This window comes from Pelodiscus sinensis, chromosome 14, assembly GCF_049634645.1.
Source record: "Pelodiscus sinensis isolate JC-2024 chromosome 14, ASM4963464v1, whole genome shotgun sequence".
NCBI classification, from domain to species: domain Eukaryota; kingdom Metazoa; phylum Chordata; order Testudines; family Trionychidae; genus Pelodiscus; species Pelodiscus sinensis.
This window is the reverse complement of record NC_134724.1, coordinates 12,170,106-12,413,898: the sequence shown is the minus strand read 5'-3', so window position 1 is coordinate 12,413,898 and position 243,793 is coordinate 12,170,106. Positions and strand designations below refer to the sequence as shown.

At 45.8% G+C, this 243,793-nt stretch overlaps 1 protein-coding gene and 1 long non-coding RNA gene across 3 annotated transcripts; one reads left to right on the top strand and one right to left on the bottom strand.

Annotated features, from left to right (window-relative positions):
* Nucleotides 1–427: 427 nt before the first annotated feature.
* RGMA (repulsive guidance molecule BMP co-receptor a) lies at nucleotides 428–41,074 on the bottom strand. Of its 2 annotated transcripts, none has more exons than XM_006123331.4 (4): nucleotides 40,822–41,074; nucleotides 28,980–29,095; nucleotides 10,162–10,673; nucleotides 428–4,406 (listed from the first exon to the last, which is right to left on the bottom strand). In XM_006123331.4, exons 1-4 carry the CDS (start codon nucleotides 40,833–40,835, stop codon nucleotides 3,696–3,698), a joined length of 1,353 nt encoding a protein of 450 aa, XP_006123393.2. In that variant the 5' UTR covers nucleotides 40,836–41,074; the 3' UTR covers nucleotides 428–3,695. The 2 variants fall into 2 exon arrangements, with proteins under 2 accessions (XP_006123393.2, XP_006123394.1); XM_006123332.4 differs by lacking the exon at nucleotides 40,822–41,074 and adding an exon at nucleotides 29,351–29,469.
* LOC142818298 (uncharacterized) lies at nucleotides 41,069–213,367 on the top strand. The gene is made up of 4 exons (XR_012895720.1): nucleotides 41,069–41,201; nucleotides 62,151–62,276; nucleotides 210,901–210,977; nucleotides 213,207–213,367. It is a non-coding gene; the product is annotated as an uncharacterized LOC142818298 (long non-coding RNA).
* Nucleotides 213,368–243,793: the final 30,426 nt, after the last annotated feature.

Here is a 243,793-nt window from a genome sequence, read left to right as displayed (position 1 = left end):
GGTTAATTATGCATGATAAAAATTTGCCGTTTTCAATCCAGCCAGTAGAGGGCAAAATCTGCTCCCAGTGGGCCATCAGCAAGGTTTGAACCTAGGAGGCCCTACTTACAGCATTAAAACATAAACCTTTTAACTCTTTCCTAGTATGCTACATGCACACGCGCACGCGCAGGCCAGTTCATTACAATACCATAGACTGGGGAGTCTCAACCTGCAGTCATCTTGAGTTTCCTATGTTGCCAAATGGGAGGAGAATCCCAGCTCGTCAGGGGAGGTTGCTGCAGATGGGTCATGGCAAGGAAAAGGGGGGGTTGGTTTGCTATAGAGTGAGAACATTTCACACAAAAAAATAGGAGCTTGTCAGGGAATTTTCGCATCTCTCTTATTTTCTTTCCCGATTAGAATCAAACACAACACAAGGCGGTTGTCAAAAAAAAAAGAGAAGAGAACCTTTACTTGCATTTTCATCAATAAATAATTTACAGTATGTACATGCAGTGACACCCTACAGGGTCCAAAACACAAGGAGCAGTCAGGAGATTCTCTCCCTCCCCAAAACCAAAATCTTTTTTTTTTTTTTTTTATTCCAACCACATCAGGTCTTCCTTGGCCACACTTCACCTTTAACTTGAACTGGGTCACACACAACCAAAATAAAGTGCTTAACTGTTAGCTTCTAAAAGAGGGATAACCCAACCACCGTAATACATTCAACCACCACTGGAGCACTGACCTACTAGGGAAGGCCTGGGGTGTGCAGAGACCATCAAGATCACAGAGGACTTCCTTCCTCCAGAGGGTAGCTCTGACCACAACATCGCACGCTTTCTTATGCTGCCACGACAGGAAGTAGCACTATGACAGCAGATGGCGCATGGTTATTATGAACTATGCTGATTGGCTAACAGCAATGCCAGTCTCTGCCTAGCCATGTACTCCTGTCCTGATAGCAGCTCCACGTCCCAAGCCTAGGTATATCTGGGATTATTAGTGGGTTACCCAGTTGTGGGGCCCCACCAAGCTGATAATGACTTTCAATATTCACCTCTCCAGTTTCTAGGGGTAATAAAGTTTAGATTTTCATGTAGTGAAGGAGCTAAGGGGACTGAATGACTCTGGCCTTGGTAGTTGCATAGAAGCCTGATGAACTCCCTCCCAGCTGCTAGCTACCAAACACACTAAGGGAATGTATTACCCCAAGGACAGGTATGCACAGGATTAGCAATGGAAAGTTCATGAGACTTGTGCTCACCCAGCAAGGTGAGCTCTTAAACTTGGCGGAAACAAACCTCTGGTCATACTATATGGGCAGAATCAAACCCACCTGGGAAACGGGCTGTTCATAGCCACTAAAGGAGCCTTAAAGGAGGCAACATAATCTAGTCAATTGGACTGGGACAAAGGAGACCTGGGCTCTGTGATCCTGGAAAAGTAATGTCACCAACTGTGCCTCAGTTTCCCCTCTCTTCCTTGTCTAGATTGTAAATTCTTTGGGGCAACAACTGTCTCTCACCAGGTGCCAATGCAGCTCTTAGCAGAATGGGGTCCTGATCTCCACTCGGACATCTAGGCTACTTTAATGCAAATACAGATCATTTAGAATATCTCCATTATTTCCTTTTCGAGCTGCCCTCCAAGAGCTCTGTGGCCAGCAAATTGATTGATTTACCATCCCGTGGTTGGTCTCCCCAGCTCCCTACATTGTGAGATCCCTATTTTAAAATCGCCCTAAACAGAAACACGGGCCACCAGCAGACAAAGCAAGGAGCAAAGTAGTAAACACATCTTTCTGTTACGTCTCTTCTGTTTTTCGTTAAACACCTAAAAACCAATTACATCTCTTCATCTGTACAGTCACACGAGATCAACGCCAGGGCTCCATATATTAGAGAGACAATATAAATTACACCCAATGACACATGTTGCATTTCTCTGCTGCTTTACAAACGGAGTTCTACAGCTGGCGGGACACAAAGAATAGTTGCTCGAGTATTTACAGGCGGCTGCCACGTGGCACTAGTTTGTACGTGCTGCAGGGTGCGTCACATTCCCATTTCTCTATGGAGTCAAGAGACCATGCTTAATTGCTGATTGTCCTAGTGATCTACCTGTGCCTCTGGGGAGAACTCTGGGAAACTCCAACTGGGGGAACAATGGGGGATTCCCCCAGAGGTCTCTCAGTTCCAAGCCAAAGTGCAGATGGTCTTGTCATATGTGAGCAAAGCACCAGGCAAATCCCAGAAGAACGTGGAGAAGAGGAAGCGGCACTGCCTCTCAGATGGCAGAGTAGATTATCAATTGTTTAGCTGGGATTCGTTAGGGCCTGCCCCCAGCTGGATTTTCAAACAGCCCTCCTCAGAATCAAGCCAGGAAGAGCTAAGGTGCAATTGGCCTGAAGTGAGATCACTAGGGGAGAAGTGGGGGTTAGCAGCAAACAAGCAAAACTCCCCCCACTTCAGGGGCTCTGCTGTTGTCAGAGCTTTGCCCTGGCTTTACTGACCCACAGCCACCCTCCAGAGGGTGAAAAGGGACAGGGCTAGAGGGGGGACACTCCAGCTGCCAGTACAGGGCTTGAGGAGGTCTGATCAGTCACTTCACAGTACGAATCTGGGAGATCGCTGACACCTCCCCACTCACTCTGCCTGAGTGTCCTAAGAGCTAATGGGAACAAGGGGCCACGTCACAAGGAGCCCTTCAACTACTGGGAGGAGGCTGCTGGCAAATGTCAGAAACTGCTCAAATCCTGGCCAGGTTTCTCTCTTTGCCTCTCTGAGGGGAGGGGCCAGAGAAGGCCCACAAGGATTCAACCTCGAGGCTATGAAGTGACTCAGAGAGTCTGTGTACCGGGACTGGACTTCCTGGACCCCATTAGCTCCCAGACACCCTCTGAAGCCCAGCAGATGCAATCAGTGAATGACCCGCCCCTGGAAAGTGCTGTTCAGTGAAGGATGAACTGTGCACCTCAGACCCCTGCAGGGAGCTGGATGCTGGGAACAACAGGGCCTTTAGTGATGGACAGAAAACAATTCAGCCAACTGCCTACCTCTGCAGCTTCTCTCGGGGAAGGTGCCTGCCCAGAGCTAAGGGGGGGGGGACACCATTGTAGTTCCTCTATCTGGGTTTAGCCCCCCGCATTTGCAAAGGCCCAGCAGTGAGCAAAGCCCCACTTAGCTGGTTGTACACAGACGCAGGGCCTGCCTGGGCAGCAGTAGGGGCCTGAGCACTTTAGCAGGTATAGTCATTTGTGACGTGTGAAAATCAGAGGCCAGCCTGTCTCTTTGTGTCCCACGAGGGTCTCTAGGCATGGGCCACCCTGACCAGCTGGGGCTCTGCCCCCTCCTCCCAGGCAGCAGCAGGCAGCCAACTCCCCCAACACGAAGCCACTTTCACAAATGCCAACATCACAGTCACCACAACCGTTTGCAGTACCACGAGGGAGCACTAGGGGGAGGGGAGGGCATTCCACCCTCCTCACCCACGGGAAGAGGAGAAGAGTTACATGAGGTATGGTCCAGCAGAAACCGATGGCTGCTATCTGGGGCAGGCCCATGACATTCCAGAGGGCCTAATTCAAGGGGCTGAGATGCCGGGATGACTCTTTAGCTCCCAGCCAGACCTGCTGTTCAACTTCTCCTCATCCAGCACAGACCATCGTCCCCTTCTGTGGACCCCTTCCTCCCCCACCGAGGTCCCATCTATAGAAACACTGACCAGCACTGACTCAGACACACCAGCGCCACCCAGAGGGCAGGAAGGGCCCAGGGATGGCCCGAGGGGGCTGCATTGCCTGGGCCCAGCTCCCGTGTCCTTTCATAGAGGTGCAGCTTGTCCTTGTTGGAATGAAGCATCTTCACATCTTCGAAGGCGTAATAAGCAGCCAGCGTGAAGTTGACGTCCCCTGTGGTCAGGAGGTCAAAGACGCAGGATTGGAAGTACAGGTCCTCCACGGGGAGCTTCTCCCGGCACTTGGCCATGGCTGTTTCATAGGTGAAGAACTCAGGGAAGGGGACGAGGCTGGACCCCTTCCTGCGAGCCCGGCCTTCTGTGGCCTGACCAGAGCGGAAGGTATGGAAGTCAATCTGTTGGTTAAGTGGGCAGCCCCGGAGGCAGAGGTAAAGGCCCTGGTTGTCCCTGTCCTCCACGGCGTTCACTACCTCCTCAGGCATGCGCACGGCAAAGGTGAGGTAGCGGCCCACCTGCCTCACCACAATGGTGGTGCCGATGTACTTGGCTTGGATCTCAATATGCTGGCCAGACACCTTCTCGGTGATCTTCAAACTGTTGGCACCATGCTTGTCGCCGCCGTTCTTGGAGCCATCGGCGAAGGCGGCCGGAAGCTCGTCCATCTCCGCCTGGTACACTTTCTGGTCCACACACTCCTGGAAGCTCTTGAAGATGATGGTAAGCTGTGAGGGGCGAGGGAGGAGAGAGAAGGGGGCATTAACCAACACTGATAAACCTGCTGGGCTCAGTCATCAGTACATGTCATTAATGAACACCAGGCCTGAGTGGTTCATTCTTCAACAACCGCCACGTGCCTCCAGAAGCGGTTTGGAGAGTCCGTCTTTGGAGGCACTTTAAATGTGGGCCTCAGTCCACCAACACAGAGTTCCCACTACCAGTTCTCCCCATTTTATGCACCAAGCCACCAGGCTTCAGCCTACAGGCGGGTGCATCAAAGGGTGCAAATCAGCTACACATCAGAAGGAACCAGAGACAGGACTAGAATCCAAAGGCAGAGATGTCCTGTCCGTACCATACTTGGCCCCCGGCTTTAGGGGACGCTGGGACCAGGACAGCTTGGGGGTTCAGTGGGGAGCCTGGTGCCGGCAGCAGCGAATGACCCGGCCCCAGCTTGCTCTGCTCCACCAGCTCCTGGCATTGCTGGTGCCAACAGTCTGAAGATCACCAAGAAGCCAGAAAGAGTTAGGTCAAGGGTCTGCAGGAAAGGGTGGAATGGGTTGTGATGGGCCAGAGCAGGGGCAGGAAGAGGTGGAGTGGGGTAGGCAGCAGGGTTTCCTGGGCCCTGCAACTCCTACGGACAGCCCTGCCCAAAGGTCATGCTGCCATATCCCACAGAAGTTACCTGTTGGAGTGGAGCTGTGACTATGAGACTTGAAACCCCATGGGAGGGAGAGGAGAGACCACTGATTAGCCCCAGCTAACACGCATCATGTCCCTAAGTCTCTGTAAATTGTTCTTCACACTTAGCTTCTACTTCTCTTCAATTCGCTGCAAGCCCCTCTGACATTAAGCTTCTTGCGGTATGACCACAGAAAGGAACAAGGACTTGCTCAAGATATGCAGCAAGATGGTGCAGAGACCTCTCCTCCTGACTCCCCCCCCACTGTTCCTGGCTCCCAGGTCTGTGCTCAGTCTGCCCCCCTCTCTCTAGCTGGGATTTCCTTGTCAGGCTACTGCACATTTTAATCCCTCCTGGGTTTATACAGACTCTGTTTATTGGGGATGAGTCTGAACTAAACTCCTCTCAAAAACTTTAGGGAAGTTCCAATCTGGATCTAAAATACACAGCTGACAAGCAGACTCCTGGGATTACTGGGGCCTTTGGCTCCATCCTGCTATTTGTTTACATTGCTTTTGGAACAAACACCAGGTTCAAATGGCTCCCAACAGGGCTCTGGTATTTCCCTTGACTCTCTCCATCGGGGAGGTCTGCCCCAGCCATTCTGCTCCAGATTTTCCTTTGCTGCTCCCCACTGGGTACAGCAATAGGGGAGCTGCAGCGTAGATCAGTGTCCAACCCTGCTCAAAGTAGGTTTATACAACACAGTGCTTAAAATCCCCCCAGCCTCCAGAAGCCCTGTGTACGCACCAGGGTTCCCAAAATAGTGGTGGAACCAAACTGGGGGGAGTGGAAACAGTAAGGGAATTCTAGGTAATACTTCCTAGCACAGCCGAGGCTACTCACAAAGTGCCAGCCTGTTAGGGCAGCAACACGGTTTCCTTTTCTTTGCCCCTGTAGAAGCTTCTCCTAGGGTGCGTCTACACTGCAGCGTTTTTCCGGGAAAATAGCCGTTTTTCCGGAAAAACAATACTTGCGTCCATACTGCCATTGAGTTCTTTTGATGGAAAGGCGAAAGAACAGAGGGGTTTTTCTGATGGCGGTAAACCTCATTCTACAAGGAAGAAGCCTTTTTCCAAAACAGCTTTTTTGGAAAAAGGCGTGTGTGGACACAGAAGGGGGAGTTCTTTCGAAAGGAGAGGCCTCCAGGAAATAACACAGGTGCCCTGGTGGCCACACCATCCTGACTAATCACAACTTAAATGCGAGAAGGGTCCAATCAATGTGAACGCTCTCTTTCGAAAAAGCACATTGCTTTTTCATTGTGCTTTGCTGTGTGGACACGCTCTGTCGAAATAAGCTTTTCCAGAAGATCTCTTCCGGAAAAGCTTCTTCCGAAAGAAGCCTGCAGTCTAGAAGTAGCCCTAGTCTGCAAGGTTTAACTGGAGTTAAAAGGTGTGTCCTTGCTTTCCTCCCCAGATGTTTCTATTCCAGCTTTCAGGTTTTGGCAGATACACCCCAGTTTACTGGAGGTTGTATCCTCTCGCTGAGAGCTCCCTGCTCCAGTGAACAGCACCAAAGCGGAAGCCTGGATGTACACAGACACCATCCACCTTGGAGCCAACCTGCGGCGCAAGGGCTGCCTGTTCCAGCAGCTCTGCGGGCTGGGTAAACTTGCTGAGTCGCCACACTGAGCGATGACTTGTCACTTCTCAGCACCACTTCCAAGGATAACATGGTGCAGAGCCCCAAGTCAGTTCTTGGATGCAAAGGCCCCAGCAAGTTGCGTGCCAACCCTCACAGAAACTGTGATACTTCCCACCCCAACCAGAGATGGCGGCAAACCCCTGTCCTCGGTCACTCTGGGAGTATCTTGACAAGGATCTGTGCTCCCCACAGGCCTGAAAAGCAGCTGGCTTATCACCAGCCATCCCTGCCCTTCCTCTGGATCAGGGGAGCTGAAATGTGCTTCCTGTCAGCTTCAGCGCTCATGCAGCAAAGAGGAATTCAGCAGCAGCATCCCTCAGCTCAAAATCCTCCCTCAAGCAGAAGCCGGATTTAACACTTAGGATGCGTCACTTTGAGTTCCATTGTGCTACAACTGGGCATTTGCCACTGCGTTTACTCAGCGCTACCCCCGGTCCCTGGAGAGTATTTATCTTGGCTGCCACAGCACTGCGAGAACAGACTGCGCCCCACAAAATGCCTTGTCCTGGCTGTGAACCACAGACACAATTACTAGCTAAAGCAGCTGGGAAGCCAACACTAGAAACCCAGCACTTCGGCTCCAAACCACAGGCTTTCCCATGTGAACGAATGCTCTCCCTTATCCAGACCTCCGGCATGCTGGGTGACTTAGCCTCTCGTGGGCCCAGCCACCTGCGGGCATCACCACACACACACAAACCCAGAGCAGGATGGAGACAGTGACAAGGGAACATGATCCCTGAGGTTCTCTCACCTCTGGCATTAAAACCATGGCTAGTTGTGAGCGGGTGGCTGGATGAGGGTTGGGAGTCTAGCTGGGGCTAGATGGATCAAGCAGCTTGGGCAAGGAGCCTTTCATCTTAAGGTGACTGGTTCAAATCAAATGCTGGTGAGCAGAGAACAACACAGGTGAGGGCCCTACATGTGTGTGTCCAGTTCCTATCACAGCCGGCGCTCGTTCGCTCCCTCCACGGCAGAGGCCAAGTTCAAATCTGGTCTTGAATACTGAACTACTCGCTCTCCTCCCCAGACGGTGCCTACCCCTCAGGCTTTGGGGCAGTGCAGAGAGATTTCCCACACTCAGCCTACTCTGGAAATGAGGAGAGGGCTTCTCGCGTCAGCACTGTCAGCCTGGCACTACAGTGACTTCAACATAGCCGAGGAAGCCACTCATATTCAAGGACTAATTACCCCCGCACTTGGTGGGGAGGGCGGGGGTCTCTGCAGAGACTTCAACAGCAGCATCGTTCTTCTGCAACCACCAAACTGCTTCTCCCCCACCTCTTGCTGCCAGTAACTAGTCGAGTAGTGACTCCTGCCCGATAAGCCTAGGCGTATCGAGTAGTCGACTACTTGACTAATCACTTACATCCCTAATCTGGAGCAGGGTGAACTCACTTCCTTGCCAAGAGCCCCCCACAGCAATTAGAGGCAGGGGGAGCCGGAGCTGCTGCTGGGGGGGGGAGCCAGCTTAAAAGCCGGTTCCATTCCCCCCAGCACCGTCTCGGAGGTGGGAGAGGCAAGGGGACAGAGGTGCAGCATCTGGGACCGGGTGCAAGCCAGAATTCAGATGTCCCAGCTCGCGCCCAGTACCCCGCGGTGTCTCTGACTTCTAAATGTAATAAGAGCTGGGCAGCTCTTACATTTAAAAGGCAGAGCCGCAGTGGGGTTATTTCCCGGGGCTGGGCACTAATCCTGCTGTGGCTCTGCACTTTCCCCCCTTATCAACTAATCGAGTAGTCGATGGAATGTCCATCAACTACTCAATTAGCTGATTAAATGCAGTTTAACATCCTTACTGCAGGCTCCTTCAGCTGCCATCACTGCCACTTTGCACAGGCCACAAAACAGTCAGGAGGGTGGGTTCAGCGAGTTTTACTTGTTGCCAGTGATTTCTGGCACCTTGTCATCCTCCTGCTGTTCCCATCCCTGAACAGGAGGGTCACATTGCCCTGCAAAGGAATCTGGCACAGGGGGCCTGGAACAAAACTGCAATGCTAGGGGAAGGGCAAAAGGAGGAGACATTCGGGTTTCTGGTTTGCCTTTCAGGGGAGCTACCAGCTGTAGATCCCAGCGCCTGCTCCCTTCATGATCTGACCCTTTTTTCACAACATAGACCTACACCAGGGATGATGCGTCTCCTCTGAAGACACTCAACGATCTGAAGGGGACGAGATGCAATGGGGAGAAACCAGAGTCCGTCTAGGGGGGCTAGGGAGTGGGGAACCAAGTGTTTGGGAGAAGAGAGTCTAGGGCAGGGGTGGGCAAGAGGCTGCCAGCGGGCCGGATGCAGCCCACCAAGCTACCGGACCCAGCCCGCAGCTGCCTTGCTGGGAGCCTTAAGCATAGTGCAGCGGCAGCAGCTTTAAATGTGGCTGCTGTATTCTGGGAGGGAGGAGAGAGGCTTTGTGCTCTTGCCAGCCCCTCCGCAAAATCTCTCAGCTCCCATTGGCCAGTTTCCAACCAATAGCAGCTGAGATATTTTGCTGGTGGCAGGGGCAGCCAATAAAGCCTTGCCTGCCCTCCCCTCTTCCCCCTTGGTCCCATACACTCCTTCACACTGCTGGGAGCAGAACCGCGTGGAGCAGCTTGGGACTGCACCCTTCAGGTTCCTGCAGGGCTGCTGACTGGCAGCTTCCTAGGTAAGCATCTCTCAGCCAGAGCCTGCCTCTGGCACCCCCCCCCCCCCTTTCTTTCCCTTCCCCAGGCCACCAATCCAAACTCTCTGTATCCCTTTCCCCCAGAGCACAACTCCCTCCCAGACCCTGCACCCTCTCCTACACCCTTCCCCCACGTCAGAATCCTCTCCTGCACTCATACTCCCTCCCTGACCCTGCATCATCACCCAAACCCTCTGCACGTCCTTCTCCCAGGTCACAACTCCCTCCCAGACCCTGCACCCCCTCCTAGAGCCTCTCCCTCAGGCCAGAATCATCTCCTGCACCCATATCCCCTTCTGGACTTTGCACCCCAACCCGCTGCCCCAGATCACCACTCCTTCCCTTCACAATCTCCTCCTTCACCCAAACTCCCTCTCAGATGCCACACCCCCTCCTGCAACCAGTCTCCTACCCCAAGCTCCCTTCTGCACCCAACCTCTGTCCCAGACCCCAAGTCTCCTCAGTAGAAATCTGGCCCTTGACCACTTGCCAAAATCTTGGAGTGCTCCCCCGCCCCATTAAAAATTATTGCCCACTCCTGGTCTAGGGAGAGGGCCTTGATTTTCTGGCGAGGATCCTGTAATTGTGGTGGGCTCAGACTCCATCTCATTTTGCTGGATAACCTGGCGTGAGCAAATGAGATTCAACAGATTTTTGGAACCTTTTGTGAGGCGGTTGGAGAAAAGGGGATTCAAAGGGTCACCCCCAAGGGGGGCAATGTCAGAATGTCGCCATGCCCCGGGGGACAGGCCATCTGCCCCATGCCTTTACCTTGGTCGTTGCCGTTGCCAGGGACCCAGGTAGCACTGGCGTGTTGGTGACCTGGACGTTCAGGTAGTTATTATCTATGAGCGGCCAAGCCCCCTGCACTTTGCAGGTCTGGAAGCTGTCTGTGAAAGTCCTGAGGTGGGGATCCCCAAAGAGCCCACAGTGGGTGTAGTTTGGAGGGGCTGAGTGCTTGTGAAAGCTCTTCTCGTAGTGGCAGATCTCCGGGCTGTCGGAGCGCTCCTGGCTGTCCCCGGGGGGCAGTGTGCGAAGGCGGGGCTGCGAGGTGGGGCCATCTTTGGAGCAGTTGTGTTGGACCATGAGGTCGTCTATGCCATGAACGGCAGAGTGGTAGGCCAGGTCCCCCCTGCAGGTGCGAGCTGTGCGGCGGGTGCAGTGAGCGTAGGTACGGAGAGCTGTGCAGAACTCCGGTGCCTCCTCCGTGCCAAGGTGGTGAGAGCCTGACGTGGCCGCCCAGAACTCAGAGTTACACTTCAGGATCTTGCACTGAGAGGTCACTGCAGGGAAAAAACCAAAGGTGTTAGCAAGATGCCCAATACACAGCTCAAGTACAGCACACCACCACAATGCCACCTCTGCTGGTGAGGCACAGCTGTGGCAGCTGGGTAGCTACACACACCTCACTACCAATAGAACAAGGCAAGAAGTGAAGAAGAACCCAGTCCCCAGATGACTCCTAACGGGGAAAATTAAGGCGGACTGACAGAAATGCAGGGCTGGAAGGGACATTCAGAGATCAAGTCCAGCCCCTATTCTGAGGAAAGACCAGATAAACCTAGATTATCCTTGGCAAGTGTTTGTCCAATTGCTTTTTAAAAACCTCTGAGGCAGAGATTCCACGGTCTCCCCTGGAGGCCTAGTCCAGCTCAGCCGCTCTTAGAAAGGTCTTCCAATATCTGACCTAAATCTAGATTAAGCCCATTGCTTGTGGTCCTGCCTTCAGTGGGTGTGGAGAACAACAGATCAGTCTTTCTATAAGAGCCCTCAGCATATCTGAAGACTCTCTATGTTGGCTGGGATGCTGAGAACAGCTTAACATCATTCATTTGGGAGAAGGGGGGGGGGGGAGGAATACCATTGAGCCTTTAACATCAAGAGGCTTTTAGGGCCTGGCATTCAAAAATATGCCTGGGCAATGGTGAATCCAAAATGGTGTGCACAATGGTGCCAGAGATTTGCATTTTTCCAGGCCCAAAGCAGGTGTCTATGCACAGTGGGCTACCTAGATGAATAAGTGGTCTCCTTATGCAGCTGATTTGTGTACAGAAGCATCGGCTCTGTGGGGCTTCACACACAGCAGTGGGCCTGTGTGTGGACACTGGGGTAAAATCAGGTCCTTAGCAGTCGTAAGGGAGAAAGCCCTGGTTTTACACCCACCCAGCACTCAGGCAAAGTAAGGAACTCTGTCAGCTCAGCAGATCTTCGCATTTGACAGGTAAGGTTCTGAAGACTGGGGATTTTTTGCTGATATAGCTGCACTAATGCAAGCCCCTAGTGCAGACACACCATGAAAAGTGGCTTATGCTGCTACAGCACCCCCTTGGATCCCAGGGGCTGTCTGAAGTAGGGAAGCAACAGCAGTGCAACCTCTTCAAGTGCCAACAAGCCCTGAACACCCCTCGCCCAGTAGGTAAAGACATAAGACCAAGATTCTTAGCATTAGGTTTGATTTCAAGGGGCGGTTCAATTTGTTCACACTCTGTGGGCTGCCTGACACCCCCCCTTCACCACCACTATATTGTGCTGCTCTCACACATTCCCCAATCCCTGCACCCCTGTTGTGAGTCTCCTGTCCTGCACTAAACTCTCTTGAAGTTCAAATGCCTGGCTCCTCCAGGGTCAGCAATGCGCTCAAACCAGACAACTGGGCAGCTGTCTGGGGAGCCTAAAAGGCAGAACGCTGCAGAGGAAATGCAGTGCAAAGGAGGAACAAAGTACAAAGGAGCCTTCTCAAGCAGCTATCGATCGCCTGATCTCCTGTAGCTAGCACCTTGACACATTGCCCATTCCAGCGGCTCCATTAATGCTGAGAGCAGTGCCTGCCGACCTCTGGCCCCTTTGCCCCTGCCTCAGTGCTGTTCTAAAGCTGCAGAGATATGGGCATCAAAGGGAAACGTGTGAAAGGAAACAGGCAGAATCTCAATCAGCTTCTGGCGTGGCCTGTGTAGAAAACAGTTCAGCTTGGACAAGCTACTAGAGCAGCCTTCGTATCCAACCAGCAAGCCTCTGGCTCCCAGGTCAGTGCAACCATAGGGGCTACACACATGGAAGGCCCTCTACCAACTCTGACTTATGCAGCTGAGCACTCAGAGCAGTGCCAGATGCCCACAAGTCTAGGCACAAGCAGGGAAAGCCACATACAATGAGCGTTAGATTTAGTTCTTTCAGAGGAACATATTTTCCGCAGAGGGATGTGGCTCCCCTGGAGCAGGACACGGAAGTGACTTCGCAAAGTTCTAGACACAGGGCCTGCCCTGCACATCACACAGCTAGCGCGCCGGCAATGGTAATTTGGAACCTCTCATTGCTCACAGTGCTTAAATATTCCTTCCCCTCCTCCTAATCAGTCCCCTTGGGAGCACATGGAAACTGTGCAGGATCAGGCCCCAAAGACGGAATTAAAAACAACATTGCAGATGCTTTCTGGGGTTCTCGTGCGTATGCCTGTCCTTGGCTGTATTGAGAGAGCAGTTTGCGAGGCAGTTACACGTGCACAAATGAAGCTACACAACCCAGCACCACTTCTTACCAAAGACTATGGTCAAGTTTTAACTATCTGCTGGCAGTGATGGAAACACAACAGGTGCCGGAGAATGGACGGGGAACAGGACTATAAATCAGAAAGGACTCTGCATGAAAGCCTCCAGCTCCTGTCACTTTCCAACAGGAATGTGAAAGTGTAACCATGTATGTGATTAATTGATCGGTTAACGTTCACAGTTACACACAGATTCCTGGTACACCTGGGGAGCTGGTGTAAAAGCTGGCTCCCTGCCCATGCCGTCTCCCAAGGAGCTGCCCACCGCCCCGCCTCTGAATTTTTTCAGTGGTTACACGGTTACTTAATTAACTCCATTTTAACATCCCTACTTTCCGAGAGGAATGAAATGTAAAACAAAATGGTGGAAAGTTTCTGAGTTTAAAAAATCCAGGATTAACAAGCATGGTTGCCAGTAATAACAGAACCTCATTTGATTTCACACCAAACTTATGAACCATTTTTCCTGACCAGGTAGAGGAAGGGGGTTAGTCATGATGACAGTGATGGCAATGAAGAACAAGTCAATTTCCTTTCACATTCTGATCTTTCAATGCACTGGAAATAATTTTGAAGGGATTGGCAGGACAAGAGGAAAGCAATGAAGTGCACTAGATAGCAACTTAGGAGCTGGATCTACTGAAATTTGAAGATTTGAAATTTTATGAACTTTTTATTCCATTAACTCCTTATTTCCCGGTTAGTTTGTGACATGGGTGCTCTACTGCATAGGATCATTTTTACTTCACCAATGTCCACTTCAATCTGGACATATTATTCCACCACTATCCCTTTTCAGTTTATTGCATTTTGTTGGAACATCCACATCATGTAACCATGGGTTTATCACCAGACCACTGCGTGAATTGCAGAGAAAACCTGTTGTTGTGTGTTTCAGCCAGAAGAGATTCTTCTGTTTGATCATATAATCGCAGTGGTACATACCCCAGAGCCTGGATTTATGACTTCTAGGCCCTAAAAGCCACATGTTAAAATTGTCTGTGATTAAACATGGCGAATGCAACACCATGTGAGGACATGTTACAGGCCTAGCACACAGATTAGAGGCAGGGAAAGTAAAGAGCGCTCTGGATTTGGGCACGCGACTATAAACAATCAGATTAGCACACAACAGAACACCGCCACCAGCGTGCCAGTCTGTTGTTGTGATGATGCAATCAGACTTTGCTGGCACATGGAATGCGAACAGGCAGCATTTCAAGGTGAGACTTTCAAGGTGTGGGTTGGAATGACAAGTTCAGTGTGAAAGGGTGTCATATAGGGAGATTCCTGCTTCCTTTCTCGGGTGACAAGCCACCCATGCTCAGGATTGTGATGCCACTAAGAATACATCGCTGATCCTATGATAAAAACAGAACCCTATCCAGAGACCCCGCCCCCCACGGTCACCAGTGTTCCCTGTAACCTGTCCACTTGTGCGACTGCTCAGGAGACATTCAAATACCGCTCAGCTGATTAGCAGAATGCTCACAACTAGGTTTTGGGTTTCTACTGGTGGTGCACATTCACACGTTTCTCAGTGCATATACAATGTTATTCCACACATGGATGGTAAAGATTAGAGAGAACATTGATGGTCACCAGCTAAACTGTACATCAGGGGCATTAGGCAATAGGACGTGCAACATACAGTTTAGTAAAAATCCATCAGTAACAGCTGTAGGGCTCAGATACTCATTTATAGGAGTCCAGCAGTTTCCAGGAATAGGGTTCTTTGTGCTGGTCTCTAAGGGGTGCATCTTCCGGCTTGGAACAAGAGCTCCATGCCAAGTTCTGCATTGGCATCTGGGCTCTGATCCAAAGCTGACAGTGCAATAACGAGGCCTCTGCTGCCGCATCACAGGTGCAGTCCTTCTTTTGAGCCAATAACCAAAACTCTCCTCTGCACATCCCTCACAGCTCTCCCCCTGGGAGTTGAGGCTCTAGTGCACTCACAGCAATAGCCTGAGGACTGCTCTCTCAACACGGCAGGCCTCTAACAGCTCTGGCCATACGCCTGCTATCGCTGAGCACAGGCTGGTTGCACATGGCTGGCGTCTAACTCATTACTTTATAAGGTACTTGAATAAAAGCAAAGAAACAAAAAAGCCAGATTCATTCCTTCCCTTGCCCAGTAGGGGGAGCATTTTTCTTAAAGATCTTATCATTTGGGTTTTGGCAAAACACTTTGATTTGCTGTTTCTGCAGGGCCCCATATAAGGCTAGATTTCCAAAGCCAGGTGCCTAAGGAGCAGGCCTGCACTGCGTGCCTCTGTGTGTAAGTACGCATGCAGAAGAAACCCTTTGACACGCAGTTCTCCTATTTACAGGCCTCATGCTGGTTGGGACTCCGTTATGGAAAAGGCAGCTCATCTCGCTCTGGATTTGCACCTGGAGCAAGCCAGGGAGGTGGCCCTTCCTTCCTAATCTCTCCCCTGCCAACAGATAAAGACAGCGGGGTCAATTCCATTTCACAGGGCACTGAATAACCACGGGTCTCAGATAGGCTGTTTGTGGCCTTGTTCTTCTAATCTGTTGGCAAAGCCTCCCTCCCCCACCACCTCCCTATCAGATCTGTTCAATAGTGCGATTGTCTGACACCTCCAGCTCACACAAACACCTGCGTGACTCACCCCACCTCACCCCACCCCCAGCAAGACACGAGTCAGGCCTGAGGAACCCTACAGGCAGTGCGCTGGAAGGGAGATGGAGGAGCAAAGAAACCAGAACAAGGCAGGGGAAAAGACAACGACCCTTCCCGCTCGCCTCCCACCCCCATATGCGTCTCCTCCTGCCTTCTCTGGCAGAGGCTTTGGTATAAAAGCAAAAACTCATTTGAACAGGCGCCAAGAAACTATGTTTATTCAATTTCACATAATCTATTTTCCATCTCCTCACAATGGATCTGTTTTTCAACCGCAGATGATTTAAGCATGGAAACAAGCCCCTCTGCCGGTATCATTCAGAGATGCACAGAGCAGGTCGCCTGAGCAATTCTGGGCACGGGCCTCCCCCAGGGAGCTTGGACCTGGGTGACATTTCTCAGTGTGCACACCAATGTTCCCAGGGCCATCCCTACCAGTGCTGGTGCCCTACACAGCCCAGCACTGGTACCTCCCTGGGCGGGAGGAGGGGTGAAGCTGTTGGGAAAAGGGGGTTACCAACGCTCCCAGGCTGGACGCCTTTTACTGCAAAGGGTGTTTGGCCCATCCGATCTGGGAGAGTTGGCAACCTGGAGCATGGCTAGGAGGGAGGCATGAGCTGGAGGACTCAGGAGTAACAGCAGCTGCCTGATAAGCAGGGGCTTGGCCAGGAGATGGGTCGAGGAGAGGGTGGCTGGACTGGCACTGATCTGGGGGCGGCCGAAGTCCATATGTAGCCCACAGCTACCTAGGACACCATGAAATCTGGGGCAATTTGGTGTCCCACATTTCGTGATATCCTACGTAGCTGCATGTTTTGAGTTTGGGTAGGGATATCCCTGCATGTGCCCCCACATGGGCCTGCTCCCTGGCATATGATCGGGAATGACAGGGAAGGTGGGTCCTTAAGGCTCTCTTTTGTCTCAAGATATGGCCCATGCTATGTAATGATACGGGAGCCTGTGGCCTTTTGGAAACTGATGGTTTTACTTTAGTGACCCCTCTACCCATTTACAGGGTGACATTCATGGATTCCACAGGGAGTCCTGGAACTATGCAGGGTGCTGAAAAAGCAGGCTCCTGAATGCAGGAATTTTAAATGGAGGTGAATGGATATCAGGAGCTCAAGTAGCTAATCAAAGGCTACTGATATTAAGACGGGTGGGACCATTAGATCATCAACTCAGGCCCCCTATATATCACAGGCCACAGAATTTAACTCAGTTATCCCTATTGAATCCAGTGACTTATGTCTGGTTCAAACATATATTCCAGAAGGAATGCACCACTTCCCTTGGCCGTTTGTTCCAATGGTTAATCACGCCCATTGTTAAAAATCTGTGCCTTATTTCCTATTGGAATTTGTCAGGCTTTAGCTTCCGGCCCTTGATTCTTGTTCAGCTTTTCTCTGCTAGATTAAAAAGTCCTTTTGGTGTCCAGCATTTTCTCCTCAGGAAGGTGCTTATATCTCTACTGTAATTATGTCAACTCTCAATCTCCTTTCGGATAAGCTAAATAAATTGGGCATTTTAAGTCTCACACAATACGGCATTTTTTCCAGCCCTCGGATCCGTCTTGTGGCTTTTATCTTTTTTGTCCCTCTCTTATTTTTCAACATCCTTTTTAAAACATGGAGACCAGCAATGGATGCAGCATACTAGTCTTGCAGATGCCATGTACAGAGGTAAAAGGGCTTCCTTACTTTTGCTCATTCCTGGGTGCAATTTTTTGATCAAACATTTTGGCGGGGGAAAAGAAAGATTTGGTGACACCAACAAATATGAATTTATGCTCATTTGGCTGCACTGTTTTGGTAGAAAAAGAAAATCTAACAAGAAATTATAAAAATAGAACCATATCAACATTTTTAAGCAAAACATTCCAATCTGTTTAATTGAAATTCTTTTTAATTTGAAAAGAACTAAAAATACTTAAAATCAAAATAAAATGTTTTGTTCTACTTTAGATTAAACATTTTGTTTGACCTGAAAGATTTTTTTTTTTTTTACATTTGGACCTGACAAAAATTTCAAAAATGTTTTTGTTCCAACCAAAATAATTTACATTTTTCCCAAGAATTGCCAGAAAACCAAAAACTCCATTATCTTTCTAAATTCACTCATTGTACTTCAATGACTGCGCAAGACCTTTTTGCCATAGCATTTTGCCTGGGCCCTCATGTTCAGAGGCTTATTCTGTGATCCCAAATCCTATCTTTTTGCTGCTCTGCAGGACAGAATCTCCCATTCTGTTCCTAGAGGTATAACTAAATTTGCATTTGGTTGCATTAAAACTTTCTGACTACGTTCATTTCATAAAGAGACCCACATTGTTCTATATGACTACTCTATTATGTTCATTTTTTACCGCTCCACCTGCATCCACAAATTTTTTCAGAGAAAAGATTGAATAGTGTCTGGACTAATAACAATCCCTGAAGAACTCCACCAGAAACACTCCCAATTGATAACAAATCCCCATTAACAACTAATTTGCAAGAGCTAACCGTTAGACTATTTTCAGTGCATTTTGCGTGTGCTTTATTGATATCGTATAATGCTAACTTTTTAATAATGTCATGCAACCTAAATCAAATACCTTACAAAAGTTTAACTCTACTACATCTATGCAATTTTCTTTATCAAGAAAATCTATAATCTCATTGAATAATTAAATCCAGTTTTGTTTGACAAGACCTATATTTTATAAAACCATGTAAACTTTAATTCCACTCCTATTCTCTAATTCTTTATCAGCTGAATTCCATCTAAGATTTCCCATTATTTTGCCTGGGATTAATGTCAGGCTAACTGGATTATAGTTACCTGGGTCATCTTGCATGCCCTTTTTGAATATTGGTACAACATTAGCATATATCCAATTTTTCTACAGTATCTGGTATTTTAAAATTTATTGAAAATTAACATGGGGGAGGGGAGGAGAAACTCCTCAGCCAATTCTTCTGGGACTCTTGGGTGCAAATTATCCAAGGCTGCCAATTTAAAAATGTTTATCACTAGTAGATGCTATTTAACATCATCTTGGGAGGACTGCAAAACACTTCATCATCCTCATGGGATATGAGTACACCCCGCTGCTTCCTTCTATATACAGAACAGCAATAGTTACTGAATACTTCTACTGAACACCTTTCTGTATCATTATTAATCTCCATCTAGTAATGGGCCTATATCATTGGATTCCTTTTTTGTCCTAATCCTCTTTAAAATACATCTTTATCCATCACGATGAGGTCCAAAATAGAGTTACTTCATGTACGGTTAAACAGCTTTTGTATTAGAAAATCATCATCTATAATTTATAGAAACTCTGATGATTTACTACTGGTTACTCCCCACTAACAGAGGCTGCTCTAAGTCTAAACGTTGACATCCCTATTAGGAATTAAGGAATCTAACTTCAGGTTTGAAAAAATTTGACCTGTACGTTTTTATATTCCCATGGTCCAATCCATTCTTCCTACCCACAGAGAGACACCTGGGCTCCTATCTGAAAAGTCACAGAGCAAGGTCAATTCCACCAAGACTTCAGAGAATCCAAAGACAAATTGATAAGCCCTGATTTACAATTAAAAGCTAGCCATCCTTGAGCACCATAGCTAAGCTGACCTAGGCCCCACTGTAGCTGCAGCTAGATTGAGGTTGGAACAGTGTCTCACTACAGCGGCATATCTGCTATGCTGCCACTGTTGTGCATTAATTACAACAAATCCATGCAAAAACCTTCATCCCAGCAGATCATTCCATTAGCAAACACCTACCAGTCAACTTTGTCTAGTTCTCAGTCTGGAAGAAAATGAGAAATGCCAGACTAACACGGCTACATTTCTATCACGATTCTACCTACTATAATATATCTCTATCATATTTTGGTATTACTTTGTGTAAATGCCTATTTGTGTGTCTACATTGTGTCATGTGTGTGTACAGCGAATGAGAGTCAAGACTTGTGTGTATAATGTGCAGTAGGTATAATATATGTGTAATTTACTCGATGTGCAATATTCCTGCATCCTGTCATGTTGTGGATAGAAATAAGCCCCTAACTGCCTGTTCTGTGGTATATGCAGCAAGTGGCAGAGAAAACAAAAACCTCCATCCCACCAGCCTGAATGATTGATGGCGTGCCTTGAATAGAGTCCAACTATATTTCAGCAGGAGGAGGGGGAGGAACCATGCAGTGAAGAAGAGCCAGTGGCCATCTGACCCAGGCAACTGTGAAAGGATTTGTGCATCATGGCAGCGTTCGTTTCTTCCAGGGACCTCCTTTGAACTGTTAATCAAGCACAATCTTGCAGAATAATAGCCTGATTATTATTGCCTTGTTTGCATAACAAAAAGGCCCAATAAAACCGATTTGACTGAGCTCAGAGGGGGTGTGAAAGATCTTCCCTGAGAAAGTCGCTGCAGGAATGCAGCAAACTGCTCCAAAGTCTGAACCCAGGAAGAAAGACAATGTAATTTGCCATCAAGAAAAAACCCAATAGACCAATAAATTACCCATGTGCAAAGGGATTAGATCAGGTTTCAGCTGCACTGGAGTGGAGGGTGGGGAGGGGACTGAAGGGGGAAAATAAACCTGACTCTCTTAAAGCAACAGTGTTAATTTTGTAAGGGAATGGAGATGGAGGATCACTCTGTATTATGGGCTGGATTCTTTACAACAACTTAAATGGGAGGAAAATGTTCTTCAAGGTAAATGCATTTCAGTGGAGTTTCTCCAAACATCTGCTGGTGAAACTGAGAGAAATGTTCACCCATGCGGTTTCCTTTTTAATTCAGTCATCAGTCCTATTAGTCTGTGCAGGAGAGGATAGGAAAGAGATTTCGCAAGGTGTTTACTTGCATATAAAGAGAAACTGACGGGGAGAGGAAACCAAACAACTAGCCTTGGCCTAAGGATGTTAAAGTAGTGAGTAAATGACTAATCATGTACTTGATACAAATTGTATCGAGCGCATGATTAGTCGATAAGGGGCCAGCTTCAGTAGAAGCTGAGTATGCAGGCAGCCTGGCTCCTACTACATTTAAACTGCAGAGCCACAGTGGGAATAGGTCCAGGACGTGGTACGAGCTGGGACTGCTTCAGTCCTGGCTTGTGCCGGGTCCCACGCTGCACCTAGGGTTGCCAGGTGTCCGGTTTTCGCTCTGACAGTCTGGTAATTGCGCCTTCCGTCCGGTAAAAAACAAACAAACAGACAATGACCAGTATTTTCTGTTTTCCTCAGATGGAAGGCGGGCGGGGACATTTTTCCCCTGCCGTGTCTGCCAGGGGGAGCGGAGAGCTCAACAAGTTTAGTGCCCCCCACTTTTTTTGCTCAACCAATTTTTCCCCTGCCATGCCAGGATTTTTGTGATGGTATCTGGCAACCCTAGCTGCGTGTCTGCCTCCCCTGCTCTCCCACCACCATGGAGATGGTGCTGGGGAAAACTGGCTTTTCAGCTGGCTCCCCGCAACACTGGCTCCTGCTCCTTCCCCCATGCTGCCTCTGATAACGAGGCAGCAAGAGGGGGATGCGAGTAGTCGACTTGACTAGTCAACTATTCAACTGCTCTTTTATGTCCCTGCCTGGGCCATTCCATTTCCAACTTCTGTCATTCAAATGAGTAGATATCTGTCATCAGCCTCGCCCTTTTTTTCCCCACTGGGGAGTTCCTCCTCCCTTGGCACTGCAAAGTCATGGAGCAAGCAGAGGTAGGAAAATACAGGCAGTGTCTCCTACAGATGCATCAAGAAGAGTCCTGGATTGTTCTTATCACTTTGTTTCTTGTGTTCAGTGAATCAGCTGACCTTATGTGCAAAATGCCTTGCAAGGCAGCAAACATTTCTCTGCCCCTACAATCTTCTACTTGAGCCCAGCAAGATTTGCTCCTGCAGCCCTGTGAATACATGAACTGCCCCTCCATCCAGATTAAACTTCTTCAGATTTGGAATCAGGGTTCAGTGCTTGGCCAGTGTTGGGCCTTGGCTCAGGCAAAGTCGAACTAAAGTAGACAAGTCCAGCTACATGAGTAGCGTAGCTAGAGTCAACATACCTTAGTTACACTTTACTACAGCGTCCCCACTCTCCTGTGGGCTCCCCTTACTCCTCATGACCTGGTTGAGAACAGGAGTCAACAGGAGCTCAATTAGCAGTCAATTAAGCATGCCCTGACTAGACCAACTAAATCAACCCCCAAGAGAGCAATCTCTGCAGCATCTATCTCCTGGAAAATGTAGACAAGGCCTTTGTCTTGCAACAGATATTGCTAACAGCTAAATGGAGGCAGCCTGGTATGCAGGAGGTCACTGGTTTTATTCCTGACTTGGTAGGGGTGAGGCCCTGTGCCTTAGTTTCCCCATCTGTAAAATGGTATTGGTGAAGCTAATGCCCCTTAGACGTATAAGTGAGAAGCAGCAGCTAGGAGTACTGGTGTGTCATCACAGCAAACTCAAAATCCTGAAAGCCAGGTGTGCTTTCATAGTACCAGTGAGTCCTTCAAGATCACCAGTGCTTTAAAGCACAGTTTACAGGAGAGAGAACTGAGGCCCAGAGCAGTAAAGCGACCAACCAAGGTCAACAAAGTTTTCTAACTCCTAGTCCCGTCCTCTGACCAGGAGGCTCTGTACGCCCCGATGGGCCTTTCTTTGCATCAAACTCCACCAGAAAAGAGAAGACAAATCCACTTGGGCTCTGAAATCATTTGCCCATTGTGGTTCCTTTGCCCTTCACCTTTAAGGCAGGATTCCAGAGTCTCTTACAATATCCATATTCCTGCCTCAGAGTTTGGTGAGCCATGGAGATGAGGGAGGCCTCAAATCATTCCCCAAGAGGCTCAGAGCTGAGCTGTGGTTGTTTTCAAACCACAGCATTTTGCCCTGGCCTTGTTCTGTACAGACTGATTGTTACATGCACAACCTCTCCCCACAGCTGCATGACTGCAGCCAGGCCTGGCTAGCAGGTCCTTTGCCTTTCCCTAGCTTGTGAGAGAATGGTGCAGACAGTGCCAGGAAGGCCGCTGTGGGAAAGCACTTTGCACGACAGGTGTGTGTTTTTGCTAAGAATCATCCGCCCCACCACTCTTCTTGTGAAATTCCAACCCTTCAACACTGGGCTAAAGGAGATACCAAAAGGAGGAGTCAGAAAAAAGCCCCAAGCACATAAATCTGAAGGAGGCAAATTTACACAATTAAACAGTCTGCCAAGAATTGCGGCATTTCAATTAGAGGCGTTGATTTGAGTGCAGGGCGTGGAGAGTCAGCTGCCTGACTTTCACAGATGTCAGCTAGAACCTCACACAACCTAGGGGAAATTTCACACAAGCACACACACAGCCTTGTGTCTCGCCTGCCAGCCTCTCTCGTTCTCACAGGTACCTGTCTCTCTGTCTCCCGCCTCCCCATTCACATGCTACCATCCCGTGGATACGTCTACACTGCACACTTATTTTGAAATAAGCTCTTCTGGTATAACAAAAAAAGCAGTCATGTAGCACTTTAAAGACTAACAAGATGGTTTATTAGGTGACGAGCTTCTTTTCAGAAGAAGTGGGTCTGCCCCACGAAAGCCCATCACCTAATAAGCCACCTTGTTAGTCTTTAAAGTGCTACATGACTGCTTTTTTTTTGTTTTACCAAAATCAGACTAACACGGCTACCTCTCTGTTCCTGTTCCGGAATAGTTATTCCAAAATAGCTTATTTCGAAATAGCACGTCTACACTGCAGGGAAACATGAAAATTAGTCCGAGGCAGACTTCCCTAATGCAGATGTGTTATCTAGATTTACAGCCCCAGGAGGCACTCAGAAAGGCCCTGGTGAGGGGCTATTCAAAATAGCAGCAGTGGAGCGTCTACACACTCCTTATTTCGAAATAGCTATTTTGGAATAGGCGTTATTCCTCATAGAAAGAGATTTACAGATTTTGGAATAAGCCGTCCATTCTTTCGAAATAACGTAATGGCCGTGTAGATGCTCGCATTGCTACTTTGAAAAAACGCTAATTATCTCGAAATAATGGTGCCGGGGAGAAACACCCTGTATGTCCACATTCACAAACGACTAGTCCAGCTAACACTCAACTTTTCCTCTCCAAGTGCAAAAGAAACGATGCGCAAAATCCATAAACTCTACCAACGCTACCATCCGAGATCACAGGCCTTGGCGTTCACTGGTTTGTTTCTAAAAGGGGCGCATGTGCTGCAGCCCCTGACACAAGTTCTAAATGTCAGAAAAGAAATGAAAATGTCAAACCAAACCAGCTCTCCATCCTCTGCTCATTCAACCATCTTCCCTTCCCCCCCGCCCTCCCCCGGCCAATACCCGTAAAGAGAGAGGAGTTTTATGTGGTGCAGTAAAGGTCAGCAAACTTAGCTCTGTTAATGGGGAGCAAATTCCAAAGTCGGGTCCTCCAGAAGGAAGGCTGTGCACATGCACCATCCACTGAACCTAAGGAGGTTGTAGGGAATGCACATGACCCCACAGCCATGGGGGGGGAGGGCGGGGCAGATGGGTGCAAGGGGGAAGATGGGTTTCTTCTGAGCCCAGGCCAAATAACCATAAGATGTTGGAAACTCAAAGAGAAGACAGGAAGCCAACATCTCACAGGAAACTTAAACCACCAAGTCCCCTTCCTGGTGGGTGATTTTGTAGAACAGTCAGGACTCAAATGAAATGTCCTGCTCCCCAGATATGACCACACAGTTAGGGCCCAATCTGGCACCTGTGACAGTAAATGGCAAGTCTGGGATCAAGACTGGGCCTTCAGCTCCTCCAATAACCTAGCCTACCCAATGCTCCACCCTGAGGAACTCACGGATTTTGGCCTCATTCTGCCTCCCCAAGTGAAGCTCCTTGTAGCCATGTGCAGGACATTAAACAGCCACTTAGATGGCAACTTGTACACAGGGAGCCAGTTTGTTCTTTTGCAGTAAAAGCCCTATGACTTCATCGCAGGGATGGCATCTGGTTTTGCAATTGGATATAATTCAATTCTCCCTGCACGCTACAGGAACTTGTGCGGGTGGAGCAGTGATTTGGTGAGCAAGGCTGCTCTCGAGTGCAAAGAAATCTTTTCATGGGTATTGAAACGCCCGTTATTATCATTACATTTCATGCAAAGAAAGGGCCCAGGTATGGGACTCCTGCTCTTAATTACAATATTTGTCAACTGTAGGCTGCAAAGCCTTTTAAAACCATTTATGAGTGAAAAAGTTCTCATAAAAAAAATGGGACTAACTGCCTGCAGAGCCAGGCAGTGTGGACAGGGCTCTGCCAATGCAACTCAGTCCTGACCTGCAGCCCCCCATGTATTTCAATGCAAAATCCTCTGCCAGGCCCCTCACTGGCAGCACAATTCCAGTCCTGAGCCCACACCACTGCACTTCCAATACCCCTCAATTCTGCCCCTTCCTCCGCACAACAAACCCTCCCTGATTTTCAGCCTTGGGCTCCCCACGCAGCTCTGCTGATGCCCCTCAGGCCTGATTTCTGCTAATTCAGTTCTGGCTCACTCCCCCCACAGCTCTGTCAAACAACAAAGCATAAAAGAGCAAAACCGGCAGCACCCTCCTGCTTCCCTAGTCCTTGACAGTCCCTCTGTTCTGCCACTGCACAAGGCTAACCCACAGCAACCTCCCGACTATTCAAGTCCTGGGCCTGTGCTGAGACAAGACTGACAATTGTGTGCAACAGACGTGCTGATGAGTGTTGGTTTATGTGATGTATCCCTTAGGGACTTGGAGGAGAAACCCTAAAACTCTTTGCCACAGTAGCCTGACCTAGCATTTCAACCCAGGTCTCCAGGGGCAGCAGGTTGGTGCAGAAACCCACTAGGCCTCTGGGTAAAGAAGTTTTTAATGACTGCACAGCTCTGTGATCGTTTTTATGTGCACGTCTGACGTGGTGCAGCTGTTCAGGCCACAGAAGAAGAAAACTTCAGCTGTTGCTATTATAAACCCAAAGTTCCCCCTAACGTCTCCCAGTTCCTATTAAGCAGGGGCTTGGAATTAAAAAAGTGGCGATGCCCATGAAAAAAAGCCCACACTCTCTGCAATGAAAAACCAGGTACCTCCTTTTAGCTCCCGTGAGATTCTCAGTGGCCTCCTCGCAAAACTAGAGTCTACATCCCATATAAGAGACCCACTTCAGCACAGCAAGAAACATGTGAAGCCAAAAGACTTTCCAGGTCTACATTTGTCGCTCTTCTCTACTACAATGCCTAACACAAGAGCCACCCCTGCGGCCAATCTGCTCTATCTCCTCAGGACTGGGAATACTCTAAGCGCTGTCACTTTAAGGGTTTAGAAGGTGTTGTTTTAACAACCTCTAAGCCCCCCTTCTCAGTTTCAGCTTAGTGCTGAGATCACATCCCTCACTGCAGCTAAGAGACAAAAGCCATTTATCAACCTATCTGATAAACCTCCAATAGGCTTGATCCTTATCTGGAATAAACCACACTGCCTGGATGGACTGGAAGCATTAATTCCTACTCCTCTGAGAAAGGTGTTTATTACAGTTTGGGACAGCAAATATCAGGGTCACCTCATCCCGAGGAACTGGTCAGGCATCCCAGCTAGACCCAAATCAACAGCAGCTTCCAAATGAATGTTATTTGGGGGCAAACTCTCCCCTAGGGTCGGTCCTTAGATAAAACTCATAGGGCTAGATTTTCAATACAGGTCAGCCCCTAGTTAGGCTCTGAAATACACCGCTGGATGTATTTAACAAAAGCTCAGCACAAGTGCCACATATATTACCCAAAGAGTTACATACGGGAGCTACCAGGTACCAGCTTAGTTTAGAAACAAGGCTCTAATAATGAGGGTCGAGCATTTGGAAACTGAGCCCAGATCACTGGGAAATCTGGCCCTTACATTCCTCAGCAGATTTGCTTAGGGAACAAGGAATAAAAACAATAAATAGTCAGGATTGGTCTGATTCTCCAGCCAAGCACTAATTTGTACTGGTGCAATGGGGTTGCTCCTGAGCCATTCTGGGATGAGATAATCCAGCCCGATGGTACAAATAGGAGGAACTCAGGGCAAGCCACTAGGGTCAAAACACCAGGGCTATGTCTATACTGCAACCTTATTTTGAAATAACGCGTGTTATTTCGAAATAACAGAGTGCGCGTCTACACAGCAAGCCCGTTATTTCGAAATGATTTCAAAGAGTGTTCTTCCTTCGACTTCCTGCAGTGTAGACAGCACGAAAAGCCGAGTGAAGGTACGTCGGCTTCAGCTATGCAATTAACGTAGCTGCAGTTGCGTATCTTAACTCGACTTTAGCCCACAGTGCAGACATTCCCCACGAGATCTGACTCAAATCAACAAAAAATGTGAGGCTTGGTAGGACACTCAGCTCACACACTGAGCGTTCTGTGGGGACTAGCTGGGAGCAGTGCTTGGGTCAGCCCCTATAAACCAGCTATAACCTTCAGAAACAATGTTACGACTCCATCAGGTTTATGCCACCTCTTTACTATGTGCTGCTGAGATGTGACTTAGCAGGAGGCAGAATGGAGAGAAGTGGAGAGACACCCAGGTGCAGACACCCCTTTTTCTTCCTCCTACCTCCTGGACCCCGAATAAAATACACAGCAAGGGATAAGCATAATAACGAGCATGGTCTAAATTTGTGCCCAAACTCCTTTTAGCAGTTCACAGTGAGGCTTGATTACCCAGTTTTGCCAGTTCCTTGAAATATATTTGGCTGTTGAGGTGGAGAATTAAAAAAAAAAAACACAAACACACAGATCTAATATCAAGTTCTTTCTTGCATGGCACTTTGGCTCAAAGGCTATGTAAAGAACTTAAGCAACAAGCATTGGATCTGATCAAAAACTCCCCACAATGCACATCTCTGTGCTCAATTTCCTCAGGGCTAAAATATCCCAGCGATCAGGGAGATGTAGGTGGAGGTATTGATCCTGATATTTCAACGAAGGGGTTTATTTTAGTGAATCAGGAAGGGGGCTAATTTATTTATGTACTGCATGTGTGAGAAAGACAGCTTAGCTTAAGAGATTTAGATAGTGCAAAAGAACTGCCCGGGCAATAGGAAAGGAAGAAATGATATAAAAAAGAAAACAGAGCGGGGGATTAAACTTTAGGGTTTTTCTCTGTCTCCGTCTCCCCCCCATTTTTTAAAAAAAGAGGTAAAGAAACTGGAGAGTTTGGGAAGGAACAAATCTGCCTCTGTGGAGTTGGTTTCCCCTCCCCCAACAAAAACAAGCACTCACGGCTCGAAGGAATTTGCAGCCACAGATCTGCCAAAAACATTGTGAAAAACTATGGGGGATTCATTGGAACCAGATGGCGTTTTCAGCTGTAATTCTGAAATTCTCTCCTTTTCTGACACAACACAAACAAAGCGGGGGAAGACAGAGGGTGGCCCGCAAATGTTATCAAACAGAAAGATAAGCAAGAGCTGCAAGTGTAGGTATGTGTGCGCCGGGGAAGCAGTATAATGGGGGCGCAAAGCTTTAGGAAAGGAGATCAGCCCCTTGCAGCCGCTCTGGCTGCAAAGGGGGCCACTTGCTTCCCCTCCTGTGACAGGAGCAACAGCCTCAGACCCAGCGAAGCAAATTTTTCTGACTGAGCAATGGCCCGGCAAAGGCGGCAGGCAGGGCTACAAACCCAAGCCAAGCCGGGCAGTGTCGGAAGAGGAGGGCTTGTGGGATAACCTGGCCCCCTCCAGCCCGAAGCTGCTGACTCGGAATTCACTGGTGTGTTCCTCCACTTTTATCCCCGTGCAACTCTCTTGCAACAAATGAAGTCAGGCTGGTGTCCAGCCGCAGTGACTAGCAGGATCGGGACCGTGAATGTGCATACAGTGAAACATCCCTTCAGAGGGCCCGAGTTTGCATGTAAGCTGGAGCCTCCCTCACCCCACCCCCCATCACATCTCAAAATCCAGTCCCTACTCACTGCCCTGCTTTTTCTAAGCACCAGGCACATTTCAGATCCTGGGGCCAACCTCTGCAGCTCCCCACCGGGCAACCAGTCAATGGGCACAGCCTGGCACGGAGTAGCTATTCCCCTAGTCACATTTCTCCTTCTGCCCCTGCCCGCAGCACCCGGGAGAGCTAGAAGAACAGTCCGGAGGGGAGCTACTTTCCGCCTCTAGCTCACAAAGCTCCGACTTGCCTTCGAGTCTCCCCCCTGCAGGGGCGAGATGGGGCTGCGGGGGCAGAGAGGTAGGCACCAGGCGGAGGTCAAGAAAGACAAACACATGCCGGGGGGTTGCGCTGGAAGCTCGGCCCCGCTAGCTTTTCAACATGTGGCGAGCTGCTGCAGAGAGCGAGCGAGACAGAGAGGCCCGCAGCCAGGGAGGGGGTCGCTGAGACGGCTTAGCAAAGGCTTTGTACGAAAAGTCTTCAACCCAACCGGGCTGTTCCTTACCTGGAGGGAAGATGCAGAGAAAGACAGGGAGGAGGTGGAAGAATCCCAGGGCTGTGGATCCTGCCCCTCTCCCCATACCCATCCATCCAGCTCGAGCTTTTACCACTAGCCTCTCCCTAGAAGAGTTTAAAAAAAAAAAAAAAGAAAGAGAGAGAGAGAGAGAAAGGAAAAAAAGGGAAAAATAAATCAATCGAAAGGAAGGAGAGGAACTAAAAAAGAAGCACGCAGCCCCCCAGCGAGAGAAGCTCTGGCTGGCTGTGCAGGGCAGGGAGCCCTTCACTGGCAGGCTCCAGGCGCCTCTGGATTGAAATTACACAGACTTCTCCCCCCCCCTTCTCCCCTCCTTTCCCCCCTTACAAAACAGCCCGCACCATCAGTCATCCCCGCTGCCTTCCAATGTCTGCCGCGCTCTTCCTTTCTCCCCGGCTCCTCCAGTCAGGAGCCAGCGTCTCCGCCTCCCGAACCAGGCAGGCTCCTGTTACAGCCAGCAGCGCCTTGGCGAGGGGTGGGGGAATAGAAGGGGCGGAGGAATTAATTCATTCCATGCACTAGTCTAGAGTCAGGGGCGAGGGTGGGGAGGCCGGTTACTCTATAGAACTAACCACAGACCCCCCTAAAACTCAGAGCACCCCTGAGGAAAGAGAAACACACCCAGCTCCTGGCTGGATCAGGTTCTGCCTGGCTGGGGAGCTGTGGTCCCTTCTGCAGCGGCAAGGAAGGGAACAGGGTGGCATCCCAGATTTCTCTCCCAGAGCAAATTTCAGTTGGGTTTGCCAGTCACAATAATTTTTTTTCTAGCCATCATCAAGCGCTTGGGATCTGAAAACCGCCTACCTAGTGAGACAGTAATGCTGACCACTGGTTTTCAAAAGGCTGCCAAAAGGTTAACTGGGTAGACCCTGAAGGGAAGGAAAGATCATTGCCTCCTTTGGGAAACTGAGGCATGGAGGCCCAGCTCCTCAAAGGTATTTAGGCTCCTAAATCCCATTGAAGATCGGGGCTTGAGAGTACATAATTTAGCCAAGGTCGCCCACTGACTGCATGGCAGAGAAAGAGGACCCAGGAGTTCCTGTCTCTCAGCCCTGTATGGAAGATGCAGAGAAAGACAGGGAGGGTTTGGAAGAATCCCAGGGCAGTGGATTCTGTCCCTCTTCCCATACCCATCCACTTACTGTGCTGACATCCCTTGTCACAGGAAATTCTGCCATTAGAAACCAGCATGCTGTAGGTGTACGTGTTTCTCAACAGAATTCAGCTCACACTTCCACAGCTGCATTCATGGGAGTGAAGTAAACCCATATGACTCAGAAACACACATGGAGCAAATTTCACAGCTCCATGTCGTTAGTCTGATAAATGTTAGATAGAAATGGAAATGCTCTATTAAGTCACTAAGAGCATGTCTACACAGCAGTGTTTTTTCAGAACAACACATTATTTCAAAATAAAAACATGTGCATCTACACAGCAAGACATTATTTTGAAATAATGTTGAGCTGGAGGACTTCTTGCTCCAACTCCTAATTTCACAAGGATTAAGGGAAATTGAAGGAAGAGTGCTAAGGGTATGTCTAGACTGGGGTTTTTCCGGGAGGTATCCTGGAAAAACTCCCCCACATCCAGGGAATGTGTTTGCTCTTCCACTTTTTTTTTTGTTTGCGTTCTATGAGGAAAAAGGGCTCCTCCGAAAGAGGAGGCTTTTCCGCCATTTGGCCCCATCTATACAGGGCCAAATGGCAGAAAAGCCTCTTCCAAAAAAAGCAATCAGAAAAAGCTACGCAAATTGCAGAGTGCAATTTGCGTAGCCTTTTCTGAAAAAAGGCTATAGTGTAGACCTAGCCTGAGTAGACAGCGCCAAAAGCTGAATTAAGCTATTTTGACTTGACATAGCTGAAGATGTGTAGCTTAATTTGACTTTTGCCCTGCCATGTAGACGTGCCGTTAGTTGAGTTCCCAAACAATGAAGGGGATAGTTCCTATCATACATTTACTGGTGTTTTCTCAAGACCAATGTTAAATAGTCATCCAAATACCTTTTCTGCATTTCCACAAGGTTCCCATCCTATAGCCTAGCCTGACAGATCTCACTGTCAAGCTGTTGTTGCTGATATTGAATTTGTCTCTATAGGTCTAGGAGAGTTTTACTCCATAGCTGCGTCTAGACTGGCAAGTTTTTCCACAAAAGCAGTTGCTTTTCCAGAAAAACTTGCCAGCTGTCTACACTGGCTGCTTGAATTTGCGCAAGAACACTGACAATCTAATGTAAGATTGTCAGTGTTCTTCCGCAAATACTATGCTGCTCCCGTTCGGGAAAAAGCCCTCTTGCGCAAATGTATTTGCACAAGAGGGCCAATGTAGACAGGTAAAAACTGTTTTGCGCAAAAAAGCCCCGATGGCGAAAATGGCAATCAGGACTTTCTTGCGCGAAACCGTGTCTAGATTGGCACGGACGCTTTTCCGCAAAAAGTGCTTTTGCGCAAAAGCATCCGTGCCAATCTAGACGCTCTTTTCCGCAAATGCTTTTAACGGAAAAACTTTTCCGTTAAAAGCATTTGCGGAAAATCATGCCAGTCTAGACGTAGCCCATCAGTATAATGAGTGATTGCAGGACTAGTCATTCCAATGTGGACACTCTTCTTCAAATATAAAAATGATGTTCTTCAGTTTAGCTTCTGTCACTTGAGAACTGTGGCTAAACCAAAGAATGTTGTTCTTAAGAATATCTCTCTAGGAAAATTATACCGCATAACTAGATTTGTTTAAAATTCACTCATTTGCCTGTAGCAAAAGTACTTTCCCTGGAGCAAGCTCAAACTACAATGAGCTAAGGCCACTGTAATTCTGGTCAATTCATTTTAGTTAATTCATCAGAACTTTCCTTGCCATTGTAATGCTGATGGGAAGAGTGTTTCCATCAATGCAGGTAATCTACCTCTCCAAAAGGTGGATGGATGCTAGGTTGATACAAGAATTCTTCCCTCTACCTAGCTGCATTTACAGTTGGGTTAGCCTGACCTAACTGCAGCTCACAGAGGGCAAAATTTGTCAGAGTGCAGAGTCATGCAGCTAAGGTGACTTAAGTGTTAGGTTTAGACCAGGCTTTAAAAAAGAACCTGCCTGGGGAAAGTGCGGAGGCTGCAATAAGATCACATATTTTGAGGCAAATTTGTCAAATATCTCCATTTGGCTATTGTGTTAAGAGGTGGGGTTTAGTATCAGAGGTGGGGTTTGATTTTCCAAAACTCCAAATGGCCACATAGGCTGAAAGTATATGGGTAGTTTGGAGGGGGAAATAGTGGGGGCATTGTCCCCTCCCAAAATGCAAGCCTCGATCAGACATCTCCAAGTGCAAGCCTGTTGACCTGACTGTAGCCTCCCCCCCATATATAAGTCCAACTATGCCTATGGCTGCAACGCTGGATTTTTATCAAGCCCTTATGAAAAATAAAGACGATTCTGCGCGGAATCAAAAGTGTAGTTGCGGGTGAGGAGTCTTGTCCGCTTGACCAAAGGGCTGTAAAAAGGGATGACCAAAGGGATGCAAAAAGTGAACCATTTAACCAGTTACTCAGCAAGCATTAGGCTTATTGGAATACTTGCCAAGTAACCAGTTGGATGGGCAGGCTGGAGCAGCCCTGGATGAATCCAGGCCGGCTGTGACCACAGCTGCACTGGGTGTGGGCCATGCCAGAGCAGCCCGGGCAATGAGGCGAAGCCTGAGCTGGGACATCCTGGCCCCAAATGCGCTGGAGCAGCCCAGGCAGCCAGGCAGGATCCCCACTGTGCCAGAGAGCAGGGCTGGCGGGGCCCCAGCTGCACTGCAGTGGAATGGGCAGACAGGCCAGCAGGACCCTGGCCCCAGCCACAGAGGCCTGGGCAGCCAGGTGGAACCTCGACTGCGCTGGTGCAGGCTGGCGAGATCCAAGCCCTGGCTGTGTGGGGGTGGCTGGCGGGACCCTGGCCCTGGTCACACCAGGCCAGCAGGAAGGACCCTGTCCCCTCTTACACAGCCCAGGAGGGAGGGCAGGAATCCGGCCCGAGCTGCCATCCACCAGCCTGTCAGCGGTTAACCAGTGAAACTGTCTAATTGTTATCAGCTTAACCGGTTAACTATTTTAATTGGATATTTATATCCCTAGAGGCAACACTGACTGCACTGTCCCTTATTTCTTTTCTTCCGAAAGCCTGAACACCGTCACCAAGAAGGATCTTACATCTAGATTACACTTTCATCAGTCCTTTACAAACAATACACAGTGGACACTTCATCCACAACAGACATGCAGCCACTGTAAGGAAGATCACAACAATGCTGTACAACAGCTTGACACAGGCAGCCGAGAGGAGGTATCCGTGGTCCAGCGGGCTGCTGGGGTGTATAGGGTAGAATGTAGTGTTCGGAACTGGAATTAGAATAGGATGATAGGGCTAACACACCCTGTCTCCTGACTAAAAGTGTCCGTATGATTATATTTGGGCTAGCAGACAGGTGTATGTATCTTATGGAAGACAAGATGACCCGTGACATACCACTCACCTTGGTGAGACTTTGACCCTACGTAGCCACAGTGGACTGAGATACGGACTAAGTGTTGTCTGACACTCTAAGGGTCAAATGCATCCCTGATGTAACTCCATTGACTTCCATGGACTCACAACCAGGACGAATTTGTGCTAACTCTTTGGTTATTAAAGAAGGTTCCACTAATCAAAGACTCCTACAATACCAAGACAGGAGGCAAATCTACCCTTGAACCCTATGGACCTGACTCTGCCGCCACTGAAATCAATGGAAGTAGAACAGGGCTTTATAGAACCCCATAACAATATTTACTGTCTTCTCCTAAGTAATCATTCTTCCTATCTACATAGAGAGCATCCTGTTTCATCTTGTGTGTGTGTGTATGGAGGTGTGTATGTGTGTGCACGAGTGTGTGTGTGTGTGCACATTACATACATGTGCAACTTACAAAGGGGATGGAGAAATCATGACAAATGGTATGTAAGCCTCTGCTGTTCTAAGTTAGACCATGCACTACCATTGATTTAATGGAGCTGAATGAATGTACCTGAAGAATAATTTGAACCATTACATTTAGAGTTGATGCCACTGTTCCCTGTAAATTGTGCACTTGTGCAGCTCCCCAAGAGACATTCAAATGCCACCCAGCTAATTAGCAGAGTGCCCACAATTATTATTTTTGTTTCTCCTGGTGGTCCACATGTGCACAGGCCTTGATGCACATAACATTATTCTGCACATAGATGGAAAAATTTGCACATGAATGAAAAAGATTAGTGGGAACATTGGTTGATACCTCCTCTCACAGCCTCTCCTAATGAATTTGATACCTATAATTACACTGTTAAAATAGTAAATATGGGCAATTTGGAAGACTTTATTATGCTTGTAGCTAGTGGTAAGAGCAGCAGGAGAATGAAAGTCAGGACTCCTGATTCTATTACTGACTCTCACAAAAATGGACTATGTGGCTTCTGTCCACCAATCTATCTAACCACGGTGATTTTATTCACCATTCAATTTAGTATCTAGAGAAATTTAGTATTTAGAAACTTATTTAAGAAAGTAATGTCACTGCTCTATGCCTTAGTTACCCTATTTGTAAAAATGGGGATAACACCTCCTTGCAGAGGCCAAGAAACAATCAACTGATGCTTGCCAAGTACTTTGGGAGCCTGGACTGAAAGTTTTAAGAGCACAATTCTGCTCTCATTTAAATCAATGACAGAACTCTTATTAATTTTAATGAGTGGAGAACTGGGCCCCAAACAGCAAGTATGATATAATCTTCTGTAATAACACATGATATTATTTCAGTTCACAAACCACCATTTAACATCTAGGGCTGTAAAAGACTGCAGTTTGTAACCTGTATCATATGTATAAATGTCGATGTATGCGTAATGTAGATAATACAGCTACTGATGAGAGATTTTTCAGAACTTACTTATCTTTTTTCTCAGTGTTTCCATCTGATTACAAAGAGCCTCAAATGTTTAGCTACCAAATGCAGGCGAGTCAAGTTGAGAGACGAGATGTATGTGTGTGCATGTCACTAAACACACTGGCTGTGTCTGGACTGCATCCCTTTTCCGTAAAAGGGATGCAAATTAGACACATCGCAATTGCGATTTTTCCTCTTAAAAAAAGGAATAAGGGATCTTTCAGAAAAGGCTTTATTTTCCGAAAGATCCCCTTCTAGACTGGTGCTTTTTTCCTGCAAAGCTCTGAGCCGGAAAAAAGCGGTAGCCATGTTTATGCAAATGAAGCGGGGGGATTTAAATCCCCGGTTCATTTGCAATTGCGATGTGTCTAGTTTGCATCCCTTTTACAGAAAAGGGATGCAGTCTAGACACAGCCACTGTGTGTTAGAGTATTTGGACCTGGTGCCAAATGTGAATACCATGACTGATGGGCAATAGTAAAAAATAGCCAAGTTATTCATCAATTTCAAAACAGAACAACCAATGCCAACCTCAAATCTAGAAGATTCCCATATGAGGTGATCCCCATGTTCTGACCTTCCCAAAAAACAATGGCTGTCTACCTGCAATGCAAAGACCTAGATGGAACAGCACACATCTCTGAAACAGGCACATTTCTCCCACACCCATTTTGTTGGCTCTCCCCTTTGGCACAGTGTGACTATAGACTAGCGCCCTGGCTACAACTTGCTAATTGGCCTTGCTTGTATTGTTACCCCCTCTTCCCTGCCTGTTTGCTTGGCTGGCTTGTGTCTAGTTTTAAACTCTTTGGGCTCGTCTACACTGGCCCCTTTTCCGAAAGGGGCATGCTAATTTGACAGGTCGTAATAGGGAAATCCACGGGGGATTTAAATATCCCCCGCGGCATTTAAATAAAAATGTCCGCCGCTTTTTTCCGGCTTTTAGAAAAGCCGGAAAAGAGCGTCTACACTGGCCCCAATCCTCCGGAAAAAAGCCCAAAGTAGGAATAAGAGATCCTCCGGAAAAGGGCTTTTTTCCGGAGGATCGGGGCCAGTGTAGACGCTCTTTTCCGGCTTTTCTAAAAGCCGGAAAAAAGCGGCGGACATTTTTATTTAAATGCCGCGGGGGATATTTAAATCCCCCGCGGATTTCCCTATTACGACTTGTCAAATTAGCATGCCCCTTTCGGAAAAGGGGCCAATGTAGACGTAGCCTTTGAGGCAGGGCTGACTTTTAGGGCATGTCTTCACAACTTGCTGCATTGACGGCAGGAATCGATTCAGCGAGGGTCGATGTATCACATCTGACCAAGCACTCTCCCATCAACTCGGGTATTCCACTAAAATGAGAAGAGTAAGCTGAGTTGATGGGTGAGCGTCAGCTGTCCACTTACCATGGTGATGATACCATGGTAAGCAGGCCTAAGTATGTCAACTTCAGCTATGTAATTCACATAGATGAAGTTGTGTAACTTATGTTGACAGCCCACGGGCATATAGACAAGGCCTTAAAATGTGTTCATATAGAGCCTAACTCAACAGGGCACTGTTTGGGGGGGTGGGGCTCGGGCTCTTGGTGCTATTGCTGTAAACATAATTCTAACAGTGGCCATGGAGGCATGAGGTTCCCAGGATTACATGTGTTCAGGCTGGCCAGTGTGTTTCACTCATGCTCTGCAGAGATAAGACAAAGCCCCTAATATTGGGATGTCTGGTCACTCTTACAACATGTATTGGAATTTGGTTTAACAGAATTCTGATCCATCCCAAAAGAGGGAGAGGGAGAACATTGACTCTTTGGCATGACACAACTCTTTCACGCAATACACAGTCAACTGGTGGAACTCCTTGCCAGAGGATGTCATGAAGACCAGGACTTTAACAGGGTTCAAAAAAGAGCTAGATAAATCCATTTAATTAATAGGTCCATTAATGACTATTAGCCAGGATGGGTAGGAATGGTGCACCTAGCCTCTGTTTGTCAGAAGCTGGGAATGGGCAAACGGGGTGGGATAATGTGATGATTGCCTGTTCTGTTCATTCCTTCTGCGGGTACCTAGCATTGGTCAATGTCGAAAGACAGGCTGCTGAGCTAGATGGATCTTTGGTCTGACTCAGTATTATGGTCCTTATATTATGTAAAGGATCAATTAAGCTCTGGGAAGTAATGACAAGTAATTTTAAAATTTAAAATGAACATGCAAATTAGAAGATTCCTCCCCTCCTTTTTTTAAAGCCCAGCAATTTACTCTGCATCCTTCTGCCACAGGGATCCAAACCTTAGAGTTTGTGAGATGGTGCTTAGATGGAGAGAACATTGCAGTATTTTTAAACAAGAGCTGTCTTTACCCTACATTTAATTACCACTCACTACACTAGTCTTTCTCAAAGGCTGCACAGCAACATTATTTCGAAATAACATAGTCTGCATCTACACAGCTGGCAGTAATTTCGACATAATATCAAAATACTGTCAAGCTGGAGGCCTCCTTACTCCGACTTGTGTAACCCTCATTCTAAGTCAGAGGAAGAGTGCTCTATTTCGAAATAAGTGCTGTGTAGACAGCACCAAAATCTCAAAATAAGCTATTCTGAAATAAGCTATGCAATTGCACAATTGCATAGCTTATTTTGAGTTAAGCCCTTCTGTGTAGATGCACAGATGTTTGGTAGCAGCTTTGTATATGTGTTGCCCTGAATTCTTTTTGCTTCCAGGTAAGTATCTCACAATGCTGCTCTGCTAACATGTTTTCCTACCCTGAGAAATCTGTGTACAGCAACTGATAGGCAAAGTATTCTATTGCAGGCTTCATTAGTGCACTGGACATAGTAGCTACAATACCTTAATGGGGTAGGTCGGGGAGATGGTATCTGAAAGATGTTTTAAAGAGAAGAGTGCAGACTGATTATTGCTTGGCACAGAGGATTCCTCATTACAACAGCTGAGTTTTTGGAGCTTGGGCAATCTAAATATACATCTGCTTATGGGGACTGTGGACTCAGTATGCTGGCTATTTAAAGGGACATGGTTAGGTACCAGTTTTAGGTTATTAAGATTGTGTAATGCCAAATATTTTAGCTTTTATACAGCACATTCCATCCAATACACTCAAAACTCTCTACAAATCAATTAAGCTTTTTCAAAACCTCATGAGGAGAGTAAAGATATTTTGGTAGGGACAGCTACATGATATGATCATGTAGAACAACTTGTACCAGTATAATGGGCTGTCAGTTCCTAATGCAGTAGTGATCAAGCTAGACAGGGAGGAGGAATGTGTGAAAAAATCCTTCATTCCCACCCACAAAAGAAAGCAAATGAGCCTGGATACTCTCAATAGAATAAAGCTTATCATGTCAACATGTTTGACAGGTTGTTTGCAGTGTAGTTATAGCTGTGTTGGTCTCCCTGTTTTAGAGAGACAAGGTGGGCGAGATATATCTTTTATTGGACTAACTTCTGTTGGTGAAAGAGATGAGCTTTGAAGTTTACAAGTCCTGTGTAAATTCAGCAGTTTGTCTCTTTCACCGAGTTGGTCCAATCAAATGTTACCTTACCCCTTTATTTGACAGGGGACATTCAACTCCCTTCCCCCCAATTTGTTTGCACAATATTGTGGGGCTAGGCTTGAATCTCACATATTGCATAATATAATCTTTCCTTGTTCTGAAGTGTTTAAAAAGTTGGCTGGAATTCTTCTGTATATTTAGTTCTCTGCAGGGAGCTGGGCCTTTATGCCCATCTTCTACTCTGAGTAAATCCCAGACAACATTCCTATTGCATCTACTTCACAACTGAGCAAACCTTTAATAAACAATTGAGCGAATAGCTGGTCATGTCTAGAAGAACGTTTCACGACTGTTGGTGAAACGTGTGGGCTGAGTAGCAAATCTGGTTAACTTCTGACTGCCAGAAAATAAATAGACCCAATTTTCAATCCCTTTTGATTTTCTGTCACAACGGAGAGAATCAATTTAGTATAACTGGGCAATATTCTAAAATCTACTTTTGTCTCTAGATATTGCAAATATATTTTTCTAACCCTCCTCTCCACATCCAAACAGGATGTCTAAGTTTATCTCCTAGATGTGTCATTAAAAGGTAACAGGACTTTCTGTGGAACAGCTGGATGGAAATAAGTATTTGGAAGGCTAGATCACCAATATACTGTGGCTGGCAAACACAGGAGTTTAAGAGTGTCCCAGAGCAAGGAGGAGCCTGCAGGAGATCCTCTTTAAAGTGTCCTCTGATTTCTCATGGAAACAGCGTACCCTCCCCACTTGGTTCTTTTAGTGTGGATTCCTGAAGATGATGCCTAGAAATATGACCCACCCCACCATGCCATCTCTACTTTCTTAGGAAAGGGCCAAGGACAGTCTAGTAAATGTCACTAGGTATTTTTTTAAATGGCCTGGATACCTTCAGGGAAGATAAATCATTACAAAAAACGAGTCTAGTAAAAATCCCAATTAACCTATCCTTCTGAATTTCCCATACCCGTTATACTCCCCATCCTAACAGAGAATGAAATTGGATTGAGACTGTATTTTTCTAGCAGGGATCAGCACATGTGCGCTCTCCCAGGGTTAAATAGAGCCCGAAGCTCGTTTCTTTCCAGTAGGTGGCGCTGTTATCCCTAAACAGTTTGCCAAAATAGCCAATTTATAAAATAAATGCAATCCAGCGCTGCCTTAAGCCACATGACATAGCATCAGCCTGCACGCTCCCATTAAAATCTCAATTTGGGGAAATTGATTCTACCTCTGAGCAATTGCAACACAATTACTCCAACAGGCAGCAATCAAGAATCACATCAAAACAACACCACACTGCCTCAGAACCACCACCACAACAAAAAGCACCTGTCTTGCAAACGCACCATGATTTCCTTGAAGACCTATGACAACATGCGAATCCCAGAATGAAAACAACACTTAAAGAGGCTGTTTTGCAACCTCATTGGCGGTTCTAAAATGTCCTAACTCAAGGCCATATTCTGCCATCCTGACATTGATCAATGCCTTTTTGCCCACTGAAATCAAGTGGGCCTTTTTATCCAGTAAGGCATTACTTACCAGGAGGAAAGGGAGCAGAATCTAGCCCTCTGAGATGACTACAATGGTTGCTTTAGCCCACATAGCTATCCATCTCTCTCTCGGTACTTACTTGGTTCTCATCCCCACAGTATCTGCCTAGCCTGGGCATCTGTCAAACACTGGCCAGCTCTTGAAACATGCTGTATTTTTAAAGCATTATAGTCGGGGATAGGAACACGGCTATGCATATTGATCCTTCTCTGGTTTGCAGTAACGATGACCTGGTTGCAAGCTAAGCACCGGGAAGGAGGGGGGGGGCATTCCAAAATGTTTCAGGGTTTCTTTAATCAATGTTTTGCAATTAAATTCACTTTTTCGTTTAGCTCGGAAGAAGTTGGCACAAGGACGCTTCATGTCTGATGGCAACCCGGAGAAAAAAAAATGGGAGGGAGGGGGGAGGAGGGAGACTCGTATCTAGCTATCTACATCCATAGAGCATGCAAGGAAGAAGAAGCAAAGAGCCCAGAGCCAGCCTTTTAAAAACGGGTTGAGAAACTAGACGGAGGACCCCAAGGGAAGGCCACTGATTCTCAACAGGTCCCAAGGCAGGCAGAGCACCTGGCTAGGAAGCAAATCAAAAAGCAATTAGGGAAGGGGGGGGGGGAGCATGCCGGAAACAGAGTCCAGGGTGCAACCCCAAGAGCTGCAAGCAGGTTAGGAAGCAAGCAACGGTTCAACGCAGGGTGACCCTGGGTTGCAGGGAACAGACCCCGGGGGTTGATGCCTTGTTCCCCCCCCCCACCCCTTTTCCCCCAACCTCCCCGGGCTCCGGGGCTTACCTTATCGACTGCATGAGCCTCTCCAGCCCGCGGGGGGGGGTGTCAGTGGGAGGGAGGGGCAGACGGACGCTCCCAGGCCCGGGAGGGGGGAGAGGGTGGGATTATCCGCAAAAGGGCAACCCCCCCTCCCTTCCCAAAGCGCCCCCGGTAGGGTGAAGAGCTCGCCCCTCTCTTCAGCAGCGGGACAGGGCGGGCAGCATCTCCCCCTGCAGCGGCATGTCTGCGCGAGGCTGGCGGAGCCGGGGCAGGGTGAGAAAGGGAAGTGGCTTCCCAAGCAGCTCACTCAGCCGGGGAGATAAAGCGAAGCAGATAGACAGGCAGGCACGGCCCCCCCCCTCCCTTCCCGTCGCGGCGAGGGCTCCATGTGCTGGTGTGAGGAGGTTAGTTAGCATGCGGAAGGGGGGGAGTGTGTGGAAAGCAGGCGGCTCGGTGCGCGGCGAGGAGGAGGAGGGGGGGAGAGGAGAGGCTGGGCGCCCCAGCAGAAGCGGGGCTGTATCTGGGGGCAGCAGAAGAGCCAGCAGCCCCCATGGGCAGGGAGCGAGGGTGCAGGCGAGCGGAACGGGGACAGTGAGCGCACAAGACCCTGCCCTCCCAGGGTTCATTCCTGGCGGGTTTAGACTTGGCCGCTTTCCAGTCCTGCCCTGCAAGAGTTAGGACTGTCCACCTGCAGCTGAACCGTCTGACAGGGGGGGGGAAAGAGATTTGGAAATGGCTATTTCCAGGGCGTGGGGGAATTCGAATCAGATAACATACACACAGGCTATGTCTAGACTGCAGGCTTCTTTCGAAAGAGCCTCTTTCAAAAGATCGCGTCTAGACTGCCGGCGGATCTTTCGAAAGAGAAATCCGCTTTTTCGAAAGAGAGCACCCAGCGAGTCTGGATGCTCTCTTTCGAAGACGGCCTCTTTACATTGAAGAACGCCTTCTTTCGAAAGAGGGACTTTCGAAAGAAGGCGTTCTTCCTCGTAAATTGAGGTTTACCGCCATCGAAAGAAAAGCCGCGTTCTTTCGAAATAATTTCGAAAGAACGCGGCTTGAGTCTGGACGCAGGGGAAGTTTTTTCGGGAAAAGGCTACTTTTCCCGAAAAAACCCCTGAGTCTGGACACGGCCACAGTGTGTGCGCGCACATGCACACCACCTAGTTGCAATCCGTCTACATGGACTTCTCTTAACACACACAGAGCGGGAGGGAGCACAGAAAGGACTGTCTAGCGCTGCTAATGTATGCATGCATTGTAGATAAGGTATTGGGTAAAGCAAATCAACCCCAACATGCTGGGGCAAGTGGATTTTCTCTTTTCACCTTTCCCTAGCTGGGAAAAGAGAAGAGAGCAGTACAAAATGAAGGAGTGCAGCCAGGAGAGAAAGGGGAAACGGCTTCCCAGTGCATTGTGCTGGAGGATAGAATCATAAAAATGACATAGCAAGGCAGATCTGTTATGTCCCAGGAGTGGGGAATAAATAAGAGGAGAGAATCCATTGAAAGGTGTAAGGAAAATTGGGATTAAATAGTTTGTGAGCTGCTGCTGTCAGTTTTATCAGGCAGGAGAGGGATGCCTGTGTCCTAACTCAAACTGCACATATTGTACATGTCACACAACTCATTAGGCAACCAAAGCTGTCCCCTATGGAGTTAGAATTTTGCCATTGATTTCAATGGGAACAGTGTGATGAAGAAATTACACACAACAGGAACACCCAGATGTTTAGGAACCTGTTCTAGTCCTGACCTGGATCCCTCATTTGATGTTGGAACATGTAGAAATCAAAGTTATGATACTATGGAGAGGCTGGCCCACCAAATTCAGAACCAAAGAGGGACTTTGGGCATGCTTGGAATAAGCCTACACGGAACTATTTCCCTAGATATCATTACCGCCTTTACTTTTTTTTTTAAATAGAAAGTAAATGAATGCAAAGCTCTGTGGGCCAGACAGGCAATTAATTACTGCAGTCCCAGAGCTGTGAACATGCTAAATATGCAGTTGCCTTTGCAAATGTGCAGATAGTAACAGATGTTTGCAAAAAAAAACCCCAAAAAACCACAACAACAAAAAACCCCTCCCCCCCCAAAAAGCCAAAACAAAAGCTTAAAAATCTTTTAAAACAGATCTTTGCACAGTATTTTTCAGTGTGGAAGGCAACAAATGCTAATGGCAGCTATCAACTGCTTGATTAAGTCTTCAAAAAAAAAAAAAAAAAAGTGCCCGGATTTAACAATGTGAGCCAGCATGTATTAAATGCAAATTAGAAAACAAGCATGTATTAACAGTAACAAATTCACCAAAGAAGTGGGTTGTGTCCAGGAAAGCTCATGATACCATCTATATATTTTATTAGTCTCTAAGGTGCCACTCATTTTTCAAAGTTACAGACTAACACAGCTACCCCTCTAGACTTAGTAACAAATAAAAACATCCTGGCAGTAAAGCTGCAGTAGAGCAAAGATGTCTTCTTTTTTAAAGCATGAATCTCTCAAGCAGACACTGTTGAACCAGAACGAGTTTAATCTTGGGTCAGGTGTGAAAGAACTAGGGACAGTTTGATGCCTAGTATAAAACTTGTAGCATCCCTCTAATAATAACTAATCATTTTATCGTGTCCCGATGCCCCTCCAACAGGGACTCTTGCTGTGCTAGGCACTGTAGAGACACACAGCGAAACACAGAGCCTGCCCTGAAGACATTACAGTCTTGTTTAAGACAAGACACAACAAGTGAGTGTAACAAGTAGAAAAGGTGTGGAGTGGAAATGAGAACATGCATTTCCATAAGCCAGCTGTGCACATGGCAGGGTGGGTTCCAGTCAGATCATTTAAAACCATTACAAAGGTACATGTAAATACATAACTAAGGCAACCATCAGAAGTCCTGATTGACCCCTATCTACAATTAACTTTAGGCATCACCAGAGGAGTTGACACCTTCTGCTTCAAGTGGGAAGTGCATTTCTTTGACCTTGTCTTCTCTAACATAAATAGAGAGGAAGATATATATGTAAATTAAAAACATCTCAACATAGCAAAACAAGTCATTTCCCTGCACATTCATCTCTTCTTGGGGAGAGGATGAGAAAACAAACCACATGTGACAATGGCCTCTCTTAATTTTTTCCATCCATGTGTGGAATAACTTTTACTATGTGCACCAAGGTATGTGTGGATGTGCACCAGCAGTAGAAATGCATGCTGGCTGTGGATACCGTGGGTGCTCTCCTAATCTTTGGGTGGCACCTGAATCGCTCTTGGGTGTCTGCCCACGCACTCAGCTTACAGGGAACACCAGTGACAGATATGTAGTCACACTGCTGAATGCGCTACTGCAGATGTGGCCAGTCCGAGCCTGAGAAGGTGCCACCATTTACCAATGTACATCGCCAAAGAGCTACAGTCATTTGTCAGCAGTCTCCATCAGGTGCCTTCTCTCCCGTCTTCAGTATCTTTTGCTCACCAACAGCCCCACCAATCAGTGCTTCCTCTTCCTTCCCCGCGCCTCCTGCCTACTGCAATCAGCTGTTTCATGGCTCTCAGGAGGCTCTGTGGGGAAGGGAAGGAGCGAGGGTGCAATATGCTTGGAGGAGGAGGTGGAGCCAGGAGTTGAGCACTGGAAAGTTGGCACCAGCTGCTGCAGCCCCAGAGTCAGTGCCTGAGCAAGGAGCCGCATATGAACTTCAGAAAAGCCACAGGTTGGCCACCCCTGCGCTACTGGAAGAGGCTCAGATTGATAAGTGCAGTATAAGGACTGACATAGCATAGGCTAGAATCACAGTCCAAGTCTTCTGTAAGGTCCTTTGCTTAGTGGACTTGGGTCTTCCTGTCTCTGAATCATGCTTCCTCCCCACTACTCCCAAACACATCTGCAGGGATCAACACAGGTCTGTTGTAGCTGGTAGTTTGTGGTGTGAGAATCTCTGGGTATGTCTACACAGCAGGGCAAAAGTTGAATTAAGCTACGCAACTTCAGTTACGTCAATTGTGTAACTGAAGTTAAAATAGCTTACTTCGGCTTTAGGTGCTGTCTACACTGCAGGAAGTTGAAGGAAAACCACTCTTACTTCAACTTCCCTTACGCCTCGTGAAATGCAGGTTGCAGGAGTCGGAGTAAGAAGTCCTCCAGCTTGAAGTTATTTTGAAATAATGGTTTGCTGTGTAGATGCACACTTTGTTATTTCCAAACAATGTCAGTTATTCTGAAATAACACTGCCGTGTAGACGTACCCTCAGAGAGCAGATGTTTTCATTAGGAAGGGCCTCTGCTGAAGAATTCAGGATCCATACCTTGGTCTTTTCTATAGTGCCTATCATTGAAATACCTAAGTGCGGACGAGCTTGAGTCTTGCTATTTCGAGGGCACCGTCCAAGATTCATGTCTTTGCACTGATGACAGTGACTGTCAAACAGTTCAGCAGCCACTTTCTCTTGGAAACCCGTCACCGGGTAGGACCCTGTGGAGGAAGTGACATAAGTTAATGGAAGGATGGAGCGTCTGATCCATTGCATTATATACAGGCAGTCCCCGGGTTACATGGATCCGACTTACATCGGATCCCTACTTACAAACGGGGTGAGGCAAACCCGCACTAGCTGCTTACCCCCAGCAGACCAGGGAGACGCGAAGCTAGCGCCCCCCCTCCAGCAGACCAGGGAGACATGGAGTGGCTTTTCTCAGCAGACACCTCAGCTTGAGAATAAAGGACTGAGGGAAGTGAGGTGTGGGAGAATAAAACTGAGCTCTGGAGAAATGTTTGGCTAGAGTTTCCCCTACAATATGTACCAGTTCCGACTTACATACAAATTCAACTTAAGAACAAACCTACAGTCCCTATCTTGTACGTAACCCAGGGACTGCCTGTACATGGTGCCTCCATTCTGTGGATTAGACATGCATTGATCAGACAGATCAGAGAGAGCAACACGCTTTGCCTGTCTTGTTTTCCTACTGCTGCATGGGAGCCTACTGCAAAAGCTACACACGAAATGGGTGTATAAATGAAAGACTCCTCCAGACCACACAAAGGGACTAGGTCAGAGCTAACAAGGAATTGCACCAAGGAGGGTAAATAGCAAGCTCGCAAAGGTGAAAGATTCACAGAAGATGTGAGCTATGAAAGAAGCCCAAAGTTCCTCCATGATTTTAGTGTAGTAGAGAGGCTGGTAGCGTACTTGTCTAGACCCTCAGGCATTTGAAAAAGATACTGTCAGGAAATATAGGCTTGTGAAGAAAGGGTTAGAACAATCTAATCCCAGTAGAAATATTTGCATGGTGTTGGTTTTTTGGTTTGTTTTCCCAACAATTCAGTAAAGGCTATTTTCTTTACAGAGATGCGTCCTCCCTTCCCTACACCCCATATTACTGCAAATGCAGACACTGCAGTAGCTCACTATGCAAGGGCTGGAAAGGGCATCAAACACACCAGCCACATTGCTTGAACACCAACCCTTCCCTCCTCCAGGCAACCAGTTATTCTTGTTTTGTAAGCTCTCATTTTTAACTTGACACTGTCTGTAGGCAGCAAGAACAAGACAGGTACAATAGCAGGCGGAACAGCAAACACAAACTCTGATCACCAGAGGGACACCACAAACCATGGCAGGTACTAATACATTGTGGAGAAAGCCCAATAGTTCAGCAAAGCTTGTGCCTAACTCTGAAGTTAATGGAACTACTATCGTTCTTGAAGTTAGGTTCTTGTTTAAATACATCGCTGAGTCAGGGCCTTAGAGAGTTTTCAGCATTTTTGAGTGATCCCTGACGCTCAGACCTGAAGTCAATTTAATCCAACTCATCTACACTAGACCTGGAAGGTTGGGTTAAGGTACGCAACTCCAGCTATGTAAAATATGTAGCTGGGATCGGCTTAGCTTAAGATGAGGTTGGTGCCATCTTCACAGAGGGAGGCGAACAGAAACAAATGCTCCCATCAGCTTCCCTTACTCCTTGCAACTGCGAGAAGTACCGGTGCCAACAGAAGCCGCCCTCAGCATTTGATTTAGCGGGTCTTAACTAGACTCTCTAAATCAAATGCCAGAAGATCGCTCCCTGGCATGACAAGTGGAGACTTGGCCTCATCATTTTACAGAGTTACACCCACTCAAGCAAGAAGTTGTTAAAAGTTGTATCACTTGTGAAATCATAGAATCATAGAATCATAGGACTGGAAGGGACCTCAAGAGGTCATCGAGTCCAGCCCCCTGCCCTCAAGGCAGGACCAAGCTCTGTCTACACCATCCCTGACAGATGTCTATCTAACCTGTTCTTAAATATCTCCAGAGAGGGAGATTCCACCACCTCCCTTGGCAATTTATTCCAATATTTGACCACCCTGACAGTTAGGAATTTTTTCCTAATGTCCAATCTAAACCTCCCTTGCTGCACTTTAAGCCCATTACTCCTTGTCCTGTCCTCAGAAATCAAGAGGAACAAATTTTCTCCTTCCTCCTTGTGACACCCTTTTAGATATTTGAAAACCGCTATCATGTCCCCCCTTAATCTTCTTTTTTCCAAACTAAACAAGCCCAGTTCATGAAGCCTGGCTTCATAGGTCATGTTCTCTAGACCTTTAATCATTCTTGTCACTCTTCTCTGTACCCTTTCCAATTTCTCCACATCTTTCTTGAAATGTGGCGCCCAGAACTGGACACAGTGCTCCAGCTGAGGCCTAACTAGTGCAGAGTAGAGCGGCAGAATGACTTCACGAGTTTTGCTTACAACACACCTGTTGATACAACCTAGAATCATATTTGCTTTTTTTGCAGCAGCGTCACACTGTTGACTCATATTCAACTTGTGGTCCACTATGACCCCTAGATCCCTTTCCGCCATGCTCCTTCCTAGTCAGTCGCTTCCCATCTTGTATGTATGGAACTGATTGTTCCTTCCTAAGTGGAGCACTTTGCATTTCTCTTTATTAAACTTCATCCTGTTTACCTCTGACCATTTCTCTAACTTGCTAAGGTCATTTTGAATTATGTCCCTATCCTCCAAAGAAGTTGCAACCCCACCCAGTTTGGTATCATCTGCAAACTTAATAAGCGTACTCTCTATCCCAATATCTACATCATTGATGAAGATATTGAACAGTACGGGTCCCAAACCAGACCCTTGCGGAATTATTGCTCTTTCATAGGCATTCTTGGATTGCTTCCTAATGATGGATTCTCATCAGTCCCAACGTGTAAAAAATGTCATGGGAGCAGTGCAAAGCAAGGATTCAACACTCACTGTCACCGAATCAAAAATCTGCTAGCAGAGATTCCAGTTTCATACTTCAGTGAATCCGCTGACCAGCAACTGAGGCCAGGAGGAAGTTTCTCCTTCCTGGGATCTCTTAGGTTGCAATTCATCAAGGTAATTGAGTATGTGCTTAATATTAAACATGTGAATTAACCACATTGGGCACAGACATCCCAAAATTGCCTGCACACCCCAGCTGCCCAGGAAGGCTTCTCTGGCCTTCAGGGAGGGCTGGGATTGGGGCTGCAGCACAGTAGCCCAGGAATTTGGCTACTGGAGAGGGCCAGGGCCACAGCATGAGAGCCTCAGCCCTCCAAGTGGCCAGGAAGGATTAGGCTAGGGGTGGGCACGGCTTGGCTTCAGGGATGAGCCTCAGGCAGAAGGGGTAGGATTGGGTTTGCCTTCCCCACCTGGGCCTTCACCCAATGCCCATGCCATCGAACTCAATGGAACCATTAACATACTTAAAATTAACCATGTGTTTTAAGTACCTGGCTGAACTGGGGCCTTCGACAGCCTGTATTTTAGAACATACTTGGTCAGTTACATTGATTTCATGAATTCATGCAGTAAATGTGAAATTCAGCGTGAGACTATACACAGATTAGCTACAGAGGCGATGTATATATAGAGCGAGGAGATTGAATACATCCAGCCCCTCCTGGGATCGGCTAATCTTGTGACGATTTCTGTTAGGATGACTAAACGTTACACGACAAGGTATAAAACCCGCCCAGCAGGACATGACCTGAGCAAAAACGGAGCCTTATTGTTGTATTGACACCTAACCCCATTTCCTGGGCAGGAATGTGATTAGAAAACCAGTCTGATATTGTTAGAGCCCATATAGGAAATTGGCAGGGGAGGTGTTTGTTTATAATGTGAATTTAGGCTGCAGAGTTCAGAAGATCTCAGCGCCCACAGCTGGAGACAGGTTTCTAACAGGGATGAAAAATCCTGTTTAATTGGTTAGCCGGTTAAACCTATTGTTTAACTGATTAACCGATTAAAAGGAGGATGAGTGTGTGTGGGGGGGCACTCTGGCCCGGCTGAAGCAGCCCCCCCACCCACTCCTGGGCTGGAGTACCCCCACCTCCACCTTTGGCAGGGGCTGCTCCCACCCAGAGGAAGCAGCCCCTGTCCATGATGGGCCCCCTGCAGGACTGGAGCAGCCCTCTACCCACAGCAGTCAGGGAGGCGCTCCAGCCCCCACCGGTTGTTCTTAACCGGTAAGCCTCTCTTGTTAAGGCTGAGGCTTACCCTTTAACCTGTTAACCAGTTAAACCTTCACATTTCTAGTTTCTAAATGAGATCGGCAGGGTGAGTAGCACAATAGGAGCAGCCGTGCACAGTGCACTGGTGAAAATCTGGGCTTCTCGGAGTTGCCTGAATGAGAACTGCGCTTTCCCCAAAATCTGACCCACAATGGGGGTGCTGAGGTCTTGGAAATCAGGCTCTGAGCTTCTTGTGGTCCCTAGTATTTCATGCAAAATAGGGGAATGACATTCCCGGAAGTTACCTGGAGCCCTTTCGCTGCAGAAGAATCTCTTCTCCTCTGCATTGTGTTCACATCAGTTACCATCACCTTCAGTGGCCAGTGGCTTAGTTCTACAAGGAAGTAACTTGAGGACAATAGAACATAGTCACTTTGTGGAATTCTCTTGTCCTTTCAAGTGGGCATTTCGCTCTTCGGTAAAGAAAATCAACCCGTCCTTCTGAACGTGCACATAATGGTGGGGCGGCACAAGCAGACAAGGCGATGACAGTCATTCCAGAGAATTCAGGGAGAAGAGGAGAGAAGTCTTTGCTCTCCATGAGCTAATGGATCCTGTTGTTAGTAGACTGGTCTAGACCATGTGGATGCTTTGGACACTGGCAGATATAGGGAAGCTGATAGGATGTAAGAGGCACGTGAATCCAACGGTACCCACGTGCCCATCCAAAAATGTCTCCTAGCCAAGTAGAATTCCCTTTGGGTAGAATGCACAAATACATGTTCATTCAAAAGAGAAGTAGGGCCCGCTGAGGTCTCAATGTGACAGGGGTTGACGATTGCTGTCTGGGACCCACAACAGCTTAACACAGCTCTGGTCCAGTGCTCAGCATTGGTCCATGGACATTCCTGTCCTCACAGTCATTATTCACTGCAAGATCAGCTTCTCCGCTAGGAGCTGGTGGGAATGGGGCCAGGAAGGTAGAAATGGTCAAACCACTTCAGATTAGATGAGACCAAGGTTGGTGACAGACTTTGCCAGTCTGTGGACAATGTGGGCAGGGCTCCCTCCCAAAGGGGCAGGGCCTTGGGCAGAATGGGCGGGTCTAAGGGCAGCCGGCCATCAGCACTGCCTGGACTGTGCCACCCGGGGTTCCGGAGGTGATTTAAAAGGGCCAGGAGCCCCAGGCAACTGCCCCCTTAGCCCCTTCCTGTTGGTGGCCCTGGATGAGCCCAACCTGAACCTTAGCTAAGACTGTTTCTGAGGTCTATTCAAATACGTTACAAACTCATCTTCCCTCTTTCTGTGCAGAGCTGGGACCCGGCCAGGCAAGAAGTAGCTCAATAATATATCTCCCCAGGTTTTCTGGCCCAATAAGAATCAGGAATTATTGGAAACATCAGGACTGTTGTCCGAGTGAGTGGGTGCATGGAGTCCCCGGAAAACAAGGGTGTGATTGGGAGACCCCACCACCTGCTAGGGAAGGAACTTCCCACAGCCCTATTAGAGACATGCTCCACCTGTGGGATGACTGACTGATTGCCTGCCAGTCCGAGGGGGCAGAACTGGAGGATGAGCTATTAGTCAGCTCAGCCTTATAAAAGTGTCCGGAATCTTGGGAAGACAAGGATGTAGAGGAGGCAAGAGACTCTTCTGCAGGAGGAGGCTGGAAATCAGGTCACAGAATCATAGAACACTAGAATTGGAAGGGACCTCGAGAGGTCGTCGAGTCCAGTCCCCTGCCCTCATGGCAGGACTCAGCACCATCCAGATCTAGGTCATAGGACTAGAGCTAAATCTCATGATGGGTTCTTGGAGGAAGGTGCCAGGGAAACAGTCCTGGAGCAGCTGTGCTGGCTGGGACACAGGGAGCAGGGTAGTCTCCTGTGGGGGGAACCCGCAATTAAGGCCTATGAAGAGATGCCCTGGAGGGCAGAAGACCATTGGGATTTCTTTGTTATCTAAACCAGAGGTTCTTGCAACACATTTTTTAGTAGCTTCAGAGTACGAACACCAACTCTTGCTGGTGGCCACCCGGACCCTTTTTCCGAAAAATACTTAATTAACGTTAGGAGAAACAAACACGTGGCACTTCTAAACAGCCACATTGTTGTCATTTAGTTATGTGGGGTTTTCTTGCAGGCTCAATAATAGAAACATGGCTTTGGAAAGTGATATTTGCATGTTTGTTAATATCACTTATCTCAGCTAGTCCCAGGACAAATTCAGACCTGAACTGAGGGGGTGGGGAGGCAGAGGCAGAGGCAGCGGGGGACGTGGTGGGATGGATGTGGGCTGGGGAGGCACAGAGGGATGGGGAAGATGGAGGAGTAGATGCAAGGCCAGGAAGGCAGTGGGGTTCAGGAGCGATGGGGGTAGGGACTCGGGGCCAGGAAAGAGGAAAGGGGGTGCTGAGACCTACAGGTGCACAGCTTGAGCTGGAGGTTGGCACCCTCTGCTGTACAGCCAGGGGTCAGTGTCTGCACCTGGAGCAGGTGCTGCATGGCCAGTGCTGGGAGCTTAAGCCCAGGGCCAGTGTCAACGGCAAGCAGCCAGAGTCTGGCAGTGGGTGCTAGAACCCAGGGCCCTGTGGCTGGATCAAGGGGGTCAGTGCGCACTGCCACATGCTGAGGGCTGGGGATTGGCACCTGTGGCTGCAGGGCTCAGGATCTGTGCTCAGAGCTGGCACCCGCTGTGGCACGGCTGAATATAAGTCAGTGCCTGGGGTCAGTGGCCTACTTGGCCCTCTCCTCCAGATAGAAAACTCACTGAGGTCCTGCAGCAGTGTTTCCCACCCAGTGTCCCCTCTAATGTCTTCTATCCATGTGCAGAATAAATTTTATTTGCACCAAGGATGTGCAGATGTGCACCACCAATAGACACACATGCCGCTGGCTGTGAGCAGCTGTGGGCTCTCTGCTAATCAGCTGGGCAGCACCTAAATCTCTCCTGGGCTGCTGCCCAAACACTTAACTTACAGGAAACATTGGTCGCACCTGTCTGCAGAGGGCATGCCAGACTCCGCATCCAGGAGAAACAGGCAGGGAGGGGCGAGGGGGCCAATGCTTTGTCTTCCCGAGGTAGAACTCAGAAAGCTGCCCTGGCTGCAGGAAAACCTCCTGGTGGCCACATGTAGCCATCGTGGCCACATCTGAGAGAGGCTGATCTAGACTCCCAGCAGGGCAAAGCCTGGGGAGTTGCCACTCTGGTAAGAGAGAGAACTAAGAGTCGAGCCTGCAAGTGGTAATGGATCTTTTGTCTGTTGTCAGCTTGGGACTCATATGGAAGATGATATTTGTGTTGGGACTTTGAGTATCCTGGAAGGGGATGGAACCTTTAAGGGGTCGGCCACTCAGGAGAGATTCAAATGCCGCCCAGCTGATTAGCAGAGTGCCCACAGCTAGGTTTTTGTTTTTGCTGGTGGTGCACATTTGTACATGTCACAGTGCACACAACAAAATTATTCTGCACATGGATGGAAAAAAATCCGCACATGGATAGAAAAGTTTGGGGGAACATTGATGGCCAGAGAAAAAGGCCATCATAGGACCAAGGAAGTGGGCACTACAGGGGCACCGGAGACGAGGACTCCGGCAACAAATAGGCGCTACTCGTGGTGAGGCTGGATGCTTACAAAGGGGGCATCTTCATCTGCGACTCAGGACTCCTGGGTTCTGAGCCCTGCTTTACTACCCTAAGCAAAACGCTTTCCTCCTCTGGATCTCACTCCCCCCTTATCTCTAAAATGGGGATAACAGCTCATATCTCAGAATAATATCTAGCTCCCATAGGCAGTGGCGAGGACTCAGTCAAAGGGCCTGGAGACAGGTTATATCATTAGCCATGGGCAGCTTCGGAAACGGTTGGCAATGTCCCTCCCTTCCATAGCCACTTCCATTGGACACTGAAATGGGAGAGGACATGGAGGGAAGGTGGGCGGCACTGAGACCCGTTGCTTCCCTGCTCCCAGAGGCCCAGCATGGATTGTGAATGGCTGATGAGCCCTTCCCCCAGCCCTTCAGGGAGGCTCTTCCCCCTCCTCCACCTGTGCCAGCACAGGGATGTCTCTTGCCGCTTTACTCCAGCGTGTTCTCACCATTAGAATGCACTGGACAGCGCTGATGCGGACGTAGGTGAAGAATGTTGGGCTCTGACGACTGGGGCCGGGTATTATACAAACCCAGCCACCAGCACGTCCCCTTTTCAAAGGCTTCAAATCGGCTACAAATTGCTTCTGAAGGACAATGGGACTTTCTAGCCCTTCGCAGAGCCCCTGTATTAGCATCTTTATTGGAAGGAACTAGCTAATTTCTCCAGTCAGATGGCTGGTCTGGAGAACACCTCCTGCCAATTAAATGGATAGTCATCAGTAACTCAGGTTCTTGCAAGGCAGAATTGGGGGCCCATTGCCTGGCCTGATGCTTAGCTCCCCGGCTGCTGAGGGTAAAGACCTCAGGTAAAGACCATGAGAAAGGACCCAGTCAAATCGACTACAAATAGAGGCAAGAAGCTGATAGAAACCTACCCAGCAACAGGCAATTTTTATTTCTCAGCGCAGTTTTAACTGTGTCTGATACCTCGCTGTAAAAATCAGTGTGACATAGGGCATACGTGCTGAGGGAGAACATGGAGGGGAGGTACCCAGTAAGTTAGCCCTTTGCTCAGCTGTGGTGAATCAACACATCCGTGAACTTCTGCATGGGTGAAAACTACAGCGCAGAGGGTGACAAAGCTGTCCTGGGCCCAACCAAACATAGGACTCTGACATCAACTGGAGTTGCACCAGGGAGGGATTCTACTTTGTCTGGCAGTCTGAGGCAGGCAATTCTAAGGCCCCTACCACCATGTTAAATGCTGTGCTTTCTCTTGTAAAAGGTAGAACTGAGTTTGGCAGAGAGGGGTCTGCGGGCTGGTTGGGTGAAGTTCACATGGTGCTGGTTCTCTTCATTTCTGCATGCAAAACCCCATCAGAAGGCAGCACAAACTGCTCTAATCACACACCCAAAACTCTACAGCGGGATGGTCCCCCAGTGAGATAAAGCCCTTCTCTCCCCACTGTGGAGGAAGCAGGATTAACACACATGAGATCGGCAATGGGTCTATTTAGATGATAAGCCTTTGGAGGCTTTTTGTTTTGAGATTGTACAGCACCTAGCACAACTGGATCCTGGACCATGGCTGGAGCTCAGATAGTACATAAACATGTCTTCTGTCACTTTCCCATGCAATTCCTGTAGCAGCTGCGGGGATATTATGGGCTTGCCGGTAGGAGGGGAGGTGGTTAATGAGATGGTGGATGGGGATGAACTGGTAAGATGTGGTTCACACTATGAAGAAGTCTGACCACCCTGGTGTCTAACTGGAGAGAATGAGCCAGTACTCCCAGGGGGTACAGAGAATCTTCTCTCTCAGCTGCCGGGCTGGTGTGTCCAGGTCACACTGATTGGAGATTTGAGATCAGGAAGGTCAGACTGGCTGGGACCTTGGGTTGTTCGGTTTTTTTTGGTCTTCCTGAGCTGGCATCATCTGGGCACATCCCACTGGATCAATACCCAGTGATTGCAGGGGCATCAGGCTCTCACATTCTCTGGCTATGGCACACACCTGTGTAATCTCCAGAGGATAAAACACTTTAGCTTGTTGGGCTCAATGTAAGGCATTTGACTGAAATGTAATGGCCTTTTGGTGTCCAGGGAGTCAAAATGGATGTTCTAAGTGTCCCTTCTGGCTGCGAACACTCAACTCTGTGACATACAGGCCATGCCATGCAGCTGTGTTAAGGGTGCTGCTGAAACCTTCATTTTTGCCTCACTGGATTATTTCTTTTGTAGCTGTGCAGTCTCCACACTGTAGCCCCATAGTATTTTTGCATAGAACAGGCATGGCTAGGATCCTCTGATCCGCTGGGCCTGAATCTTCCTAGACTACTAGTAATCGATAGGTGCTGTGACATAGGGTTTGTCTCTTATAAGGACATTTTTCTCTATATTTTATAGAAAGGACTTGGATGTAACCCCTGAGGCCGTCATGTCAAGAGGTATTTATGTTCCCTAGACAGTCTCATTTTGCAGATGGATTTTTAATATATATATTTTATTCACTTACTAGGAAAGACTCCATCTGGGAATTTTGGAAGTGTAGCTTACACAGAATAAACATGTCCCGGAAATGTGGCAACACTTGTATCCACCCAGTTTTCTGAAGAGATATCTCAGATATAAGGCTGCTGACCTGGAAGCTGCAGAATAAGAGGAATCTCACAGCTGTCACCCGGGTGGGGAAATTTACAAGAGGGCTGAGCTGGCAGGGGTCAAGCAAATCGCTCCCTGTGGGCAGAAGGCAGGCATTTAGTTACAATAAACAGGAGAGCTCTGGTGAGCTCAGTGAAATTTGGGGGAGGGGGATGCAAAGGTAATGGCATCAAAGGACAAGGGACTGATTTGCAAACACCTGCTCCATCCCACCAGTGCCAACTTGTCTGGTTAAAGAGAGGAGTGTTATGAAGTTTGGGAGGTGGTGATAGGATGGAATAAGACTGGTGTGGATAACCTAGGCTGCCAGCCCAGCAGGGAGAGAAATCTTGATTTGGAGATCATAGGCAAAGTAAACCTCACCTGTCTGTCCAACCAAACCTTCTCTCAAACCAGACTCAGCATCAAAACTCTTCTGAGCTCTGAAAAACATGTGTTACCTTTGCACTCCCACCCCATCATTTTGCTGCTGCTGCTGAATGCTGTGGTGCCAGCAGTGGGGCTCATAGCCTTGCTGGGACCTTGAACAAGGTGGGGGAGGGTCCTGCCCTGTGCCCCTGGAAGGGGCGGGCCTTGGATGGAAGGGGCGGGGCTGAGGCTAGGCAGCCTTCTGTGCTGCCTGGAGTGTGCCATGTGGTGCTCCGGCAAGGGCCTACGTCTCCAGCTGCCACTGCTGCTGCACTGGCGGTGGCCAGGAGCTCCGAGCCCTTTTGTATTGCTGAGTTCTGAGGCAATTGCCACCTTTGCCCTCTCCCACTCCATTGGTGGACCTGGGTGCCAGCTAGACTACAGGGACCAAAAATAGCCCCCTTAGGCTCCACCCCCAAGAAGTTTAGCTGAACCCCCAGGATGGGTGCAGTGTGGACCCTTTGAACTGACGCGAAGGGAATGCTCACCTCACAGAGGATGGACTTTGCTTTCTGCTTGTCCGGACAGGGCTGATGCAGCACATATGGAGTCAAATTCTCTGCTGGCACGGACGTCTTGGAGCTACGTCAGCAAGGGATTTGGCCCAAGGCAGGCAGCTCCTTTAGCTTTCATCTTCCCACAGTGCCCGTGGCTGCAAACACCACCTTTAGCTATCTCGCTTTGCACTGTGTCCTAAGGAAAAGCCCAATGTGTTTACTCTTCTCTGTCACCTTGAGTAGCAAAGCAATGCTGAGAACAGGCAAAGCCAGCAGCCACAAGTCAAGCAGCTCTATGCACATTTATTTCCCTCCTCTGCCCCCGACTGAGCTCAGCTAACTGTCCTGGCCCTTCTGTCCTGGCCTGCGTGCTCCAAACACCCCACACAGCCAGTCCATTCATGATCTCATTCTCACCTCCTTGGAGGGTTAATGGAAACAGGAGATGGGCTGCTTAACCTCTGGTAAACAAACCATGGGTGCCTGCAGGGGTCAAAAGACAAAAATGAGAACAAGCCCATACACGGCCTGGGCTAATGATGCTGCAGCTTCCTCTGCCATAAGGTCCCTGGATCGAAACTACTGCTTCAGGATTCTCACTTCATCATGCTATAAATGTCGCCTTTTATCTAGATTGCGGTTTTATGATCTAAATAATTAATTGTTCTGTTTGTTAGAGGAGTTTTGCTGTTTTGCTTTTCTGGACACTTTCTGCTCTCATGCTATTTTTCTAAAGGGAAAATTATTCTTTAATGCTGACATTAATATTGCATGATATTTAATACACATTATTAAAAAAAAACCTGATCAAGCTCATATCCACAAGAGGAAGCAAAAGTTGTCAGTGTTGAGTTCTCTTTCCAACCTGGGTGGTATAAATAGCCCAGTGCAGAGCAATAAGTGGGAGAGTTAATTGTGACCCTGTCTGTTTTCTTATACTCAATTAGTAATTATAAGGACTTATATCTATACAGTGTCATTGATTCTGAAATGCTTTACAAACTATATACAGGGATCACTTCACCTACCGCTGATATGCAGCCGTGGCTGGGGTGGAATGTGGCAGCTGTTCCAGACCAATAATTCTCTGTCTATAGTTTTCACTATAGGTTCTTCTAATGCTCTCATCACGGTAGTAGCTGACCACCTTCTAGTCATGCATTAAGTAACAGGATTGTCCCGGTCCCAAAGAACCAGCCACAAATCCCCGGTCAATTTACACTTTGGATCTTACCCACAAGATCACACTGGGCTAATCCATTAGAATCTAAAATCTAAGGCTGTGTCTACATTGGCATCCCTTTCTGGAAAAGGGATGCTAATGGGACACTTCGGAATTGCAAATCCGCGGGGGATTTAAATATCCTCCGCGGCATTTGCATTTACATGGCTACCGCTTTTTTCCGGCGCGGGGTTTTTGCCAGAGAAAAGCATCAGTTTAGACGCGATTTTCCAGAAAATAAGCCCTTTTCCGGAAGATCCCTTATTCCTACTTGAAAGATCCCTTATTCCTACTTGAAAGTAGGAATAAGGGATCTTCCGGAAAAGGGCTTATTTTCTGGAAAATCGCGTCTAAACTGATGCTTTTCTCTGGCAAAAACCCTGTGCCGGAAAAAAGCGGTAGCCATGTAAATGCAAATGCCGCGGAGGATATTTAAATCCCCCGCGGATTTGCAATTCCGAAGTGTCCCATTAGCATCCCTTTTCCAGAAAGGGATGCCAATGTAGACACAGCCTAAAGGTTTATTAATAAAAGAAAGAAAAGGTGGAGAGTAAGGTTATTAAAGAATACACATGACATGCACCAATCTCCAAGTTCTTGATGCAAGCTCTCAGCAGAGATGTTACAAACTGCTATCTTAAAAGTCTCTGGTGTACATCCTATGATTCTTCCCGGCGTGCTGTCCCTTGGATATCTGGGATCAGGAGCAGAATTGAAGACAAGATGGAGTTTGCCTCATGGCACTTTATATCCATCCCTGGTACCTTCCAAGCTGGAGCGGGTCACACGGCCAAGTGACCTATCCCTGTGTCCCATGCCAGCAGCCATGGTATTGGCTAGTTTCCAGGTTTCAAGATGCATCCCTCAGGTGTGTATTAGGCACCTTGAGAGCCATTGTTCCTGGAGCTGTGCTAATTAGCATAGTCACTGACTGGACATTCTATCATAGTAGTTTGTTTTCTCACCCCTCTCTAGGAGACATGCGTACAGGGAGTATATTGTTTTGGTAGGGTTTGTGCGTGTGTGCATGGGGCGGAGGGGGAGAGTTTTGTGGTTATGTATGTATGTTGGAGAAAGCAAGGTCAAAGAAATACACATGGGGCTGGGAGGTTTGTGATCCTCAGGTCCTTGTTCATTCCATACTCTCAGGCCAAGCCCTTAGAAAGCCAAGTCTCCCTCTCAGATGAATTTTACCTTTATTGTAGAGAGTTCCACTGTGCTCAAGGAGCAGAGTTATTGACCGTGGTCTTCATCCCAGAGCTTTAGGTAGGTTTAAGATATCACCTTGAAGATAACAAGCACCTTGAAGATAAGAACAGAAACTTGGAACTTGAGTCAATACTCAATTGGAAGCTAGTGCAGAGAATAGTGTGATGTGCTCACAGTAGCTTGAACAGCAATACTGCACAATCGTTTAAGGCCTGCTTTGAAGAAAAATACTGTAATCACTTGAAACGATAACATTACAGCAAGGCTGCATTTGAGGTGGGATTAATGCCCCTTCTCTTGCCAGGAGAAGTCAAACACCACAAAGGAACCTTCCACAGTACAGCCCCTCCCTTCATCAGATTTGAACAGCAGCTCAGTACTGACTCAGGCCTCATTTAGACTACAGAGAAGATCGACGCTGCGGCGGTCAATCTTCAGGCATCCAATTTAGACTGCTAAATTGAATGCTGAGGGCACCCCCGTAGATACCAGAACTCCTACTCCTCACAAGGCATAAGGGAAGGTGATGGGAGTATTTCTCACTGGCCACCTGCTGTGAGGATGATGCTGAAGCTCGGCTTAAGGTATATTGACTCCAGCTACATTTTTTGCTTTTCTGGAATTGCGAACCTTCAGCCGACCCTCCCGCATAGTGTAGACCTGGCTTCGGTGGAACGAAGACTCAGACAGTGCTCCCTGCAGCACGTGGGTTTTCCACCAATGTGACCTGACTGGAACAACCTAACATTTTAGTGTAGACATAGCCTAAAGAAGACGCCTGGTAAGCACTTTTAGCACAGAGTGATTCCTGGACACCACCCTTCTCCTTCCTGTGGATTTTTTGTGTGCTTTACAAACATGACCAACTAAGTGAGATAAAACCACTTTGCCCACCATCAAAGGACAGCTATGTGTCTGGACTGGAACAGATGCACACAAAACCCACAACACACAGAAGGACCAGAAACTACAGGGTAAAGTTGCTAGGGTGAGGAGGCGCAGAATGAAATGCTAGAATAGACAGATACATAGAGGGAGAGAAAGCGATCACTCAATTTGGGATTTGGCAGGACACCATGACAACCCCTCTCTCCCTCTGCTCTTGTGAAAATTGTCACATATGCTCCAAACCTAAATAGCCCAGTCCATCCGAATCCTACTGTTAATAGCCAGGAGTGCACAATATTTACACTGGATTCTCCTGTTGATTGGTTTTCCTTCGCATTACAACTTGAAATGTACATGAGACTTAATGAACCTGGCTCCTGCACAGCCTTTCTAAATGCTGCTTTATACATCTGCTGCTCTCTACAGTAAAATGGTGGCAGACATCCACCTTAAAAAGGGCGTAGGAGGAAAAGTCCATCAATCCTCGACATGCATTATCTTAAGAGGATTTTATTGCGTGTGGTTGGTGAGACACAAGAGGCCAAATGGAAATAAAATCACACACTCAGGACATTGCAGGGAATGGGCAGGGTTTTGTCCAAAACCAGATTCCAGTCTTTGCAGGTCGTGTAGTTTGATTTCTATTTTCCTCAGTACTTCTCTATCTCAATAGTGTGGTATGCTGGACTAGGGCTGTTGGGGTTATTTGGAGTCAGCTCAGTAGCTTCTTGCTGAACTCATAATTCCCATTATTATTTTTGGTATTAAGCTCTAGCTTGGCTGCTCATCATTGCTTTTCACTTGGCATGTTTGCTAGGGAAGAAGAATGTTTAGAATTTCTGTTTCCATCCTGTCAGACCCTCTGGCCGGGGCCTGATCTGTCCCCAAGAGCACAGAGGATACAGCTGGAAAAGGGCAGGTCTGGTCTTGTTGCTAAGCTGGGAGATTCCACTGACATTCACCCTTTTCTGCTGCCTGATCGCCAGGCAGCTGGAGGCAGATACTGGGTCAGCTGCTGCCTTGTGAGAAGGTAATTTATGAAAGAAGGGAGCATCTTGCTCACAGTACAGGAGCAGATTTGGGTCCAGGCTCATGATAGAAGAATTTGCTGGATCAGGATGGAGTTGATCTTCCCTGATCATGTATTTCCTGCTTGGAATGGTCAATTAGTATTTGGTTAGTTGACTGACAAAGAAATCAGTTCTCACTCCACTACCACACACACACAAAGCTTGCTGCCAAGAGCCCCACTCTGAACCCTGTAAAGGTCAGAACTGATTGCACTGGAAGCCTGGACTTTGTGCTTTGCATTAATGCTTGAAGCATGGACTGTATATTAGAAATCAATGGAGGATTCTGACATAAGTCACAATGGGACCAATTCATCCCAGGTGAAACTCTACGGAACTCACCAGTGAGGAATTTTAATCCATTGGGACAAATTCTTCTAACGTTTACAGCTACACAGCCCCATTGACTTCCATGGGACAGGACAGAAGCTAGAATCTGGCCCGGTTTTTAGAGATGCAGAGGTAACGCTCACACACTGACTTATTTGATGCATAAAAGTGTCAATGATCAATTGTCTGGGCCAAGAATTCAACAATCTCAACTTTCTTCCCTAAAACAAGCCCTCTCCCTCGCAACAAACAGGGAAGGGAATGTGGCCTTTTCATGGGGAGTTCAGGAGAATGGGAAGATGGTTGGACCATTTTCAGAATGGAGAGAGGTAAATAGTGGTATTCTCCATGGGGTCTGTTCTGGGACCAGTCCTATTCAACTGAAATCTTTTTGAGACAAGCAGCTAATCAAAGTTTGTAGGTTGTTCCAGCATTAGAAATTGGTGATGGATCCTGATATTTTCTTTGAGGCAATCTTGTTTGTTTACAAGGAATGTGTTCCGAGGAGCAGGACTTTGCACAAGAGTCCCTGCAAGCCATATGGAAACTTATTAAAGATACTATTATAGAGGCTCAATTTAAATGTACACCCCAAATTAAGAAGCATAATAAAAGGCCAAAAAAAGTGATGCTGTGGCTAAGCAACAAAGTAGAAGAAACAGCAAGAAGTAAAAAGGCATCCTTTAAAAAGTGGAAGTTAAATCCTAGGGAGGAAAATAGAAAGGAGCATACTCTCTCGTAAATGAAGTGTAAAAATATAATTGGGGAGGACAAAAGAGAATTTGAAGAACAGAAAGCTAAAGACTAAAAAATTAACAGCATTTTTTTTAAGTTCATCAGAAGCAGGAAGCTTGCTAAACAGCCAGTGGGGCCACAGGACAATTTTGATGCTAAAGGAGCAATCAAGGAAGATAAGGTGATTGCAGAGACACTAAATTAATTATTTGCATCAATCTTCCTGGCTGGGGATGTGAAGGAGATTCTCAAACCTGAATAATTCTTTTTAGGTGACAAATCTGAGGAACTCTCCCAGACTGAGGTGTCATAAGAGGACGCTTTGGAACAAATTGATACATTCAATAGTAATAAGTCACCAGGACCAGATGGCATTCACTCAAGAACTACTAACTGTGGTATGTAATTTATCATTTAAATCAGCTTCTGTACCAGAGGAGTGGAGGACAAGTAACGTGACTTATGACTCCAGGGTTTTTTAAAGGCTCCAGAGTGGATTCTGGCACCTACAGGCTGGTAAAACTCACTTCAGTATCAAGCAGATTAGTTGAAACTATAGTAAAGAACATAATTATCAGATATACACTTGAACATGATTGGCTGGGGAAGAGTCAACATAGTTTTTGTAAAGGGAAATCACTCCTAACCAATCTATAAAAGCAGTGAGGAGTCCTGTGGCACCTTATAGACTAACTGAAGTGTTGGAGCATAAGCTTTCATGGGCAAAGACCCACTTCGTCAGATGCATGACAAAGTGGGTCTTTGCCCACGAAAGCTTATGCTCCAACACTTCAGTTAGTCTATAAGGTGCCACAGAACTCCTCGCTGCTTTTGCAGATTCAGACTAACACGGCTACTCCTCTAATACTTGACAACCAATCTATTAGAATTTTTGAAGTGGGGGGAGTTCACCAAGCACGTGGACAAAGGGGATCCAGTGGATATAGTGTACTTAGATTTTCAGAATATGTTTGACAAGGTCCCTTGCCAAAGATTCTTAAGCAAAATTAGCTGTCATGGGATAAAAGGGAAGATCCTCTTCTGGATCAATAATTGATTAAAAGATAGGAGACAAAGGGCAAAAATAAATGATAAGTGTTCAGAATGGAGAGAGGTAAATAGTGGTATTCTCCAGGGGGTCTGTTCTGGGACCAGTCCTATTCAACATATTCATTAATGATCTGGAAAAAGGAGTAAAAGTAAGGTAGCAAAATTTGCAGATGATACAAAACTACTCAAGATGGCTAAGTCCAAAGCAGAATGAGAAGAGTTACAAAGGGATCTCACCAAACTCAGTGACTTGGCAGATAAAATTCAAGGTTGCTAAATGCAAAGTAATGCACGTTGGAAAATGCAATCTCAACTATGCATACAAAATGAGGAGGTCTAAATTAGCTGTACCCTCTCCAAAAAGAGATATGGGAGTCATTTTAGATAGTTCTGTGAAAACATCCACTCAATGTGCAGCGGCATTCAAAAAAGCACACATAGGGTATGTCTAAACTGCATCCCTCTGTCGGCAGAGGGATGCAGATTAGGCAGGTATACATTGCAAATGAGGCAGGGATTTAAATATCCCGTGCATAAATTGCATAAAAATGGCCGCTGTGTTTTGCCGACTCAGCACTTTGTTGGCAAAAAGCAGCAGTGTAGAGGGCGATCTGTCGAGAAAGAAAGCCTTTTTCGACAGACCCCTTATGCCTCCTGCAAGGAGGTTTACAGGATCTGTCTAAAAAGCCTTTCTTTCTCAACAGATCTCCCTCTAGACTGCCGCTTTTTGCCGACAAAGTGCTGAGTTGGCAAAACGCGGCGGCCATTTTTATGCAAATTAGGCATGGAATATTTAAATCCCTGCCTCATTTGCAATTTCGACTTGCCTAATCTGCATCCCTCTGCCGACAGAGGGATGCAGTCGAGACATACCCATAATGTTGAGAATCATTAGGAAAGAGATAGTCTATGTCTAGACTGCAGGGTTCTTTCGGAAGAAGCTTTCTTTGGAAGAGATCTTCCAAAAAAACTTCTTCCAAAAGACAGTGTCCACACTGCAAAAGTGCATCGAAAAAGCAATCTGCTTTTTCAAAAGAGAGTGTCTACACTGAATGGATGTTCTCTCGCATGTAAGCTGTGATTGCTATGGATGGAATGGCCACCCAGGACGCCTGTGCTTTTTCCTCTTTCCTCTTCTTGCGAAAGAACTCCCTCTTCCTCGTCCACACACATCTTTTTGAGAAAAAGCTCTTTCGCAAAAAGGCTTCTTCCTTGTAGAATGAGGATTACCAATGTCAGAAAAAACCCTCTGTTCTTTCAATTTTCTTGCGGAAGAACGCAATTGTAGTGTGAATGTTCCTCAAATTTTGTCAGAAAAATGGCTGTTTTCCCAACAAACCTCTGTAGTGTAGTTATAACCATAGGGAATAAGACAGAAAATATCATATTGCCTCTTTATAAATCCATGGTATGCCCACATCTTGAATACTGTGTGCAGATGTGATCATCCTACTTCAAAGAAAGATATATTGGAATTGGAAAAGATTCAGAAAAGGGCAACAAAAATGAGTAGAGGTCTGGAACAGCTTCCATATGAGGAGAGATGACTAAAACTGGATATGGTTAAGGGGAGAGATGAGATCTATAAAATCATGACAGGTGTGGAGAAAGTAAATAAGGAATTGTTATTTATTCCTCATAACACAAGAACTAGGAGTCACCAAATGAAATGAATAGGCAGAAAGTTTAAAATGAACAAAAGGAAGTATTTTTTTCAGGTAATCAAAGTCCTTGGAGGATATGTCCATCAAGGGCTATTAGCCAGGATGGACAGGAATGCAAAATCTGTCCAAATCACTTGTGCACACAATTTGGATGCACTCTCTGTGTGTGCAAATGGGATTCTTGTACCTGGAAATGCCACTATGTTAATGTACACTTGAGAGTGGGCAAAAAGTGCACATGCAAAATTTTTCATGTGCAAATGGGGGGGCCAGTGTCTGAAAATCTGGCCCTCATGATGTTGTACTGATCAAAATACAGTAGTCCTTACTGTCTTATTCTACACTGGAATAATGCTTAGGAAATTAGGAGGAAGGAGAAGTTTTTAACTAGCTTTGGGTATGTCTACACTACCCTCCTAGTTCGAACTAGGAGGGTAATGTAGGCATACCGCACTTGCAAATGAAGCCCGGGATTTGAATTTCCCGGGCTTCATTTGCATAAGCGGGGAGACGCCATTTTTAAAACCCCGCTGGTTCGAACACCGTGCAGCGCAGCTACACGGGGCTCGAACTAGGTAGTTCGGACTAGGCTTCCTATTCCGAACTACCGGTACACCTCGTTCCACGGTAGTTCGGAATAGGAAGCCTAGTCCGAACTACCTAGTTCGAGCCTCGTGTAGCCGCGCTGCATGGGGTTCGAACCAGCGGGGTTTAAAAATGGCGGCTCCCCACTTATGCAAATGAAGCCCGGGAAATTCAAATCCCGGGCTTCATTTGCAATTGCGGTATGCCTACATTACCCCGCTAGTTCGAACTAGCGGGGTAGTGTAGACATACCCTTGTTAATCACACACACACACACACACACACACACACACACACACACACACACACACACACAAAAGAGAGAGGTTGGGTCAAATAGTGTGAGAAAATATGTAAAAGAACCATAACTATAATTCAGAACCTAAGGGAGGATGAATCATGGTGATTGCTCTAGGTCCCATGCATTCTGGGGACCTCACGGGCTAGTGGAATTAGCCGGTGAGGTTGGCCCCAGCGGTGATGGATTGGTCCTGGAAGTTACAAATACTTTTCTTTGCCCTTGGCCCCACTCCCGCTTAGGGACTGCTCTGCTATAATTTTCTCACATTTGAAGAAAGATGCTTTAAAAGTGACCTGAAATGGGGATTGTTTGGTGGTGGAGTGGGGGTGACTGTATGGAGAGTTAATTTCATTTTTAGGGATAAAGAAGGTTTGGGTGAGGTATTTCTAGCTATTTTTTATCCTTTTTTTTTAACCTTAGAATTGCTGTGATTGTCACGTCTTATTTTCCCTAATTTTGCTGGAGGACTTCATGGAACGAGATGATTATTCCTTTAAATAACATTTGAACAAGAGCCTCTTTTCAAGGAAGTGGTCATTTGGAACTGGAAGGAAAGAATCATTAATAAAACCCAAGAGTTTGAAAACAGTTTGATTGCTGAGCCTTTTCCCTCTTCACTGCTCAGCTTTCGATCCCTTGTGGTGTCTTGGGCCATGTCGACACGACAGACCTTGCAGCGGCACAGGAGTATGAATGCGGCTGCGCCACAGAAAGGTTTCCAGCGTAGTTGCTCTGTGCCGTCGGGAGAGAGCTCTCCTCTCAACGTATTTAAACCATCTTCAATGAGCGGCTACAGCGGAGTCATCGGGAGCACCTCTCCTGCTGGCAGCACTGTCCCTACTGGCGCTTCTGTCTGTGCAACTTTTGTTGTTCAGGGACAGTGTTCCCTGTCAGCTGAGCATTTGAGCAGCCACCCATGAGAGATTCAAATGCCACCTGTGGGCGGTGGCTAATGTAGGCAAGGGAAGGCATTACCTTCCCAAAAATGCCTACAGTTCTCAGCGGCTGGAGAAAGCTTGGGCTGCAGTGCAGCAGCCCGGCTCCCCTGCTGCCTAAGATGGCTGGGGCCACAGTGCGGAAGCCCCAGCCCTCCAGATGGCTAGGAAGGATCTGGCTGGGGTTGGATGGGGCTTGGCTCCATGGGGGATGAAGGAGGGAAGGTTGCTGAAGGGGCAGAGCGTTAGGTGGAAGGGGCGGAGCTGGGGCTTGCCTTCCCCAGCTGGGACTTCACCCGCCACCTATGATGCCACCCACCTGATTAGCAGATTGCCCACAGCACCTACAGGTGGCAGCATGTGTTTCTACTGATGGTGCACATTCATACATGACTCAGTGCACAACACAATTTATTCCACACACGGATGGAAAAAAAATTAGAGGGAACATTTGTCAAGAGTGAGTTTTTTCAGACCTCTGAGTGACATAAGTATTACCGAGAAAAGTGCTAGTATAGACGTAGGCAGAGTCACACCAGTTCTGCAATCACCATACAGGCTACAAGGATTGACAAGATCTGAATTCCTAATGTAAAAATCAAACTGGGATTTCTGGACAAAAGTCTTTCAGGCTTTTGTTAGCTGACAGAAACTAGCTACAAAGGGCATAAGCTCAGTTCCTCCACTCCCGCTTTTCAGGTCATCTTTAATAAACAAATGGTGCCCCTTTGGGGATTATGTTGGATTGGATTTTGTTTCACCCAAAGCAGTCACCAAATCCCTACTCTTAGGCCAGGATCACGGCTATTCTGGAAACAATTTTCATAATTTGACTATTTTGGACTCTTCTCTTCCCCTCCCCCCTCCCCCCTCCCGCCTCCCCCCTTTGCTGTAATGTAAAAGGGTTCAATTGTCTTTTCCCCAGAGAGACCACAGTGGTGCGAGGAGAGGCTCTGTGTTAATGAAACCCTGCTTGGCTTAATCCAAGAGGGATTTCAGTGATGGAGCAATGCGTTGGTTTGGTGACTTGCCAACATATAGGTTGGCTCACTCTGTAGGATGTCTTTGGAGAGATCAGATCTGGTCACCTAAGTTAAGCAGAAGTAACTATGGAGAAACCTTCATTAACCCTAGCTCCTAACAATGTGCTTGCTTCACTGGGATAAAAGGGAGGGGGAACCCATGGCCCAAGCCACTTCACCACCAGCTTTGGCTTCACCTTTTGGCTGACTACCTCTGTAGCACGTTATGACTCTTCCTCCCGTGAACAGCACCTCTGAAGTCAACTGTGAGGACAGCAAGGGCTACATGAGATGGACAGGACAGGTCTGTGGCTTGGGGGCTGGCCTGGGACTTGGGAGACCCAGGCCCTTCATCCACAGGCTGCTGATGTGACCTTGGGCAAGTCACTCAGAGCTACGTTCACAAAGGGACATCACTCTCATTGAGATTCACAAAGCCCCCACTCAGCAGCTCCTAACCCTGTAGGTGCTCATATTAGTTGTGCAGGAAAAGTTCCCCAAGCACCTATGTTGGTCCCTTATCTGGGAGCTGTAGCAGAGCCATATCATCTTGGGAGGAGTCACACAGGGAGACACATGCTGAAGTTGCACTTGCTTACAAGTACACAATTAGGTGGCATGCTACACAAAGGGTACGTCTACACTACAGAGTTTTGTCGGAAAAACAGCCATTTTCCCGACAAAACCTGAGTTGCGTTCACACTGCAATCGTGTTCTTCCAAAAGTAAATGGAAAGATCAGAGGGGTTTTTCTGGCGTTGGTAAACCTCTTTCTACGAGGAAAGGTGTGTGTGGACAGGAAAGAGGGAGTTCTTTCACAAGAAGAGGAAAGAGGAAAAAGCACAGGTGCCCTGGTGGCCATTCCGCCCATAGTAATCACAGATTCAATGCGAGATAGCGTCCATTCAGTCTGGACACTATCTTTAGAAAAAGCAGATTGCTTTTTCAATGCGCTTTTGTGTGTGGATGCTCTTTCGGAAGAAGTTTTTTCGGAAGATCTCCTCTGAAAAAAGGTTCTTCCGAAAGAAGCCTGCAGTCTAGACATAGCCAAAGGCTCTTGGCCAGAGGAGCTAAGGCCAGGTGGGGACATCCTTTATTTTCCACTCCCTTCAGAGACAGCAGGATCATGGTGTGGAAGCCACTAGTTGCCTTGTAGTCCAACATACAAACTCTTTCCTTCTGTGCTTCCAGGAGAGAAAGTGTTAACCAAAGGAGGGCTGTCCACCCCCAGAGTTGCTGCTCCATGCAGATTGGCTTTTTTTCTATTGATCACAATCACGGAGAACTGTGCCTGTAACACATGGCCTGTCTTATTGCAATAACAATAAGCACACCTTGGTAAATAATACATGAGCTGTAGGCAAGTCTAGAGTCATTAGAAGGAAGGGGCCCACAGTGCTTAGTAATCAGCTGGGCTTAGTGGGTGTGATTGAGATTTAATGATCTGGCATGAGGGAAGGATTTGTTTTCTTCCATCCCTAGAAGAGTAGAGAAAGGCCACATTGCCTGGCCATGAATTTTGCACAAGGGGTCTAAAAATGTCTACATAGCCTTTCATAACATAATACAGTAATTACTCGCTTAACACGTGCCCGCTTAATACGTTTGCATGATAGCACGATTTTTTGGGGGAACGTTTTTTGAACAACACGACCGTCCCCAAAATAACACGTTTTCCCAGCCGGCTGCTTGCCGGCGGCTGTGCGGGGCTTCCCCCGCCTCCCTGCAAAGCAGTGGAGGGTTTGCCATGCCGTTCCTCAGTGACACACTCTCACCGGACGCGTTGCTCCCTCTCCTCTGCCCCCACTTGCAGGCCGGCAGCTGGGTTTCCCCATTCCTCTCCTCTTGAAACGCAACCCCCACCTTTTCCATTATTTTCAAAATTGACCCCTCATAACACGTTTTCACTTAACATGATCATTTTCTGAAATGTATCTACCATGTTAAATGAGGAATTACTGTACAGTTCTGATGCTAGTGGGTTTCTGGACCATCTCCAAATGGTGTAATAGTAAGGCATCACAACGGATAGCATTTAATATAGCCTGATGGCAACAAAACACACAATGGGAAACACCGTGTTAGGGGCACGTCTATACTTAGCAGACCATCGATCCTCCAGAGGTCGATTGTCTAGCATTCTAGTATAGGCCCATAAACTGAATGCTGAAGGCAGCCCCTGCTGGCATCCTGCCTCTGTGTGTGCTACAGGAGGCTTAGGAGCCTGGCACAGTAAGCCACCCTCAAAGGGGGCCCATGCCGGCAACACAGGTGGGCTCAGTGGTATCCCACTACACCAGGTGTCATCTTAAAAGGGGATTTAGAATGGATGGGTGTTTTTTATTATTTAAAGGAGCTATCACAGATTTTTATGCCTGCTACTTATAATCTGCATTTCTGTAGTTAATAGTTAAAGTTGTATCCTTACCAGTGAGTTTGTTCAAAGTGCTTGGGAATCTGCTCAGGTTACAAAGGCTGGTGCATGGCCACTTTCCTTGGACGCAGTGACAAACTAGGTAATAAAATCCCATTGGCCTGTGCAAGACAGAACAGTTCAGGAGTGTGAGGCTGAGGAGTGGCGGAGGGAGGCAGGGGGAAATGGCTGGAGTCTCCCATTGTTGGTTCATGAGTGACTAGGAGATTAGTTGTGCAACAGAGTTGAGTGTGTCCCTGCCTGAGGATGTCTCTGTCAGTGCAGAGGTTGTCAGCGGCTTGTAGCTTGACATCAGTGTCACACTGTGAGAGGCAGTCCACGCTGGTGCGTTTGGAGGGCTCAGTGGTCCCACAGTCCACGTTGCACCCCCTCACCATACTGCAACCATTTTTCTCTCTAGAAATACAAAAATGAGCAGTGTGCCACACACAACATTATCACCTGGAACATTTGGAACTTTTGAGGATCATTTTAGGGTGCTGGGTTTTCTCAAGTTATCCATTCTCTTGCTTCCCTTTAGTGTAATTAACAAAACTGCTTGGCACCACACAGAGCAGATCTCCTGCCTAAAAAATGGTGATCCTTGTAATTTTGTGCTGTTGTCAAACCTTTATTTTTATGTATTATGCTCTGCACCATCACCTGCATCCCACCAAAAAAAAAAAAAAAAAAAAAAAAGGAGAGAGAAAAAGATAGAAAAGCTAAATCTCAGTCTGACCCATGTAGGCTAGGGAAGAAAAAGATGACTGGAGAAGGAAAGACCTACTGACCATGAAGAATAGAGACGGAGAGATGGGGAAACAACATTATCTCAACTGCTTTGATCCCTGCACAATTCAGATCCCCTTTCAGAGCTCCCATGCCCAGAAGACGTAGCCCATTAGCATAGGCCAAACCTTGCCAGGGACCCTTTCAAAGTGGAATGTTCGGCTGCTACCCATAACACTCAACTTGGCTGGGAAGTGAAAGGTGCAGTGGAGGTGATGATAGGGAATAGCGGCACTCCACAGGGAATAGTGCATGTAGGCCACTGGCTTGATTCCCATTCTAATTAGTGTCTGGTACTTGTTTAGTGGCCTGCCTGGAATGAGCTAGTGGTCTCAGTCCAGTCACTAGTGTCCCAATGCACACATTGTAAAAACCACTGGCTTTGCCACCTCAGTTTTGCTGTTCCAGGCCATCTCTCCCCCACCCTCTGCCAATGCTCTTGACTCATGAACTACCCCAGTGATATTCTAATTCAGGGGTCTCCAACCTTTGTAAGCATGAGATCACTTTTTGAATTTAAGTGCAAGCCAAGATCTACCTCAGAGCCAAATACCCTGGCCCCGCCTCCTTTGTGCCTCTTTTCCAAGGTCCCGAACCTGCTCACTCCATCCTCCCTCCCTTCCCCATCCTCCCTCGCTTTCCCCAGGCAAGGGCAGCGAATTGGGGTGCAGGCTCTGGTCTTGGGCAAAGGGATTTGTAGTGCGAGAGGGGCTCGAGCTGAGCTTGGGGCAGGCAGTTGGGGTGCTGGAGGGGGTTCTAGGTGCAGGCTCTGGGAGGCTGTTTGGATGCAGGGGTGCTCAGGGCTAGGAGTGCAGGAGAGGGTTTATGACTGGGGTAGAGTTTCAAGATGTGGGCTCCGACTGGGCCCTGTTTACCTCAGGTGACTCCTGGGTGGTGGTGCAGTGGGGCTAAGGCAGGCTCACCCCTGCCCTGGCCCTGCCCCACTCCCAAAAGCAGCCAGTAAACTCCCTCCCAAGTCCTGTTGTGCCCCCTCTCTGCTCTGTGGAGACAAGATACAGGGTAGGAGAGGGGGCAGCTTGACATCAGCACCCTTCTTCTCCCTCCCCTGCCCTGCACAGCAAGCAGGAGGCTCCTGGGGGTGGAGGGAAGAAGCTCCAAGGCAAAGGACAGGAGATGCGCAGCAGTAGGAGGAGGGGCAGCTGAAGTGCCAGCACGTGATAGCCTCTTGGCCAAACCAGTCAGGATCACCTGTCAGAGGCTCCAAGATCTACTGGTAGATCCCGATCTGCTGGTTGGTGGCTACTGTTCTAATTCCTTCCCACCAGAAGCGACCCAGGCCCCCTGGGGGTAGGGGAGTGAGGGCACCTGTCTTCAGCAATTAAAATCTAGGGGAGCACGTGTCCCCTCCTGCCTCCTCCTCCACACACCACCTGTGGTTCCCACCCCCCACCCAACTTTGACATGGAGGACCCACTACTGCAGTCATGGTCCCACACACAGGTCCACGGATTCACCTCACAACTCTGACCTTCTCAGCTTCTAGCTATTGCAATCCGGACCATAGCTTTGTCAATACGCCTCACCTCACTCCTATCCAAGTCACCCCCTGCAAATCCTTCCTGGGCTTTCCTTGAGTTGCGCCTGCCAGCCACAACCAGTTGTATCAAGTGGCATGGTTGTTCTGTGATGCTGCCAATTGTTTGTTATAAGGATGATGATTACAGACCATCAGACCCATTGTCCTTGGTAACCGGAGCCAGAATTTGAATGGAGGTGAAAGACTAATACACTCGCCTCCCTCGGTGACACTGAGACCCTTCTGCTTTGTTAGGGCAAGGTACGAGGTTTGCAAAATCACTCCTGCGAGCCGTAAATGATGCATGAAATGAGAAATCCCTGCTTAGTGCACAGAGAGAATGCAGGCAAGCTGATCACCGCTGGGCTATTTGCTCTATAATATGCAGCTAGCACATTGTGAGAAAAGCTCAGCAAAGTCCTAGACAAAAGAAGAAGAGAATCATAAAGAAACCCAAATGCTGGCTAAGTTCAATTATGACCTGGAATTAAATTCTAATGGGTTTTGGCCTCCCTGCCCGCCCCCGCCAAGCCGTTTTCATCCCAGGCAAAATCCATCTCTTAAGGAGGTTTCTCTGACGGCTCAGGATATGTAGTGGTGTTAGCCGCATAAAAGGTTTTGGATTCAGAGACAGCCCTGAAGAGATCTGTTGGCTCTTGTGTAGATTTACTTCTGGGTGAAATCATAATGCTAGAAGTGAGAGAGGTTCTGATATTCACGAGGCTCAGAAATCCAGGCTGCAAAGGAGAGAGGGGAAGCCCATCAATAGTGGGGAACTAATGAAGTAGAAGGTGGGTTGTGGGAGAGAAATACTTCCCTTTAAAGAGGATGAGACCAAAGCCCCTTTCTGCATTATTTCCTGCTCACAAAAGCCAGACTGGGTTTGTTTCTAGGTCATGAAAAAGGAGACACCCAGGATAAGATGTTTCCAGTGGTTTTCTATGGAGGGAGGGATTTGAAATGCACTCAAACCTCTTTAATCTGGCAATTCTGGGAAACAGGGTATGCCAGATGGAAGATTTTGCTGGTTCGGAGAGAATGCTGTGGGGTCTGGATGTGAGAGGAATGAGGTGGGGTGCTTATCTATCTATTTGCTCCCAGGGGCATACATGGCTCTGTGCTCCCTGCTGTTCCCAGGTACCCCCCCCCCCACTGCCCCAAAAAGCTGCCGGGGAAGCCCATCATTCTGCTGCCATTCCCCCAGCTGGGATGGGGAAGGAGAGTGCACAGAGCCGCTTCCTCCTCCGTACCACGGGTTTAAGTGTAATGCAAATGCTATCAGCCTTATTTTACGCCGAGTCCAGCACTTGTAATTCAAAATCCAGTGAAACGCTTGATAGCGTGAACCGAACTGGAACGCTGCAGCCCTTGGGCATCTGGAGTCCTAGACTGGAACCCTGGCTTTGCTGGCTGTTTGTGACTCATCTTCTAGCTTCCTAGGGACACTTGTCCTATCTCTAAGCTAGCATTCGGCCTGGTCAAGAGCAGGCAAGGGAAGGCCACATTTGCAGTAGTAGGGACTCTTGCCGCAGAGTCTGGAGGTGCAGTGGGAGAGCTGTGTGCGGTCCCATCACTGGAGCAGCAGAAGGTTTGCACGTCAGGACTGAGGGGTTCACACTGAGCAGTCCGTGGGACGTTTTCCCGGCACTACCATGCTGTCTGGCCAGTGCCCTGCCTTCCCCAGCACTACATCTATTCACCCACAAAAAGAAAGCACCAAACACGGCCCGATGCTTCATGTCTCAACCCTTCTAATATCCAGCTTGCAAAGCTTCCTCCTTGAGGTGAGGGCACTCAAAGCTGGAGGATTGGGGAATGCCCCTGTACAGGCCATAATATCAGGGATGCCCTGCTGTTTAGGTAACTCACAGGACTAGCCCACAGAACAGTGGCAGAAAGCACCCGGAGCCTTGGTCAGAGCAGCAGAGACGATACTGTCCCAGCCATTGATAGTGCCTGTATTTTATTGCTTCCCTTCTAGAGGGTGCTGGGAGTGTAGGGCAGCACCATTTACTTTTATGCAAAGGACCCTCGATGCTTGTCCTTCCCGGGCCTGCAGAGCTGAGACGGTTGTGGAAGTGATGTCATTAGAACAGGGAGGAGGCATAGTCCACTCTTCTTGCTAAGACGGAGCATCTTCAGCTAGCCTGAGGACCAGCCAGGCCAGCTTTCTGGCTGATTATTGACTGCAGCTGGGAGGTGGTAGGCCTGCTTGATTGGCTGGCCCTTTTGTGATAGGCTGGAGAGAGCCAGCAGGCCTGTTTTAAAGCTCAGCAGGAGGCTGTCATCAGCTGTTTAATGCTTCTGCCTGTAGCTGTGATTGCTCTTACCTCTGCCTAGTTCCCATTCTGCTCCGGCCCTGCTCCGGGTCTGGTCCTTCCTTGTTCCTGTCCTGCTCCAGCCCTGTGTTCTCCTGGTTCCTAACTCTACTTCTCACCACTGGCTGCTGTGACAGGCTCCTGGTTCTAACTCTGATTCCAGAACTTTAGTTCTGGTTCCCAGGTCCTGGCTGTAGCTCTGGTTTCCCACTTCAGCGTTGGCCCTTGGCTCTTACCTCCAGTTCCTGGTTCTCACCACTGAGCCAGGCTCCTGGGTACCCTTGACACTTCCTGCCTTCCTCAGGTGCCAGCTTTTGGAAGAAGGCAGGCCTCAATCTCTGTAGGTGCATCTACACTGCAGCTGGGAGCAAGCAGGGATTCCCTTTGGGGTTGTCTATGCTGCAGCTGGGAGCAAGCATGTAGCAGTTTGATGATTCCATGTATGGGTTCCAGTGTGTGTGTGTGGGGGGCCCCGGGGAGTGCATGACCACTAGTGGTGTGGGGTCAGAGTGAGTTTTGTTTTTGTATTAAAGCAGGTTCTCTTGGGTATACAGGTGACCCATTCCCTGATGCTGTCATGGGCAAATGCCTGTTCAGCAGCTGCTGGGAGACCACTGCGAAAAATAAAAACAACCTTCACTCCCTACCCTCTCTTGCATAATGAACAATGTCTGAGTCCTCCTGCTGGCTGCTAGCTGGGTCTTAGCTTCATTTGGGTGATGGATTTGAATTTCAGTGAGCAGTAGGGCATTTGTCAGCTAATTTAAGGCAGGCAAGGTGCTCACGCCACAAGCTCATTGGCAATGAATTGCTTGCCAGGTTGGATAAACACATTAATGAATGAAAGTCTCAGAGGGGTCACTGTGTTAGGCTGTAACTTTAACAACAACAAGCCGTCCTGTGACACCTTAGGGTATATCTACACTAGTCCCCTAGTTTGAACTAGGGTGGTTAATGTAGGAATTCGAACTTGCAAATGAAGCCCAGGATTTAAATATCCCGGGCTTCATTTGCATGTTCCCGGGCGGGCGCCATTTTTAAATCCCCTTAGTTCGAACTGACTGCCCACGCCTATACGCGGCAGTCAGAAGTTAATCCAAACTAAGTCCTTAGTTCGGATTAACTGTTACTCCTCCTGCAATGAAGTGTAACAGTTAATCCGAACTAAGGACTTAGTTTGGAATAACTTCTGATTGCCGCGTGTAGCCGCGGACAGTCAGTTCGAACTAAGGGGATTTAAAAATGGCGCTCTCCCCAGGAACATGCATATGAAGCCCGGGATATTTAAATCCTGGGCTTTATTTGCAAGTTCGAATGCCTACACTCGCCACCCTAGTTCGAACTAGGGGGCTAGTGTAGACATAGCCTTAGAGACTAACAAAAATATACAGATAGTACCATAAGCTTTCATGGGCAAAACCCATGTCTTCAGGTGAGATTTGGAGGAGGAACTGGGATTGCCCCAGACACTATCCAGAGAAGAGCAACAAGAATGATTAAAGGTCTAGAGAACATGACCTATGAAGGAAGACTGAAAGAATTGGGTTTGTTTAGTTTAGAAAAGAGAAGATTGAGGGGGGACATGATAACAGTTTTCAGGTGACAAGGGTGTCATAAGGTAAGGGAGAAAACTTGTTCATCTTGGCCTCTGAGGATAGAACAAGAAGCAATGGGCTTAAACTGCAGCAAGGGAGGTTTAGGTTGGACATTAGGAAAAAGTTCCTAACTGTCAGGGTAGTCAAACACTGGAATAAATTGCCCAGGGAGGTTGTGGAATCTCCATCTCTGGAGATATTTAAGAGTAGGTTAGATAAATGTCTATCAGGGATGGTCTAGACAGTATTTGGTCCTGCCATGAGGGCAGGGGACTGGATTCAATGACCTCTTGAGGTCCCTTCCAGTCCTAGTATTCTATGATTCTATTATGGGGATGATATCAACACTCCAAAATCAAGAATGGAAGTGCCAACTTATAGCAGGCAATTTGCATAGATAGTGGGAGGACATGGCACCTGGGCAGTCAGTGCACTGTCCGAGTTAAAGTCTGCAATGCTAAGGACTAATGGTAAATGCTTGGTGCATGACAGGGAAGCTGCCCTCCCTCTGCTGGGCTTGGGCAGTTATAGGTGTTCAATGAGGAAGACAGTCATGGCAGTGAGAGCACACCATGAAAGACTGACCAACTGGCCCTGGGTTGGAATATCTGGCATAGGAAGGGAAAGCAGAAGAGAGAGAAAATGAGAGAGAGGCTGGAAGGCTAAAGGAGAGGAGTGACTAGCACTTCACACTGAAGCTGGCTGCCAACCACTCCCACTCCCACAACTACGGGATGGCAGCCTAGCCGTCCATTGAAAAAAAAAATCTGGTCACTCATTGTAATGATGAAGCCCAAAGGAAGAGAAATACCCAGAATATAAAACACAGAAGGGTGCACAATTGTCTGTGAACGGGATATTTCCCAACCTATTCCTAGGGCTCATTAAACTTCTTGGTAAATTATTGTTCCCACCTATGTCCTTTACACCTAGGATCCTGGAAAACCCTTGAAAACCACACTCTTCTGCTGGGCTGATCTCCTCTGTCTAGCTACATGTGTCCATCTGTTTTTAATGAGCCTGTCACCTAAATATCTGGACACCAGTGTAGTCATTTAGGGCTAAATTTCCATCCAGTCTCAAGCAGAGTTCCATTTCTGCACACACATTTTTGTTTATATTTTAGATATGAGCAGGTCCTGGAAATGGTTATACAGACGTTTTAGCAGCATTCATTTTACAGTTTCCACAAAGCACAGCTTTGATGTACACACCATTCTGTTACATAATCTCGTCTTCCAAAGTCTGTAAAGCCGGGAGGGCACCAGCTAGTAAGGGAAGAGTTGAACAGTTTCTCCAGTCGGCAGTATTCAAAGAAGTTTTCATTTGTTTGGCTGACTGTTCCCAAAAAACCTAGCCTGCATACAATTGGGGTGTGCTGACCAAACAATCAAGACCACCTGCATGTATAAATGAATGCTGGCACATAATAAATGAGTACATGCACTTTCAGCTATGCTTAGACGTGCCCAGACAAAAAAAATCACCCAAGGCTCGGACTCCGACTCTTAATGTCTTTGAATTCATTTTTATGTCCAAGCAGCTTTAATTTTCTGAGGCTCAAAATCCTCCTCCTTTCACTTGACCTTGCTTTCAGCTCTTAGCACTCCTCAGGTTTTCACTCCTCTCCACTCCCTAATAAAGAAGGTGAGCCAAATTAGTTTCAAAAGCCCTAAAAAGATCCGGGTGCCAGAGTGAATTCTTCTCTCACTGCTCCAGCTTTGTTCCCCAGCAAACAGACTAAGTGTGCATTTTTTTGTGGCTACTACTATGGAAGGACAATATTGCTAAAATGTGGATTTTATTACTGTATTGATGAATGCTTTAATAAGGTTAAAGAATTTTATGTATGATATTGTCACAACTTTCTGTAAAGTCCTGTGAAATCAAGGGTGTTGTGAAAATAAATACATGAAAGAGACACTCAGATACTCCGGCAATGGGGGCCAGCCATAACCTAGGACAGTTAACTAAGAACAATTAACAAAATGGATGATCTGTTATTTATATTGAGAAGGGTGAAAAAATGACACATGATTGAGATGTCAAGATTAGATTAGGCCCATCCAGGAATGGTCATAAGGACTGGGTGTTTTACCACATGGTGTGCAAAACCCAGACCCAACATAAACAGGGACACAAGTGATTTTTCAACTTCTCAGTGGAAAGGAAGAGAATAAACAAAAATGCAAAGGTAAAGAAGCATATAGCAATTTTTATCTGCTGTTTTTAGTGACCAACTCAGACAAAATGGTAAAGTTCATATGCACTGAGACTGAAAATATTAAAGAAGGTAGACAGGTTGCATAATGATCAGAAACTGCAGTATAGAAAAGGATCTTCCAGGGAAACTTCAATCTGAATAGGAAGAAACCCCAAGGCCTTGTTTACATAGGCATGTTTTATCCCCAAAAAATTGCCTTTTGTGGACAAAACAGTGATAGCATACACACTATTTCTGCCAGTATCCCACAATGTCTGCCCTGATGGCGTTGCTCAGTGTTTTGTGATCTCTGCTGTCCTGCAGGCATGTGCCCCTCCCTTTTCAGGAAAATATCTAACAGCTGCGTGAGCTGCTCCATTTGAGGAACACACAAAAAGAGCAGATCATTGGAATGCTCCCATTCTGCCCTGCTAGAAACACAGTGGCAGACAGACTGCTGCTGCAGAGGGAGAGCTAGAGAGATTGCTGTGCTGCTTTAACATTCCTTAGCATGGAGAGCTCACAGTGCTACTCATGATGCTGCTCCCAGCAGCTGAGATCTGCTGTGAGAGAACTCAGAAAATCCCAAGAAGGACAGGGATCAGCTCTGCCTTCTCACAACATTGCACTGTGGGATGCTCAGCCACATTGCTTTGCTCTGGCTGCCAACAGGGGAGCTAGCAATATGGCCATAAAATGTCAACAATGGGAGGCAAAAACCAGTTTCACCGGTTTTCACTTTTGCATGTCGACAACACTTTTGTCGCCAAACCTTCCCAGTGTAGACATAGCCCAACTCACAAGAGTAACCAGTTCTCCGAGGATCTTTGAAAAGGCCCTTTAAAATAAAACCAGGATGGTTAGAACAGATCACTCCCAAATGTGAGGGTTAGAAAACAAGAAGCAGGAGTTTATTATGATCTATTATGCATGTGTAGTTGATGGACCTTGAAGCCTGAAATCAAGTCCACAGGGGTATGTCTACACTACAAAGTTAATTCGAACTAACGGACATTAGTTCGAATTAACTTTGATAGGTGTTACACTAGCGCTCCGCTAGTTCGAACTTAATTCGAACTAGCGGAGCGCTTAGTTCGAACTAGGTAAACCTCATTTCATGAGGACTAACGCCTAGTTCGAACTTACTAGTTCGAACTAAGGGCTGTGTAGCCCTTTAGTTCGAACTAGTGGGAGGCTAGCCCTCCCCAGCTTTCCCTGGTGGCCACTCTGGCCAACACCAGGGAAACTCTACTGCCCCCCTCCCGGCCCCAGAACCCTTAAAGGGCCACGGGCTGGCTACAGTGTTTGTGCCAGTTGCAAGGCTGCCAGCACTGTGCCAGCAGACCCTGCACCTGACACCCCATGAACCAGCCACCCGATGTCCCCCAGCCCTCCCCCTCTTCCCAGGACCAGCCTGGCGGCTCCCAGGAGCCTGCCCGGGGCCGCAAGAGGAGGGCGCCCGCGTGGTCTAGTGCGGAAATCGTGGACCTCATCCAGGTTTTGGGGGAAGCCTCCAATGTCCACGATCTCTGCACTAGCCACAGGAACGCGGCCGTCTATAGCCACATGGCTGCCAGCCTGGCCGCCAGAGGCCACCACCGCAGCAGGGAGCAGGTCCGCTGCAAAATAAAGGACCTGCGGCAGTCCTACTCCCGGGCCTGCCTGCCAGGGGCCGACCCGGAGGCGTGCCCCCACTTTCTGGCTCTGGACCGCATCCTGGGGGCTCACGCCGTCCCTGCCCCTAGGGTGGTCATCGACCCCAGGGCAGAGGGACCACTCAGTGACACCAAAGAGGAGGAGCTGGAGGACGCCGAGAGCCAGGAGCCTGCCGGCAGCCTGCCGGGGAGGCCTCCACATGTGAGTACCATCATGCTCCCCTTAGGTGTACGGGGGGCTGGGGGGAGAGGGAGCCCAGGGACCGTGCGCCTGGGCCTTGCCCACCACGGAGCAGCAGCTGGGTGTCATGCAGGGGCCCTGGCCTTGCAGAGGGGGGCTGGGTTTCACCCACCTGGGCCCCAGGGAGAATTGACCGCTGCCCTTGTTTCACCACAGCCGCAGAACCTGGTCCTGCAGGGCGCACCACCCTGCCTGCAGCAGCCGCCCGCGCCCGGGCCAGCAGGGAAGCCAGGAACCAGGAGGAGTACCAGCGGTGGCACCTCCGCTTCCTGGATCACCAGCTCCGCACCCAGGACCACTGGGTCCAGGAGGACCTTCGGCTGTGCCAGCGGAGCTTGGAGGTGCTGGAGGAGCAGGGCCGTGCCCTCAGAGGCCACCTCCAGAGCCTCCTCGACCGGTTCCCACTTCCTCCTGCTCCTGCTCCTGCTCCCTCTGCAGCCCCCGTCCCTCCTGCCCCAACCTCCACACCCATTCCCCCCGACGCACCCTCACCCGCAGTGTTGCAAGACGGGAGAGGCAGCTGGACCCCCACCCCTGAGCTTTCCTTTCCCTTCCTCCCTTCCACCCCCTTCCAGCTCCCTCGTCCCAGGTTTCCCCCTCCCCTCTCCCACCCTCACTCCTCCGTCCCCCCACCCCACTTATGTTAAATAAAAAGAGATGTTTGCCAAAACAGGTGTCTTTATTTGACATTAGGAAGGGTGGTTAGGAAGGGGAAAGGGGAAGGTGGGGAGGGTGGAAGAAGGCCCCAGTGGGGCATGCAGGGAGAGTTCAGTCCTCCTCCTCCTCCACCAGGAAGCTCTCCCGCAGGGCTTCCCAGATCCGGACAGCCCCCCGGTGGGCTTTCCGGACAGCGGCGGTGCGGGGCTGAGCATAGTGGCCAACCATGCGGTCAGCCTCAGCCAGCCAGGCTGGCAGGAAAGCCTCCCCCTTTCTCTCACACAAATTGTACAGCACAGAACATGCTGCCACTACAGGAGGTATATTGTGCTCGGCGAGGTCCAGACGGGTGAGGAGGCATCGAAAGCGGGCTTTCAGTCGCCCAAAGGCCCCCTCCACCATGATGTGGGCCCTGGTGAGCCTGGCATTGAAGGCCTGGCGGGAGGGATTGAGGTGCCCCGTGTAGGGCTTCATCAGCCACGTCTGTAGGGGGTAGGCGGCATCCCCCACCAGGCAGACGGGCATGTCCACGTCCCCGACCCGGATGTGGCGGTCGGGGAAGAAGGTCCCGGCCTGCAGCCTCTGGCACACGGAGGAGTTGCGGTACACCTGTGCGTCGTGTGCCTTGCTGGACCAGCCCACATTAATGTCCGTGAACTGTCCCCGGTGGTCACACACGGCCTGCAGGATCACGGAGAAGTACCCCTTGCGGTTGATGTACCGGGAGGCCTGGTGTTCCGGGGCACGGATGGGGATGTGCGTCCCGTCGATGGCCCCCCCGCAGTTGGGGAAGCCCAGGGCGCCAAAGCCCCGGATGATGGCATCCGGGTCGGTGAGGCGGACCACCCTGCGGAGCAGCACCCGGTTGATGGCCCTGACCACCTGCAGAGAGACACAGCAAAGCGCGAATCAGTGGGGCACCCGGGTGGCTGGGAATGTTCGTGCCCTGGCAGTGCCCCGTGCCCCACTCCCGGAAGCAAACCCCCTGGTGGCATGTAGTATGGCCAGGAGAGACCAGTGCAGGGCACTTTCGCCTCCTCCCTCCCCTCCCTTTTCCCCTGGGGCAGCCCATCCCCTCCTTGCAGCCCTCCTCCCCCCCTCGGTCCAGTGGCCGATGAGTGCTGTACCTGCATGAGCACTGCTCTGACGGTGGATCTCCCCACGCCGAACTGGTTCCCGACGGATCGGTAGCTGTCCGGCGTGGAGAGCTTCCAGAGGGCGATGGCCACATGCTTCTGGAGGGGGATGGCGGGCCTCATGTGAGTGTCCCTTCTGCGCAGGGCATGGGTGAGCCACTCGCACAGCTCCAGGAAGGTGTCCCTCCTCATCCTGAAATTCTGGGTCCACTGTCGATCTTCCCAGCGCTCCAGGATGATGCGGTCCCACCAGTCGCTGCTGGTGTCCAGACGCCAGATGCGGCGGGGCACGCTGGCGTCCGGGCGCTGCCGTGGCTCCTCCATGGCCCCCAGGGTGGCCAGGCGGAGAGGCAGGGGACTGACGTGAACCAGGTGGTGCCAGGCAGCCTCCAGCCATTGCTGGCAGGCTTGCAGCAGCAAGTCCAGAAAGTGCACCAGAAGGTGCAGGGCGAGCTCTGGCTCCATGTTGCCACCTGCAGCGGCATCCCCGAAGGGAAGCACCGACACAGACGGGCACAGAGACCAACGCTTTGCTGTACCTCGGTGAGGTTGGCAAGCAAGCGGAAAAGCTGAGAACCGGCTGTCCAGGGGGGTCCCTTTAAGCACGAGCCTCAGATAGCTTCAGACAGCAGCCACACAAAGCAACTACTGACCTGATGCCCTGCCAGCACTGGTTCAGGTGCCCTTAAATGTGCCCCTGCGTCCAATCAGTATGGACGCGCTAGTTCGAATTAGCAAAACGCTAATTCGAACTAATTTTTAAGGTCTAGCAGCGTTAGTTCGAATTAGCTTAGTTCGAATTAACTAATTCAAACTAAGTTAGTTCAAATTAGCGCTGTAGTGTAGACATACCCCAGGTGTCAAGATGCAAAACATGAAACCATGGAGGATGCCCTGTTTTTCCTGTTATGCTGGGAAGTGACAGCTGAGAATGAATAGTGACAGAGCCACTTGTGGGACCCAGACCGCACCTTAACTGGTTCCATTGTAGAACAATCATAGACCCATCTTCATTCTTGTCTCTGTATTTTCCCATTTATTTTCTAAATCTGGCTTTGATTAAATAAAACTTACATTTACAGAGACATCTCAGGCCTGTCCTTGGGCAGAGCCGCCTGCTAGCCAAAGAATGGGGGAGGGAGATGATATACTGACTGAGCAAAAGTAATTACATTGCATGCACTGCCTATGGTTCTCACATGTGTATGGCTTGGTTCCCAATATTTTCCTAAGACTCATCTTGCTTTGGAGTACATGGGAGTCTTTAAGATCTTGCTAGGGGTTTTCAGCATATCTTGACTTGTAATATAAGCAACTGTCTGCTTCCTTACCTGCCCACAGTTCTCCCTCCGTGTGGATTTACCTTTAGATTTATTGTATTTATCTTATAAAACTCTGGATACACTGACATGCATTCAAAATCAATTTATGCAAGTGAAATTATGCAACCTCTGGGCAAACATCCTCTTACATGCTAGACACACTGATCTGCCATTCCAATCAGACTAAAACCCAAGGAAAAGGGGGGAGTCCCTACACCAGGCCTTGAAGGTCAACACACTCTGGCACTGTGTGCATCATTGCTTGGGCAGATTTTGAATAGTGCTGCATTAAGTAGCTGTCTGTGTCCCAGAACCTAAACAGCATTCACGGTTGGAGAAGCTGTTGATTTCAGATGACAGATGTCAGATCAAAAAGCAGAGGAGACAGCAAGGAATTCCCTTCACAGCAGAGACAAGCTAGTTAAGTGTTTGGTCATTCTATCAAGGTCCCAATGAAGTTTGGGTTCTGCTTTCCATTACATTGCACAATCCACTTGGAGCGGAAGCTGCAAATACAGACACCTTCAAGGAGTAGATAAAACCAGGGAAAAGACTGCATAAAAGCTGATGCAGGATATTCATTCTTCTACTAGTAAACATGTAGCGCTTTACAGCCGCTTGCTGCTGGCACCCGGAGCCAAGTTTGAAAAGTTGGAATGGGGATGACGGGGATAACAGGTTTATACATGTAGGAAAAAAACAGCAAATATTGGAACTGCCCCTATAAAATCAGGACATCTGCTCACCCTACTTGGCCCTTTATTTGCTTCCTATATCATCTTTACCAGTAAAAGCTCTGGTAAAGCACTTGCCATTGTGTGGATGATACAAGAGGCAGAGTCTGAACGGAGCCCACATCTGCTGCTGCAATTGGCTGTGCAGTGCTAAAATGAGTAGGTAAAACTTCTGATGTTCTTGTCATTGCTTCTCTGGTAGCAGAAGACTAGGAAGGAATTGAGGGATCTAGCAAGGACCCACTAAATCGAATGCTGAGGGTGTTCCCGTCAACGCTGGTACTCCTACTCCTCATGAGGAGTAAAGGAAGTTGATGGGAACATTTTTCCTGTTGACCTCCCACTGTGGGGACGGCGCCAAAGTTCAACTCATGGTACATCGACTCCAGCTACACAATTAATGTAGCTGGAGTTGTGTGTCTTAATTCACATGTATTCTCTCAGGTAGTCTTGGCCCCAGTTTGTGCCAGACATAGTGCACTATGAAAGAAGATTCCAGACTTTGTGATAAATGCAGTTAGTGCATTCTGTGGAATTATTATGGAAACACAGAGGCATTTCACAGTGGACTGACTTGAGTCAGTAAGGACTAAACCCTCTGCGTAGACAAACCCTCAGTTCTTCCTTGAGTGGGGCAGGGTCTCCACCCCCACAAGTCTCTCATGGAGGAAGCAGCAGATGCTATTCCTTACTACTCCACTTCCCCAAGAACTGCCCTGCTCTTGATAATTTGCAGGAGAAATGGGACCATCTGTGCACAGACAAAGGCCTTTTACCTCTCCCCAGGGCCAACACACAACATTTTGGCAACTTAGGTGGGGAGCCCAAATGATGCCCCCTCGCTTAGGCCAAAACTTTGAAAGGTCTCAATTCTGCCTTCTTCCCGTTATACTCCTCCCATGGTATTGCAGAGATAATACAAATGCACCAGCAGCAGACACAATTTTATACACTCTGGCTGCGTCTAGACTGGCAAGTTTTTCCGCAAAAGCACTTGCTTTTGCGCAAAAACTTGCCAGCTGTCTACACTGGCCGCTTGAATTTGCGCAAAAGCATTGACATTCTACTGTCCAAAATCAATGCTTCTTGCGCAAATGCTTTGACATTCCCGTTCAGACAAAAGCCCTTTTCCGGAAATGTTTTTGCTCAAGAGGGCCAGTGTAGACAGCTAAAAACTGTTTTGCGCAAAAAAGCCCCGATGGCGAAAATGGCGATCGGGGCTTTCTTGCGCAAAACTGTGTCTAGATTGGCCCTAACGCTTTTCCACAAAAAGTGCTTTTGTGGAAAAGTGTCCATGCCAATCTAGACACTCTTTCACAAATGCTTTTAACGGAAAAACTTTTCCGTTAAAAGCATTTGCGGAAAATCATGCCGGTCTAGACGTAGCCCACGGGTCCTAGCGGCGCCCACCATCCCCACAATCTGGCAGCTGAGGTGGCCGCCTCAGTTCGCCTCATGGTAAGGCCAGTCCTGCCTCTCCCGGCACTGAGCTCTGTCATCCCCTTAGCCACAGGCGAGCTCTGACAGCAAGGCTTCACTGGAGTCCATTTCTGGGGCATCTGGTACTGGCAGCCTCCCCAGAAATTCCCTATGGGTCTTTGACGGGAACTTGTCATCCCTCTGATCTCACCTTCAGCGATCCTCACTGCTGCCTCTGAGACATCTCACCCTCCTGACACATGGCCTCAAGGGCACACAGAGTTCATCCACCCATTGGTCATTGGAGCAGGGAAATGGGGCCTCGAAGGAGCTGAGTGCCCTTTCCATGTTGGTGGCAGGCTCCATGCATGTTCTCCCCTTCTCGCTTGGAAGAAAGGTCTTCAGGCTTTGGCCCTCCGAGGCTGCGACTGGCACATTGCGTGTCATTTTGGTTTATGCAGACTGAATGTGTCACGTTTCTTGTTTCGGTAACTGCTTCCTGCTATGCTATGAAGGCAAGGGCCCCGGGTCCTTTAGGTTGCCTGAATGATCTGTTCCAACACTTAACGATGCCTCGAAGAGGGGAGAGAAAATTCAGGATAATTTTCTGGTCAAACTTCACTCCCCTTCTGCAACCCAGAGTCACCTGTGCAAACATCGCTTCCTGTTAAGTATATGCTTACTGAATTTTAAAGGACTGATAGCACCAAAGTTAGACTGCTCCTGGGGCTGTTGCAATCTGCCCCTTGATGTTTATTGCACTGAAAGGCTCCTCAAATTGCAGAAGGGTGAGATTTTAGCAGAGGAATGTTGGTTGAAGAGTTTGGCCAAAGAATGCTATTTTCCCAGTGGCAGATTAAGACAGGGTGACCTGGTGTCCCTTTCCTTCCCCAGTTTTCTAAAGGGGCCCTACATTTTATGATTCCCTGCTGGGTGGGTAGAAATGGGCCTGGACCTGTATGTGAATCTGAGAGTGTTTGGAGCCAGTGCTCTGGGTCAGAGCTGTCAGTAGTTTGGGGAACCACACTTTTAGTTTATCAGGCCCTGCTGTTCCTTAGGGCATGGCTTGGGGCTGATAGTAAAGTCTGTTCTAGAGTTTGGTACAACCAGCTGGGGCTGGTTGGAAAGATACCTTCTCAGCCTGTATTATACAATTGTGTATTTAGGTATGTGGTCAGGGGGCTACATTTACCTCAGAAGCATCCAGCAGTTACCACTGTTCGAAATCTGTTCTTACACTTGTCCAGAAGGCTTATCTCAATTCCTGTGAAGGTTCCAGTTCTATTTTTAATTGGTTACATGCTTAAGAACTATCCTAAGGTTTGCACTTCCTTCCCCACACGTGGCAGGACGAGGAATGTATTTCTTCTGCTCACCAGTAAAGTCACTGAATGCATTTCTACTCTGACATGGCTAAAAAAAGACCAGTTAATAGAATGGGTCTAGAATGCCTGGATCTTCTTGAAATCAAATCTTCCATTCTCATCATCAGCCTCCAACCAATGCTGAAGTCTAAAAGTCTGTGCACCATGCGGCAATCTCTGTCCAGACCGTGGGGTCAGAGGAATCAAATGTCAACTCACCGGGACATGCCCCAAAATAACAACATTGCTCCTTTAATAAAGTTTCATGTACATCATTGTCATAGTTCCTCAATCTTGAAATGACATTTTCAGTGCTAATAAACTGAAGCTAGCCAAATGATTGTCAAGGTGAGTCATACTTTGCTGGCTTCTCTTTGGAACACCCATTTGAAGTAGAGAATAATGCAGATGCATGAATGAAGTATTAGCTGATATAGAATCATAGACTCACAGAACACTAGAACTGGAAGGGACCTCGAGAGGTCATCAAGTCCAGTCCCCTGCCCTCATGGCAGGACCAAGCACTGTCTAGATTAGGGGTGGCCAACCTGTTCCAGACGAAGAGCTACAATAACAGTGGAGACAACATGAAGAGCTGGGGGCAAAGTTGCTGAGCGAGCCAAAAAAAAAAAAAAAAATCCCACACCAACACAGAGCCGCAGGAAGCCACTTATTTGTTTTAATCTATCTTTACTGGATATATAGACATATTTAGTACACAAAGTATAGCAATAGAAATTACAGTTACAGTTTTTGACTCAGTGGGACTTTTTGCCTCCGCCTTTGCCTCCGCCTCTCCCTCCGTCACCGCTGCCTCCGCTTCTCGAGCCCACGCCGCCGCCACTACCACATATGCAGGAAGTCACGTCCTGCACATACAGGCCTTGACTCAGGGTGCTGGGGGCCGTAAGCACACACAGAAATGCAGCTCACAGAGGGCCCATCCGTATAGTGGCTGTTCTGACCAGTTCCACGTTCCGTCCCAGTTCCTCAGGAGCTGCAATTTTTTTGCTCACAAGCCACATACAGCTCATGAGCCTTGGGTTGGCCACCGCTGGTCTAGATCATCCCTGACAGGTGTCTGTCTAACCTGCTCTTAAATCCCTCCAGTGATGGAAATTTCACAACCCCCGAGGCAATTTATTCCAGTGTTTAACCACCCTGACAGTTAGGAAGTTTTTCCTAATGTCCAACCTAAACTTCCCTTGCTGCAATTTAAGCCCATTGCTTCTTTTCCTATCCTCAGAGGCCAAATATGTCCATATACGTGGAGAGTTGGCGGTGAGCAATAAAGGATGTCAGGTGTTGTGACAGACCCAGGGCAGCTGGCTACCTCAGTTTGGTGGAGGGCTGACATGCCGGGAGCTGGGTGAATGGCTTTTTGTTTCCGGAGTGAACTGCCAGAGACTGCTGCACATAATCAAGGCAGGCATCTGAGGCTAATTGAGAATTTGCCTGAAGCAGTAGGCTAACCAGACACCTGCAGCCAGTTAAGGCCTATGGGGCTGCTTTGAAGGGCTTCCCGGAGGTAAGGGAGGGAAGAAGGAAAAGAGTGAAGGACCGGGAGGAAGAAGTGTGTGGGGTGGGGTGTGTAAGGTTCTGGAAGGGATCATTTGGAGAAGTAGCCCAGGGAAAAGAGCTACCAGACTGGGAGTAAAAGAAATCCTGTCTGTTGCCGCTGCCTTAGGGTACCTGGGCAAAACCCAGAATAGTGGGCAGGCCCAGGTTCTCCCTAACCCTCCCCAAACCAGTACAGAGTCTGCCCCTGAATGGGGAGACGAGGACTATGGAGGGGTTTTCACCCCAGACTGTGGACTAGCCTACGATGAGTATGGCTCAATAGGCTGTGACTTTTGCCTCTAGAAAAAGAAGAGGTTGTGTGGAGGGTCATAGTGAGTCTTTGAAGCAAACATTGTCCGTCAGAAGCGTGGGACCCACCCACGGGGCACGGTCGGAGCTTTGCCACAGTATTTAAAGAAATTTTACCTCAGAGATTTTAATTAAAATTCAAACACTCAGAGGGCCTGATTCTGATCTTTAGACGTTAGCAAGAACTTCTTCAGATCCTAGTACATTTTGGGTACTATAAATAGAACACTTAATAATAAAAGTCAATAGCATTTCCTCAGTGATTGGAAACAGGCCCAACATGCTGACTTCCATGCTGTCTCGGAGCACATAGTCTTTTCACTTGATCTTATAAAAGTCTGTCTGAGGGAATTTCTTTGTAAATATTGAATCTAAAACCCCAGGTGGAATCACTCTACCTATTTTTGAGCAGAAGCGAAACTGGTTTATCAGCTAGAAACAAGAACAGGACTTTGGAAAAAATCAAATCCTGGGTTACATGTTATAAAATAGACGCTTCCTTCCACTGTGCTTACAATTTGCTGGCAGGCATTGAACATTGCGCATTCTTGCTGCCCACTGATTGGGTCTGAAGAGCAAAGTGAAACTGTCAATAGTCAGAAAAAGAAACTGGTCAGATTAATTTTAATTTGATTACAGATAGCTTAAATGGTGATTTTTTTGTAAATCCAGTTTAAGTGACCTGCATTTTTTCAAGGTCACTGAAGTAGGTAATCAGGTAATTAAATAATCAGTTATCTGCTTTGCATACTGAGAAGCCTGACTGAGCATGCAGATTCACTTTTAATGCAAGTAAATAGATGTGTGTACATCAAGGTCTTTTAAAATGTTGTCCCTTAAAATCCATTTTGTGTTAGTTATCTAAGCTGTTATTAATAACACTGGTAAGTAATTAAATATTGTTATATATCATTTTTACTTTCACACTGCCCTTTGAAATGCTGCGTTTGTTGAGGTTAAATAACTCTATAGCCAAAACTGTACAGATCAGCTACTCAATTGTCCACTCTCAACAAATGTGCTTGATAGCAGTCTGACATACAATTCACAAAAAATTGCAAAGAGATGCAATTTTCAGACATAAGCTCTTATTTCTATATGTGCTGATCATTTCAAGGCACCTGCCATCTGCAATGAAATTATCTGCTAGTGAATAAATGCATTCAGAAGAGCTCCAGTAACACCTTAAGCAAAGAGAAAAACAAGAATCTTTGCCTTGGATTTAAGAAGAAAAGTATAGGGAGGACTGCTGGGTCAGGATAATCAAAGCTATCTAGGTACCTGACTCCCACTGAGAATCTGAGCTCCAGACTCCTGAGGCAGGGCAATATTAGTTACAATAATTAAACAACACTATCATATGATTCTAGGGTGTTTTGGATCCCACAGCACTTTAGAAACTTTTTTAGACCAGAATCCCTTCCTACTTACTGAAAGGAAGTCAACTCTGGGGTAGAACACTACAACTGTTCAGTAGCACACAGCACCATTACAGTTCAGGGCAGGATCTGAAGAATTCTGCATCCACCTGCAACTGCAAGGGATATATATGGGGGGGTAGAATGTAATTGCCTGGCTTGGCATTTGGCCAGGATAAATTCCAAATAAGGCAACAGTTGCTCAATATGATCCTTATAGGTATTAGAGATTCTTATAGGTATCCACTGTCATTGGATTCCAAACCATGCTTTTGAAGTGCAAAAGAATGACCATATTAAGGAAATTATGAAATATTGAATAAAATACCAGGTGGTTATTGGAAAACATACATTTATTGAGACATAACAGTCTATGGCATAGCTGTTAAACAGTTATAACCATGTGTTAAATAATCAGTTCAGCTGGTATTTATTTAATATAATCACAGCCTATTAAACTTGAATTAAGTACAGAGTTAAGTGTCTCTGGGACACAGTTGAAAATGTTGCCAGGAACATTTTTGTTGCCTGAAACTTTATGAAAAACTCCCATGGAAATAATCTCTGAAAATGTGTCTTTAAGTTTGCAGGCAAGTCCCAAGAAGTTCAGATCAATTAAAAAAGTAGCTGGAAATTTTGTCTCAAACTCAACACATAATAAACTGCTTCTGTAGATCAAAAAAGTTGCTCTGACTTTTTGGAACCATTCTTTTTAGGGTTTAGAGGGTTTTTTTTCATTGCCATGCTTCTCCGATTCTGTGCTGCCCCAAAATATATATAGTAATTTAAACCAGTGCAAAGCAGTGAAAAATCTAAATAAAATTCTATGAGATCAAAACAAAAGCATTTTACATCTGCTTTTTGCATTGATGAGCATGACAGCCAATCATGCCCCTAGAATCAGGTTGGGATGAGAAACAGAAACCTCTTTTATAAAGTGCTTTGATCGCAATGATGAAAAGCACTATATGAAGAGTAAGGTATAAAAGAAATGAAATAATTATTAATATTGGTTCCAAATGCAATCCCTGGTCTTGAACATGTAAGAAGACTTGACAGATATCCAAATGTTTCTAATATCACCATCATTTCTTTACAACATCCCCTGGGCACGTCTGTCTAGTCTACATTAGAAAAATTACCCAGTGCTGAGAATTTGCATCAGTAATGGGTGTGGCTGAATTGGGGCATTGGGGCTGAACATGGTTAAATCGCAAGTGTCGGCAAGCAGTGCTCTCAACTATACCTAGGCCAAGTATTTCAGAGCTGGTCTACGCAACAACTGGCACTGAACTAACTAACTCGATTGTAATTCACACCTTTTGTTATTTTGGTGCAATTTTTGCACATGGGCGTTCTTATTTTGGGTTCAGAGTATCCTGTTCCATTTGAGTGTGTTATCTTTTTGATTGACTTAGCTAAATCATAATAGGACACTTTTATCTCAAAATAAATGTTTGCACTCAGCCTTACACTGAAATAACATAAATAACATAAATTGTGAATTACAGCCAGTTTAGTTATTTCAGTGTGTGTAAACCTGCCCTAAATCATGCTGCAGATGGTATTTTATATTTCAAGAATAGGTGTTTCTTTTATTTGTTTTGTGCTTGCATTTCTTGAAGCCATTCTTGCCGTGATATCTGGTCTCTTAATCTTCCATTCCTGGATAGGGGAATTATAGCAAATAGTGGGTCTTGCTTTATTTTCAGCTCTAATAATGAAGGCTTGAAGGGACCCTTGAGAGGTCATCTAGTCCTGCTGTCTGCATGGAAACAGGACCAAGTTTACCTAGATCATCCCACTGATGGGGATACCATAACCTCCATGGAAGCCTATTCTAGAGTTTACCAGTCCTTATAGTTTGGGCTTGTGTATCCTACGAGTGTTTGTTGATGCAAGTTACCTCGGCAATTAATATATTGCCTGTGTGTGTACACTTAGCTGCTTATATCCGTGCTGTGCATATTCACTAAGGATGTTAACAAGTGTGTAATTCATTAATTGTATAGTTTCCAAATTTTGCTGACTACACGATTAATCGATAAGAGGCAGCACTGCTACCACTCAGTACCAGCTCCTGCCTGGCCTGGCAATTACCCCTGCTGCAGCTCTGCACTACAAACATTTGTAGTGCAGAGCTGCAGTGAGGTTGATGCCAGGTCCTGGTGCAAGCTGGAACTGAGACAGCCGACTGTGCACCGACACCTAGTGCTTGTACTGCAGAGCCGCAGTGGGGGTTGATGCACTAAGAGCCGGCGCGTGGGCAGGCTGGCTCAGTCCCGGAAGCACTAAGAGCCAGCATGGGGTTGATGCCGGGACTGAGCCAGCCTCTCAGCCAGCCTGCTAAAAATTTACTTGGGAGGCAGAGTGTTGCGTGTAGTAAATAGCATTAACCAATAAGCAACCGCTATTCACCAGCAGTGCTTGGGTCAATGCATACTGCGGTGCACCATGGGTAGGTATCTGAGGGCGCAAGTTGCTACTGTCTAGAGCACACTAGTCACTAGCCACATGTGGCTATTTGGCCGGTTGAGTGTGGCTAGTTTGGTAAAGCAGTAGCCTGCTTCAGAACTAGTTGGATACCTCAGGTCTACAGCACTGTCTTTTGGGAATGACTATGCATGGTGGGGCAGGAATAAGTCACTTAGGGGAGACTGGAAGCAAGGAATTACTTCCCAGCATGCATCTTTTTTCCATCTGATTAGGTCATCTATACCCCTTAACTGATGCACCTTTTTTAAAGATCCCCAACTCCTTTGGTCAAGATCTCCCAGCAACATTGTTGTTGGGCCTATTATAGGAACTGCCATGAATATTCATAGGAGAGGTCTGCTTCATTTCCCATAACTAACTTCCTACCCTAATAATGTTGGGATGTTCTTATCATGTAGGATACTATATTAATGATCCCAAACTTAGTAGCAAATATATCAATTGGTTACTATGGCAATGTTGTGGTTCTATGTCTGCTAGTTTTCCCATCTGAAAACACCTAAACTGGTATCAGCTGAATTCTTGTAGTTATGCAACCACATTTTACGCAAGATCTCAGCAAAACTACATATTGCTAAATAATATATTGAGCCCTCTTGTGTCTTAGAGTCACTGCTGCCCAATTTATTTTTGCTAAATCTCATAGGCCTCTCTGCTGTACGCTAACTACTTACGCTAATAACTTATAGCACCTCGTCAGTTATTCCCCATTTGTGGTTGTGCATTTGATTTTTCCTTCTTAAGTGTAGCACTTTGACAAATTGAGCAATTGATCTGAAATCAACAAGATGAAATTCAGTAGACAGCCACAAAGTCATTTTGAATCTGAATCCTCCAAAATCCTCCCAGCCATACATCATCTGCCACATTTATAAGCACAGTCTCCATTCCATTATCCAGGTCATTAATGAAAATATTGAAGTGTACTGGATCCAGGACTAACCCCTGCAGGACTCCACTAGACATGTCCCCCCACTTGTACAACAAATAATTTATAACTGCTCTTTAAATATTGTTTTTCAATTAGTTTTCCACCCACCTTATAGTAATTTCATCTAGACCGGTTTGCTTATGAGAATGTCAGGTGGACTTGTATCAAAACTTTACTGAAATTAAGGTACAAATGATGCCTGGGGAGGAAGTGTTCATGAAATGCATAGAAACATAGCAAGGAAGTCCGGTTTTTCCAAATAGGACTCGATCCTGCATCATTCAAGTCAACGTGTTTCCTTTGACTTGAAGAGCACCCAAATCAAACCCAGACTGAGCTAATCTGGTTCCTGTGTAACCTGACTGTATGTCCCCAAGGAATGCTGTTGCCTCTGTCCCCATTCCCCTCCCTCTGCCTAATTAGTGTGCACATAACACCCAGACAAAACCCTTTTGCACCTGCACTGCTTGGGAAGCACAATACAGCGCCAGTCAACAAAGAGGCATGGCAGGACCCCAACTCTTTGAAAGCCCCATTAGCCTTTACAGACACAATATTGAAAAAGAATGAAAAAAAAAGGAGGAGGAAACTTGCCCTTTTCACTACTGGAGAGAATGGAGAAATCCCACAAAAGGGACTTAAGAAAGGAGAAAGAGAGAGAGAGAGGGAGCAAAGCAAGAGGGGAAGTGTGGGGAGGGATGAAAAGGAGCCGGGCCTTCCAGGTTGTATAATGTGCTTTGCCCTCCAGAGAGCCTTGTTCTACATCTCAAAAGGCTGAACTGACATAAAGTTGATTGTTTTTGCTGCGGCCATTGAAGTTAGTGGCTAGGGAATCAACACCACCTCCTTCAGCACAGAAAATTCTTGCTAGCAGGAATGGGGTCTGCATCATTGATGCAATATGAGGGCAGTTTTCTCCCTTTGATGGTTGCTTAGTGGAGATAGGCTTGGGAAGATATTTGTGACGCAATCCACTCAACTTTGTTTTTCAGTTTATACCTCTAGAAATGGCTGCATTTCAGCAACAGGCAAAGAGACTCCACTTTGCAAAGCACCTCCTGGTGAAGGATGCCATAGAAATGAAAATTATTTACTGCTGTTATTTGAGTGAGACCAGAATCAAATAAATAAATATTATGTAAGGGAACATTATATGGTTTTGGTAATTGCTTTGAACCACAATTAGCTGAAATTCTCTCTGGTTTGTAAGCTGTAGGATGTCTGTGCAGAAGTGGCTGCTGCCGCCTTTGATATAAATGAGAGAAGTTAAGATGTAACTTGCTTCTCATATGAGGCTATTGAATGTTGGCTGACCTCTTGGTCTTGGATTCTAGTCCACATGGACAACTCCATGGTAGAAGGAAAAGATGACTAGCCCCATTGTTCAAAATAGCCCTAATTAGTACAGGGTACTGAGGATTTGATCATCTGGATTGCTTTAATCACCTAAGTGATAAGTACAATCTTTATTCCCATTTTACAGATGGGAAAACTGAGGTAGAGAGGCTAACTGATTTATCTAAGCTCATAGTGGGAACACATGACAGTGGAGATGTTACAACTCTGTAGTTTCTGGCTCTCTAGCCAGTATTCAGGCTACTAGACCACACAGTTATTTAGTAGTTGTGATTATTATTAATAATAGCACTGTTGATAATGTTTAGAGAGTCCACTCAAGATCAGGGCCCCTAAAAGCAAAGGAAAATGCTGTCTCTACCCTGATGTTCTCTTTCTCTAGCACTAAAGTATGTTAGGCATCCTGATCCTCAAAGGAACCCAAATCCCATTGGCATCAATGGAACTTTGGTGCCTAAGTACCTTTGAAAATGTGGGCCTCAGACACCATAGTCTTGAGGTTATATAAGTAAATAAACAGGCCATGCCATCAAAATCACATCTGGGGTTCAGTGGCAGGGATCTCCCCCTTTCCTTCCAGAAGGCACCTCATGTTGCTTTTAAATAATTCAGGATGCAGCAGAAGCTATGCACTTTGGTCTCTAAACGGAGCATGGGACTTTCTTAATGTGGAAGAGCAAAACCAGCACTTAAGGAAATAAGAACTTGCAGTGAGGGCCTGTGGCAATGAGCCACATAGCAAGGTCAGCCATTTTAACTCCAGGAACACCTCTCGAGCTCAGATCTTTCTCACTTATGACAGTTAGGCCGTGTCCACACTCAGGGGTTCTTTCGAAAAAAGTACCCTTTTTTCGAAAGAACTTCCCCTGCATCCAGACTCAAGCCGCGTTCTTTCGAAATTATTTCGAAAGAACGCGGCTTTTCTTTCGATGGCGGTAAACCTCGTTTCACGAGGAAGAACGCCTTCCTTCGAAAGTTCCTCTTTCGAAGGAAGGCGTTCTTCAATGTAAAGAGGCCGTCTTCGAAAGAGAGCATCCAGACTCGCTGGGTGCTCTCTTTCGAAAAAGCGGATTTCCTCTATCGAAAGATCCGCCTGCAGTCTAGACGCGATCTTTCGAAAGAGGCTCTTTCGAAAGAAGCCTGCAGTCTAGACACAGCCTTAGAGTCTTCCTCAAATCTTTCCTTAGCAGCTGTTGCCAAGAAATTCAACTTACAGGGACTTAAGATCACAGGCTGTATTTCTTGGGCTTCTGAGGGAGAGAGAGAGTTTTCCCAGTGAGAAAAGGAAGAGTCTAATTCTGATATTTTCCTTTGCAGTGGCATGCAGCTATACAAATACCAAGGCGATAGTGTTTTCTCCATAACCAGATCCATCAGAAAATGCAAAGACTATCACTCCAGTTCCACATCATGAGATATATAAGGGTATTAAAGACAGAACAAGCAGCCCTTTGAAACTCAAAAAGGCGAATTACTTCAAAAAAAGAAAAAAGAGGAGTTCATCTAGAAATCACTGGAAAATATTGCTGCTTTAAAACACATTGGGTCAAGTGTCTACTCTACTCTGAGCTGATTAAGGCTCAATTAGGGTATTGGGTCCAGTTCTGGGCACCACTTATCAAGAAAAATGTGGAGAAATTGGAGAAGGTCCAGAGAAGAGCAACAAAAATGATTAAAGGTCTAGGAAACATGACCTATGAGGGAAGACTGAAGGAACTGGGCTTGTTTAGTTTAGAAAAGAGAAGACTGAGAGGGGACATGATAGCAGTTTTTAAGTATCTAAAAGGGTGTTATAAGGAGGAGGGAGAAAAATTGTTCTCCTTGGCCTCTGATGATAGGCCAAAAAGTAAGGGGCTTAAATTGCAAGGGTTTTGGTTGGACATTAGGAAAAACTTCCTAACTCTCAGGGTAGTTAAACACTGGAATAAACTGCCTAGGGTAGTTGTGGGATCTCCATCAGTGGAGATATTTAAGAGCAGGTTGGACAGACAATTATCAGGGATGATCTAGATGATGCTTGGTCCTGCTATGAGGGCAGGGTCTGGACTTGATGACCTCTCAAGTTCCCTTCCAGTTCTAAGTATTCTATGATTCTAAAAGTGTCACTCCATTAAGGTTGATTCTTTCCAGGTAACCGGTTAGCAGTTACCCACTCATATCCCTAGTCTAGAAAGTGCTTGGTCCTGCCATGAGTGCAGGGGACTGGACTTGATAACTTCTCAAGGTCCCTTCTAGTTCTAGTATTCTATGATTCTAAGTCCTAAGGTCCTTGCTTTTCCTCTGTCCTTAATCAAGCAACTTTGAATTTAACAACAATTGAACAAGAATTTTAGCATCTGTCCCACGTCAACACAGCCAGCTCAGTGCTGGGCTTATAGGTAGTTTCTACCATTTAAAATGACCCAAACTTATGATAATTTGGAGCCAGGTTACTATACATTACCATGAAGATTGATTGCCCCTTTGAGCCCTCTTGGGGAACCAGTGAAAACCCTGGTAGTCTTTACATCAGTAATGGGAAACCTATGGCCCATTGGGAGTCTGTGAGACATTTTTTTTACAGTTATCCATGCACAAGGTTGCCAGATTCTGCTGGTTCTGTCGATGTTTTTTTCCCACTACAGTATTACTAAAGTGATGGGCATGTGAAGTGAGGTGCATGCTGGTTGCACACAAGATTGATTGTGAGAGCCGTGAGCTCCCTCTTCAGCCAATCAAAGTGCTTCTATGTTTCAATTGGCACCCCTTGACAATTCTAGGTGTGCATATGCGTTAGCAAAACTACCTTATCCCTGGAGACCATCTCTGTCATGATAAGCTTGTCGCCCACTGAGATGGAGGACTACCCACTCACTAGCCTACGTTTCTCATCACCGATTTACACCCAGATCACACAGGTGTAAACGATGAGGCAAGTTGGAAGTCAGTGGAAAGATGAAGCTGCATGTGTTGGCGGTTTCTGTGATCAACTTAGTTAGCATGCCATTTTGTTGCGTCACTGCTGTTCCTAAACACACGAGCTGAGAACAACATCTAATAAATGTAGCTTAGAAGTACAATGGAACGGTCACCCTCTTTCTTCCCCTCCTACCCCTCCCCCCCAAAAAAAAGGTTTCAAGGAAGTGAGGCAAACAGGAGTTAGAAATAGAAATGGGTCTGAGCTAAAACCATAAACACAAACACCCAGTGAAGGGTCAGACAAGGCTCTTAGCTTAGAAATGACCATAGAGAAGTCCTCCAGGAGACTAGAGTGGTGACAGAAAAAAACAACAGCCAATCTGGGGCCAGGAAGGCCTACAAAAGGAGATGCAAAGCTCAGCATCAGTCAGTTGCAGTGGTGCTTTGAAGGAGAGAAGACCAGGGGTAACTGTCTGGCTGAGGGAGCAGCAGCACAATGGACAGCTCCCAGTAGAGAGCTGTTGAGAGACCTATGGACTTGAAGGTAAAGCGGTAAGGTAAGGGCAACAGAGTTGTCTCCAGGAGGAGGAGCCCTGGAGGCACCACTCTTGATTGGAGTGGTGCAACAAACTGAGAGAATGGACTGAACTGAGAGACACTCTACAGAAGACACTGGGATGGGCCCCTGTTAGAGGTATACTCCAGAAGGGGCTTGTGATATACAGGGTGTGACTTGGACAGAGGGCTGAGTTGCCAAAGAGGCTTTCATCTAACAAAGTGAGGCAGTGCAGGCCAGATGGGGGCACCTGCATGAATTTTCCTGGAGAGACCATCTCCATGGGACTTACAATGATTCTGGCACTATGGGCCATGTATCTTTTGTCCCCTATGCTATGACTGTCAACGTGTAACACACACCTTGCTAATTTGGATGGCGCTTTTTGAGAGATGGATATTTGTTCTCTAGAACATGGACCAGGATCCATTTAGCAAAGCATCACCCAACACTCATTCCCAACCAAGTAACCTCAAGTGCCTGGTTTCTGAAACTGAAGAGGGTTTCACATACTACACAATGATTCCTTTATTAGTTCTGCCATATGTTGACTTCATCCAAAATCCCAGCTCCAAATATCAGTTTTGGACCATTGAGAGGCCCAATCTGAAATGGACAGGTTGACTGGGCCCATCACTTATTATTACATTTACTAATAACAGCATACATGCCATGTAAGGTAATTTCCTTCCAATGTCTGAGTGGCAGCGGTCGGTAGTGATGGATCAGGCGAATCACACTTAGTGAAGAAAAGGGGAAATGTTTTTTTCCTGCATTAGGTAGAATGTGATCTTCTGCTAACCCACCTCTTCGCTCTGTGATTTTCATGCTTTTTTTTCTGTCCATCAGCAGATTTCCATCTGCCATTAACAGGAGATCACAGCTCCATTTGTTGCAATCAGGTGGACCCTGTGGTTGGTGAAATGACACTAGGAAAACAATGCAAGGAAGTAGATTTGGGTGAAAGCCTCTTGTGAGCCACATGGGTGTCAGGCCAAAACCCCCATCCGCTTTTCAGCTGTGCAACCCTGGCAGTGCCTCAGTTTGTCATGTGAGTGTCATTGCAAACAGAGCTTGGAACAAAGGAGCTGCCATGGGAAGAAAGATCCAGGGGCCTTTTAGTCCAGTGCCCTGTCTCCAATGGTTGTGACTGCAACTCAAGTAGACATACCTGAGCTAGGTCTGGTTTGGCTAGCTCAGGTCCTGGAACAGTGCAATGTGGCAGTGCTCTGAAGCCTGCTTGGCTCCTAGGGCCATTGCTCACAGAGCTAGCTTGCATGGAAGCATACCTTGCTACAGGGTGCTTTGGGATCCATGCTCTGGCATGCCTGCTCCCGCTGAGAGAATACCCTGTGGTCACAGTAAAGCATACCCGCCATCAAGTGAGTTTCAGAGTTTGTTGGACACTTCCCTTGGAAAGTGGAACTTGATTGCTGGCATCTCTGGGCATCTCTCCACAGCCTGGGGCAGTAAGTCTCCCAGCCTAGGGCGAGAGACTCAGGCTTGAGGGGCTTGTGCTACCAGGCTCAAAATAGCAGTGTGGGCATTGTGAATGAGGCTGCAGCTTGGGAACGGAAACCGAGGAAGGGGTGGGAGGCATAGGCTTCCGAGGGGCAACCTCAAAGAGTAATGTCTGCACAGCCATTGTTCACACCACTGTGTGAGCCCGAGTCTGTCAAGCCAGTCTGGAAAGCTCTCCGCTGTGTGGACTCCTCCTGGAGTTCTAAATCTGGTTCTAAGACCTCGTCTCTATTTAGAATCACTCCTGGTCCACCATGAGCATGGGGGCAAACCTCAAGTGTAGACAAGGAAAGCTGCTATTTGCACAATTGGCTTTACTCTGGTTTCCATCAGGAATGAGCTCAACTTGTGCAAACTGAGGTTTTCCTTGTTACTCCATTAGCTTTGCACTAGTCTGGCTTCTTGCCATGGTGTGATTGTTATCGTTTAACATTTATTTTGCAGCAGCCTCTGGAATTATATATTATGTGTGTTGTGGTAGGGAGGCCCACTGTAGTGTGCCAACAGGGCCCATTAAGCTATGTAAACCAACTCTAAAGCATATATAGTCTCAATAGACAAGACAGACAAAGGCCTAAGAGGGAAGGGGCAGGCCATAGAGGCAGAGTGAATAGTCTGATGATTAATAAATAACATGTTAGGGCTACCAATTTGTTAGGTATTTCAGCTTTGGACATGTCTACATAGCAGAGCTAATCTCGAAATAAACTATGCAACTTGAGCTATGCACAAAGCTTAATTCAAAATAGCTTATTTCAGCCTTTGGAGATGTCTACGCAGCAGCTATTTTGAAATAGAGCCCTCTTTCCTCGACTTCCTTTACTCCCCAGACAATGAGGGTGTTAACAAGTACATTGATTTCCCCCCCCATTCCCTAGTGTGTTTGTCCCCCCCCTTCCCTTAGTCTTGATCCATAAGTCCCCTAGTCTGGTTCACATCGTGTTTTTAACATTTTACCGACTCTCATAACGGTCCATATAATTCTTGCCAAGATGGCAATGGATACAGTGCCCCCACCTTAGGCGGCGAGGAGAGGGGGGCCCAGACCCAACCTCACTCACAGGCCCCAGCCCAGGGCCCTAAGGACAGCGGCTATCCGTGGTCTCTGCCTGGCTGGTGGGGCTTCCCGCCAAAATGCGCCAGCCCGTGAGCGTTAACTACAAGCCCTACCCTGGGATGCTTGCTCTCCTCATTTTCTTCTGGTGGCGTACTGCCCGTTCCCCCTTCCTTCGGCAGTGTTTCCACCGGCCGTAAGTCTCCCTCTCCAGCTTCCCAATATCTGTCATGCCTCCTTCACATCTCGTGCCCTTCCTCCCCCATTTTCCCATCTGTTTCTCCCCTTTTGAACTGTCCGCCCTCCATCCCGACGCTCCCCCATCGTCAGACTGTGCCGTCTCCCAGGTCCCTCCCCTTGTGCCTTCACCATTTCCAGTGTGGCTATGCTACGGCCGCGGCTCCTGGTTTCCGTGGTCTCTGAGTGGTGGAGTTGGCTCGCGGCACGTGAGCACACTGCACAAGCCGTGTACCTGGCTTCCCGTGCTGTGTACATGGCTGCCTTCAGGCAGCTCAGAGTGTGGGGCGTCGGTGCCCCGTCACAGAAGGTTATAGGAGTTGGAGTAAGAAGCCCATTATTTCAAAATAAAGGGTTTGCTGTGTAGATGCTCACTATGTTATTTTGGAATAATGGACGTTACTCCAAAATAATGCTGCTGTGTAGACACAACCTTTGTGTGTGCAAGTTTGGGGCGGGAGGGTTGGTGAGGTGAGATTAGACAAGGGGAGGGGCAGGGAAGCGGGGAGAAAGAAGAGGTCCATGGGGAATAGGGGAGAGGCAAGTGGAGAAAGGTGGAAGTGAGGAGATGGGGGGGGGGGTGAGGGGGCAGAAGGAAGTAGGAAGGGTGAGACAATCAGTCCAGGGAAGGGAATGTCTACAGAAAAAACTAAAAATAATGGAAGTAGCTTCAAAATCATGAGATTAAACATCAGTCTGTCTGTATATACTGGGTGCATTTTGTCTCATGGTTTGGCTTTTTAGGTACCGCCCAGCAGAATGCTTTCAAGTTGTTTTTGGCAACCATGAGAGCTAGAAAATCAGCTTTCACTTAAAAACAAGAGCAGTTCTACACCAACAACAAGACTCTAGGCTCTTGATGCTTTCACAGCCCCTTCAAATATTCTTAGGCTCACAGTCAAGGTGGAACAGCTGCCAGGACTGAGTAATGACCATCCCTGCCCTGCAGCGCTGACTGTCAAAAAGACACTACCTGTCAGGTGCATGCGGCAAACAGGCCAGCAGGCGCAGGGAGGGACTGACAAAACCACCACAATAATGTGCACATTTCCTAGCCTGCACTCTGGTGAAAAGCTGACTGCTTATGTTGGTGCCGAACTGGGAGCTGGGCCCTTCTGAATGTGGCACCCTCAGTGGTTTTTAAAATCTGGCCATTCACAGAGGGGCGCTCTAGCCTTCCCATCTGTAAAATGGGGATAATGCTACTTGAAAGCTGTGGGGGTGAAAGCTTGCAAAGCACTTTGGGAGAGAAACGTGTCTAGTAGTATTATTAAGCCATTTGAAAAACCACAGTCGGCGTTTACACTCATGGTCCAAACCTCTGCCGCTTTTAGAACCATGACCGACACCTCAGCTCTGGGCCAGTACAGCTCTGGGGGCAGGCTTGGCTCATTTTAAATCTTTCCTTTTTGTGGGGGGTGGAGCAGGAGGACTCTTACCTGAGCGTTTGTGGCCAAAATTGGGAAACATGCTGAGCCTGGTGCCAATTAGCTTAACTGGTGTGAAAATCTGGTTGGGCCCTGGGAGAGGAGGCAGAGCCTTACTAAAAGAAGGAGGAATTGATAGGGAAGAAGCAGAGTGTTGAGGAAAAGGGGAAGACAGAGTTATACAGGCAGGGGGAAGGCCCTGCCATCCAGGTTGGTTGCTGAACACTGGAACTAGGAGCAGCTTGGGGAAAGATTTTGGTTCTGCTGAAATATGTTGGAGAGAGAGGGAGGGCTTCCAGAGGGCCACAACAGAAAGGACCCAGCATCGATATAATGTAATATAGGTCCCCAGTAGGGTTAGGACCCATTGTGCTGGAGGCTGTACAGCACAGAGGTCGCTATTAGACTACGGGTTGGTTTGTAGCTCTCACGGTGAGCCAGGTGGGTGGCAGAGATGGCAAGCTGGAATTCCATCATTGGTTTTGTTTGTTTTAGTGCTGGCTCAACCATGCTTATTTTTACAGCTCTAATCTACGTGACTTGGCTAAACATATTGTGATACATTGCACTCCATACTTTCTCCTCCCCCTGAGACTATATTCTTTCCATTCCTGCTGCCTTAAAAGTACTATACTCTTCTCCCTCCCTTCCTTGAGACTTGGCTTTCACCAGCAGTGGCTTCTTAAAGAAGACACGAGAGGAAAAATGTTCACCTCCCATATGAATGCATCCTTTGCAATTGAGGAGGAAACTGGGGAAGAGATGGTGAAGGATCATAATCATACAAAAGGTCAGCAGCAAAGCAGAGAGTAGGACACGCATCTCCTGAGTTCCAAGGTGGTGCCTAGATTACGGCCGAGTTCCTAATCATGCAGGTAGATGGATTGGTGCAGTCCTTGTCCCTATAACCAGTTCTTTCCCTTTGATTTTGGATTAACGATCCTAAATGTCTCTCTTTGCTGAGTTAACCTGTGACTGGGGATCTCTAGCATCTCAGAGGGGCCTCCTATAAGCTCTCACTACTGTGAGTCATTCTTTTCCCTTGGCATGAAGTAGCAGGGTAGACTTTATATTATATTGTCAGCATTCCAGCATACAAAAGAATCTTGTTACAAAGTATCCTTTCTCTGGCATCATAAAATGCCCTGGGATGTGAAGGGCAAGACCATCTTCCAAGTAACACTCACCTGCTCCGTGCAGTACTTGGCATTGCTTTACAAGGATGACTGGACACTTTTTGCTAGTGTGGAGATTCAGCCTAAAGATACATCTCCTTGCTTGCTCACTTGTTTTGGCTTAAAATCATCACAGCTGTGAGGATGGTGGTTTGATGCTTTGCTGCAGGGTGGAGGAGGGAATAAGATCATGCAGAACCTCTCCTTCTCAATCAAATACCACTGTCTGTTGCTGCTTATTGAAATGGAAAGGTGCCACAGAGGTAAAATCATCCACCAAGCTAATGATATCACATGCACACCCATCAGTACAGAACCTTGACTTGAACCACTGATGAATGACCAGCCCTGGTAATGATCCAGTTCAGAGCCTCCTTTCCAGGGGAATTCCCAGGATCACCACAGAGGATTGTTAGGAGGAATAGTTAATTACCAATTTGATATTTAAAGCTGACAGCAAAGTCAAAGCAGGTCAGTGCTCTAATGGTCATCAACAGTAGTAATGACCAATTTCCTTAGAATTATCACTGGTTGAAATGGCAATCAATGGCTCAGAAAAGCTATCTTTTATTTTTAAATTAGAGTCAATGTGTAATGGGTCACATTAGCAATGAACTCCTATGCGACAGAGTGCAGCTTTGCTTCTAGATGGGAGCAGTTGTGATATAAAATGTTGGGGGTACAAAGAATATCTTCCAGCGAAGACCAGCACCTGTCATTTTTAAACACATGGGCTGTGTCTAGACTGGCTAGTTTTTCCGGAAAATCAGTCACTTGCCAGCTGTCTACACTGGCCGTTTGAATTTCTGGAAAAGCACTGATGATTTAATGTAAGATCATCAGTGATTTTTCCGGAAATACTATGCTGCTCCCATTCGGGCAAAAGTCTTTTTCCGAAAGACTTTTGTGCAAAAGGGCCAGTGTAGACAGCACAGTAGTGTTTTCTGCAAAAAAGCCCCGATCGCAAAAATGGCAATTGGGGCTTTTTGGCGGAAAAGCCCATCTAGATTGGCCACAGATGCTTTTCCACAAAAAGTGCTTTTCTGGAAAAGCGTCCTGCCAATCTAGACGCACTTTTCTGAAAATGCTTTAAACGGAAAACTTTTCCGTTAAAAGCATTTCCGGAAAATCATGCCAGTGTAGACGTAGCCATGGATTATACCTGGTAGGCAGAAGTTCTGTGGCCGATGAGGATCCATGGCTTATTGAAGGGAGGTACAACTATCTAGTTACATCCAATCCGATGACCTAGTGAAGCCATCAGTCCTTTCTGTGAGCGCATTCTCCAGTCAGGGCTTAGGGAGACCCTCAGTTTTTAATAAAGCTGGTTGGAAAATAGACCTAAAGATTTTTCTGAACAGTTTTAGAAATATTCGGATCAACTCTAGTCAGTCCGGGAAAGGAAGAGAGAGGGAGAGCTACAGAATCTGATCTATGTCTGGCAGCTTCAGTAAAGAATCCCTTTTATGGGCATTCAACTGGGTCCTGTCTACCCCAATGCCATCCGCTGCTAGCCACAGAAGTAAGTCAGGTTCATAACACATTCTTCCTCAGGCTATTCAAAGGGCAGGACTGGGGCTGTTGGTGGGGCTTGCTAATATAGTTTGGCTGTTTTGCAGTGCATCCTCTTGTTTTCATCAAGTGACTTTCCTGCTCTATTGTGGCAGTGAAAGAGTCGAGTTTGCATTAACAGAAGTGTTGACACGATGACGCTTTTGTATAGCTTTTATTTGGAAAGCAGCTTATGATGGTAACAAACACAATGTAATCCCTCAGATCTAGAAGTGTTATTGCACCAAAACAGCAAAGCAGGCATACCAGCGAAACATATATTATTATTATTATTTATACTGTGGTAGTAGTGCCTAGCAGTCACAGCCAGTCATCAGCCCTCCCCCCCTGCTGCTAAGCACTGTGCAAACATGGCTAATAGGTATTTCCAGGCAAGGTCTGGCATGCTTCACTTGTGCACGCTCTAAAACAGAGATGGTTTTAGATTCACTGGGGGAAATCATATGTTCTAGATTTTTTGGGTCTCTGCCCACAAGGTGATGGGACTTGAGACAGAGTCCAGGTTATCTTTCTATGAAAGCAAATTCAGTGTTAGGTTGACAATGCTGGAAAAGTGAAGCAGGGCAGAGGAGAGGCAATTTTTTCTCTTGCTGGCCTTTGCAGTGCTGGGCTCCAGGGATGATAGAAAACCTCCATCACCATTCAGTTCTTGGCCTTTCTGTTCAATCTGCTGTAAGGAGGCCAGTCAGGGTACATCTACACAGCAAGACTAAAGTTGACCTAAGCTATGCAACTGGAGTTACGTCAACTGCATAGCTGACGTTGAAAGAGTGTATTTTGTCTTTTGGCACTGTCTACACAGCAGGAAGTCCAAGGAAGAGCACTCTTCCTCCGACTTCCCTTGCCCCTCATGAAATGAGAGTTACAGGAGTCAGAGTAAAAAGTCCTCCAGCTTGACATTATTTCAAAATAAAGGCTGGCAGTGTAGATGTGCACTATGTTATTTCAGAATAATGTTAGTTATTCCAAAATAAGGCTGCTCTGTAGATGTACCTGTTAAGTAATATGCATGGGCTTGTACTAGGAACTGGACTTGAGACCAGCAATTCATGTCACATAATACCTTTCTTGTGGCTGACTGGGACCAGATTTGAACCAATGACCTTGGGATGAAAGACACCATAGTCTAGTAACCATCCCCTGAGGCAACCCAGCTCCTTATGCTAGAAAACTTAGGCCAGGCTGCTACCCTTCCTTCCTTATGTTTAACCTCACTATCCCCCTTTGAGGCTGCTGGGCATTATGGGAATATAAGAAGGAGCAATGAGAGCCATATGGGGAGTGTCTCTACACCATTATGCAGTGCTGCAGTGTGAAGCCAGCAGGGGGCTGTCTCCACAGGGCAGGAGGATGCTCAGAGGCACTGGGAGAGTGTTGTGGATGAAGTTGTACCAAGCTGGGGGAGTGGAGGTTGCCTGACAAGAAATGGCAGAGTGTTAACCCCTGGGGAGAGTGTCCTGTGGCTGGCATAAAGTCATGGAGTGAGGGGGCATGTGGGTCATGCGCAGAATGGGAGGGAAAATTGTGGACGAAACTAAGAGCAAGACCAGGCTGGTGGCTCCTTCCATTGGCAAAGCTTGGCTGCTGAGGCGGTTTGGGTTCAACGGGCTCTGGCAAGAACGGCATGGTCTTGAAATCATTAAGCTGCCGCGGCCTGGCCGTTTGAGGTGCTGCATGATGGTTGGGATGCTGAAGGAGAGCACTGCCAAGGAGGCCTTCCTCACCCCGGAGAGCAACACAGAGCTGAACCAGCAGCTTCAGATGAAGGGCCAGGAGGCCCAGGGGCAACGTGCGGAGGCGCACGAAGAGTCACCGGCGCCTCCCTCCCCCAAGGTGGGAGGGGCTGGCCAGCAGCCAGCTGGGGGGAATAGCAAGGCCCCAAGCCTCACCCCGAAGTGGCCTGGGGGACTAGTGAGGCTGGAGAGCCAGTGCCGGCGGTAGGTGTCTCTGTGCGCATGCGCGCCACACACACACGTTCACTGGCAGTGGTGGGGAAAGTGCAGCGAGGCAATCCCAGCTCATGCTACTCTGTGACCACCATTGTGCTGCTTCCTACCCCACCCCCAGTTGCGTAGCTGGAGAGCTGCATGAGCGGGGGCCGCCTTGCTGCACTTTCCCCGTCACTGCCATTGAGTGCAAGGGAGGGGCGGTGCAGACCCCTGAAGGACCAGTCAGCAGCTGGCAGGATGAGGGGGAACTAGCCAGGCCAGAGTGCAGGCCCTGGCAGCAGGAGTCTGCACCCCCCTCCCCCCACTCAATGGCAGTACTATAGTGGGGGAAGCAGAAGAGGTGGGTTGGGGGTGGAGCAAGAGCAGGGCAGGGGAGGAGCATGGAGTGGCAGGGGGTTGTTCCTGCCCTCTGGGCTGGGGGGCACATGGCCAATGCCCCTCCCCCACATGGAGCTCTCCTCACCAGTCACCTCTGTCGGGAGTAGGATTTCTAGGAGAAGCACAGCATCTACCCCACAGAATCCATTTGATGGGTGAGGACAGGCACCAAGACCCGCTCTCTAGGGGTCCTGGTCTCCTCGTAGGGACTGAGGAGGGGAGGACTGGCTTGCTGCCATGTCTAGATTCTCTCCTAAGGCCTAACTTCATTATTTTGGAGCTGCTCTTGTAATTCTTTTTGCTAAAGAAATGTTTGCACATTAGAAAAGAAATGTCAAGGAGCACAAGGCCACTTCTTTTCTGCTCCAACACCAGGCAGCATGTACAGGACCTGTGGAGACAGGCACTGACACAGGCTGTCCACTGCTGTGCTCCCAATTGTAAGACACCTGTTTTCACCCTGGTACAGTTTTAGAACCAGAATCTGGGGGAAATGTGGGAGGGGAATCTCTTAAACCCTAGCAAAACAGGATACTCCACCATCCATATTTCTCCCTGGGGGGACAGCAGGAGAGAATGGACAACCAGAGAGAAATGTCATCCCATTGCATAATGTACTGCTGAAAGGGGCTCGGATACTCCGTTGATGAGCTCCGCACAGAACCTATTTAGAAGAAAATGGAATAGAAGTGTCCATCCCCTTTCAGGGTATGTCTACACTAGCCCCCTAGCTCGAACTAGGGAGGCTAATGTAGGCATTCGAAGTGGCAAATGAAGCCCGGGATTTAAATATTCCGGGCTTTTTTTGCATCTTCCCATCCGGGCACCATTTTTAAATCCCCCTTAGTTGTGGAATGAGGTGTAACAGTTAACTCGAACGAAGGACTTAGTTCGAGTTAACGTTTGACTGCCGCGTGTAACCGCAGGCAGTTAGTTCAGACTAAGGGGATTTAAAAATGGCGCCCGGATGGGAAGATGCAAATAAGGCCCGGGATATTTAAATCCCAGGCTTCATTTGCAACTTCAAATGCCTACATTAGCCTGCCTAGTTCGAATTAGGGGGCTAGTGTAGACATACCCTCAGGGTGCATCTACACTGCACTCGTAGCCCAAAATAAGCTATGCAAATTGTGTTGCTTATTTCAAGCGTATTTTGAAATTTGGCACTGTGTAATCGACCACTATTCCAACAAGTCCCTTAATCCTCATGGAATGAGGTTTACTCGGACGTCGGAATAGCAAGCCCATTATTTTGATTGCATTTAATCATGCCGCTGTCTAGACGTAGCCTAAGAGACCTCTTCAGCGCCCTTCCTAGCACAGACTGGGCATAACCTCCCTGATACCTTCATGCTTGGCCAACCCAAGGAACAAGGGATTTTCCATTTTACTGTCCTCCCTGGGCCCTGGCTGTAGAGCTAACTGATAAATGAGTAATGTCCGAAGTCAGCAATGCTGCAGCTTAAGGCTGACACTTCTTAGGGTGGAGTGGTAGGGTAAACATGCCTGGGCTTCTCTCTCTATATGTATTCAATACATACGTAATGGAAGGTAAATAGCCCCTGGGGCCTTCCAAGTTGCTGCCCCAAAAAGTATTTCTGAACTCAGATCAATCAGACATGACATTCTCCTATTTGGAAAAGCTGAGATGGAACAGCGCCTCACAAACAGAGCGTTCTTACCTCAATGCCTGGGCACATTTCTTTTCTCAACTTGTCCTGGGCCTGGAAGGGACCTGCCTACTTCCTCTAGCAGTGCCAGAGCGCCTTGCCTGCAAAGCCAGGTGCTAAATCTGCACAGAATCATCCCCAGAGGAGAGGCAGCGTGTTTTCCATGGCTAAAGTCCCTTTATGTCTAGCTCACACATTCACATCCAGATCAGTGGTGAAGGGAAGCCATTACCCTTGGGGTGTGTCTAGACTACATGCCTCCGTCGATGGAGGCATGTAGATTAGACAGATCGGCAGAGGGAAATGAAGCCGTGATTAAAATAATCGCGGCTTCATTTAAATTTAAATGGCTGCCCCGCTCTGCCGATCAGCTGTTTGTCGGCAGATCGGGGCAGTCTGGACGCGCCGCGTCGACAAAGAAGCCTTTCTTGATCGGCACAGGTAAACCTGGTTTCACGAGGCATACCTGTGCCGATCAAGAAAGGCTTCTTTGTCAACGCGGCGCATCCAGACTGCCCCGATCTGCCGACAAACAACTGATCGGCAGAGCGGGGCAGCCATTTAAATTTAAATGAAGCCGCGATTATTTTAATCATGGCTTCATTTCCCTCTGCCGATCTGTCTAATCTACATGCCTCCGTCGATGGAGGCATGTAGTTTAGACGTACCCTTTGATAACTGTGGAGTGGCCTATGTGAGAGATGTTGGTGGGCCTCAGTGCAGGCGGTTGGTGGTAGACTGGTGTCCCTCTCCTAGGTGTGGGATGGGAGCTAGGGGTATGAATTGTGCAGCAGCACTCCTGGGAGCTCTGTTGCTGTCCCAGTGCTTGGAGTCCCAGCTGCCGGCCCTGTGAGCTGAGGGCTTTGCTCCTGGCTTCAGCTGAAGCAGAGGGTGAACAGGAGTAAGGGGGCTGGATTTCAGCACCTCCCCCCCACTCTTAAAAATGTTCCTGCCCCACTGGTCCCTCTGACAAGTATCAGCACCTCGAAGAGCAATAACGGGCACTCTTGCTTCTGTGTTCTGAATGGGGGTGGGGATTACATGTAATCACCAGGTGGTTCCTCCCGGTCAGTGGATGTGAAGCTTGTTCTGGGGGCTGCCTGGGGGGCACTGTGTCACCCCTGTTCACGTTATACCTGTTCTGCAGTTAGCTGGCGGCCCCATGCCGCAGGGCCGTCAACTTGGCACAGTTCATGAGTGCTCAAATTCATGTGGTGGGGAGAAAAAACAGGAAGCAAATGTTGTTTAATCCTCGTGTTTGGGGGCTTAGGTCATGGCTTGGGCTGCTTCCCCCCAGACTGTCTTGTGAGAGACACCAAGAGAAGGACTGGAAATTGCTCCTGGCCCTGTGAAGCAACAATATATGACTGCGTGATGTTTGTGCTATTGCACCCTCCTTTACCTGCAGCCACAGAGTGATCCAGTGCGGAGTAAAACCCAGAGATCCTAGCCCTACGCCTGCTGGATAACAGACCTCACTCCTCCCTGCCTTGCCTTCTCCCCTCTCCAAAACACTCCAAATGGTCTTGTTTTGTGTATATGCTCCAGATGCTGCAATTTGTCCATCCTCCCTGGCTGTGGCTTTTCAGCAGTGCAACACTCACCCTCTTCAAAGTGCTGGCTGCCCAATACGTGACAGGCGCCCATTCCGAAGGAGAACAGGTTTCTGCAGGTCTCCACTGAGGAACACGTGAAGAGACGGGAAGAGGAGGATGCTTTCTGCCAGACCCGTCTTCCTAACCTGGGGGCTGGGGATGAAGAACTGATGTGGACGCAAAAGGGAAACTCCTCCCTTGCCAAACATTGGTGCTTTTCAGCCCCTCTCCTGTTCTCTCTGTTGCCTTCAGGAACATGAAGACCCAAGTGTCTGGTGTGTGTTCTTGGCCCTGATAAATAGCTTCTGCCTGTAGGCAAAATAAGCACCACTTGGACAGCTAGATGAAGACATCACTCGTCAAGCCTGAGTCCTCCTAAGGTAACAAATCTCTTACTGCTTTATTTGCAGGAATGTCTGCACAACATGCTCGCACCTGAGGGTGTCTACTGTGTTCAAAGCCACTGGGGCCCCCTCCTGCTTCCCTTCCCTCCCCACCTCCTGGCAGCACCTTGCTTTGCAGGAGGAGGGAAGATACAGAAATGCTTTGCTTCAGGATCTCTTGCAACAACAGGAATAATTCCGCAGTGTAGTTAGAATGTGCTTGTCTCTCAGGCCTTGGCTCCTCCTGACAGTCCTATTAGCAAACAAACCTGAACAGCAGATGGAATGTGCAGAAAGGGAGCAGAATCAGATTTCAGGAAGGGAACAGATTTCCACTTCCAGGCTCCAAGGGGTTGTTACAAACAACTTGTTTCATGGATCTTCTCTCTCTCTCTCTCTCTCTCTCCCCCTGCGTCTTTTCCATTCACTCATCTAGCACCGGACTCCTCTCTGTCTCGCCTCATAGTCTCCCCACTCTTGATTCAAGAGCAGAACTTTTCCATGTCCTGCTGTCTTGTACTGCCTTCCTGTGCACCTCAGATCAGCCCTGTTAGAGATGGAAAAGATGAATTAGGTTAGGTGAACCAGTCTGTCTCCACATTTGGGCAGGATTTACTCCCCATGCATTGTTTACGTGCCTCTTGGAACAAAGCTGTCTTGCACTGGCCACTGATGGAGACTGGATACTAGACTAAATGGCTCGCTAGGCTGACTGAGCACAGCAATTCTGTGTCTAATCTCAGCTAACAACACGTTCCCTTGTGGCTTTTATTCCATCTCTCCCTCAGCTGTTCTATACTTTGCACTTCTCTAGCACCTTTTTTTCAGAGGCTATCAAAGACACTGAGTGAAGGAAGTGAGTTGTATCTCACCCAACCTTATGCCCAGGACCGGCCTTTGGGCACGGCGAGCGATGTGGTTGCCTTGGGCCCCACGCATTCAGGGCCCTGTGCTGCCCAGCTTCCAGCCCTGCCCACCTGGCTGCTCACTTGCTGCCCTGATTGGGAGCTGCACAGCTGTGGGGCTCAGCCACACTGCCTTGAGCCCCGCAAATTCTTTGGCTGGGCCTGCTTCTGCCCTAATGCCTTCATAAATTTGTTAGTCTTTAAAGTGCCACTGGACTCCTTGGTTTTTTTTTTTGCTGAAACAGATTAACGCGGTTACCTCAGAAAGATAATGAGGAGACTGTGCTAAGACACAGAAACCAGAAGGGATTTAACTCTTCCTTGAGACGAGTGAGTAGGCTAGGTCAGTTGTGCGTTAGGTAATGGGTCACACTGTAGAGTGTGAGGGAGAAGCCATTTTGAGAATAGAGGGCACACACTCTGTGGGCCAGTGATTAGTGAGTCCTAGGGTGTGTCTTCCTGCACCTGGAGCTCAAAATAGCTGATTTTGAAATTTGGCACTGTCTACACAGCACTTTTTTTGAAATAAATTGCTATTCCAAAACGTCCCTTACTCCTCATGGAATGAGCTTTATGGGGACATTGGAATAGCGAGCCCATTATAGTTTGAAATAACGGGCGCGCTCAACAGATGTGGAATAGCTATTTTGGGATACCCCCAATATCCTGAAACAGCGCTGTAGTGAAGATGTAGCCTGAGTGTCCATCTTTGGAAAGCCACAGCCACCCATCACATCCTCCCATCTGGCAGGAGAAGTATGAAAGAAGGATAAACAGCAGAGAAGGAGCTGGCAGTCCAGGGGGTAGTACCTGTGCCTCACAAACTGAGACGGACCTCTGAGTCAAACTTGTATTCCTCAGAGTTTGAGGGTCATTTGGGTCCAGTGTTCTGGTTTGGTTCATTGTCATATTAGGGTTTAGCTGTGAAGATTTGACCTGGACATTTTGTGCAGATTTGGGTGGGTGTTGGATCTGGACCTGAACATAGTATAATGAACCTGGGCTAGATTCTCTTCTATTCAAGGAATGTGGAAAGGTTCTGCCCATATGGCAACACAAGCTTGTGTGTGTGTGTGTGTGTGTGTGTGTGTGTGTGTGGCTGGGGACTCAGGCATAGAATAAAGAGGTGATTAACTGATAAGATGTAATCTCAGAGGGATACCTTTTTTTTTCTCTCCCCTTTAATTCTGGGTTCCTCTTCTTTCCACTCCAGATTCCAGCTCATCTGAAGAAGTAGGATTTGCTCACAAAAGCTCGTGATACCGTTTCTATATTTGTTAGTCTCTAAGGTGCCACAGGACTATTTGTTGTTGATAAGATTTAGGTGTGGAGAGTTACCACTGTCCACAGCCTGGACAAATTCTCTGCCACCCTGATGGTGAGTCTTTGGCCCTGGTATGTTTTTTTCTGGGAGTAACATCTCTCTCTGCAGCAGCAGGAAATGTTTCCACGGTCCTTGCCATGCATCCCAAAGTGTGAAATGCCTTGAGCATATGGAGAGGGTGCTGAAAATATCAGTGAAGAGAAACTACCTAGAAAAATAAATGGATACATGGTGGGCACCGCGGGAGAGGCTGTGAAGGAGCCTGCCCAGGGAAAACAGGCCTCAGTTATGGGTCATGGAGTAAACACAAATGTATTCAACTGCGGCGGGCAGAGGAAACACAGCTGAACTGTTCGGTGGGAGAGGGTTTGCCATGTGGGCAGGCCAACCATGTAATTGAGTAAACCTCACCTGCTTACCGGCTGAGACAACATAGAACCGTGCAGAAGATGAATCATGTGTCTGGACAGCATCCTCCTAATATTGCCTCAGAATCTGCAAATCACCTGGGCACTGAGCTTTCTGAAGACAGATCCCATGACTTGGCTTTCATCCTGCTCTCTATGTTAAGGATTGATATGGCTCCTGTTGTCTAGGACTTTGGGTTCTGTTCCCTGCCCAGCAGACTCAGGACTTCCTGTGTGACCTTGGTGAAGTCATCAGTCTCTTTCGGCTTCAGTTTCCCATCTGCAAAGTGGGGGTAATAGCACAGTCTTGCTTCACAGGAGTATTATGAAAATACAAGGGGTGTGGTGCAAAACAGTTGTGTGATGTGGGTGGCACACCTGAAATGGAGTGGTGGAGTTTTTTTTATATCAGCAACTATCAGGAGCCTGTACACTCAGCTCGTTAAAAGCACGATGATGCTCTCACAAATTAATACCATCCCTTTGAAAGAAAGAATTTATTGAAAAATCCCTTTACTCCATTCATCTGAAGTGGCCTGTGCCCAAGAAAGCTCAGGATACCATCTACATTTTCTGTTAGTCTCCAAGGTGCAGTAGAACTATTAGTTGCTTTTTAAAGATTTTGGCAAAATAAGGGCAGAGGACAAGCCTAGTTGCAGTTTATGTGCTTCCCTAGGTGGATTTTGTGGTATATATGGAATGTGTAACTTCTGTCCTTTTGTATTTGTCTGCAGGGAAAAGAGACATTTTGTTCTTAGGGTTGCTATGATCTATTACTAAAGAGAAGCACACACTGCACTCGCGCTCTCTCTCTCGCTCTCTCTGGGTATGTCTACACTACCCTCCTATTTCGAAGTAGGAGGGTAATGTAGGCATACCGCACTTGCAAATGAAGCCCGGGATTTGAATTTCCCGGGCTTCATTTGCATAAGCCGGGCGCCGCCATTTTTAAATCCCGGCTGGTTCGAACCCCGTGCCGCGCGGCTACACGCGGCACGAACTAGGTAGTTCGAACTAGGCTTCCTAGTTCGAACTACCGTTACTCCTCATTCCACGAGGAGTAACGGTTGTTCAAACTAGGAACCCTAGTTCGAACTACCTAGTTCGTGCCGCATGGCTTATGCAAATGAAGCCCGGGAAATTCAAATTCCGGGCTTCATTTGCAAGGGCGGTATGCCTACATTACCCCGCTAGTTCGAACTAGCGGGGTAGTGTAGACATACCCTCTGAGACTTTACTTTGGTTCTTTCTTTTTATTTTCCTCAGTCTCAAATGTAAAAAACCCTTCTCAGTTGAAAATAGGTACAGAACTCTAATTTTCTTATTGGAGAAACATAGCAGAATTGACCACAGGTCCTGAACGTAGTCTCTTGTCTCTAAGATCTGTGTTCAGATTTTGAATTCAGCCCTTCATGATGGGAGTGAAGAGGGTGGCTGCTATCTCTGATGGCCCCATCACCGGCTACGTACTTTTAGCCGTAAAATTTTTAGGCATTATCATTGCAAAGAAAACATTCTGAGTACATCACCGATGCCCATGCTGTTGTCCAATGCTAGCAGATAGACAAACTTAAACACAGCTGAACTTCCCCATTCATCTCAGCAAGATGGCTCTCTGTAATGATTGGCAGGGAAATATTTAACAATGCCGTTTAGCAAAAATATCAAGTTGCTTTGGGATTGTGGGTGGGCTCTGAGCAAAGTGCCCCTTTCCCACTGACACCCCAGAATAAGGGTTCAGCTGCTTGCTCTCCAGAGCTAGCAAGGGGGGGGGAGCCATGTGGGGACAGCTTGTTTAGCCTCTTGTATGACTCATTGCTCCTGGGTATCCCTTGCTAGCTAAAGTCACAACACTATGACGTTTCGATTACCAAGCACTTATGTAATGGCATGACATCCTGACAAATGGGAGTGACCAAATGTCAGAGACAGAGGCAGAAATTACTGGCGCACCTCTCTCAGCATTTGGTGCTAATCCTGACCCATGAAGGAGTGTATTTTCCACATTAACCTTCCCGTGCCCTATCTGGACTATATTCATTATTAGCTCAAGCATGTCTGTCTGTCTGTATTGGCCAGGGCACTGAAGCTTTGTCTACACTGCAGGGTTTTTGTGCAAGAAGCTTTTTGCAGAAGAGATCTTCTGCAAAAACTTCTTACGCAAATGTGCATCCAGACCTCAAAAGTGCATCGCAAAAGTGATGTGCTTTCGCACAAGAGAGCGTCCACACTGCAAGGACACTCTTGCGCAAGAAAGTTCTGATTGCCATTCACAGAATGGTCATCAGAGCACCTGTGCGTTCTCTGATAGACTCTTTTTGTGCAAGAAGCTCCTGTTGAGTGTCCACACACACCTTTTTGTGCAAGAACTCTTACGCAAAAGAGTTATTCCTCTTAGAAAGAGGTATATCTACACTGCAAAAAGCCCTCTGTTCTGCCATTTTACTGTACATTTTCTTGCTCAAAAACACGCTTGAGGTATGGACCCCTGTAGTGTAGACATCGCCTGAGTTTGTGTGTGTGAGAGGATTCTGGATAGAATGAGCAGTTCAAACATGGAATGAGCAGTTCAAACATGTAGACATGGTTCCTACAGGCTTATGCGCTGGGACCTTCTCCTCTGATCACTGCATCCAAGGAGAGTACAATGCTCCACCTGTCGACAAAGCCAGCAGACCAGGGCTGTCTGATGACTCAAGGCCCTTGAATGGGGTTGAAAAAAAAAGGGTGTTGCACATAAAATCTCTGGAGCGCACAGAACTAGCAGGCGAGATCTCCCCAGAAGTGTCTGGCTGAGAATGGACGTCTGGCTGTGATCAGCAAACTCACGCTCACCTCTGGACAACCTTTATATGCAGCTGGAGAGTGTTGACCTGGGCTTGGGTGCTTTTCCCATTCACCCCGCCCATCTGTTAAGAAACCCACAATAATTTCATCCCTCCAGAGCCCTCTCTTGAGTACTTTCCCCACCCTGTTGCTTCCTAAAAAAGCCAGACTCTTCCTGGCTCCTTCCAGTAATCCAAGGAATAAACATATTTCAGCAGATGTTCGAAGCCTTTTGGATGCTTCCACTGAAAGTCCTTGGACGTAATGGACTTGAATTCCAAGATCTCTTCTCAGCCTCACTGTTTGGCTCCAGAGGCAGAAAGGGGATGTCTGCATTGCCAGTCCCATACCTATTCGGTGCATCAGCATCAAATGTTATTCTTCCTGATCACCCAAGCAGGAAAAGAGGCTAGATTTAATTCTCCCATGTTTTTGCCAAGGGCCTTGAGCGCTTCAGATGAAGAGTGGTGTAGAAGTGCAAAGATATTACTGCCTTGCTGGGGCACCTGACATTCTGCTGTGCCAATAGGAGCGAGGTTTGACACCAAAGTGCCTCAGTGAACTCTTTGCTCTGTAAATAACCCCCACATCAATTTCACATTGTAAGCTTCTAACAGTCAGTAAGCCCAGACTTCCTCCTGCAGCTGATGTTGTGTGACCCAGGGGGCAAATTCTGCAATCCATTTTCTGATGTGAATTTCACCTGCCCTGGGTCTCCTGCATGGAGCATTTATCCTTGCAGTCATTGGTTCCTCTCTTGCTTTCCTTCCTGTGATGGAGAAATATGGTCAAGTGCAGCCTTACAGAGAGTGATGTAATGCACTTAAAGAGGCATTTGTCCCTTTAACAGATTTCTTCTTTTTACTTTTTCAGATTTTACTTTCATTAATTTTTCCCCTTCATTCTGCATTTGGCCATGAATTGAGTGATGTGAACTAAGAGTTGGTGAAAAGAGCTGCCTGATGGTTAGGCCTGGGGGCAGCATGGGGTCAGAGCCAGCAGTATTACAGTCAGAAAACTCTGTACCACAGTCAAGGTGACTCCGTGAACTTGGAAAATGCCCCTTCTGCCCTTAGCCAGGACACTAACAGTACCAATTGTGGCAGCTGTTTTGTGAAGTGGATACTAGGACAGTGGTTCCCAAACTTTTCAGCATCACGCCCCCTTTTTTATTTTTGAGAAACCCTCCCCCTTCCCCCAAAATATCAGCAAAACTTGTTGAGGGGAGAAAAAAAAAAGGAACTGACCGGGGATGAGAAACAAAAATAGCAGCAAAACTTGGCGGGGGAGAGGGAGAGATTGATGGGAGGGCTGGGTTGCCTCGCACCCGGAATTTCTTCATGCCCCCCCAGTCTGGGAACCCATGCTCTAGGAGCTGGACTGAGACCCACCCACTGGTTGTTCATTCACTCCCAAAGGGCTGACTCACCTGGCTGGTACTTGATTGCATCTACATGTTATCACCTTATGCGTGCCTTTTTTCTTCCCTTTCATGCCATGAAATGGTAATATTTTTTCTTTCCTTCGATTTCACAGGCCCCAAAGTTCTTGAACATTGCTAGGCCATGAGGCTCTGTTTTTTAGCAGCAGGGGATAGTTTGAAGCAGCACTGATGTGACAGTGCTCATTCTTCTCAGGGGAAAAAAAAATCCACCCAAACACTCCTTTTGGAAACAGGCCAAGGATCCCAACTTCCTAGACCTCCCTTCACCTGATTTTCTTCCTTAAACTTCTCAAGCATCTTCCTTCCCTTCCTCACAGACTGATTCAGGCTCAGGGGGTGGAGGGGAAAAGGGGGGAAGAATGGTCCAGTAGTTAGTGCATTAACCTAGGAACACATTTTCATGGGTTGGATGAAACACAGATCTGACCAACTCATCTTCCTTAAGCCCCAATTTGGGATTTGCTGTTGCTAATCCCAAACCACAGTCCCCTCAGCCTATTTTTCCCCATAAACTTAGTTCCGTGTAGGATCTTGCTGTATGACTTTCCATAAGCTACAAAATTACGCTGGGGTTGACATGTCCAAAAATGTACTGTATGTTGAGGTCTGACTTGCATTATATACCACCCATGTAGCAGAATGCTATGCTATATTTAGTAATGTAAACTATTCTGTCTTTGTGTTGCATTCTTACATCTATAAGGACTCTCCTTTGTGCAGGGATGGGCAGCCATTTTGTCCTCTGAGCTCTGCGCAACTTGTTGAAGACACTCATACTCATATGGGGACTTGATATTTGTTCTTTCTTAATTAGCTCAATCTAAAATAAAGGGCATCCTGAAAGAAAGCTGCTTTTTGCTGAGTAGAGAGAAACCTAAAGAAAATACCAGCTACCGATTCATTGAAATATTATAAGAAATTAATTTCCTTTCCTGTTGTACTATATGAATGGGTTATAAAAATTCATGATAAATATGAAACAAATTACAATCAATTACTTTCCCTGGGGTAGGGAGAGCCCTTCAAGATACCCTTCCTCCACCCTGTGAGGAGAACGAGTCTAAGGGTATGTCTAGGCTACATGGCTCCGTCGATGGAGCCATGTAGATGAGTTTACTAGACATAGGATTTCAATAATCGCCGCTTCATTTACATCAAAATGGCTGCTGTGCTGTGCCGATCAGCTGTTTGGCAGAACAGCGCAGTAGTCTGGATGTTCTGTGGTCGACAAGGGCCGACTGCCCCGTTATGCCTCATGGAAGTAAACTCTGTTGATGGAGCCATGTAGCCTAGACATACCCTAAGATAATAATATAAGAGTTAAAAGCAGGCCTGGCATTGCACACAAAATAATAAGGCCTACTGCGTTGGGGTCACAGCTGTAAAACAAGTAAGGGGGAGAGAATCAGCAGGTGACTTCAGCTGCTACTGACTGAATCCCACAAACATGCAGAATTGTACAACTTGTTAGCTTACTGTGACTTACTAGTGATGGTATCTTCTCTTGGGAGGCACAAAAACATCCCGATGCATGATGGGAATGATTGTGCAAATCATCACAGGGCAAGTGGATGGTAACTTGATTTAAAGCTTCATTAACCTATGGGTGGTCATTACAACTGGTCAGCCCACGGAATTCCTGTGACCTGTGTTTTCCTAACCTGTCCTACCACTGTGACCAAGCTAGAGAAAACTCCCAGTGCTAGGGAAGGGGAGAAGAATGGGTAAATATATAAGTTGCATCTAAAAATGCATTGATTAAAAATGCCCCAAATGAGCTCAAGATTGATCCTAAATTCATTTGTGTGATAGGAAATCCTGAGTGTATTATTGTGAAAATAGTCCTGGTTCCAGCCAATAGTTTGTATTGTTTCCAAGCATATCCTCTGCTCCAGCTCAGCGAAAGGTTATTATTTTGAACAGTACTTTGCACCTGTGTGGTGTGGGTCCGTGAGAATCTTGGTTCTTACTTCATGTGCACACAGTGACCAGCCATTGAAATGCAAATGACATGTGTTACGGACATGTATGAATTGCTCCTCTAAAAGGATGACATGCAACTCTGAATTGAAGAAGGCTTTCTGAGCCTAGTGAACCCAGTCCTGCCAGGGTGTTTCCTCGCAAACACTTTTGCTATTAACATTGATGGGAGTGTGTCAAGTGGCAGTCGATTGTCAGGAACATTCGTGCTTTTAAAAGTGAAAAGGTTTTGACTTTCTCCGGATTTTTTTTTTCCAGCTGCACATTTATTTCCCCAAGGAGAGAAAGCTGGGAATATGATGTATCACACTTGAGTATGTCCAGCTCTTTCCTGCATTTGAAACCAGAAATGAGTACAGATTCTGCTGGTTGATCATTCAGACAGATAAGGTCAATGCAGCAGACATATTAGTTTTTAATGCAAAAATAAAGTCAGTGATTGAGCGCCTCCATCTTGTGAAATCTTGGCTCTAGATCTCTTTGAGAGCCTAGATAGCGTGTAACCTTGTTCCCCCTTTAAAATATTTATGACCCTCTGCTGCATGTGATGTGAATCAGCAGCAGTATCCCCAGAAAAATCAAACTAGCCCTTAATTAATCCCACAGCCTTATTGAAAACAGCATGCAGAGTATATGTGAAAAAGGAGTTTAGAAAGCTGCAAGTTTGCTCTCAAAAGTATGGAATGGTTATAAACCTTTCTGCTTTGGAGCGTAACTCAGCTCCCAACAAGATGGGGGGCAGGGAAGAAACTTCCTCTGTGAGTTAGTCTATTAATTCCCCACTATGGACTTTCTTGCACCTTCCTCTCAAGCAGGGGGTGTATTGGTCATTGCGATGACAAATTGTGATGGTGTGTGTATGTGTAAACTTCCATTTTGTCAAATCAATTTTTAATCTTTTTTTAATGAAAAGTTTGCAACCAGCTCTATTGCACATGCACAAACTGCTAACATGGTCCCTCCTCTAAACAGCTTCCCACCAGTGTATTAGAGAATGCCAGATTTTTAGGGTCCACCCACAAATATCTAAAGAAGTGACATTTCTGTCCATTTTTGGCTTAAGGGACCAGCCGAAATACAGAAATTTTCCAACATGGTCTATTGGTACTGCCTATTGTAAACTCATTACAACTTCTCCTCCCCCCAGAATGACTGTCAGTAGAAAAGATAAATACTATAATTCTTGATCAAATAAATTGCACCTGAGTGTGGAACTAATTATGGGGAAGGTGAGCGGAGAGAGGTAGAAAGGCTCCTGATTGTATTCATTTTTTCTCATCTCAGGAAAAGCATCTATAATTGGCATTGGAAAAGGTTCAGAAAAGCGCAATAAAAATGATTAGGGGTTTGAAACAGGTCCCATATGAAGAGAGATTAAAAAGACTGGGACTTTTCAGCTTAGAAATGAGGAGAGTAAAGAGGGATATGATAAAGGTCTATAAAATCATGAGTGGTGTGGAAAAAGTGAATAAGGAAAAGTTATTTACTTATTCCCACAATTTAAGAACTAGGGGTCACCAAATGAAATTAATAGGCAGCAGGTTTAAAGCAAACAAAAGGAAGTTTTTCTTTACTCAGTGCATAGTCAATTTGTGGAACTCCTTGCCAGAGGATATGGTGAAGGCTAGAACTTTAACAGGGTTAAAAAAGAGAGAGATTCATGGAGGTTAGGTCTATCAATGGCTATTAGCCAGGATGGGTAGGAATGGTGTCCCTAGCCTCTGTTTCTCTGGAAGTGGGAGACAGGGAAGGGATCACGTGAGGATTACGTGTTGTAATCCCTCCCTTCGGGCATCTGGTATTAGCCACTGTTGGCAGACAGGGTACTGGACTAGATGGACCTTTGGTCTGACCCAGTGTGGCCGTTCTTATGTTAATTGACTTGCTAGTAATAGTTTTGCATTTTGTTATTAGCTTCTGCTAGAGGATCTCAAAGTCTTTTAAAACCATTCCCAAATGAAGCCTGATTGAGGTAAAGAAACATTACCCCATGTCATTACCTCACAGACACTAACATTCCCCCCTCGCCCCCACTCTGTTCTAAAATTTGATTTGTCAATTTCACATGCGTTCATTTTTTTGATTGTATCACTTTGGTATATCTGGTTGTGCCGATTTTCTTCCACATATTGATCTGAGGAAGTGGGTCTGGCCCATGAAAGCTCATCACCTAATAAACCATCTTGTTAGTCTTTAAAGTGATACATAGTTCTGTCTTTTGTTTCAGCTAAACCAGACTAACACAGCTGCATCTCTATCACTGGGTCAGTATGACGTTTCCTCTTGGTGCCCAATGGTAACTGAGTTGGCTTTGACCTGAATCTGATTTTGACTGGTTCAAATTCTTTTTTGTTTTAAAACAAAGCTGACGGTGTGCTGAAAGGAAATGTGAACCACTCTTGGACATGGAACGTGATGCTAAGCAACGCAAAGCATCTGTTTTAGCAATGGTGTGATGGAATATTTAGTCCCCCACATTCTGTGAAAGGGTTAATATGGACCTGAGGTACCAATTCACTTGCATGTGGGCCTAATTACAGATAAGGCCCAGCTGGGGAGAAATGGGTGTTGTCTTTAAAGACAAGTCTGAGCCTACTGGAGCGGGGAGACAGAGACAGGATGGTGTCTCTAGGAAGCAAGTCTGAAAGGAGGCTGAAAAGGAGTGAACAGAACAGAGTCACTTTTTTTTACAGTGATTCTCAGCCTACTGCCTGTAAGCCCCTTGCAGCTTAATCAGCACAGAGCTGGGGCCCATTGACATCCTCAAGGCCATACAGGTAGTATTGGATGTGGCCCACATAACACACTGTGGGCTGCACATGTGGCCCACTATGGTAAATAAGTTGAGAACCACTGACTGGAAGCCTGACTGGAGAGGGACCCTGAGGAACTGTAGCCCGCTGATGTGAGGGGTTGAATATGCCAGCTTCTGGATAGTGGGGTTGTTGTAGGCACAGAAACCTGAGACAAGGTGCAGAGACAAACTGTCACAGATGCAGTGCGCTAATGAGGGAGATGCAGCCAGTTGGGTTCACCTAGGCTGACAGTTTTTTGTTTGTTTCCATTTTTGTCAGCATGTTAGTGAAGGACTCTGATCCCAAAGGGGGCAGGATTCTGTAAAGTATTCTTGCTGGAGAGCCAGGGGCATATTTATGGCCAGAATAGGGAAAAGGACATAGGGAGAAACAGGCACAAGTTGCTGCAGTGCCAGAGTCAGCCAGAAAGGGGCAATGAGGGTAGTAACTTTGCCACAGATGAACTCGAACCAACCCACTTGGAGGGTGGTCCAGTTCTGAAACCGAACAAAGATCTGAATTTAGGAGGTGGCGCCTCTCTTGGTAGTGGGTGGAACTGAAATCCTAGCTCCCCTCAGAAGCACTGTGTTTGAAATCTGCATTTTGATGATTACGAAAGGCCAAAGGCGTCCTGAAATTGAACTAAAAGCTTCTCTAGCAATCTCTCAATCCTGATTGGGCTACGTCAACTGCAAGACTGAGAGGGCAGATCTGTCTCCACATGTGTGACACCCTTTGCTTTACTGGGGAGTCAGCTAACAAAGATGCCCAGTGCTCTATAAATATTATGAAATGTAGTGGTGATTTTATGATGTGGATACCTGTCCGCTGGAAATTGAATGGCAATCTCCCTACTCATTCCATAGCCATGTGAGGTCAACAATAACCAGTAAATTACTAATCTGGGCTGAATCAGAACCATAAGAACATAAGATCATCATATATATGCCCAATGTCTGTGAGTCTGTAACGCTGAAATGCTGGCTGTTCCCTCTGGGCGGCCTATGCTGCATGGGGAGTGCGGGGCCCAAATGGCCACTTGCTCGGCTTGCTCCCCCTTGGTGCAGAAGTCAGCCGAGCGCCACGGCGGGAGGGGAAGGGAACCGGGGCAGTGACGTGCGGCATGACAGCGGCTCCAGGCCCTGCCTCCTGGCCATGAACGTCACCGCCCTGCCCCCCTTCGCCTCCTGCCATGGCGCTCTGCTGACTTCTGCGCCGCTCAGCCGGGCTGCCGCGTGGGAGCAAGTGGCGCAATCAACTGTTTGGCCTCTGCGCTCTCCATGCAGCACGGGGAGTATGGAGCCCAAACGGCCATTTGGGCTCCACGGTTTCCCGAGTGAGAGGCAGGAGTGGGAGGAGAAGAGAAAGACAGAGACAGAGAGAGGCAGGAGGCGGAGGAGAGCTGAGAGAGAAAGAGGGGGAGGCAGTAGGAGGAGGAGGAGAGAGAGAAAGAGACACGGAGCGAGAGACCGGAGGCTCAGGAGAGAAGACCAACGTGGAGGATAGACCTGAAAATCTCATCTTATGATGGGCTAATAGGCTAGTAAGAACATAAGAACTGAGAGACTGGGTCAGACCAAAGGTCTCCCAACAGTGGCCAATGCCAAGTGTCCCAGAGGGAATTAATTGAACAGGTAATTATCAAGTGATCTCTCTCTTGCCATCCATCTCCATCCTCTGACAAACAGAGGCTAGGGACACCATTCCTTACCCATACTGGCTAATAGCCATTTATGGACTTAACCTCCATGAATTTATCTAGTTCTCTTTTAAACCCTTTTATAGTCCTAGCCTTCACAACCTCCTCAGGCAAGGAGTTCCACAGGTTGACAATGCACTGTGTGAAGATGAACTTCCTTTTGTTTGTTTTAAACCTGCTGTCCATTAGTTTCATTTGGTGGCCCCTTCCACGAGGTGTACAGATAGTTCGGAATGGCTTGCTAATGGGGTTCGAACAAGCCGGCATTTAAAAATGGCGGCCGCCGGCTTATGCAAATAAAGCCCGGGAAATTCAAATCCCGGGCTTCATTTGCACGTTCGGTATGCATACATTACCCCGCTAGTTCGCACTAGCGGGGTAGTGTAGACATACCCTAATAGATTAGTAAGACATGATTTCCCTTTACAGAAACCATGTTCACTTTTGTCCAACAAATCATGGTTTTCTATGTGTCTGACAATTTTATTCTTTACTATTGTTTCAACTAATTTGCCAGGTACTGATGTTAGACTTATCAGTCTGCAATTGCCAGGATCACCTCCAGAGCCCTTTTAAAATATTGGCGTTACATCAGCTATCTTCCAGTCATTGGGTCCAGAAGCTGATTTAAAGGATAGGTTACAAATCATAGTTAATAGATCCGCAATTTCACATTTGAGTTCTTTCAGAACTCTGGGGTGAATGCCATCTGGTCCCGGTGACTTGTTACTGTTAAGTTTATCAATTAATTCCAAAAGCTCCTCTAATGACATTTCAATCTGTGACAAGTCCTCAGATTTGTCACCTGCAAAGGACAGGTCAGGTTTGGGAATCTCCCTAACATCCTCAGCCATGAAGACTGACTCAAAGAATTCATTTAGTTTCTCCTCAATGACTTATCATCTTTAAGTGCTCCTTTTGTATCTTGATCGTCCAGGGGCCCCACTGGTTGTTTAGCAGGCTTCCTGCTTCTGATGTACTTAAAAAACATTTTGCTATTACCTTTTGAGTTTTTGGCTAGCTGTTTTTCAAACTCCTTTTTGGCTTTTCTTATTACATTTTTACACTTAGTTTGGCAGTGTTTATGCTCCTTTCTATTTACCTCCACTTTTTAAAAGATATCTTTTTATCTCACTGCTTCTTTTACATGGTTGTCACGCCATGGTGGCTCTTTTTTTTAGTTCTTCCATGTTTTTAATTTGGGGTATACATTTAAGTTGGGCCTCTACTATGGAGTCTGAAAAGTGTCCATGCAGTTCGCAGGGATTTTACTTTAGTCACTGTACCTTTTAAATTTCTGTTTAACTAACCTCCTCATTTTTGCATTGTTCCCGTTTTTGAAATTAAATTCCACAGTGTTGGGCTGCTGAGGCGTTTTTCCCACCACAGGAATGTTAAATGTTATTATATCATGGTCACTATTTCCAAGCGGTCCTGTTATAGTTACCTCTTGGACCAGATCCTGCGTGCCATTCAGGACTAAATCGAGAATTTGCCTCTCCCCTTGTGGGTTTCTGAACCAGCTGCTCCAAGAAGCAGTCGTTTAAGATATCAAGAAATTTTGTCTCTGCATCTCCAGTGGTCCAGCAATGAAGAAGTCTGCAGATGAAATCCTCAGCAGACTGAAGACAATGGCAACATTCCTGTTGACTTCAATGCAGCCAAGATTTTATCCCATATCTCATGGCCATTCCCATATGAACATCCAGCATGAGTGTTCTACAGAAGCCACTATGAAACTGGATGCCATTAATGAATGGTAACCCAGTGAATAATGGATTAGAAGTTATTTAATAGCATGCATTGTTTGTATTACAGTGGTGGAGGGAAGATGTCAAGGAACAGGGTGCCATTGTCCCGGGTGTTGTACACACACAAAATCAAGATCTATAATGCCCCAGAAAACTCACAGTCTAGGACAGTGGTGGCAACCTGTGGCCCATTTACTGATGCCCATGCACATGGTTATCTGGTTTCTGTCCATGTTGTTTTTTTCCTAGTGATATTACTAAACTGACACACACATAAAGCAAGGGCATATAAAGTGAGGCGCGTGCTGATTGCACACAATGTTGACTGTAAGAGCTGTGTGCTTTCTCTGCACCCAATCCAATTGCTGCTATGGTTCGATTGGCACACTTCACAAATTCGAGGTATGCAAGTGCAGTTAGCAAAACTACCTTATCCCAGGAGACTGTCTGGTTTACGATAGTGTTGCAGCCCCGTGAGATGAAAGAGGGCCACTCACTAGCCTAGGTTGCTCATCGCTGGTCTAGAATAAGGACACAGGCTGGCGAGGCAACAAGACTCCATGTTGTGGAAAGAGGTTTAGAAATTTAATTTTGTTCTGATGTGGAATGAAAATGACAAACTCTCCCGATGGATGTTTAGTTGAAACTGTAGCCATTTCCACAGAAAAGTGGGTTTGACAAAACAGCATTTTCTGACAAAAGGATGTTTAGCTGAGAAATCCCACCCTGCTCTAATAATGACAAGATGTGACAGGAGGAGAAATGGCTGAAAAGGGAAAAGGTGCAAATGGAAGGATGAGATAACAGATAAAGCCAGTAATAAAATAAAATCTTGACACTTAATTTTATCTTTACTTTCAACATTTCTACAAAAATGTCGATAAACATAGAAGGGTTCTATAGGTGGTTGACATTTTTCCATTTTTTTCCAATTAAGATTTTTACTAATGTCTTTTAGAGGCTTAAAAAAAGGTTTTGGATGGAATTCAATTTCTTGATGAAAAGTTTTGCTGGAAAAAAAATCAAAACTTAGGAAAAATTCAACCAGCTGCCTACCATTGCCAGATGACAGCATTTGCAGGTGCTGTGGCTGAGCAGGTATCTGAAGGAGGTTGAGGCTGAGAGGTTTTGTACGGGTAGTCGCCACTTCGCAGCATTATTTTGATGATATGCAAACAACTAGCATAGGTGCAATGACTGGCTTACATAAGAATGGCCATACTGGGTCAGACCAAAGGTCCATTTTGCCCAGTATACTGTCTACTGACAGAGGCCAATGCCAGATGCCCCAGAGGGAGTGAACAGAACAGGAAATCATCAAGTAATCCCTCTCCTGTCACCCATTTCCACCTTCTGACAGAGGCTAGGGACACCATTTCTGCCCATCCTGGCTAATAGCCATTGATGGATCTAACCTCCATGAATGTATCTAGTTCTTTCTTGAACCCTGTTAATGTCTTGGTCTTCACAACCTCCTCTGGCAAGGAGTTCCACAGGTCGACTGTGCGTGGTGTGAAGAAGAAAACCTTCCTTTTGTTTGTTTTAAACCTGCTGCTTATTAATTTCATTTGGTGATCCCTAATTCTTATGTTATAGGCTTTTTATTATTATTTTAAGGACTTTTAAAAAAAGCTGCTCTTGATGGTGGTGATTTCTCTCTGAATAATTGCAGAATTTTCACGACCTGCCCTTCTCTGCTTGAAATGTGCCGCGGAGAAAAGGTCCACAAACTCTCCATCACTGCTCTCCACAATGCCATAATTCACCCTCCCCTTGATTGCGCTGTCATTCTAAGGCTTTAGATAATAGGCCATTATTCTCAGAATTGCTATTATATTTTATTAATAGGATCAGGGAAAATTTATCGCCACAAACTGAAAGATTTGCAGCTGGAGCACTGGCAGCTCCTGTAAAACGTAATGCATTTAACGGAGCTCTTTGATGGATATAGAGTCTGGTCTTTTCCTCCCTCCTTTTGTAGCCCTGAGCACCATTTTAAATTCATATGGATACGTTGCTTGTAGGTAGATAGCATAAGCAGCAGGCAGGGTGGCTATTACTGTACTTATAAGATGTGGTTCCAGAATGTGGCGGTGGGCATGGGCAGGCTCAGGGCCAGAGATGACACAAATAGGTTTGCATATGTCAGTATCGCAAACTGTTATGCTCTCAGGCATGTGGTCCAGTGGCCCAAGCATAGGGTTGAGGCCCAGACCTGGGTTCTGGTCTTGTATCTGCCACAGTTCTACCTAGAGACTAGAGGACACCTCTTTCCCTTCCTCTATTCTTGCCAATATAGATTGTAACCTCTTTGGAACAGAGACCGGCTCTCACTAGAGCCCTGAATGGATACGCATTTTTAGCCAGAGATGTGGTTGTCTGCAGATAGAAATTGCTATCCGCTGATCCGCTGGGCTCTATTCCTGGGAACCACCACAAAAAGAGGAAAACGTGGTGCTAAGGCTTCCAGGACCAAGCACCCTACACCTACAGCTCCTTCCAGCCATGCAGCTGTATTGCCCCCAGCCCTTTCATGCAGCTGGGTCTCCTATCTGAGGCTGTATTGTGGTGGGGCTAGCAGAGGGACAACTGCATGGCTGGGAACAGCTGCCAGCATGGGGCAATGACTCGTGGGAGTGGCAGCACCATGTTCTTCTGCTTTTGCCTTGGCGGTTCCCGGGTATAGACCCTTGCAGTTCAGTAGAGACCAATTGCTGTCTGTGGATGTGGATATCCGTGGATAGCAATCTGTATCTGTGCAACACACTCTCTCTCACAAATGACGTACAGCACCCAGCACAATGGGCTGCCAATCTGCATGTAATTAATAATCATGAAAGGTGATGCATATTATATAACTTCATGTGAACTTCCTGGGGCTTACAAGGGTCCCCACCTCTCAGGATTTACATGTGGGATGAGGTTTCAGGTGTGTTGTGCGGGCACAAATATTTCTTCAGAAAAGAATCCACTCCTGTTTGGGAGGCCTGAATAGGATGCGTCTGAAGTAGCACCTGCCATGTTGCTGAGATTATCAAGACTCTGTGTTACTAACTGAAGCAGTTATTTTTTCCTGAGGGCTTCTCCATCCCTATATTGACTAGCGGGTCTAAGTATCTTTTAAAGGGAGGATGGTAAGGTGTGGGCACGCTGGGAAGCCAATTATACAAAAAGCAATTGCAGGTAGTTGAGTCATCCTCTCTGAATCAACATCGAGCGGGACCGTGCGTGCTTTGACTGTACTAGCAGTGTGACAAGTAAACACTACAAATCAGCAGCACAAGAGGTGAAGCATAAACCCACACAAGGCTCACTTCTCCACGATGCTCACAAGAAACAGCCCTACAACGAAAACAACAAGGAGTCCGGTGGCACCTTAAAGGCTAACAAATTTACGAGGGCATAAGTTCTTGTGAGATACAACTCACTTCTTCAGATGCCCGAAGAGCGAGGAAGGAAGGGAGTCAGAGACGGGAGGGCAACATCAGTGGTAATTAAATCAGAGTGGATGTGGCTGGAATTCATATGCAAATTTGACACCCTCAGAAGAGGTCTAAAGAGACCATGGAATGGCTCTCTCATTAAAATAAGTAACTTCCCCTTCAGGTACTCTCTCCTCCTCATCCCTGTTAGAGGTGAGCCCCATCCATTCTGATTTAATTAGCACTAATGTGAGTTGTATCTTAAGAAAGCTTATGCCCCAATACATTTGCTAGTCTTTTAGGTGCCACTGGACTCCTTGTTGTTTTTGCTGAAACAGACGAACACAGCTACTTCTCTGGACCCTAAAACAGATGCTTTGTTAAAAATGGAGCAGTTCAAAGCCAACCCATCCCCTGGTTTTTACAGCAAATCCTATCTTCTCTGAACAGCTATGGTAGGATTTTCAACAGTAACTATCTCCACAAAGCTCTTAGGGCCGAGCACTGCTGTGAATTCCTCCCATTGACTTTGCACGGCACGGCCTCATCGTAGGCATGTGAGTCATCCCCTAGATTCCAGTCCTTCCATGAGGTCTGTGCAGATTCAGGGGGCTTGCCTGCTCAGAGCACACTGAGAGATCTGGATTTCAAATTGCAAACTAGGCAGAACCTGGCTCCTTGTTGACTTGGTGAAGCTCTGAGCATGCTGTTGCCATGTTCACCGATAATACATAAGGATCAAAAAATCTGCAAAGCAGGCTGTGAGCCACTGCATTCACACCTGGGCTTGGTTCATGGCTGTTTTGGGTCCAAGGCTGTGTTTTGGGTGACTGGAATTCGATTCCTGGATGTTCGTGTGGTGTGAAAGATCATTCGTAATCCCATGGGATACCCTGACTTGTAGTGAGCAGCACCTCACTCCATTGCTTCAGCAGGTGGAAGTTGCTATTGGACACGAGGTAGGCTCCTGGATTTTATGATGAGCGTGTCCCTTAATCACAGTTTGGTGGGCACTTGGCACAACTTTGCATGTGGGTCTGAGCCTCCTCTTTCCCAGTCAGCCTTTCCACACTTGTCTTGTCCTTTGAAAAGTGTCAGGTGCACTGAATTACACTAGCTTGTATGCTCCTTTCCCTTGGCTGCTGCCAGCACATTCCAAGGCCCTGGCCAGCCCTTGCTAAAGCACTGTATACCACAACTGTCAGGGCCCCTGTTAGCAAAGGGACAGGAGGTGGGAGGGGAGAGAGTTACTTGCTCCTGTCAGTTTATTAACCCTTTGTGCTGCCTTTTTGAGTGTGCTTGGGGGGGAAGGGGCACGAAAGAGCCAAAGTTGAGCTCCTTAAGGAAAGCAGGATATTGCAATGGGGATTAGCTCTTAGCTATTGGTCCATGTACTGCCTCTTCCCTTCCAATACTCCACTCTGATGTCTCCTTACTAGCTCTCTGGGTCTGTGTATGGTCACAGTCTCGCAGGTGGAACAAACTACCTGTCTTTGAGAATTTAAATACCTCGCTACACTGCTTTAGGTGCCATTATGGAAGGCCCTCTCTAATACTTCCATACTTGCCTGAAGTAGGGAAGTTAGTTTCTTGGAGCAGGAGATCTTATGTCTACACAGCAACATTATTTTGAAATAACTAGCATTATTCTGAAATAATGTCAAAATACCGTCAAGCTGGAGGACTTCTTACTCCAACTCCTGTAACCCTCATTGTACGAGGAGTAAGGGAAGTCGGAGGAAGAGTGCTCTATTTTGAAACAAGTGCTGTGCAGACACTCCCAATTTCGAAATAAGCTATTTCAAAATAAGCAATGCAATTGACATAGCCTACAAAATAGGCTATTTGCACAGCCTCTTTCGAGTTAAAGAGCTGTGTCTTCCTCATACACAGTAATAGCTGTACCCTGACTAGTAACCTACTTGTGAGTAGTTTCACTGTAGCAAGTGGGCTATGGTACTGCATGTCGGAAAAAGGGAATTGCAATCTGGCCCATGGAAACTGAGGCATAGGGTGGCTAAATAGTTTGCTCACGGTCACACAGTAAGGCCAGTGGCAGCAGGGTGTAGAACCCAGGTCTTCTGATATTCAGTCCTCTACTCTAACAACTGGAGGGCTGCTGCCTCTATGTCTTTCACGGAAAGAGCTCAGTGTTTTATATAAACATGAATGCACCGAGCTTCATGGCATCCCTGTGAAAAGGGGAAGTATTGTCCCCATTTTGCATATGGGGAAGTTGAGGCATGAAGTCATTTATGGGATTGGTGCTTCTGAATCCCCCGTGGCAGAGTAGGGAACAGAAGTCAGAACTTCTGTCTCCTAGTCCAACATTTTACCCACTGGATTCCGTTCTGTTCCGAGAGAGCACATGACACATCGAATAAGAATGCAGAGAGCATGTACTTCTGGGATTTTACTAATGAAGGGTTGTTCCTTAGAATATATTTGCTAGTGCTTTGCTCATTCTAGTTTTAAAGGTCTCAAGCAATAGGACTTCCTGTTCTCTTGGGAAGCTTCCACAGTTTAACATATTCCATCATTCTTTCTTGATCGGCCAAATTTTGCTTTTTTTCATTCCATTATTTCTAGTTCCACCCCCTCCAACCACCCAAAATAAATGCTTTCACTCAGAATGTTCAGACCTGAATGCTTAACATTAGGTTTCTAAATCCTTAGCTAGGAATTCTGGCCTGTTTTTCAGATATTCCGAGGAAAACAGCAGACACTGAAAGGAGGGACAGTTGCAAATGTACAGCTCTTGGAAAAATCAGACTGTTAGGCAACAACATATGGATTCCGGAGTCTAATTTGGGGGTATTCAGGTTTAAATATTTTGTCCCTACATCCTTGATTGATCCATCTTATAGCAGGTATAATTGCTGACTGATCATAATAAATCAAAAGTCAAAATCAATTCTTTCAGCTGAGTCCCTTCCGTGCCTTAATTTTGGTTGCTGTTCTTATTCAATTTGTCTAGAGCTTTCTGTTGTCAGGGTCCCCAGAAATGAATGCAGAATCTCTCACACCATCTCGCTGTAACTTAACAGAGAGAGCAACACTTCTAGTTATGTATCTGGTCTTGAGCATTGGGGGATGGACTAGGTAACCTCTTGAGGGCTCTTCCAATCTGATATTTCTATGATACTTGGCTTCTATGTTAAAGCAACTCAACACTGTGTTGGCTTATTTTTGTTTATTTGTATTCCACAACATGTTGCTAGCTCATACCCAATTTTCTGTCTATTAACACATTGAGGGTTTTGCCAGTGTTAATGCTTCCAAATACCACCCTACCAGCTGTGTTCAGATATGGGTATCTGAATTTCAAATGGTCTTTTCCCCATGGGTGTTGGCTAATCTCTATTTTGTGCAGGTTTTTCTCTCTGTAGGTCTCTTTAGGATTATTTCTCTGTCCTCCTTGATGGTTTGCAAAATCTCTCATTGTTAGCATCATCTGTGAGTTGCATAAATATATGATTTACTCCTCTCAGAACATTAATGAAAATGTTTAAATAAGACCCTATCTATCACCCACCCCAGTTGTGGAAAAATAAATCAATTTGTGAGGCATGGTGCTTTGTGAAGAATGGAGAGTTGGTCTGGTTACTGCCCCTGCAGTGTCTGGAGTCCTCTGGGGACAGATACAAAAGTCTTATCTGGAGCTGCGTTCCAGTCTGAACCTCAGAATGAAATGGCACTGAATACATTTGCAAATGAGGGCCTACTGACAGGAGTGGCAGATTGGCAGAAATGTTGGTGGTGTCCAAAATTCCAAGCCCCCATTCCTCCCCCACTCAAACTCTCATTCCCCCACCTTCCTATGCTCTGAGAGGGAGGTTGGGTGGGGGAGGGGTGAAGGCTCTGGGTAGGAGTTTGGGTGCTGGGTGCGGACTCTGGCCTGGGGCAAGGGGTGGAGGTCCTGGGTGAAGGACCTGGGGGAGAGAGTTTGAGGGCAGTATGGAAGAAGGAAATTTGGGGAAAGGACGGGGGTGGAGGGAGAGGGCACAGGCTCTGGTGGGACTGGGGGACATACAGGCGGAGTGCATGGGGCAGCAGGGGCTTCAGGGATTGCAGGAAGCACAGGCAGATGGTGAGTTTTGGTGCAGCCTGACCCTAGCCAGGAATATTCCTGGTGCTGGAGCACCACAGGCCTATATAACTATGTCTGCTGAAGCAGGTCATTTTTATTGCTTATATATATCTCTGAATGGGCCTTCTGGTCCAATTAAAGTAACTGTAGTTTATTTATCAGGCATGTTCTTCCGATTGGATGTCAGGCAATATAACAAGAACGTCTCTGGTGAGAAGTCCTGGCCCTGTTTGATGGGATTGCTTTGAAGGAGGTGAAATGATCAGCGTGGCATCAAGGAAGGCAGCGAACTCTTTTTTTTTTTTAAGTTTATAAATAGCTGTAGATGGGAAAGCAGAAAACTCACACTTTGATGGAAAAGGGAAGAGGTTTGAAGTTTCTGTACAAAGGCTGCAGCAGGATTTCATTCCCAATGACATTGAGAGCCACAAGGAAAGATCAGTGTGAACAGATATGAACACTTAGGCTTGCCAGATGGTTTAACCAAAAATACCTAACACCCCCCCCCCCAAAAAAAAATACTAGGGGAAAAATTCTGTTGGGGGGGGGGGAGGGTGAGACTAAATTTATTAAGAAAAAAAAATTCAGCATGGCCCCTTAAGAAGCTTTTTTGCTGGCAGCCATTTTGGTTTTTTGTTCCAGCCAGAAGACAAGCCCCTGTGGAACCAGGTAAGCAGGGGGACATCAGTGGGGAGGGCTGGCCGAGAGTCTGGGGGGCCTGGTGGGTAGTCTGGGGGCTGGGCCTAGTTGCTGTGTGTGTGTAGGGTTGCCAGGTGTCCAGTATTTTTGCCTCCTGGCAGGGGAAAAAACCCAGAAAATACCAGACATTTTAGGTGTCCAGTATTTTCTGAATTTTTTAACCGAACAGGAGGTGAAAATACCGGACTGTCTGGGTCAATACTGGACACCTGGCAAACTTATGAACACATGCTGTCCTGCAAGACTCTTGCTCCATCAAGTTCCTAGTGAAATAGAGTAATAAGATGTAAGTGAAGTATAATTCTATTCTATTTAGGTTCTTATTACCCACCTTTCACTCTGGCATCTGAGTGCCGCTTCCCCAAGAAAACTTCCTGGCTCATTTTTGTGGCTATAGATGTGGATGCAGATACACATTTTGTGTCTAGGACCCTGCAAATTTGTGGATATCTGTGGGTATCTGCATCTGCAGATGCAGCTGCGAATATCCCTGGGTCTTATCTGCAGATGCAGATGTGAATACCAATTTTGTATCCATGCAGTTAGTAGTAACATGTGGCAGTACATAGTCCAAACAGGTGTACGTGCCTGTGACACCGTTTGGGCTGGAACCTTTCATGGATTTCCCAGGAGGAAGAAGTCTTTTAAGAAAGCCACCACCAGTGTTCCCTCTATGGGTACATCTACATGTCAACATTATTTTGAAATAACTAGCATTATTCTGAAATAATTTAGCAGGCAGTTATTTTGAAATAATTTGGAAATATTGTCAAGCTGGAGGACTTCTTCCTCCGGCTCCTGTAACCCTCATTGTACGAGGAGTAAGGGAAGTCAGAGAGGGTATGTCTACACTACCCCGCTATTTCGAACTAGCGGGGTAGTGTAGACATACCCAGAAAGAGTTCTCTATTTCGAAATAAGTGCTGTGTAGCTGCTCCCAATTTCGAAATAAGCTATTTCAAAATAAGCTACTCAACTGACATAGCTCAATTTGTGTAGCTTATTTTGAGTTAAGGCCTGCTGTGTAGATGCACCCTATGCTGCACAGCAGCATAGCTTCACAGGTAATTAATCAGCCCCGCCCAGACCAGACTGACTGGGCAGGGCTAATTAATCACCTGTGACACTGTGCTGCTGCGCAGCTTAGAGGGAACACTGGCCACCACTTCCACCTGGAAGGAGTGACTTAGCAGCAGTGGCTTGCAGGGGATTGTGGGAGAGGCATGTCACTCATGTTTCTCATGTACCACAGTAGAGAAAGGAATCCAAGGGCAGGAAATAATAAATATTTTTTTTCCTTAAGAGCCTGGAGCTGTGTACCAGCTGCGATAGCCTTCCTCGTCATGGGTAGGACATTGTTCAATGAGGCTGCAGGTGCAATACACAGGGGAAAAGGTGCATATGATAAAAATAAAGGAAATATTATTGCCCTCCAAAAATCATGTGTAGCCTGCAAATCATGAGGTTGACTTAAAATATAATAAATGCCTGGGGATTATTTGCTTCTTCTAGTTTTTTGGAGCCTTTTGGAGTCATATATTTCAAGCTTTTTTCCCTATCAATGGGGCCAGAAATTTCCTTTACATGAGAATCCCGGCTTTTTTTTAAATCACGGGACTCCAGGAGCTGGGTGTTCAAAACACATCCCAAACCTCATGAGGCTCAAAATACAGTGGCAAGAGTTGGCATCACTGCAGAGAGGGGCTGCAGTAGCTATACTTTCTGAAGAGATGGACCAAAAGGAAATGTAGTAGTGTTGCACTTTGGAAAAGCAATATGCTTTTGAAAAGCTATAGCAAGAACAGATGTAAGTTTTAGGATGACCACAGAACAATGTAAAATGTAAGGGTATTTGTGGTTTAAGTGTTACAAAAGGAAATGGCTTTCACTAACTGGCAGAAATTAGTGTAGCAAGCTACACTGGTGGATTGTGTACTGCTTGTGATACCAAATGGTGTTAGTGAAAGGCATTACCAGTGACATTGTAGCTGTGTGGTGCTCATCCAATGACAAATGCTTTGCAAGCTGTCCCTCCCCCCCCCCCCCGCACCTGGAAAGGCAATTAGAAGGACTGCAAAAGAAAGGAATAATTTCACCTGTAGAGTTTAGAGGGTGGACATTGATTGTGTGTGCACAATCCTAAAAACTAATGAAAACTGAGGAGTGGGGAGCAGCCCATAGAGCCTGGTGGCAGGAGATAGAGAAGTATCCATTTACAAAACCACAAGATTTATTTGCTGAAGTGTAGGGACGGGTTAGGTTTGCAGATTTCAGTCTTCAAGGCTGTCAGCAGCACTAAATTAGCTTATAAAAAAACTTGCGGATTGTTGATTGCTGAGAAGACAAATTACCCCCTGTGTGCCTTAGGGGCAAATTAATTGTAAAATTTCAGTTGTACTGGTCTTTTTTTTTTCTGATTTTCAGTGTTTTATAGGTGAGTAGTAAAAGACATTCCATTTTAAACCTGCATTTCAAATGGCTTCAAAGTAAACTAGCTTAATATTAATATATTAACAGAGACAACAGCATAGTTTCTCCCCCCCCCCCATTGCTAATGAGTAAACTGGGGCTTTAAAAATGATTTTAAAGGTTATTTGTATTGTCATAGCAGCAGGAGCCTGAACCTGGAGCAGGATCCCATTACAGTAGGTTCTGTACAAACAGGGTACAAAAAGACTGCTTCTTCCCCCAAAAAACTTGTAATTCAAAGTGAGTCCAAATCACTGATGCTCCTGTATTTTCACACAATTTTGATCCTGGTCTGCATTTGAATGTTGTGTCTAGCCTGGATGTTTATCCTGGGCTGAACCAAAATCCTCTATCAGCATGTCAGACCGTTGGGGATGTTTGGATACATATTCAAATCCGGTTAATAATCGGTAGAACACACTTCATCTTCTAACCCCTGAATTTTGGGGGAATCTGGATCCACATCTGTAGTTTTGTGACTTGAGCCCATCTCCCACAAGCACTTTCTTGTGTATTATGGCCATGGGATTCCCAGGGCACACTGCTTCCCCTCCCCATTAGGGAGACCATGGTGCATCATGGGAGAGCTATTCTGACAGGAGAGCCTGGCCTATAGAGGGGAAAGGCACCAGGCTGGCATTTTTAAATCTAAGCATTTCAGTTCTTAGCCAAAGTACTAAGGTGGGGAGCAGGGGCAGATGACTGTTTGGCGGGGCCCCGGGCAGCATAATTCCGTGGGGCTTTCTGAAGCGCGGGGCCCGGGGCGGCCGCCCCGTTCGCCCTGCCGTATATCTGCCCCTGGTGGGGAGGGGGTTGGTCTTTCAAAAAAAGTCAAAATTTCTTACCAACTCTTCCTCCATCCCATTTTCTGACCAGCTTGATTGCTTACTGAAGTTAGGGCTCCCTTGGGCACTGTGTAAACAGAGACAGGTCCCTGTGCAGAAGAGTTCACAGATCAAGGGTATGTAGTGAAACAGACCTAGTAATTTTTGGCTAAGGATCCAGAGAAGGCCAGTAGCAGTGTCACAACTAGTATCCAGATTTCCTGGGTCCCAGCTCGGTTAACCGGCCACTAGACCATGCTGCCCCCAGTTTCTGATATGCTGGTTTCTAACATTGACTGGTTGGCCAGTTTGGATGGGGTCAAACTGTGTTAGATCAACTGGGTAGGATTTTCAAAAGGGCCTAAGTGTCTTAGGAGTACAAGTGATATTGGCTTTCAATGGGAAACCCCCTGCATACCTTTTGGAGTTCTGCTACTGCGATTCATCATTCACATTACAACAGCAGCAAGAGGCACCAGGAGATATCAGGACTCTACTGTGTTCAGCATAGTGCAACGTACATTGCAAGAGATTGTCCATGCTCTCACTTCCAATGGGTGAGACTCCATTGAAAATCCCATCCACCATGTTGAAAAAATGTTTTTAGACAGTGTGTGTGTGTGTGTAAGAACAATTCCTACACCTCTGTATAGATGGGACATAAACTGGGATTAGCAACCCTGCCAACAGAGAGCCATTGCTGTTGCGTCTCTTGGCACAGAGTGTTGCCAACTCTCCCGGTTTTATCACAATTCTCACTCTATTGGCTGTTTCAATAAGAGTCAGACCCAAGAAAAGTAAGTGATTTGGTCATCAACTTCCATTAAAACAAAAGTAAATTTCTAGCCCTCATGGCAAAAGGCTGAAAAATGTGATTCCAGTGCACCCCCCACGTTCAGAAAATGGAGGGCAAATTAGAAAGAACCACACATTGATTTAAAAAAACAAACAAACACTTTTTCTTTGGCCCTGACTCGTGATTTTCAAGTGCTTGAGCTTGGCAGTGCAATAGTGACAGGCAGATGCTTGGTAGGTCTGTGACTGGGAGTGGTGGTAGAACGGCCCACTATTGGTATTATTTTCTAGAGGCTAGATTACTTACCAACCTAATGTGAATGGGAAGCAAAGAGATCTTTGACTCACCCTTCTCACACTTGCATGGTGGAGCAATATGCATTACTTACAGTCATCCCAAAGGCATTTGGTTGCCAAATACGTGTCATCGAAGATGTCAGAGGAGACAATCAAATCTAACAGAATTGAGTAAACACAGGTGGGTTCCACATACTCCTGTGCTGAGAAAGAAGTTGTTTGACTTGTTCCCAGTAGTTCTGTTGCTTCTTGAGCAGCTCTTTGTTCCTGTGGGATTTCTCAGCATAGAAGAAGCATGTTTGGTTCGTAGAAGCAGCTCTGTTTGGTGTAGGTCATGACCACCCTGGGACTAGCGTGGACTTTCCGAGAAGGGGAGGTGGAGAGTGGAACTTTTCAAGGATGCCTTAAAGGTGTGTGGTGTCAACTTGCAAATCATCTCTCTGCCTTAAAGGAGGCTGGGAGAGTCTCAGCTGTTCTGCTTCATTGACCCTGAATTAGTCACTTAGCCAGAGGGCTAAAGAAGGAAAGAAAAGAAAATGCTTCTGAAGACAAGTTCTCCAGTTTACAGGACTGGTGTGAAAGCTGAAATAATAAAGAAGGGTTTAAAAATAAAAAAAGAAAAATAAAAAAACAACCCTCACCTTTTCTATTGCTGTTGCCTCCCTGATGGCTGGTTGGGAGGCACCAGAAAGGGTTTATCCCATTAATAATGTTTTTCTCTTAAGCTTCTTATATTGGGAATGAAATTTATGTGCTTTGCAAACACAAGACCTTTTATGGATTGTCTCCATGCTCCCATTTTACAGATAAGGTAACTGAGCCAGCAAGAGGTCTGATTCTCAGAAGGGCTGCTCTCCTGCAGTTTCCATTGACTTTAGCTGCAATTCTGGAGGTTCCTTATCTCTGAAAATCAGTCCTCACTAACTCCAGATTACACAGCTAGTCTGTGTCACCCTCCAGGGTAGAACCCACAAGTCCTGATGCTCTGAAAGCCATCATGCTTCCACTTGTGTAGTCACATGCTAGACACTGATGCTTGTCTACTTGTGAGGGTGACCAATGGCAAATTCTGCCCTCCTCATCCCATGTGGCTTCGTTTGGCAAGAACATAACCAAATGTTGCCCTTTCACTTACTCATAGACTTGTGAGTTTTCATGAGTTTGCTTTTGATGACAATTCACCGAATGTTTGCAGGGAAGCAGGGCCAGTCCTTAAAAAAAAAAAAAAAAAAAAAAAAAAAAAAAAGGGTTGGGGAGTAACCAGGGAAACCTGCGGGAAGATTTGGGTGGTAGGATTGAAATGCAGTCATGACCTGCCCCTAAGACTGGCTCTGTCGGCAGCCCCTTGAAAATGGTGGCCCCAGGCAACCTCCCGGCTCACCTGCCCCTAAGACCAGCTCTGCAGGGATGCACTAGTCTAACCAAAGAACCGAATGAGCTCCCTGGAAGTAGAAGCAGTTGCCTTTCATTTTCATGGAAAAGTTGAGACAAGATGAGTGTCAGCTGGTCTGCTTCGTCGACAGTGATCGCTTTTCCTCATTCCTAGGAAGTTGGGAAAAGTTTCTAAGGCCACCTTTCTACAATCATAGGAATGTACTCGGCCATTTGTAGATGGCCATTCTCAGAGTCTAGGAAAGCCCTGTAAACCACCTAGCCGATTCCTTGCTGTTTCCTGCCCAGCTCTCTGGAGATTCCTGCAAATTCTCGACTGTGAAGGAAAGCCAATCATTTCCAGGTGAACGTGGGGGTGAAAAAGTATGAACATGCTGTGGCCGAAGGCTGCTTCTGAGACAGAAATCCATCAGTTTGGAGTGTGCAGAGGGTACTGCCAAGTGGAGAAGGAGGAATAGTTAATTATCAGGTGGTATCAAGGGACATGCATATTCTGTAAATTAAAGATCATGAGACGCTGAGCTCTCTCCATTGCTAGCCTAATGGTTGAGCTCCAGCGGGGTCTCTGGGCTGCCCTCCTTCCCCCCCAACACCCTATATTTCTGCAGCTGCTGAGTGCTATTGCATGTGACCCCCAGCAGCAGGCAAATACCACGACGGCGACCCCTCTGACTTTTGCAGATTGCACGTTGACTGTTGATCCAGGCGCAGTGTTAAGCTCCCAAACAGAGAGGGGATTACCAAATTCAGCATTGCATTTGTTGCCGTCCTTTGTGGACCATGAAGGACACTCAGCAGAAAGAAGCAACAAAAGAATGACTGGTGATTCACTTGTGGCCTCTTTCCCAGTTTTGTCCCATATTAAACTCACCCTTCCTCTGTACCAGATTTTCCCATCCCAAACAGACTCCTAGGATTTCTGTTTCTCTCCTGGGAAACCCAAACTCTGGCTTCTCTTATTCCCCAACCCAGGGCAAATAAGCATTGGGTAGAGGAATAAGAGAAGCCAGAGTTTGGGTTAATGGATTACATTTTCCCTTCAAGGGTTCTGAGCTTTAGTTATGGTAATTTGCATTTTTGTCTGTAAGTTAACAGGTATCTTTATATAGAGTACTGATTTCTTGGTATTATTTTTGATTGGTCCTATGGACCTGATCGAAAACCTATAGGGTGCGTCTAGACTGGCAAGATATTGCGCAAAAGTGGCTGCTTTTGCACAAAAACTTCCCAGCTGTCTACACTGGCTGCTTGAATTTGCGCAAGAGCACTGACTTTGTAATGTATAAAATCAGTGCTTCTTGCGCAAATACTTTGACACTCCCACTCAGGGATAAGCCCTCATGCGCAAGAATACTTGCGCAAGAAGGCCAGTGTAGACAAGCACCTTAATTTTTTGCGCAAGAAAGCCTGATGGCTAAAATGGCCATCAGAGCTTTCTTGCGCAAAAGCGTGTCTATACTGAGCACGGATGCTTTTGCGTAAAAGCACTTTTTGCGCAAAAGCATCCGTGCCAATCTAGACGCTCTTTTGTGGAAATACTTTTAATGGAAAAACTTTTCCGTTAAAAGTATTTCTGCAAAATCATGCCAGACTAGACGCAGCCATAGAGTATGTCCGGACTACATGCTTCTTTCGAAAGAGATCTTCTAGACAGCCACAACTTTTTTTGAAAAAGCAATCCGCTTTTTCAAAAGAGAGCACTCCGGCAATCTGGATGCTCTCTTTCGAAAAAGCCCTGTTTGTGTTCAATACCACCTTTTTTTGAAAGATCTCTTTAGAAAAAAGGCGTTCTTCCTCATAAAATGAGGTTTACCACTGTCGGAAAAACTGCCAAGTTTTTTTGATTTGATTTCCAAAGAACATGGCGGCAGTCTAGACGCAGGTGAAGTTTTTTTGAAAAAAGGCCACTTTTTTTTTCGAAAAAAACCTGTAGTCTAGACATAGCCATAGTGGTCAATGGAATCATTGTCATTTGGATCAGGCCCTGTATAACTACACTGTAGGCACGGAGCCATTGATTAAAGTCCAGGGTTGGTTATTCAGGAAACAATAGTTCTATTTCAGACTCGACCGCCTCTTTGCTGTATCATGGAGAGTGAATCCCTTTAATCCTTGGGCCTTAGTTTTCCTATCTGTAAACTGGGGATGACAACATTTATTACACAAGGGCGCTTCGAAGCTTAATTATGTGCTTTGAGGAAAGGTGCTATGGGTCAGATTTCCAAAAGAATTCTGCTCCCCTTTTGGGACTTTGAATCAACCCATTTTTCAAAAGACCCCTGCACGCAGCAGCTCCCATTGTGAACTTGTCTTGAGCACTTCTGAAAATCTGGCTAAAGTGCTTGTAAAAGGATGCACCTCCTGCATCTTATCTACGTCCCACTTTGCTGCTGTTCACCATTCTCTTGTTTCTGGTATGTAAATTTTTCTCCCCCTTTTTTGTTTACAGAACAAACATAAATTGCATGAAAAACAAGAGTAATGTGCAACAAGTCCCATAAAATCGATTCATCGTAATGAATGTGCTAATAATGAGAACTTTCTGCCAATGTCTCTGATCTTAAATGAAACTCCCCTTGTTCGCCTGACTGTCTTATTCCACGGAAAATGTGAAAGAATGCCTAGAAGAATTAAAGAGAGGCAGAATTTGTGTCGCTCTCTTTTCTCACTCAGGCTCCTTTATGCTGCCTTCCAAACCCCCCTCCTCCTCCCTCTCTCACTCTGCCTCAGTTCCCATTGAAATGTCAAATGCCACAGTTGTCTGCAACTGAAAGAGAGGCTCCCTGGTGGGAACAGAATGCCCTTCTAACCTGAAGGCCCGGCTGTTCTCTTCTCCCTCTTTGGTGTTTCTCATCCTGCTTTCTCAGCAGATGTTGTGTGGGGTAGCTCAGGCTGTAAAGGAATGAGCTTCTTTTCACCTGGCTGTGTGAATGGGGCTGGCACAGAAATGCTTGGTCACTCTCTTAGACTCCAGACCAAGCTTACACAGAAAGAGATTGTTTCCCAGGGTAGATTTCTTTTCTTTTAAGTAAGAAAAGATGAAAATAGGAGAGAAAAGCGTAGTGCCTTTGAAACTTCCTCTGCAATGCCAAAGAAGGCCTTAGAGTTTTGTCACTGCTAGGTTTTGTTCTTTTTTTTTCTATTTTCAGTTCAATTTGCAGGCCTTTCCTCTCCCCCTTCTTCTAGACCCCAGTTTTCCCAAGCAGGTGACATGACAGCTATTTTTGCAACATGGCTGCAGCAGTGATATTTATTGTCCAGTGATATGTATTTTTGTCTATTTTCATCCCCTGAAATGTCATGTTGGTGTGAAATGGCATGAAGCCAGCAGGTGGGTTGTTCCCTCCCCCCAGAATGGAATTTTTTTTCCTGAGAAACAAGTCAGCCCCTAAACCGACCCATTTTAGCTAGAGGTAGGAAAATGCTCAGCCCTGATTATCCACCTGGTGCCCACTTTTCACCATAGGCTATGTCTAGACTGGCATGATTTTCCGCAAATGCTTAACAGAAAAGTTTTTCTGTTAAAAGCATTTGCGGAAAAGAACATCTAGACTGTCACGATGCTTTTGCGCAAAAGCACTTTTTGCGCAAAAGCATCTGTGCCAATCTAGATGCGCCATTTTCGCCATTGGGGCTTTTTTGCGCAAAACAGTCCTGAGCTGTCTACACTGGCCCTCTTGTGCAAATACATTTGCGCAAGAGGGTTTTTTCCTGAACGGGAGCATCATAGTATTTGCGGAAGAACACTGACAATCTTACGTTAGATCGTCAGTGTTCTTGCGCAAATTCAAAGCGGCCAGTGTAGACAGCTGGCAAGTTTTTCCGCAAAAGTGGCTGTTTTTGCGGAAAAACTTGCCAGTCTAGACGCAGCCATAATGTTTTAGAGGGGTGGAGGAGTTAATTGGGGAAAAATTATTCAAAGTTAACAACTGAGACTTTCAGGGAAGTTTGTTTGGTCTGTATCTTGCCTTAGTCCTTTGGATGGGCCTCTTTGTACACAGATCACTGAGGGTTGGTGTACATTTCAAGGCCTGTCTCCAAACATTTGACTGCAGGCTTGGGACTATAGATTGTAGGATCTTCCTGTGTTTAGTTGTGTGTCTTGTATAGAACTCAGCACGTTGCTGCTGCTGCTTTAGAAATTTGATAATGATATAATACATTCCTAATGAATAGCTTATGGCACTTTAAAATCCTGTGAGGGTCTTGGTCAGAGCTTCTCTGACATTTACACACATTCCATCCTTATTTGCTTTTTGAAATTCAAATGCATTTTTTAAAATGCAGTATTGGAGGCTGTATGATCAATCCATGGGATGAACAGGCTCACATGGCCAACTGCTCTGGCTCCCACTGAAGTCAATGGCAAAACTTGTATTCACTTCACTGGAGTGGCACCTGGGCAAAGAAGCATGTTTGAGAGCTGGGCCCCATGGTGAATCTTGGTGAGTGCTTTGCACTCTGAGCTGTTCGTTATCCATTGGCATTATAAAGAGGAAGAACATCACACTAATTTGGAAATACTCTCAAGGTGAAATGCACGTTAGTTAGAAAAGTCTTTGTCTGAGATGGATAGGCTGCACCAGTAAAGAAATGTCCTGCTCTTTTGCCTCTGGGAATCTGAGATCAAATTCTGGTAAAGAAAGAAAACACAAAAAATGAGTTAGATGGGACCACTCTAATCTGTACTGAACTTCCAGGTAGTCACCATGCATTGGGGAACATTTGGTATTTCCTACTCAGAAGGGATTTCTCATTGGGAGGCTTATCTTGCCATCTTCAGGCAAAAAACCTTCAAAACCAGAGAATTCATATGCAAATTTGATGCTATCAGAATGGGTCTGAATAGAAATTAGGAATGGCTCGCTCATTACTGTAACTAATTTTCCACTTTACTTATTCTCACCTTATCCACATTCACCCTGATTGCATTAGCTCTGATGTAACACTCCCATCTCCGTACCCTCCTCTTTCTTTTTCTTTCTCTTCATGCATCTGATGAAGTGAGTTGTAACTTACAAAAGTTTACGTCATAATAAAATTGTTCCTTTTTAAGGTGCTACTGGACTCCTTGTTGTTTTTGCTGAAACAGATTAACATGGCTATCTCTGAAACTTTTCTAGGGTTGTGTGCATTGGCTATGGTTGTGTTTAGTGGGGGGAAGCCCACAAAGCATTTTCCCTTTTTCTGTCTAGTACCCTCATCATCCCTTCACATCTACAACCACTAAAATTAGTTGTTAATAGAGAGGCTATCACAATTCTTAGCTCTCACCTGCAGGTCTCAAATATCTTTTAAAAGGGAATAAATATCTGAGGTGTAATTACTTGCCCTAAGGCATCCTGCAGTAGTACCAAGACTAGAACTTAGAGCTCAAGATCCATCCTGTAGAAGGAACTTTGTAGAAGGCAGCACAATTCCATTGATAAGGCTGCTCAGCTAGGACTCAGATGAGACCTAAGTGATCTGTATTGTTAAGGTTTCCAGTTTAGTCCCTGGCTGAAGTTGGTGCATTTTGGAGGAGATGATGCATTTGCATGTTGTTTCATCTGTGACTGGCTGTGACAGGGCACTTATGCAGAATGGCATGGCCTATACATGCACACTTTGTGAAATAACCCCCCAGGCCAGCAGAATGGGGAAATTAACTGATTTAACCCTCTTAATTTGTTCTGAATTATTCCAGATACCACCAACTTCATTTATGACACTGCAGATCTAAAGGGTAGCAGGGAAGCAAGGCTGGCACTAGATTAGCTAAAGAAAGTGCACCCAAATAAAGCATTATTGTCATTCTCCTGGCTCTGACCGCCTTCACCAAAAGAAAAGACAGCTGGGTGGGAAATAGCCTGCAGCTTCCAAGAAGCATCCATGGTGTTACCACAGACTGCCATGAATGTTAGCCCTGCTAGGCAACCAGCAAAAGGAGCGGCAGGCAGCCATACCCCAGGCCAAAAGAAGAAAGGAGGGGAAAAAATGAAGACAGCTAGCCCTGAGAAAAGAATAGGAACCCTCTTCATGATCATGCTCTGGACTGGAAACCTTTTTTATTCTAACTTTCTGTGTCAAACTCTTTCCCTTCCCTTTCACACTCGAGTGGACATATAAATAAGGGGAGAATCTGGTTTTAAATATTAACCTTTGTGCGCCTGAGCTTAAACCCCTGAGCCCACTGAAATCAATGGGGGCTAAGACTTTCACAAGAGACTAATGATTGTGGGTGCCCCACTTGGGACACCTTAAAGGGGCCTTACAGAAAATGCGGCGCACCTGACAACTGAACCATCAGGTCCCTTTAAGGGGTCTTAAGTTGGCTCCCTAATTCGTTAGTCACTTGGAAGTCTTGGTGTGTGCACTCAGGAATAAGTTCTTGCATATCATTGGACTTTTACGACTACAGGCTGGTACTCTCACTCATCCTGAGTCCCTTACACCGTATGAGCTCACATTAATTGTAACGGGACTGTTTTAGTGTAAGGGTGCATCTACACTGCAGGGCTAAACTCCAAATAAGCTATACAAATTGATCTACGTCAATTGTGTATTTTATTTCGAAATAGGGAGTGTCTACACATCACTTATTTAGAAATAGAGCACTTTTCCTCTGACTTCCCTTATTCCTCATACAATGAGGGTTACATGAGTCGGAGTAAGAAGTCCTTCAGCTTGACAGTATTTTGACACTATTTTGAAATAACTGCTTGCTGTGTAGACGTGGACTAAGTTATTTCAAAACAGTGTTACAGTGTAGACATACCCTAAACCTAGTCAGTGTGGGCATATCTACACTGGGGAGTTATTTCAAAATAACCCCCCTTATTTCAAAATAAGAAGGCAAGTGTCCACACTACTAAGGCTGTTATTTCGAAATAATGGGCTTGTTATTTCGAAATAACTCCTGTTTGTGAAGAGGAATAAGCTTATTTCAAAATAGTGATTTTGGGAGTTATTTTTAACCTGTTAGTGTAGACATACCCTGTGTGAGTAAGGATACCACAATCCGCCCCCAGGAAATAGTACTGTACAGTAAGGGGATGATATGGTACATCGCTGGAAAGGCACAAGACATTCTCTCTCCAGACAGAAAGCTTATTTGGTGAAATCTGAGCACTGCTCCTTTGGGACTGGTGCTATATTTTAGCCCCTTTCCTCAAACAATTGCCCTGTTCTCTTGCACAGCTAGTGGTGCACAGTTTCATTACATTTGGACATCGATTGGAAAAAAGTGTTGGCAGCTGATAGGCACAGGAGCAGCCGCACAATCAGAGACTTAGTACAAAATAAGAAATGGCATTGAGAGGAGAGCGGAACCTTAGGCTTATTGTCCCAATCAGCTGGACTGTAACATTGGAACCAAAGTAGGCAATTTACTGGGTCATTGACAGCTTCGATTCCAGTGCCTGAAGTCTTTGGACTAACGTTGCCCCAAGAAACAAGTTGCTGAACACAGGTGGGACAAGGTGTTGGGGTAATAGGTGCCTAGACAAGACAAATCCCTTGGGAATATTTGGATTGTCTCTACAAAATTGGGACATGTGGTTTCCTTAAACACAATACACATTTAGATTCTGTCTACACTGTAGGCTTCTTGTGTAAGAAGCCTTTTGCACAAGAGTTTTTGTGCAAAAACTTCTTGCACAAGAGCATGTCCACACCTCAAAGCGCATCGCAAAAGTTATGTGCTTTTGTGCAAGAGAATGTCCACACTGCATGGACGCTCTTGCGCAAGAAAGCTCTGATGGCCAGAGGGAGTGAGGAATAGAAAGACAGAGCTGAGAGGGAGAAGAGAAATTTTTAGCTGAGATCTGACGTAAGACAGAGAGCCAATAAAATGGAATGATTCAGGGAGTTCTTCCAGATGGCAGTTTGAACTACGGAGGAGAAGGCCCATGCCTCAGGATTGGCAAGAACTTGAAGAACCAAGCACTAAATGAGCAAAGGAAATTGGCGGGGGAGGGGAGGGGCGGTTAGAGAGAGGTTGTTTTCTCTTCTCACAGTTATCTAGCTTTCAGGCTCATATTTGCTTCTTTACATTTCCCTTGACTCTCCTGGAATCTGCTGCTGCAGTCGGCTGGTTGCCATGCCTCCATGTTCAGAAGCTGCCTTCTCATTTCCTTTACCAAAGCCCATGGACCTACTACAGTATTTGTTTTTCTCATAGATGAATCAACACAGCTGGCCTTAGTGAACAGTTGAACTCTTGAGCGCTGACAGTGGAACACTGGTGGCCACCCGGAAAATACTGGACTCGGAAAACAACTTGTCTTGGTTTAACTTCCTTCCCTTTGAGAGCCATTCAGGGTTGAAGTATTTGGGGTGGTTGGTGGAATGGCCAAGTGCTGCTCAGAAACCAGGCCTCAGGAGGGCAAGAGTGGGTGTTCTCACAGGTTTCTCCTGCCAGTGTTTAAAGATAAATGTGTTGAAAGAGAAGAAAAGGCCCAGCCCTTTGGCTAAACAAAAAAGGGCCTCACAAAGCTGTTTTGTGGCTTTGCTTTCTCTTAGGCTACGTCTACACTGGCCCCTTTTCCGGAAGGGGCATGTAAATTTCATGAGTCGTCGTAGGGAAATCCGCGGGGGATTTAAATATCCCCCGCGGCATTTAAATAAAAATGTCCGACGCTTTTTTCCGGCTTTTAAAAAAGCCGGAAAAGAGCGTCTAGACTGGCCCCGATCCTCCGGAAAAAGCACCCTTTTCCGGAGGCTCTTATTCCTACTTTGAAGGAATTCCTACTTTGAAGTAGGAATAAGAGCCTCCGGAAAAGGGGCCAGTGTAGACGTAGCCTTAGAGTATGTCTGCACTACAGAAGAAGATTGAACCTGCGGTTGTTGATCTACCAGGATTCAAATTAGTGGTCTAGTTAAGGCAGCTAATTCGAAGTGAGAGGGGTACTCCGGTCAATGCCAGTAACTCTGCTTTCATGAGGAATAAGGGAAGTTGAAGGAAGAGTGTTCTCTCTCCAACTTCCTGCAGTGTGGACTGCGCCAAAAGCCGAGTTAAGCTACTTCGACTTCAGCTATGCAATTAATGTACCTGAAGTTGCACACCTTAATTCGGCTCTGTCCTGTAGTGTAGACATATCCTTGACTTGCTCTCTGGCTCACTTCCTTCTTTCACTCCTGCTGACTAGCCATGTACCGTTGGATGAAGCATGAAATCTGTAAAGCTTTGAATGGGGCCAGGCATCTAAGTCAGGGGCAGGGAACCTTTTTTGGGTTGGGGGCTGCTGACCCACAGAAAAATCAGTCGGGGGCTGCACACAAGTGAGAAGCAAAAACAAACCAAAACAAAAGTGTTCACTGATGTGGCCCTCAGCTGAGAAGGAAAAAAGACACTCCCCACATTCCTCTTGTATACCAGAACCTAAGGGGCCCCAGGCTAGTAGGTTGTGTGTGCTCCAGCCCTGCGGGGTGTGTGGGGTGGGAGTGGAGCACCAGGACAGGCTCCCCAATGCTGGAGGGAGGAGCCCTGAGCCTTGGAGGCCAGATTCAGGGAAGCCAGTGGCCACCAACCCCAGGCCTTCGGTTCCCCACCCCTGATTTAAGTGATGGTAGGGCGGGGCCTTTTCCTCCTGGTCAAAAGCACTGACTACAAAGTTCCCACATGCAACAGGGGAAGAAGTATGGATCAGAAAATCATTAATTCCTTGTGATACTGAAAAGCATCATTCATTCAGTGTGTATACAAGGTCCACAAATGGGCCTTGCTCTTGGTTGGAGCCCCTGGCCCTAGTCTGTCATGCACCTGATAAATAACACATAGAATGCCTATTTCAAGGGAAGGAGCTGCCTCTTTAAAAGAACCAAGGGTTATATAATGCAAGCCTATACCAGCCAAGGAAATTGTTTCCAATATGTAAATGAAGCACAGCACCAAACCTCTCAAGATGAATCTGGCACATCGTGTTATTAATAGAAAGGATGCTTCAATTAATTAAGCTCTTAAAGGGTGATGCAGAAACATCAAAAGAAATTTGTCGGGGTGATTTGAAAAGCGAAACATTGCACCATATCTAATTGTCAGAATAATTATTTTCTGCAGTGCAAATTAGTGGAAGCAAATTCACAGCCATACACTGATGTGTATTTAAATATCATCAGGAACTGAAGTGGAGGGACTAGATTTAATATGTTCTTAATGAAATAGCTGTTGCAGCGAACTCATTATTTTGCCACACCTGGATTAGTTTATTTTAAATAAATCATGATGTCAGATGCAGTTTCTATGCTACGGTACACATGCCTATTTATTGCAAAGATCATGATTTCATTTGCCCAGGTGGTTTATATCAAAGAAGTTCCCTCCACTTGCCTGTGAGTTGAATGTTGCACTGAGGAATTCAATGTAAAGAGAAACACATTAGCTGAGATGGGAATGAAGAACTATTGGGAACTGGAGGAATTTGATGATCAGCTGTGGAGAGGGAGACTGGATGGTTTTAGATTTGGTAATGGGATATGGAGCTTTTTACATGTAGGGTTCCAGTTTTAAGTCTAGTCTTACATGCTAGAAAAGGAAAGCGGACACAGTCTGATGGCTATTGGGTGGCTTATGTGAAATCAGCAAATGGTTTCATTTGAATTCCCAATGAAATCACAAACAACACAAGCTGGCCCCCTTTGTTGGTAGAGAAGCCATGGAAAGTGGAACTACCAATTTTACCCCAGAGATGATGTCTCTGAGTCGGGATTCAGATTTGCTGGACCAGTCCCATGGTAAAATAGGACTTTCGGAAATCAGTCCAGCCTTCAACTCCCTGCAGAATTTTGTGCGGTGACAAGACTACTCTGTGCGTTGCTAATGCTGGGACGAGCCTTTGGTCATCTGCAGCAATGGAGTTCCCAGAGAGCCACAGGCATGGAGAAGTAACTGAAGGAAGATCCCCTTCTGGGATTCAGCTGGATTTCCATAGGGAAGCCAATGAAAGCCTCATAGCTCAGTACGGCCTTGGAATCTGCTCATCTGGTTGCAGTATTGCTTCTGAGCACAGGTGACTGGTGACAGAGGAAGGAGGGCACTGGGCACATGCCCCCCCCCAGCCTGGGAAAGCGCCAGGACAACCCCCTTCTGCCCTTGGCCCTGCCTCTCCCTGCTCCCTTGCTCCACCCCACCTTTGCACCATTCTTCCCCCCGTCTCTTCCCAGCACTCAGAAGTGGAGCTGCACTGCATGGGCTGAAGCTTCCCTGCTTGTTCCTTCCTCGCCGCCACTGCCAGTGAGTGGGGAGGGGCACATCATTGTCTCCTGCTGCTGGTGTCGATCCTCCTACTGGCTGCTGGTAGCTGTCTGGCCCTTCCTGCCTTGGAGGGGTGCACGTGGCCTCATGTGCACCCCCATGTATTGTGTTTTTGAGCAAGAGGGTCAAGGTCCCTCCCTCTTCTCTTCTTTCTTAATGCCCACTGACCATTGCTACATAACTTAGGGCTTCTGCAGGTATGCTTTCACATCGGGGAAATAGGAGGAGATGGAGCCATAGTTCTTCACAGCTGCGGTATTGGCCAGCCAAGATGGCTGTACCCATTGTGGGGTACATGCTGGACTCTTGGGTGGTGCACTTGGCATGGTCCCTTTGGGAACTTGGGAGCCACATTCACTGGGGCTGTGTGACTAGACACCATGCCCAATTCTAGTTTTTCAAGTCCAAGCCACCTTCCTTGGTTTCCCAGTTCTTGCCTACAAGTTAAGGTTGGTTGGCTTTGAACTACATCTAGTAACCTGATTGTGACTGGCTTTGTAATGAAAACACAGTTGTGGCCATGTGGTTATCGATTAGCTCCTAAAATAAGCAGGAGGGACAAGGGCAGCTCCAGAGTTGGTCAGAACTCTGTGCACACTCTACTAATAAAAAAAATCTCAGAGGGGTAGCCGTGTTAGTCTGTAACACTTTGAAAACAATGAGTAGCACCTTAGAATCTAACAAAAATATATATTAATGAGTTTGTTGGTAAAACCCACTTCATCAGATGAATGGGAGAAAAAAATAACAGAAATCAAGATATATATATAAACTGTAGAAATACCTGTCAGTTGTAGGACCTGTGTTAATGAGGTTAATTAAGTGGGCTGGATGTGTCCCATTCATAGTTTTTAATGTGAAAATGTGGATGTCAAAGGCAGGTGAAATTGGCTTTGTAATGAACCGATCAATTAATGTCTTTATTCAAGCCCAGGTAACAGTCTTTCTTATTTATTAGTGATATTCCTTTATAGAAGATTGGCTACTTTTAAATCCATAACTGAGTGACCAGGCAGGTTAAATGTTTCCCTACAGGCTTATGTGCAAGTAAAAACACAGTTGCAGTATAATTAGCCACGTAGTCCATTGCCAAACCCAATGAATGTTTCTTTGTCTTCACTTGTAGATTCCAACCCAAGTTGTGAAATGCAACAAGCATGGGGTAACTAAGTGACGTAAGGGTAACGAGCCATGGCTGGGTGGGGCAGGGAGGATGTTCTGATGACAACATCATGAGCACAAGAATGGTTTGTGTTCCCTCAGTCAGAACCCTCATTCACAGTGTCCCCGTGCTGTTTTGTATATAATGAATGGGTCCCAGTCTGTGGTCTCCTTTTCTGTTGTTCTCCCCCTCCCCCATGGGCATCATATACTACTATTTAGCTTAAAAAAATAATTACTGGAATTTGCCTCTCTGTCCTTCCCCTAGGAATCCTACACCAGCTGTTCTCTGCTGTGCATCCAAGGGTCCTTTCTCTGCTGTGCTCTTTGGTTCAGGGTGTTTTAAATGTGGGTGTATGTATGTGAAGCAGGTGCACGTAGGCAGGATGGGTGGAATCCATTTTCAAGTAAAGATGGAAGGAATTTAAAGAGCATCCTGAAGCAACAATTGTACTCCCATTTTTTGTCTTCTTCAATCTTCCCCTCCCCCAATAAATTTCTGTCTCCATTAAGAGCAGGACTCATGCACAAACTAAATAAGATACATCTTAGGGCCTCAGATTATGGGGGGCCTCTGTATACAAAAAAAGTTTAGTTGCATCCTCATCTACATACCCACATATAGTGTGGTAAACCCAGCCTAGGTAGCTGTTATACTCTAATGGAGGGCATGTATGCAGGACACTGTATAAACAGCTTTCTATTCCCTGAATAAACTCCCGGGCTATGTCTACACTCACGGCTTCTTGCGCTAGTAACATGCAAATGAGGCTAAGGGTGTGTAAGGGGCAGATGCCCCCAGTGTGCCTCAGTGCCCCTTGACTGTCCTCATATAGCCCCTCTCAGGGTAAGTTACAGTCTGTATGGGTTGCTCATCATAGGCACAAAGCAGTATATAACTGGCCCTTTAAGCAAGGCCAAGTCCACAAAGCAGTTTCTAACTGTTGTAACGGGGCACACCCCAGGTAGGGGGACCCGGGCCTACCCTATTCCACCAGGTCCTAGCCCAGGGCCCTGTGAGCGACCGGGTAGCGGGTCACTCCCTCGGTGGGGCAATTCGGCCAAAACACGCCGAGGTTCTCTGGACGGGAGAGGCGGCTCCCACTCCTGCCCTGGGCCACTTCCTACCTGGATCCCCGGGCTTCCTTCCCCTGGACCTGTCCAGCTGGCTGCGATCTCCAGGCCGGCGTCCCCTCAGCCGGCAGTCTCTGGGTGGCGCCAACTCGCCTCCGCCTTCCTCCCGGCCCCTTCTGGAGTCCCTGGCAACCACTGGGTAAGAGCTCCCTGCTCCAGTACTTCTCCTTCGGCTGTCTCCCTCCAAGGAGATCCTGCTCACTCTGTAGTTAGCCCTCCATTGGCCTCCTTTAAGCAACCTGTGCTTCTCTATATATACCTGCCAGCTGGGCTCTCACTCCCCTAATGGGTTCAGCTGGTTTCCCCAAGCCAATTGTGCTGCCCTAGATAGTTGCCGCCAGCTGGGCTCTCCCTAGCCCCAAATAGCTCCAGCTGGCCTCTTTCTTTCTAGCCCCGGCTCCGGGCCTGAGTCCTGGTCTTAAAGGGCCAGTGCAGGGCAGGCGCCCTGTCACAGGGTGGAATATCCCTGAGCCTCATTTGCATGCCTAATGAGCCACCATTTTTTTCAGAAGAGGGTCTTGCGCAAGAAGGAGCATCTACACTGCCCCTTCTTGTGCAAGAAAAACCCTCTTGCGCAATGCCGTTCTTCCTGAAAAGTAATAGGTGTAACGGCATTGCGCAAGAGGGTTTTTCTTGTGCAAGAAGGGGCAGTGTAGACGCTCCTTCTTGCGCAAGACCCTCTTCTGAAAAAAATGGTGGCTCATTAGGCATGCAAATGAGGCTCAGCGATATTCCACGCTTAGCCTCATTTGCATATTATTCGTGCAAGAAGCCGCGAGTGTAGACATAGCCCTGGAGTTTGCTGCCCCATAATTAAGACAGGCAGCCACCTGGGGCTAATTAATAGCTGGCCTGAAGGAGCAGGATAATCAGACACCTGCATCCAATTAAAGCCAGGGGTGTTTCTTTGAAAGATTTTCCCAGGTAAAGAAGGGGAAGGGAGAAAAGGGACAGACTGAGAGGAGGAAGTGTGTTTGTGGAGAAGCTGAGAAGGGAAAGTTTCAGTCAGATACCAGAGAAAAGGCACTAGGGGAGCATTTGGGGAAGTGGACCAGGAAAAAGGCTGCTGTCTTGGGGCTAGAGTGAAAATGTGAGCAGTTGCCACTGCCTAAGGTCCCTGGCATGGAACCTGGAGTATTGGGTGGGACTGGGTTCCCCCCAACCTTCCTGCACCACAGAAAGAACTAGATCTGGGAAAAGGAGGTGCAGAATTACAAAGGGATCTTCCCCCTCCCCATTCGTTGACTTTGACAGTGATGAAAATTCCCTCAATAAGTTATAAGCTTTACCTCTAGACAAACACAGGAGGCTGCATGTAGGGTCACAGTGAGCCTCTGAGACATAGAATAACCATCTAAGGAGTGCAGAACCTACAGGGCACAGCCAGAACGTTGCTATAATATGCAAATATAAAACTTTATTGTTTCTATTTTCATTGTCCTTTCTTTTAGAATAATGCACTTTTTTTGTGTGGTAATGCTATTGGGCCTCAGCATGGTTTAATCCAGCCCTGGAAACATTTGTACATTCTGAGTACTTAGTATAGTATAACTCCTATCTAACTGTCACACATGGGTAGCCGTCTCAGTTGAAAGACTAAGGATTCTTTCTAATTTAGTATCTTTCTTTCATCCGCATGTACAAAACACCCATTGTTACGATGTGTAGGGGCTGATTCATTAGACAACAGATGTAGACCCTGTGGTGTTGCTCAGCAGCTTTGTCCACACTGAGATTTCTAGGAAACTATCTCTTTAGTGCTTGAGCACCAGAGCCTGCTGGTAGGCTGACAACGGGTCTTTGCATGACTGAGTGGTACAGAACTATCAGCCAATGTGGTGATTAAAAAGCCAGTGTTCATTAGTGCCTCTTCTGGTGGAACTGCTCCAAAATCATTGTACCAGATTCCCTCTAATCCTCGCTGCAGGTGCAGTGAGAAAGGGAGTCATTTGAGCATATCATGATAGTCATTGCAAACCATTCAGCCAATGAGAGGCAAGTATTCCTCCCAGTGGTCAATATTCAGAATGTGCTATTCAAGAGTGATATCGCATGGCACCATCTCTGTTCCCTGATTGGTGGACAGTGGTAGGTGGGTGGAAAAAGCAGATATTAAGAAGAAGAAAAGCCACAAAGAAAGGGGTAAGTGAGGGAGGGACTCACAATGCTGGCTGTACTGTACACAAGCGTCAGCACTGTCAACTCTCATGATTTTATCACTAGTCTCATGATCATCATCATTTTCCTTAAAGCCCCAGCTCTTGGAATCAATTGGATCTGTGATGGCTTCAGCCTTTTAGCTCTTGTGGCTGTGGTGAAAGCTTCAAAATGTGGCCCAGTGAACCCCAAAGGCTCAAAAAGCAGAAGGCAAATAAAAAGAGCACTCAATGCTGGTGCAGTACCATAGCCCACAACAGCAAAGGTTAAAAGTGTGAGTGCTCACCCACATATCAGCTATATTTTAAAAAATCTCCTACTTTCTCATTCTGAATTTGCTCCCAAACTCATAACGACAATGTACAGAGGGCAACTAGGTATGCACTGCAGGTATTTGGGCACAATGTTTGCAGGCATAAAAGCTCCTCCCTTAACATTTTAGAAAAAAAAAATAGGCCCAAAGCAGACAAGGAGGGTTTGTGAATCTGGCTAAGTCAGTCTGGCATTAACTGACGTGCTGGTGGATACGGTTTCACAACATTCTCCTGTGGGATGACCAGTGGTCATGGTTGTGGTCCACTGGAGCACCTGGGTTCTGTATGTGGCTGGTTGGAAAGGGAAGCTGGCATTGCATATGCCTATCTTGTGTTGGTTCTGGTTCTAATAGGAGACATTTTCCAAACTGCCCCTTTTGCATCTTCTACCAGGACGGTCCATCCATTTAATTTACTATATATTTTAGAGCAGGGGCGAGGAGCCTTTTTTGGATCAGGGGCCGCTGACCCACAGAAAAATCTGTCGGGGGCTGCACACAAGCGAGAGGCAAAGTGAGAAGCCCCTGACTGAGAGGAAGAAAGACGCTCCTCACATTCCCCTTGCACACCAGAGCCTAGGGGGGCCCAGGTTAGTAGATTTTCATTGCTCCAGCTGTGTGGGTGGGTGGCTGAGAGACTAGAGTGCCACTGTGGGCTCCCCAGTGCTGAGCCTTGGGGGCCAGATCCAGGCAAGCCGGGGGCTGCAGCCGGTCCCTGGGCCTGAGGTTCCCCACCCTTCTTTTAGAGAGTTTGTGCATCTGTCTGTGTTTATCCATCCGGATGTCCATTTGTTCAAGAACTCCCCCTAAACGGAAAGAGCTAGGACCACCAAATTAGATATGCAGCTTCCTTTCCCCATAACTTAAAAGAAGGCCAGGGTTTGGTTGTGCCAGGAGAATGGGATGTGTGTGTAATGTGATAGTTTTGTATCCAATGGAAAGGGAGGGGTATGAGAGCAGAGATAGTTCTACTCATGAATGACCACAGGGGGGCAGGAAGTGCCCCAGCCCCAGGGAACAGCCACTGGCTGGCAGCATGACCCCTTCCCCCTTCGACCTGCCCAGGGGAGAAGCCTCTGACTGGGCTGCCCTGAGACTGCCCCGAAGAGAAGCCATGGGCGGCCTGCATGCTCTGCTCACCCTCTGGGCTGGGGAGAAGCTGGTGGGTAGCTGGCTCACTTCTCCCCACTCCGTGCTGGCCCCGGGCAGAAGCCAACAGACAGGAAGCACGGCCCCCACAGTCCTGGGGCTGGCCCAAGATCCAGGCCATGCCGGGTAAGTCTTCTAGTATATAATGTGTGAATAAAAACATTGTTTCCAGTCATCATCACCTGTCTTGGCTCATTACTTGTCAGATGGTGATTTTAACTGACATCCCATTCTGGCCCAGCCAAGAGCTATGTCTTCCTAGGCCTTCTCTCTTTCTTCCTCTCCCACCCCCCTTAGTCCCTCTCATTCAAAGCACACATCAGAGGAGGGATCAGCTTTGATGTGGCTCTTAGGTCTGCAGCCTCAACAGAAGAATATTTAGAGCATCATTTACACAGTTCCTCGAGCCAGACTTTTCAGTGAGCACGCCACCCTCTCACCTCTCTCTGTCCCCAGCCCTGTGGCAGCCTGCTTTGGAACTAAAGCATTTAAGCTCCCTCACAGATGGGTCTGTACCACTGGAGTAATCAAGAGCAGCCTTGCCTTAGAGAGATGCATGCTGTGGACAAAAAAAAAAAAAAAAAAAAAAAGAGGGAGCTGGAGAGGAGGAGAGGAGATATGTGTATCTTTGAAACTGCTGTTGGGAGGGGTTGTTGGGAGATGTCAGCTGGGCAATTAGAAGAACTTGAAGCTCAGGGAAGGGAAGACACCAAGAGAAACACGGAGAAGGGGATGGCATTGTGTCCGGGAACAAAGCTCTTTTTCTCAGCAGGGCTGCTCAGCTCTCCTGCTAGACAAATGAACTCAGTACAACACCTGCTCCTTTTAACACAGCTGCAGTAAATACAGGTCAGACTCTTTAGGAGCATTCTTTCTCTCTCTCATGACATAGAGGCCGCCTGCAAATTTCCTTCCCTCTTCTCTTTCTCCTCTCACTTCCCTCCTTTCAAGGCTGGCAGGATCATCTTTGCCCAAAAGTGCTCCTGGAAAAACAGTTGAAAAATTTAGGGGAGAAAAAACCCACCCAAGCTGGCAAGAGATGAAGGGTGTGTAATTGCTATTCCTTATGTGATCCACTAAACTTGCATGTTTTAACCATCCGAAGACAGCAAGGAGTTGTCCATTCTGTGAGAGTTGGAGGGGTTTTTATTCTCTCCCTTTAGTGGGAACAGAGGGAACTTCAGTGGTCTTCGTTTTCACTGGGATTAACTAAATTTCCTTCTCCTTTCAAGTCGGCAGCATGAGGTTTCACCAGACCTCTGATCTTGCACTGAATAAAAATATAGCATTACAATCAAACTGCAAACTAGAGAGCTTGACCCTCACCTGGATTAAATTGAATTCTAAACAACATTCTTCAGCTAATGGGAGGCCAGTCTGGGGAGCCACTATTACTCAGTGCTGTCATGGAAGCTTTGCCCACATAGGGTAGCACTATTCCTTGGTGCTGATTAGAGACACTCTCCCAGTAGTTAAATATAGGCCGTTGGCTGTGATGCTCACATGTACACATTTTGCAACCCCCTGGTTTCAGCGAGGATGGTGCCTCGTTGGCAACAAGTTGAGTGGCTTAGGGCTGCACTTCATTTACAGATCAATGTGTGCAAGCTTTAACGACTGACACGTGTTTGCTTACACGCTCTCCTTTTGTTTCTCCAACTTACTCCGCTGTGGCCTGTGGGCACCGTTTGATGGGGTGTTTCAGGGTTCCCTTTGCTACATTTGGCCCTCGGCCTGCCTGGCAGATGTCACAAAGCTGCCAGCCGGGCGGTGACCAAGCTCGGAGTGTGTTGACTCCTTTGGGAATGGAGAGAACCAGTCTTCTCTGGTGGTTGGAAGCAGCGTGGCTTTTCTTTATGCTTCATAACATTGTCGAGGTGCAGTGGACGCTACTCACACCTTGTGTGTTGTGGTGATTCTCACCATTTCATCCTGCGGTGTCTCGTGTAGCTTCCTACCTCCAGAAATGCTCATGCTTTGATTTCCTAGATCCAGGGAAAAAATAGACCAGCAAAATTAAAGGGCTACCCAAGACGGGGTGGGGTGGGGTGTATGGGCGAATGTCATGGGCAGAAGCAGTCGCTGTAGGGCACAGCAGTGCCACACTCTGTACAACTCTTTTTCCTATATTGCAGGAACAGGCAGTAAGTGGCCTATGGGTCAGATGCAGTAACTAGGGTTAACCCCTGGTGGGCTGCCAGACACTTTTTTTTATCTCAGCGTCTGCAGGCACGGCCCCGGTTTGCCATTGCCCTCCCCAGCGGCCGCGGTTTGCCATTGCTGGAGAAGCGGTGTGGGGTCAGGCCATTACTTCCAGCAGCTCCCAGTACCCGGAAACAGTGAACTGTGGCCATATGGGAGCTGTGAGCAGCTGCACTTGTGGATGCGCAGGTGAGCAAAGCATCTGGCAGCCGGCCCGGGGTTAGCCCTGGAGATCTGCATCTGGCCTGGGCTGCTTATTGCCCACCCCTGCTTTATTGCATTGTTACCATTGTAACGGTAACCTGTCTGCTAGGAGCCTTCCAATTTGGATCAAGACATGATCCCTGCCCCAAGGAGCTTACCAACTAATTCCAAGACATGACACAACTGGGAGTTACCAAGCAAAGGCTGGCGCATGAGAGGATGGAGTAAGCAACTGTCAGCATTAGATAAATAGCTCAGAATGAATACATAAGTGACTTAATCGCCTCGTTCCATGGAAAAAATGGCTCATTAGGAGGTCTGTAGTTCAACAGATCAGTTCAGGATGGGAGCTCCTAGTACAGAAGACAGTGTTGGAGAAAGCATTGCATTGCCTCCCACATTCATTCCTCATCATCTCAGCTATGCTGACGCCTCCTATCCCTGAATGAGAAAACGCTTTGTGAAAAAAGGACATGTTCCTTTAAATCTTTCCCTCAATGGGATTCACTGTGGGATCAGAAGGGCATGGAACCTTAAAACATGGTCAAGCCAATCAGAGCAGTAGACTCTGCAACTTTCCCTTGTCTGTAATTTGCAAATGTGGGCATCTCATGCTGCTAATAGTTACATGCAATAGCTCTGGTCTTACAGCTGCTATTATTGACAGCAGTTTGCTCTGTTTAATTAGATTTGAAATTTGGGGAGAGTTGTTAATTGAAGGTTTAATAATCCTTGACACAAAATGTAGACCCAGCTTTCAAACACCCTGATTATGAGCGCACAGTCCTAAGACTGACGCTCCAGAATGAAAGTGCTATCAATGAGATTTGGAACAAGGACATTGGGTGGGAGAAAGGATGTAAACAGGCATTGCTCACAATGGTCAAAACCCAAATTCCAGCACCTGTAAAATGACCATCCCAGTCAGCAGTTTGCAGGACAGAGGGGCTCCCTGGGAAGGAACAGCTGTTGAAGAGGGAAAGGCCTGAGAATGAAAGAGAGAAGATGATCTCTTCCAAAGCTATATGCAAAGGAGCTGGGTGAGCAAACATTTGGTGTCCATGTGGCATATGGAAGCAATGTGTATTTTGCTCTGCCTCCGGCATTTCCTCCAGTAAAGTGAGGAGAAAAGCAATTTGGCTGTTTGTCTCTGCCGAGAGATGAGAACCCCCATTCTTTATTTCACCGCCCTACCATAGAATACATCAGTAAAGTTCCTAAATTAGTGATGTACACTCTCAGCAAAACTATGTTTTTTTCCAAAGAAGAAAGAAAACTCTATTCACTGACTTACTTTTAAAATTCCAGTTGCTGTGGCAACTGGACTCAGAGTTTGAAGTGGCTCTGTCTTCTATACACCATTGTTTAACTTTCAGTTGCTGGAGCAACCGATCACTGGGAACAGCCCACATGGTTGGGGTTTCTCTTTCTTTCTTCCAAGTCAGTTTTCTATGGGCCTCATTAGTGCCAATGTTCGTTTGCTTTTCACTGAAGACACACACTGTCGACATATGATGGGCAAGATGTTGGGCAGTGTTAGATGAAATGGAGGTTAGATCAAAGGGAGAATTCCTAGACAAGATTTTTTTTTAAATAAAAAATAAGAAGGAAAAGAAAATAAATTATTTTGTCCCCTGGGATCTGCGAGTCAGAACTTCTCAGTGCCAGGATCCAATAGTATCTCACTTGGCTTTTGGCAGTTATGATTCACGTTGGGTTTGTCCAAAGCAGAGACTTGGCTAAGTCATCAATTTTGGAATATGCTTTCCAGAAACTGAGTTTCCATCGAATATAAGACAGTGCCTTATAATCACTGCACATCATAACAGTTTAATACCACTTATAGTGAACATCGTCCATCTGGAAAGACTCCAAAGTGCTTACATGAGTATCATAAAAAGATATATGTTATGTTTCATCCATTACTGAAGTATTGCCACACTCTGGCTTCTAAACCAACCATAGCAAAACCATATAGCAATTTAGGACAAGAAGTTAATAACATCACGGGCAATTGGGGAAAAAAAGAAACAGTGCCCATTTGCCCTCTGTAAGAATCGCATCATTTAGTTAAATAAAAGGTTTCATAGAAGAAGGCCCAGATTTTCAAAAAACCTTACCTCCCATCATTATTTGTGATGCTGAGTACTTGAAAGTAAGTCCTTAAGCTCGTTTTGAAAATCCGTCTCTAAATTTGCACCAAGCAGGAAACAGAAATAATTGCCTGTCTGATCAGGACAGGAAATTCAAGCAAGAAAGAACTCAGCAAAGGTCTTTTTAAAACATCATGTGTCAAACTAGCCATGTGGCATTAAGTCAGGTCTTGACCTCAAGGGAAGTGTCAGGACTTTCCTAGAAACATAGGAGTGTTTATATTATAGTTCTTCAGCCTTGTCACCAGATAAGGTGTTAGAGCTTTGTCTCATTTACATACATATGCATTGTTTCATGACTACACACACCAGGTTGCAACTTCCAAGGTTCTGTGAACTGTAGCCATAATGTTGGAAGATTTCTGCTGGGCTTTATTGTGGATTACTGGAATATTCCAGCTCTCTGCTGGAATAATGGGGATTTGGGGTTTATCAGGAATCAATGAGATGCAAGAATGGTGATGGTGGTAAAACTCAGCTCCACAAAATTTACAGCCGCTTAATTAATTACTCTTTGCTATATGATGGCAAAAGAGACAATAGAATGTGTATCCAATATACTATACTAACTGGAGCTAGTCAAAACTTAAAAAAACAGCAAATAGTCTTGCATCACCTTAAAGTCTAACAAAACATGGAGATGGTATCAGGAGCTTTTGTGGGTACAATTGAGCTAGTCTGATCTTTACAAATTTGGAGTTTGGTTAATTTGTTTGTTGGAAATTTGATTTTTGGCTGGAAAAAAAAATGTTTGATAAAATGGTTGTTTTTTTCCAACCAGTTCTAGTAGTAACTTATTTTCTATTAAACCTGTATGTAAATTATGATTACCTCTATGGATACTATATTAGCAACACAGGTATGAAATCAGACCAAATTAAATGGCAGAAATAGTTGCAGAAGGATTTGATAAAAGGGAGTGAGAGACACCTGGCTGCTACCTGGCTCTGTGACCTTGTGCAAATCACTCCACTTCTCTGTTCCTTAATTTAGACTTCTGTGAAATGGGTACAGCAACAGTATGATGGATTAGCTAACATGTATGTGGCACCAGTGGATGTAATCAAAGGTGTTCAGCTGTGTGTGTCATGGGACCTGTACTGCTAACAAACTCTTCTTCAGCCCTAGTGGAAAGGGATTGTTCCATCACTGATGCCATCATAGCATTTTGAGTGGCCCTAGCATGCAGCATAGGGGCACCATGGAAGGACTAGATGGCCATTAATGCTGAAGCACATTTTTGTGGGCTCAAAGCTCTTCAGGGCAAGGGTTGTGGTGTTCCTATGTGCAATTGTACAGTGTGTAGCGCAATGGGCCCTGACTCTAACCACCACTTTCCTGAGCTGGCTAATTGTAAATCCCAACAACAGTCATATGCCACAGAAGGAATCTTATGAGAATTAACTCACTTTCTAAAGTGCTTGGTGTTGCAGATGCTTAAGTGAAGCTATCTGCTAACTATTCTGACCTTCCTCTTTGCACTCCTCCAGTTTTGCATTTCACACAGCTTCTTGGCATGCATCTGGCAGGTGTCTGAAACCTACAACAAGGGGGCAGCTGGAGGTAGGACGATGACACTCAGTGGAATATATTTTTGGCATTATCTGCTAAATTGCTAATAAATAAAGTGGTAAATCTGGGGTGCTTTTTTTTGGGCAAACATTTTTTTGTTAAACCTGAAAGATGAAGTCAAATATCACTCTTTCACAATAAGCCTGGGCTTGATTTGCTGAGGAAGTGTTATACAGGCAGTCCCCGGGTTACGTAGTTAGATAGGGTATGTCTACACTACCCTCCTAGTTCGAACTAGGAGGGTAATGTAGGCATACCGCACTTGCAAATGAAGCCCGGGATTTGAATTTCCCGGGCTTCATTTGCATAAGCGGGGAGCCGCCATTTTTAAATCCCCGCTGGTTCGAACCCCGTGTAGCGCGGCTACACGGGGCTCGAACTAGGTAGTTCGGACTAGGTTCCTATTCCGAACTACCGTTACTCCTCGTGAAATGAGGTGTACTGGTAGTTCGGAATAGGCACCCTAGTCCGAACTACCTAGTTCGAGCCCCGTGTAGCCGCGCTACACGGGGTTCGAACCAGCGGGGATTTAAAAATGGCGGCTCCCCGCTTATGCTAATGAAGCCCGGGAAATTCAAATCCCGGGCTTCATTTGCAAGTGCGGTATGCCTACATTACCCTCCTAGTTCGAACTAGCGGGGTAGTGTAGACATACCCAGAGGGACTGTAGGTTTGTTCTTAAGTTGAATCTGTATGTAAGTCGGAACTGGCGTCAGCCGCTGCTGAAACTGATCAGTTTCAACCGCTGCTGAATCTGGACGCCAGTTCTGACTTACATACAGATTCAATTTAAGAAAACCAGGCGTCCCCAAGTCAGCTGCTGCTGAAACTGATCAGCGGCTGATTCCAGGAAGCCTGGGGCAGAGCAACTCTGCCTCGGGCTTCCTGTAGTCAGCCGCTGGTCAGTTTCAGCAGCGGCTGACTTGGGGATGCCTGGGGCAGAGCAGCTGGGGTGCTACTGGGTTGCTCCAGTAGTGCGGCTCCTCGGCGCTACTGGAGCAACCCAGCAGCACCCCAGCTGCTCTGCCCCAGGCGTCCTGATTCAGCTGCTGCTGAAACTGACCAGCAGTGGCTGAATCAGGACTCCTGGGGCAGAGCAACTGGGGTGCTGCCGGGTTGGTCCGGAGCGGCGCTGCGGGACCAACCCGGCAGCCCCCAGCTGCTCTATCCCAGGGGTAGGCAAGAAAAGCCTGGTCTTCTGGGGGGGGCACTAGCTACACCCCCCCAGCAGACCAGGGAGATGGGGGTGGCGGGACCGCCCAAGTCCTCCATGGCTTTGCTCCGTCTCCCTGGTCTGCTGACCTGGGAGACGCGGAGCAAAGCCGCAGAGCACGCGGGCAGCGGGACAGTCCAGGTGCGCCGCGGCTGTCCCACTGCTGGCGTGCTCCGCGGCTTTGCTCCCCATCTCCCTGGTCTGCTGGTCAGGAGACAGGGAGCAAAGCCGCGGAGCACGCCCGCAGGGGGACAGCTCAAGCGCGCCCGGGCTGTCCCGCTGCGGGCGTGCTCCAAGGCTTTGCTCCCCATCTCTCTGCAGACCAGGGAGATGGGGAGCAGCTTTTCTTGCCCCGAAGGACAGGGGTGGCGGACCACGGCACATCTGGGCGTCCCTCAGCTCCCGTCCTCCGGAGCGAGAAAAGCCCCATTCGTAACTGCGGATCCGACGTAAGTTGGATCCGCGTAACTTGGGGACTGCCTGTATAGGATTTAATTTGCATCAGAAAGTCAGGAGAGGCTATGCGCAATCCTGTTGGATGGAGCTGATTTATTTAAGTTATAAAATAAAGTTTTAAAGAAGAGATGGACTTAGAAGTTAAACTAGAAATGTAAAATTGGAGAAATAATAATAATAATAATAATAATTAATAAAAACCCCCAAAAGAAACATTTGGTGTCGAGATAATGGAAACCCTGATTAAGGACTGTGTAAGAACCAGAATGTGTCCAGGAAATACACATGCACGCGTGCGTGCGCACACACACACACATTTTGATTTAAACGTTACTTTGCCCACAATCTACATGGAATTCAGGTTAACAAATATACATGCCTCAAAGTCTACACAACGCCAGCCACAAATATGCAAGCAGGAACTCTGGTAGCTTTGGTTGCTTGCGTTCCAAGTTAGCTTTTGTGACCATTTATTGTGGGCTTAGATAATTTGTTCTTAAATTGCACACACACACACGCACTGGTTCAGATTTGGTTTGGAAAGCTATAAAATGGGATTTCAGCTGGCTGTGCCCCTTACTTTTAAATTTGTGGCTCAGTTTAGGGCTCTGATCTATACACTCATGAGCAAACTCATACTCCAGCCTTCACCTAGTATTCAGAATAGCTGTATGCTGTAGTGGTAAAAAGATACAGAGGCAGCTGTTTACTGGAGAATGCACACATGCTCCTGGCTGCAATGAAATGTACTTGGAATTGGCGTGGCGTGGTGGGCCCTGCCTGGCCAGGCTAGAGCAGCCCTCTGGGCTAGATCTAGACTATGGGGCTTTATCGGAAAAAGCTACGCAAATTGTACTCTGCAATTTGCATAGCTTTTTCCAATCACTTTTCTGGAAGAGACTTTTCCACCATTTGGCCCTGTCTAGACAGGAAGCCCTTATCCTTCATGGAATGAGGTATACAGGGTTCCCTGAAAGAGTGTGTTTGCTCTTCTACGAAAAAAAGCAAAAGAACAAATGTGCTCCCTGGATGCAGTGGGGTTTTTCCAGTATACCTTTGGTATCCCGGAAAAACCCCATTGTCTAGATGTAGCCCAGTGTGGGTGGGGCTGCTTGAGGCTTAATCCAGAATTTAACCGGTTAACTTTTAACCAGGAATTTACATCCCTACTTGGAATAAGCTATTCTGTGGCCTGTACTAGAATGACTGACATTTTAGTTCTGCTTGAATAATTAATGTATATGAAAACATTTGTAAATTATTTTGGTTTTCATTAATATATAATTTTATTTAAAAAAATTCTTTGGACCCCACCTCCCCCAAGAAAAAAAAATTATCTCGTGCTTTGAATTTTTGTCCCCTTTGGGAAAGCCCTTCAGTCCAGTTGCTGACATCAGAGTCTCACACTGTGTCATCTTGAAATGAAGGAGTGCCCTACCCACCCAGGCTAAATGGAGGCAGATCCTCTGCAGATCCCCTGTTGAATTTAATGGACCTTCTACAATAATTTATACTAGCTGAAGACCAGCCGTAGATTAGTCCAGTAAGCGTCTGCAAGAGTCTGGACTTGTGAAAACCCGGGTCTGTCCCACAAAAAATCAGGGATCATTTCAAGAGGACTGGAGTCAAGTTCAAGGCATCACGTTTCTGTGAGGCGCCAGCTGGACAGATGTCCAGTTTTGAGCTTCAGGCAAATCTCTTCTCCTCCTCTAGCATCACCAGTAGTTTGTTCACCAGCAGACTCTGGGAAGAAACATTCTACAGGGACAGAAATTCTGCTAAAAATGATGTCATTCATTTTAAAGAAATTATTCTGGAGTAATTGGCATGAGAATCTGCCCCCATTAATTTAGTTCTTTAAAATAATTTCTTCTTGCAAGACATTCGAAAATAACTGTAGTAAAATAATAAAGCTTAATATGTGGCTATATTTTCTTTTGCCACATTATTTTCTCACAGCCAATTTACTCTAAACTCTGCTATCTCCTTAGCCAGTTTACTCAGGTTCTGATGATATAAATGATCATGTTCACTATGAAACTGATAATTTGATTGTAAACTCATTGGGACTGGGACTGTCTTTTGGGTCTATGTTTGTATAGCACAATGGGGACTTACTAGGCCCCGTAGGTGCTATGACCATGCAAATAATCACATTAGTATAGCACACTGTCAATTAGATATGATATTCTTATCCAGTTTGTGTCCTAAGCTGCTGTGTAATATTGCTGTGTGCTGTTTAAAGCTTCTGAATTCCGCTACAGTGCTTCTATGAGACCCCATATAATTTCCCTCCTGTGAAAAGATTTGTTTTCTATATTATTCCCTCCAACTCACATTTTCTCTCTCACAGACAGATAAAAGTCTATTACATTTGTGCAATGTTAGAGAAGAATCAGGAGACCCAGGTGCGGATGGGGTAAACAGAACTGCCCACGCATGATTACTTTGGACATTCAACACAACATCCAAGTGGCCACAAATTGGCACCAATTATACCCCTTTATCTATTTTAGTATGTTAATTCACACATCTATCGCTACTTTCCCTAAAACCTTAGTAATGTTAATGCCCATAAAATGAATATTAATAAGCAGGCGATAAATATTATTATGCCCATCCCTAATTACTATCTGCAGAATGTCTAATTAAATCAACACTTTCCTATGCTACAAACTTTCTGAATCAGAAGGTTACAGAGATCACAAGAAAAGTAACCCTGAAATATTTATACAGAGCCAGTGAGGGGAGGTAAAAGACACAATAAAGAAGAGCAGCTGCATGCTTATCTATTTTTCTAGGCTGCAAAAATGAAGGGAAAGAGCATGTTCAAGGGTAACGCCTACTGTAGGTGAACTCCTTACCACTATCCCAGACCCCTATTCATTTTACATAACCCAACTTGCTTTTTGTCAGGAGGTGTTAGTGTCACCTTTCTTAATTAACTGATTAATGCACTTTCACTTTGTCTAACATATCAACTGCTTACACTAACTGCCTGGTGTGTGTGCTTAACAAAAGACTTTGCTCTCTTTGTCTCTTTACTCTGGGATTGATGCCAATTCATGATTGTAATAATGTAATCTCTTCTGAATATTTGAAGGGGAGAAAAAAGATTTTGCAAATGAAATAGATTAATCTATATAGCTAGAAGGGGGAAATTTATGCTTTGTAATTAGACCTTGAGAGTAGTTTCCCTTAAATAACATGATCAAAGCAAGCAACAGCATTGACCTATCTTGATAATGTTATCACATAACAGGCTTTTATTCTAGGGCAGCACTCCAGGCCAAGATTTTCAGAAGTGACTCGTTATCTTGAGCAAGGCTCCTTCTCATTTTTTCCATCCTGTGTGGAATAAATGTTGTTATGTGCACCAAGCCATGTGCACCACCAATAAACACACATGCTGTGGGTGGCAGTGGGTGCTCTGCTAATCAGCTAGGTGACATTTGGGTGACTGCCCAAGTGCATAGCTTGTAGGGAACATTGATCTTCAGTACTTCAGTTTGTTGGTGCTTGATAGGAGACATAGGGGTCTGATTTTCCCTTGCCACTTTATGAAAAATCAGGATCCCCTGAGGATGTCTCATGCTGGGCACCAACTGCCAGCTCCATCAAGCACCCAAACATTGATTTTTCTTTTCAGACCAATTTATCCCCAAGTGAATATAATTATAAAATTGCAACTAGAAAAAGATGATTTATAAAGTTATTTTATTCATCTCAAGAACAAAATCAGAGTGTTCTTGATGGGGTATTCACAGATGATTGAATGACTGAAACAACAGGACTTCCTGGTGAGACTTTTTCACAGTCTAATACAGGGGTGGGGAACCTTTTCCGGGTCAGGACAGAAAAAATCAGTTGGGGGCTGCAAGTGAGAAGCACAGCCCGCCCCCAACAAACCATAATCCTCACAGATGTGGCCCCTGATTCAAAAGGAGAAAGACACTCCTCACATTCCACTCGCACACCAGAGCCTAGTGGGGCCCAGGCTAGTAGATTTTGTGTGCTCCAGCCCTGCAGACTCCCAGTTGTTGTGGGGGGAGCCCTGAGCCTGGGAGCTGGGTTCAATCAAGCCAGGGGCTGCATTCAGCCTCTGGACCTTCGGTTTTCCACCCCTGGTCTAATAGATCTCACCATTAGGAAACCATTCCTGATATTCAGGCTATTAAACTTCTTGGTGAAGCTTCATTCCCTTTTGGGAAAACTTAAAAAACAATTAATAGTCCCCTTAAAGACGAACAGAACAAGTGGATGGTATCATGAGCTTTCATGGGTACAACCCACTTCTTCAGATGAATGGAGTATTAAAAGTCAAGTTCCCTTTTGGGAGTTAATTAACACCTTCTTGGACCTAAACGATTCCTTTCCTTTCCCTTCAAACAGATGGTTATGAAACACCTCTGCGAGACTTGATCTAGTGCCCTTGGCAGGACTTCCATTGACTTCAGTGCCTTTAGAACCTGACCTTAGTCCCGATTTTCTATCCTTGTCATGTTTCAGAGAGGCAGTCTGTTTATTCTAGCTATGCATATTGAAATTTGTAAACTTGCTTTTAATATTAGTCATGCTGCCAGCTGGCATCATGCTGGTTTTGGTTTCTCTTCTCTAAATTCCTTCTATTTTAAAAAAAAAATTATACCAATTTTCCTAGAATTTACAGTTTCTGTTGTATCCCTCTAAAAATATGTCCAAGTTTTTTATTCTGCAGCTGCAAACAAGTTTTACATTTTTTTATTTCTAGCTAGTTAATAATCTCCAGATCTTCCATTAGTCCGTCTTCTGCATGCTTCTCATGCTTAAATCTGGACAGCATTATCCAGGTCAGAACTATCCTGTCAAATTGTGGGAGAATAATTAACCATTGGAACAATTTGCCACGGGTCATGGTAGATTCTCCATCATTGACAATTTTTAAATCAAGATTGGGTGTTTTTCTAAAAGATCTGTTCTGGGAATTGTTGTGGGGAAGTTCTCTGGCCTGTGTTAGCAGGAGGTCAGACTAGATAATGAGAATGGTCCCTTCTGACCTCTGAATCTATGAATCTGAAATTGGAGGCAGATGACGATGCTCAATAACAAGGTTTCTTACAGGGTTTTTTTTTTTAGCTGGGCCACAGCGTCCTTTAGGAATACATTTTAATGTTCTTTACATCTAAAATAGGAAAACATACCTCTAACTGGTGCTGAAGAATAGGTTAAAACAATGCCAAACCAAGACCACTAACTGGACTTATTTCTTACATAATGCAGAATCTTATAAGTGGCTGGGTCAGTTTTAGGGAACGAGGAATATTGGTTTTAATTCCATATTACAATAAGAAAGAAAGAAAGAAAGAAAGAAAGAAAGAAAGAAAGAAAGAAAGAAAGAAAGAAAGAAAGAAAGAAAGAAAGAAATTAGCTTCAGGAAAGACTTAAACCCAGATATAACTTTTTACAGTTTTTCGCTCTTGATCTGGGCTCTTTGGCTACATCTACACTGAAGAATTTTTGCGCAAAACCGGCCATTTTTGTGCAAAAACCCGCAGAGTGTCCACACTACAAACATGTTTTTGCACAAGAAAAAGTACAGTCGATCCTCAGAAGAGAGGGCTTTTAGTGCAAGAGTTATTCCTCTTTCTATGAGGAATAAGCCTTTTTGTGCAAGAGCTCTTGCGCAGGAAGGCATGTGTGGACAGACAAAAGGGGTTTCTAGTGCAAGAAACCCTTGTTGTCTGTCCACAAGACAACAGGGATTTCTTGTGAAAGAAACCCCTTTGGGAAAAAGCACAGGTGCTCTGATGGCCATTCTGTGAATGGCCATCAGAGCTTTCTTGTGCAAGAGCATCCATGGCAGTGTGGATGCTCTCTTGCGCACAAACTTTTTGAGGAAGAGTTCTTCTGCAAATAGTTCTTGTGCAAGAAGCTTGCAGTGTAAACATGGCCAAATTTGATAGTTACATGGAAAGTATCAAGGAAATGGGCAAGACACAGGATGAGGAAGACGTTAAAATGTATATTTTTGTAAAAATTGTTGATTCAAGTGCTTGTACCCAGCTTTCTCATTTAACACAGCATGTATGGACTCAGAAGTTGTAGTGTTGTGATATACCTGATCTGGATCCAAAGACTGTCTCCTTGCTTTAATGAGGCGTTTGCAGTTAGTGTGAGATGTAACCGGACAGTCGCTGAATTACAGTCTTGCTGTCAGGAAAGAAGGATATTGAACATCAAGAGGCCATGTTAAAGCTGGAAGTCTGACCTTGGTAGGAAGGAAGGGAATGGTGGAAAGAGGAGCTCCCAAAACTCTCTTCACTGCAATATATGTGAACTGCAAGAAGCACTGATCTAAAACATTTTTCAAGATATGGAGAACTGGGAAAAGGCTTGAGTAACTTATCTCAACTAAATCGATTCACCTAATCCTAGCAGTAACTTGGTCTGGAGTGATTCACCCTCCCGTAGCTCTGTTGGCCACTCGTGTTGCCATACTTAGGCTCAGTCAAGAGATCAAGAAGAGGATGCCCTGCTGAATAAACTTCCAGTCTCTCATCTGAACATGGTCACTTGCTAGATCCTGTAGCATTTTTTCGATACAGCTTGTTGGGTTACAGCTTACCAACTTAACGCACAACCCATGGAGAGCTGAGCTTGCAAGCTCTGGTTTCATTTGCTAGGTGTTAGGGATTCTTGCCTGGACGTAGCTGTGCTAGGTGTTAGGGATTCCTGCCTGGATGTAGCTGTTTAATGTATTCCAAGAGCTTTATTCACTCCTAATTAGAATTTGCAGTCTCTTCTGTCAACTAGAACTTGAACCCAGGACCTGGCCACTCATACTTCTTAAAGATCTTCTCTCATGTTTTGAAAGAGTTTGTAGAATTAGCCCCTGTATCCTGTGCAAACTCTGCTTTGGACGCTTATACTCTGCCTCACCAAGATCTCTCTGATGTTTAGCATGATGCTGCCTTTCACTTCCAATTCCTTCTTAGTGTTGACAGGGCTTAGCTGGCGGCAGAGTTCCAAGGCAAAGGGGGGAGGGGAGACTGAGTTTCAAATGGTGGATGAAGTTATCCCTTTATTTCCAATCTGTGAAAGGCTGTGGGATCCTTTGGGATGAAAGGGGCTATATAAATGTTATTACTAGTAATTAGAGCTGGTTGGGAAAACTTGGACAGAATCATTTTCTGTTAAAAAATGCTGTTTTGTCAAAGCTGAAATGCTTTGCGAAACGGTGCCAAATTTGCCAACTTTTCATCTCAGAGGGAAAAAAATCCCAACAATGTCAAAACACGACATTTTGATATTCCTGGGATAAAACTCTTTGCCTTTTTTATTTGAATTTCTTTTACAATTGTGTTTTATATTATAATTATAATTATTTATAATAATGTATACATTTAAAATGTAAAAAGACAAAATCAAAATTAAATGTTTTGACTGATCTGCAGTTCATTTTTTTCTAGAGTTTTCTTTCATGGAGAATTTCAAAATTTTTGGATTTCATTCTTAACTAGAATGAAGGCAAATGTTGAAATATTGAAATCCTGTGTAAAATGGCATTTCTGTTCTTGGCACAGCTGTTAGTAATATGAACACTATTCCAGTTAGAATAACCAGGAATAAAAACATTGCCTTAAATAGCTAACTCATCTTGTTTCCAAAATATGGAAAAGTTATTATTAATCTAGACGATCTCAATGGGGAAGTTTTATGTGTCTGATAACAAAAGTTATGGACAAGTTTTCCTAAAATAATGTAAAAGGGAAATTATTCAGGAAAAGGATAATCAGAAAAACACTAACATGAATAGATTGCTCTTCAATCAGCATGATCTCCAATGCTTTATATACATCATTCTTCAAAAATAACTTCCCTATTGCAGAAATGCAGCCATCTCTGGCGCGGATCATGGCTATGTTCAACAGCATACAGTAATATTGGAGTAGTGGGGGTGAAGTTAAAAATCATATGCCAAATGTAAGGGGAAATGCATGGTGACAGAACATACTAAATTTAATATACCCTGTAGCTAACAATACCTCTCCTGCAAAATTTGCCATAAGATCTCATTAGGGCTTGGTAAAAAATCTCATGCAAAAGAAACTATTTCCAACAGTACAATCTCCCTAACATTAAACTGGGGCACGGGCTCAGAAATGATTCAGGGGGAAGAGTGCCATCTATTGAACTACAAATACCAGCAGCTGAATTTTTCTTGGAAGCCTCCTAGCTGAGGCTTCCAAAGAAGCTGGGTTGACCCATCTTAGCTTGTGAGTCGTGCTATTCTAGTCAAGGTGGAATGCAAGCAGGCAATGATATGCTGCTTCTATTTTAATGAGGGGCTCAAATCAAAATATTCCCTTGGGCTGTAGCAATTTCCAGATACTGGAGTATGTCCATGTGTGTGACAGCCTAGAGAGGCAAAGGACTTGGGAATATATTAAAATATTATCCCATTTATACAAAACATTTTTCATGATCATGGAGGGAGAATAACTCCTTTGGCAAACAACTTCATACTGAGCATATTTGTCTAGAAATGTTTACACTTTTCTCCTGACAAATTTCTCAGCTTTACTGATCGTCTATCCTAGCGATTGGCCTGTGTAATTTGAACAGTGTGTGTGTGTTGTGTGTGAAAGAAGTGTAGTCAGATCCAGGGCATTTTTAAAAAGAATGTTACTTGGTGTCATTTGTTGCATTCTAATGCACAAATGTTGGGTCATTGCAAGTTATTTATACAGGCTCCAGATATCTGTTTTTATTTAGGGGAGGGGAAAAACGTGCAACTTCCATGGGACCTGGAGATTCAAAAGGGCCTGGGGATCCCAGCTGTTGTGGCTGCTACTGTGGAGCCCTGGGCCCTTTAAATTGCCACCACAGCCCCACATGGCATGCTCTGGGCTGGCTGGGAGGGAGACATAGCACAGTCCACATGGTGCTGAGTGCTGGTCCCGGCCCCAGCCCCGCCCCTTCCACCTGAGGTTCCGCCCCTCCACTGAGTTAGTTGGCTGAATTTTAACATCAGTCCCCTATAGCATGCAAGAGACCCCTGCAGCCTATCAGTGGCTATAGATGAACATCCAGCAGTAGGACACCAAATTCGGAAAAAGGATTGGAACACTTGTAATCGACGTTCCCAAGCATCACAATGATATTAGAATGCAAGTGCATGTCGGGCACAGCATCACATTCACCCCTAGTCTCTGTTCATGCTGATCAAAAGAGCAGATTGAAAAGGTGATGCCTTTCCTCGTTGCGACTATATAAACCCATTTCTACAGTCTCAAGAGAGGATATGTTGCAAAGCTTACTGTGTATCTCGCAAATATGCACCTCCTGTGATCATGTCAGTTGTCTTTATGGGGCTTGTGGGAGAAAACTCTGTGTAACCTTAGCAAGACAACTGGGCTGAAGATGGAGCAGGGGCACAGTAACCCAAAACAAAACAGATGCCATCCATTTTTAAAGGGCCACCCTAGTTAAGCCCTGGGATGGTGGACAGAGTTGACCAAATCAATAAATTTGGTTCACTCCCTTAGATGAGGGAGGAACAACAAGATTCAGAACTTATCAAAGTGCACAGCACAAAAAATGAACAAACAAGGACAGAGAGGGCAGATCAAAGCAAGGAACCAGAAGGGACACTGTGAGCATCTCTGCGCTGCAATAAAACACCCCTCAGCTGGCTCATGTCAACTGACTCAAGATCAAAAAGCTTGGGTGGTAGGGCTATACATTTGCAGCATAGATCATGGAATCACAGAAAACTAGAACTGGAAGGGACCTCGAGAGGTCATCGAGTCCACTCCCCTGCCCTGATGGTAGGACCATGCACCAAGCACCATCCTTGATAGATATCTATCCAACCTGTTCTTAAATATCTCCAGTGATGGAGATTCTACAACCTCCCTAGGCAATTTATTCCAGTGCTTCACCACCTTGACAGTTAGGAAATTTTTCCTGATGTCCAACCTAAACCTCCCCTGCTACAGTTTAAGCCCATTGCTTCTTGTCCTATCATCAGAGGTGAAGGACAATATTTTTTTTTCCTCCTTGGAATAACTTTTAGGTCCTTGAAAAATATTGTCATGCACCATCTGAGTCTTCTCTTTTCCAGTTCTGGGTTGGTGTCTGGGCACTGGGATCCTCCCCATTCAGGCGGTCTCAAAGTTGGGGCTCCAATCTGAGTCTGGATGTCTACATTGCAATTTTATAGCCAGGCAGCCTGAACCAGCTGACACAAGCCAGCCACAGATATTTGATTGAGCAGAGACATACCCAGGGCAGAGAATCACAGACAATGCCTGATGTTCCAAGGATTCCAAGATGACAGTGGACACGATCCAGTGCAACTCTAGCTGTGTGTCTGGACAAGAGCCTAGAAGAAAGTCCCCATAGTCACAAAGAACAACAAACCCTTTCGTATCCCCCCCCCCCTGCATTGGTTTGCAGGCATCTTGACTGGTGACATGCAAAGGTTAGTGCATTGATCATAGGCCTTAGTCACCTCTCTGGAGAACGAAGTCCTCTGTTGAGTGAATGGGAACAGTACAGGCAGCCACAGTGCAATATTCTCCCTCTCCCATCCCTGAATGCCCAAACCAATAAAGATTTTTCCTTTAACAAGGAGAAGAGTCCAGGTCTGGTCCTATTCAATTTTTGACCTCTGTTGGAATTCTGATTGTTGTGAATAACTCCATCTTTTCTCCTAGTCATATAATGGCATAAGCAGTATACTACTTGCTATACTGGATAATAAGAATTACTTGTCAATTTGAAAGAATGCCCAGAACAATGCACAAGTGCAGGTAGACAGACTGCGCTCTTCTGAAAAAGATAGATGGGGTTCCCATCAGGAATGGATACTTTTGCTAGACATGTTCTACCCACCAAGGATGCTAACTAGCCACTAATGATAATAGGAAGATACCATTACACCTACACAAAGTACTTATCGGCTATGTCTAGACTGGCATGATTTTCCGCAAATGCTTTTAACGGAAAAGTTTTTCTGTTAAAAGCATTTGCGGAAAAGAGCGTCTAGATTGGAATGGACGCTTTTGCGCAAAAGTACTTTTTGTGGAAAAGCTTCCGTGCCAATCTAGACGCGGTTTTGCGCAAGAAAGCCCCGATCGCCATTTTCGCCATCAGGGCTTTTTTGTGCAAAACAGTTTTAGCTGTCTACACTGGCTCTTTTGTGCAAAAGCATTTCCAGAAAAGGGCTTTTGCCCGAATGGGAGCGTGAAAGTATTTGCGCAAGAAGCACTGATTTTGTACATTACAAGGTCAGTGTTATTGCACAAAATCAAGCGGCCAGTGTAGACAGCTGGCAAGTTTTTGTGCAAAAGTGGCTGCTTTTGTGGAAAAACTTGCCAGTCTAGATGCAGCCATCATGTTTGTACAGGGATAGCACTGTGGGAGTTTGGATTTCAGCAGCGCTTAAGGGAAAGATGCGGAAAATGTGGCCATGAACACAATGTAAGGTGTGCCAAGCTCAAAACAGCTTTAGAAACGGAGGCTATCACCTGGCGCAGGTGATGGGCAGGGGGCTCCTAATCTGACTGATGACTGTAAAATGTCTCACCAGCAAGTTCAACAGCCATGCAGGCTTATTTTTAGAATCCACAGGACTACATCAGAGACCAAGGCCCATCTCAGAGACAGAGATTTTGCCACCAGCAGGTAAGCAGAGTATTGAGAGAAGAGAGGACCTCTGTGTCTCCAGCAGATCCCGTTGCTAACAGGAGATGGTGGCAGAGATCTCTTGGCAGGATTTCAAAAGTGAATTGAAATGGAAGGGATGGAGAGGTTGGTTGAGTATTGCATGAACTCACTCTATGAAAAAGTAGGAGGCTCTGGGAACAAGACTATCTGAGAGAAGGTGTCATATGTGTTGAGAGGTTCAGTCAGAGGAAGAGACCCACAGGACGAGTCTGATTTTTTACAGAGATGTTCCAGTACAATATTTATATAGATTCACAGATCTGCTTGCATCAGCCTTGGATGTGAGTGTGAAGGGATTTCAGAACTGACTCTGGAATTTTTCTCCAACTCTCCCTCCTCCTGCTTTATGTACGTCTCAATCAAAACCAGAATTTCACTTCAGAATTAAAAGAGTGAATTGTCTATTGTCTTTGCAACAAGGACAAATGGTGGTAAGGGCTTGTTTACATGCTAAGGAAAGTTAATCTGAATTAACTGAAAATGTGAATTTAAAGTGGGTTAGTCAAACTGCATTAAACTCCTGTATGGACACTCTCTGAAGTAAGAGAAAATTCATTATGGACATTTTAATTCTAAATGAGGCTACATCTACACTGTGTGTTTTTTGCAGAAGAGGAAATGCAAATGGAGTGCTCATTTGCATATCTTCTTCTGGTCCTTTTTGTGGAAGAGGTTTTTGCGATAAAAAGCCCTGTGTAGACAGCGCGATTTATTGGGGGAAAAACCCTTTTGCGCAAGAGCCTGTAAACCTCATTTTTTGAGGAATAAGGGCTCTTGCGCAAAAGGGTTCTTTTCTGATAAATGGCCATGTCTACACAGGGCTTTTTATTGGAAAATCCTCTTCCGCAAAAAGGATCGGAAGAAGATATGCAAATGAGAGCATGAGATATGTAAATGAGCGCTTCATTTGCATTTCCTCTTCAGCAAAAAACACACAGTGTAGACATAGCCTGAGAGTTCTCACAGAAGAGTTCAATGCAGTTTAATCTACTTTAAATTCACACCTTCCATTAATTTGGATTAATTTTCATTAGTGTCCCTTTGTAGACAAGAATGAAGGTGGTTTGAAGTTTGCAAGCAAAAAAGGTTTACCTTAAAAACTAAAAAATAGTCACCCACCCAGAAATAAAGATTTATATTTCAGATACAGTTATGTAGGGGCCAATTCGCCATTGGTATAAAATTGACAGAGCTCCATTTTCTCCTTCCATATATCAATTTAATTAAAAGTGTCTTCTGATGTATCTTTGTTTAGCAATAATGTTAATCTGAGAAGCTGTTATAGAAGAAAAACAATTCCCTCCTTAAAAAACAACAACCAAAACCTTGGCCCAAATTTAATACAAAAAGTTGGAACAATAAATGTATTGTTCTCTGAGAACCTTTTGTCCTGCCAATTCATTTGCTCTCAAGAACCACTTATCTCGGGTTAAAAAAAATGCTAATGCAGCTTACAAACATAAATTGACCAAATACGTAAGCAAGAAGGATGAGTTAACTGGAAACTTATGTGGCAATGTAAGGTCACCTTTTCCCATAATTTCTACCCAAAACATGAAAAGAACCCAACCCCCACACTTTACTCAATTTTAAAACAATTGTTATTTTATTTTATCGTTTTTCGTGTCGCTGAAGGTCTACACTGGGTCAGGAATTTTGTCCCAGTTTAGGAAAGTGTTTATGTACATAATGGTTTACTTTAAGCAGGAGTTTAAATCCAAATGGAGTCACCTGGGCTTTTGAAACATTCTTATAAGAATGCCACTCAACCAATCAGAGAGCAAAAATAATAAAATGAGGCCAATCCCCAAGCAGATAAAAAGACAAAAAGTAGCTGAATAGCTGATTTGTAATAAATTATTTGGTCATTCAGATTTGAATATTGGCTGAAATTCTGGTCCTCTTTGGTTTCCATGACTTTATAGGCATTCCTCTTAGTTTTTCATCTTCCTTGTGTCTAAGTTAGAATACCCCCTCGGTTATTAGCTCTCTTGCTACCCTCTTGTTGCTCAAAGCCCCTGTGACCTCCAGAGGTGTCATGGATCAGAACAGGAGGTAGTACTTAGAATTCAAGACTACCTTGGGAAATATCAGCACTGGTGGCCAGTCTAAGTGTATTAAGTTGTCAAGGGTCAGGTCTCAGATTGGTCCCTCCCTCCTTAGAGCTATCTGCTGTTGTGAGCTTTCTCAAAGTAACATTGTACAGGGTAAACACGGTTTCCAGTTTGCAGCTAGTTCAATATAGTCTCACCTTTTTATTACGTGGACTCCTAAAGATCCCATCCTGTAATATCAGATGCCAGCTCAAACATTTAGAAGTACGTCAAGTCCTTCACAAAGGAGGTACGCAAGAACTCCTACCAGTTCAGGCCTCCCAAGGCATGTACTGAATTAGAGCACCCGGCAGCACACAGGCCATACCCCCTCTTGGCCAATACTGGGGTTTTTCTGGTTGGAGTAGGGAATGGAAGTGCCTTGCAACACTAGGACCACTGCTTAGAGAAATTTTCTAGCACCATCTGCCCTCTGCTGGGGTCTGTAGCAGTAGCTGCTGACATAGGCCATAAAATCACAGAGGCTGAAAATCCATTCACACCTTTAAACATCCTTGTGGCCATTTTCTGTCCCTTTTCAACACCAGCTCCCTTTCCTAAGGTGAGGTGACTATCTGAACTGGGCACAAAATTCCCAATGGAAACATGTCCTGCATGTCTGATATAATGTCACAATATATTTGCTTTATCTTCGCTCCTCATTTCAATGCATCCACCCTTATTTGCTTTTTCAAATTTCTCAATGGACAAATGTTTTCACTGAGCCCTCCCTGGCAGCTCCTTTCTCCTCAGAGGGTGCCTCAGGTTTGGAGCCCCTCAGTGTACACAGGAGCTCTTTTTAGTGGGTAGAACAACACTAGACAATGGTTTAAGGAAGAAGTAAAGAATGTCTTGTGCAATGGAAATCACAGGGGGGAAATAGGGAGATGAAGTAGATTTGCCCACATAAGAAACTGATCAGGACATTTGAATACTAACTAGGCGTGGCAGAATTCAATTTTTTAAAAATAATTTTGATGGATAATATTCATGTATCCTTAACAGCTTTTTTCCCTCCACCAATTTTTATCTATTTAAATGTTCATAGTTGTAGGAAATAATTGAGTATGTCTGTGAGCCAATGGGAATGGGGGAGACAATAATTATTTAATGACATTAGATGCCAAGTTCAAAAAGTTAAAGATTTATAACCATTAAAACACAAATTGTCAAAATATACAAGGCCAAATATCCTTAAATCAAACTCAAAGAAGTTCGCAAAATAGTGGGTTTTCTTTACTCCTCCTCTGTGTAAATTTTGGTTATTATCAATGGAAACATTTTTTTCATTGGTTTGTGTGTACAGTGAAATTGATGTTTTCAGACATGTACTAATAAAAATCTAATCCTTCTAACCTAGTTATAACATCTTTACTCTTTCCATGGGATATTTAATGGTCGGGTCCCGTGTGTTTAATATCTTGGTTGAAAGATAGAGCAGTGTTTCAGAGTTGATTTAGAGGAGCACTTGCTTTAACATCTTGATTTTCTATAGCGGCCCCCTACCAGGCTCCTTTCATGCTCAGCCTTGCAAGAGGGGACCCAATCACAGCATGAAAAGGCATGGTTGTAGCTTTTGTCAAGGTAATTGATGTGATATTTACCTTCTGCAGAACATACATTTTAACCCTATCTAAAATAGTCACAGTGACATTGTAAGGATCAACTAATATCTCTGGCCAAACACAACACACACACACACACACACACACACACACACACACACACACACACACACACACACACACACACACACACACAACCTTATTTAATTTAACTCAAACTGCCTTATCATTTAGAGAAAAACATTACGCTTTAATCTAAGTTACATTTTTGCACAATCTGGAATGTTAACAATGCACCTAAATTCACCTTTAAAAGAAAATTCAGTAAATAATAATAATAATGATTATTAATAATAGAAATTAAAGTAAAATTATAATAATGAATAATGATGAGTGAAAATCCCCTTTAAGGCACAAATAAAATCCGCTAAGTGTTGAAATGAAGTAAAAAGATATTGGTTAGGTTCATGCAGTACAAAAGCAGTAATTATTTCTTTGGAAAGTCTGTCTTTTAAGGACTTAAACAAGAGCCTCAAGGAATCTGCCTCAGAACCTAAAAGGAATTGCCTGTGGCTTTAAAAGGAGTGAAGGAAAGAAAGGGAGGGAAGGAAGCAATTACCCAGCTAACAATGGTACATTAAGATCTTTGATTCTTTTCTTAAATTGAAGCGTCTTCTTTACTGTGTTTTCCAGCTGGGTGAGTCTAGGAAATCACCTGCCTGTAGAACCAGCTCACAACAACGAGGGAAAGGAAAATGCTCCAAGCTGGCCAAACTAGAGAAACCAGTGGAAACGCCTCAAGAGGGAAGCTTTTGAGACTCTCTGAAATCTGTCCTTTTCTTCTCTGCCGGGTGCCAGAATAAAGTCAATAATGGACAAAGCTTTGGTTAACCCCTTCCTCCCATCCCCATTTGCCTCACCTTCCCTGCTTAGCTGAGACTTTGCTTTACAACAGTTTATTTCCACCTCTCCCAGCACCTGCTGCCCCTCACCTATATTTCCATAATGCAGACAACTTTTGGCATACCTCCTCCTGCCCCAAGACACCCTGTGCAGGCAGGACAGGAGTGAGGAGTCTAGAATGGGCTATGCTGACTTTGTATGACCCTCAGGTCATTCTCTGTTCCGGGGGAATCCGTAGCATCTTTCCAGCTTACCGGTACAACCCCTTTTTGCTGCAGGAGGGGCACAAAGGAGATGGGTTGGGGGATCTAACTCAGTCAGGCCCTCAGATGAGGGGTGTGTGTGAAAAGGGGGCAACTGCCCTGGGGCCCGGTGATTAGAAAGGGCCTGGGGCTCCCAGCTGCCACTCTCTGGGCGAGGGGAAGGGTTGGTGGCACAGCACACTCCAGCGATGCTGAAGGCTGGCTTGCCCCAGTCCTACCTCTTCTTCCTGAGGCCTTTCCCTCTCCAGGAGTGAAGAGCCAGCCCCTCCCTCCACCTTGCCCGGGGAATCAGCGTGGCTGTTGGCTCTCCTGCTTACAGCATCCATGTTTCCGTGTATTGTGTGCCGACACACCAGCCAGACTAGCAGGAAAGGGGCCTAGAGACAAACCCCCAAAAGTCTCTGTTTAGAAATTTTAGAGCCCTAGGATGCAAATCACTGAGTGTCCTTGCCTACAGTGGATGTCAATGACAGTTGAGGGAGTTTGCGCTGCATGTCTTGCAGCGTCAGATCCTAAATTCTATTTCTTGACAGTGATTTAATTAAAAAAACAAAATGAGACAAAAAAACCCCCAAAAAACAAAAACCAAACCTCTCTCAACTTGTCTTGCTGTGCTGGGAAAATGTGCAGGGTCCCTCTGCACTGACAAGAAGCAATTTATAAGAAGCACTGATTTTTCAACAAACCACCAGAGCATCCCTTGCAAGGTAAAATAAATAAGCTATGTGCGCAGCGCTACATAAAGGTCAGCGAGCTTAAAGAAGAGAGGCCTTCCCAGCATCAAAAACCAAGCTCCAATAAAGCCAGCAAAGGCAGGGGCGGGACTGTTAACCACCCACAAGGGAGCTGTAATGTAGTTTCCACATATGTGCTTTCTGCCTCAGCCAATGAGTTGCACACGCTCTTTCCAAGAGCACGGAATTTGCTGGTTTGCATTGGATTTAAATATTGGGCTTTGTAGGAAATACCTTGAATGCAGCTGTGTCTTGCCTAATATTGGAAATAGCAACAACCCTGTCCATTTTATGATGCCTATAAAGTTATCGTCCCACTGTCCAACTTGTAATAGCATGCTTTTCTACTCACTCACCCTGCTCCTTCGGCCTTGGCCTCCATCCTCACGACTATCCTCAGCTGGCTGTGGGTCTTGTGCTGTCCATTCTGGCTGGAACCGTCTCTCCCACTGTCCTGTGGAACCAGACTCTCTCCCCCTCTTTAATTCTCTCCTTGAAACCTAGTTCATTAGGCCTGTCAGCTCCCACTCAACTTCCTCATACTCAATGCTGCCCCCCAGCCCTCTTCACTGGAACTCCGACCTCCAATCCACCTCCCTGTGGCCCAGGATATTTCCCTTGTGGCCCAGGATTTCCCATCCAATGGGAACAGCGAATCGTAGTCACCAGGAGCTGTGGAGGTCCATGCCTGCGGATGCTAGCCTCAATGTCAACAAATTGTCTTGCAGCCAGTAGAGCCGACAGCCTCTGCAGGCCCCTGGGCAAGGTGTGAGGGGCAGCTCTATGTTGCCGGAAGGGGCGGGGCCACTGGTGAAAGGGGCGGAGCCAGGGCAGCCAGCCCTCCATGCCGCCCAGCCCTCAGAGCTGCCCAGAGTGTGCAGCACAATCTTTTGCACCCCCCCATCGGTGAGTCCTCTAGTGGCCCACTAGCCGATACGCCTGATGGGCTGTGTGTGACCCATGAGCTGCAGTTTGCCTACCACTGTTTTAAGTTCTTACTCAGCTCTGTGTCTGTACATCCTCTTCCCCTTCCTTTCTGCATGAGTCCTTGGCCTCAAGCTCTATCTCCCTGTCAAGTGGTTGGTAGTGTGTTGTGCGCAGGCTAGTTTATGGCAATACATGATTTGCATGGTGAAGGCTTAGAATTGTTTCTTTTTCTATCTGGATGGATTCGGCTTTGACTCCTGAAGGTGTTCACGTACTCATGCATCATCCATGTGAGAAATCCCCATAAATTGCTGCCTTATTTACCTTTGTGCCTTGTTACATGTATTTGAGGTTTTATTGTTTTAATTTCTCCCATTAGATAGTGGTGATTACAAGGAGATTTTACTCTCCATAACTATAGGTCAAAAGACTTGAGTGCATGATTGTAATGGGCTTGATCTCTGTAATAAAAACAGGTCATGAGGTCACCAAGCGTTCTTGTAGTCAAAGAACACTTGTTGTGGGTCTTTCATGAGGCAGTGGATGCAGGGAAAGGTATGACGAGAATGGTCTTGAACGCAGGGCTGGAATATCTCTAGAGACACCACTGCCTGTCCAGATTAAAAGTTTTTGAAGGCTGAAGCATGGATTTATGATCCAGCTAGTGACCTGATTTCAGGACTCTCTGAAGCTGAAGGAGAAACCAGTGTCACACCTGTCCCAGACTCTATGACTGGTTGTGCCTATGAATTCCACAGATGAGTGGTCCCTACTCTGTCCATTCTGCAGAGGATACAAGTTTGTTACAGTCTCAGCTTGAGAACTTTAGCTCAGGCTGTAGTAGCTCCTGCTGAAGGTTCCTGGTTCTATCCCTTGTGTGTCAGCCAAGATGAAACCTATTTTATCCACCAGAGGGGTATGCTCACATATTTCAAGACAGAATCTGGTCCTTCCTGCCCCCCCCTCAGGAGCAGCACTGTTATCTTGCTGCACTTGCAGTTTGCGTTGCCTGGTCCCGCAGTCCTTATGTGGCTCCCATCCCAAACAGAGTTCTGCCTGACAGTCTGTGGGGCGTGGTAATTCCCAGACAGCACCATCTGGGCTGACATCATACGAATGCCCGACACGACAGTGTATAAAATTCCTAGTTTATGCTTATTAATATGGGACTGTGAAAATAACCATCAAGGCTGATCATGAGATGCCATATGCTGTGCATTATGCAAAGTGGCTTTCCCTTTGTGGAGAGGTTTGTGCGGTGGTACTTTGTGGCCAGTGAAGGGGCTAGAATTTGGAATGGCAGAAGCCTGAGGAGCTGTGACAGTGCTTTGGGCAGACCCTGTTGACAGCTGTTGAATACGGTGGCTGAATATTGCCTCAGGAGTTCTTGTGGGTAGGCAAAATCGAACACAGTTGAAGTGCTTTGTTGTAGCGTCATCTGGTGACATCACTAACTAATCTGTCTTCTTGCTGTGTGGAAGGGAGGGGGTTTTCAGCACCAGCATTTTCAACTTTCTATGGACCCTTTAGAGTCTAGATCAGTGTTTCTCAATCTTTTCAGGTTAGGGTTAGGGTCCTTTCCTTTGGTAAAACATGGATCAGTGATAACAATGATAAAAATGTATTGGTGTGTTTCAAGAGGTGGGTCCAGGGGTCCAGTGAAGCTGGAACAATTTTTAGAGTGGGGGGGACTGCATTATGCTCCCTCCCTTACGCCTTGAGTTGGGTTGCCAACTCTACCACATCAGACAAACCAGATGCTATTCACAGCAAATGGCAGCTGGTCCATCCAGACTGAGACAGTTGGCAACCGTAGTTTCTTTCCAGCCCCGGCCTGGGTCACAGCTGGGGGCAATTGCTGAGCCCTGGGCGGAGACCAGAAGCAGAGACCCTGGCTGGTAGCAGGATCCCAGGTAGAAGCAGAGCCTCTAGGGCTGGTGGCCTGGACAGGAGGGCTGGCAGGCTGCAGAGCCTGTGCGGGTGAGATAAGTAGTAAAGCCAGTAGTAAAGCCAATGGAGGCCCAGCGGGACCCCACAGGGACCTCCTGGAGGCTGGGACCTAGGGCGGGTAAAGCCAGCAGGTTGGTAGTGGGGCAGACCACTGGGCTCTTGGGAAGCTCGGTGTAAAATCTGGGACCTCCCTTCATTCGTATTTCTCATGCCTTTGGACCTGAGAGAGATAGAGTTAGGCCAAAATAGGTGATACAGCTAATCTACACACGGGGGGTGGTGGGTGGGGAAGAAGTTCCCTCAGGAAAAATTTCAATGAAAATGTTTTTCATTTTCATCTAAATATTTCTTTTAGCAGAAAGCTGGAACCCCCCCCACAAGTGCATGGGGGCTTGTTTTGTTTTTTATTTTCAGTCAAATATTTTCACATTTTGGTTGTGAGAAACCCATTTTTATTTTTTGTCAAAAGTGAACATCTTCCTTTTGAGTAAAATGCCATTTTCTGTAGGAGGATTAAACAAACAAACAAACAAACAAACTTTCTGGCCAGGAATGTTTGACTAGGGTTGATAGTTAATCAATTTTGTACAGGCGGATGGCTCATAGCTCTGCTGTTAATGCTCCCAATCTGCCTTCCTGCTAGAAATTCCAGTGAGTGTTTTGGCTTCCAAAGGCAACGCGTCAGTATGGAAAATGATCAGCCCCAGCTGTTGTACACCAGGGGAGGTGCGACCGTGACATCCAGGGGCAAAATGAGTGACAACATAGATAATCACAATGCTGCACATGGTATTTGGGCATTTTTTTCTCTGCTTACTTGGAAGTGGGGTGTAATGCTATGTGGAGAGGTTCACTACTGTGAGTGCCAATCACAGGGCAGACTGACAAGAAGCAGGGCAGAGACCCCAAATTGTTGGCATACTTTATAATTAGTTTTCATCAACCTAGTAACCAGTGTGATTGGTAACTAGGTTGTTCCTGGTGTCAGGAGATGAGCCACTGACCCCAGTTCTATTTGTACCTTAGATCTCACACCAAAGACAGCGCTTCTAGCTAATTCAATAGTAAATTCTTTAAGGATATATTAACGAGAAAATAAATGTGAGAGCTGTTACGAGGTTAAAGCAGGCAATACCTACACACAAACGAGTCATGGTCTATGGTTTCAAAAGACGATGGAGGTGTAATCTGCCAGTTTTGAATGTTTTTTAGGGGTAACCCTGCTTCTGCTTCATAATTCCAGCCCTAAGAGAATCCAAATGGGGGGGGAGGAAAGGGGGGAAAAGATGAATAATTTTCTCGTCAGTTAGGGTATGTCTACACTACCACCCTAGTTCGAACTAGGGTGGTTAATGTAGGCAACCGAAGTTGCAAATGAAGCCCGGGATTTGAATTTCCCGGGCTTCATTTGCATCTTGCTGGGCGCCGCCATTTTTAAATCCCGGCTAGTTCGGACTCCGTGCCCGTGGCTACACGTGGCACGGACTACGTAGTTCGGATTAGGCTTCCTATTCCGAACTACCGTTACTCCTCGTGGAATGAGGTGTACCGGTAGTTCGGAATAGGAAGCCTAAACCGAACTACCTAGTCCGTGCCGCGTGTAGCCGCGGGCACGGAGTCCGAACTAGCCGGGATTTAAAAATGGCGGCACCCGGCAAGATGCAAATGAAGCCCGGGAAATTCAAATCCCGGGCTTCATTAGCAACTTCGGTTGCCTACATTAACCACCCTAGTTCGAACTAGAGTGGTAGTGTAGACATACCCGTATTTTTATTTCCTTCTGCCAGAACTGAAGCTGTCAGGACGCACCTTTTGCATGTCACCTCTTCATGGAAATAAGGAAATTAACAATTGTGATGTTCCACAAAGGTCCATAACATGTTCCAGTAACATAAGAACTAGGGGTCATCAAAGGAAATATATAGGTAGCAGGTTTAAAACAAACAAAAGGACTTTTTTTTCATGCAGTGCACAGTCAACTTGTGAAACTCCTTGCCAGAGGGTGTTTGAAGACCAGGACTTTAACAGGGTTTAAAAAGAACTAGATAAATTCATGGAGGTTAGATCCATCAATTGCTATTAGCCAGGATGGGTAGGAATGGTGTCCCTAGCCTGTTTGTCAGAGGCTGGAAAAGGATGACAAGAGAGGACCTACTTGATGATTATCCCTTCTGTTCACTTCTTCTGGAGCATCTGGCATTGGCCACTGTTGGAAGACGGGATACTTGGCCAGATGGATCTTTGGTTTGACCGAGTATGGCCGTTCTTATGTTCTTATTTAGGTTTGATAGGCCTTCTTGGTGGGCCGGAGATGATCCCTCTTGATTGGGTTCACAGTTTCAGAGCAGACTTTTTTTACAGTTATAAAGCAAAAACTGAACTATTACCTTTATGGCACGGGAGACAAAAGTTACAAGTGAGATTCATGCATCCAGCCACTTGCAAACATTTCACAAAGGCTAAACACTGTAAGCATGGATATAAATGCAATATCCATCTTGTCCATACTAACTCACAGGTTAAATAGACTGATTTCCAGCAATGAACTGGTCAGTGCTCAGTAAAGGCCTAAAATCTGGGGAAGAGCCGGCATCAGCATCACATGGGGAACCAGCCATAGGGACTGCTTTCCTTAGGTTCTGGAAAGTCACCACCATTGCTACTGCCACCCTTTCCGACCAAATCTGGGAAATAAATGTCCTTGAAGCCATCATGCCAGGTTTTATACAAGATCCAGTGCTGCAAGTGCTTGAGAGGCAGTATAGCCTAGTGGGGCAGACACTGGATTGGCTCTCAGGAAATCAGCATTCAGCTGATTTGCTGGGTGACCTTGGGCAAGTCATTTCCATGCTGGTGTATCATTTTTCTCATCTATAAACTGGGGTGGCTCCAAGGCCCTCTCTTGGGAGCGGGGGATGAAAAGCACCGTGCAAAAATTAGGGATTACTATTATGATCTGGAAAGTTTCAGATAGTGCTACCACATCCAGACAGGATCACGGCACTCAGTGAAAACTAGCAGTGCTTAGTTAGGGTGCTAGGATGTTAATTCCAGGCTCTTACTGGCCAATATCACGAGTGGCGAAAGATGGACCATGCAATAATCTTCTCTTGGATTAATAAAATAATGGGAGATGCCATCACCTTCAGGGCTTATTTGCAAATGGGAGGCTTTGTTTCCCCAGCTGACAGAGTCCCTGGAGAGATGTTAGGAAGCGTACCTTAAAATCCAGCAATGGAGGATGCTTATGAAAAGCATGCTGGCATAAATGAGAAGGCATCGACATTGATTGAAGCTCTATACATTCCAAGAACAGACAGACACACAGACATATTATCTGCAGAAGTGTAATGTGCAAGACCATCTCTGTGGGGAGCTCTTCTCACTGTCCAGACCAATTGGAGACGTATAGTTTGCTGCAACAGTCTCAGAGGGGTAGCTGCATTAGTGTGTATTTGCAAAAACAACAAGAAGTCCTGTAGCACCTTAGAGACTAATAAATCTGTTAGTCTGTAAGGTGCCACAGGACTCCTTGCTATTTGTGCTGTAATGGTTTATGTATCCTATGTTAAAAAATGCTTTTGTGTATGAGCCTTGAGGAGACTCATTAGAAACAAGCCAGGTACGCTTTGTGCAGGAGGCAGCTGTTATGGTTGGATTTGGGGGTCTGAATAAATTCCTGTGTTTTAGCCTCCAAGGGGCTATAAATTCAGTTGAGAAGGTAAACACAAATAACACACACACTCATTCTCCCTCTCTCTCCTGGACACAGTCTCATAACACCTCTGAACATATTATCCACACAAGCTGGTGGTGTGAGAGACTGAGGACCCCATAAATAACCTTCTCTTTCAGCTCCAGGTGAAAGTGATAGTCTAGCACTGTAATTCCTGACAGTAAGTAATGGCTCCATTTCTGGTTGGACAGGTTTGATTGGCCACTAATTTACTCTCCCTCCTCTCATAATCCAGTCCAGCCTGCTTGCTACGCTCTGCCAGCTTTCACCAATTTGTTGCAAGAAGTATTTTCATACAAATGAGTGGCTGATTCTAGTTAAAACATGTACAAAGCATGCTCTCTCTTGACTTCTCTGTTTTTGGATGTCATGGGCAGAGATGGTGTTTTGTATAATCGTAAGAAGACTACTATGTTCTAATTAGAGTAATTTATAGCACCTTGAAGGCTAAGACAACAGCTGATGAGTCACAAAAGTTTTACCTTCAGGTGCTTGTTGAAAGAAATGTTCTTTCTTTCTACAGTTAGGCATTCAGTATTATGGGGCTACTTAGCTTCCTGCTGTATAACCAACCCCAGCCCAAGATGCAATGTTTGTATCCAGATCTGAATTCACACAGCCGAAAGATGTTTGGATCTGAGGTTTTGGTTCAGATCATTAAGGGTCAGATTTTGCATACCCATCATGTCAGTATGCAAGGGGGAAAGGTACAAGGGAGGTCTTTATGCTGAGGCCAGGCACACTTGCATTTGATAGTGCCCAGAGGGGGTAAGGAGGGACATGGAGAAAGTCTCCTCCCCCCTCGCTTTTGCACCACTCACAGAACGGACTCTCTAGAAAGACTCATACATGTTGTAACCTCCTAGGGGTTGGTGCAATGTAGGCACTCCCCTTGTGCTTTGGGCAGGCATTAAATCCCCAGAGCTCCCCAGGGCTGTGCAGCTCCACAATGCACCCACCTGGTCTGGTGCCTTTAAGGCACCATCTGATCCCAGCACTATGGTTTGGACCTAAACTCCCTGCAAGATTCAGGGGGGTTGAGTCGTTCTTGTCTCTTAATACTTCAGTTACTTTTATAGTCCATGTGTTTTTGACACGTTTCTTGGGAGAGATGGAAGATTCTGGCCTGTTTTGACAACATATCTGTCACTAAACATACTTGACGCTCCCTTTAGTTAATACTTTTTAATAACCTCTCCTATGCTATACCAATGGTTTTTGATGAGGGATCTCATGACAGCATAAATACACAAGCACCATAGCCATCAGCTGCAGCAACACACTTTAAGGTTCTTGCAATGAAGATGCAATGCACCACTACTAGCCACCACTTGTACTAAGGCTGCTGAACTCTTGTCCGCAGGTCACTTCTGAGTAGTGAGATGAGGATGTGAGGATGGCAAAGTGTTTGGAATTGGGTCAGATACTGAGCTCAATGTTTCTCCAAGCTATTCACACCTCTGAAGTCTGTTGAAGTGGGCTGAGCATTACAGAGAATTAGAATTCTGGCATTTTTACTTTAGATTTCTGGGCAGAACACAGAACGAAGAATCTTTGCCCAAACATTTCAATGAGACTTACATTTGGTTCCTAATGGCTGAAGGTTTGTCACCAAGATAGACAACCTACCTATTTTTTCCAGAGGATATACTCACTTCATTTTCTACACTGATGAGTATGGTAACCTAGATAAGTAGCTAGGTAGCTAGTCATCCTTTGAGCTGTGGGTATGATTTCCAAAGTCAAGGAGAAAAGCCTGACCTAGCTCTGATTGTGCTAAAAATACAGTGTAGCCGCAACAACGCAAGTGGCAGAGGACTAGATGCTGCTTGTGTCTTAGATGGGATGATATTCAGGCTAAATCCTTTCATTGCTCACAGCCCTACAACTATATACTTTCTAGCACAAGTATATCTCCTCAAGCTTAGACTTATGTCTTCAGCTTGAAGTGTAGACACACCTTTATTTGAGACAGTGACAGCAACTGGGGTAAGTCTTCTTCCATCCCACTCAGTATAATAGCGCATGTCCATATACTTGAACAAGGCTGCCTCCATCCTCCAGAGGGCAGAGGAGTGCATTTCTGTAGTATATTGTACAGATGGAAAACTCTTTGTCTGAATGTAAGGAAAGAACAGACATGGGCCAACAAATTTTTTCCAGTTCGAACTATTTTTTAGTGAAAAATGCCGATGTAGCAACATGAAAATGTTTTATGATTTTTTTAAATGTTGGCAAATCATTCTGAAGAAAAAAACCTCTACAATGTTGAAAATCAAAACATTCAATTTTGATGTGCTTGCAATAAAAAGTTTTTCAATTTGAAATGACTTTTTGTTTTGAAACTTCCATTAACTTCATTTGTGAAATACTTCAAAAAGGTTTAAAAAGCTTGAAACTTTTTATTCCAGGTCAAACAGTTTCTAAAACTTTCAGTTTTGGTCAGCACCCAAACAATTTTTTCCACCAACTTTTTGAAATTGCCAACAAACCAGAGAATTTATCTACCCAGCGATATGTTTTTTGTTACATGTTCCACACACACACCTGCTTGAAGAAATTCACCTCACAGGACAAGATCCCAGAGGTATGTCTGCACAGCAGCGTTATTTCAAAATAAGCTATTTTGGAAAAAAACCTCTCCAAAATAGCTTATTTCAAAGTAACGCGTCTATACTGCAAATGCCCATCAAAATAGCGCTGAGCTACTTCGAAATAGGCATTATTCCTCATGAAATGAGGGTTACAGATTTTGAAATATGAAGCCTGTTACTTCAAAATTATTTTGAAATAACGGGCTTGTGGTGTAGACGCTCACCTAGTTATTTCAAAATAACGCAAGTTATTTCAAAATAACACTACTGTGTAGATATTCCCCAGAATGGCAGTCTCTGCAGAGAAGTGGGTGAAAGATTTAGCACGTACAGCAAAACTGAGGACTTTAGTAAAAAATATTTTTTTCTGAAATATTCAAGGATATGGATATATTTAAGCTACTTTGATCTGTGGATTTTTTTTTGTCCTAAGCCACAGACAGTTTTCTCTGATGACAGAGAAAATGACACTTATATAGTGTTCTAATTCACCCCCACTTATATTTCAAGATTCACTGATTTATGTAAAAATGTGTGTCACAGAAAAATAACAAAACAAATAATCAAATTTTCAGTTTGGATGTGAACACTAGGCAAAGTTAAAAGTAGCAGAAGTTTTACCCAGTGCTACAGTGTCTTGTAAAAGATTTTAAAACAATGAAAAATCAACAAGTCCCTGTTGAAAGAGGTTTAGGGAGGTAGAAGGTACAGTTGCAGTTAGCCCACCTGCCTTTCACTGAAAGAGGTCTCACTTCAAATCTGATTTAAGCCCCATTAGCCAATGACACACAATCACTTTGGCTCAGTTAACAGTCTGTTTAGAGGAATGTTAGGAGTCCAACCAGAAAGAAATGTTGCAGGTCAGGGTTTGGTGTGACATTGGAGCCACAGGCCGGAGCCTAGAACAGTAAAAGGAAGAGATTGCAGAGCTTTAGCAGAGTTGTTTGGGGATGTTTCCATGGTTGTCTGTGCTTGTAATACCTTGCCATTGCAGGAGTTCCCAGTTCCCTTCACTTTCAGAATCAGAGAGCATTGATAAAATAAAAGGAAAGGAGCCAAGAAAGTGCAAATATGGACTCCAATGCCAGTGCCAGTTAGGCAGACAGAAATAAAACCACTACTGAGGCTGGAAAAGATGGCTGCCTAGAGATGGGCAGATAACTTGATTTCTAGCAGGCAGCTGTAGCTTTATAGAGACTCTCCCGTCTATTTTATGACATCTTCCTCTGTTTTGCTTTCTACTCGCCTCTGGAGAATAAAACCCATTGATTGGCACCTGAAGTGCTATGTAAGGGAAGGACAATAGTGAGAGCTATGGATTCAGTAACTTTTAGCATGAGTATAGTGATAGAAATGTAGCCGTGTTAGTCTGGTATAGCTGAAACAAAAAACAGGACTGTGTCGCACTTTAAAGACTAACAAGATGGTTTAATAGGTGATGAGCTTTTGTGGGCCAGACCCACTTCCTCAGATCTGCGGAAGTAGGTCTGGCCCACGAAAGCTCATCACCTATTAAACCATCTTGTTAGTCTTTAAAGTGCGACACAGTCCTGTTTTTTGTTTTAGCATGAGTTGCATACTTCTGAGGAGAAAATTTCTCTTTTTCTTGAGGAGACTGTATATCCTTCTAATCTCCATATCTCAGGGCAATTTTATCAGGCTACTTGTTATGAAAAACTTGTTAGCCCCGTGAGCTTGGTGACGGACGGGTTGCTTATATTCTTCTACCACCATTTACTAAGAGGACCTGTGACAGAGTTTCTACCCTACACAGATGAACAGAGGGTTAACAGTCATCTAAGCGTTCAGTCAGCACAACTGGCTGCACCTGGAGGGTGTGTCAGGCTTAATTTGTTATTAGGCCCCGCTGCTGAAGGGCTGGATCATTTCTTCCAGCCAGTGGCCTCTCTCTCTCACTCCCAGAGGGTCTTGGCCTAGCAGCTACTGAGCCATATCTGAAACCTGGAATGGAGTCTGTCAGGTTATTCCTGGTCAGGAGTACTGAGAGGATCTTTTCTGGAGGCCAAAGAGCCAAAGTTTAGATGTGATGTTTTAATTCCAGTAAATAAATATTGAGGCATTTGAATGTGGCATTTCTTATTCTGTATCAGCTGCCTTGGAAGCAGTGTGGTTTTTCTGTGTCATAGGTGACTGGGCAACAAAATGGCACTTGAAATTCAATGTTGATAAATGCAAAATAATTAATGTTGGAAAACATAATCCTGACTATGCATATGAACTGGTGAGGTCTAAATTAACTGTTTACCCCTCAAGAGAGAGATCTCAGAGTCACTGTGGATAATTATCTGAAAACATCCACTCAATCAGCAGCGATGGTTAAGAAAGCAAACAGCATGTTGGAAATCATTAAGAAAGGGCTAGCTAATAAGAGAGATAATATCATATTGCTGCTATAGAAATTGCACATCTTGAGTTGTGTGTACAGATGTGGTCACTTCATCTCAAACAAACAAACAAACAAACAAACAAACAAACCCCATATATTGGAATTGGAAAAGACAAAAAACAAACAAACAAACAAAAACATTGGGGGTAGGAAACAACTTCTGCATGAGGAGAAGATTAATAAGACTTGGACTTTTCAGGTTGGAAAAAAGATGACCTAAGCGGGGATATGATGGAGTCTTTAAAACCATGACTGGTCTGGAGAAAGTAAATGAGGAAGTGTTATTTATTCATTGTAACACAAGAACTAGGGTCAGGTAAATTAATAGGTAGCAGGTTTAAAACAAACAAAAGGAAATATTTCTTCATATAATGAAATTAACCAGTGGAACTCTTTGCCAAAGGGTGTTGTGAAGACCAAGACTGTAACAGATTTTTTTTTTAAAGAGCTAGATAACAGGTTCAAGGAGGATAAGTCTATCAATGCCTATTAGACTAGGCTGCAAAATCATGCTCTGAAGTGTCCCTAGCCTTACCAGAAGTGGAGAGTGGGCAACAGGGGATAGGTCACTTGGAATAACAGAGCAGGGAATTATCCTCTAGGGCACCTGGTAGTGGTCACTTCTGGAAGACAGGATAGTGGGCTAGATGCTCCATTTGTCTGACCCACTATGGTAGTTCTCATGTCCCTAAAGCAATGGATCTACTCACAGAGGGCTTAAAGTTCTGTATGTGCTTACCGTACCTTGCTGAATCAGGGCTTTAGCTGGGGTAGCACGTGGGTGAATGGGTTTTTCAACAGCTGCTGCTGCTCTTTCCTTTTGTCTGCATGTGTCTGGCAAGGGTGGCTGCAATGCAGCATGTCTCCTACTTACTATCTCCGATGGTGCAATATTCCACTTTGCCTGCCCTATCAAGATTCCAGTACTGAGCAGGTGACATCTGGACTTTAGTAGACATAACCAGCCTTCTCATTGGCTAATGCAACACCATCATATTATGATGCTGCGGAATGTTAGAGGATCATAGGGAGCTATAAGCTTTTTAGCTTGGTGGAGCAGGCAGGTAAATAAAAAGAAATCAATAAACTTAGTAGCTCTCTCTGCAAGTCAAGTGGCCCTGACCTCAAAGAAAATCAGGTGTTGGCTTAACTGCCCATGAGGTTGTTTGATTGAATGGAGCTGAGTTTGCTTGTCTCTCATGCAGCTTTTAATCCCATTCATCAGTCACACAGGAGCTAGCGAGACACACTGTCATGGGGATCGAGCAGAGGATGGAGACTTGGGTTTGATCCTCCTCTTTGCCAGACACTTACGCTCTGACACTGGGCAAGTTGCTTACCCAGTCTTTGAATGTTTTAGGTAGCTCAGTCTAAAATGTAGGTTGAAATGCCCTGTGCTTCAGTTTATCTCTGGTTTACATAGTGAAATATTCCTTTATTTATTATAAGGGTGTTGTGAGGTTTAATTCATGGAAGATTTGTGGAGTGCTTGGAGATACTTTTAGTGGAGGGTATTATACACATTTAGAGTGAGATGAATGGGAATGGGACATGCAAATTCTTTTGCCTGCTTTGAAAATTTTACCTTGATAGCATTACTGCTACTGTTATAAAGCAATGGAAAGGAACAAGACAAGCCTAGGACTCCATTAAAAATAATAAAAAAAAGATGACAAAGCTTATGAGACACACTGATTACTTCTCTTTGCCATTTTCCAAGGCAGCTGAAAGGAACATTGCATTTTTTACATACCTGCTTACTTGAGATATGAAATCCCAGTGCTGCTTAAATTGGACCCTTGCACATCAGTTTGCTGTAAGCAGCTGATGCAGTTTCTTTTCAGCCAGGACCTACGTAAAAACACACTTGCCACCCACTCTTCACAATTGTGTTTTTTCACTTGCCATATATCAGAGTTGGGATGGTGGTGGGAGGGAACATATTTTACTCTGCTTCTTGGTGTTAAAGAAAAATCTCATGTGCAAAGCCTTAAATCTAGGTGAGATGCCCCTGTATTTGAAAGGCTACCATAATCTGCATGTTGAAACAATATAAAACTAAAGTGACTTTGAAATCTCGTTAATAAATTGTGATGTACATAAATAGTCTTGCTCCATTAAAGGGATAATTTATATCTGTGTTCCTGTGGCTGAGTCTAGTACAGGCTGGGGATAATGGGAAGTACAGCTATCTCTCCAGCTGTGATTGGGATAGCTGGATGCTGTAAGACAGGGGTGGGGAAACTTTTTAGGGTTGGGGGCCACTGACCCACAGAAAAATCAATTGGGGGCTGTACATAGTGAGAATAAAAAAAACCCCTAATTGACGTGCCCCCCACCCTTTATTATAAGGGTGTTGTGAGGTTTAATTCATGGAAGATTTGTGGAGTGCTTGGAGATACTTTTAGTGGAGGGTATTATACACATTTAGAGTGAGATGAATGGGAATGGGACATGCAAATTCTTTTGCCTGCTTTGAAAATTTTACCTTGATAGCATTACTGCTATCAAGGAGAAAGATACTCCCCAACTGATCATGTTCCCCTTGCACACTAGAGGGGCCCAGGCTAGTAGATTTTGTGTGCTCCAGCTTTTCAGAGGGACGGGCAGAGGGGCTGGAGTGCCAGTGTGGGCTCCTTAATCCTGGGGGGATCCAAGCAAGCTGGGGGAGGGGGCAACCTGCCCCCACACCTTAGGTTCCCCACCCCTGCTGTATGATATACAAGTGCAAAGTTCTTGGGAAATATTTTCTTCTTTTCTCCTGGAGCATCAAGGTACTGGCCAATGGAAGTAGGATGGCAGACTTGGGGTATGTCTACACTACCCCGCTAGTTCGAACTAGCGGGGTAATGTATGCATACCGAACTTGCTAATGAAGCCTTGAGTTTGAATTTCCTGGGCTTCATTAGCATAAAGCCGGCGCCGCCATTTTTAAAAGCCGGCTAGTGCGAACCCCGTGCCGCGCGGCTACATGCGGCACGGGCTAGATAGTTCGAACTACGTAGCCATTCCGAACTATCTGTACTCCTCGTGGAACGAGGAACGAGGAGTACAGATAGTTCGGAATGGCTACGTAGTTCGAACTATCTAGCCCGTGCCGCGTGTAGCCGCGCGGCACGGGGTTCGCACTAGCCGGCTTTTAAAAATGGCGGCGCCGGCTTTATGCTAATGAAGCCCGGGAAATTCAAATCCCAGGCTTCATTAGCAAGTTCGGTATGCATACATTACCCCGCTAGTTCGAACTAGCGGGGTAGTGTAGACATACCCTTGATGAATGATTGATCTGAGTGAGCTAGATTTGCATTCCTATAAATGTGTCCAGCCAGGGCATTTTTCTTTGGAGGTGTAACCCACTGGTCACTGTGTTGTGAGTAGGGATTCAGTGTGACCGCTAAAAATCCTAGTGGTTACACGTGCAGTGGACTTTGCGGTATAAAGCTTAAATAAACTTTATATTGTAGAGCCCATGGCAAAGCCTCCCCAGAAGTGGAGTCAGCAAGGGCCAGCCCTGTTCCCAGGGGTGCTTATCTGTGGGCTCTGCAGCTGGCTCCCTAGAAGCAGGGCCACCAATCCCCCTCCCCCGATCCTGGCTCAGGGAGCCAGTGCGTAACCTGGGTTGGGCCAGGTCCACCATGGACAAGGGCTGCTCTGCAGGGATGGAACAGCTCTCTTCCTGAGGTGGGCAGGGAACTTGCTCCAGCCCTTACCAGTTAACTGGGACTCGTAAGCATAACTCATTTAGAGTGAGGCTTACCTGTTAACCTTTCATATCCCAAGTTGTGAGTCCCTCTCTGTACCTGATCTGTGGAGGGCACGAGTCTATTACAACCTCAGCTGGAGAGCTTGGGTCTTTTGACCACACTGTAATGATTAGAGATGAGTAAAATTGTTCAGAGAAATAGTTTATTGTCTGTACTGTGCCATTTCAATCAGCATGCAACTATTTGTGAACTGGTCATTGGCCATTCATGAAACAGCCAGAGGAGGAAGTGACGGAGTTAGTATCTTCTTTCCCTTGCCACTACACACATACACCTTTGCCCACTGGTTATAGAATTCACTTGGGATGTGGAAGGCCCAAATTCAAATCTTTGCTCTAGAACAGCCACAAAACAAACTTAAATTCACTGAACATTTTGAGGTTCAGTTTGACTGGACCTTTGTTTTTGGAAAGAAAATCAGTTATTGACGCAGCAGTAGTAGAGACTCATGCTTTTAGCTTTTGAGGTGCCCAGTTCGATCCCTGATAGTAGCCATTTCGGGTGCACCAGAGATGTCTTTTCAATGACCTTGAGCCAGGAAGCAGGGGGCCTGCTGATGAAGCGATATTCAGCCAGTTCATTGCTACTATGTGGAGTTTTGTGGATGTGTCTGCTAGGTACTGCTCTTCTTTGAACTGAAATAGATCACACCTTAACTCCATTGAAGGTAGGTGAGTTACTCTGAAATCAGATGGGTTCAAGAGAATTGAGACTCATGCTTCTTGTGTCCTAATGTTCAGGTTTAGCACTAAAACAAAAGGATGATGTGGGAATAATGTCTGAACTGCTGCAACCAGTTAGGTTTACTGGGTGGGGTCCTGTGTAACAGGGTTGGCTGCTGCAGTGCTTTGAGGCTTGGTGCACACTAAGGATGTTAAGTACCATGTAATTGACTAATCGAGGAGTCGATGAATTTTTGCATCGATTAGTAGATAGGGCGGCGCTTGCCCTTTTGAAACGCTGCAGTGGTGTTTCAAAGGGGCAGTGCTGCATGGAGTCTGGGGTCAGTTGGGGATTCCCCAGCTGATCCCGGGCTCCACATGACAGTGTTTCAAAGGGGCAGCGCCGCATGGAACAACTGACCCGAGGCTCCGTGCGGAGTGGATGCTTTGAAGTACCCCTCTCTTCTTCCCCCCCTTGCTGTCTCTATTTGATAGAGGCAGCAAGGGGGGGGGGGGAGCAACTAGTTGACTATCCTGTTGACTATCCGATAAGCATTTGCTCGTTAAGGACTAATTGATTAGCTCTTAACATCCCTAGTGCACACAGGCTCTGAAGCAGTGTGTCAAAAAAGGGGCAATATCACCATGAAATTTGCAAAAGCTGAGCTTGTAATGGAAAAGAAATTGACAAATGGTCTGTATTGTTCAAACACTTTTAAATGGATTCCTCAACAGCTGAAAAAAGAATGATTACAGCTCTTTCTATCTAAGCATTTCAGAGCCTTAAAACAGTATCTAAGGGACTCTTGTCATAGGCAACACTGTACAAAGCAATAGTTATTTCCTAATAATAATGTAAGTCTTGCAGCCTCTTTTGCATGCCTGTGGGGTTTGTGTATTGGACCAATTTTATGGACGGGGGAAACTGAGGCATGGACTTATATCAATGAATGGATGTTGGAGCTGGAAACAGAAGCCAAAATCCTCCTGATTCTCCGTCCCCTATTGAACTAATTAGACACATCACCATTCATTTTCAATCTCCTGAGCCATCTACTGCCCCAAATGAGGCATTTTTCTATTTAAGGAGTTGGTTGTGCTTATTCCTGTCTGATTTTTAATTCTGCATCTACATGTTTGACCCACTGTGCCACAACTGCTGTTCAACATGTGGCTGTATTATTTCAATGTAATACATACATGAAAAATGTATGATCTCAGTTACAGAGTATGGAAGATTTCTAGTCCTTACCAGTTAACCATGATATCTGTTGATGCCAAGGTTTTGCTACACCACAGAGAAATAAAGTTTATGGAATTTCCTTCCTGATTTTGGTGACTCGTATGGAGATGTGTGAATATCAATGGGTTAAATGGAGAAAGTAAAGGTAACTCTCTCCCAGAAATAATTGAATATGCCAGTACAGGCAAGCAGCAAATTCTTTCTTAGCAGTTTTCCTAATGCAAGGTGGCTTCTGGCACCCTATTTTTCAGGATGACACTTAAAGTGGATTCTTTCTTCTTTTTTGCTCACAAAAGAACACAAAGTGGCAACTAGCCTTTCTAGCTCTGAGGCAGGAAACTTTTGATGTCCCCCTGAAGATAAGAACAAGCAGATATAAGCTATGCTGCTGGGAGGCAGCACATTACATCAGTGCTTTGAAGATTGCTTTGGCTCCCCATTCATTTCCAGATGCAATCCAGATGTTAGTGCTGAGTTGCAAAATCCGACATAGTTTGGTTTTAGTCTTGTGATGCTGGAGAAGGAAGAATGGTCCCGCCATAGGAAGGTGTGTGGTCTAGTGGATAAGGCATAGGACTATAATTCAGGAGCCCTTAATGCTTTTTCCTCTGCCACAAATCTACTATGTGTCCAAGGGCAAGTTGCTTCACTTTTGTTTCCTTTACCCACTTCTGTCTGCGGGCATGTCTACACGAGGACATTTTTTCAAAATAACTTATTTTGAAATAACTCCCCAAGTAACTATTTCAAAATAGCTTGTCCACACTACAGAGAAGCTTCAAAATTAGTCCAAGACAGGCTCCCTTAATATGGATGCACTACCTTGATTTAGTGCCCAAGGAAGCACTGGGGAGTAATTACTCTGAATGATTCTGGAGAGTAGTTACTTCGAAATAGCATCAGTGGAGCATCCACACAATCACTATTTGGAAATAACTATGGGTATGTCTACACTACCCTCTAATTCGAACTAGGAGGGTAATGTAGGCATACTGCACTTGCAAATGAAGCCCGGGATTTGAATTTCCCGGGCTTCATTTGCATAAGCCGGGCGCCGCCATTTTTAAATCCCGGCTAGTTCGAACCCCGTGCCGCGCGGCTACACGCGGCACGGAGTAGCTAGTTCGGATTAGGCTTCCTAATCCGAACTAGCTGTACTCCTCATTCCATGAGAACACATGTAACACAACGTGGAATGAGGAGTACAGCTAGTTCGAACTAGGAAGCCTAATCCGAACTAGCTACTCCGTGCCGCGTGTAGCCGCGCGGCACGGGGTTCGAACTAGCCGGGATTTAAAAATGGCGGCGCCTGGCTTATGCAAATGAAGCCTGGGAAATTCAAATCCCAGGCTTCATTTGCAAGTGCAGTATGCCTACATTACCCTCCTAGTTCGAACTAGCGGGGTAGTGTAGACATACCCTATCATATATATAGTAGCCCAAGGTCTGTGACTCTGTAATGCTGAAACGCTGGCTGTTCCTTCTGGGTGGTGGTGTTGCCTCCCGCCATGGTGCTCCTCTGACTTCTGCACTGCTCAGCCGGGCCGCCGTGCAGGAGCAAGTGGCGCAAATGGCTCTTTGGGGTCTGCACACCCCATGCAGCACGGAGGTGCTGCATGGAGAGCGCGGGACCCAAACAGCCTCTTGCTCCCACGCGGCAGCCTGGCTGAGTGGCACAGAAGTCAGCCGAGCACTGCGGCAGGAGGCAACAGCACCGCCCAGAGGGAACAGTCAGAGGGTGGGGCCTGGACGAGCGTGCGTCTCTGACGTCAGGAAAGGGCGCTGGATTCAAAAGGAGGAAAGCGGAGTAGACACAGGATGCGGAGGAGACAGAGAGGAGAACAGTAGAGGCGGAGGACAGCGAGAGAGAGAGTGAGAGAGATGCAGCAGGAGGAGGAGAAGAGAAACAGAGTGAGAGGTGGGAGGGGGAGAAGAAAAAGAGAGAGACGGAGAGAGAGGCAGGAGGAGGACAAGAGCTGAGAGAGAGAAAGGGTGAGGCAATAGGAGAAGAGAGAGAGAGGCTGTTTGAGCTGCTTGCTCCCACACTGCGGCCCAGCCGAGCATCGCAGAAGTCAGCTGAGCTCCACGGCAGGATGTACATGCCCAGGGGGTGGGGCCTGGACGAGCGTGCATTCCCGATGGAGACAGAGGAGAGTGGAGAGAGAGTGAGAGGCAGGAGGAGGAGAAGAGAAAGAGAGAGACAGAGAGAGAGGCAGAATGTGGAGGAGAGCTGAGAGAGAGAGGGGGAGGCAGAAGGAGGAAGAGAGAGAGAGAAAGAGACATGGAGCGAGAGACCGGAGGCTCAGGGGAGAAGACTGACATGGAGGAGAGACCTGAAAATCCTGTCTTATGACGGGCTAATTGTCTAGTTTCAAAATAAGCATTAATCCTTGTGGAAAGAAGAAGCTATTTAAAAATAATCAGCCTGTTGTTTTGAAATAACAGGCTTGGTAGTATTGATGCTCTACTTGTTATTTTGAAATAAGGGGAGTTATTTTGAAATAACTAGTCTAGACCAAGGCTGTCTTATCTGTACGGGTACGTCTACACTACAGCACTAGTTCGAACTAACTTAGTTCGAATTAGTTAATTCGAACTAAGCTAGTTCGAACTAACGCATCTAGAACTAAAAACTAGTTCGAACTAGCGTTTTGCTAGTTCGAACTAGTAAGTCCACATTGAGTGGACTCTGAACAGGGCTTAATGATGGCCGGAAGCAGTGCCGGCAGGGCATAAAAGGAGGACTTAGAGCATGGAGATGCTGTCTCAGGCTAGCCGAGGGCTGCGCTTAAAGGGTCCCGACCCCCACCCCGGACACACAGTTCTAAGGGGTGCCCCGCTTGCAAAGAAGTTCTGGCTTGGAGTGCCCTGAGTGCCCACACTGGGCACATCACACCACTCGGCCATCAGCCCGGCTGCACTTGCCGCAGGCTGCCATCTGGGGAGAGGGAGTAATTGGGGGGCTGCAGGAGAGCTTCCACCCCCAGAAGCCCGCAGAGCCAGCCCAGTCCTCCCCATCGGGGGCTCGTACCCCATTCCTCCCTCACCTCCTTCCACTTGCCCTTCCCTAGCCCCCCTTCTTATTGATGTACAAAATAAAGATAACGTTTCTTCCAACATTGACTCTGTCTTTATTGAACAAAACTGGGGGAGACTGGGAAAAGGAGGTGGGAGAGGGGAAGAGAAAGGCTGGGAGAGGGGAGGGCAACTAACATGATCAGGGGTTGGGAACAGGTCCCAGATGAAGAGAGGCTACAGAGACTGGGACTGTTCAGCTTAGAAAAGAGGAGACGGAGGGGGGACAGGATAGAGGTCTCTAAAAGCAGGGGTTGGGTGGAGAGGGTGCATTCATAAAAGTTCTTCCTGAGTTCCCATAAAGAAGGACTAGAGGACACCAAAGGAAAGGAATGGGTAGCAGGCTTGAAACTAGTAAGAGAAAGTTGTTGTTGTTGACAAAGCAAATAGTTAACCTGTGGAACTCCTTGCTGCAGGAGGCTGTGAAGGCTACAACTAGAACAGAGTTGAAAGGGAAGTGAGATAAAGTGATGGAGGTTGGGTCCATGGAGTCCTATTAGCCAGAGGGTAGGAGTGGTATCCCTGCCCAAAGTTTGTGGAAGGCTGGAGAGGGATGGCACGAGACAAATGGCTTGGTCATTGTCTTCGGTCCATCCCCTCCAGGGTCCCTAGGGTTGGCCGCTGTTGGCAGACAGGCTACTGGGCTAGATGGACCTTTGGTCTGACCCAGTACGGCCATTGTAAGCTCAGGGCTCAGTGTCGGGGGTCTCAGTGGACCCCCTTGATTTTCATGCACACCTGGTCCTGGGTGGCCAGGCTGGCAGCTCTCCTGCCCTAGACGGCCACTTTCCTGTGCCTAGTGCGGAGATCGTGGACGAGGTCCACGATGTCCGCACTAGCCCAGGAAGGTGCCCGCCTCTTGCGGTCCAGGGCAAGCTCCCGGGAGCCGCCAGCCTGGTCCCGGCAAGAGGGGGTGGGCTGGGGGGCATCGGGTGGGTGGCTCTGTGCCGTGCCAGGTGCAGGGTCTGCTAGCTGGGTGCTGGCAGGCTTGCACCTGGCACGGGCACCGTAGCCAGCCCGTGCCCCTTTAAGGGGTCCGGGGCCGGGAGGGGGGCATAGAGTTTCCCTGGTGTTGGCCAGAGTGGCCACCAGGGAAACCTGGGGAGGGCTAGCCTCCCACTAGTTCGAACTAAAGGGCTACACAGCCCTTAGTTCGAACTAGCTAGTTCGAACTAGGTGTTAGTCCTCGTAAAATGAGGTTTACCTAGTTCGAACTAAGCGCTCCGCTAGTTCGATTCAAATTCGAACTAGCGGAGCGCTAGTGTAGCGCATAGGAAAGTTAGTTCGAACTAACGTCCGTTAGTTCGAACTAACTTTCTAGTGTAGACATACCCTACAGGACAGGGACTGTCTCTTGCTCTGTGGCTATGTCTAGAGGTTTACCGGAGCAGTCGACAAAGATTTCCCTTGTCAACCGCAGCGCGTCTAGACTGCCCCGCTGTGCCGGATCAGCTGATCGTCAGTGCAGTGCAACGGCCATGTTTATTTTAATGAAGCGGGGATTATTTTAAATCCCCGCTTCTTTGCCTATGCCGAATAAACTATTTTATATTCTCCATCGACGGAGCCATGTAGTCTAGACATAGCCTGTATGTATATGGCATCTCGCACTAAAGGATATCACTCTTGGTTGGAGCTTGTGAGCATGATGATTGATAACATACATAATAATACAAATAGAGACTGATTGTGGTGAATTCAGCCATCAAGTTCTCAGTTGAAAATTTGTAAGTAATAGAAAGGTACTCTAACTATTGTTAAGTCAGGCATGGGTAGGACCACACCGCATTGCATATCTTTGTGTGGTGGATAATTCAAACTAATTGCCCATCAGAGATGTGAATGAACCTGAAAGAGAAACAAATAATGGGGTATAACTAGCTTTTAATATCTTTATATGTTTCTGCATGCTCCTTTTTCTTCTATCGGCCCAATCAGGATACAGTATCTGTATTTCCTTATTTCTCTTGCATCTCTTAAGGACATAACAGCCATCTGGGGTCAGACCAAAGGTTCATCTAGCCCAGTGTCTTGCCTTTTGACAGTGGCCAATGCCAGATGCCCCAGAGGAAGCGAACAGAACAGGGAATCATCAAGTGATCCCTCCCCTGTCACCCATTTCTAGCCTCTGACAAACAGAGGCTATGGATATCATTCCTGCTCATCTTGGCTAATAAGTATTGATGGACCTAGCCTCCATGAATTTATCTAGTTCTTTTTTTGAACCTTGTTGAAGTCCTGGTCTTTACAATGTCCTCTGGCAAGGAGTTCCACAGGTTGACTGTATGCTGCTTCTGCCCTCCCCCCCAATTCTGTTCTGCAGCTTTTGCAGGACACATGCCGCCTGTTTAGGATGGCTGTCTGCACCGGGGATGACTTTCTGTTTACCAAGCAAAACCTCCGCACTGAGATTGGATCTGTGCTAACACTTTTTTTTTTTGCATTATAGTTCCATGGATGGGTAGTTTGAAAAAGGACTAATAACTGATTAATAGATGTTTTAGTACAATTGTTATCGAGTGCCACTGTGCTCTGGCTAGCCTGGCCTAGGAACAATCCTTTTGGGACTACTCCAACCAGGCAGTCTGCAGCCATCTTGACATTGATCTAATCTGCTCTGAGAGCTGAACTGAACTCCAGCTATTAGCTCCAAAAATGTAGGTGGAAATATCTGTAGACAGTTGATAGACCACTAGAACAGAAGAAGGTGAGACAAAATGAATTACCTCTGACAGATCTTAGGCCACGTCTTTACTGCTGGGAAGATCGACAATGTGACAGTCGATCTTCCAGAGTTCAAATTAGCAGGTCTGCTCCTGTCGACCTTCTGCTGAGGAGATAGCGCAGAAGGTCAACCATCAAATTAAGGTACACCGACTCCAGCTACACAGTTAACAGAACTGGATTTGTGTATCTTTATTCCACTTTCCGACATGTGACTTTAACGCACGGTTGGGAGGTACTGAGATGCTGTGGGAATGAGGCCAGTATAATAACCTGGCTAGAAAGAACAGAATTGATTTGATGTGCTTACAGGACCATCCTTACCCATATGCAGAATATGCAGCTGTGTAGGACACCCAAAAATTTGGGACACCACTGGGTCTTAATGTCCACCCCCACCTTTTCCTATCCCTGTTCTGTGACTGTGCTTCCTCCAGAGAGGGTCTAGTTAACTTGCACGTGACAAAGCCTGCCAGAACGATTAGCAGAACATTGAACTTGTGAAAGAGCCTTTCCAGTGGTAATGAAGCCATTCAACAGGCATTTGCCAACCCCAGGGATATTCTGTCAGTTTCTGAATTTACTGTGTGAGTGCACAGGACCTTATAAAATATTTCATTAATATGTCACTGAAGATTATAAAATCAATCTCTAAAAAATTGTCACACCCTGAGACTGCTGTTGCACATAGGAGCACCAGTTTAATAGTACTGCACAGGGCGCCATAAATCCTAAGGATGTCCCTGTGTGCTTATCACCACCTATAATTCACCCAATTCAGGTCTGAAACATGCATAGGACAGCTGTTAATCATTCACTAAACCTTTATAAACAATTTTGATTCCTATGTTTTGGGAGTCAGATGGGACCCCTCTGACCAGATAATCTGACCTTCCCATTAATGTAGGACAGAGAACCGCATCTAGGATTTTGTCAATGGAAACGTCAGGTGTTACTGGATCTCCTGTGACAAGTGGGAAATAAAATGTTTGGCACTCTCCTCCTCCTTTACAAAGATGGAAGTAGAGGAGAAGGCCTGAGGTTCACCACACAACTACAGGCCACTGACTCGGTAGATAGTAGATTTGGGTTATGGCCTTAGAAATAATGAGTTAAAATAAGATGCAAATGTGGCTTCCATTTAGGGTTGCCAGGTACTTTCACAAACATGGCAGGGAAAACATTGGTTGAGCAAAAAAAAAAAAAAAAAAGAAAAGGGAGGAAGGGGGAAAACTTGTTGGGAAAAAAAAAGGTCGCCGTGCCTTTAAATTCCCATGCTCCCCATTCCCCCCAACCACGCCAGCCTTCCATTGGAGAGAAACAGAAAATACCAGCTATTTTACATGTCCAGTATTTTCTGTTATTTTTTACCTGACAGAAGACTTTCTGGGTGAAAACCGGACACCTGGCAACCCTGCTTCCATTTGCTTTGCACTGCCAGCCCTGGAGAGGACACATCTGCTGCCCTCTAGAGTGCAGACCATGGAGAGAAGGCAAGAGGATTGCTTGAAGGATAGCTAAGAGGAGGGGAGAGTAAGATCTAGCCCATAGGCTACAGCTGGCCCACTAAGCCTTTCAATCCACTCATGGCTGCCCTGCTGGACCTTCTGGCAGTGAAGGGCCCCATGGCTCAGTGGCTAGTTTCAGCCACTTTCCCCCTGTTTTCAGCTCTCATCTGGAAACCCTGCTTCCCTCCCTGCACCTCTCAATGTCTCTCTGCCTGGCTGTCAGGTTTAAATAGTTTGCTCTCAAAAAAGTTTTGGGATTAAGCATGTATGATGGATACGTAAAGCTCTATATACAGTGCATGGCATATACATTCCATAGCACAGCGAAAGATTATTTATTTTTCCTCAATCCATTAATTTCCCCTCCTCCCCAAATAGCTCTATAAAGGAGAAAAAATTAACCCATTATGTCCAAAACGATGGTATGATAGTTAGCAATTCCCCATATTTAGTGTATAGAATACTGTTAAATTAAGCATTTAAAAACCATAGTTTAGAGAAATAAAGAAAACTCTCCTTTTGGTCATACGTTGAAAAGTGTGCGAGCATGATGGTAACATAAATAATATGCAGTTGCTGTGCCAGGATGCTGCTTGGCAAGAGGGTGAAGGTCGTCTTCCATCATCTCCCTGTCCTCCTTCACCTCTTCTCGGTGTTGATCACAGTCCAGTGCAGCCAAGCAGGTTAGATCAGGCCTGGCGTTGCTCTAAACCCCCTGGGGTCCAACCAGTTGTAAAGCAATATCGTGAACTAGCCACACTCACCCAGCCAAATAGCCACTAGCATGTTGGAAACCACAGCTCCAAACTGCTCTTCGCGTTTCCTAGGCAGGCATAGCTAGAGTGCCAGTGCAGTCCAATCTCTTCCTTTTGACTATGGCACCTCTCTGAAGCTGAAGGGCAGGGTGGCATAGGGCTTGCTGTACCAGCTCTGTGCCAGGTGTGCCTTTCCCTACACCAAGGGAACTCTTGTGTGGGCAGTTACACTGGCTTGAAAGCTGTTTTGCTGCACAGGCTTCACCAGAGGCTACAATCTGATTCCCTTCTCTCTGGTCTATGTTGTCCAACTCTCAGGTTGACTGCTTCCTGCTTATTATTTGTAAGAGCCCTTGTCACGGGCCAAGATTCAGTGCGCTAGGGGCCCTGCCAACGCACAACAAAAATATGGTTCCTGCCCCAAATGCCTACAATCTAAGTAGAAGAGCAGAGACAATAAGTAGATACAGACAGACAAAGGAGGGACCAAAAGAAAATACAGAGACCTTATCGGTCAGCACAACAGACAGTGTGTCAGTAGGCTAACCATTGTTGGGTCTTTTGTAAGTCTCCCTGAAGAGGAGTTTGTTCATTTTCTTTATTATATTTAAGCTGTGTTTGATTTTTAGCATTGCTGGGTGTGATGGACATTCCTCTCTAACAAGTTGTAGCGAGCAGAATATTGTTTTAGGTTGCATTGCTGTTCCCCTGGCATTTTTTAACCTTCGATCAAGTTGTCACACATGCTTGGGAGCATATTCCCATGAAAGAATGAGATTTAAAAACAAAGCATTTTTAGTTTGTCCTAGAGAAGGAAAGGGCCCCGATGTAGGACAGATCTCCATCAGTGGTTTAGTTCCCTTTTTACTGTTTATGATGGAATGAAAGCCCCTTGAAAGAGTTAGTGCATGGTTAAAGAGGAGAAATTAGAACATGTTTACAAAATTAACCCCCTTAATAGAATAGATGTGGACATACTGCTGTCTTCATCAGTGTTCTGCCAATATGCTTCCAACTGGCTTACAGGGGACAACTTCCCCTGGGTGGAGAAAGTAATTTGATCTGTGTTTCTTCAATCAGTCTGCTGCTTTTAAACAAAGATTTCCAATTTTTCGGGGGGGGGGGGGTATATTTGCCATGTACATTTCTCTCTCCTGCCAATACCTGGCTACCTTGCTATTAATCTTCACAGGTAAATTGTTGCTACTTTGCTTCCTGGGGCTAGTGTGAATGTGGCTGGAGTCTGACATGACTTGATAAATGATGCCAGCCTAAAGAGCAAAGTGGCAAGCCAGCTTTTGCAACGGCTTACTGAGCATGTGTGATGGCCAGGAGAGCTCAGATGCTCTTTTTGTTGGGAGAAGTTTACATTAAAGGTCACAAGAAGATTCATGGTGCATCATTTTTATTCCCAAAGACAGCCCTGAAAAGTGCTGCGTGCCAGGAGTGAACAGCTATGGCAATAGAGAAATGTCATTTATTGTAAGCTACAAGCCTTTGGGAAGCACTTTTTTACTGCAGTGTCCCCAAAATTCCAGAATGTGATCCACGTCCTAGATGGATGTTAGTAGGGAAAAAAAAAGTTCAAAGCCCTGATCAAATTCTTCAAACTTGATTGCCTAGAATTAGCCTCTGAAGTCAGTATTTATACATTTTAATGTAAGTTTTTCCTGATTTTCATAGACTATAAGTATCTTCATCAGTGGAAGACTTCTGCGAGTTTGGGGTGTGCGGCACATTTGAAAATAAAGTTTAAATCTAGGTGTGTAAAGATGGATCTAGGAGTCTAACGTTAGTCACTAGATTTGGAAATGTTAGCCTGAGCACTATCTGTAAACTGGAGATTTTAATTTACCTGCCTGCACAGGGGTGGTGGGAGGCCATGGTAACTAATGGATGAAGAAAGCCTCCATCTTCAAATAGCATCCTTCATCTGAAGATCTTAAAGTATTTGCTACCCAGATTCTGCATTGATGGAGATGCTGAAGACAGACTTTTCAGGCACAGAGGTTGCTAAGTGAAAAGATGGCATTTGTTCAGACACATACAATAAGACTTGATGCAGAAACCACTAGGTGAAATACTAGTGCTGAGGTTATATAGGAGGTCTGTATGTCTGCTCATGATGGTCCCTTCTGGCTGAATTATCTCTGAAATGAACTCAAACAGAAGAGAACAGAAACATGCAAAGCACCTAAAACATCATTAGAACCAAAATGACCTAAAAACCTGGCTGTGGAGTAATATGAAAACACATAAAATACACATTATTTAAAAAATGAAAGGTCAAGAATCCAAAGAGTCCATTAAAAAGTAACCAGACTTCCCAGGTCTCTTCATTTGTGAGCAATAGGGTCATTAGCAGCGGCAGTCTTGCAATCATTACATTTCCATTCAGTTAGGTCACAGCAATATTTTATTCCCACTCTTCGCTGGCACTCCTGATTGCATTTTAAATAAGGCCTGCATAGTGCCCTCTCCAAGGACCCCTCCCAGCCCCAACGCCCTTGTCTGTTAGATCCAGCAACAGAATTTAGAATTCCCAGCATGAGGAGGAACAAAGCCAGAGTTAATTTCCTAACATCTGTTCTGAACTTGATTGCCTGTAATTGTTAAGTGGGCTCTCTTCTCCTCTGCTACTGGGCTGTAAAAGTAGTAATTTGTCTTAACATTACCCACTGTGCATTCTTTATTTAAATTACTTTATGCCAGCCTCTTCCTAGAGGGGACCGATGTAAAGACTTGGGGAATAAGTGCCAACAATACAAACTTCCCCGGATAAACCAAGGAAACTAGGCATATCTGTAGCTTAATCAGGTCAAATCCTCAGTCTATGCTAAATCTCCTTTGTACCACTTAAGTGGTATAAAGTATATGTGAAATGGTTCTGATCCTTTCTCCTCTTTCCTCTCTGTTTTAGGGGTTCTGCCATCATCATACGTAATCCCTGAGAGGCAGTAGCTAGATGGACAGAAGAATATTTACATAGGAATTTTGGTGAGCATAACTGTGCTGGTCAGAGGAGTACATTTTTCACAGTAAGGCTTTGTCTATAATGGAATGTTTTGTTACCCCAAACTGCCTTTTGTTGACACTACAATGCAACTTTAGTCAGGAAAAACATCCGGTTTTGGTGACAAAAAAAATCCACCTCTGAGAGAGACATTTGTCTTTTCCCCTCCCTTTATTGTCGACAAAGAGCCAGTGTGGACTCTGCTATTTGTTTTGTGAAGAGAACTGGCTTCTGCCAGTATCCCACAGTGCCTATCCTGATGACTGTGCCCAGTGTTTTGTGATCTCTGCTGGCCTGCAGGCATCTGCTCCCTGCTCCTCAAAGCTCCAGGTAGTCTGACAGCTGAGTGAGCTGCTCTGGTGAACAAACAAAAAGAGCAAATCATTGGAATGCTCCCGTTCTGCTCTGCTAGAAACACAGTGGCAGGCAGGCTGCTGCTGCAGGGGGAAGGCTGGAGAGGCTGCTGTGCTGCTTTGACTTTTCTCAGCATGGAGAGCTTCAAGATGCTATTTCCAGCGCTGAGAATGCTGTGGGAGAACTCAGAGAGAATCCCAAAGAGCGCAGGGGTCAGCTCTGCCTTCACACAACACCGCACTGTGAAATATTTACCCACATTGCTTTGCTCTAGCTGTCTACAGGGGAACTAGCAATGTGGCCACGAAATGTTGACAATGGGAGGCCAAAAAACCCCCCCAAAAAACAAAAAACAGTTTAACTGGTTTTCACTTTTGCTGACTTTTAATTATCAGCCCTTTGTTTCCAAACCTTCCCAGTGTAGACACAGAAAATTAGGTTAGCTTAATTAGGCTAAGTCAGATCTTAGTGAATATCTGTAAAATGTCAAGTAGTCCTGAGGCACCTGAGAAACTAACAAAAATATATATATAGTATCATGAGCTTTCATGGGCAAACCCACTTCTTCAGAAGAGATGGTTTTGCCCACGAAAGCTCATGATACTGTATGTATGTATATCTGTATCTGTTAGTTTCTAAGGTGCCATTAGACTACTCATTGTTTTTAAAGTTACAGATTAACATGGTTTCTTCTGAATCTGTAAAATGTGTTCAGCATGAGAGCAAACCAAGGACATTGCCTGGTTCTCACTTTCCCTTTTTAATTATCAAGGGTTCTTAATAACCTTTGAAAAAATAGCTCTCTTGGCAGCAAAGCCTCAGGGTTTGTTATTATTATTTTTATTTTAACTTTTACTGCTCCAATGGGATGACACAATTTTAGATTTCAACCTATCTGCTCATCCTGTCTGACCAAACAGTTAAGCCTGACGTTAGGAAATTACACCCATACATGCTGTATGCAAGCAAGATCTGATGTACGATAAAAAAGCTGTCTTTTTTTATAGGTCTACCTCTGATCATTTTTAGGATGCAATAAACCTTTGAGAATCAGATTTTTCTAAGGGAAAAGGGCAGATGGGCGTACCACATAAATGTACACTGGCTATACATTTTCCCTTTTCATTATGCTGCGTCAGTGAATGCACCATACCATTAACGATTTTTACTCTAATACTGCATTTAGTGCTTTGCTTCCCCTTGGGCTTTGAAATGATAAACTAGTTATTGTCCAGGGAGTGGACAGCTTAGTGTAGTGTCTCTTAGGGAGCATGGGCAAATACTGACACAGTGCACTCAGTAATGATGTACTTTTGTCATTGTCTCACATTTTCACTGGGAGGTACTACAGGTTGGACCTCCCTGGTCTGTTACCCTCAGGACCTGACCACTCCCAGATGAGGGATTTTGCCCAGACTAGGGAAGATCATTTTTGGCCCCTTTGCTAGCACCCTCAACCCCCACGCTCTGGTCTGGCAGCTGGCTGGGGCCTGCTGCTGGCAATGCTGCCTTGCTGGCCCCATAGGGCTTCCCAGTCCCACTGGGCAGCTCAGCTGTGGTCTGCTGGACTCCCGGCCCTGCTGGACTCCCAGCTCCCAGCCCTCCACCATGACTTTCTGGTTCTGGAACATCCATGGTCCTGCAACACCAGAGATTCTTCATTTAGAGGGGTTCAACTTGTAGTTAAAATGGAACTTTATTGTAATCTGGGGTTGGAGAACACCTGCAAAAGGATGGAGAAAAGGGTCTCTTCATCGTAAAACAGCCTGTGTTCTTGTGTGATCATGAGCAGTATCAGAAATACTATGTGCAGTGAAGTCCGAAGTCTGAACTCAGATTTTTTTTTCCTTTGCACTCAGGTGCAGCTAAACGTAGTGATGTTTGGATGCCCAGTGAACAGCCCAACTACCCATTTGAGCAACGAGAGCAAGTGGAAGGGAGGTGTCTGGACAGATAAACATGGTTCTTTCAGATAAGGGGCTAACATTTTCTTTATCCTGGCTTGATTGAACTCATTGAAGGGTCACCAAGGGAAAAAAATTGTCTCTAAGCATCACAACAGAATGATCCACTGGCAATGGGAAGAATTGAATCATATTCGGCAGGAAAGGAAAAGACAACTGGGTCATTTAGTCAATTTCCCTGCCATGGCAGGGTTGTTCACTAATCCAGTATATTCCCCAGTGCTTGTCCAATCCCATTTAAATGGACATCCCAAGCAATAGACATCAGACCACTCTAGGACATTATTCCATAGTGGAATAGATGTCACTTTCATTGATTTTTGTACTGATATTCCTCCTTCACTGACCTTTCCCAATTCCATCCCTTGACGCGTGGTTACAATCTCTTAGGGCTCTACAGGAATGGGACACATTCTAATGCCAGCCTTTGTTATGGACCAGATTTCCCCCTCTCCTTCCAGAAATGTGTCTAAGGTTTCTGGTCTCCTGGGCCAGCGAGGGAGTGAACATCTTTCACTTCTCACCATGGCTTATGCACACGCACACACACACAGAGGCACAGATGCACGCGCGCGCGCACACACACACACACACACACATACAGACGTATGTGAAAAGTCACTGAACATTTCAGAAAAGGAAGCGCTGGGTTTAGTCAGGGGTTAGCAGGCTTGTCAGACATTTGCTTAATATCCTGTGGGTCCAATGATTCATACCATTATGCATATTCCTGAAAAGTCAGTGCACATGTTATAAACAAGCCATTGCACATCTACATTGCTGATCATGTGGTACTCAATTAAAAAGCACATCAAGTGGGGAAGGGTAAATTAACGGGGCAACACAAGGGATGTATTTTGCCCAAAGCACTGAAGACACGGGGCTGTTCTGGGGAAATCTAGGCTAAATCATCCCATCAAAGCACAACAGTACAGTACCACCATCTTCTAATGTTGCATTAGATTGGGTATGAGAACGGTACAATATGCTGGGTTAAACGTTTCACGACCTTTCAGAATCTCCTGTTGTGCCCTCTTAGTTACTCTATTAATAGGGGGGAACCTTGGAAGGCTGAAGCTTTTTTGGAAAAAGTTGCAGGATCCTAAGGGGAGTTAATTGTTTACACTACTCTAGTACTTTCATCTGTGGTGCTCAGTCATTACAAACATTCATGAATCCCCATTTTGGAGAAGTGGTGATCCAGAAGGTGAAGTGACCTAAGTTTCTACAGAGGCTCAGTGGCAGAGCAGGAAATAGAAATCACAACCCCTGATTTCTAGATTTATTCCTTAGCTCTGAACCCTGCCCCATTTGGAAAGTAATTTGAGTGGGGGAATAATCTCTTAACTCGAGTTTTCATCCAGTTCACTTCCCCCAGAATTCCCCCCCCCCCTTTTTTTCCTGCCTTGTTGTTATAACTGCCACCAGGCAGTTTTGAACCTAGAACTTCTGTCATATCACAGAGGAGCCTCTAGGGCTTGAGTTATAAAGCCACCTGCTTCTCAGCTTAGATTGTTATCTCTTGTTCTTATCTCTCACGGTAAGTAGTCTAAGTGCCACTATATGGGACAATAAACCACAGTAGGGGTGTGGGTTACATTATGACTTTTCATACAAACCTCACTAAATGGGTGAGATTTTTAACATTGCATCTCTGTTAAATAGTCGCTGCTATAGTGCTGTTTTGTAACATTTTGTTGTACCATAAGCTCTCTGACTTCCAGCTCCTTTCACATGTGAATGATGGCATAGATTTAGTTTATCTAGGGATAGGATAAATGACTGCCTTACCCCTTTGAAATTCTAGACTTTAAAAACTCCTTGAGCCCTGTTGTATTTTGTATCTAAATCTTCCTCCTATTCAGGCGCAGAATATATAATTATACAAATCTTCTATCTGTGATACTTATAGGGCCTCCATTTCTGTAATATCTGAGCATCTCCTAAACTTTAATGTTTATCCCAACAATACCCTTGTGAGGCAGGGAAAAACTATTATTCTCAGTTTACAGATGAGGATCAGAGGCACTGGGGATAAGTGATTTGTCTAATGTCCACATTGGAAGTCTGTGGCAAAGCAAGAACCAGAACCCAGCTCTCTTAAGTCCCAGATTTGCAGCCTAACCATATGACCTCTCGACCATGAACACAGTTGTAAGCTAATACCCCAAACATTATTTCTATTATCCCCTTTGTGTGATTTTTACTCCCCCCCCCGAAGAGTTTGTGGATTTATGCAGAAATATAACATAAGTACATAACATAACACTGTTCCCATAATGTAAGAACTATGGAATAACCAGGTAACAGGTTTAAAATGAACAAAAGGAAGTTTTTCTTCACGCAGTGAACAGTCAACCTGTGGAAATCCTTTCCAGAGGAGGTTGTGAAGACTACAACTTTAACAGGGTTCAAGAAATAACTAGATACATTCATGGAGGTTAGGTTCATCAATACTTATCAGTCAGGATGAATAGGAATGGTGTCCCTAGCATCTTTGTGTCAGGGGCTGGAAATGGATGACAGAAGAGGGATCACTTGATGATTACTGTTTCTGTTAACTCCTTCTGGGGCACCTGGCATTGGCCACTGTCAAAAGACAAGATACTGGGCTAGACTGACCATTGGTCTGACCCAGTATGGCTGCTCTTATGTTCTTAAGTTGTGTATTCTTCATACTCCTGGAGCAACAGGAAAGACATTTATGATAGTCCTGTCCTAGAAACGCCCTGGAGGCTGCACTCCAAGGGTATGTCTACACTACAAAGTTAATTCGAACTAACGGATGTTAGTTCGGATTAACTTTCATAGGCGCTACACTAGCGCTCTGCTAGTTCGAACTTAATTCGAACTAGCGGAGCACTTAGTTCAAACTAGGAAAACCTCATTTTACGAGGATTAAGCCTAGTTCGAACTAGCTAGTTCGAATTAAGGGGTGTGTAGCCCCTTAATTTGAACTAGTGGGAGGCTAGCCCTCCCCAGGTTTCCCTGGTGGCCAGGAAACTCGTCTGCCCCCCTCCCAGCCCCGGACCCCTTAAAGGGGCACGGGCTGGCTACGGTGCCCTTGCCAGGTGCAAGCCTGCCAGCACCCAGCCAGCAGACCCTGCACCTGGCACGGATCGAGCCAGCCACCTGATGCCCCCAGCCCTCCCCCTCTTCCCGGGACCATGCTGTCAGCTCCCGGGAGCTTGCCCGGGACCGCAAGAGGTGGGCACCCGCCTGGGCTAGTGCAGACCTCGTCCACGATCTCCGCACTAGGCACAGGAAAGTGGCCGTCTAGGCAGGAGAGCTGCCAGCCTGGCCACCCAGGAGCAGGTGTGCAAGAGAATCAAGGGGGTCCACTGAGACCCCCGACCCTGAGCCCTGAGCTTACAATGGCCGTCCTGGGTCAGACCAAAGGTCCATCTAGTCAGTAGCCTGTCTGTCGACAGCGGCCAACACTAGGGACCCTGGAGGGGATGGACCAAAGACAGTGACCAAGCCATTTGTCTCGTGCTATCCCTCTCCAGCCTTCCACAAACCTTGGGCAGGGACACCACTCCTACCCCTTGGCTAATAGCACTCCATGGACCCAACCTCCATGACTTGATCTCACTTCCCTTTAAACTCTGTTCTAGTTCTAGCCTTCACAGCCTCCTGCAGCAAGGAGTTCCACGGGTTGACTCTTTGCTTTGTGAAGAACAACTTTCTGTTACTAGTTTGAAGCCTGCTACCCATTCCTTTCCTTTGGTGTCCTCTAGTCCTTCTTTATGGGAACTAATGAAGAACTTTTCTGTATGCACCGTCTCCACCCAACTCCTGCTTTTAGAGACCTCTATCCTGTCTCCCCTCCGTCTCCTCTTTTCTAAGCTGAAAAGTCCCAGTCTCTTTAGCCTCTCTTCATATGGGACCTGTTCCTAACCCCTGATCATTTTAGTTGCCCTCCCCTCTCCCAGCCTCTCTCTTCCCCTCTCCCACCTCCTTTTCCCAGTCTCCCCCAATTTTGTTCAATAAAGACAGATTCCATTTTGGAAGACACGTTATCTTTATTTTGTACATCAAGAAGAGGGGCTAGGGAAGGGTAAGTGGAAGGAGGTGAGGGAGGAATGGGATACGAGCCCCCAATGGGGAGGACTGGGCTGGCTCTGCAGGCTTCTGGGGGTGGAAGCTCTCCTGCAGCCCCCCAATTGCCCCCTCTCCCCAGATGGCAGCCTGCAGCAAGCGCAGCCGGGCTGATGGCCGAGTGCTGTGATGTGCCCAGTGTGGGCACTCCGGGCACTCCAAGCCAGGACTGCTTTGCAAGCGGGGCACCCCTGAGAACTGTCTGTCCGGGGTGGGGGTCGGGACCCTTTAAGCACAGCCCTCGACTAGCCTGAGACAGCATCTTCATGCTCTAAGTCCTCCTCTGATGCCCTGCCGGCACTGCTTCCGGCCATCCTTAACCCCGCTTCAGGGTCCACTTAATGTGGACATGCTAGTACGAATTAGCAAAATGCTAATTTGAACTAGTTTTTTAGTCTGGATCCGTTAGTTCGAATTAGCTTAGTTCGAATTAACTAATTCGAACTAAGTTAGTTCGAATTAGCGTTGTACTGTAGACATACCCCAATAGACCAGTGACCAGGTGCTTTACCAAAGAGTATGCATTTCAAATGGACAGGAAAGCCAGGCAGCCTGTACCATGGGGACACAAGTCTGAGCAGCTCAAATGGTTAATATATACTTAGTGAGCTTGGCAGAATACCGGCTGGCAGTTTGTGATATTGGGGGAATATTAGACTCTCTTGGGGTGCATCAACACAGAACCTTTACCTCAAAATAGCTTATTTCGAAATTTGGCGCTGTCTACACAGAGCCAAATTTTGAAATAAAGCACTATTCTGACAAATAGCATGTCCGTTATTTCAAAATATATTTCAAAATAACTGGCACATTTAAAGATGCAGAATTGTTATTTTGGGGTACTTCTAGTATTCCAAAATAGCCCCGCTGTCTTGACGTATCCTTGCTATGCTGTGGGTTTTCAGCATCTGCATAAAATATTTCTCCTGAGCTCTGAGAGCCACAGCGCTCAAAAGGGGGTGATATGGAAACTCTATTGCAGCCTGCCAGGTGGATGGAGACTTCTAGCTGTTTGCCAGCTAGTGGGAACAAACTGATAGCTGTCCCAACAGCTAGTTTCTAACTACGTTTCCCTGCTTGGGGCTTTGTTGGATCTTTAATGAGAGATGTGTGTGAGACGGAAGTAAGCTGTGGAAAAAGCAAGGCTGGACTGCCCTGGAAATATGGCTTCCTTGTCAATTTCACACACAGCCACCATCTGTCACTGCTTTGTGTAGGAAAAAAGGCTGGTTTGTCCCAGAGGAGAATGGGAGAGATTGGGCCCAGGTAAATCCCTATACAATTCTGATGTATGTTGAACTGGTAATATGTTAATCATTTTCACCGTAAACGTTGCCTTTGGCAGCAACTTAGCACAGCTTTTCTGGTTGTGCTTTGTAGTAGCAATTTGGCTTTCACAGTGGTGTCTCTTGGGTGAGGCATCTTTTTGAGTACAGGATACCAGTTGGGTATTGCGAAGTATGGGAAGAGCAGATCATTGATGTAAGCACAAGACTGTGGGGAAAGAAGCCTGATTTCTAATTTCAGTTTTCACCCTGATACATCTCTAATCTTGCACGTGTCATTTGCTTGCTTCCCAGTCCTCTGAAGTCAATGGGAGTCACTGTTGGGAGTGAAGTGGGTTTTGAACGGCCCTTGAGACCCAGGTCTTCACAGGTGTTTAGGCTCCTAGCTCCCATTTAAATTTTATGAGAGTTAGGCACATATATACCTTGAGGTTTGGAGCCTGAGTTTCCCTACCTATATAACAAGGCTAATATCTACAGAATCTCAAAAGTATCTTGTGAACACAGCTGGGTAAATGCATCAAATTGACACACGTATTCATTCACATAGGATCCAAACATTTACTTTCATAGTGTTTGCAGCCTTGTCATTTTGTTTCAGCCATAGCCATTCACAAGATTTGAGTTTTACACTGGAATGATCATGGGAAGTAAAATTACTACAACATTGCTATTCATACAGAGGTCTGAACTAGAAGTGGCCTGTTCCACCTTGCCTTCTCTTTATAGAATTTTTAGTTGTCTAATGAGGGAAAAGAAACCAGGTCATGACTCAGGAGAACAGGTCAGGCTGTGTGACTAATGAATGCTGGAGAATAAATACTCAAAAAATAGTTGTGTAACCAGAAAATGATTAGGGTTGAGAGAGAGTTTTTTTTTTTTTTTTTCAAAATTCAGTTCAAACTTCAGTTGGAGGCTGGTGGTTCTTTTATCTAATACATTTCTTCCACTCCAATCCTGCTCTTGAAGAAGAACTATTCTTTTAGGCATCAATCCCTTTAAATCTGACGACATCTGGAAATCTTCACTTTTACTTTCTGATTGAAGTTATAACCCCCTAATTAAAGTCTATTGGCGCTCTCAGCATTTTGTGGGTTTGACAATTTGAGGTCCTATCTCCTGGCACTCAGCACTAATTTATAGCAGAATAGCTTCCATTAACCATGGATTATTGGAGTGGAAAGCCAAAGGCTTCACTGAGCAAGCAGTTATTACCAACAGGTGAACAGAAATCAGCCCTGTTACTGATACAGAAAAATAATCTTGCAGTTTCCTAACGTCTTAGGAGACAGAGCAATATGGGTGGGGGGGATGGAAGAAATCTTAACTGGATACATTTGTGATGTGTATGATGGGAATGTCTGTAATATTAGGGAACTGGAGTCATTGATCCAAGGGATTCCTTCAAGTTCTATACTGTTATGTGTCAGGAGAGAGTTTTCGGTCAACCTTATGGATATGTCTACACTGCACACTTATTTTGAAATAAGCTATTCTGGAAGAAATACTCTGAAATACCTTATTTCGAAAAAGCACATTTATACTACAGGGAAGCCTCAAAATTAGTCCGAGGCTGGCTTTTCTAATGTGGATATGCTACCTTGAAATAGAGCCCCAAGAGGCACTGGGGAATAATTAGTCTGAGTAGCCATGGGTAGGAGTGATTTCAAAATAGCTACAGTAAAGCATGCATGCTACTATTATTCCAAAATAGCTATTTCAGAATAGGCATTATTCCTCATGGAATGAGGTTTACAGAAGTCAGAATAAGCCATCTGTTATTTTGAATTTATTTTGAAATAACGGAATTGTTGTGTAGACACTTGCATTGTTATTTCAAAATAACAGTAGTGGGCAGAGATAGCTCAGTGGTTTGAATATTGGTCTGTCAAACCCATCGTTATGAGCTTAATCCTTGAGGGGGCCATTTAGGGATCTAGGGCAAATCTGTTAGTGGTGGTACTTGGTCCTGCCATGAGGGCAGGGGACTAGACTCCATGACTTCTCAAGGTCCCTTCCAGCTCTATGAGATAGGTTCATCTCTATTTATTATTATATTAAATAATGTCAGTTATTTCAAAATAACTGTGCTGTGTAGATGTACCCTGGGGCTATGTCTAGACTACATCCTTTTTTTGTAAAAGGGATGTAAATTAGATGTATCGCAATTGCTAATGAAGCGGGGATTTAAATCTCCTCCGCTTCATTAGCATAAAAATGGCTGCTGCTTTTTTTCGGCATGGAGCTTTGTTGGAGAAAAGCGCCAGTCTAGATGCTGATCTTGCAGAAAATAAAGCCTTTTCCGAAAGATCCCTTATCCCTTATTTCAAGAGGGATAAGGGATCTTTCGGAAAAGGCTTTATTTTCCGAACTTCCTTCTAGTGGAGGAGGTCTGGATGTAGTTCCACTGAGAGCCAATCATCTTGTCTCCTTTCGATATAAGTGAGAGCACCAGAAAGTAATCACTGTCCTGCCTGGAAGCTGGATCTGCTCTATGCATAAATTCTGCACATTAGCACAACTGAAATTCCAACCTGGACTCCAGTAGGAGCCACAGGCAGCAGCTGGATGAGCAAAAAAGGAGCCTCACTCAAGTCAAACCAGTTGATCCCTGCTAAGCTTGAGGTTTTTCTTGGCCACCTGTACTCCCCCTTTACCACCAGGAACCCCCTTGCAAATAAAGCCCCTCCCCATCTCTGCACAGGTCCTTTAATTATCACTGTTCCCGTTGATGTGTGGCGCACAAGCGGTTAAGTGCATTTGGCTTTGCTGTCCTCTCTTGTCCCTGTAGATTGTCCTGGAAGAGCTGAATGAAACTGATAGTGCTAACATTACAGCGAGTAAAACCCCCAAAGAAAGAGTAGATGGGTGGATAGAGAGAATGACCCCGAGGAAAACAACTGTCAAGGACAGCTATTGGTTTCTCTTTCATGGAAAGAGAGACGTAATGAATTCTAAATTAAGAGAAACTAGAGGCAAGGCTGTTTATCAGCCCTCTCTGACTGCTGCAGCACAAACAGGCACTTTAGATGTATTGACTGCAGTCTCGCTTAATGTAGCAATAGGTATGTTTCTTCAGTGTCTGCGAATACCTTGTATCCAAACAGCCAGACTAAAACTAGGGTCTTTTTAATGCACTGGCATAGAATAACACCACACACAATTTACCCTTCTTTCAACGGGTCTGCAAGCTGACAGTGGCTGTATTTGCATATTCAAGGAGCATCACGTGTGTGGTCACTCTAAAATGGCTTATTCAGATTAAGGAAAATAATAAAGAGCAAAAGCTCCACGAGCGAGCACTGTAGGTGCCCCTCCTGCATTACAGGCCATGCAACTCTAAGAAAAAAAGTAGGGGCTGAACTTCGTACACCAGGACAGCCCTGAGAAAATCTCAGGAATCCCAGTTTCATAATTGCACTCGCCACAAGAATATTCTTGTCTCTAACCATACCAGCTTTCAGTCTAGATGCCTGTTTATCATCAAAATACCAACGGGTGGAAAATTGTTGCAATCCAAGAACCTGTTAACGTCAACAGGCAAAGGAGTGCAGATGGCTGACAGGAATCTCCTGAGTCTGATATGTACATTCTAGTTCCCCAAAGAATGTCATGCAAGGTCTCAAATGAAAACTGGTGGAATATTGGTCATTAATATCCTTGTGACACGTGTGTGCAGACGTGCAAAGTGGATATGTACTGAAAATATGTTCTTAACGTCTGCAGTGGGGTAGGGGTTACCAGCAACGTTGGGGTGTGTCTAGACTACAGAGTTTTGTCGACAAAAGTGGACTTTTGTGGACAAAACTGTACCTGCGTCCACGCTACCACTGAGTTCTGTCTACATAACGTCGACAGAACTCAGCAGTTTTGTCGACGCTGGTAAACCTCATTTTACGAGGAATAACACCTTCTGTCGACAGAGTTTCTGTCGACAGAAGGTGTTATTGCATGTAAACTGTCCTTTGCGTCTACACTACCATGTCGACAAAGCAGCTTGCTTTGTCGACAGAACTCAATGTAGTCTAGACGCTCTTTGTCGACAGAAGTTTTGTTGACAGTATCTATCGACAAAACTTCTGTCAACAGAAGCCTGTAGTCTAGACGTACCCTTAAAAAACAAGTTTTCTGTCAGACCTTGTTCATCTATCTGTTGACGTGTAAATTGAGTATTGTCTCATTCACAATGCATTGCCCATCCCCAGACTGAACTGAATGTGAATGCTGCATCATGGGGACTTCAGAAAGAGGCTGATGGGAAAGTAAAATGGCAGGGGGTAGACCACCTTATCTGGTGCTACAAAGGTTTGCTTGAGTATATTTGGAGGAGGGCAAAGGGTATGCCCTGACACCTTCTCTGCAGAAATAAAAGGACAGTGGTTTTGCTTCACTGAAAAGGGGTCTCAAAGAGGCATGGCTATAAATGATCATGAGAACTTTGGAGGAGATAATCTTGATCCAAGAGACAGATTTGTTAGATAAGTTTAGAAAGCATGTTATGGCTTTCTTTTAGATGTAACCATTTGTTTCCTATGTTCATACTCCCTATCCCTTGAATCTCTATTTTTCAACAATAAAATAATTGTTTTCCTGCCTATATATCCCAGTGCTGTGCTCTCAAGCTAAGGCTATGTCTAGACTACAGAGTTTTGGAAGAAAAACAGCCATTTTTCTGAAAAAACTTGCCTTACGACCACACTGCAAGTGTGTTCTTTCAACAGTAAATCGAAAGAACAGAGGGCTTTTTGTGCAATTGGTAATCCTCATTCTATGAGTAAGAAGCCTTTTTGCGAAAGATCGTCTTCCTCGTGGACGGGAAAGAGGGAGTTTTTTCGGAAGAAGAGGGAAGAGGAAAAAGCACAGGTGCCCTAGTGGTCATTCTGTCCACAGCAATCACTGCTTACATGCAAGAGAGCGTCCAGGCAGTCTGGACGCTATCTTTCAAAAAAGTGCATCACTTTTTCGATGTACTTTTGCAGTGTGGACACTCTCTTGCGCAAGAAGTTTTTTCAGAAGATCTCTTCCAAAAAAAGTTACTTTTGCAAGAAGCCTGTAGTCTAGATGTAGCCTAGGTGCTGGATTATCGATGCTTAGAAGCTGGAGTACATCTTGTTCCTGTGGAAGCAGCAGGCCTGTGCTTTGCAAGCATTTGGTGGGTAAGGGGCTGAATGCTGAAGGTAACACTCCAAGTATTTGGGGGCTGGTGTGTGCCTATCACCACTTGTGCAGAATGAGTGAGGCCTGCAGGGGCCTGGAAGGCAGGACTTGAGCTGCCAGGAGCTGTTGGTTTCAGAGAGCTGATCCACTGCAGGTGCAGACGGGACTGCTTCTCTCTAAGGGCACTTAATGGTGAGATGCCTCACAATACTGGGGAGGGCCACAGCTGTTGCCTGACAAGTAATTTGAAATAACACTATGACACTGACTGATAAGATCCTCTGTCTGCTCCTTTTCCACTGTCCTTTCTTGCCTACCAGGTCCTAAAACACCTGTCTCAGACACTAAGTCAATAAGAACATGTCAGGCAAGAAATCTGTGCCATGGAACTGAGGACTGATTGTTTGATTTTCACTTTAAACATGTACAAGGGCTCTGTTTGCGTAGATGCTATGTGCTGGTTGTGTTAGCTAGACCAGGTGGTCAGTAGGTTGGGTAGTTCTAAGTCACGGCTGCCTCTGATTCCTGTTGTACAGCTGACCAGAAAGTCAGTCCAGAGGCACACATCCATGAGCATACCAGCCAAGTACTGTGGATTGGAAAATCCTCAAAAGCAAACAGTGCCCTCTGCTTCCAGCTACTGGGTTAGCTAAGGGCCTCTCTCAGCCCTGAATCAACACAATTGACTCACTTCCTAGAGTGATTTCTGCTCCAGCCCATAATTTAGAAAAATGTTATTTTTTTTCAGAGCCATTTCATCATTAAGCAATGGGAAACAGTACAAATTCCAGAACAAGTTTATTCACACCACCATATTGCTGATCAAATGGGTGTACATGTGTGGTGATGGGGGGGAGGGGAATAATCTTCTCAGGATGGTTTGTTTGAGTAATTCCCATGTTTGCTCCTCAAGCAATTGTTCTTGGCATCCAGGATCTTAGAACAGACTTACTCATGGGGCCCAATTCACCCTTGTGCTTGGGCTGAGCTTCATGTTGGGCCTAGATGGACAGAGGAAAGGTGGCTCTAATGCCATCTATGTTGTTTTAGGTGGGCAAGGGTTTGTTTTTGCTCCTGTCACAGGTTAGAGTAGCCTCAGGACTGCCCTAATTTGTACCAGCTGCCAACTATTGCTACAGTAGCTCTCCACGCCTACTGCTTTTTCCTTGACCATGCTCCAACATGTGTCTTGCATGAAGGTTGTGTGGGGGGTGGTGGAGAGTCATGACAGCTGTAGAAGCATTTCTAATTCAAGAGTCTGTCCCAGGGCCAACACTTGATGGCTTTATGGCAGGGTGGGCATAAAAGGGCCGCAGGACATGGATAACACTGATGTATGTATCCTACTTGTTATCCCGGGTGAGACCTGTGCTGGGCTTTTCTCCATTGGAAGACACTTACTTCAGAAAATCTAGCTGGTAATTGAATGAATGGCATGAGAGCCTTCCAGTGATTAGCATCATGTTCAAAAGAGAGGATGCAGCTAGTACAATACTTCCTACTCACCTCTATTGTCGGACAAGACAATGAAGCATCTCAAGAGCCTATGAATTCACTCCATGAAACCTACTGTGCACTATTTTTTGTTTGGATTTGATACTCTGTTGATTCCACTGGGTCTTTAGAAGTCCAGCATCTAATCTGACAGGTCTCATTTGGTTGGTAGTCAGAATTCCTTGCAATCCAGGAGCCTGTCAAATTACCAGGTACTGGATACCATCATAACCAAGTTGCATGTGAAGAAGCTTGAGGTCTATTGAGCAATGCTCAAACCCCAGCACCTTCATTGCTGTCACTCTTTGTTAGTAGAAATGTCCAGGATTAATCTGGGCCAATGCATAAACCTAATGAGGGCAAAAGACTTATGCCAAGGCTGAATCTGACCCATTATGTTACCTCCTTCTGCAAGCCACGCCCATTGCCACCTTGCAGGTCCTTCAGCTTCCGTCCATCTTTGCACACCTGCTCTTTTGACATTTATGCTCATTTTCATGTATTTAATTAAAGAGAAAAAGTTTGCCCATGGAAGATAAATTGAGACAAATGTGATGTCATTAATATCTGCCATGTTTGGGAGGAGATGATTCACTCTATGATTAAAGCCAAACGGAATCTCAGGAATAATTAGCCCTTAGCGGCTCATAAGGCTGAAGAAAGCACTATTTATCAGTGGCAGTGTTAATGCAATTACTTCTCTACTGCAGCCTCCCAGCTATATAAATCATGCCCCGAACATTCGGAGAAGCTATCAATTCAGAATTATGCTTCTCAAAGACAAAACGCAGAGGGAAACAAAGACAGTATTGGCTTTTCAAAATTTTTAATTATGGCAAAGCTGTCAAGGCCATTGGAGGCCAAATGCCTCCTCTGAGTCCATTTCTTCACTGCTCCAGGAAGCTGTGAACTATTACAATAATAATTAGAGCAGGTTGGAGTATTCATTAGGATGAGCCAATTGCCTGGTTTTTTTCAGAGGAATTGAATCCTAGACCCCAGTACCGTGAGTGTTCAATATCTCTGAAAATCAGGCCTGATATTTAGAGCCCTGCAAATCCTACTTTATATTTGCGGGTATCCATAGCCATGGCTTATTTTTGCAATTATGGATGTGGTTACAAATTTTTGTAGCAAGAACCCTGAACATTTGTGGATATCTGCTTTATATCTGTGGGTATCCGTGGCTCATTTTTGCAGATACAGATGCAGATGCAAACACTAATTTTGTATCCATGCAGGGCTGTACTGATGTTCACTGTGGGCCACATCTTCAGCTGGAGTAAATGGAGCTATATTGGTTTTACAATGGCTGAGGATCTGGTCCTATGGCATTAAACCCATTTTTGGTTAGAGAATCATTCACTGATTTTCATCTAATGTATTTATTTGGCTGAATAACTTCCAAGGATGCCTCTTTCTGGACTGGTTGCTATTTGCATCAATGAACTTTCCCAACATCATTGAGACATAAGTGAACAAATTTACCTCATTTTATGCATAAGTAAACTGAGGCAGAAAGAGGAAAATTGACTTAACCAGAATGACCTTGGATAAGTGCTAGATGGAATATAAATCTGTGGCTAGATGGAGCCTTGATGTAGCTCCATTAAAGTCTTGAGGAATTGTGGATTCCATCAAGGCTAACGTTTTCTTCCTCAAAACCTCCAGTGCCTACTGCTACACAGTAGTTTAGTAGACCAAACTAACTCTGTCTTTTCCCACCAAGTTTTCACTGCATGTCATTGTAATCATGGCTTGAAAATCAGGACTGTCTGTGAAAAGTGGGATGTAGTCTATGGAAACCCCATCTTCCTTCTTTAACACTGTACTCTTCAATTCTTTCTTTTTCCTGAAATACATAATATGGAAAGTACCAACCACTAAATTGCATGGGAGACATGAAGGGGATTGTAACATACTCAGGTTTGATTATTGGTCTGAACTAGGAGGAAATGGTATGGACCTCTGTGTCATTAGTAGACATAGTGATTACCCACTTAAACGTGACTCATCTTCCCTATACAAAGCCCAGATAAACAAATGTTGCTCTGGGAAGTGCTGTGGCAAATTGCATTGGACAGAAGGAATCCTCTTTCTCATGTCCAGGGCAAGTCAATGGAGCTGCTCTATAATTACCACTTTCCCTTTCCCTGTTACATAGGAAAATATGGCTTAGAGAATGACTACGGCTACATCTACTCTACAATAGAAAGTCGACTTAACCTACGCAACTCCACCAATGTCAACAATGTATCCAGAGTTGACATACTTTAAGTCGAGTTACTATGGGCTCTACAACATTGAGGCTTAGTGGGAGAAACCCTCCCATTGACTTCCTTTACTCTTCTCATCCAGGATAGAGTAACAGGGTTGACGGTATCTGCAGTCAATTTGGTGTGTCTTAACTAGACCTGCTAAATCAACTGTCGGTGGATTGATCTCAAAGTCCTATCTGGGTTTCAGTGTAGATGTAACATCAGTTGTAGATCCACTGATTATGCCCATGCCTTTTACCACAGCAATCACAACCTTCTTGTAGGCTCTCCTGTAAATGGAGTCCTTGGAGCCCAGGGACATTCTGCGTGGTGGGGTGTCTCATGGAACCTGTATAATTTCTTTGCAGATGGTCTACTCTGTGCACATGCACCTTCTGACCTCTTGTGCCTCTGGCCAGAGATGGGAGCAGAATTTGATGCGGGGAGTAAGGGTAAAACCTTGATATCAGATGGAGGGCAGGATCATACCCCAAAGGGCTGGTTGAACATTGGTTGGGATGTATCAGTTGAAAGTGGTGGCTTTATTTTTTTGAATGTAGATTATGGAATAAAAACAGATTGAGGTTTCATGTCAAAAAATAATAACAGTTAAAAATATAACCACAGCTGTTGTGTTGTATTTTTTGACACATCCATTTGGGATTTTTCAAAATGGAACAAGTCCAGCAGAAAGAACATAGATGGAAAAAGGGAGGAGGGGGACAAAAAAAAAGAATTCTTCCCTCATCTGTTTAAAATGTTCTAACTGGATTTGGTGCTGCTGATAGTGTGTAAGAGCCTGATCTAATGCCCATGTCCAACAGAGCTTTTCTATTGATTTCCATGGACACTGAATTAGACTAACTCCATAGCACTTGTTGGGTTATATGGTCTGATCCCATAGTACTAAATTCCCTAATCCTGAATGACAGCACACTCCCCTGTTTCATAATTGCAGCTCTGTCAATGCTTCTCAGTTTTGGTCTTTAGCTCCCTCTGATCTTCTGGAGCTGCATCCCCACATGCTGCTGATGCCTCTCAATCTTAGTCTGCTAGGGGCCAGAGCACCTGCCTTCCCAGTCCTGAGTCTCTCTCAAGCAGATCCTGGCAGTGTAACAGATTGTGGGTTTTTTTATGATGTGTCTGACAAAAGGGGACTAAAAGACTCCACTATTAACTTGACTGCTGCTTGTGTAATTTTATCCGAGCAATGATTTGGACCAACGGGAGGGACAATTTGGATCTATTAAAACTTACTTTAAATGTTGTTTTGATTATTCTCTTGCTTCCTGAGATGTTCTCAGGGGGGACACATTTTTCACAATGTCCTCTACCTAAGGACAGATGAGTCTTTCTACAGTCTATGGATGGATTTAACAAAGGGCCTGGGATGAGTTTTTTTTAACAAGAACATAAGAATGGCCATACTCACTATCTAGCCCAGTATCCTGTCTTCTGACAATGGAATTATGTTCTTATGTCTCGTGTAATGTAAACTCAGATTGTCCAAATGTGGTCTGTGGATTGCTGCGAACATGCAAAGCACTGGCTGGTTGCATAGTGCCGGCTCCTTCTACTTGCCTCCAGCTACTGATTTTCATTAAAAGAAATAAAAATGATCTAAATAGTTTGGTAGCTATGAAAGGGTGCTGGTCCCCTGGGGGTGTGCATTCATTGCAATGCTTCTGTTGTAGCCCTCGTTACTTTAAGAAAAGGAACTCTAGATAATGTTGGAATGGTTTTGCAATATTACTTTACAGTGCTTTAGTGCCACAAGCGTATTACAGAAGGTGAATGAGGGAGACAGGTGGGTCTGTGCAATCAGGAATGGGTGAGGTAGTCTCTCGATGAGAAACTTTCTATTGAGATCTACTTCGTATTATGCAAAATATTTGAGCATGCCCTGCCCTAGCATAGTTTCCAAATCTGCAGGCAAACATACAAATGAAAAAGTACATAGTTTCCATTGAAATAAAATGATCCAAACAATTTTTCTCTTAATATGTGTACCTTTCTCACCCATCGCCTCCAGATGAAATCTTAGTCTCTCTTTGTAGCATCACTATGAGATCTATACATCAGCCCAGGCTTCGAAATTTAGACCCAGACTTGTGTGTGGAGTCCAGGGCATTTGGATTTGAGGTTTTAAGCTTTGGGGCCCATTTGCAATGATGGTTTTGAGATAGAAACAGAGGATCTGGTGAATAACAAAGGATAATTCTTTCAGACTAAAAATCCATTATTCAGGCAAGTTTCCCTTGTGATACAAAACAAGGAAGAAAAGCAAAATCACGCTAGGCATCAGGTAGATATTTGCTTCTAACTAGCATGGTTTCAGCTTTTTCCATGAGGCACTTTAACTAAAACATAGTGCCAGGAGCTAGTGCACTGAGGCTCCAAATAGTAATTCCACAGAGTTTAAATGTGTTTTCTGTAATAATTCTTCTGTAAAGAGGAAAAAATCTAATACTAAAAAGATAGCCCCAATGCCTGCCACTGTCAACTGCATGGTAAAATATTAACACCAGAAACAAAAACCTGAATCCATTGTGCACAAGAAAGCAGAATGGAATGGAATGTCGGCAGCCAAACCGCTGCCTCCTGGGCATATTGTAGCTCCTCATGGATGCAAAGAATATTTCAATTTCCTTTCTAGGAGGTCAGTCATGGGAGCTATAGGGTTACCAAGCAGTTGGATTCCAACAGACATTTAAACTGTAATTGCCCGGCTGGTTTTGGTTAGCCACAAGGTTACAGTTGTACAAAGGCTGTGATGAGAAAATAATGGGGGGCTATGGGTGAGAGTTCACCCATGAAGAATAAGATGGATTTTTCCTTGAGAGGTGGAGGGCAGCTAGAGCCCTCCACTGACTACTACTACTGTTGGTCTCTCACTGGCTAAGGAGGGGTTTTGCAGGTATGCCCCATTTTGTTGAGGCTTGTTCCATACCTGTAACTTGTTCCAAATTGAAAGCACACTTCAAATCATAAGCACCTTTTGGACATTTGCCATGTTTTCAGGGGTGGGGGGGGGGGGAGAGAAGGCAAGGGCAGAACCTCATCTCTGGTCTACAAGAAGTTCCATTTATTGCTTATTTGTATTCTGTGGCATAAGCTGGGACACCAGTGACACAGTCTTTGGTGACTTTGCAAGGGTAAATAATGCCAATGTGTCAGAATGTCAATAATCCCTGAAACCAGGGATGTGTCAGTAATGCACCATAGAAAGTGGAAAGCAGCTAGTTTTGCCGTACTCTGGACACAAAACACATGAAAAGCTCTTCCTTTTCCTCTCTCTAAAGCCACCCAGCAACTTAATATGACTGACCCAGCAGGAATAATACCATGTCCAACTCAATCTTGTTCATTAGGATGGGCTCAAGTTACAGATTTCTGATGCAGATTTGGTTTGGCTACAAAATTGAATGAATTAAAAAATGAATCTTGGGCAAAATTATACATATATAATTTAGAAGATTTAGAAGCCTTCTGGGATTTAGAAGCCTACGTCCCATTTTTCAAAGTGACTTAAGTCCTAAAACCTATTGCTTTTCAATAAGATTTAGGTTCCTAAATCATAGAGTAATAGATTTTTGAAGCCAGATGGGACTTTTAGAGCATCTGATCTATCCTCTTGCATAGATTAGTCCATAGAATTTCACACAGTTATGCCTGCATTGAGCCCAGTTGCTGCTTTTGGATATGGGACCTTGGCATTTTTAAAAATTGTATACCTTATTTTATTTTATCCTAACCTTGATTTACCCTATTGATCACATGTCTGAATTCACATTTTCTCAAAATTCAGAGATGAACCAATCCAGGGTTTCAGTTCATTTCCTGCTTTTTCAATCACTTTTTTCATTTCTATTGTCATCCTTGCCTTTCCAGATTCTGTCAGCCTTGGAAGTGGAAGCACCAGAGTACAGCGAAAAATGGCCATTCTCATGGTGTCTCTAGCTTGAATGGTAATGGGAGATCCCAAAAATCTGAAGATAGAAAGAAAGCCTCCTCTTGTGGGCTTCCAAGCCTAGTTTTGTGGATGCAAGAGAAGTTTGGGTAGTCCTAATAAATTATCCTCTTCTTCTCCACATAGGAAAGAGTCCCTGTATCTTCTGAGGTTTGCTCAGTAAGGGATTTTAAAATATTTCTGTTTTATGTTCTGCACATGCCTCTTAGAACAGCCAGTATTGTGGTATTACATAGAGAATCACAACATTCTTTCTTAATGCTTAACCTCCAGCACATTTTGTTTTTACATTGCAGGGTAGTGCATCTTTGGAAAGTGTTTTTAAATGTAATAACCACATTTCCAGCTTCTCTGGTTCTCATTTAGAGCCTGAAGGTAGGTGTACAATGATATGTGTGTGCAGGTGTCTAGTTAGGCGTATTTGAATTTCCTGTACAACAATAAGTAGCTGCATGTACAGATTAGGTGTGTCATTATGTGTGTGCATTGGGTGATGTGCCTTACTTTTGTGAAAAGTAAGCCCTTTAAAGCAAAAGCTAACTTTTAAAACTTGCTAACAATTGTTCTATTGTCCTTAGCAAAAGTTTAAAACAAATGATTGTTTCTCATGTCATTTCACCATAAAGTATAGTCATTTCTATTGTGAAATAGCTTTGGGTCGCTGGGGAAAAAAATGCAGCATGCTGATTGGCTTTCAATGACATCACACCCACACCAGCCACCCCCCAGTAACTAAACAAAGGCTGACATTTTGCCTTATTATTATGCAGAAATTGCATGAGAGTCCAGGTGGATGCATACCACAGTAGAAATTTCATGTCATGTTCCAGGCCATGAAGCTATTTCCCAGGTATCTGCTGCAACAGAACTTGTTTTGTGGGCAACCAGAAGAATCCATTAATCCATGTGCCAACCGGACAATTAATTTTACTATGTCATTCACTAGCTTCAGGACCGGTGCAGAAACCTTGGTAATACTTTGAATTTCACATTCAAGGATCTTGCAGTATTTTGCAAGCACCAGTAAGCCACGTTTCACAATAACAGCTGTTACTACCCCCATTTTACAAATGTGCTATGTCTAGACTGACATGATTTTCGTTAAAAGTTTTCCGTTAAAAGCATTTGTGGAAAAGAGCGTCTAGATTGGCACGGACGCTTTTCCACAAAAGCACTTTTTGCGGAAAAGCGTCCGTGCCAATCTAGATGGGTTTTTGCACAAGAAAGCTCCGATCGCCATTTTCGCCATAGGGGCTTTTTTGCGCAAAACAATACCGCATTGTCTACACTGGCCCTCTTGCGCAAAAGCATCTGTGCAAGAGGGCTTTTGCCCGAATGGGAGCAGCATAGCATTTCTGCAAGAAGCACTGATTTCAGACAGTAGGAAGTCAGTGTTCTTGCGGAAATTCAAGTGGCCAATATAGACAGCTGGCAAGTTTTTCCGCAAAAGCAGGTGCTTTTGCGGAAAAACTTGCCAGTCTAGATGCAGCCATGAAGTAACTGAGGTACAGAGAGCTTCAGTGCCTTGTCTGAGGTGGCATAATGAGAGGATGGAAGAGTCAGGAATAGAACCCAGCTCTCAGCTTTTTACTTTAACCCAGGATCACATTTTCTCTTTTCTTGAGGCCCCCTTTAGCTCAAGAGGCTCTTGGCCATGGATAACATACCCATAAACATCAATAACAGTAATCTGCATATGACCTACAGTTTGATAAGAGCTGTCCTGTCACTCATTAATAGCAGATGCCTGCAATATCTGGGTTCAACTCAGAGGAAGTCAGTCATCCGCACTTGGCAGTTCTGAACACGCAGCCAATGCTACGGATGCCTTCAAAACACGTCCATCATGGTATGTTGTGCTTCCCCCCGAAAAGCATTTGCTTCTTAGTCCATCCATTCCCATTACTGATTGCCTTCTGTGTCAGTCTTGCATAAATAGATTGGTAACTGCACTTTTGCGGATGAGAACAAGCCAGGTGCTTCCTAGAACAAATAATGGGGGAGGATTAGGGAGCTCAGACTTGCAAGGATTATGGCAAATATCCACATTCCCTGCTGGCAGAGCTCTCATAGTGGGCAACATTTCACCACTGGGTCTTGTTTTTTGCAATGGAATTAGGAGGCAGGCAGGCAAATTTGGATCTACTGTTCATTGAGCTTTTGACTCCTGGTTTGTGCTGACAGTTGAATGAGTGTCCTTTAAGAAATCACTTTATGCAAACATAATACTACCTGTTTTGTCTACAAACATACTAAAGTGTGGGTGGAAGGCAAGGCAGGTATCTAATGCAGCTTAAGGAGATTTTGAGCATTCCTTTCGGGGGTTTCAGAATGTTGCTTCTGCCTTCATACATTGCAGAAAGGGTCCTTAGCCTTCCTGATATTTTCTCAGCCGCTCCCGTCATTCAAAGACCCCTGAATCTGGTGCAAACCATTATTTTATTTTATTTTATTTTATTTTATTTTATTTTATTTTATTTTATTTTATTACTGAGTGCCGAAAGCATGCTGGGCCTTTAATGAAAACAAGTGGAGACAAGTTCCCTGCCCTGATGAATTGGCCTGTAAATTTTACCATGATTTGTTTAATATGGAAAAGAGAAGACTGAGAAGGGACATGACAGCAGCTTTCAAGTACCTGAAAGGGTGTTACAAGGAGAAGGGAGAAAAAATATTTTCCTTAACCTCTGATGAGAGGACAAGAAGCAATGGTCTTAAATTGCAGCAAGGGAGGTTTAGGTTGGGCATTAGGAAAAACTTCCCAACTGTCAGGTGCCTAAACACTGGAATAAATTGTGTGATATCTACAACACTGGAGATATTTAAGAGCAGTTTAGCTAGGCATGTATCAGGGATGATCTAGATGGTGCTTTGTCCTGCCATGAGTGCTGGGGACTGGAGTTGGTAACCTCTCAAGATCCTTTCCTGTTCTAGTGTTCTATGATGCAAGATTCAGTTTGACCTGCTGTGACCCCCAGATCTGTGTGTGGAAATCTCTGAAACCTCATTAAAAATGCATCTATCAGTGCCCTTGAGGAAGAGATGAATGGGTTCTCCCCCATCTGTAGGCATCACAGACGGAGCTTGATAGGCCCACATGAAGGACAGAGGCAGAGATGAAAAGGCTGAAGAGAAGGATGTGTAAGCTGGGACAGGTGATGTATCATTTGCCCTCTGGCCTAAAGAAGATTGACTTCAGTTGGCATGGCAGATGACCAGGGCTTCTGAAAACCAGGCTCCTTTAGAATCTCAGGCTGGGCAATTAAAAATGCAGAGACACGAAACCTATAGCCTCTTTTGAAAAGTTAGGCCTAAATATTGAACAGAATTGATCTGTCAGGGCATCGTAAAGTCTGTGCTCATGATTAGTGGTTTTCTGCTTTTATATGTTCTCTCCTCTCTCCAGCACTCACACCCTGCCATGTGAGTGCATGTGTCCCACCGAAATCCTCTCCTGAACGATTCTCTATAACACACATCCCATAAGCCCAAACCTGTTAATTATGGATTCCTATCTGCTCTAAGCCTAAGACCCATTAAAGTAATTGCACTAGCTCTGGAAGTCAAATCCTTTCAAGTGAGTGACTCCAGCAGCTGCAGCGACCTCAAAACACTGTTTGTCCCAGCAAAGAGAAAGTATGTGTTAGAAAGGGTGAGTCAAAAAAGGCCAGGGGAAATAAACATTCTGACCATAGTCTGAGTGAATTGAAGTGAGCGTCTGGTGCACTGCTCTCCTGCCCCACCTCGTCTCCTGGCCTTTGGATTTTGTTAATAATTCCAGCTTGGTTTGGTGGGTTTGCTTGAGCCCTGGGATATGAAAGCCTTCTCTCTCTCTGTCGACTCCGCCAGAAACATGAGTTTATTATTTTCCACACTTCACTGGAAAATAACAGACTATGAGGCATCCCTGCAAGTTTACATTTTAGTGTTTGGCTGGTTTCACCACAGATGGAAGCTGAAAAATAAAATCACAAGCAGAAATAATACATTTCAAGGTAAATTTCTAAATCAGTATAGGATGATCCTTTGACAGCCAGCTCCCCACCTGGCTAGAGCACGTAACATTTCTAAAGTGCCTGCCTGTTTATGTATCCATAGATAGTAGTGACATGGTGAGCACATGCACATCTGTATGCACACTAATGTGTGCACAATCTTCTCTAAAGCATACTTTTATTACTGAGTTACAGCATTGGTGCAAAAATTACCTAAGTACTTAGGTGTTCCGTCTGCTTGGCAATTTTCCTGTGCATCCCTTCTCTGGCCCATCTTATCACACAGTTCAGCAGTTTAAATAAATTCACAGGAGCGGCATAGAGGGTGTCTCCTGCAGGATATTTTGCTAATTCCTCCTCATGTGTACACGTTCTCTTCTCATTGTAAATGTTTTGGAGAAGAGACCATCATTTTATTCTGTGTATGTACAGCACCTCTCACATTGTATTGTAGTCCTACTGCAATACAAATAAGTACTATTATTAAGTAACATGCGTTCTCAGTTAGGATTTCCATTGGAGGTTGAGAACAAGATCCATGCCTACAGCTACAGGTAGAAGCTAAGGGCTTGGTCGCAATTCACCACAACAGTAGAAACCTCAGCCCAATGGAAATGTCAGATTCTAGCACATTTCAGGAAGGAAATGTGAATCCATCTTTCTCTATTAGCTATCAGATAAATATCTCTTGTTACAGAGAGAGGGCTTTTTCTTCTTTCCTTTTGCTGGTTGGTGTTATGTATTCCCTATGCTAGCTAGCCAGCACATTTTGACCTTTCCAGAAGATCCTCACTGCCTTGTTTCCTATAAGCTGTATTTCTCAGTCCTCTTTCTAGCCCACTAAACTCCATCCCCACCAGCATTAATTGGCACCCACACTGGCAGGCTTAGGACCCAGTACTCCATCTTCTTCTAAGAGGCTGTGTCTATATTACACCTCTCTGTTGACAGAGCGATGTAGATTAGGCACATTGAAATTGCTAATGAAGCGAGGATTTAAATATCCCGTGCTTCATTAGCATAAACATGGCCGCTGCTTTTTTTTTCGAAACGGAGCTTTTTTTCAAAATAAATGGCAGTCTAGATGCGGATCTTTTGAAAATACAACCCTTTTTCAAAAGTTCCCTTATCTCTCAAAAATGAGGTTTACAGGATCTTTTGAAAAAGGCTTTATTTTTTGAAAGATCTGCATCTAGACTGCTGTTTTTTTCCAAAAAGCTCTCTTTCAAAAAAAGTGGCGGCCATGTTTATGCTAATGAAGTGTGGGGTATTCAAATCCCCGCTTCATTAGCAATTTTGACGTGCCTAATCTACATCTCTCTGTCGACAGAGAGGGTGTAGTCTAACGTACCCTGAGTGTGCTCCATACAGGTCAGGTCCCAGGCACATCAGGCAATAGGGCAAATCTGTGCTGTCATTTCCCATTTTAAACCTCCTCTGTAGATCAAGCACCTAGGGCTCTCACACCAACACCGTTCACCCGTGCATCATACATTTCAAATACCTGAGCACCGGTTTTGCTGCAATAGTCAGTGTAAGTGTTTTGTTGAGGATATTCAGAGGGGTGTTCAGGTTACATTTTTGAATAGCTACAGACACATCAACGTTGCTAGTGCCATGAGACATAGCCATCCATATCTAAAAGTCAACTCTTGTCAAGTGCAGCATTCTCCTGGATCAATAGCCTCCAGATATTATTATCCTGCAGCACAGGGGCTTATCTCTTGTCAAAGGTGAAGGTCTGAGGAACTGGGCAAGTCTGGAAAATCAATTGGTAACACCATTAGGAAATCCTTGAATCGAAAGAGGAGAGCACGAAGAAGGAAATTAACATGCCCTCTATCTGAGCCATTTCATGTACAATGCGAACCTGACATATCGTCTTAACTGCTTCATGGGTGACGTTTTCCATTAGGCCAGCTAAAGGCAGAAAAGAGGAGTTTAGAAATGATTATACAAACCAATATTAAAGCATGGCAATCACACAGGGACGTTGAATAAAAACATAAATACGCTTTTCGAAAAGTTGCAATGGAAAACGACTTTATTTCCTAGAATTCCAAATGACAACCCATAAGAACCTAAACCCAGAGAGCAACAAAGCAGCTGATCCCTACAACAGAAGAGGCTCCAGTCGCTCCACCTTAGTCTAGGTTGTCTTTCTGCAAACTGGTCCTGTTTGCACGCTTCCCTGCAGAGCCTCCTCGCTTGGAAGCACGACCAGGAAACCCTTTACTTCAAAAGAAATTTAACACAGTTTTTAAAACACCGCAGGCAACCAAAAGACCTCCAGGTGCTTTTTGGCCATAACTGAATTTCATTGGCAGCTCGGCAGAACTGCAGGATGTTCAGCATTCCATGCCTTGCCTGGCTTTAGAGAGGCTGCATTTATTCGTCTGGTGATCCGTATGTGAGATTTTTATCTGCCGGGCCCCTCAAGCTTGTCATTGAAAGATTCTTGGCCTACTTGTCTGCTGGAGGAACTTCACTGAAATCAGTTGAACTGTGTCAGTGGAGAACGTGGCCCCTTGCATGAGAGTAAGGAGAATAACAAGCCGAGGGCCCAGTCCTACCCCTCTGATCCAGGAGCTGAAGGAACCATGTGAGGTGGGCAGTGGTTGGACTAATACAGGGAGGGTCGAGCTGGGAGAGAGATGCATTTCCTCTTCCTCCCATTGTGTTCAAAGGACACAGCTCACTGGATCTTTTTTTTTTTCACCAGACCCCTCTGAGGTGTCCCCTTCCCCTGCTTGGCAAGCCTCAGAGGCTGATGGGGCCAGAAGAAGTACTGATAGCATCACTAGCACTGTTCCATCACTCAATGCTAAGGTGCTTGCAAGCAGATCTTTCTTGTGTTTGGCTTCATTTGGCAGCATTTAACAAGAGCTTCACAGCACCTGCCCAGATGCTCTGTCTGGGAAGCTCAGCCCTTAAAGGCACAGTCTGCAATACCACTTGTACTGCCAGGGAGGGCGTGTGTGTGGTGGAGGGAAGAGGCAATGCTTATTGTGGAGACAGACTCTGGACGGGCATGGGGCTTCCATACTGATAGCCTTGTGCCTCTGGGAGATCTTGGAGATAAATGGAGCCTGTACCACTGTACCAAAGTAGGTGATTTACCTCACAGAACCTACCCTGACTTGATTGGAATAACACAGAGGGGCTGAGCCCACTGAGAAAGGGAGAGTGAAGTATGCTCTACAGTCTTAGCTGAGACACAGTTGGTTTTTAGCTGGGGCGGTAGAGGCATGTGGCTTTAGCCCCTAAAGTCCCAGGTTCAATCCCACCTGCTGACAAGCTGCTCTGTCGGCCTTACAAGGGGATTATTAATATGTAGAGGTATAATTAAGTTGTGACTATCATAACCTGATGGAACGTGCTGCTTCAAACACTATGTGCATTAAAATATTACAGTTTTTATATGTATATGATGAATCACCACTCTATATATATCCTAATGTGAGTGAGGATGATGCTGGTCCTACAGGTTAATACAACTGGAATGCAAAAAGATCTTGGCAAATATTAATTGGAATCAATCCCCTTTTCATATTCTTTTTTGAGGAACGTTCTGATGAATGATATTTGGTTTGCATGAACCCTTGGAGAAAGCAGAGATTTTGAAAATTCTAGTTTAAATTTCAATTCAGGTGAAAATTGACACTGGAAATGTCACTATTCCCTTGTCCATTTGGAAATTTCTTGCATAGTCCTTTTCAGGTTACTACAAGTCTGTCATCCAATCAAGATCAGAACCAATGCCATGAGACTGAGGTGAGCAGTCATATACTAAACATTATAAATAGTGAGACTGACACGGTGAAAATGAATTGTTTGTGAACAGCCATGACTTTGACATACATCAATATTAAATATTTACCACATATAAAACATGCAGCTCTCGTTAATGTGCAGGATTGCAGCAGAAAAAGAAAGACACGAGAGAATCAAAGAGGCCAGAATCTCAGCTGAGTTTTACCAAAGTGAACACAATGAGTAGTTCTGTGGCACGTTAGGAACTAACAAAAAAATATATAGTATCATGAGCTTTTGGGGTAAAACCCACTTCACAAGTCAGTGAAGTTATTCCAGTTTCACATTGGTGTAACAAAGGGTATGTCTAGACTACACACTTCTTTCAAAAGAAGCTTTTTTGAAATAATCTTTTGAAAAAGCTTTTTTCGAAAGAGAACGTCTAGACAGACACAACTTTTTTTGAAAAAACAATTTTCTTTTTCAAAAGAGAGTACCCAATCTGGAGGCTTTCTTTTGAAAAAGCCCTGTTCGCGGTCAAGAATGCCTTTTTTCAAAAGAGCTCTTTCGAAAAAAGGCTTTCTTCCTCATAAAATGAAGTTTTCCGCTGTCGAAAAAACCACTGCATTCTTTTGATTTAATTTCAAAAGAACACAGCGGCAATGTAGACGCAGGTGAAGTTTTTTTTTCGAAAAAAGGCCTCGTTTTTCAAAAAAACTCTGTAGTCTAGATATGTCCTCAGAGAAGAATCCGGCTTAGGCTGAATGTGGAGAGACTTTGTGTTAGTTAGATATCTTTTAACTGTGAACAAAGGCTTTGAATTTGTTTTTTGGGATACGGGAGCAGGTTACAGGTCAGCTAGGGTTGTTAAAAAGCAGGAGCTGGTGTATACTAGGAGCTGGCTCCCACTGGCTGTCAGCAGTGCAGGGAGGCAGCTGGCTCCTCAGGAGTGGACCGGGAGCCTCCATGGGACTGTGAACATTAACTGATATGCCTGGGTTTATCAATTAACCGTTTACACAGCTATGCAGTCACATCCCTATGGTCAACTAGAGATCTGCAGTATCAAATGCTCTTCCCAGCCCATCAACTAGTGCATCTAATCCTTCTGATCTGCTTCTGAGCAGAGTCTTTTCTACCAGCTATCTGATTGCAAAAACAATTGCTTGATATTTCCTGTGCCACAAGCTTGTAATCTACAATACCTTGTGGCTAAGTAAATCATGCGTTCTGATCAAATCAGGGTCCTCTGCACAGGTTCAGTGTCCAACCACTTGGCTTCAGACCTCTTTCCCCTAAGTGACTTATCAGACTGACTGAACTCATCATTCTGAAGTCTGCAAAAGGCTTCCAGCTGAGAAATTCAGTGATGAGACTTGCTCTCTCTGTGTGTGTGTGTCCTGCATATTATTACAGCTGAATCTTTAACCTGAATTCTTGTTGTCAACAGACAGTAGCTCTATGGGATATGAGCCTGAGCCAAGAGTTGTGTTAAGCTTATCTCAGCTGGAGGCTGCTCTCTGTGTATTTTAAGATGACGGTCCCATTTCTTTTTTGTGTGTGGATGTAATTTATTTACCAAGAAAAATCTCAGCTCCGATGCAGCATCTGGTTTCCAGTGAGATTCCTGCTTCTCACCCAATTTTCCAGCTGGGTTAACTTATTAAGATACAAGGAGGTCAACAGACTTTGCCCACGGCCACACAGCAAGTGAGTGGTTGAGCCAGGAAGAGACATTTCTCCTTCCTCTCCTAAAATATTCTTTATAACAAAAAGGTACTGTGCAGACTGCCGTGACCACTGCTGGAAAATTCCAAGAAGTTCTACCTTTTATTTTTCTTTTTTAAAGTCTCTAATGCACACTTTTGGCCTATCAGCCTAGCAACAAAACTTTAGAGAGACCCCATCAGAGATGCTATGGCTTGCACTCTGCCTTACTGTTTTCTCTGATCTCGTTACAAAAGCCAAGTAGTTTTCTAAAGAATGGAGGGGCTGTTTTTTTTTCTTACTTTAAAAGAGGCCATCTCTCCACTTGAGAAAAAACATCTCAGAACGTGTGAAAAAATCAAACTGGACTGACTGTAACTTACACTGGTTGCTGAGGGCCTCCTGGGGCTGTGGCAGCAGCGGCAAATAATAGGAATGCAGCAGAAGCAATCTGGAGACATCACATCCTAGGAAAGGATGAAGAGGAAGGTCTATGTTGCTAGCTCAGTACCAGCTGGGGGAAACCCCTTCCACCAGCTGGACCCCCTAATGGTCAAATCGGTCAGCTTTACAGCCCCTCTATGCTGCTGGATAACCAGGAAGCAGCAGAGAGCAGGGTTCGCCTATATACCAGAAACTGTGAGCTATAATACTGCACACGCTCTCAGCAGTGCTTTTTACAAGGACTTTGCATTCCTCAGCCTTATTTCCTTCACACTCCCTTTTCCCCTGCAAGACCTTTGGTTGGCTGGGACCCAGGAGTTCCTCTGTTAATAGGTGTTTCCTTCCCTTCTAAAGGAAGGTTCTGGGACAAGTAGGATCCACCGCTGTAGCTAGTTCAGTGCCAGTTTGAAGAGCCTCAAAACAAGCAACTTTACTCTGGAGCCAGTGCCAAGATTTCATAATTTTCTGCTTTTATTAATTTGTTTGCAGTCCTGCTGCCTCTGGAATTTCAGGCTCTAGAACCTGCTGCCATCCATTGTCTCTCCTTCTTAAGCATGCAGGTGAGTTCAGAGTCCCATTCGATGGGCAATAGAAAGTCTGAGTGGAAAAGACAAAAAAATAAAAATAAATATAAAAACCTCCACCCCAAAACAATACACAAAACTGATGTTCTGGCTCAGCTGTATGCGTCTCAGGATGGGACCCTTCCAAGACAAACAGGCTGCGTTATCACACCAGACTCCCCTGGCAAGGCGTGTGCTGTAACGGCCTAAAAACATATTTTTATCTGGATAATGGACAACGAGTTACAAAACAAACACTCAGCATGTTCGCAGGTGCTATGTTCCATTGTGTTAGCCAACCAGATGTTCTGTACTGGGACGTTCTCTTTGGCCTTTTCTGTAACGAAATGTCACTTTCTGGATGAAATAGAAAGAAGCTCTGTACAGTTTCCTAGACTGAGCTCTGTATTTAATTTGCACACTATTAATATATGTGTGTCTTTGTATTGGGCAGGGCACCAGTCAAAACAAACATGTAAAACCTGACCTTTATAAATTAATGACCACAGGGCTATAAAAATCAATATGTGCTGTGGTACCCGGTGCTGCAAGAGCCACCTAGTGAGCATTTAAAAACAGGGTTTTGCCGTATGTCACTCGGAGACTGATTCAGCCCTCAGAGAGCTTCACTGGCCATATTGCCTGTTCAAGAAAATCGCCCCCCCTCCTCTGCTTTCAACGGAGTGATGCTGAGTTTGCACCAGCTGCGCATCTGGGCCCCCCGCTTTCGTGTACCCAGCCAGTTTGTGCAGGCCAGAAATATTGCTACATGTTTTTCTCCAGAAAGTCTTTGTTTTGGAGGAACATTTTTACAACCTATTGGTGGGGTAGGTTTCCTGGGTTTATAGCCTTTGAAGGAGAAATGACTGTCCCTCAGTGTGAGAGTCTAAGGAGAAGGGAAATGAGGTTGTTTTAAACCACGGCAGGCTGGGGCATAAAGGCTAATGCATGGGGATGGAGAGAGAAGCAAGTATTTTTCTTAAACATTACATTAGCATGATCTCTAACCTTCTGCGCATGCACAACTGAGGCTGTCTACACTGCAGCGTTGTTTCGGAGTAACTGACATTATTCCGAAGGAGCACAGTCTGGCTATGTCTAGACTGCAAGCCTCTTTCGAAAGAGAGCGTCTAGACTGCACGCGGAACTTTCGAAAGAGCAAGCCGCTTTTTCGAAAGAAAGCACCCAGCGAGTCTGGATGCTCTCTTTCGAAGGCGGCCTCTTTACATTGAAGAACGCCTTCTTTCGAAAGAGGAACTTTCGAAAGAAGGCGTTCTTCCTCGTGAAACGAGGTTTACCGCCATCGAAAGAAAAGCCGCGTTCTTTTGAAATAATTTTGAAAGAACGCGGCTTGAGTCTGGACGCAGGGGAAGTTTTTTCGGGAAAAGGCTACTTTTCCCGAAAAAACCCCTGAGTCTGGACACGGCCTCTGTGTCCACACAGCAAGTTGTTATTTCGACATAAGGTCAAAATGATGCTGAGATGGAGGACTTCTTACTCCAGCTCCTGTAACCCTCTTTTTATGAGGAGTAAGGAAATTTGGAGGAAGAGTGCTCTAACTCCCTGCTGTGTAGACAGCGCCAAAAGCTGAAATAAGTTATTCCAAATTAAGCCATGCCATTGATGTAGCTCAAGCCGTATAGCTTATTTTGGCGTTAGCCCTGCTGTGTAGACATGCCCTGACAGCCCTCCAATTCTAGGAATAGGTGGACTGGTTCTTACTAAGTAAGTATTGGCTAGAACTTCAGCTCAGC

Coding starts and splice junctions, on each gene's coding strand:
- RGMA (XM_006123331.4), bottom strand. Junction 10,674..28,979: donor TCTCTGCATCTTCCCTCCAG/GTAAGGAACAGC, acceptor TTTTCCCTGCAG/TGACCTCTCAGTGCAAGATC. Junction 4,407..10,161: donor TGGCAACGGCAACGACCAAG/GTAAAGGCATGG, acceptor CGCCCCTCACAG/CTTACCATCATCTTCAAGAG.